This window comes from Budorcas taxicolor, chromosome 11 (assembly GCF_023091745.1).
Source record: "Budorcas taxicolor isolate Tak-1 chromosome 11, Takin1.1, whole genome shotgun sequence".
NCBI classification, from domain to species: Eukaryota; Metazoa; Chordata; class Mammalia; order Artiodactyla; family Bovidae; genus Budorcas; species Budorcas taxicolor.
In genome coordinates, this window is record NC_068920.1 from 11,770,472 (window position 1) to 12,058,829 (window position 288,358).

Below are 288,358 nucleotides of genomic sequence, written 5' to 3' on the forward strand. Positions count from 1 at the left end.
TTTGTTACCAGGGCTAAACTGTGACTTTTTAGAGCCGTGGCATTATTGCACAGTCCAGAGTCTCAGCTGTCAAGGGGGCGGGCTGACGCTAACATAGGTAGAGTCATAGGCTGAGTCCTAAGTTGAGTCACAGGGCTGACGCTAACGCAGGTAGAATAGGTTCTGTTCTGAATGCCAGCTCCATAGCACTTTGTAACAGCTGGTTGGAGCTCTGCGTGGAGAAGGAGCGTGAGGCCCTGGGACGCGGTTGTTCAGTAATGTCAGCCATGCATCTAGGACCTCCCGTGCATATTTTTCATATAGTCTCCATCTCTGTTCTAAGACCACAAAAGGTGCTCGTCATGATAGGTGTCCATGCTGGCTTGTCCACTGAGTCATCATAATGATTCATGAGATTACTCATGGAAAAAGTGTCTGCAGAGATTTTGAAGTTTCGGGAAGCTGATTTTTGAACCAAACTTCCTCCTTAGTTGAGTGAGGTTAATAAAATGTAGAGAGAGCCGTGAGGAAAGCTAACTGTAGCGTCATTACCCATGTGAGTTATTTTCCCTCAAGGAGAGATGCTTGTTTCACTCTCCAGGGTGAACCACCTGCTGCCAAGGAAGGGTGGTTTCTCAAGCAGCTGTGGTTAGTAGTATGTTGTTTTGTATTGAAAAGCAAAAGCCTTCACTTCCATACAGATGCAAATACAATCAGATTAGCTTTATTTTAAGCTTTGATTACATTCTAGTTAATAAGAATATACTACAGTAAGCCAGTTTAACAGTCCAGCAAAATGCATTTCATTTTAGAACTGAGTATTGGAAGCCTTGGCAAATGCTGGGAGATTACTTAGTAGAGTTAGGTATGAGGTGTCTGTGAAGGGGACTGGCTAACCCTCATGGATTCCAGTGCTGAAGGCTCAGGAACCATCTCAAAAGCCTAGAAATGTGGTTGCAGAGACCATATATAATTCCCTTCTGGCGTTTCCCCTGGTTCCTTCTCACTATTCATCTTTTCTTTCTTCTGCTAAGAATCACAATTTACTGACCTAAATCACACTCTAGGCATATCAATTTGGTAATCTGGACAAAAACAATCAGCCTTGCAGATACATATTTGGTTGCCTTGCCTGTTGGAACCTTAGAGCCGAATTCCAGTGACACCCGTGTCCTCTGTCATCGGCTGTACAGTAGCGCTGGCTGTTTGCGGGGTGGAGTCTGTATCAGCTTCTAGTACTTGCGTGCTGAGCTGAGGTCTCAACGTGGGTGATGTGAAGGATGAGAGAAATAGTGGCTGCCCTTCTACACATCTGGTCACTAAATCTGCCAGCTTCTCCAACTTGTTGGCTTTATTCTGTCTCTAAAACTGTACCTAGACCTGGGTCATTGTGCCAAGGAGATGCTTCCAGGGAGACAGGTGAAGTATAATCACTAATAAAGGAAGTTCATTCCTTATCCCCACTGTCCTAAGTCAGTCTGGTTAATTTCTAATACTACAGCCCCCAAAGGGTTAAAGTTAGGGCCATTGGTTCCTCCTGTCCTGGCCATGGTGTGACGCCTCCTATAAAAAGCCCTGTAAAACTACATTATTTCATAGATCTGAGTATTGCACCTGCTTTCTTATCTCGTCTTCAGGGATTAAGTTCCCCGCAAATGCAATTTGTTAATATGGAGCCACCTCTTCTCACAACGTAAATCTGTGAAATTTGGCAGGCGGTCGCTTTGCCGCAGGTGCAAGATGGAAGACCTTTCCCTGGCTTTGCCAAGAAGAAAAATGAAGCTGCACTCAATTCCTGGGGAAAATATTCTGATATGGAGGCTAAAACCTGATTCCAAGAAAGGGGAATAGAATTCTAGGGCCCAAATCATGTCCTTCCCTCCCGTTTGGGGAGTACGTGATCCCCAAAAGGCTGAGTAGGGGGATGAGAAGCCCTGTTTTACATGAGGCCACGTATTGAGCAAATCCCCAGGCAAAGGAAGTCCTCTGATGTTGGAGCTGCAGCCATTTGAGATGATAAATGATGACTTTTACTCTTATGAGCTCCGAGAGCCTAATTAGGCCTTAATTAAAGCTAATGCTCAGAATCCTTTGGAAGGTGGGGTGATTAAAAACTAACTTGCACATTGAACAGCCACACTGAAAAGCGCGCCTTTGAAATACACGCCGTCACCTCTCTGGGACCCTCTCCAGTCCTGTCCAGGGCTTCACAGCTAAGTTAAAGCAAGAGCTGACTACTTTTGCATTAGAACTTCCTCAGCCGAGACTACAAGAGGCCAGGTGCCTGGGTCCAGCTCGGCCCCCCGTGCGTCTACATCGAAGGTCGCCTCTGAATCTGCAAGTCCAGCTCGCCGTACACGTGCCTCAGGGAGTCGCTAGTCAGGCTGGCGATCAGCTTCCGGGGGCCGGAGACCCAGGGCCGACACAGCTCTTCCCACTGCACAGTGGCGTTGGGCCGGATTTCCCTGAAAGGATGGAAGAGGCAGGAAAGGTTTTACGCCCCAGAGAGGCAGATCGCGTTTCCCACTGTGATGGTCTGGGTCACCAGTGGTCTTTCTCTCAGTTGATGGTGACTGGAAGACAGAAGGCCTGGTCGGCTGGTTTCCCAGTCACCACCTGATCAAGGCTCCTATCTGAGGCTCGGTCAGCCACAGCCCCACAGGTCATGGTTCCTTCCACTTGGATGCATCATTCTGCCTCCTGGCAGGCCTCTGCAGTAGCCTCATGAACATGACTGATCTCTCTCAGCTCATGTGGGGGCTAAAGCTCCCTCCTGGGATGGGACTTCTATCTGAATCTGCAGCTTCTAACTTATACTGAGGTCGTGATGCTCTTCACTCGTTCTGGCCAATCCCCTTGGGACAGACCTGTTCTTAGGCCCCGGATCTGGAGCACTGCCTGCCCGCTCTGTTATTCACGACCCTGCCTCACCCAGCGTGGGTCACTTGCCCACGCTCCTTGCCGTGGTGTGTTTGTCATCTGTGGCCGGTGACCTGGGAAATGCCTCTGAGGCTTGGGGGCGTCTCTCTCTGGGGCTCCTCTAGGCATTGGTTTTGAGAATCTCGGTGTCTCCATTAATTTGGCATTTGTTCTTTAGAAATGTGGCTATATACATGATCTCAGTGAGTTACAGAAAAGCCAAATTATGTGATCAGTGCACAAACATAGCCTACATATGGGAGAATTTTTCCAACTCAGTATATTGATTTTATGATTGAAGCTTTGAAACACACTGACCTCACCATGGGCTTCCTCACCTGTAAACGGTGGGCACTGTGAAATATTGAAGAGGATGTGGAGGGGGTGAGCGAGCTGGGACTCATGTTGCACTTGGATCGATGGCAAGATATGTCCAAATGCCACATATTAGATATATGCTGCTGCTGCCGTGTTATTACTGACTTATTATTTGCCATCAGCTTTGGCCATTGTTTGCTCTGCCTGCACTCTCTGTGACATAACTGAGGAAGGTTCTTCCTGTCTGGATGCAGAGAAACAGTTCTCTACCCTTAATTTAAATAGTCGTTTCAATACGAATATAGGTTTTTAGATATTTGTTTCTCAAGAGCAAACCCTGATTCATTCATTCCCTTTTCCTTTGTTTCCCCTAAGTGATCCATCAGGAACATTTTGTGAAATAGCTGTCTGGTTTAAGGATCTGGCCTATGGCCATAGAAGGGAGGTAACTCCCTCAAACAGAAACTGTACCCCCGAGCTTTACTTCATTGAGTGAATTGTTGAACGTTAGTCGCCCAGTCGTGTGCGACGCTTTGTGACCCCATGGACTGTAGCCCGCCAGGCTCCTCTGTCCGTGGGATTTCCCAGGCTAGAAGGCTGGGGTGGCTTCATTATTTGCTCTAATTCATCAGCTCGTCCCCGTAATGGTATTCATCCACGTATCCACGCCTGCTCATGAGTATCATCCAAGATATGCACAAAGAGACACCTCCATGTCAAAGTATGCATTTTCCTACAGATAAAGGCATGCATGCAGAAAGAAGAGAATCATCTCCCCATCTGGGTGAGTGGAGTAATACTGGAAGAGCCCTGTATTCCCAGGGATAGGTGTGGTGATAAATGACTCTCAGTAATGTGCTGAGCTATCAGGACGTGCCGGCCATTTATCATCCCGGACGCAGGCAGGCTTAGGGGATTATGATTACAGTAAACTGCAACTGTCTGTGCTTGTCCTCCATGTGTCCAGCGCTCTGTCCTACTTGAAAGATTCAAAATCTCAAACAAAGTGCAAAGTCGGGGAACTTTTCTCTCAAGATAACTTATGGAACCTGATGATTTTTTAGAGAAAAAAAAAATGCATCTGGAAGATGAATTCTTTGATGTTCTGGAATTATCAAGAGCAGAAACTTGACAGCTGTGGGTCTCTGGGGGCAGCACCTCTGAGCATCCAAGGATGGCAGGAGGAGGCACAGAGAGAGTGGTGAGGTGAATCGTCTTGGAGTAGAGTCGGCCGCGCCGAGTGGGCCACGGACACGGCACCACCTACTCCCCACCCAGTTCTCTGCTCACCAGCACCCGCCTACCAGAGCCTCTGCTTGGAGCTCCAGACTCCCTGCCGCCTAGGGCCCTGGCAGGGGTGTGGATGCCCAAGTGGAGTGGGCACTCCCTTGACTATTCAAGGTGTGTATCTGAGAAAAGAATACAGCCCTGTGAAGGGTTCTGGTTGGTCCCAAAGAATCGCACTTGAAGAGCCCAAGTTGTTACACGGACCTGCCACTCTTTGATCGGGTTTTCACAGGACAGGGTGCACAGCTATGTATCAGTCGTCTGACAAGATGGATGTGGGTGCTGGCTGGCTCCTGTCTTGCTTGTGAAAGTGTGAGGAGGGGAAACAGGGAAAGCAGTGGTCTCCCTAAAGTCCCAAGTGCAGCCTGGATCATAAAACATTTCCTCTGTTAACTTATTTCCAATTTCTGACATTCTCTGAGAAATAGAGCTTCCCTTGCTTTGCAGAGATCCACCCACCCTCTGGACCTGTACTCCCATGAGAGACTGAGGACCGGGCTCTGCTATTGATGTGCTGTGGATCTCTGTGTTGAAGTGATTATTGATGGAGCCTAAGGCAGAGTGTGGTAGGACATTGCCTTGGATCCACCATGTAGGGAATGTCCTCCTCCGTCCCTTCCCCAGCTCAGCCCCCTTTACCCTTCTCCAGTGTCAGGTATTAGCCATAAGCAATGCACCTGGACTTCCCAGGCAGCTCAGTGAGGAGAACGAATCTGCCCGCCAACACAGGAGACCCAGGAGATATGGATTAGAGCCCTGGGGTGGGAAGATCCCCTGGAGGAGGGCATGGCTACCCCCTCCAGTATTCTTGCCTGGAAAGTCCCATGGAAGAGGAGCCTGGTGGGCCACAGTCCACGGGGTCGCAAAGAGTCAGACACAGCTGAGCACACAGACACACCTAAAGCCCTGGACACTCCACCCTCCGAGTCGTGTGTCTCCCCAGTGCTGGGTCTTTCTCCTCTAATGCACAGGTTGCCTCTTTTCTTGCACTGGCTTGAGACCAAGGTGGGATTCTTGCACAGCCACGGTGTCAAGGTGGCAGGAGGCTCTGGTACCCTCAGATGAAGCTTGTGGGGTTACTGTTGGAGGAGGAAAAATTGGCTCCAGCAGGGGGCTGCTTTGAAGAAGAAACGTGTTTCACTTTGCCTGAGCGATTCTTGCATCTGAGTCGAGTGGGAAGGTGTGAGAACGGGTGAGCGAGACTGTCGTTTCTGACGAAAGTGGGGCACGCTCCTCTGACCTCTTCCGCTAGCTGGTGTTGATTTCTAATTTAATTCCTTTTTTTTTTTGGCAGCTTCCCTATTAGCATAGAAAGGTTGTTATATTTTGTGCTGGTTTTTTTTTTTTTTAATTAAAGCACTCAAACTATTTTCTCTGTTGTTTCTTGCATCTGCTGGCATCAGGCCCGTCTTAAATGCTCAGATGCAGAAGCTGTGAGTGCTGTGATTCAACAGAAATGCAGTCTTCAGGGGGCACATCATCTTAAAGACGTCTCAGAGAGGGTGAAGGAGGGCCTTGCTCTTGTCTTACAGACTCAGAGTCCTCCACAAAGGGTGCTGGGGAAATTCCTCCCATATCTGGGTCATAAGGCAGTTTCCACATACCTCCACCTCTCTCTCTGCCTTAGAAGGTCACCCCACAGGAAATATGCCAGACTGATTGATGCTGACGGGGCCTTATTTGCGGTAGAAATGAAAGTAATAAACCTCCAAGATTGGGGTCCATTCTGGGTGTCACACTTTAAGAGGAGCACTGACAAGCTGGAGGATGTGGGCGAGGGAGGGAGTTGAAACCACCTTAGGGGTGAGGAGAATGAGGCTGGGGAGAAAAAGGGAAGACGTGGGAAGATCAGACAGCGGTTTGCAGACATTTCCAAGCCATTAGGTGGGAGACAAGTGTACCTTCTTCTCTGTTCGGGTCCAGGTGACAGACAGGTCCACTGGTAGGACTGAAAGGTGGAATTGTTTTCTAGCCACTAGAGCTATCTGACCACGGAATGGGCTGTCTTGTCTGTGACACTCTTTGTCACCGTAAGTCACAGAAGCTGAGAGCTGTAGGCACAGTCCGATGGTGTGAGGTGTGCCAAAAGCAGGCCTTCAAGCAACGGGCCTGGGGTGGTTGTTGGTCCCCTAAATAGGAAACCAAGTCTAGAACTCTCTGCTGTTGTTCAGTTGGTAAGCCGTGTCCGACTCTTTGTGACCTCATGGACTGCAGCTGGCCAGGCTCCTCTGTCCTCCACTCTCTCCTGGAGTTTGCTCAAATTCGTGTCCACTGAGTTGGTGATGCTATCTAATCATCTCATCCTCTGCCGGCCCCTTCTCCTTTTGCCTTCAATCTTTCCCAGCATGAGGGTCTTTCCTGGCATCAGAACTCTCTAGGCTCACCTTTTTTTTTCTACTGAAAGCAAGAGTTCTAGAGAGTGCTCGGATTGGTAAGACCTTGGAGTAGGGTTGGAAAGAAAGGACTCCTGCCAAGGTCCCAACTCATGACACCTGACTCATAGTGGGAACTCTGTAAATACTAGGAGAACAAGGCAGTTTGCAAAACTCTTGACTTTGGGGATCTGGAATCAGCCAGCCTACTTCTGGATGCAAGTACTTCTACACACTGTACAACTTGGGACAAACCAGTCAGTCTCTCAAAGCTTCAGATTTCTCCACTGCCAAAGGGAGCTAATAACAGTACCCACCCCATTAAAGTGGTTTTAAGAATTGAATGATGGTGCTGGTCAAACCAACACCCCAAGCCCCACAGACTTGTAAATAAGGAGGTAGCGGCTTCTCAGACATGTTCATGGGGGTTGGATGTGAGTTGGGAAAAGATGCAGAAAGAGGAACTTCCCACAATCCTACCCCATGTCCCCTCCTCCCCCAGTGCTCACCGGAACATTCTCCTCAAGGGTTTCGTGACTCCGGGGCCATCCAGGCGGATCCAGACATTGCGCAGTGTTTCTTTTAAAGGATTGGTGAACTCAACCATCACCACCATGTCGGAACCCACGACCTGAGCACCACGGACCTGAGGAGCAAGTTGGGGGAGAAAGAAGCGTGTTAGCCGCACACAAAGCCTCTTTCTGCACCCTTATATCTTTACCCGTCTTTGCTTCTCCTTCTGTTTTACAGTGTGGCCATTTTTTGGCAAAGGAGCCAATGTGATGAGGATATTGCTTTGACTGGGGGATACTTGTTGAGAGAAAGACGGAAAATTGCTAATTAGAATCACAGTCTTTCCCTCATTATGAAAACCACCCTAATTAGAGTTCGGGTTAACAACCTCGGCCGCTGGCTGTTCCCGGCAGCAGGAGGTGGAAGTGCACTCAGGGTAGCAACAACTTTCGGCGGCCAGGGAGGACAGGTGGACTCTGCTCCTGGAAGGGGTTCCGGTTTCCCGCCAGGACGGGAGGGATCCCTGAGTTCAGGAGGAAGAACACGCTCCTGGAGGTACTTGACAAAGAAATACATCCAAGGAGGGAGTCCTCATCATTGAAGAGGAGGAATCTGAATGCTACAGTAGGCAAAAAGAGACTTTTCCTCCCCAGTCTGGATAGCTGAAGCTAGAAGGCTGTCTGGGGTGAGTTTACGTATCACAAGCCTCAGATGTACTGGGTGTGTTCCCGACATGTACACACTGCTATATTCAAAATGGATAACCAGCAAGGACCTACGGGACAGCACCGGGAGCTCAGCTCAACGCTATGTGGCTGCCTGGATGGGAGGGGAGTTGGGGGAGAGTGGATGCGTGTACGTGTATGGCTGAGAGCCCCTTTGCTGCTCCCCTGAAAGCATCACAACAGTGTTGACTGGCTACACGTCAATAGAAACAAAAAGTTGTAAAGAAAGAAGCACTGGGTATGTGGCAAAGCGGCCGGAGTTCCATGACAGCTTCAAGCCTTACTAGCTGTGAGGTCTTGTAAGGTCTCAACCTTTCTGAGACTCAGTTTTCTGAAACAAGGTGGCCGTTCCTATGGGGTAATCATCATAGAACGCTATTATTAGGGTTGTTGTTAGTACTATTTTATCTTATGCCGTGTTCATGATGTATAGTACTACACACTTGGGACTATCTGCTTTCCCAAAACTGACGCCAGGTGCTAGAAAATGGCGAGGGAGCATTTGTGTGTTGGTTTAGGGGCTTGGTATGCCAAATGGATGGATCTGTGCAAACTCTAAATTACTGGGGAACAAGATAATAAGACTAGTTCTTCCCTCCTAGGAAAGGATCAGCTAACATGACGCACGGCTCAAGACATTACAGGTTCAATTACATCATTCGGATCGGCAGTACTTGGGTATTTTACCTTATTCACTTCGTTTTAGCCCACTTTCAACTCCAGCATCTAGCTGGTGTCCAGTAAATATGTGGTACATTAAATCGACTGCTTAAAAAGGAAATGTATTGGTTGTTTGAGTTTTCCATGTAGCAACCCAGCCATTATACTATGTTATTTCTTTAAGCAGTGTATAACATAGGAAAAGTCAAATGGAAATGAGCCTTGCTAGAACAGAGAGAAAAAGGAGGGACTTTGCCCCAAGAAGAAGATTCTCCCTTATGGACTCTGCTGCTACTGCTAAGTCACTTCAGTCGTGCCCAACTCTGTGCGACCCCATGGACAGCAGCCTACCAGGCTCCTCCATCCTTCGGATTTTCCAGGCAAGAGTACCGGAGTGGGTTCTAGTGAGTAGTAATAGTGAAAGTGTTAGTCGTTCAGTCATGTACGACTTTTCTGTGACCCCATGGACTGTAGCCTGCCAGGCTCCTCTGTCCATGGAATTCTCGGGCAAGAATCCTGGAGTGGGTTGCCATTCCTTTCTCCAGGGGATCTTCCCAACCCAGGGATTGAACCTGGGAGACTAGAGTCAAGGGTAAAACCTTATGACTTTACTCTTTGGGACACATTGATAACTAAAATTATAACTAAAAATCTATAAGAAAAATGAAAATTGTAGCCAATTCTCCATGGGTATTACTTTCAAATCTCGACCCCCTGTGGTGGGATGGGTGGAGAGCTGGAAAGAGGAGTCAGGGGTGAAGCGGGCTTGGATGATGGTGGAGAGGACAGCAGGTGGTGTCACACGAAGCATGGACTGTGTGCCAAGCAGTGTCCTCAGCGGTCCTCAACCTGGCATGCACAGTAGAACGCAAAGCTGGTCGCATCTGGGGAAGCTGAACCTGTGGATTTGGATTTTGGTCTCTGTAGGAGTTCTGGAGCCAAGCCCCATGGGTACATAAGGGATGGATGTATAAAAGTGCATTATTGGAATACTTTACATAGAATCTTTGGTTTAATTCTCAAGTTCATCCAACATATTTTTCCTAAGGAAAAAAAAAATCTCAGAACACTTTTTGGTTTCTAAAAATAGAGGATAAAGATAACATTTACAAAAGCTGTCTAAATTGAAGAAAGTAGAACTGCTTCAGAGACACTACTGGCGAAAGCATTTGCTATGATCACTTTGATTTTGGAGGAAAAATATTTTGGAGCCATCTGCTTTCTTTGTGGCATGATACTGCAATTACAGGGACAACCCCTTAGAAAACCCTGATCGCAGCTACTGCCCTTTCCTTCTACAAACACAGTGACAATGCAGGACGCATACACCTTGCATGTGGCTTTAGGGGGTCCATCACAGGCCAGGGCGGCTGTGGCCCTCAGGGGCCTGGTGGTCTCCAGGTTAAGGACCCTTTACACACGGGTAGGCTACCTCTACAGGAAAAGCCTTCTGCTGTGGAAAGTGGGTCACAGGTGACCGATGGCAGAGATAGGGGGATTTAGTATTTGAAAGATTGGCCCAGTGTCTGGCTGCAGGTCTGACTATGATTAGAATATGAAGCCTTAGATAATTTCATGTATTGTGCCTAATCAGTTTGCTCCTAGACGTGGTCTCTGTTATTAGCTGCTGGAGGGGTACATAAATAAGTACTTCTCAGCCTCCCCTGACACTGGAGCAAGGAGCAGGCTGCGATGAAAGGAGGGGCCCTTCTCAGATTGTGGAGAGTTTCTTCTGCAATTGACAAAGATCCCAGCGTCCCTTTCCTGACATTTGTCTCCTGCCCCTGGAATTTAAACGTCCTCAGCCTGACTGCTGAGAAGACAATGAAATTTCGAAACTCAAACCAAATCGAACATTAAAAACCCAACATTCAACATCACCATCTTCTGCTTAGGCAGTATTTCCTCCTCCTTTTGAGGAAAACGGAGAATATACGTAGGATTTTCATAGCATGTGTCAGTTTACACGATGCGCCATGCACAGTGTATATTCACTGTACAGATGACCAGCCGTTACTTGGACCAGGGGGCAGGATGAAACATACGTCATCCTCAGTGACAGCAAACACTTCTGCGCTCCGATTTTTCCCAATATTCCATTGAAAGCATTTCCGTTTTTTATGTTGACATAAACTATGGTACTTTTTCAAGTTAAACACTATTCACCAATATTGACATACTGAGTCCTTGTTGTTCTTTTTTTTCATGATAAAGATCAATATTCTGATTTTTGGTAAACAAGAAAGTTACTAACACACACACACACACACACACACACACACTTTTGGGAAAGAACTACTTTTTAGGAAATCACAAGATCTCCTCCATGGAGTATATGCTCTACAATATATATATAGCTATACTCAAAATCAAAACTGAAATGAAGGAGAAGTTTGACAAAGAATGAACCTAGTTGTCAATATAATTCACGTGATTATTAGCTCACCTCATAGTGCTTACTTCAGGTGCTGCCAGGCACGTCTTCCATGACTTATCACAGGAAAATGAACTTTTCCCTCCTCCCACTGTGGGGGGCATCATCACTGCTGGTAATAAGCGGTTGCTTGTTTGTGAACCACACTCACCAGCACCACCAGGGCTGTTCCTCTCTAGCCCAGCTGAATTGGCATAGACTAAATAATGCAAATGGTTTTACAACAGTCAGCCACGGTTCCAAGACTGTCCAGTATGGTATCTGCCAGCCCCATGGGGCTATTTAAATGTTTAAATGAATTTAAATTAAATTAAGTAAAAACTCAGTTCCTCACTTGTACGAGCCACAGTTCAAGTCCTCAGCAGCTACACGTGTCCAGTGGCTCTCGTACTGAACAGTGCATATTTAGGGCATTCCGGTAATTAGGGAACATCCTACTGGGCTTCCCATGTAGCTCAGTTGGTGAAGAATCCGCCTATAGCACAGGAGACCCGGGTTCGATTCTTGGGTTGGGAAGATCTCCTGGAGAAGGCAATGGCAACCCACCCCAGTGTTCCTGCCTGGAGAATCCCATGGACTGTAGCCTGCCAGGCTCCTCTGCCCATGGGATCGCAAGAGTTGGACGCAACTCAGTGAGTAAACCACCACCACCACCATCTCCTGGACAATGCTGATGTAAGGGATTTACTTACATTAACTCATTTAATCCTCACAACCCTATGAAGTAGATGAGGCAAGTGAGGCCCAGAGAAGTGAAGGGACCTGTTCCAGGTCACACAGCAAGTGGGGGACAGGCTGGTGCCAGAGTCCCTGCCTCCCGCCTCTGCACGACTCTGCACGACTCTGCCTCGCAATGACAGGGCCAGCCCCTCACGGCACGTCCAGTGTCCACACAGTGATGCAGGCGCCCTGCTCACCGCGTCACTCCCTTTATCTTGGGTGATCCTCTGTGGACTTGGCGGTGGGCAGTAACATCATCCTCATTCTACTGACTCGAAATGAAAACACTGAAGAGAAACAAAATGCCCACATTACAGACCCTGGATGTCGGCAGGATCCAGGTAGGAATCTGGGTCTTTCTGACTCCAGGACATTCATCTTTAAACGCTGCACACCTTGTCATCTCTGACAGCAGAGAGGCAAAAATAGCAACGTCTTTTTCGCTGAAAGGAGTCTATTTCCTGAAATCCACTGAAAAGTCATTTGCAGTATTAGCTTGTGCCGTCGCTGGACGGCCAGTGGAGCTCGGTGACTGCAACTTGATCCTGAACTACATTTGAAAACACGTATACAACTCAACTCCTTCTTTCTGACTTTACAGGGGAAGAATCAGATCTCTGTGCCAGAGTCAAACGTGGCAAGGTAACCCTGGGGCTCTGACACAGCTGTCTTTCTTGACAATAACAGTCTTCTCTAAGTGGGGTAAAGATAGAGTTATCATTTCAAAGAACTAGTAACTCAGCACAGTGTGATCGTATGACGCGGTAGACGAGGTTCGTTTTCCTTGATGTTCTACTTTGCCTGTGTGGTTGTTTTTAAGAATAGAAAATAGCGGAGCAGGAATGCAGAGAGAACACGTTTGAGGCGGCCCAGTTACCCGCGGCTCTCACTTTCCTTCTCAAACCTACACTGAGAAGGAGGTGGAGAGGCGCGCCCCACAGTGGAGCCCTCGGGGTGCGTGCTCCTGGCCGTTGTTTTGCCGACGGCCTGACCCTCCAGGACCGGCAGAGGATGGAGAGAGACGTAGCTACCTGAGCAGGTGAAGCCATGGCTGGTCTGGACCCTCCCGGGTCCCAGAATATTGATCAGTCAGAATATTGATCTGGGCTTCACCTGCTCGGAGCCCGTCAGGGTGGGCCCTCACGCGGACTTTGATCTCTCTCTACGGTGGGGTTCAGGGCAGTGATGAGGAGACCCCTGCCGGGGATGAGCCAGAGACAGCGACCACCGTGGGCAAGCTGAGGGGAAGGCGGGCTGCCCTCGGCATCTGAAGACCGGCGGCTGCCGCTGTGCGTCCCCGGGCCAGTCACTTGGCTTCTCTGGGCCTCGGTTTCTTACGAGGTTCCTGGGAGGATTCCGCGTGATCCTGTGTGCGGTAGAGCATCTGAGACACGGCCTTTCTTGACTCTAAACGTTGTGGAGGTTCAAAGGGAGACCGCGCTGCCAGGGCGACTAGGAGAACTTTCTAGTCCACACTTTCCCCGTGGGGAGGGACGTGGGTTTGGGTTCTCGGGGGCCAAAGCCGAGAAGCACACGGGAGAGAAGCCAGCAGCTTCCACCGGCGCCTTCCAAAGGGACACGGGGAAGCCCACCCAGCCGCCTCGCCCTGCTGCCCGCTGCAGGGCCATGGGTGTGACAGGGCTGCGTCCTGGTGACCGGGACCAGTACCGGCAGAGTCGCAGAAAAACCGTGGGAGGCTGGGAGGGATGAAGGGTTAGGGTTTGGGGTTGGGAATAATTAGAGCTCGAGTTTTGCTCGTTTTTTTTTTTTTTCCTTTTTTGGCCTTGATGGAAATTTCCAGGTATTTGGGCTCTCACAAGAACAAAGTGAAACGGCAGTTGAGTCTCACAATTTGCCTGGTGGCTGTCCAGCATCTGGGGGACACTTGTTAGTCCTTAGGGGGCTCCCCAGTTTGGATAAAGATTATGAACTGGGATGTTGGAGTGCCAGCCTCAGCAGCCACCACGGCCCCCAGGCCCGCCTGGCTCTTTTCTGGTTACGATCAGGGCTTCCAAAAGTGCCGGCAGGAGGCAGGCGAGGAGGATGCTATGGGTGACCTCAGGTGAGTGGTGGCCCCCAGGGGGAACACAGGGGTTGTTAAGAGAAACTAAGAAAGCGTCTTGATTCAGGAGTCATCTGGGCAAGCAGCCAGCCCCGAGCTTCTGTGCTTGTTAGGAGAGGGAGCCCCTCTCCCCTGGCACGCGTTCCTCATTCACAGGAGGAGACGGGTTCTGCTGGTGTTTGAGGACGTTCTACAGCGGCTGCAGGACGCTCCTACGAGATGACCCTAAGGAGGCGGTGGGACCTGAGCTGTTTTCAATGGCACTGGGAGGGGTTCGTTTCCCAGATACTGAGAGGAGGTCTTAGCAGGAGGTCTGAGATGTGTGACCACCTCTCCTCGCCCACCCCCGCCACTAAGGTCTCCTCCACGCTCTTTGGGACAGGCCTCTCTCTCAGGACAGTCCCACAGGGAACTGCACATATGCTCAACACCCAGGGCTCAGGTCCGATGCCGCCAGGTGAGCGTTACCTTCCCTCTAGCCCTCGGCCCTGCCGCCTGGAGCACTTCTCTGTGCGGGATCCCAGCGCAGAGAGGACGGGGCGGGGCGGGAGCGGACTCTTGCCGGCAACCACCAGGTCCTGGGCCGGGCTGAGTGCTCAGAAATAGCACACACTCAGTCCCCGACAATGCTGTGTTTTATACATGATTCTGATTGATAATATTACGACTGTTGTTCAGTTGCACAGTTGTGTCAGATTCTAGGTGACCCCAGGGACTATAGCCCGCCAAGCTCCTCTCTCCATGGGATTTCCCAGGCAAGAATACTGGAGTGGGTTGCCGTTTCCACCTCCAGCGGGTCTTCCCAGGGATCAAACCTACGTCCCCTACCTTGGCAGGTGGGTTCCTCACCACTTGGCCACCCTATTGTGCCTTTACTGTGACAGAGGTACCATGTTCAGCTCTTCGTGAGAGTTATTTCTATTATCCCTCCCAGCAGCCTACAGGTCAGCGATATTACTGGACCATTACACAGCTGAGGTGTTGAGGAACTGACCCAAAGCTGCCCAGGTAGGATGAGGAACCCGGGGGTCCGGCCATCCAAGCCCCCGTACTCTGGGGCTTCTCCACAAAAGGTGTTCTTGCTCTGGTTGACCTGGGTGACGACATGAACCTTGGGACCTTTCTCTGCTCTCTGAGACCGGGGGAAGCCCCAGTACAGTGCTCCAGGTCCTGCACCAGCCTCCACCCTGCAGGCCAGCTGAATCCCCTGTGCTGCCCTCTCCTCTCCCCCAAATAGCCCTTCATTAACCCTGGTGGCTCAGCTGGTAGACAATCCGCCTGCAATGCGGGAGACCTGGGCTCAATCCCTGGGTTGGCAACATCCCCCAGAGAAGGGAAAGGCTACTCACTCCAGTATTCTGGCCTGGAGAATTCCCTGGACTGTATAGTCCATAGGGTCACAAAGAGTTGGATACGACTGAGTGACTTTCACTTCAACCATCAAAATGCTGAAGAATCTTTTCCTGACTTAAAGCCTCTTACAACAATCAACACATGGGAAGGCAGAGAAAAATTCTACATCCGATTTTAATAAAATATACTTTTCTCATCAAAATATTTTGATAGCTTGGGAAAAGAGATATGCACTCATTAAAGTTTAATGACTGTCTCTCCTGCCGTTTTCCATATGAGGCTCGCACACTGTGACTCACGCGTGGTGGGTGCAGGGAACAGTTAACTGGGAGCACGATCTAACCCAGTTCCCATCTCTGTGGTCACAGGAGACATGAGCGATATAGTCACATGCGAGATGGGGTTCTTAGGTGGCAAGGACGTGTCCACTGGCCTGAGTGCTTTGGTTGACTTGATGTGGATCCAGACAGGTGGGCCCCATCGTGGTCCAGGTTGGTCTCTATTAGCTCCAGAAAGGAGGGGGTGGGCAAGAACAGTTGCAAACTCGCCCTCAGGCAGCTCCAGCCCTGAGGCTGAGCCGGGGTGCCCAGGAGACAGACCTCTGGGCACAGGCTTGAAGAGAAAAGAGAAAGGCAAGAGGCTCTGGGACCCCAGACAGGCAGCCCATTTCTGCAATCAGGGCCTCTCACAGCTCAGGGAGCCCTGGTGGCTTTCAGGGCGTGAGGCACCTCACCCAGGAACGCCTCTTCACCTGCTCCCACTGAGATCATCCTCGGGGCTGATGTGGTCAGTGAGGTTAGTGGTTAGGGAACCACGTACGTGATCACGCTCCTGCCTCCTTTCCTGAACGCACCTGAACGGAGGCCAGGCTTTCTTTCTCTTTCCTGCTCGAGCCCAGCCAAGTGGCCCTGTTGTTGCTGGTTTAGTCCCTCAGTCGTGTTCAACACTTTGCAACCCTATGGACTGTAGCGCTCCAGGCTCCTCTGTCCATGGGATTCTCCAGGCAAGAATACTGGAGTGGGTTGCCATGCCCTCCTCCAGGGGATCTTCCCGACCCAGGGATTGAACCTGTATCTCCTGCACTGGCAGGTGGATTCTTCACCACTGAGCCCCCGGGGAAGTCCTACCTCTAAATAAATTTCCTCTAAGAACTGCATTTCTGATGTGCTTATAGAGATAAAAGACAAAACAAAAATAAGAACAAGCCCCCCTGCAGCTCTTGGTCAACTATACCATCCCGGCCCAGGTCACTGTAGCTGGAGGAGAAGGGATTTGGGTTCTGCCCCTGGGGAGTTGAGCTGCCATCTAAGTACACTCGGAAGACGAGTCACCAATAATCCTTCAATTAATAATGTCTAAAAGATGAAAGCTATCAGCTTCCTTTATACGCCCAGTTTATTATCAGCGGTGCAATTAAATTCTATTTTGTGCTGCGGTTTGAGCACTTCCCATCTGGGAAGTCTCTCTCCTGAGCCCTTCACGGGGACAAGCTGTCGGTGCCTAATTAGGTGAGCAGGCGGGCCTTGCCTCTGGTGGGCAAGGTTCGGAGGTGGAGTTCTGAACAGGAGCAGGAAGGGAGGCCTCCCCGACCCCTGGGAGGGGCCTGAAGGGGACCACGTGGCTTCTGGGAGAGCCCACCAGGAGTGGGGTGCCCCGTGCGTGGTGAGCAAGCCCTGGCCACAGCACCCCTGAGTTCCTGTTCCCAGGGGAGTGGTGGTGCCTCTGGAGGACCCCCAACACCACCCTTCCGTTTTGTGTATTCTCCGAGCCTGCAGCCCTCATTTCTGTTCTGTGTCTTCAGGCCTCTGGTGGGATGCTGACAGGCCCAGAAGAAGGGGCTGAGGTGAAAGAACCAAGGCGGTGTCAGGATTGAAGCCTTTCTAGAAAAGGAGGGTCCAGGGTTCTCTGCCTCTGGGGGCCCAAGTTTCGGCCTAGTGGCACCCGTCTCAGGGTAGCCCTCGGATAGATTACCATCCACAGGGCATGGACCCAGGGAAGGCTGCCATTCTGAGCACTACACAACAGTGACCAGCTTTACAAGTGACTCACAGCAGGAATTCGAAAGACACAGGTCTTCATTGCCCCTCCCCGCCCACCCCCTCTAGAGGCTTTAAAATACGGTGACTCTAAGCCTTTGATTATCCATCACGTTCGAGGAATGCCTCTTGATTTGTGCTCATCATTCTTAATCGCTTGGGAAGTCTCTGAGCCCTGGACAAGGCTGACATGAGATGTCACGCCCAAGGACCCCACTGGAGGCCCGGGCTTCCGCTCCCAGGGCGGGATGGGTCTCCGGGATGTGGGTGCTGAAGCTGCTGATGCTCCTGAGAGGTGGGAACAGCAGGCCGCCACATTTATTTCTCCCCCCACCTGTGCCCAGCGCCCCTCTGCCAAGTGCCTTTAAGTCATCTGGGCAGAGGTTTCTGCTGAGACAGACGTTAAATGGTGAAAATGGAGAGGAAATGTTACAGCTCCTGGCGGGACTTCCCTGGCGGCCCAGTGGCTGAGGGTCTGCACTTCCAGTGCAGGAGCTGTGGGTTTGAACTAAGATCCCACATGCCATGTGGCAAGGCCAAAACCACACGTAAATAAAAGAAATAAAAATAAAAGAAAAAGGGACCAAGAGCTAAATTAAAAATTGTTTAAAAGAATGAACTACTGGCCAAACAGGCAATATGTGGGAAAGTCAGAAGAGCAGTTGTCCCGGTGATGGGGGTTGGGGAGTAACTGACTGGAAGAGGCGTGAGGGAGCGTCCCAGGGAGCTGCGTGGTGAAAGCCTCTGTGTCTGCCTCTGGCCGGTGGCTGCCAGGTGTATCACACACGAAACGTCGCGGTCTCCAGGCGGGCGTTTCGGTTTGTGCATTCCACTGCGCAGTGAGCACTCCATGGGCAGCAGCACACGTGGGAGGCGATCCCGGAGGCTGCTGTCTGAGGCCACGCCTGACCCACTTGATTCTGGAGACACTGAGTTCTATCCACAAGTGTGTTTATACCCACAGGTTATATTTATATCTGCAGCCACATGTATATATTTAAATCTGGAGAGGGAGAAAAGTGTTACATGTGCTCATCTATTTATAGGGCAGTTCACTTCTTTCAAAGAACAGGAGGATCCTAGTTCCTTTTCTCTGCAGGGGGACCAGGACACAAGACACACACCCGCAAACGCACATTCACAAGCACTAAGGCAGGGGGCCTCATCAGCAGCCTCGCCTTCCTCCTCGGCTGAGACACAGCAACTGACCTTGATGATGACCTTGGGGACCGTCAGCACAATGGACTTCTGCTTGGCCAGAACATCCCTGGTCTCGTTGACTCGAGCCGTGACAAAGAAGTGCAGGAAGGCCTGCTCCAGCAGCTGGCCCATGTACTCGCCCGCTCCGATCAGCACCTCCTCTCTCTTGACTGGAGAGAAGAAATACAAAATGCCAGTGTCAGAATCGGGAAGAGATGCTCCCTGCTTCCCCGAGGAGGAGATGCTCCCTGCCTCCCCGAGGGCCCCATCTTCTCCCCCTTGGCACAGCCTCCACCAGGGGAGGGTGAGCGGAACACAGAGTCCATCAGGGACAAGGAGCACTCCGGCTTCTGGGGTAAAGAACGTGCTGGAAATGGAACACTCAGTCAAGTCTTCCTAGAAAAAATGCATCCCATTTTCCCAGCAGCGCTTTTGCTCTTGTATTAATAAAACGCAACATGACCAAGAGGTTTAAATCCAAGGACCAGAAGGCTTTAGCTGCGGCTGCTTGGACCTGTGCACAAACAGCTCCGCGACAGAAGATGGGGCAGGGATGCCCACGGCCCCAGTGCCTAGCGCCCTCCTGAGATAGGAAACATCTCACGGTGGCCACGGGCCCCGCTTGAGCGCAGCTGCTGACTACTTGAAGCTTTTCCTCGTTTCCTTGGCACCACACTTTTTCTCCAACTCTTACCGTTCCAACCTGATTTGAGTTTTCTATTTAAGAGAAAGAAGTGGTGGAAACCTATTTCACACACACGTTCAACTGTCTCCCACCCCCTCTGCTATCTGCAACTTAAAAGACCTCTGTGCCAAATGTGTGTGAGCTCTTAGGGACAAGCCAGGGAGGATGGCATCTCCATCTGGACAGCGGGAAGTTGGTCCCGGCTCCCCTCTGCTCACCATCTGGGCTGAGGAGGGGGCTTCTGTCCTGTGGCTCTGACCACTGTGGTGGGCTTCTGTCTGGCTGCCCTGCCCACTTCCTCTTACTCTCGTTTTCCAGAGCGCAGGATTCCAGGGGGCCAAGGGCCGCTGTCCTGCAGGCTGAGCCCACGCTGGGCAGAGCCAGTGCCCCTGCTGTGTGGTCAACCGCTGGGGTCGGGGGACTCACGCCTCCATCCCCCTACATGGACTTGAATGTCTCCACCACGGCTGCCCTGCTCACTGTCTGCTTTTGGCCAAAGAGTCCTGCCCTCAGTGGAAGTTGTCAAAGGAAACAATTCCCAAAGCGGGTAGTTAAGTGCAGGGTGTTATATGCGCATGTCTCGTGTATATATACATGTATCTTCTCATTGGCCCCCCATTGTGAGCGGGTGAACTGGACCCGGGGCCGGAAGGCTGTGTGGGGTGAGCACCGATCAGGGCACAGGGAGGCCTCCTGCCTTGTGGGTGCCCAGGCGGTGGAGCGCCAGGCTGTGCCCACCAGCTGCTTCAAGGTTTATGCATGGAGGACTGGGCGCTGAGACGGCCCAGTCTTGGCTCCACCTTGCAGTTGCTGGGGGACATTTAAGAACCTACCCTGCTGGATCCCACCCCAGACCAACTCAATGAGAGTCTTGGAGGTTTGGGGTCTAGGTCTTGTTTGACCATTCTGTAGCTGACCCTTATGTACAGGGGGCCTGAGAAGCACTGCTTGACAACTGGGGGGCCCTTCACCCCTTGGAATTAGCCCTCTAAGAACCTCAGTTCAGTGGAAGGTTGGGTGGGCCTCCTAACCCAGGTCCCTGTAGCTAGGCTATGGCCTGCAGACCAGCAGGAGCTCTGCCTCCTGGGAGCTGGTTGCAGATACTGGTTGTTGGCCCCAAGCCTGTCTAGGGAATCAGAATCTATATTTGAATACAGTGATGAGATGATGCATCTTCCAGGCTGAAAGGCCCCTGAAGTCCCAGGAGGGGTTCTAGCAGGAGATGGGGTGTTAGGGCAGACTTGAGTGGACTTGGATGGTCTCAGTTTTGAAACTGAAAGTCCTGTCCCCGGAACACACGCAGTTCCTGGTGAAATGGGAAGGATGGTCATCTGGACCAGTGGTTGTCAATGGTGTGTGTGTGGCAGGGCGTGTTTTGCCCCCAGGGAATGTTTGATAATGACTGGAGACCTTTGAGGTTGTCACTGCTGGGTGGGAGATGCTGGTATCTCCTGGGTAGAGACCAGGGGCTTAGCTGCTCATGTTCAGTGTCCAACTCATTGCGAGCCCACAGACTGTAGCCCGCCAGGCTCCTCTGTCCATGGGATTTCCCAGGTGAGAATACTGGAGTGGGTTGTCATGCCCTTCTTTAGGGGATCTTCCTGACCCAGGGATCGAACCTGTGTCTCCTGCATTGGCAGGTGGGTTCTTTACCATCTGAGCCATCAGGGAAGCCCATCTATGCCGCTAAACATCCGACCACGCACCTGGCAGCCACACGACGGTCAGGCCTGAAAGGGCACAGTGCCCGGGCTGAGAGTCAGCCATAGGCTACACAGAGTTATTAGAAGGCACTGGTCTGCCCTGGACAAGCAGTCAACAACTCAGCCTGCTTCCTGGAGCCATCCTATCTTACTGAGGGCCGCCTTTTGAATCCGTGAACTTGCCTTGACTTTGACCCTCCAATTCTGCCTTTGTGGGTGACGCACACCTATTGCCTCTTTGCGTCTGAGCATGGACGCTGCTCTCCCCATGGCTCCCGGGGCAGTGACTTATCCAGAAGACTAACACTCTCTCCCTCAGTTGGAGACAATCTCAGATGAGCACGTGGGACCTGTTTCCACTTGGCCAGATGGGCCAGATGGGGAAGCAAAGTGAGCGGCCTTCAACATGCATTTTACCTCTAGCAGCTTCCCGTAATAACAATAATAATAATGGACATCCTCTGGTATTTCTAGAGGGCCGTGTTTGACCACCGGGATGTCTAGGCTGCTAAGATGTGCCTGACAACTTTACAGAGACTTGCTCTGCCTTGATCCTGTTGGCCTCGGGTCTCTTTATTCTCTGAGGTGGAATATCCTCTAAATCTCAGCACTGAAGAAACTGGGCTGTGCTTCTGAGCCCCAGAGACCAGGCTCCTAAAATAGTACATTATGTAAGTGCTGTGTTTTGCCACTGCACAAGAAATTGTTCTAGATAAAGTTTATTAAACGCGGCAAGAGAAAGAATAGGTTTTCATTCTGAGTGGTGGAGCTGGGATCCTGCCAGCACCATTGACGGTGTCTGGGGAAAGCCAAGGGAGACACAGACAGGGGCTGCCTCGTCTCTTTTCCAAAAATGCAAAGAAAACTAAATATAGCCGAGTGGAAGGCATAGCACCCTGGAAGATACTGAAAGGTTTAAGTTATTCACATCTTCCCAGCTGATTCTAGCTCACACATCCCCTTTAATCATCAGTCTGGAAGATATGGCTCCTGTTTTACTTGGAAAACTTTCTCTGCAATAGACCCTCCGACAACAGGCTGTACCCTGACCTGCTTCCAGGTCTAAATCCTGTGGCTTGGGCAATCCGCTGCAATGCAGTTTCAGTTGCAACGGGCAGTTTCTTGCATGCAGTTAGTGCCCCTGCTTGCAGGGTAAAGCGAAAAACAGCCTCCGACTCCCTCCAGGTTACTCAGGACAAGCCTGGGGCGGGCTGAGTGGTGGGAGCTGTGCTGATACTGAGTCCAGCCCCACATCCCGGGCTGGATGGCTGAGGCGGCTGAGCTCTCATGCCGTTCTTGTCTGCTAGCTCAGGTGAGCTCACGCTTTTGCTGGGTCAGGGAGAGGAGGGGAAGAAGCCTGAGAGGTGGAACTCTAGTGGTCAGGAGAGGACGGTGTACAGTTCCTGGTCTGGGGGACTGAGGGGTCGCGGGACCCCAGGCAACAGGAACTAGCCCCCTTAGGGCCCGGGGATGCCTGGAGCTGGCTCACCATCCCTGCCTGAATGGCGTGAGCCTTCTGGTACTCTATGTGTGGCCTCGAACCCGTCCGCTCACCTTTTCTGGCCTCGGTTTCCCGAAGTGTGAACATGTTGAAAGTTAGCACGTACTGGCAGCCTACCCGTGGGAAGCCTTCCGTATATACCATCTCGTTTAGTCTCCTCCACAGCCTCCTTCTCTCACGTCACGCACCCAACCGGTCAGCCGGTCCTGAGAGCTCGGCCTTCGGAACACGCGCAGACCGGACGGCTCTCAGCGCCTCGCTCACCCTCACCACCGTCTCTCTCGGAACTGTAGCAAGAGCATCGCAACTGCTCCGAAAGCTCAGCTCCACGCCCCCGTGGTCTGTTCTCAACACAGCAGCCAGAGTGATCTTTCAAACCCAAGTTGGCCAGGGCACGCTTCTTCTCAAAACCCTCTAGAGGCCCTGCAGCTCCCTGGAATCAAAACCGAAGTGCTCACAGAGTCCTGCAGGTGTTTGCCTGGTTGGTAGCCCCCGTCCTTCTCTTGATGCCTGTGTTCCCGACCCTCATCCCCTTGCTGCTCATGAACACAGCACACAAGCCCTGGCCTCAGGGCCTTCTCTCTTTTGTTTTTTCTGGCTGGAAAGCTCTTTCCCTTCTGTTCGGTTTCTGTGAAACGTCACCCTGTCAGAGAGGCTTTCCCTGGCCACCCGCCCCTTACCGGCACTTCTTGTCTTCCTTACCCCGCTTCGTGTTTTCCTGTTCCACACAGAACCGTGTATGTTCGCTTGTTCGCTTGTTTCCTGTCCAGGCCCCATCTTTCCTCCAGGAGACCATCAACTCCAAGAGCAACTCTGCTGTGTCTCCAGCACAAAATAATATCTGGACTCACAGGCACTAAATAAAGGTTTGTGTGTGTGTCGGGGAGGGGGGGCGCGGTGGTGGGGTGAATCAACAACCCGTGGTGGGTGCGGTGTTCTTCCCACATCCTGGAGGGAGCAGACCCCCCCTGTCAACTTACAGGACAAGGGCTCCAGGGTCACACTGAAGGTCTCGTTCTTGAATTCCGCCTTGGAGACCCCAGTGTAGAAGCTGATGTTGCCGGAGAGATAGGCTGCGACAGTGTAGCGCGTGGAGCCGTTGTTCCGGAAGGTGATGATCACCTTCAAGTCCCTGCCCAGCACGGCGTTCTCTACTTCGAAGTTCATGTGGACATCAGACCTGGATCTGAGGACGCCCTCTGTGTTGCGGGCCTTTTTGGCCCCATACATCAGGGCGGTTTCCAGGGCCAGCCTCTCTTCTTCTTGACCTAGGAGAGGTGCAGAGATGAGGACAAAGGAACACCAGCCACCCACGAGAAAGTCGCCCTAATGAAGAGAGGGCTGCGGGGGCACGTGCTGGACTTGCTGGGTTGCCTCTGCAAGCCACACGCCTTCCCTTTATGGGGATCTTCATCATCCTATGTCATGAATTCTGCAAAGTCAAGTTCCCGGAGAGTCAACCTGCCCGGACTGCTGGGTTCGATCTACCTGAACAGAGGTTGCTACAGAGCTTACTCTACGGGTTGTTTTTCCACGGCCACTGTTTCAGGGCTCATCAGGCAGAACCTAACTCTCACACTGTGGAATCTATTTGTTTCCCTCCCAGATTCCTAGCCACGCAGCTGGAGGAGTTGCATCTTGCCTCTTGCCGTCTACAACAGGAGTTTTCTCCCATTCGGGGGTCTGCCCGGCGAGATCTCTCTTCCTCGTGTCTCCTTCCGCCTGGGCCTCTCCCACGTGCTTCTGCTGACCCGCCCCCTGGCTGATTATTTTAAGGCTATTTTTTAAAAATGTGGACCCCTTTAAAGTCTTTACTGAATTTCTTACAATATTGCTTCTGTTTAATGTTTTGATTTTTGGCCCCGAGGCACGTGAGATCTCAGCTCCCCGACCAAGAATCGAACCCTCACCCCTGCAATGGAAGGCAGAGTCTTAACCCACTGGACCACCAGGGACATCTTGAGAATTATTTACTTTCACACAAGGTTTCCCAAACTCATCTGACACCGAATACACCTTTTTTGAGGGACATCTTTTGGTATCTGGTGGGGGAGTTTGAGACGTGTGTGCTGTTTATAGGAAAATGTCTTAAGTAGGGTTTCCAAAGTGGTGGCGGTGGGAGAGATGGCAACAAAGTGAGAGATGGAAGAATCACAAAGTGGCTCTATGCACGTGGGGAGCTGAGAAGGTACACGGCGGGCTCAGGGCTGCTGCTGGTGACTCCCGGCTGGGCTGACCCTCCTCAATACTCTTTACTGTCTGCCTTCCTCTGGATGTATCTCAGTGCATGTGTGACACAGAGGCAAATTCTTTGGCTTGTAGAAACTCATCTTGGGGCTTCCCTGCTGGCTCAGTGGATAAGAATTCACACCCCAATGCAGAAGACGTGAATTCGATCCCTGGGTTGGGAGGATTCCACACGCCTTGGAGCAACTAAGCCTGTGTGCCACACTGCTGAATCCATGTGCTACAGCCTCCGCTTCAGAACAGGAGAGGCCACAGCTAAGAGAGGAGCCCCTGCTCTCTGCAACTGGAGAAAGCCTGTGCACAGCAATGAAGATGCCTAAATAAATAATACAAACCTAGAAAAACCAAAACCAAAAGCTAGTCCTGCCAGTGGCTAGCAAAAGAAGACTCACTGTGAAATAAAAATGCTGACGTTTATAGTTACATTAACTTTTAAGCTGTGTTCTCCCACTTGACTTAACAATGAAATGCAACAGAGATGAAGAGGTCAATCAATGATGATAACAGTTATCATTAAGAGCTAACCCTGACAGGTAGCAGAGACAGCACTTTGCAGACAAAGGTCCGTCTAGTCAAAGCTATGGTTTTTCTAGTAGCCATGCATGGATGTGAGAGCTGGGCCATGAAGAAGCTGAGCATTGAAGAATTGATGCTTTTGAACTGTGGTGTTGGAGAAGACTCTTGAGAGTCCCTTGGACTGCAACAAGATCAAACCAGTCAATCCTAAAGGAAATCAACTCTGAATATTCACTGGAAGGACTAATGCTGAAGCTGAAGCGCCAACCCCTTGGCCACCTGATATGAAGAGCCGACTCATTGGAAAAGACCCTGATGCTGGGAAAGATTGAAGGCAGGAGGAGAAGGGGACGGCACGGGTGAGATGGTTGGATGGCATCACCAACTTGATGGCCATGAGTTTGAGCAAACTCTGGGAGACGGTGAGGGACAGGGAGGCCTGCATGCTGCAGTCCGTGGGGTCACAAAGAGTCAGGCACCACTTAGTGGCTGAACAACAGCAACTGTGACGAGTGTCGTGGCAAGTGTGCATTGTGTATTATCTCATCTAATCCTCAGAACGACTCTGCAAAGCAGGCGCCATTACTACCATCAGTTTCCTTGTGTGGCAGGGTTGGTGGGTGGTTTAGAGGCAGGACGTGCAAAAGAATCGGAAGATTCCAGGATCTTTCAGAGACAGAGAAAATGCCAGCAGGTGTTGCCAACCAAGTGAATGTGTATTTCTCTCCGTGTGTGTGTGTGTGTGTGTGTGTGTTAGTAATTTCCCTGCTTGTCAAGACTGCAAGAATGAGCCAGAAACAACTGGTCCAGGACAAGCATTGGCTAGGGCACATGTTTACAATCGATAAGAGGGAGATAATTCTAAAGGGAAGAGGGGCCGTGACAAGCAAAGTGCAGTGAAGTATTTTAGCAGAAAGCATCTGGCAGAGAGCTCCCCAAGACAGAGAGCATTAATGATTATCGCTTTGGACGGGCACCAAATGCGCATTTAGGCAGAACGCAGGAGGTGAGCACCAGCAGTGGGAGCGTGGTCTTGGGCAGAGAGCTGCCTCTACGGGGAAGGGCTGAGCCGACCGAGTGGGGTGGGGGGGCGGCGGACGCTTCGGGCACCAGGAGGGACTTCACTGTGGGTCACGGATGGAGGAAGCTCTGGCTTCTTTCTGGGGACCAGCTCGTCCCCGTGAGCAGCGAGGCAGGCTGGCGTTGCCAGGAAGCGCAGGCCCAGGGAGGAGGCAGGAGTCGCAGGGCCTCCCCAGTCGGGCAGAACGCCTGCTCTCTGCAGCTCTGTTCTGTGCTCTGAAATCGCACATAATGCAGGGCCGTGAGCTGGGGGCTGAGGGAATGATCTAGAGCCAGATCCCGTTTCCTACAGCTCTCCTGTGGCCCAGAACCAAGGTCAAAACCACCTCCTCGTGACCTGGGTGTCATGAGAGTCCTCTTTATGTCTGACAAAGCCTCTTCTCATCGTTTGGATCTTAGCTCAAATGTCAGCTTCGCAGGGTGCCCCCTAATTCCATGACCCCGGCCCCCTCGTCTCTCACTAACACATGACCTGGTCTTCTTTCCTTTTCCCAGTACTTGTTGCTTTGTGACAACTAGGAGGGGGAGGGGCAGCATGGGGCAGGAGATTAAAAAGTCCAAACCATTATGCGTAAAATAAGCTACAAGGATATGCGTACAACACAAGGAATATAGTCCACTGCTAACGTCCCCCATGGTCCCCGGGCATCTGTTCATCCACCCCTGTCCTGGGCACCCTCCACCCGGCAAGGTAGGGGCTCACTTCCCGCCTGTCTCTCCCTTAGATGGCGAGACAGGGCTGTGGGAGTCTCCAGGAGGACACAGTGTTGGGAACATGGTGGGTGGTTAACAGCAAGTTGCTGGAAGGAAGAATGAATGAGTGAATGTTGCAGCCAGTTTCTTTCACTTCTTTCGTGGGCTGCTTTTCCTTTCCGAACCTTTTCGCCTGACACTCTATCACAAAAGGGCATTGCTCATCTGTTCTGTTTCACTGTGTTTATGTTTTTAAAAACACTCTTTTTAGAAAAAAAAATGTCCAAAAGAAAAAATCTTTTGTATCTGTTGTGCAGTGAATGAAAGCCAGCAGAAGAGAAGAACTAACCATTTCAGGAGCACAGCACAAATTCACTGCTTCAGGTGACACAAATCCTGAATTTCTAATACTATGCAGAAGAGTTCTCAATTCAGCAAACTTTCTCTTTATAGTGCAAATTGCTTTTGTAAACAAGAGTAGGGAGAGGATCTAAAATATTTAAAACGCATTCTGCACTCAGCATTTCAGGAATACTGATGAATATTTAGGTATACGCTAATTACTCTTCATTTTTTATCCATTCACTAAAATAAATGCCATTTCTAAGAAGCTCTGGTGGTGAATCATTGGTAACATATATTCCATGTCCCCATCAAGACCCCCAAGCTCCTTCACCTCCTGTCCACCACCGACCTTGGGGAACTTGCGCTCCAGCCTCTGGGCGCTCTGAGCCTGGTGCATTAGTAACGCCTTGTTGTTTAGTTGCTAAGTCATGTCGACTTTTTTGCAACCTCATGGACTGTGGCCGCCTCGCTTCTCTGTCCATGAGATTTTCCAGGCAAGAATACTGGAGTGGGTTGCCATTTCCTTCTCCAGAGGATCTTCCTGACCCAGGGATCGAACCCGAGTCTCCTGCATTGTGGGTGGATTCTTTAACTGCAGGACCCTAAACACACTTGCTGCTTCACACCCCATGCCTTTATCATGTTCCCATTTTCTAGAAGCCTGAGTCCTGCTTCTTTTAACTGAGGTCCGTGACTTCTCTGATCGGGCTTTGCTTTTTCTGAATCTCCTGGTTGGACTGAGCGTCCCTTTTTGTTTCCAAAGCCCCCTCAGCAGAATGAACATATGGTTTGGCCAGAAACAGAAGCTGGGTCCTTCTCACTGTGGGGGTGCCCAGTACCAAGCCCAGTTTCAGGCGCACAGTAGACACTCAGCAGTGACTGAGACGGGGCTGGACTCAGCTGTGCTGCGTGAGACTCTGCACACCAAAGGTTAACAAAACCACCCTAGCATTGCTTTATGGTTGAAGCAGGACTTCGACCTAATTGGCCTGAATTAGTGAAGTTGTCATGGCCTATTCATTTTATATTATCTGCCTCCATTTATACTCCCTATACTTCCTATCAAGGAATTTCCAAGATACTTCAATGAAACAATGCATGTGAAGAAAGCTTGCAAGGTTCTAAACAAATGTGAGGGCTTCCCAGGTGGCTCAGTGGTAAAGAATCTGCCTGACAATGCAGGAGACGTGGGTTCCATCCCTGGGTCGGGAAGATCCCCTGGAGGAGGAAATGGCTACTCACTCCAGTCTTCTTGCCTGGAGAATCTCATAGACAGAGGAGTCCGGTGGGCTACAGTCCACGGGGTCGCAAAGAGTCAAACACAACTTAGCGACTAAACAACACCAAGAGAAAACAACTGTGAATAGTTATTTAAAATTCATCATTGAACTAAAATTACATTAGTTATGTAATGATTTCTATTAAGATTAAAATTAAGATTCTTTCATATTTTTATGAATAAGAATGCATTCTATATTCTGTTAAAATAGATGTGACTTTAAACCAATCATTTCAGAAGCCACTAAAGGGGAATTCTCCTCAAAGCAAACAACAAGTAAAACAAAAACGAAATGAAGCATTGTGGGTGTGAGGCGTAGTTGCTCGGGTTCTAACTTTGGAATGCCGCGAAAGGCCACGCCTTCTCCGGGACGCATTTCACGGGGACGGTGACTCTCACAGTGACGCGGGCAGAGAGATCCTCGTGCGACTGCAGCAGCTTACCTTCCTGGAATTTGTAGGTGTCCGTGATGTCCTTTATGCCATCTCCTCCAATTTCTTTGGTCACAATTAATTTCCCAATGTGGGTGGTATCAAGGGTTTCAACCACATGAGTGCCATCTTTCTTAGCTGTAATGTAAACAAGGTCACTGTTGACCTAAAAACAGGAGAGGAGGCCATTAGCCATCATCAAATGTCCTCGTCACCAAAATCTCTAACTCTCAACAGTGTAGCGTCTAAGAGCCCTGCAGGTGACATTATCCACCGCGCTAAGTCATTTCAAGCACCAACCTTTTCTTTCACTCCTTTTTCTTGCTGGCAAATTCTACCTCCTAAGGCAGAACAGAAAGCGCCCTGTCTGTTACTCTCTTTCTCGAGCTTCTTTTAAGCTGACAGTAATGGAGTGACCTACTTCTAGAGAGGAGAGGCAGTCAGCTGGGTGGCTTCTGGGAAATTTTTTTTTTCCGGGTATATGCGTATGTTCAAACCCATCAAGATGTATACATTAAATGTCTGCATTCTGAATATCAATTTTACCCCATTAAAGCTTAAAATAATTAAATAAACAGAGAGAAGGAAGCCTGTGATAGGCAGAAAGACCAGCAGCTACAATGCATGGGATCAACTGCAGGGAATGTGGGCTCTGATCTCGGGTGTGTGCTGTTAGAAAGTACACACCTTACCCTCAGAACCTCATTCCTGCTTCCAGAAAATGAAAATGATTACACTGGCTCTTCCAGTTTCGTAGGAACACTTTGGGACTGAGCGAGGTAAAATCTATGTGGATATGATTCTCACTTAGATTAGTAAACATCAAAATCAAGTAAAATGCAACGATCATTACCAGGTATTGGGAAACTTGATGAGGTTAAAGATGAGGTTTAAGAGAGCAACTTTTCTCTACTTTCTCACAAATTTCCGAATTTACAAGAAGTCTGATTTCTGCCCAGGGGAAAGTAAGCAATCAACATTTATTGACCCATAGTGTTTCAGGACGTTTTAAATGATTTAATTTAAACCCCACCACAACAATCCTGTGAGTAGGTCCTATTATCTCTGCTTTATAGATGAGGCGCTACGAGTCAGAGGGTCAGCAGAGTGTTTGTGGTCACACAGACACGGGGAGGTGGTGGAGAAGAAGTGCACACGTGGGTGGGTGCAGGCCCATGGCACACGCCCCGACTCTTCCCCTGGGTGGGCATTGCACAGGCCCTGATCTTCACCCAGGGTGGTCTGAGCACACAGCCTGACCTTCCCGCTGGGGGGGCCCATATTTGTTTGCTGGATTATCACAGGACACCGCCTCTCCTGCCTCACCCCCCAGGACCACCGCACCACGCAGTAGAGGTCCCAGTGGGGTCTGGGTGGTCCTGCACTGCCTCAGATTTCTGAGGATGAAGGCGTGGGCCCTGCTCCTCCAGGCAGTGCCCAGGGCTTGGCGGTACTTGGCACATGGCATGAAAGACTGAAGTCCAATCAGGAATCAGGACGGGAGCAGACAGAGCAGACACCTAAGGAGTATTTCTCATTTTGGGCAAAAAAGTTTAAGGAAACTTTAAATGAGCTTCCTGAGAGCTTCAAGCTTCCCCCGGAGGAGGCCACGCAGGCATAGACTGCTCCCTCCTCAGCTGCAAGAGACAGCAGCAATGATGACAAAGCTCTTCTTAATCAACAGCCCTTACGGCTGCTTCCAGCTTTCCAGGGAGACAAGGCTGCATGTGGAAGTGGCTAGATCCTTGTCTTCCTTTGAGCAAAGCTTAGGAAATTTTTCGTTGTTTTTCAGTCGCTAAGTCATGTCCAACTCTGCAACCCCATGGACTGCAACACCAGCCTTCCCCGTCTTTCACCGTCTCTTGCTCGCCTTCAACCTTTCCCAGCATCAGGGTCTTTTCCCATGAGTAGGCTCTTCCCATCAAGCAGCCAAAGTATTGGAGCTTCAGCTTCAGCATCAGTCCTCCCAATGAATATTCAGGGTTGATTTCCTTTGGGATTGACTGGCTTAATCTCCTTGCTGTTCAAGGGACTCTCAAGAGTCTTCTCCAGCACCACAGTTCAAAAGCATCAATTCCTCGGCGCTCAGCCTTCTTTATGGCCCAACTTTCACACTTGTACATGACTATGGGAAAAATCATAGCTTTGACAATATGGACCTTTGTCAGCAATGTGATGTCTCTGCTTTTTAATACACTGTCTGTGAAAAACCTCTATCATAGTTTTCCTCCCAGGGAGCAAGCATCTTTTAATCTCGTGGCTGAAGTCAGGGTCAGCAGTGATTCTGTCAGCTGAAACCTCAGGCCGGCCCTTGTGGGAAAAGGAGAGGAGAAACTCACACATGAAGTGACTTCTGCGCATGCTGGAGGGAAAGGATTCTTTCCAGGAGACATCTGCAAGCTTTCTTCTCAGTCTTAGCCACTAATGTGGTGGCTCTCCATCCTGACTGCACATGAGAAGCACCGAGGAGCCTAGAAAGTTTATCCAAGACCAGTTGCATCTCCATGGGAGGACAGTCACAAGTGGAAGAAATATTGGACCCAGGCTGTGTGATTTCGGGCAAGTTACTGAATGTCTCTGAGCCTGGGTTTAATTATACCTTCCTTGCAAGGTTGGCAAGTAGATCAGAACCACCTGTGAACGTCCTATGTTTAATTTCTTCTGAGTGGAAAGGAGTCTTAGAGACCATCTAGTCCTGCACATAGATTTGAAGGGCGATGGTCACACAACACAGGCTCTTCCAAAGTGCAGTGGGGAGTAATGGGAGAGCTTTCCCGGTGGCTGACGGTAAAGCATCTGCCTGCAATGCAGGAGACCTGGGTTCCATCCCTGGGTCGGGAAGATCCCCTGGAGAAGGAAATGGTTACCCACTCCAGTATTCTTGCCTGGAAAATTCCATGGACAGAGGAGCCTGGCAGGCTATACGGTCTGTGGGGTCTGAAAGAGTCAGACATGACTGAGTGACTAACACTTGACTTTCCTCGTAGGAGGAGCAGTATGTGTAAAGACCAATACGAGGATGTATTTGGATGTTTCAGCACGCGGGGGCCTCAGCTAGGATGGGCCGGGTCCTCAGGCTAGAAGGGCCCCTCTGCAAACTGCCGCCTGTGCCCACGGACTGTAAAGGTGTGTGCACTTCTCACCGCTCACGGTGGAGGCCCTTGCTTTCAGGACCCAGGACAGAGTCTGCTCTGTCCGTTTGTTCCCAGGTGGAGGTAGCTGCATCGCAGGTGGGGCAAGGAAGGTGGTGGTGCTCCCAGGGCTCACAGGCTTGGGGGGCAGTCGGTGCCTGCCTGTCTGGGAGGCTTCCTGGCACAACTGCCAGACGTCCACCCTGTGCTTCCCTTCCTTCTTCCGGTAGGGGCTCCTGTGTGTGTGCCCTGGGCTGCATATGTGAGCTCCTCTCCCACCAGGACTGCCCGCACGTGAAGGCGCCATCTGGCCCCCGTCTCTCTGAGATCCTCTTCTCAGCAGTGCACCGTGCACAGGCTCTTGTTTCTTTTATTCACTCATGTATTTACTGGTGGCTTCTGTGTGCCAGACCCTGCTTTCAGCAACGAGAGTCCAGCAGATCCTATCTCCAAGGAACTTATGCTATAGAAGGGAGGGAAATGATAACACTAAGTCAGAGAAGAGCAGAAACAGCGGGATGGGTAGGGATGCTTCATGTGGGAGATGTGGGGAGTGGAGGTCTCTTTATGGAGGTGGGCTGAGCAGAGACCTGGATGCAGCGAGGCTGCAGAACATGCAAAGAGAGGCAGAGGGTGGGACAAGAGCTTTCAGGGCCAAAGGAACGGTCTGTGTAAAGACTGGTAAAAGAGTGTGTTCGGTGTTTCCAGAAGAGCATCGGGGTCTATGTGGCTGGAGAGAAACAAGCAAGGGATGGGGGTGGAGGGGAAACCTGGGGCCAGATCACATGGAATCTTGAAAAGATTTATGCTTAATGGTAAAGGTGATGGGAATCCATTCAAAGGTTTGGGGCAAGGGAATGGCATGTTTTTATTTACATTTTAAAGGGTAATTCTGGCTGCTCTGTGGAGAGTAAACTGGAGAGGGGCAAACAAGGAGGAAGAAATGACTTAGGACGTGATGTCCCAGATCTCAGAGCTGTGCAGAGCTCAGAGGGTCATGATGGAGGCGCCGGCATGCCTGGATCTGGGATAACTGGAAGGTATTTCTTGCAAAATGCTTAAGGGAGGTTAGAAAGAGAAACCAAGATGATTCCAGAGTTTTATATGTGATTTGAATGAACGGGTGAATTATTTTGAGATATCCCCAAATGGACTGCATCTAATAACCGGTAGCGAAATAAACAACCTTGAACTGAGACCAAAGAATCGGCAGAGGAGCTGTTGGACAGTCTGAGTGCAGAGAACTGCCGGCCCCAGACTAGGGGAGGCGCGGCTGCCGGAGCCATGGGGCGGCGACGGTGACCCCAAGGGACCCGTCACTTCTTCTGCAAGAACCAGCTCGGTGCCAGGAGGGAAGGTGTGAGTGTGTGAGGCAGTGTGTGTGTGTCTGTGTGACTGTGAGTGTGTCAGAGAGTATGTGTGAATGTGTCTGTGTGTGACTGTGTGTGTGTGAATGTGTCTGTGTGTGTAATTGTGCGAGCATGTGAATGTGTGAAAATACGTGTATGTCTGTGTGTGAGTGTGTGTAAGTGTGTGTGATTGTGTCTGTGTGTGTGTGTATGTATGTGTGTGTGTGAGAAACTGTATGTGTGTCTGTGTGAGTGTGTCTGTGTGAGAGTGTGTGTGCATGTGTGAATGTGTCTGTGTATGTGTGTGTGTGTTTGTGTTTCTGTGTGTGTGTGAGAGTATGTGTGAATGTGTTTGTATGTGTGTGTGTGTGTGAGAGCATGTGAATGTGTGTGAGAGTATCTGTGTGTGAGTGTGTCTGTGTGTGTGTCTGTGTGTGTGTGAGTGTGTGTAAGTATGTGTGAGTATGTGAGAAACTATGTGTGTCTGTGTGTGTGTGTGAGAGTATGTGTGAATGTGTCTCTGTGTGTGTGTGTATGTCTGTGTGAGAGTGTGTGTGTGAGTGTGTGAATGTGTCTGTGTGTGTGTGAGTGTGTGAGCATGTGAATGTGTGTGAGAGAGTACTTGTGCATGTGTGTGTGGGTGTGTCTGTGAGTGTGTGAGAGTATGTGTGAATGTGTCTCTGTGTGTGTGAGAGAATGTGTGTGTCTCTGTGTATGTGAGAGTGTGTGTGTGTGAATGTGTCTGTGTGTGTGTGTCTGTGTGAGTGTGAGTGCATGTGAGAGTATGTGTGAATGCGACTGTGTGTGTGTAAGTGTGCGACCATGTGAATGTGTGTGAGAGAGTATGTGTGAGTGTGTGCATGTGAGAGTATGTGTGAGTGTGTCTGTGTGTGAGACTGTGTGAGTGTGTGAGTGTGTGTGAGTTTGGCGGGATGACGTGAAGGGGACAACAGTTAGAAGCAGCTGAGCCAGAGGAGAAGCACCAGCCCCTGAGTGCTTAGTGACCCGGGAACCAGGAAGGGAGCCCCGGACGCTGAGACCTGCTCTGCTCTCTTTGGGAACCTCCAGAGCAGGCCGAAGAAACCTACCGCAGGGCTGAGGGCAAGAGAATGGAGGAGGGCAGAGAAAGAAGCCCCGATCCCAGGAAGAAATCCGGAGATGGGAAGAGCGCAGAGGTGGGTGCTTCCTGTGCACAGTTCTCGTTTCGGCTTCTGCTTTCACTCAGGGAGAAAACCAAAGGCTAGTCCATGAGCATGAGGCCTGATCCGGCCCGGAAATGAGTCAAGAGTGACCAAGAAAGTCAGCCTGCTGGGAGGCGAGAGCAGGCACGTTCCGGCTGACGTAGCAGCGGTGGCGAGAAGCAGGCTGACGCAGCAAGGAGGCGGGAAGAGGCGAGCACGGTGGTCTGGGACCTGAGCCATGTGGGCGCTCATTAAAGGCACAGACGACGCCCCGCATGGAGTCCTGCTTCAGGAGCCCTGAGAAAAAAGCATGCTCACTCCTCCCATACTTTTAAGCCGTTGGAGCATCTCTTACAAAGGGCTCAGCCCCAGAGCCCAGCCCGCACCAAAGCAACAAATCCTATGCGCTGTCAGACAAGTCTGCATCGAGTGACAGAGGAGTAATTACCATCTGCGGGTCCCGATGACACTCCCAACACCCTGATCTATATTTAATAACAGCGGAAAGCGTCTGCATTAGCAGCTATTGGGCGTTGTGCTCCTGGAGGGAGTCTTCCTCTCTCCTCTGCAGCAACAAAGCATAATAAAACTACAAGCGCAAGGCTTGGTGAGTTCTAGAGTGATTTCCCGTTAAGAAGTCCTTGTGGCATCGGAAACGATCAGATGGCAGCTGGGGAGGAACGCACAAATCTTGAAATCTCAAAATGAAATCCAGCGGGTGAAAATTCCGAATGCAGTCTGCCTGTTCTCCCAAGGCTTCTAGAAACTGCAACGGCAGGTGCAGTGGAAGAGGCATCATCCCTCTCGTGTAACTCACATGTTTGGTCTTGGGGTCTGCGTGATTATTCTTATTTTATTTCCGAGACATTTCCCAGGAAGGCCTTCTCCTTCCCCGCCTGTCGTCCTTCACCCGGTTCAGGCGAGGAGTGAAGTCACGGCCGCCCCGGGGCTTCCGCCCAGAGGCCTTCCCCTCCAGCCTGGGCTGAACAGGCTCCGTTCCTTCTCCTTCCCCTTGGGAAGCCTCTCGTATCCACTCTCAGGTCAGGACGCCCCACGTCTTGATCCTTCAGCTGTCACCGTCTGACACCTCCCGACACATCCCTGTTCGTGAGCCTCGGTGGTTTTCATTTTTATTTTTCATTTTGTATGTTTTCTTGGCCATGCTGCAGGGCATGTGGGATCTTAGCCGCCTGACGAAGGATCAGACTCACACCCCCTCGCACTGGAAGCTCCGAGTCTTAACCACTGGACTGCCAGGCAAGCTCCTGAACAGTTTTTAATTGTCTGCACGTACCTTTTGAAAGCTCAAGTTGTCTCCTCCGTCTGAAGTTCCTCCTGTCCTCTGGCTTTTTTTTTTTTTTTCTTACCTCTTTAGCCTGAATACTGTCTTGTCTGCTCACGCCCAGTCACTCAGTTTTGTGACCTTGTGGACTGTAGCCTGTCAGGCTCCTCTGTCCATGAGATTTCCCAGGCAAGAATACTAGAGTGGGTTGCCACTTCCTTCTCCAAGGGCTCTTCCTGACCCAGGGATTGAACCCACACCTCCCGCACTGCAGGTGGATACCACGGAGCCCCCAGGAAAGCTGAATAGCTACTAGTCATGCGTCCAGACTCGGCTCGGGCTCCACTCCCTCCAGGGAGCAACCCCGGCCCTCCCCTCCGTGGGCTCCGTGATGCTCCGCTCGACCTGCCGTGGCCGTCACACAGCTGTGTCCGTGTCTGTTCCCGGTCACCCTCTCTCCCAGGACAGGGTCTGGTGGCCTCTGCTGTTCTGCTGCAGTCCGAGCTCATATTTCCCAATTAACATGAATGCCGGTCATTTATCACCTACATCACTCGTTTGACCTTTGGTTCCCTAGCAACACTTGCATCGTAGTTTTTAAAATGTTGCTGTGTTTATGTACCACTACCTCCATCAGGAATCAAGTTTCTTAAGGACTCGGGCTTCTTAATTCCCACAGTTCTAGACGGATGTTAATAATACATATGTATTCATTCTAGAATACTAGCAGAATGTGGTGGTTACCAGCGTGAGGTTGGGTGCCTACGTGTGTGCTTCGCTCAGTCGCATCCGACTTTTTGCAACCCTGTGGACTGCAGCCTGCCAGGCTCCTCTGTCCATGGAGTTTTCCAGGCAAGAATACTGGACGGGTTGCCATTTCCTGCTCCAGGGGATCTTCCCAACCCAGAGATTGAACCTGGGCTTGCCTGGCTTTAAATCTTACCACTACTCTTTATTGGTTAGATGATCATGGAAAGGTTCTGTAATCATTCTTTGCCTCACTTTTCTTTTCTGTAAAATGGGAAGAATTATAACACCCATTTTAAAGAGTTGCTGAGAGCATCAAATGGCAGGCAAAGTGATTACCTAGTGATAGACATTATTTCACCGCGCTTACTGGTGAAATCATACCCGGGCTAAGTCTTGCCTCTCAGCCTCTTATGTTTCTCTGCTCCTCCCCTTTGCCCCCAGCAGCCTCCCACCTGGCCTGCTCCGTTACCTGGTACTTGTTACATTTACTCTGACTTTCAGAGCTTCCTTTGGGGCACCTTTGAACTGCCCTCTCTGCTTCCAGCCTCCACCCAGTTCTTCCAGAATTTCAGCCTCTTCCCAAAGTGTCCCCAGCCACCTGTCAGTGAGCTCTGTTCCAGATCTGCTTTCTCCCATCCGTATTGTAACAGCTTACTCTGTCCCCTCTGGTAGAGGATGGCTTGGAATAGCAGGAAACGGACTAGAGTTCCCAGACTAAAATTACAGTCGGGGTGTGTTTGGATTTTCTTTTGTGTGAGCCACTGGCTAGTCTCAGAGTGAAGTAGGGCACTCTCCCATGTCAGTTCGGATGGTCTCTACCAGTTTTTAGTTGAGTGATTCACTTCGTCACTTAATTTCTTGGGAGCAGTTGGTACCTACTTCCTGGGTACAGAGACCTAAGCTAAGGTGACTAAAGCAATTGCTTTCAGGTGGGGAAATCTCAGAACATCAAGGGAAGAAAAATGTTAAGTAAGAACTGCATTTAGCATGTAGCACTCGGAGGTTGGAACGGTGTCTGTCATGTTTAACTATGTAAACAGGAAGCACACACCATGTTCCTGGGAAATTGAGACATAACAGCCCAGTGCCTCATTCTCTGATGAGTTCAGAGCTTGGGGAGGAAGGAGGCGCTTCCTGCAGCTCTCCACTCACCTCTGCAAAAACGAAGGGTGCGTCAAACTGGAAGCAGACGTGGCCGTGCTTGATGGCTTGAACAGAGGCGGGGCCGCACCGATACATCCCTGAACCACACAGAGGAAGGAGCGTGTGAGTTCCCCATCTTTGGGTCTTTCCAGTTACAGAACTGGTCCGCATATAGGTCATAGCCCTGAGCGGGTTATAGGGGCAACCGCGCCTCAAGGTCATCACCAATGCAGCCCCAGTTCTTTCCATGGCCAGAATGGGTGAGTCACCCACATGCACCATCAACAGGGAGGGACATGGTGGAAATGCTTCTGCAAGCCCCAAACCAAAGTCATGAACAGAGCAAAGGGCACACCATTCCTGCATCTACTCTTCCAACTATAAACAGCCTCAAGTGTGTGGGGGCTGAGCCGTCGGCTGACATAGGGCTTATCCTGTTAGAGGCGGCATCTGGAGCACTGGAAATGGTGACATTTCCCAGGACTTGTGTTGTTTGTTTTCATTTTCAGACATTGTGGGCGTATGTCAAGTTTAACCGGAGAGTCTGGATACTCGACACGCTACACGGACCGCGTGCTTTTGGGAAGTTAGTAGGCCCAAGCCGACTTTTACAAAATGTTTTGAATTTTTGCCAACTCTCTCTCTTGTTACTAAGAGGCTAGCTGTCATTAGTCACTCAAATACCTTGTCATGACATATAATCCAGAACACCAGGAAGCGCTGAACTCTCTCTCAAAATCCAGTATTGTGCTAATGTTCCCTCATGAGTATGTAATGAATGTTTGTGTATATCTGTATATGCAGACATCAATATCTTTTTTAAAGGAAGGAAATGTAAAATTCCATTTGAGCCTCATTTGAGGACTATAACCCGGGAAGGTCATCTCAGCTCTAAGAACTGTTCCATCCACTAGAGGCCAGGACACAGTTATGTAAGTGTTTTGAGACAAAGGGCTGTACATCAAAGGATGTATTATTAACACTTCATGCATTCCAGATCTAATTGCCAATTCATCAGTTTCTTACATCAATACCTGGGGAAATAAAAATAGTGCCCCATAGCACTGATTTTTATCATCATATTAAAGGAAAATGGAGGCTTATGAAAAATCTGGAGGTGGGGGCGGGTGTCATAGCTGCCACTACTTAGCAGAGTTTGTAAGTTAGAAGATGAGTATCCACATACTCAAGCTTTGAAAGAAATCACACAACCTGGAAAGAAATCAGGTTCTGAAAAGAGAGCAATTTAAAGAATGACCCGTAATTATTTCCTGAGTTATTTTCTTCACCGCCTTCTATCTTAGCACTGTGTGTCAGGGAGGGCTGAAATATACTTTATAGCCGAGTGAAAGTGCTTACACAGATAGTTTTCCTCTTGTCTTCAAAACTGCTTATCAAAGCAAGAGTCGATGAATTATATATGTTAAGTTTTATGCTTTTTTTCCCCTCTAAAAGTTACAAAGTAATCAGAGTAAAGACAGCCATTGAAATGAAATTAAACCTGACTGGCGGGTGGTTGATGCTGTGCGTGTCCAGGAAGCACACGGCTGACATTGGTTCCCACCAGGCAGGCGTGTTTCCCACACATCAGATGCAAAGTATAAAGATCAGGAATATGAAGAGAGGTTGCAGCCTTACCATCACTGTTTTCCTGGGGGGTGCTGTCCACGACTTGCCAACCTCCAAACCCAACGGGAAGGTCCGGCCTCGTCATCCAGGCTTCGTTCCAGCAGTGGTAGTTCCTTAGAAAACACCACCCCAGTGAGATTAGACTTTCCGTCACAGTCAGTGCTCCAGGAAATCAGAAAGGGACCAAAAATCCTGCGGATATGCTATCTATAAAAAATTGGAAATCCCGGCAAGAATACTGGGATGGGTTTGCATTTCTTTCTTTCTTTTTTTTTTTTAAATTAAATTTTTTTTTTTAAACTGAAGGATAATTGCTGTACTAGTTGCCATTTCTTCCTCCAGGGGATCTTCCCAACCCAGGGATCAAACCCGTGTCTCTTTCGTCCCCTGCATTGCAGGCGGGTTCTTTACCGCTGAGCCACTGCGGAAGCCTATAAATTATTGGAATGGCTTAAGCTAAATGGAAGCCTCCCAGAGACATACTGAGGATCTGGACGCAAGTTTCCTGGGCAGGTCCATTTCCACTGGTACCCCGGGGGGTACTCACATGGTGGCACATGGCTCTCCCCCTCAGCTTAAAGGCCACACAGAGAGGTTCTAATCAATGCCTTAAACAGTTTCAATCTTACCCATTGTCTGCTGCCTAGTGAAACAGAGTTTACTATGGGCTCAAGAGACATGGTAGAGAAGACAAGTTAATTAAAATCGAAACACATATATCTTTGAATTCCATATACATATATATATATTAGACTTATAAAAAGCACAGCTTTTGTAACAATTAAGCAATAAAATGCTTTTGTTTACGGGCTTAGACCATCCGCCTAGAAACTATAACATTGTGGCGAATTTCCATTTCCTGTCCAACAAGAAGAAAAGGTTGCCGAGGGGAGTGTCTCTTTACGTTTTGTCAGAGGTGAGCAACCCCTGAGCTCAGGGCCCTGCAAAACTTTCAGACTTAGTGTGGAACCTGTGAAGCAAGAACATGGGATAAGCTATCATCAGGAATAGAGTGATTACATCCTTGGAAAGATTGAAATTATACGACACTACGGGAACAAACGAGAGCACATTAACCTGTCGGCACTACAGAAAATATTCAGATCGTAATAGCAGTTTAGCGGTGGTGTGAGGCAATTACAGCCATCTCTGTTTACAGCACTGACGAATTTCGGATCCGGCTACCAGCCTTCCTTTCCTCAGTGTCCTTCAGTGTCAGGGATTCGTGCACGTTCCCAGCCCTCTCCGAGTCCTGCTCATCTTTGACTGACTCAGCTCAGAAGCATTTATTTAACTATGCATCACCCACCATGCACTGGCTTCCCAGGTGGAGCTAGTGGTAAAAAATCCTGCTGCCAACGCGGCAATCACGAAAGGCCCTGGTTCGATCCCTGGGTCAGGAAGAACCTGCGCCAGTATTCTTGCCCGAGGAATCCCATGGACAGAGCGACCCGGCTGGCTAGAGTCCATGGGGTCACAGAGTCGGACACGACTGAGTGACTGAACACACCACACGCACACACACACACACACACACACACGTCATGCAGCAGGCACCGTGCTGGACCCCCACCCTGATCAAAGCATAGGTTCCTGTCCGTAAGGAACTCCACGATCAAGGAGGAGAGACAGACACAGAAACCAACTGTTAGAACATTTCATAGGTTCTGCGTGAAGCTTAAGGCACTTGGAACAAGACCTGGTGTAGGATGAGTGCTCCAACATGGCAACTCTCTGATGTTAACAATAATTGACTGAGGGCAAGTTCAGGTGGGGTCACTGGGGTCTCAGTGGGGAAGTCCTGGGTGCAGGAGGGACGACTTCACAGCCGAAGTGATGTTTGAGCTGAGTCCCCCAGACAGACGAGAGCTCAGCAGGTCAAAAAAGGACTAAGAACCCAAGTTGTGGAGGCACAGAGTGTTTGGCGACCTGTATGCTGTTCGTTGTGGCAGGTGGGTAGCACGTTTGCATATCTGGGGGAAGAGGGGTTGGCAGGTAGCGGTGGGCAGTGCATGACAAGACTGGCAGGTACACACGGCACCTCCTGTGCGGCCGGCACTGTCCATGAGCACACCTGATGTACCCAGCATGCCAGGAGAAAGCTGCTGGCATTACTGACCCCTGTTTACAAGGGAGGAAACGGAAGCACAGAGAGGTTAAGAATCTTGCCTGAAGTCACACAGCAAGTTAGAGCTACAGGATCCACACTTTGAAGCACCGAGCTACAGTTTGGTGAGAATGAGATTGCGAGACCCTTTTATCCCAAGTTAAATATTTGGGCTTTCTCCTTGGGTCAGTTAAATCTGCAAATCTGTACCTGAGAGAGCTGGGTGAGGACTAGGGACTGAGCTCCCCATTACTGTAGAGAAGAAGAGGAACCGTCAGGAGGGGACTGTGCGTGTGAGGAAGCTTCCCGATTTCCAGGGAGTGTGATGGTTCTGTTTACCGAGACCTCTGGAGGAGGAAGAGAAGGTTTGTGTCGGGGGCAGGGGCCGGGTGCTGGGTGGGTGACAGGTTCATTTGGGGGATGATGGACTCAGGGCCTGTGAGAAACCCTAAGGATGAAACCCAAGAGGCATCTTTATACACACAGATGACACTCAGGATTTGACAAGGAGGGAGCCTTTACTTACTTTAAAGGGGGCGTCTTTACTGTTGACGGAGGGGAGTGACCAGGAAAAGGCCAGGTGGGGAGGGTGTGGGCGGGGAGACGCGCTGAGTCGAGTTCTACCCCAAGAGTGACTCGGGTTGTAAGTGGAAGACGAGAAGACAGGCCAGTGCCTGGAAAACAGCGCAACACGGGAAGATAGTTCTGATTATTCTTCCATTAGGAGAGAGTGTCGTGTCTACGGAGGAGGAGCCAGTGGGGAGAGAGGGAGCGAGAGTAAGGCAGAATAAAGGGAGAGATGGAATCAAAAGAGGCTCAGATACCAAAGGTGCAGGGGGCGTAGGTCAAGAGCGGCGCCTGGACAAATACAGGGAGCACGTCACTGCCTGCCGGGGAGGGACACGCAGATGGAGGTCGCAGTCACAGTGTGGGGTGTGGGGCTTCAGGGCGGGGGCCCGGGGTCAGCTCTCACCTGAGAGCCCCTGTCTTTGCTCCGAAGCTGGAAGGAAGGTCACCCTGATCACGTATTAAACAACGCGAGCCTCCCTCCAGATGGTGAAGGTTACACGGGCAGGCAGAGAGGCCTGCGTCCTGCACAGCCTGCAGTGATTAGCAACCCAGCTTTCCCCAGCACCGACCCAGATTAATAGGCCCCAGACCTCCTATTTTAAATTCAAATACCGGGGCCAGGTTAGCCTTGAACAAGATGTAAGTGTTGTTCTCAAACCTCAGGTAAAGACTTTGCCTGGAGGATTTTCTTTCTTTTCAAACGACCAGGAAATGGGGGGAGAGTTTCTTTTCCCTGAGTAAAATATCTCATTAGCTACTCACAGCTCTTCCAGTTTCAGGACGGAAGGCGGAAGTTTAAGGTATGTTTAAGGTGGAAGAGTTTAATAAGAGGGCCAGGGACTTGTAGCAGTGGCCGAGGTGAAGGTGTGTTCCGGAGGTGCTGGGCCTTGGTCAGCAGGCGGAAGCGCCAGTAGCTGGGCTCCCAGAGTGGACACGGGCAGCCGCAAGGCTGCACCCTCTGCGGCTGCAGGCCTTGTCCCGTCATACCTCTTTCTCCGCTCAGGAATGGCCCACCACGCCACGGCGGGCCCCTTTCTGTCTGGGTGGTCAGCACTTCTGGGTACACGTGCCTGCCTTTCACATCTCACGTTCCTCTGCGAAAGGAACTGATATTTACAGACATGGCTGAATTCTATCTACCTCTATCCAGGTTAGAAATAGATATGCTTCCTGGAAAGTCTTTTTTTTTTTTAAATTTTAGAGCTTTTTAACCTAGATCTCTGTCTAGATAAATACACCTTTCAGTTTCATCATGCACTGTCAGAGTGCTGGGTTCATTCTGGGGGTGTGGCCTGCCTGTTCACCATCACATTCCCAGCACCAGATCTGGCCCTTGGCAGCTGCTCACCAGGTACTGTTTTCTTGAAAGGCAAGAGGATCTCTCAGCAAGGCAGGCATCATTAAATCTTTGTTTGTTTTTAAGATTCACGGTTTTGTATTTTCTCATAGCCTTCACTTGGAACCCGACTTTCCACTATACTGTCGAAATATGCAGTGTCCTTTTAAAGTTAAAAAGATTATAAACCTTCTCTGTGATCTAATATCCGTGTTGCATCTTTCTAAAGAAGCAGGTAGACATTAACATAAAGCCCCTGTTTTGTTGAGAATTATTTAATCAAATTGAAAAGGACTTCTTTGGGCAGATAACGATGGAGGGGAGAAGCGAAAAGCACATCGTTTCTTTATGTCACTTCCTGTATGTTTCCTGCAGTGGCAGCTAGTAATTTCTAGAACTCCTTTCAAGGATGCTATCAATAATGATTCAGTGGTATAGGTGCAAAGGACACAGAGGTCTCCTCCTGAAGCAAACCTCACTTGCAAAGCAGCACCGTGCCCTGCTGGAGGACCCTTGGCTTAGTTTATCCTCTGATTTGGTTAAGCCCTTTCCTTAGAACTGTGCATAGGAAATAATCAAGCAGATGCAAAGACATGTATATGAGGATGTTTATCCGTCCATAATTTTTAAGAAGGAAAATCAGAAACCATCCGATATACAATTAACTATTTTAAATCACAAAGTAGAACACTCTTCAGCCATAAAAATCTGATCAGTATTTATTAGGTAGGAAAAAAAATAACCAGGGCATATCTATTTTAAAAATCACGCTTCTGAACACAAAGTATAGTGTTCACTGGGGATGTCCATTTGCGTGGAAGGCAGAGTTTTCAATGAGCCCCACTCTTGTATGAATCCCTCCCCCTTGAATATGGGTGATGTCTATGAATCGGATGGGTTGTCACTCCTGGGGTTATGTTACTTTACCTGGCAAAGAGGATTTTGCAGATGTAATTAAGCTAATTAATCTGCTGATTTTGAGTTAATTAAAAAGGAGATTATCATGTGGACCTGACCTAATCACGTGAACCTTTAAATCTGGGTCTAGAGGTCTGAGACAGAGCAAACCAGAGATCTGAAGCAGCAAATACGTTCCCCTGCTGGCCTGGAAGAAAATGGCAGCTTCCCCGAGTTCTGCAGTGGGAAGGAGCTGGATTCTTCCAGAAGTCAGCATGAACTTGGAAGAGAGCACCAGGCATCAGAGGGGCCCACAGTCACTACCTTGATCGCCATCATTTGAAACCCTAAGCAGAGGACCAGCTACACTGTGCCCACACTCCTCACCTACAGAGACTGCTGGATAATACATGTGTGCCGTTCTAGCTGCCAAGGTTCTGGTAATTTGTTATGCAACAATAAAAAATGAATACAGTGCGCAATGGGACCTGTTAAAGAATGCTTAACAAAATGTTGCAAATATTCTGAGTAGCTAGAAAGGGGATGACTCTTATTTTTATACTTTTTTCTGCAACATTTGAAATTTTTGTAATAAATATATACAGAAAGAAAAACATTTTATTAAAGAAGAAAGAACAGAGTTCAGAATCTGTCCTGGTTCCAACTGGCTAAGGTCACATCTAGAGTGATGAGAGCTCATGGGAGGGTGCAGAAGTGGACCAAAAAGACAGCTGAGACCAAGATGGGCTTCTGAGCTCTGCGTGCTGTTTGTTCAAATGGAGTGAATAGTTTAAGCAAGGTGTCCTTTACTGCCTTTAACTTGGCTAACTGCTTACACATTCCACAGGGTCATCTTTTCTGCAATCTGTGCAAAAAGGTTTTCTTCCCTAAAAAGAAAGAGACGTGGGATAGCAATTCTGTTTCTGCAGCTTCATTAGGGCTCAAGGGAGAGCACAAATAAGATCGAGAGAAAGCCCTGGAAGAGATGTCTTGGACCAACTTCAAATGTAAACCAAGTATTTGAATTCATTTGAAAAATGGCAGGGGGGTGGAAAAAAAGCTACTGGTCTGTCTTGCAAACTATTTGTGTTTGTAGGAGACGAGGGCATACCCTCATCTCTTCCCTGGTGGCTCAAACTGTGAAGAATCTGCCTGCAATGTGGGAGACCCAGGTTCAGTCCCTGGGTCGGGAAGATCCCCTGGAGGAGGGGCATTGCAGCCCACTCCAGTATTCTTGCCTGGAGAATTCCATGGACAGAGGAGTCTAGTAGGCTACAGTCCATGGGGTTGCAAAGAGTCGGACACGCCTGAGCGAATAACACACACACCCTCTCTTTAGCCCTGCTGATACACTCCTAACACAGGCAGTGACACTGATCACAGTAATGGCCACACATCTTGGACTTGCTGACGTCTGGTCATTCCAATAATGAAGGCGTGGCGTGGGCTGGGGGTTGTGGGAGAGGAGCAGAGACAAGTTGATTGACCCTGAGGCTTGTCTACAAGACATTCCAAAGTGGAGATAAGAGTCTGGATCAAGAAAGTCCTTGTCAGCAGTTGGGAAAGGTAATGAAGCCAGCAACAGAGGGGAGTTATTCAGAGGAAGCGGCATGCTTCAGGGATCTTCTGTGGAGCTGGGGGAACCGCGCTTCTTCGAGTGCAGCTCTTCACGGTTAGGGGATGCTGGAGTGCTGAAACCAAGAGGGGCATTTTGAGTTTCTCTGGGGTCTTGTCCACCAAAGGCTCCCAAAAGTCCAGCTGGGTGGAGGTCAAGCCAATATGCCCAGGAGGAACAAATCGCCCATCAAGAACAGAGAGAAGCAATGAAGGTGTTTGTTTTTGCTTGTTATACACAGGGAAGGAACCCTACGATGCTCATTAAGAAGCTGCAGTTTAAGCACCATCTGATGTAGCATGAAGTAAAGTGAAAGTCGCTCAGTCGTGTCCGACTCTTTGCTACCCCACGGACTGTGCAGTCCATGGAATTCTCCAGGCCAGAATACTGGAGTGTGTAGCCTTTCCCTTCTCCAGGGGACCATCCCAATCCAGAGATGGAACCCGGGTCTCCCGCATCGCAGGCAGATTCTTTACCAGCTGAGCCACCAGGGAGGCCCCTGATGCAGCATGAGGCCCCAGTCAAGGGGGCTGAAGATGGCATGGCCTCGGGGATGCGCTGTAACTACCAAAACGAAATTATGAGGTGCAGTTATAGTAGGGGTGATAATTAAAACAGGTAATAATTGCTCAGACACAGACGTAAGCCAGTTGGAAGCTGCAACCGATCAGAATGTTGTTGCTCAGTCACTAAGTTATGTCCAACTCTCTGTGCCCCATGGACTGCAGGATGCTAGGTTTCCCTGTCCTCCACTATCTCCTGAGAATCTGACCACTGGAAAAGCCCCTGATGCTGGGAAAGATTGAAGGCAAAAGGAGAAGAGGGCAGCAGAAGACGAGATGGTTAGATAGCATCACCACCTCAATGGAAGTGAACTTGAACCAGTCAGAAAGTTGGTATGGTCTAAACGCTGGTTCGGTCCTCCCAGGCTCTACTGGATAAATGCCAGCCCAGATGTATTCAGTTACACATACAGTGTGCTAATACTCAGCAAGTTTGCTTCTGCTTACAACTTCTCCTGGAAATGTGTTTTGCCTAAGTCTTGAAAGTATATAGCCTTTCCCCGCTCTTCTCAATCCCAGGTACTGAGATCTTGAATATTTATGGAGAGAATTTTACAGCAGCTTTATTAGCAATGATTTTTAGGACATTAGGAGATAATCATGTAAATTTTATTTTTTCTCCTCTTTTGATAGTTTTCCCTCTTGATTATCTGTTTTATTTTTTATCTGTGGCCCCAGAAATGGAAGAGACCAAATGAAACCTCCCAAATGTTCAGGTAGACACCACCCACTCAGGAGCCACATCTGACGTCACTACTTAACAGGAGGGCCTCTGTCATTGTGCTGAATTCCCTTTGGTGGGTTTACTATGACCCTGGACACCTTTACCGCTCTCTTGCATAGCAAATTATCAATTAATATACCTGCCGAAAATGGAGAAGAGATTGGATTTTGAGAATAACATCTAAAAAGCTTTTTATGATAAATTCTGACCAAGCTTATCCATACTTATTGAGAGGAGTTTTAAAAAATACAGCCAACAGTCTTAGTCATTACCAAAATTACTTTTTTTCCATTATACAGCTGTTTATGAGTATGCTATACTGAAAACTCTTATTTATATGAAGTTTTTCAAGAGGCCTTATTAATCATCAAAAGAAATTAAATTCCATTCAGTATAGCTTAGGTGGTACATATTTTATTAGCTTTTAATTATTTGACAACTGGTAACCTTTGGTCTGTGTATAAGATGACTCTCTTAAGCAGAATTTATGACTAACCAAAACATGACATTTTTCTTGTTGTGAAAGATACCTTAGTGCTTTCTACGTGGTTTATCAGATGGCTTCCATTTCCTTCTTTCATTCTAATCTCATGAGAAGAATTTGTGATGATCTCTCATTTTTTACCTCCCAAACCCCCTCTTTGTCACTCTCACGTGGGATCTGAGTAGAACAAGTATTTGGGAGATAACGCTGGAGACATTATTGCTGCAGGGCTAGGACAGAAATATGAAAGGAAGGGGCGGGGAGAGTCCTGAGCAGCGGTTTTCAACCTTCAAAAACTGGTGTACCTTCCTAGTTTTAAAACAAATGTTTCGTAACACCCCATTTATTATACTGAAACAAAGTCCACATATTTATATAGACAAGTCCTAAAAGATAACATAATGCCTTATAATGTACAGAAGACTTGATGAAATAAAAAATACATAAAATAATTTGTAGTTCAGCAGATGCATGTCAGGAAGATGGTTTTAGATCCCAGACTATTCCTGTGCTGTGCTTAGTTGCTCAGTCATGTCCGATTCTTCGTGACTACGTGGACTACATGCAACCCGCAGGCTCCTCTGTTCAGGGGATTCTCCAGGCAAAAATACCATAGGAGTTGCCATGCCCGCCTCCAAACTATTCCAGGGGTAAAACCCTCCAGGGGTCTGGTATGCCCCAAATTTCTAACCACTTGTATAGCGGTTAAAAGTGTGCTCTGGAGAAAAACTCCCAGAATGGCAAAGGAAGGGCTTCCAAAAATCTACTCCTTCATGAAAATAAGGAGACTCGTAACAAACATGATCAAAATCAATTTCTCCGGAACTCTGGAAATGAACCAAAGATTTGCAACAATATAGGGAGGATTTACTCAACAAAAACAAAAGAATCTCAGTAAGAACTGCAAGTTGTGGGGCATTTAAATTTCCCTTATTTCTACTCCTCTCTCTCTAGCTCCATGGTAGTCTTGAAAGTGAACACCCTCACAGCCACGGTGGCTATAAAAACATGCAGCTTATCAAAGAACAAAGAAGAGAAAATGGGCTTGGCACTCCCTAAACGTCAGCAAATGAATTATCACTATCAACCTGTTTGGCAGCCCTTTGAAAGCAATGTCTAACCAAACAGAGAATATCAATGAGGAGACAAAAATTATGGATAGGAATCAAATAGAATTTCTGGAGCTGAAAAGTATAACGGCTGGAATAAAAATTTCAAAAATTCACTAGAGGGTCTCAAAAGCAGATTTGAGCAGGTAGAAAGAGTAAAGAACCAGGGAACTTGACGAGAAGTTAATTGAAATGATCTAGTCTGAATAACAGAAGAAATATATGAAGAAAAATGAACAGAGCCCCGAGGCACGTGGGACACACACATAATGGGCCTCTCGGAAGGAAATGAAACAGGGAAAAGAAGCAGAAAGAATATTTGAAGAAGTAATAGCTGATAACTTTTCCAAATTTGATGATAGATAGTGATATACACACCGTAGAAGTTAAAAGACTCAAAGAGAATGAATTCAAAGGGATCTGTACCTAAATGCCTCAGAGTCAAACTGTCAAAAGCTGAAGCCAGAGACGGTTTGGAATACAGCACGCAAAAGAGTGATTTATTATGTACGGTGGATTATCAATAGAATTAAACAGGATTTCCAACCAGAAATCATGGAGGCTAAAGGCTGATGACCATGGTTAAGTTACTGTGCCTCGATTTATTCCTCTAGAAGTGAGGACAATAATAGCCATTCTCTTATTGGGTTGTCAAAAGGATTAAATGACTTAATAGCAATACATGTCACCCACTTAGCTTAGGTCCTGGCACAAAGAAAGCGTTCCGTAAGTGGGAGCTGTTTTGATTCTTGGAGGTGGCAGATAAGTTTCTCAGTCCTCCCTTTGAGACTCTGGAGTGGATTCACAGCATATATTCTTAGTCTCAAATGACAGCTCTCACGATCTAGCTCCAGGTAATTTTCCCAAAAATAATTTGGCTGACAAGAGTGTGGTTAACTGGATAAGTTATTTGAAATAAATACTTTGGTAGCAGTTCAAGACTGGTAACTTGGATACATCACAAGATAATTTTATGAACGCTAAGCATCGTAAGCAGTTTGGCTTACATTCAGAATTTTTCTTCTGTTTTTCTTGGAATTCATTTTTGGATAATTCTTTTTGCGTATCACGATTAAAACTCAACTACAATATAACAATGTGAAAGTCCAACTAGTTAGAACACACTGAGCTTCTAAAAACAACATACAAAGTGGATCAGTCTGCAAAGATTTTCTTTTTAAAAAATTTGTTTATATTTTTTGGCCATGCAGCATGTGGGATTTAGTTCCCCAAACAGGGGTCAAAACCAGACTGACTTACAGAAAGAGACTCACAGACTTAGAGAGCAAATTTATGGTTGTCAGAGGGAAGGATGGGGGAAAGAGTTAGGGAGTTTGGGATGGACAGGTACATGGGGCATTTAGACTCGATAACAGGCTAGAACTGGACAGCACAAGGCACTCTGCTCAGTGTTACGTGGCCGCCTAAATGGGAGGGGGGCTAGGGGAAGAACGGATACATTCATATACACGGCTGAATTCCTTCACTGCTCACCTGAAACTATCTCAGCCTTGTAAATCAGCTATACCTCAATACAAAGTAAAAGTATTTTTTTCAAAAAAAGTGTATCAGTCTGAACATCAAAAATGCACCTATGCTGGGCAAACCAGCAGGCAAGTACAAGACCAACGAGATTAGGCTCTGTGGGGTTGTGTTCCATCCAGGGCTGGTTCCCCAGCAGGAAAGCTGCTGAATTTCTGCTCTAAAACTTGCTTAGAAAGAGCTTTGTTTATAGATTTGACACTATCCATTGCAGTAGAGGTGTTTTGTTATGTTTTTTTCTTTTTTGCATTTGAAGTGAAAAACAAACAATAACAACTATACTCTTTCCAAAAAGTATTGAGGGAAGTTAGGATTTTTTTTTAAAATTTTGTAAGAAGCAGATGCTCTGAGGCCAGCCAAAGAATTACAGAAATTTTCTGTGGCGTGCTTGATTTCTGTGTCTTTTTTTCCTGGGGAGCCAGTTTGCAAAGCAGCACCTACACGTGTGTGAGTGGATCCCAGCCTGGCCTGTGCAGATGAGTAGGGTTCCTGTGGCAAACTACTGACTGTGAGAAGAAAGGCCTGGCTGGAAGAACAGTGACATTCATTCAAAAAGTATTCATTTTGGAGCTGGTGGCGGTGGAGGTTTAATTGCTAAGTCCCGTCTGAATCTTGTGACCCCATGGATGGTAACCCACCAGGCTCTTCTGTTCATGGAATTTTCCAGGCAAGAATACTGGAGGTGACCCTATACCTCGTTAAATTCAAAGTCACATGAGAAAATTAAGGCCCAGAGAATTCAAGCAACTTGCCCAAAGTCACTCAGCTAATTGGTGGCAGAGCTAATCATATTGCCTTGAGCCATGGAGAGAAAGAGAGGAAAGAAAATTATAAGAGCAGGTTGACTTGATCTGGTTGGTGTTTTTCCATGAGATCCCAAGGAAAAGCAAAATAAAACTATACTTTCTTTCCATGTGAGTCACTGACTAGTTCTTAGATTGTCCCAACTTTGAGCTGAAATTGATAAATACAAATTTGCTAACTCACAATTCTTTTAAAAAATTAAATTGAGAAAGCCAGTTTCATCAAACCTACTTAATTTCAAATGAAAAGGTAATAAAGGAAAGACTCTTGCTAATGTTTTAGCATTCATCATCTTTCCAATTATCTTTAATATCATGAGATGCTTAACCTCTGAGCCATGCCATTTTCTACATCTGACAGCTAGTCCATCAGCTGGCCTCTGGGAAGCAGATGGGTGGCTCAAGGGCCTAGATGAGCACACAGGTACACAGACCCTTCTCTTCACACCCCGATGGCATGAGTAGCACATGCTTTCACCAACCCCACCTGGAACTCACTGTTTAGAGATGAAGACTTTCCCCAGGAATGTGAGTAGAATGGAAGGGGACACTTGTAGCATGAGGCTTGGATGGGCTGGAAGGAGTCCCAGGGTCTAGAAAGCTGTTGTCTCCAAGAGGGCCTCTGGACACTGGTGACTGTTGGGATCTTTGCAACTCCGAGTGAGGGGTGGGCTAGTCCTAAAGGGGCAAGCCCCTGGGCTTGGACAGTGCCTGGCAGGTGGAGAAGCGGGAGAGGTGCTGACGGTAAGAGCAACCCACCCCGGCCCCAGACAGTAGTGAGTCCATCAGCTTCTCGTGAATGTGCAGCCTTGGGCGCATTAGCCCCTTCGGGAAGGGGGCAAAGGGTCAGAGGTTCTTGAGATCGTCCATGAAGGAGTGGTGAGGGGCTGGACATACGGAGAGTGAGTTTCAGTATTCAACAACCACAGTCATAATAATATAAGATGTGTGTGCATGCGTGTTCAGTTGCTTCAGTCGTGTCTGACTTTTTACAACCCTATGGAGAGCAACGCACCAGGCTCCTCTGTCCGTGGGGTTCTCCAGTCAAGAATACTGGAGTGGGTTGCCTTTCCCTCCCCAAGGGGATCTTCCTGACCCAGGTATCAAACCTGTCTCTTGTGGCCCCTGCATTGCAGGCGATTTCTTTACCTACTGAGCCACCTTCCATTCCTTCCCACTTGACCTTGAAGCAAACTGATCTCTGGTCGTCTCACATCAGCCCCTTAGACTTTTACCTTGAGTTTCAAATGTGGGTCAAGGTCATTTCCTGGGCATTTCATCTTTGAAGAGCACGACCGGAAGACTGCAAGGGGACAATGGCTTTGTTCACTGACCATGTGGATATCTTCTCCTCCACCCCTGGGTTTAGGATGCAAGGCCCTTCCCTTCACCTCCAGGACTCCTGGCTCACACTGCCACCCACCTTACATTTTTATGGTGTGTACTGTGTGTGGTTGTCTTGCTGGTGAACATCGGACGGAGCACCTTGAGGGCAGTGACCTGATTAATTTCCCCCTGAATCCTTAGCATCTGACATTTGGACGTATTTGTGTATAATAGCATTTGTTGAATGAATTAAATGAGATTAGTCATCTAAATGAGTACTTAAAATGTTTTCCAACCAGTTCCCTGCCCTGCACTGTGTTGGCAAAGCAAAAGTAAAACACGCCAGACATGGCTCCCCTGCAGAGGGCTACATTCTGATGGAGACAGGTCTAGAGGTGGGCACAGACCCTTTACCCAGAATCATCCTGTCTGACCACTTCCTCTCCAGCAGTGGGACACTGGATCACACTTCCGTTTAGAAGGAGAGGAGCCTTGTACTGAAATGCCTTTCATGACCCTAACCAGCATCAGCATCCCTTTCTTTTAAAATTGTTTCCATTTCCGATACATGTATATGTATGGCAGAGTCCCCTTGCTGTTCCCCTGAAACTGCCACAACATTGTTTGTTAATCAGCTATACACCAAAAAAATAAAAAGTTTTTTACAAAAGTGGCGTCATGTAATTACCCCAAATCCATGAGAACTGATTGGAACCCAAACTATTATACATTCACCTTTTACTGTGTTGGAGCCCTAATTCCCATAAAAAAATTGTTTCCATTTATATTGTGACTGTGGTATGATTGAGGTGAGCAAGCTGAGCTCGTTCAGGATGTGGACAAATGGTCACTTTACTCCTGCCCAGCGTGAGCCCCTCGTCCCTGCTCACTGCCTGGATTGCAGCCGGACGTGGCACCAGCATCTTCATTAAGCTGTCCTCGGTGATTCATGGATGCCTTCCCCCAGAGCTTACACATAATTCCAGACCCATCAACACACTGGGGGCAGGCGGCTTAAACCGCTCCTTCCAGGATATGTTACCTTGCGTTGGCCCTCCCGGAATTGCATTTGCGAGCCCGAGGTCCAATTACTCTGCCCAGCTGTGCCCTTGTAAGGGCCCCTCCCTCTCCTGAATCCGCAAGAAGCCCACTCTTCCCCCCGCGGGCATCAAGAGGACGCCCACTCGGTGCCAAACCGCTGCCCCTGGCGAGCTGAGGCTCTCTGGGAGCGGGATCCACACGCAGGGATCTAGGCTGGCAGAGCAGGAAGCTGGCGGGCGAGCGGTCAGCACTGTGTGGTCTGCGCGGGTAAAAGGAGGTCAGAGCCGGGGGGAAGCCTGACTTCAGCCCTCTTGGCTCTGAACCGCACACCACCCTCCCTCTGATCCCCCGTCCGGGCGTATTTCTGCTTCGGGCATGTGGGACTCGGCAGCCACGGAGAAGAGTCAGCTGGACCAGCTGGACTCTGATTCGCCACCATCAGCACCTCGGTGTTGGAGAGATGGTGGAGGCGCTGAGAAAGGCAGGCAGTCATTCTCGTGGGTGCCGTTAGAGAGAGGGCGCGGGGCCGCGGACAAGCCGGCTGCCTGCCTGAGAGGAGCCGGAGGAGGCAAGTGAGGCCGGCGGCTCGGGGCGGCCGACGGCGCGAGACCCCCACTCGGACGTCCGTCAGGCCGCGTGCGGCCCGCGTGCAGCCCTGGCCTCTCGTGGTCGGCGGGGCCCGCGGGCGCCTCCCTGCCTGGGCCCGGCCTCTGGCAGCCTCCTGCCCCCAGCCCTGCCCGGCTTGCCGACCCTGCAGGCGGGCCCTGCTTCTCACCAGCGGCCATCGCCAGTCCCATCTGCAGGCGCCCGCCGGGCACGGTGGGGAGCACTCTACCTGCCTCCTTACGTTGTCGTTTAATCGGTGACTACGAAGTTAGACTCAGTCTACGGATGAGGAAGCTCAGCGAGGTGAAGCTGCCTGCTCATGGTCCTGCGGCCAGTGACTGCCCAAGTCAGAGCTTGGCTCAGGGGTGGCCGTGGTGACCCCGTGCTGGTGGACGCGTCCAGGGACAGTCTCCACCAGCCTCCTCGAGCAAGGAGGGTCTCAGAAATACGTCTGGCTTTCCAGAACGTTTATCACTTCTAGGGTTCACTGGTGTTTGTACTCAGGAGACAGTTTCTGGCTTTCGTTATTTTTAAACAAAACAAAACAAACCAGAGTGACAGAAACAGCAAGTCATCCTAGACCACTGGGCGCCCTCTCTTCCTGATGACTTCAGCGCCGAGGTCAATGGCAACACATTGCCTCCCCGAAATTCCAGCTGTGCGACTAGTAATGAATGCAGTAACAGCAGCTAACACTCATTAAGCACCTGTTATGCTTGGAAATGTTGCCGGCTCCACCCTAGGGGGCAAGAGAGACACAGAGAGGGTGTGCGGTGCCCAAGGTCACACAGCCTGACCCAGGGCTGACTGAACCCCTTTAATCCCTGCACTCCACAATCTGGCATGGCCCGAGCTGGGTGAGCAGCAGCCGTTCAGTTAGTCAGACTGTGAGCCAAGCAGAGAGGAGACGGGGAGACTGGGGTGGTGGTCTGCTTGTGGAGGAGGCGGGAGGGCCCCAGACCAGAGGACACGGTCCCATGGTGGTGGGATCTTCAGGGACGACACTGAAGGAGCGAAAAGCCCAGGAACACCTGGGCTTCCCAGGAGGAGCTAGTGGTAAAGAATCCGCCTGCCTGAGCAGAAGACGCAGGAGGTGTGGGTTCGACCCCTAGGTCAGGAAGATCCCCTGGAGTGGGAAACGGTAACCCACTCCAGTATTCTCGTCCGGGAAATCCCACAGACACAGAGTCTCAAAGAGTCTGACACAGCTGAGCACAGTGAGGGAACGAGAGTGGGAGAAACTGGGAAAGGAATTTGGAGCAGAGAGCTGAAAGAGGAAAGGGTTACCAAGGAAAGGTCTGTCAGCTTCGGGCTTTTGTATCAATTGAACAAGGGGCGTCTTGAGGTTATTTGATGGGTGCCTGTGGGGATTTATGGTGGGAGGCATTTGGGTTAAAGAATCGGAAGAAATAATTCTGAGCTGCACTTGGCTACAAGGGCATTGAGTGGTGTGTGTGTGTGTGTGTGTGTGTGTGTGTGTGTGTGGAGAGAGAGAGAGAAAGGAAGAGATGAGCAGTGCAGAAGGCCAAATAATTCTTTGAAACAATCGGCGTATAATTGCTTTACGAGGTTGTGTAGTTTGTGCTCTCCCGGAAGTGGATCAGCGCTCTGTGTGCCTGCGTCCCCTTCCTCGGGGGCCTCCCACCCCCTAGGTCATCACGGAGCGCCGAGCTGAGGCCCCTGCGCTGGACAGCAGCTCCCCACCAGCCGCCTGTGCTACACGTGGTCACGTACACTTGCCGGTGCCACTCGCCCAGCTCGGCCCTCACCCGTGTCCATGGTCTTTTCTCCAGCACTGTCTCTACGCTTGCTCTGCGAGTAGGCTCTACCATTTTTCTTATCTGCCATGGTCGGATGTCAGAGCAGCTTCGGGGGTAGCTATTTGGGCCTGTTTTTTTTTTTTTTTTTTTTGTCATTCCATATACACACAGGGCTGCTCTACTGGGACTCCAAGGGCTTAAATGGTGCTTTCAATTGCCGTTCAGTTTACAGAGGAGAGGTTTTGTCTTGACTATAGTCTCCAGCTTGTCATTGCTCAGCTTGCTCTTCAAGTGAGCTGCAGTGTTTTTTTATTCATACGAGCATTTTGCCACTAGTTCAGCAATTTTGCTTCTTTTCTCATTCTCGAATGGACGTCCACTGGGACTGCTGAGTGAATTCTGCCCCTGCATCTGTGCTCCATTCCTGTGACATGGGGGAGTTAAGACACTTCTAACTTTTAATTTCTTCTAAAATGAGCTTCCAACTTCCTCCCATGCCCACTTGGATGTTTTCACCGCTGACAGTGTTTTAGCTTTATTGCTTATAAAGAACAGCTCCAGGAGACGTCTTTTTGGCTTGGAAATTCCACTGAGTTCATGCCTGGCAGTTTCCCTCCGTACAGACCTTTGTGAATACCCTTTACGTCTGGATTCTTGGGATTTCCACCCCCCCCCCCCCGCCCCCATCTTTTTAGAATACTGTTTTGGAGTGAGTGGGTCCCCATGAATAAAGGAAATTTCTTTGGAATCCTAAACTCCTTGTAGCCAGCTTATGATACAGAGATTCAGGGCAGTGAAAAAACCATAGGGCTGGTATTTGGTAATAATTCTGACTTTATTTCCACTTCTATCTCTGAATAAAAGATGAGGTCACAGATCAGGAGAACCACATCTTTACATGCAAAGGGCAATCCTATTTATATTGCAAAGGCCAAAAACAATAAAGGTTGTGGCTAAGGGTCAGATTGGAGAAGACAATGGCAACCCACTCCAGTACTCTTGCCTGGAAAATCCCATGGTTGGAGGAGCCTGGTAGGCTGCAGTCCATGGGGTCGCTACTAGTCGGACGCGACTGAGCGACTTCACTTTCACGCATTGGAGAAGGAAATGGCAACCCACTCCAGTGTTCTTGCCTGGAGAATCCCAGGGACAGCGGAGCCTGGTGGGCTGCCATCTATGGGGTTGCACAGAGTCGGACACGATTGAAGCGACTTAGCAGCAGAAGGGTCAGATGCTCTTGGTTTTATTCTTAGCTTACCAGATGTGTGACCTTGAGAAAAGTATTTTAAGCTCTCTATGCCTCAGTTTGCTCAGCTGTAAATGGAATGGTAATAAACTCCTATCTGATTAAACCTAAAAGGATTAGATAAGCTCATGTACACACAGAGACTAGTACACAGTAAGTGCGTAATAAACGTTGGCTGTGTTGCTCTTACCGTAGAGAAGACACGGCTTCTGTATCTCTGCCATTCACCATAATAGTCATGTGCTAAGCTAGAACTGCGGGGCTGGAGAAGACTCTTGAGAGCCCCTTGGACTGCAAAGAGATCCAACCAGTGCATCCTAAAGGAGATCAACCCTGAATATTCACTGGAAGGACTGATGCCGAAGCTGAAGCGCCAATACTGTGGCCACCTGATAAGAAGAACTGACTCATTGGAAAAGACCCTGATGCTGGGAAAGATCAAAGGCAACTGGCGAAGGGGGCAACAGGGGATGAGAGGGTTAGGTAGCGTCACTGACTTGATGGACACAGGTTTGAGCAAACTCTGGGAGATAGTGATGGACAGGGCAGGCTGATGTGCTGGGGTTGCAAAGAGTTGGACATGACTCGGTGGCTGAAAAGCAACAATAACAAAAGCTAGAGAGGGACTGGTTTAGGCTCTGGCCACTAAAGCTGTGGCCTCTTCCAGGAGCTGCTGCTGTAATGGGGTGATCGATCTTTATTACTAGAAGCCCAAACTGCTGTTCAGTAATATTTCTCATTCATTAGCTAAAAACAATCTCTGACAATCAGACATTTGTGCCTATGGTATTGAATAGACCTTAAAATAGAACAGAAAGAAACATCAGACTGACTCTGTCTGGTGGTAAATGTGTTATGCACTTCAATTTGATATCAGCCAGTGCCCTTGCAAATCAAACTCACCACACTGAATCCTTGGTGAGTTTGGAGTTCACGTTCCCGTCTTCTTCCAAGAAAATGTCCAATTGCAAGTTGGCATCATTGTCATGGGCTGAGAAATAGTTGGTGACGACTCTCGCTGGTATCCCCAGGCATCGCAAAACTGCAGGAAAGAAAGATGGACCACAATTAAACAGATCGCCAAGATCTAATAAACATAGAGTGAGCAATCCCTTCTCAGAAGGGACTTTCTTCTTGACCAACATGGACAGGTTGTTCTCAGGTGTCCAAAGCCAGAAAGGGGCCTGTCGTCAAGGATCAGGGAAGCAGACAGAAGCCTTTCTGCTGGACCGGTGGGCGCCAAATGATACCGGTGGGAATGGGATCCCAGTAACAGGGTTCCAGTTGTTTAGTTGCTAGTCACATGATCATCAAAGTAGGATTATTTTAATCTAGCTAATGGCCTGTGTTTCTGAAAATAAAAATTAAAAAACCCAGCTAATAGGAAACCAGGAATTTACCAAGCAGACCCTCAGTGTGGTTTGATTTCCTGGGTGGGACTTGCTCTTGTGGCACTTGGTGGAGGGCGGCACCACAGCCATTCTAATTGTCAGATAATAAATTACCTGGATGCGCCTCTTGACATATGTACCTATTGATCAAACTTAATCCAAATGCCCTTCCTGGCTCCCAGGACGCCAGACATCAGTGCTCATTGAAAATAATTCAGCTGACAATTTTAAGATTAATGACTTGCCTTCCCGCCCCCCCCATCTCAGAATTGTTTAGCATTTTTAACCAAAGACTATCCACCCCCTTCAATAGAACAACCTTGGAAATCCAAACACGAGTCTGGTAGAGACTCAAGGGTCCTCATTAAATGACTTAATCTTCACACCCCAAATGACACTGATGGCAACCACCACCTGCCTCCCACTTCCATCTTCCTCTCTTGATTTACAACCCAGACACACACTACAGTTTTACCAACAAAATGATTGGCACTCCAGCTCTGTTCCTGCCTTGGCACCAATTCATGTGATCGCAGAGTGAGATTTGTCCCAGAGTCTGCTGAACTCATAATTTTAAGCCAGACGCAGCTTGACATGGGGCACCAGGACCTCCTCCCCTCCAAATTCCCTTTTCAGGTTTATCCTCATGGTGGCATCCCCTGCATCAGGCCTCTGCCTTATCACCAGAGTCTGTTTTCCGGACTAGACCTGATGATCCTTTTATACAGAAAGCATACACGGGTGGAGGGCTTCCCAGGTGGCTCAGCGGTAGAGTGTGCCTGCAATGCAGGAGGCTCACGTTTGATCCCTGAGTCAGGAAGATCCCATGGAATGGCTACCCTCTCCAGGATTCTTCCCTGGAGAATCTCATGGACAGAGGAGCCTAGCAGGTCACAGCCCATGGGGTCGCAAAAGAGTCGAACATGACTTAGCAACTGAACAACAGCAGCAACACGTGGATGGGGTTTCACTTCATCTGTTTCTGAAACTGAGGAATCACATTGGGATAGAGAAACTGCAGGCATCAAGGGGACGTGGGGAGTGCTGTGTGTTTTCCTGGGAACATTTCATCAGAGAGGCTGTCTCCGCCAAGCGCCTGGCACACAATCTTGCCTTGGGAGCCACGGAGGAGAGGAGGGCCTTCCTCCAGCTGTTAGCTTTCCTGAAGTTCAGGCTTCCATGTGGAACTCCACAGACCAGGCTTCCTAGGACACTGATACCTTGGCTCCACTGCCCTTCATTGCTCCCAGGAAATACATGTTCCTGTAGCTCTTAAGTATATGGGAATGGCTAAGAAAATAATCCTACTCAGTTTGATGCCATTGAGAAAAAAACACACAACAGAACACTTATGATTTCTTCCCACTTGGACCTCTGACTGACTCTCAGATGGTCACAACTTTGAGCTGAAATGGACAGTCTTCCTGATCATTTATAAAAACATTATTTCATCCTGGCTTCCAGCCTTCAGACCCTCCTTGATTTTTCTGATTAAAACACATGCTAACTGGTTAAAACAGTCTTTATTGGTGAGTAAACAGAAAGGACACTTTGCCTTGAGTTTCACGTCTTTCTTACAGGGCTATAGAAATGGCATGAAAATGATTATTGTTAACAATGATGAAGACGTTCTGAAATAAATGTATTTTTTAAAAACTATTCACTGAATTAACAGTAACATTGTCTGGGCCGGGACAGACAGATGCCATATTGGAAACTAATGCACGAGGTGGAAGAGAACGGTTCTGTTCCTGCGTGTTTCCTCTATGGTTTGGATGTTGGGTAGATTAAAGGCAAGAGGGGATGCCAGAGAGTAAAGATCGTTCATTAATTTCTGGTGTATAATTGCTCAGGGGCATTGAGACTCATATAAGAACTGAGATAAGCCCATCTGCCACCCACCCTCCTCAGCTAAGGTAAAAACTAAGTGGGCATATTTACAAAATTCTCATGGATACACAGTGAGCAAATAAGCATTTTTATAAACCTTCTGAATAACAAATAAGAAGTCCACATCTTATTATTTATTATTTTAAATTTTGCTAATTTAACCATTATTTAAATGTGGAGATTACTAATTAAAAATTGTATATCCTTCCCTCCCACCCTTTCCTGGCCCCAAAACTCTCCATTTTGCTGAGGGTTGAACGATGGATTATGTAGGAAATTGTCCCTCATTCTTTCTATAAAGGTTCTGCAATCAAAGAGAAATTATGAGCATGCTGGCCCAGTACGATTTAACCAGGCATTGACTACATCCCAGAGTAGCCATCCACAAATTCTATAGATCCAACGGAGATTGCTAGGTCCCTTCACCAGGTTAGAGACTAAATGTCTTGAGGTGACATTTCCTTTACATTAAAACAATACTTACTCAACTGGTTACTTACACGTATTAAAGACACCAGCAAAAACCCAGCATTGGCCATAGCGGACTGGTTCCTGAGAGCTCTTGTATTCCAGCAGGATGTCCACACTGCCGGTCCAGGCTGATGGGGGAACACCGTAAGCGTAGACGTTGTCCCAGGAGCCAGCGATGACGCCTTCATCGTCCTTGGCATTGATCTAAACGAGACCATGACAGGTGAGAAGGAGCCGAGGTCCCTTAGGAGAGCCCTCTCCGGACTCTGACTCTGGGCAAGCTAAGGCTCCCAGCGCCTTCCGTGTTCCTGCAGGATGAAGAGTTCTACTTCCGTTCACTGCTACTTATCAGGGAAAGCGGTGTGATGACTGAGTGTGTGAGGGCGAACCAGACGGCCAAGGCTGCTTCTTAAACAGCATAGGGTGCTGGTGAGGTGGTAGCAGGCAGGAAGAGTTATCATGGCTTCTCAAGCACTTGGGCCCTTGGTCTGGGTGGAATAGCGCTGGAGAATGTGTGAGGAAGAGAGGAAGAAGGCTTACAAGAGAAGATGGGTCAAGGAGGGGTCTTGTCTTGATAGAAGGAAAGCTAAGAATCGACAAATGATGTTAGATGTTAGCATGGGGGCCCAAAGTCTGATGGTCTAATGAGGTTTGACTTTGATGATGAGTAGCTGACTCTAATAAATTGAAAAAATATGTAGATGCTGTCATAGTAGCCATTAAGAATTAACAAGAAATTAGATTCCCAATGGGTACCTTGCAGAATTTATTTTTTAAAAATTGCATGAACAGAAGTATTTTCTTTATAATTGTTTAAAGTGAAAGTGAAGTCGTTCAGTCGTGTCCGACTCTTTGCGACCCTGTGGACTGTAGCCTATCAGGCTCCTCTGTCCATGGGATTTTCCAGGCAATAGTACTGGAGTGGATTGCCATTTCCTTCTCCAGGGGATCTTCCCAACCCAGGGATTGAACCCAGGTCTCCCACATTGTAGACAGACGCTTTACCGTCTGAGCCACCAGGGAAATAATTGTTTAAGGCGATTATAAAATTTTGTTAACAGATATTTCAGTTACATTAAGGACCTGGGGTATTATAGTTTACATATAAGGGAGATGTAAGCAAAGAATGGCAATCTTGAATATTTGGGAAAAACTTGCTACACTCTCAGACGACAGTCATTTGGTAGCAACAGACCGCAAGTGCAGGAAAAAAGCTGTTTTATGTTTAGATGATAAAACTGGGGCCAGAATGAACAGTTTCAAGGCCTCCTGTCCGTTTCTTGGGGGTCACCGCTGAATCTTAACTTCTCTTGCTGTAACTTGCATCATGTTTAATTACAGTCGGAAGAATGTCTAGGTGGGGAGCACTAAAAACTGATGCCCCTTTAACAATGCTTGTATGTCGATATGACAATGGTTTATAGCCTTGCTCCTCAATGTGTGGTCTATGGACCAGCAGCAACAGTGTGCTGGGAGTTTACTGGAAATGCAGACTCTCAGGCCCCTCCCTAGGCCTGTTGACTCAGAAACTGCAGTTTAACAAAATCCCCAGGTGATCTGTGTGCACGTGAGTTTGAGAAGCATAGGTTCAGATTACACTGATGAGACATTAGTAACCAAAGTGGAACAGATGATTAAAGCAGGTGCATTCAGACTATGAAAATCATAGAAGAGACGCTAAAATATGATGAGTTTTCATGTGTTCCTGGCCGTGCCAATTACCAGCTCAGCCTCAGCACTTCCCCAGACCCCTCTCTTAGCCTTACTGAGTTTAGATTTATAAGCGTCTATTCCCCAGTGGGTCGTGAGCATATTGAGAACAGAGATAAAAATCTATGCCTTTCTGACTTCTAACAAGTATTGGCAAAGAGCAGGTGTTCAATAGTTGTGGAATAACCTGTGGTATATCCAACAAGCATGTAGGCATTGTGCATCTGAAAAAGACTAAGACCTTCTCTATGGAAGGAGATGGAAGAGGAACCCATCAAGCAGAAGGAAATGTTCCAATATTAATATAGAAAGACGTCCAGGGAGAGTGGACTCCCAACAGAGGGAGTCATCAGCTTTCTTAGATTGGAGGGTGGTGGTGGCTGTGGTGAGCCGGGGAGAGAAAATGATGTGAAAGCCAGGTCTTGAGAGGCTGAGGTTCAGCAAAGGTTATCTACATGGAAGAAAGAGTTTGGATAATTGCTTGGTGACCATGAAGAACTATGACAAGGTCAGGGACCTGCAATAAGAATTATGTAAGTAGGCAATACTGGAGAAGTAGAAAGCACTAGAAGAAAATGCTCCAGCAGTGCAAGCACGCAGCTTCCACTGGTTTCCCTTTAGACTCTGTACAGCTGCGTTAAAGTGAAGGTAAATACCCGGCCACCCGGCTCCTCGGTGGCTCGGTCAGTAAAGAATCTGCCTTCAGTGCAGGAGACCGGGGTTTGATCCCTGGGTCAGGAGGATCCCCTGGAGAAGGAAATAGCAATCCACTGCAGTATTCTTGCCTGGGAAATACCATGGACAGAGGAGCCTGGTGGGCTTCAATGGGGCCACAAAAAGTCAGACACGACTGAGAGACTAAACCACCACAAATACCCAGTTAATTTGTTTAATATACAGAAAAATTTAGTCTTTAGACCCAACTAATTGCAAACTCATGCCTTTGACATTAACTTTGACTTTATCCTGTAAGTCCATGAAATGACTGCCATGCAGCAGTGTTTAGCTGACAACTTTGGTTCTGTTCATGATCAATAACTCTCCTTGCAGTTGAATTGATTATCTAAATCTGCATCTGTTATAGTGAAGCCTGAAGAGTGCTGTGATGTAGCTTGATATTTGTAAGTGGATCCAGCTTTAACTCACATTACCAGTTATTTATCCTTATCATTAAGAAATAGAATAAGGCAATGAATCTCAGAGGTAAAAGTTCCTAAACTAAGGTTCTGATGACTGACTTTCAAAAAGCTATTAATTAAAAGTATTATTTATAGCCTACAGCTGAGCCCAATCAGCCAAAGGGAAGAGTACGGAAAAAAAAAAAAAAAAGGAGCTCTCTCCTCTATAGTCCTTTTAATTGTTAATGCTGAGCTGTTACCCTATTCTAGACAAATCACACTTCTCATTTATTAGCATTTGGCCAGATTAGCCACTGTTTTCTAATTAGGAAATTGATTTCTAGGGAGCCTAGATACTGAAAGAGATAAGTCTTAAGTGATATATATAAAAGGGTAAAGTCATGTTCTCCTCCTGAGACAACAGATCAGTTTGGGGGGCAGGTGAAGGGCATGTTGGTCCCTTTTCCTGCCACAGCTGACTGTTGACACCCTACCACGAGCTCAGAGTCAGACGAATGACAGGATGAAATGTCTTGGCCCTGCATCACTGGTGGTCAAGGAGACAAGATGAGCCCAGAACTTTGGACATTATTCAGCTTCAGCAAGGGTTTACTAAATTGTCCTCTCATAATACCTATGATATCGGAAAAAATTTCAAAACCAGACCCTTCAAAAGTCATTATCAGTGGCCTCAGTGGCAGAACATAATTCAGGGACATTTCAAAAGCTGGTCCAAGAAAGCACAAAGGTTTAGAGGTGGACAGAGGGGCAGCATGGCTCAGCTTCAGCACCAGGACTTCAGAAGCCTAACTGTCAAGTCAACAAAATCCTGAGATTGTACATTTGCATTTCAAAATCTGGAAAGAAGCAAGCTGAATTAGAATGCAGATTTTTTTCCCCCTTGTTCTGGTGGGATTCATGGAAATAACAGCTGTGTAGAAAGGGGTGGGAAAGGGTCTACAGCCCTAAAAAGGTAGGAGTCTGGGACTATAGTGGGGAAATGACGGAAATCCGGAGTCGTCCCCTCGTGGGAACGAGATCTGCCTCCAGGTGGGTGGAGTGGATTCTGGAATGAGACATTTAACAGGATCCTCAAAGAAAGAGCAGAGACCAATAATGCCCTTTTCTGCTCCAATCTGTCTCAAGGTACAAAAGGGTAGAATGAAATACACTGGCTTGAAACAGCCATTCAGAGGTGAAATCAAGCTAGTCTTGGACTGGAGAGTCAAGATTTTATCTACAGTTATTAATTACAGCAAATAGAACACTTGGATAAGAGTTTTGCATGTATGATTTTTTTGAACTTTTATCTTTAAATTTTTCTTGATTGTCTGAATTCTTTTTTAGAGAGCGTTATTATCTTTTTAACCAAAAATTATAATAACTTTTCATTAAAAAAAAACTGGAAGCAGATATGCCAATATGCTGTGCTCAATTCTTGCAATGAGAATACACATAATTGCTATTTTCTTCTTTAAACATGTTTAGAATTTTCTCAAATATTTACCTGAGAGGAAAGAATAGTTAAAATTCCTTTTGTGCCCAGCAGGGTGGGCTGCCTCTCTGAATTCAGGCTTAGGCCCATTGCATAATTTTGCATAATTACTATTTTTTCTGCTTCTTTTTAAATATGTAAAGGTATTTTTCTTATCCTGTGAGCACATTTTATATGGCTTTGATAAGGTGACTTTTCTCTGTTATAAACCTATTATATTCTGTTAAATTATATTATGTTCTCATAAAGGGTAGGATTTCTGTAATTCTTACAGAATGTAGTTTTATACCTAATTTTGCCTGTAATAGTTTTTCAGAGACCATTGGATATAAATTTTGGACAACGTGAGCTAGTTTCAAAGGCAGAGGGTTAAATTTGGGAGGGAGAAGAGCTCTTCCTTGAAGAAGAACCCATCCAGCTTTTGTGAACAAGCTCCCACGTACAGTCTGGTGAAGGTCAATCTTAATTGTAGGAGGAAGTTGTACAGTGGGTGTCAAATTGCCTCCATGACACTCCAGGGTTCCAATCACTTTGGAAAAGGGACAGATTCTTATAAAGCTAAACATATACATGCCCTGTGATTTAGGCATGCCTGCTTTAACTGCTTGTCTCAGAAATACAAAACTATATGTACACAAAGGGACTTGTACAGGAGTCTTCTTAATAGCTTAATTCACAACAGTCCCAGATTGGAAGCATCCCAAGTGTCCATCCACAGGTGAATGGATGACAGATTGGGGTATGGAGCATGGTGAAACACTGCTCAGCAATACCAAGGAACAAGCTGAAGCTTGTGTAAGAATAGACTGAGTAAAGAACGCCAGCCCAAATAGTGCCTGGGGTATAAACCCGTTATGTGAGGTTTAAGGACAGGCAAATCTAACCTATTCTAAGAAATCAGGATCATAGTTGTTTCTGGGGGTGTGGGTTGACTATAAGAGAGCACAAGGGGAATTTCTGGGCTGGTGGTAATGTCTAAATTTGGGTTGGGGTGGTGATTATCCGAATCAAAACTCATTGAATTTTACATTTAATATCCATATGTTTCATTGCATGTAAGTTTTAGTTCAACAACAACGACATCAACAAACCATGGGAAGTAACCCTAACTTCTGCTGTGAAGCACACAACCACGATTCAAATGTGCTGTGCTTCGTATATTTGACACAAGCTCTCACAGGAGCTGGGCTTCCCAGGTGGCTCAGTGGGTAAAGAATCCGCCTCCAGTGCAGGAGATGCGGGTTTGATCCCCGGGTAGGGGAGATCTCCTGGAGGAGGAGATGGCAACCCACTCCAGCATTCTTGCTTGGAGAACCCCATGGACAGAGGAGCCTGGCGGGCTACAGCCCATGGGGTCACAAAGAGTGAGACACGACTAAAGTCACCGGGCACGCACGCACGCGCTGACAGGCGTGGGTAATGAGACTCATTTTTCATGAAAATCATTACAACTAGAGATTATTGATCTGTCTTCCTTAGTAACTGAGGATCCCTATTTGGTCCAAACGTATTTTCCTAATTGACAATCATGAAAGAAATAACAAAAGGTGGACCGAGAGAGAGAGAGAAGCAGAGATACTGAGATTTTCAGCTTTCCAAGCACTGTCTGCTTCTTTTTCATTGCTATTCCACTGCTGCGTGGTGCAGGGCTGGTATGTAGAGCAGGGCTGGTATGTAGAACAGGCCTCCCAAAGTGTTTGAATGAAAGCGTGGATGGATGAATGAATGGGTGCATGGATGGATGGGTGGGAAAGGGAAAGAGTAGAGCAGGAAGCAGACGGGAAAGGACGTCAAGAGACAGGAGAGGGGAAGGAGGGAGGGCAGGAAGGGATGCAGAGTGCGTGCCCTGAGAGGGCCTGTCCAAAGGGGGATGCTGGCTTTCTGCACTTCTGTTCGCCCCTCCTGGGGGTGTCTGTCCCAGGAGACCAGAGCAGCCCCGGCTGCAGAGCTCGGAAGTGCCGCTGAGAAGCGTCCCCATGTTTCAGAAACAGCCGATGTGATTACAAAATAGATGCGGCATTGAGACCTCATTCCAGGAAGCGATTCAGGGACAGCAGACATTTAGATTGACTGTGATCATCACATTCGAGAGCTGGCTTATAGTAAAGGTCTGTTTTCCTCCCCAAATATGGGGAGCCCGGGCATAAGAAACGCAGCCTTAGTAACCGGGAGACCAAGCTGTTTGCCCACAAATGGAAACTTCATTACATTGCTGGCTTTTATCATAGGAGGGGGAAAAAATGATGTCTGAACAGTTCATTGTCTCATCAACCTCCTCCACCCCAGCCTAAGAGCGAGGGACTGAAAAAGACAGGACTCGTAAAAGGATGACATCTGTATCCAAGGAGCTCATGTGGTGCAGGCAGAGGACAGGCAGAGGACAAACACAGGGGCGTGCAGCGGCGTCTGTGGGGCGGGGGGGGGGGGGCCTGGGACCCTGAGAGCCTTTCGTTTGACCCTGGACACGTCATTTGACTTCCGCTACTCCTGCTCTGCGTCTGCACATCAGTTACTTATGAAATGGATACAATTTCTCAAAACTGGCTATGAAAACAATTTCTGTTAGGTAAACTCAAATTTTCTACTGGCTTCCAATAATATATCTGTCAATTGTTTCAAGTTCTTCAATAAACAGAAACGTAAATTCCTGGTGAATGCACGCATGCTCAGCTGTGTCCCACTCTTTTCGACTCCATGGACTGTAGCCCGCCAGGCTCCTCTGTCCATGGGATTTCCCAGACAAGACTACTGAAGTAGGCAGCCATGCCCTCCTCCAGAGGATCTTCCCCACCCAGCGGCCGAACCTTTGTTTCCTACATGACAGACATATTTTTTACCTGCTGAGCAACCCGGGAAACCCTTGAATAAGGTGGCATTATGCTTAGTTTGAAATGTACTGGACATGGTCTTGACTCTACCCCGCCGTTCATCACTGGATTCCCTTGGCTATTCCTAGACCACAGGCAGGCCTCCTGCGCTTGTGGGTACCTTGAATCCAACTTTAAGAGTTAAATAAAATCTGACTAGAGTTAGTATTTCACCCTGTTGGGCTACAATCAGGTTTTTCATGAATCCTAGCTGGTAGATTCTCCAAAGCTGCCACCCTCGGGAGCTCTCGGTTGAGCTGTGTCACCATTGGAAAGGTCTCTGAGTGCACCTTTAGCTCAAGCCCCTAGCTCTTCCTGCTCTCCCTGAGTGAGGAATGCCGTTTTTGGCATCACCAGGCATGAATGGCAGAGAGAGAAAACAACACTTTAAGAAAACAGATAGGGTCAGAGCTCCAGAAACTCTGGATCGGAGCAGAAATCCATTGAGGATCCTACATCTGGCAATGGTCACCAGCCTGGGAATTTTAACTTAGGCATCTGCAGGGCTGTGCAGGTGTGTGAGACACTGCCGTTCTTCTAAACACCAAAAGGAGCTGTATCCTGACTTTCACAAAGGTAGTACCGGGTCTAATGGGAGCGGTACCACTCCCATTGGAAGTTTTGATTGGCAGTTGGATAAATCTCTGACACAAGAATGGGGAAACAAGTTGTTTTTAATAATCCTTTTTTTTGATAGATGAAATTTTTCCAAATGTAAGATTCGTATGAGGAAATGTGAAGAAGCTCCTCAGTGGGGAGATGGCTGGGGACAATGACCCTGGGGCACCCAAGTCCTCAGATTTCTCCAGGACAGTTCACCCCAAGAAAGGGATTTTAGCTGCTTATAAACCAAAGGAGCAGTTATATAGTGCTCTAACATTTTAATTTTTTTTAAATAAAACTTTTAGGGAGCTGCGCTGTGGCTGGTCTATAATATGACCTAGACTTCATGTATTTACTTGTGATTCGAAAATTCATTTGAGGTAACTGCACGGAATTCCCAATCCAAGTGAATTTGTAAATGTAGTCTGAATACTTGAAATAGTTTGCTGCACGAAGAGGTTTGCTGAATGTGTAGCTTTCCATGAGATGGCCGAGCCAACAACTGGGGAAGACTTAAGCCAGGTTTTGCAGTAGCTTTCTGTGGAGCTGCTGAGCAAAATATCGAAGTAGCAATGTCGTGACTGTCTTTTTCACACTTGGAAGGGAAAAAAAAAAAAAACTGTCGAAGTACTGGGACAAGATGAAGAGGAAGAAAGATGGACAGAGTGAAAAGTAGCTTTACTTTCAGCTCATCTGTGAGACCACGTAAGCGCGGGGATCAGCAGCCCTGAAGCCCATTTCGTCTCCGAGGCCTACAGCCATTTATCTTGTGTTGGGCTCTAGGAAACTCCAGGACCTACTCCACTTGCGATCAGCTTGATTTAGTAGCTGGGGTTCAAGATATATATATTTTTTATAACGTTAAAGAGTGTACTGAACATCGATTGGCTAAAAAAAAAGTCCAATCTTGAGTTAGTTCCCAAAAGGCACAGCTAGAATAAGGTATTAATGGGGATTAATGATGGCATTGTGGTTCGATATTAGCAAAAGTCCAGGGTCAAAAATAAATGTGTACACCTCAAGGGAAGCAGGCAAGTCCAGGCTGGCAACAGTGCAAAGACTGGAATTTAAAAATACCTAACCAGTGTATTGACACTTTTTCTTCTCTCTCCTTCCAGATTTTCCTCTTAATGTCACCTTTTAAATAAAAAATTGCAATTGAATCAAGTAAGTCCCCAGAGGAGAAAGTTTCCCTCTGACTACGTTTTCCTGCAGTCCTTTGAGTGATGGCTATTTGGGTATAATTCCCACCACGAAAAGAGGGTTTCTATGAATAATCATGTGGTTTATCGTTGCTATGGGCCTTGGTTAATCATTCTGCCTTTTCACTCTGTGTCCCAGCACTTGTCAGGATACTGCTTTGTCCTGGGAAAACTGTGAGCAAAGCTTCGGGGGTTTGCTTTCTCCTACAACCCTATGCTTATTTCATCAGAGACTTTGCTATACTCTGTTGGCAAGTTCTGCTTACAAGTCTGTCTTTTCTATTAGACTGTTAGCTCTGTGGAGGCAGAAACTATTTTGTTTACAATTGTAACTAGACTTAAGGTGATGCTGGAGGTAAAGAAGCCGCCTGCTAACGCAGATGACATAAGAGACACTGATTTGATCCTTGGGTTTGGGAAGATCCCCTGGAGGAGGAAATGGCAACTCACTCCAGTATTCTTGCCTGGAAAATCCCATGGACAGAGGCGCCTGGTGGGCTACAGTCCACAGAGTCGCAAAGATTTGGACACAACAAAACAACTTAGCATGCATGGAATCTGAATACATGGAATCTGTATGCAGGTCAAGAAGCAACAGTTAGAACTGGACATGGAACAGACTGGTTCCAAGTCTGGAAAAGAGTATGTCAAGGCTATATATTGTCATGTTGCTTATTTAACTTATATGCAGGGTATATTATGCGAAATGCTGGGCTGGATGAAGCACAAACAATCAAGATTGCCAGGAGAAATATCATAACCTCAGATATGCAGATGACATCACCCTTATGGCAGACAGCAGAGAAGAAAAGAGCCTCTTGATGAAAGTCAAAGAAGAAAGTGAAAAAGTTGGCTTAAAACTCAACATTCAGAAAACTAAGGTCATGGCATCTGGTCCCATCACTTCATGGCAAATAGATGGGGAAACAATGGAAACAGTGACAGACTTTATTTTGGAGGGCTCCAAAATCACTGCAGATGGCGACTGCAGCCATGAAATTAAAAGACACTTGCTCGTTGGAAGAAAAGCTATGACCAACCTAGACAGCATATTAAAAACCAGAGACATTACTTTGCCAACAAAGGTTCATCTAGTCAAGGCTGTGTTTTTTCCAGTAGTCATGTATGGATGTGAGAGTTGGACTATAAAGAAAGTTGAACACCGAAGAATTGATGCTTTTGAACTGTGGTGTTGGAGAAGACTCTTGAGAGTCCTTTGGACAACAAGGAGATCCAATCAGTCCATCCTAAAGGAAATTAGTCCTGAGTATTCATTGGAAGGACTGATGCTGAAACTGAAACTCCAATACTTTGGCCACCTGATGCAAAGAACCAACTCATTTGAAAAAACCATGATGCTGAGAAAGATTGAAGAGGGGAGGAGAAGGGAACAACAGAGGATGAGATGGTTGGATGGCATCACTGACTCAATGGACATGAGTTTAAACTCTGGGAGTTGGTAATGGAGAGGGAAGCCTGGTGTGCTGCAGTCCATGGGGTCACAAAGAGTTGGACAAGACTGAGTGACTGAACTGAACTGAAATGAACCTAGACTGGAGATTCTCAATAAATATTTGTTGAATGAATGAGTTAATATTGAGTGCTTTCCTACCATCAATGTCTTTACAGCAATTAGTCCTCCCATCACCAAACCACAGCACCACCATCATCCCTGTTATCAGCATCACCACCATCATGGCATCACGACCACCTGTGCCACCATCAAGCCACATTTGGTACCTAGTCTTCTTGGGGAAATCTCTCCCAGGGGCTCAGTGCCTCTGGCTATTTGGGGGTCTCTGATTTATGACTATCTTCACTTATCCCCTACTTCAAACTTCACCTGTTCTAGAACCCATTGCCTTGGGCCCTCCTTTTCTAGGAGAGGCTACATAACTTGCTGTAGGAATTGTGTTATCAGTGTGAGTGTGTTGGTGCTCCCCCCCTAAGGTCTAATATGACTTGAGAGCAAGGACAATATCTAACTCTGTTTCAGCCACTTACTGGCCATGTGACCTTGAATGACATCATTTCCAAGGGCCTTCACCCTTTTACCTACAAGACTCCCGGAGAGACTTCCAGATCTTATGTACTGGTTCCGTGTGCATTTTGACACAGATTTCCTATTAATAAGTCTCAACTCAAAGGACCAAACCTGCTAGGACTTCCAAGGGGAATAAGTGGGCAGCGTCTGCAGGCGTGGTGGCCACAGCAGGGGCAGTGCGCCTCCCTGGAGAACTTCTCTGCCCATAGCTGCTATCAGATCCAGTCACTCATGGGGCAGAAACAGGCAGGCCCCAGGGCCCGCCCAGCAGTTAAGGAGCAGGCTATTTTCCGTCCCCCCAGGGCCCTGCAGTTCTTGTCACGAGGCGCAGCATACCTGTTTTGATAATCTGACCCAAGCTCAGATTCCATGTCAGGTCGTGCGTGGGTGCTAAGTAGCTTCAGTCATTTCTGACTCTTCGCAAAGTTATGGACTGTATCCTGCCAGGCTCCTCTGTCCGTGGGATTCTCTAGGCAAGAATACTGGAGTGGGTTGCCATTCCCTTCTCCAGGGTCTTCTTCCTGACCCAGGGATCAAACCCAGGTCTCTTGCATTGCAGGCAGACTCTTTGCCTTTTGAGCTGTCTTTAGGTTGGCCATGTCAGGTTACTTCTCAGTAATTCAGGGCCAAGGATGGAATGCTTTATTAGTGGGCGTGAGCAAAACAAGTTTTCGGATGGCACAAAACATTCTTCTAAAATTTTCCTGGCACATTTCCTGGCTATTGTCTTGGTGGGGATGGTCACATCAGATACGAGGTGGAAAGCAAACAGCCATCAAGCAAAGTAATTTAAAGGAGGAAGTGTAATTTGGGGCAAGTTTCTTCTATTTTTCCCTAATCTCTTAAAAACAATTTTCTACCTTGAATCAATCTGCAGTGTAGCTTTGGTAAAATGCCCCACTCAGTAGTTGGAAAAGCCTAAATAAAAGTTCACTTATGTAAGGTTACAGATCTCAGGACCAATCCCCAGACAATGAGATCACAGGAGTTTTAAACTTTCTTTCTCCTGGGTAAACCCAGTAGCCCAAGGCTGTCCAGACTGTCATAAACTTTTCCGATTTTCACATCAAAGTGGAGTAATAGCAACTCAAAATAAGAACTAAATAAGATACAGAATGTATAAAGGGGAAAAAAAAAGAAGAAAAAAGAACACTGTTTTGAAGAAGAAAAGGATGCTCTTGCTGCCACCAGGAATAACAAATGTGATCTGAGGACAGAGACAGAATTCCATTTTAAAGTCGAGGTGAGGCCTGCAGAGGTTGAGGACTGGGCCCCGGCTCACACAGGAAGTGGGAGGAAGGGTCAGAACCGAGAGGCCTGATGTGACCTGGGCCAGGCCCCCCCGGGGATGCTGTCTCCACCTTCTCTTCAGCAGAGAAAGGAAATGCACAGGTTTTGAACAAGGTCAGAAGGTAGATCATCCACGCAGGCCAGAAGAAAGGGCCGGGACCACTGCACAGGCAGGGAGACTGAGCCTCGGAGGGGCTCGGGGCTGTGACTCAGACCTCAGGGGCGTTTGGAAATATCAAAAGACCTTCTTGGTTGTCACAACTGGTGAGGAAGGTGCTCCTGACATCTCTGGGGCAGAAGCCAGGGATGCTCCTAAACATCCTCTGGTGTGTAGGACAGCCTCCATGACAAGGAACCACCAAAGGGGATTTCCTTGGTGGTCCAGTGGCTAAGACTCCCAGCTCCCAGTGCAGGGGGCCTGGGTTCGATCCCTGGTCAGGGAACTAGATCCTATATGTCACAGCTAAAAGACCCAAAGCATCATGACAAAGGTCCAAGATCCTGCATGCCTCAGCTAAGACTCGGCACAGACAAATAAATATTTCTAAAAAGAACCATCCAAGGCAATAAATACTAGGCAATACAGATTTTTATCTGGGCACTGTAAAGCCGGACTGACACTGTCATTATCATCATCATCATTAGAAGACCAAAGTTATTTATTATCTGTGCTTAGGTCGCACTGAGAACCCATCTTCTTTCCGCAGATTCCTGGCTTGTCTTCAGTGCCAGCCTTGGCCGTGACCTCAGGGAGCAAATCTGTCTTTGGGGCCCCGGTCATCTGCTCTTGCCTCTATCTTCCTCAGGGGCCCAGCCAGCACCGGGCTGCTCCTCCACTCCTTCCTGGCAACAGCTGATCCCAGGAAATTTCTGCCTGCCATCACTTTCATCTTGGCATGAACCGTGGCCAGTGTGTTATCCCTCCCAGAGAGTTTGCATATCATGATACATCTGGTTCCAAAATGTGTTTCCTATAAAAAGAATTTCCTGCCTCTGACCAGGCTGGGGAGAGGGTTGAGAAGTTTGAAAGTGACCACACACAGCTCCCTCTGTTCTTCCAGTGGATGGGACCAACTCCCTAGAAAACATCTGCTCAGAAATGGGCCCATCTGCTCGGACCCAGGGTTCTGGCTAAACTGAAGCAACTTCACAACACTTTCTTTCTGGGCTCCCTAAATACGTCTTCTCATATTTTAAGGCAAATCTTTACTGAGAAATTTGAGGGGGTTTTGTTTTATTTATTTATTTTTCTTTTGGTCTTTGCCTAACTTCCCTCAGCGATTTCATGACAGATTTCCAGGACTTGTGAATAGGAGAGGAGCTCCCAGAGTGACCAGAAAAAAAATTGATTTCTTGGGAAAGTTTCATGTTTTTTGTTGATTTTTAGAGGCTCAGTGCTTTCATTTCTAAAATCACTATAACTGAATGGATTTTGGAGCTCTTCTAAGGATTAAAGGAGATAGGAGATGTAAAACGGTTTTGAAAACTATCAAACATCCATTTTGTGGATGTAAACAATGGTGGTGGTGAAAAAAAAGATACTGCCTAGAGTAAGGGGGGGGGGGGTGGTGTTCTCCCCTAACACCCAAGGCCTCCCCCTCCAGAAAGAAAACCAAACCAAATCCCCCCAAATAGATCCTGCCCAGTTCTATATCTTGTAAGTGGGTTATAGATCTTCAAAATCAGAACTTCATAGGCCTTTTATGACTAGTAAAATTGCAAGGCAATTTGCATTAGGATAGATGTGCTTCATTCAAGCCTCAGCTTTCACTTGGCCAAGTGGCACCATAGGAAGTATTGGGTTCGTTGCTTCCTGTTCACCTCCCGCTTGCTTTGCTTGTGATCTCTACACTCGTAAAAATACACATGATATGCGAGTAAGCTCGGGCTGGTGAGCATCATTTCAGAGTGCTGAAGGAATTCACTTATATCCAACCACTGCCAGTAACTGCTTCCTTTCTCAGTGCAAAACTGTCACGGTAACTTCAAAGGAGAAAAAGGGGCTCTTATCTGTGAATCAGGAAAAACAGTGACCGAAGGTCTCATGTATGTTGTTAATAAATAGTTATTAAAAAGAAATTCCTGAATTCTTTAGAATTCATTGTCTTCTCACTTGCATATTTTATGTCACAGACATAAACTAACAACAACAAAAATAACTGCCTTCAGATGTTCGTTTTTACCTTTCCTTCTTCTTTAAATTCCACTTTTCTTAAATTTACACACAGCCTAGTTGTTAATGTAACAATCTTTGTTCTTAAGTGTTAACCAGAAATTGCATTTCCTATTATTTTCAATCTAATATTTTTATAAAATTGATATTTGATTTTATTTGACTCAAATCAGACTCAAAGATAGCAGTCTTTCAGAGAGATATTTTAAAAAATAAAACTTGAGGAAATTGGGAGACTGCCCTGGTGGTTCAGTGGTTAAGATTTTGCCTTCCAGGGCAGGGGGTGTGTGTTTAGTCCTTGGGGAGCTGAGATCTCATGGCCACAAACAAAAACATAAACCAGAAGCAATATAGTAATAAATTCAATAAAGACTTTCAAAATGGTCCACATTAAAAAAGGTCTTTAAAGAGGAACTTAAGAAAATTGGTAGCAAAAGGAGTATTTTTTGCTTAGTCTTTGATTGAATGAAGTAGCAATAGCACCTAGCTTAGTGTTTTTTTAAGGAATATTCTGCTTATATTTGGATTTCCCAGGTGGCTCAGTGGGTGCAGGAAACACAGGAGATGCAAGTTCGATCCTGGGTTGGGAAGATCCCCTGGAGGAGGGCATGGCAACCCATTGCAATATTCCTGCCTGGAGGATCCCATGGACAGAGGAGCCTGACGGGCTACAGTCCGTAGTGTCCCAGAGTCGGAAGGACTGAAGCCACTGAGCCCACATGCACACACCGCTTGTGTTTGCCAGATGTGACTTGCTTTCATGCAACATGGGCAGCGTCTGTGTGTCCCACACGTCAGTACAGCCCAGGGCTGCCCAGGACCTAGACAACACGTTTAATCCACTGCACTCCCCATCCCCCTGGACTCCCAGCCTCCTCGCCCATGACAGTAGTGTCTCCTCCCTCAGGAAGCGGTTCCAGGGCAGGGTCTGTGCGTTCTCAAAGACCTTCAGGATCTCCTGCCGAGACCAGCAGGGAAGGTAGAAAATGCCTAGGTCTGGAGTCAGCCGACCTGGGATCCAGCTGAGGACTGAGGCTTCGTCACTGACAAACTGTCAGCACACTGCTTTCTTACTTGCAAAATGGCTTGAGTAATGCCAGCCCTTCCCCACCTTCTCTCATGTGTTTACTCTGAAGAATCAACACCCATTTCATAAACCGTCAATATACAGTCCTATGGTGAGGTATCGCTGGAACAGAATAGTGTTAGTCATTTATTTCTTCACTCTTACTGTGGATGTGAATGAGATAAATTATGCTTTACAGTGTGTTTTTTTTTTTTTTTTGCTGCTCCTTGGTGTTCAATCAATCGATTGATTGATCAATTGATTACAGTTACTGACATTTCGTCATGGTCCCTCTCACTCTCCAGGCAAAGATGCTTAAGAATAACCGATCTGTACTATCATGTCACCTATTAGCATGTGTCCGAAGCCAAAGCCACATACAGTACTGAGACAAGAATTTAGTTTCATGGCACATGACAAGCTCGGGGAATTACAGACTCTTCCAAGGAAAAGTGTATCGAGTGTAAGTCACAATTCCAACAGCTCTTCCTGAACTGACACCCATATGGAGGCAAATGACATATCTAACTGATTCCAGCCACCAGCAGTTGCTCTTACCATGGCAGACCCAACACGGCTGACTTTGATGGGATTGCCTCTGCCGGAAAGGTCCATATTCGCTCTGTCCATCACGTGCAGGCAAGTGTCAAGGATGCCCTCCTCAAACTATTTGGGAAAAAAAATGAGAAACTACTTAATGTCCAATCTGCAAATAAGACCTTCATTCTCTGCCAAAAAAATAAAATGAGACCACAGCCTAATGTTTAGAAATGTGTATTTCCTGTACGGAAATCACTCATGATCTTTAGCGTGAAATATTTAAGGTAGAAGGAAGCAGGCAGCTTCTTTTATCTTTCAGTAAAATGGATAAGAACTTAAAAGCTAGCTGGAAATATAAATAGAACTACTAGCAAGCTGCTGTGCTCAAGGATCATGAACGGGGACTTCCCTGGCAGTCCAGTGGGTAAGACTCCTTGCTTCCAGGGTAAAGGGTGCAAGTTCAACCCCTGTGAGGAACTGAGATCTCACATGCCAGGCCATGGGGCCAAAAAAAAAAGGGAAAAAGAATCAAGAACTGGCTTGATGTTCTTTAGAAAATTGTAGGGTTAATTGTAGGGTTAATTCAGAGGATCTCTCCTCAGTACTGGCTCCCGGGATATCAGGCAGTGGGATAAACCATTTACCAAAATCAGGCCAGAGTCTCGAGACCTCAAAAGTAACATGAGTGCTTGTGCGTCTCAGAAATACACGGCTCTCAGGTCCAGCTCGGGGAGGCACTTCAGGTCTGCAGCGCGTGCACCGGGAAGAGCCGGAGACCTCACACAGCGAGCCTCTACCTACCGTTCCCTCTCTCCTGAGACGAGGGGGACTCCAGGGTCAAAGAGAGGTCAGGAAGGTTTAGAGAAAGATTATGCTATCAAGTCTGGTAGTCCGTTCAATTTCCCTAGAAAGAACTCCTAACTACACAGAACACCAGAATTTTCCAAAAAAGGAGCAAGGACAAAAATAGTTTTTAAAAATGGTAAAATTGGAGGATAATACCCATACTGCACCTCATTGTACAGGAAAGTTCCCTGAATACAGAAACCTTGTATGTTATCCACCCAAGTGGTCAGGACAGACACCACTGTCTTGATGGCTGATTACCATGTAATTCTCGATTTAAATCCAATTAGAAGACCAATTCTGGGTGTATCCTAAACTGACGTGATGGCTGCAGGAATGGGTTATCGCACTAGCTCTCCAGGTACGTGAAGAACTCATTACTCTGGTTCCTGTGAGGCAGCATCTTTCAGCTGTGTCTGTGGGGCGTGACAGCGGTCAACAGGAATGGTAAAGACATCGTCAGAGAACTAGTTACACTGCCTCATTGCAAACTACTGGCTTTGGGCTGAAATACCCAAATTAATGGACTCTGAATGAGAGCAGAGATAAGTGGCAAGTGTGCTCCAGGGCATCTATCCGTGCTGGCTAAGGGCCCCCATCATGCTTGGCACCCTTTCCCAGGCCTCCTTGCTACCCACCTGTATCAGTTTTTTTTTTCCTTGTTAGCCCTCGCTCTCTGCTGTCACACTGGGGGTGTAAATAGAATCACATCTAAACGTTAGGAATTAGGGACCCAAGGCAAGGACATCAGACAATAAGCGATGGTCACAGGTTGTATGTCACTCAGGAAGCGGAGGGCTTGGAACTGGGGAGCCAGGCAAGGATCCCAAAACAGGGGAAGAACATTGATCCTTAGCCCGGCGGGATGTCAGAAATGCAGGTGGGCAAAGCTGAACAGTGGGCGTGTGATTCTCAAAGTTAGTTAGAACCAACCAGGATGGAGAGCCTGCTCAGGTGGCACTGGTGGCATAGAACCAGTCTGCCAAAGCAGGAGACATAGGCAACACGGGTTTGATCCCTGGATCAGGAGAATACCCTGCTGCAGCAAATGGCAGCTCAGTATCCTCGCCTGGAGGAGCCTGGTGGGCTACAGTCCATGGGGTCACAAAGAGAAGGACGTGACTGAGCACAGCACAACAGCAGGAAAGCAGGCTGGATACCAGAATCTGAGCTCCTGGGATTTCACTGTTCTGAAGTGCGAGAGCATTTCTCACTGGAATGCCATGCCAACCACACAGGCTCCAATCTCTGTAACACTGTAATAACCAGAAATATGTGATTTCAGCTGATAAATTATGCAGGTGCCCTTCTAAGTCTGCACCCAGGCTGTCTTGGAGCCTCAGATCCTGAAAAGCAGGAAACTGTGCTTGTCCAGTATTGACACATACCTCCCTGCAGTGATACATGGGACTGAAAATATGAGTAAAGATGTCCTTGACAATGACAAATGTCAAGTGGCTCACCTGACCATAACTCCAGCTCCTGCTTTTGATGTCATTGAATTCTCCATAAAAAATAACCCCGATGTCATTCAGGACGTATTCTTCTCTTTCTTTTTCATTATCCAGGTACACAGCATCCTCTGCATTGGAATTTAAACATAATGACTATTAACCAAGCCAGAAAGTTTTTATACACTTGAAAGTTTATTCTGATCATAAATTGCAATTACTCAACAAAATGGGAAAAGTCTTGTTTCACTAAAAGTAGCTCATTTCACAATATGTAATTTTAACAATGGTGAACAAAAGTGGCCAAGATCAGTCTGGAAACGATGACATTTGTCGTCAAAATGCTGACAAGTTTTGGCTCTCTAAGTTCCAAGTAGCACAATTAAATTGATAAGTCTCAGGAAACATTTTAGGATTCTGGTGCATCAGTGGTTTCAGAATCAGAATTCTATAAGGTAGATAAAAACCTGTAACACAGATCAAAAAACTAATTTCCAAAGTATTAACGTTAAAAGAACCAGAGATGATTTTATAACACGTCTGGGGCATATTAGCAGGCTGGAGCATCATGGGTCATGCCTGGTTTGTGGCCCATCCGGGAGAGAAGGGAGGCTGGGCATTGTCTCCTTTCAAGGAGCAGTCTTGGTGCACGCGTTGGTAAGAGTGTGTCCAATTGGCCTCTCTGACCATCTTCCTCCATCGCAAGGACTTTTCTCATCTTTTTTAAAAACAGTTAGTTTGCTGAGTTTTGGCTGTGCGGGGTCTCCGTTGCTGTGAGGGCTTCTCTCTAGTTGTAGAGAGCGGGCGCTCCTCTCTAGATGTGATCAGAGGGCTTCTCTTGTCATGCCTCCCGGGCTCGAGGGCACAGGCTCAATAGCTGTGACTCCTGGCCTTAGTGGATTCCTCCCGGATCAAGGATCGAACCCATGTCTCCTGCACTGGCAGGTGGGTTCTTTACCACTGAGCCGCCAGGAAGCCCACAAGGACTCTTCTTGCCTGTGGCCCTAATCTCAGGAAAGCCTTGCTCCCCATCTGCCTACTGAGGAATCAGCCTGGTGCTTATTCCCAGGCCAGGCATGAAAGCAGCAAAAGCATCTTTAACACACACGGGCCCGCACAGCTCTAAGTCCTACTCAGGTCAGTGTGCAGCCTAGGCGATGGTCAGCTTCCGGTCTGAGCGGGGATGTGGCTCATCACATTTCTCCGGCCCAGGTCGTCCTTGCCATCCTGCTACTTTATCGGGGATCTTTCCTTCCCATTTCCTGGTAAGGCTTTTAACCATCCCTCTGGAGTATTGTTGCTCAGTTGCTCAGTCGTGTCTGACTCTGTCTGACCCCATGGACCACAGCACGCCAGGCTTCCCTGTTCTCACTATCTCCCGGAGTTTGCTCAAACTCATGTCCATTGAGTTGGTGATGTCATCCAATCACCTCATCCCTTTGTTGACCCCTTCACCTCCTGCCCTCAATCTTTCCCAGCATCAGGGTCTTTTCCAATGAGTCAGCTCTTTGCATCGATGCCGAAGTATTGGAGCTTCAGCTTCAGTGCCAGTTCTTCCAATGAATATTCAAGGTTGCACATTAAAATCATTCGGGTAGATTTAAAAACTGTACATTCCTGAGTTGAACTCTAGATCAATTGGATCAGAATCTCTGGGAGCGGGAGTGAGATCCAGGCATCAGGTTTTTAAAAAGTGAATTAACTAATGAGTTAATTTTAAGCTCTCCAGTGAGTCTGATATGCAGCCACAGTTGAGAACAAATGTCCCAGCCCCCTGATGTTCACAGAATGGTGGAAAGACCAGCAGCGTCAGCACCACCTGGAACCTTGTGAGGAATGCAGTTTCAGGCCCCAGCTCAGATCCAGTCGGAATCTGCATATTAACGAGGTCCCCAGGGATCTGTGTATATATTAAACTTTGCCCAGCACTGCTCCATCCAACCAGCCTGGACCCATTCTGGGCAGTATTATAGCTTTGATCAAATCTTCTGGAGATTTCATGGTCTGGTCTGTACTCCAGCACTGTCTTGTAACTTCCTTTCCATTCTTTGCCTCTTGGTTACCTTTCACCTAGTTTCATGCAACTGTTAATACACGCGTGCACTGACACACGCATACACACACATTTACATATTTACTGCTGTCCAACAAACTGCACACATTTAAAGCATATAATTTCACAACCAAAATAATAAACATATGCACGCGTGCGTGCTAAGTTGCTTCAGTTGTGTCTGACTCTTTGTGATCCAATGGTCTGTAGTTGTCCAGGCTGCTCTGTCCAAGGGATTTTCCAGGCAAAAATACTGGAGTGGGTTGCCATGCCCTCCTCCAGGGGATCTTCCCGACCCGGGGATGGAACCACTGCCTCTTATGTCTCCTGCATCGGCAGGTGGGTTCTTTACCACGAACAGCACCTGGGAAGCCCAATAAACATATATATCACCCCAGAAGTTTCCTTGTTCCTCTTTGTAATTCTTCCCTCCCAATCCTGTCTCAGGCCTCCCACCCCTACCAGGGAACCATTACTCTGCTTTTTGTCACCGTCAGTTATCAGTGTGCTTACTTCTATTGATCTATTAAATGTCAGATCTTTCCTTTTTCTCTTTGGGACTCAAGAGAAAGAAGAATTTTTTAATAAATAAATTTAATAAGGTTTTTCCTGGTGATTCAGTGGTAAAGACTCTACCTGCCAATGCAGAAGACTTGGACTCAGTCCCTGAGTCGGGAAGATCCCCCGGAGGAGGAAACAGCAACCCACTCTAGTGTTCTTGCCTGGAAAATCCCATGGACAGAGGAGCCTGGAGGGCTATAGTTCATGGGGTCATAAAGCGATATGACTTAGTGACTATACGGCAGCAGCAAATTTAATTTTAAAAAAGCAAATTAAATAAGTCTTTAAACAGTGTAATTTATTCATTTATAGCTTGCCAGGATAAATGAAAAGAACTTTCATCTTAAAATGTTATGGGGAACTTATTATGTAAATATAGATATTTTGTAAAATAACCTTTAAACTGCAACTTGACACGTGTTTGTCAGGTTGTGTCAAGTTTAATTTGATTTTTTTTCTCTTTTTTCATCTGAAGACTACTTTAGCAATAATTAATTCCATGATTACCACATTCTGCCATTAAAGGATGTTTGTTAGTACCTTAACACTGCAGAAATCTTGATGAGTATGAACTCATTCTATCCATCCTTGTCAATTAAGCTATTTCTTTCTTGACAAATAAACCCTTTGATACTTTCAGCCAGAAATAAGTCTCAGACCTATTTCTGAGTAGAGTTTGTATGAAATAGAAGATGTTTAGATTTGGTAATGACTTTTCCAAGCTGACCTCTGGAGCAAGATACCTTTTCAGTGCTGTTGTTTTGTTAGACTACACTTTTCCTGAGATAGTTTTGTAACACACATTTTTTTGTATTTTTGTCATTTGAAAAAGTTGTAGTGCAGCTGGTCTGCAATTAAGTCACAAATTTAAAGCTACTGCTGCCTTTGTAAGTCAAAATGTAGGTGATTTTGTCCTGGCATATTGTGATCCCATCTGCTACTGGACCTAGAATCCTATGGATCTTCCAGCTAACATTCATGTCTTCACAGTCCACAAATGAAGAATAGGAACTTCAGTGCATGCATCTATTAATCCTGTTGGGAGGTGAAACTCATTCCACCAGAATTATTTTCTGAGTTTTCACTAAAATGATGGTACAGATTGAGGACATATCACTCTGAAATTGGAAGACATTCCCACTTAAGGCTGCAAAGTGCCTTACTCAGCTGAGCTCCAGGTTACTACTCATAATTTTATTCACCCATTGGAGAATTTGATTCATTTAAATGTCGGGAGATGGCCATTTTAAGCTACTGTTGAATATCTCTATTTGGGAAAGTTACAGAAAGAAAATAAGAAAGAATATATATGAAGGGAGAGGCTGGTTATTTTTCCCATACAGTTGTGCTTTTGACAAATTAATCTTTGCATTCGCTGCTTCCCCGGCGGCTCAGACTGTAAAGAATCTGCCTGCTATGCAAGAGACCTGGGTTTGATTCCTGAGTTGGGAAGATCCCCTGGAGAAGGGAATGGCTTCCCACTCCAGTATACTTGCCTGGAGAATCCCAAAAGACAGAGGAGCCTGGCGGGCTACAAGGGGCCAGCCATGACTGAGCGACTAACACTATGGTTTTTCACCAGCAAACATTATTATTAACAGATTTTCCTATTTCCACTGTCCTTGCAATACCTGTGAAGTGTTTCAAACAGAGCATACTATAATAATCAAAAACTTAAATCCATTATAAGAAAATAACAAATAAAAGGATTTTAGCAAAAAAAAAAAATAGAGCATAAAAACTCATGATGCATTTTCTGTTTAAAGAATCACAATTTTTTAGTTCTGTCCACTGAAAAGAACTAGAAAAAACAACCAGTGTGATAGCAGTAAGTGCCCCTGAGCCTGACTATGACCTCTGGGCACCATTTCTCCTCCTTTCCCCTCCCCATTAAAAGGTATCTGGGCTCCTTGAGAAAAATGATTGGAGGTCTGGGTCAGGAAATGTACAAGGCTAGCCTGAAATGCTTCTTCCTGCCAGAAAACAAGAAGGCTATTAAAGATTCTAGGACTCATGACAAAGAAATCAGAAATCAACGTAAAGAGACTCCCACCGGCCAAGAATGGGACAATTAAAATATCGAAAATAATATCACTGCAAAAGATTAGGACACATTAAATATTTTAATATTCATAGTTTCATGGTGATTTAAGAAATGTATTGGTCACCGTTGTAGGGTGCTACAAATCAACCCATTATTCTAAGAACTTAGAAATAAGGAAAGAGCCATGTATTCTAGACTTGCTTATATGAATACTACCTCAAGGCACCGAAATCACTGATGCTAATAAATGCAAAATGAGTGGGAGATGAGACTATCACCATTTTGCAATCCCTAATGAATTGATGGATCTAGGCTAAAATCATTTTTAAAAGGCTAATGGGGAACTTCATAATGGATGGATGAGAGTGATAACCCTGATCCCACTGGTAAATCTGAACATCACAAAAAAATCGACAAGCAGACATTAAATCTCCCGATAGGATGAATGCGCCAGGAAGCACACAGCATCTGACTTAAGAAGTAGATGCTTCTTCAGTGCTCTCTCCACACCTGCTCCAAAGAAAAGAGGAAATGATTCACATATAGATGAATCTGCTTGAGTCTCTAGTCATGTCTGACTCTTTGCGACCCATGGACTGTAGCCTGCCAGGCTCCTCTGTCCATGGAATGCTACAGGCCAGAATTCTGAAGTGGGTAGTTGTTCCCTTCTCCAGGGGATCCTCCCAACCCAGGGATCAAACCCAGGTCTCCCACGTTGCAGGCGGATTCTTTACTGTTTGAGCCACCAGGGAAGCCTCTAAGTAGAACTAACAGCTTCATAGAAAATATAGGGGTGAGAGAAACACGATACCCATGCAAATATTTGCCATCTTTGGTCTTTTTGGTGATGGCCATTCTAACAGCTGTGGGATAATATCTCATTATGGTTTTAATTTGCATTTCTGTAATGACTGTGGTGGTGGTGATCTAGTTGCTAAGTTGTGTCCTACTCTTTTGCGACACCATGGACTGCAGCCCGCCTGCCTCCTCTGTCCATGGGATTTTCTAGCAAGAAAATTGGAGTTGGTGGCCATCTGCTCCTCCAGGGGATCTTCCCCACCCAGGGGTTGAACTGGTGTCTCCTGCATCTCCTGCGTTGGCAGGCAAATTCTTTACCACTGAGCCACCAGGGAAACCCCCTTTATATGTATACATATGTATATATTTTAAAGAATAGTGTATTCAATTAATGGTCAATTAAATATAAAACTTGGCTTTCCTGGTGGCTCAGATGGTGAAGAGTCTGCCTGCATTCCGGAAGACCTGAGTTCAATCTCTGGGTCGGGAAGATCCCTAGGATAAGGAAATAGCAACCCACTCCAGTATTCTTGCCTGCAAAAATCCCATGGATGGAGGAGCCTGGCAGGCTACAGTCCATGGGGTCAAAAAGAGTCAGACACGACTGAGTGACTTCACTCACTCTCACAAAAATAAAACTATACAAAAATACAGTAAATGGATGGAAGTGCACCAAAATGGTAGCAATGATTTGTAAATCTCTGAGTTCTTTTTATGCTTTCATTATTTTTTGTGTCTATAATAAGAGTTTCATCATGAGAAAAACAAAGTTATTTTTAAAAATCTGCTTGCATTTACGGAAACTACCTGTTTAAGAAGAGCTTAACAAGTTCAGGGTGTTTTTGCATTACTTTTTCCTCCAGAACAATACGGTGTGCTCTTTTTGTTATCAATGTCCTTATCATCAATAGATGTGTTTTTATACAGTTATAACACTTCCCCCTCCTTTAAATCTCTCTGTCCTTCCAGCACAGGCTGGATGCAGCCTTGCTCTATAGTGTCCCATGGATGCTGCAGTGACACGCCCCCACGACACTGACTCCGTGCTGTGATTTCTTTATTTCTGGAACAAGTATGTGTATAGTGTTTACTCCATGCCTGGAACTTTCTAATGTGGTGCAAAAACACACTTATTAAAACTCATAGTGAAGACTTCCCTGGTGGCTCAGTGGTAAAGAATCCACCTGCCAACGCAGGAGACTCGAGTTCAGTCCCTGATCCAGGAAGATCCCATGTGCCACGGAGTGGCTAAGACTGTGCACCCCAATGACGGAGCCTGTGCTCCAGAGCCCAGGAGCTGAAACGAGAGAAGACGATCCGCGAGAAGCCCGCATACCTCCAGGAGGAGTGAGCCCCGCTCGCCACAGCTAGAGAAGAGCCTGAGCAGCAGCAAAGACCCAGCACGGCCAAATAAATAAACACGTAAAATTGTTTCTTAAAAAACACCTCATAATGTCTCCCAGGGGAAGACGCTGTATTTTCCCCACGTGACAGATGAGGAAACTGAGGAAGAGAGAAGGAAAGTATCTTTCCCAAGGTCACTGTGCAGATGAGAGGTGAAGCCAGGGTTTGAATACCAAGCTGTCCCCCGAATAGACTATGATATTGAGTCCGAGGCATCAAGTCACTGTCTGCACAGCACCCAGCGCACTGCGCCTGGGAACATAAATGCCCCCTGCTAGAATGAGAGACGGGGATGGATGTCCAGGGCTCGGAGGGTGAGAGAGAAGTCCAAGAAAATGAAGGATTTACTTTGGGGCTCTGGGTTATTGTTGATGAGAAGTCATAAATTCAGGTGGCACGTCATGAATAGGAAGGCGGTAGCCCACCTGTTTCCTTCCAGCTGCTGAATTAAAACTTGCCTCGGAAGAGACAGGCATAATCATGGCTCCACAACAAGGCAGGGGGATCAACTGCGGAGCCTCGATTTTCATTTTAAATTTATTTATGATTTTAAAGGAAGATTGAATGTGGAAAGCAGAGCTTTCTTTCCCCTCTTTTTATTCAGATATGTCACTTTAAAATATAGTTGTCCAAAGCTAGGATTAAAAAAAAAACTCATCACCATGGAAACTCGGAAAAACTCTCTGTGTTTGATAGGCTGACAAAAACAGGAAAACTCAATCATTTGCCTCTTGAGATGTTGTTGGTTTCAGGGGGTGTGGGTTTTGTTTGTTTTTTAAAAATTTTTTATTAGTTTGAAAGGCGTAGTGAGGTTTTCTAGATCCGATGATGGAGGTGGGAAGAGATTGGTTCTGCACTTTAGTAAAATGAAGGATACTATTATTTTATTAAAAGGAAAAACAAGCTGACAAGCAATTCACTGTTCTAGTCAACCAACAATCTGAACTGTGAGAAAGCAGAGTGTGTGTGTGTGCATGTGTGTGTGTGCACAAGTGTGGGGACTACACTTCTCAACTGTGTGAGAGCTGATAGGAGAAACCAGGCCCAGAGGGCTGTAGAGCTGGAATAGCGGCACCACGGACCTGCGGACAACCTCTTGATCCTAAGCAACCTCTGGCCAACAACCAGCAACCAACGGTGAAACCCCAAAGGAAACACGGCGCCATTGCTGAGTGTGGGTTCATGCCTCCACGCACTTTGCCCAGAGCAGACCTTCAGCATGCCTTGTGAACCACCACTCCTCCTGAGTGACTACCGGGAGGCAAGGGGTAAAGAAGAACGGCCTCCTTGATTTCATAATTCCTCCAGTGGGAGGAGTAGGGCCGCTAAGAAAAGCAAATTGTGAGCTGAGAACTGCTAGGACTCACTACTAGGGCTGATTTCTGGCCCCTGTGGAAATTACCACTGGCCTCCCCACCCAGAGAAAGCGAGAATTTATAACAAACGTGTAAAAATGAAAGTTAAGCCTATTGATTTCAGCATCCGTTTAACCTCAGAGGGCGAAGGAGAGCTATTCATCATCACCTGGGCTGAAAATTTCCTTTTGCTTATTTTCATGCGATTTTAAAGTTAAAGCAAGCCCCATTTCTAAGGTCGTTAAAGTCAAGCCTGGCAAAGGGATCAGAGAAAATTGTGGAGCTAGAATGCTCTCCCATATTTTATCTCCAAAGAGACTCTTGAACAGCTTAAGTCACAGTCTGGTTCTGTTTGAGATCCTTTAGAAGCAATGGTGATTTGACCTCTTCAAAAAGGCGAAATGTTTCACCTTTTTGGTAAAAGGATTTTGAGTGAGGAATTAGAAACAACTTTTGGGGTTTTCCTGGTGGTTCAGATAGTAAGGAATCTGCCTTCAATGTGGGAGACCCAGGTTCAATCCCTGGGTTGGCATGATATCCTGGAGAAGGGAATGGCAATTCCCTTCCAGTATTCTTGCCTGGGAAATCCCTTGGACAGAGGAGCCTGGCAGGCTCTAGTCCATGGGGTCGAAAAGGGTTGGACACGACTGAGTGACTAACACTTTTTACTCCCCTCCCCTTTATACAAAAGCTGAGCGCGACTAAAGAAAGAGGTAAGACCTGCTGGGTGGGTGTCATCAGCGCTCCAGGGAGTGACGCTCTCTGTGGAGCACTTGTGACTCCAGATTGGTGTCATCACGGTGTGTTTTTCCATCTCAAGTACATCAGAAGCGGTGGTGACCCCTGAGGCTGTGATCTAGGCAGATGATTCCCACCTATGGGATCTGGGAAACACTGGAGTCTATTTACTGCTCAGATTGCTGTCGTGTCCGACTCGGCTACTCCACGGACTATAGCCCGCCAGGCTCCTCTGTCCGTGGCATTCTCTAGGCAAGGATACTGGAGTGGGTTGCCATTTTCTACTCCAGGGGATCTTCCCGACCCAGGGATCGAACTCAAGTCCCTCGGGTCTCCTGCACTGCCAGGAGGATTCTTTACCACTGTCCCACCTGGGCTCAGTCACTAAGTTGTGTCTGACTCTTTGCGACCCCATGGACTATAGCCCACCAGGCTCCTCTGTCCGTGGGATTCTAGAGGCAAGGACACTGGAGTGGGTTGCCATCAAACCCACATGTCTTGTGTCTCCTGCATTGGCAGGTGGGTTCTTTACCACTCAGCCACCCGGAAAGCCCGGAGTATAGTCAGGACTGGCATTTCCAGCATCTGCGCTTTAGTTCCGGAAGGGTCCAGAGCCACTGTCTTCCTAAAATGGTTTAATTCAACCTCCCTAGGGGCCTGCCTTTGTGCCTGTGAACTCTGGAATAAAACCAGCCCAGGAGACACCGGTGAGCGATTTCTCAACTCTTGGGTCTATTCCCTGCGAAGACACTGCATCGTATCACAGCTCAGGCCAGCTTGGGAAGTTTAGTTGATTTGTGCTATATTTCCAGTTTTGCTGGTTAAGGACTTTTTAGTGTAAAGTATCTTTAGAAGACAGACTATTATTCACGAAGCAATTCTACAAAGAAAAATGTCAGATATTCTTTACTTAGCACATATTCTCAAAGGGAGCCTGTGCCCTTGTTGGGATGTTTAAAGTTTTTTCTTTTTTTGCAAAGAAAACTTGTTTGATCTTTTAGCTATCAACCTGGTTTTATTTTTATTTATTTATTTTTAACAGTAGGCTTTTCCAGCGTTGATTAGAACATCACAGAAGTTTCCCAGCTGGCATCTACTTCCTATTTCTCTTATTCCACAATACAGGATACCAGTGGTTCTGGTTCTGAAAATAAAAGAGCCTCTTGTTCAGTTGCTCAGTCGTGTCTGACTCTTTGAGACCCCATGGACCACAGCATGCCAGGCTCACTTGTCCTTCACTATCTCCCAGAGTTTGTTCAGAGTCATGTCTGCTGAGTCAGTGATGCCACCCAACCATCTCATCCTCTGTCGCCCCCTTCTTCTCCTGCCCTCAATCTCTCCCTGCATCAGCGTATCCATGTTTTAGCCCCAGCTTGTTTCAATTTTCTGGATGACCTTGAAAATTTTATGTACTACCAGAGAGTCTGATTTTTCTTTTGAAATGTGAAGCTAATAATCCCCTCCCTGCCTCTTGGAGTGGTGGTTATCAATTCAGTTCAGCAAACATTCACGAGCCTTACCTCTGTGCCATGTTAGACTGAAAGAGAGAAGGATCCTGCTTTCTGAAACAGAGAATGCAGGAAGACACCAGCTTTGAGCATCCTTTGAAGGTACGTAGGAGGAAGGGTGAAGAGGGAGGGGATGTGTGTATGCTCGTGGCTGATTCACTTTCTTGTACAACAGAAACCAACACAGCATTGTAAAGCAATTGTACTCCAATGATTTAAAAAAAAAAAATGAACCACTCAGCTAAGGATTATAAATGCTCCCTCCAGAAACAGCTTCAGACCTTGAATCTGGGGTCATCTATGTGCCACTGAAAATAAAGTCTACTGTGAGCTCCCTGGGTTCCCTTCTGATTGATGCCACACCAAATAACACTCACTTGCTGTAAGGATGAATGGGCCTCTACTGATTCAGACACTTGCAAGAGAGATAGATGCTATTTCATTAAGTACGAGGTCTGAATGCATAAGGGGTCCAAATTGTCACATAAGCTCCATTAAAACTTCCTTGAAATTCAGTTAGCCACGTATCTGAGTGCTATTGTATGCACGCACTATTCTAGGGGCTGCCCAGGGTGCAAAGGTAACCCGCTAACCCATCCCCCCCGAGCTGGGCTGGTGCCCCTAAACCCATCCCCCCTCCCCGGCTAGGCCGGCGCCCCTAAACCCATCCCCTCTGCAGCCAGGCCGGTGCCCCTATTTCATGTTCTTTTTCTGCCACGACTCCTTTCCGTGCTTTTCAGTGTTGAAATTCATGTTTATTAGCAGCTCATTTGTGAAACCGTCGCCAGATGCTCTTTGAGGACGAAGATTGTCTTTTTCACTAACATATTCCCAGTGCCTGCTTCAGCATTGATCCCTAATATGTGTGAATGAATTAATAATAGTGCTGTAGTACCCATGGGTAATTATGTGGTCATGAGCATTGTGGGAGATATACTATTACTATTTGTGGATTGATGAATGAAGGGCTCTAGCCTGAGGGTGTAAATTCTGGTCTGGGCTCAACGGTCTCCAAGAGGAAGGGGTGTTGGTCACTGTTACCCTGGGAATACCAGGCCTGGTACCTCACTTCATTCTGTACTGAAGGGTCTAAAAGACCATGCATAATTATGGAGCAAACAGTATAAGAATGAATGTCAAAATACTATACAATTTGTTCATATTAATTACTTCCTATTAAAAGCATCCAGATATTAGAAACTGATTTCCTTACATTACATTTAATTGATTTCTCTGTTTAAAGGAAAACGCCAAAGTCAGAGTGAATAAAAAGTTAGATGGACTTCTTTGGTGGTTCAGTGGTTGAGATTCCAAGCTGCCGAAGCAGGGGGCACAGCTTCAATCCCTGGTCAGGAAAGTAAGGTCCCACATGCTGTGCAGTGCGGCCAAAGGTAAAAATAAATAAGGAAACGAGGAAAGAAATCAATCACTTGGGGCAAACGTTAGAAATACCAGATGCTAATTTTGCATCAGATGCTAAAAGAGAGAGGCGTCTACACACACACATCCCCACAGCACATGTCCCCCATGCACTGTGTATGACTTTGACTCCCTTCAAATGGTAAGGTTTGGGGTGTCACTCACAGCTTATCTGTGGTGATAGGTGCAGTGAATCTAGAAAGCATTTACTTGGAATGAGGAAATCAATGCAGCAAGCGTTTATTACACATTAAGTATCTACCAGACCACGGAGCCACCCGACAATGAAGGAGACACAGGAGATGCAGGCTTTATCCCTGGGTCAGGAAGATCCCCTGGAGAAGGAATGGCAACCCACTCCAGGATTCTTGCCTGGACAATCCCAGGGACGGAGGAGCCTGGTGGGCTACAGTCCATGGGGTCACAAAGAGTTGGGCATGACTAGGTGACTGAGCAAGGGTGCGTGTACCAGATACTGTGCTAGGATGAAGTCTGCATCAGTGATGGGGAATGAGGCGGGAAATGTTCAGACAAGACGAGCCCCATGAAAGTGACTGATGCCCTATCAAAGAGAGCTGTCGAATGTTGCCCTGAGGACTAAGCATAGGCTGGGATGCTGACATCTTTCAGGGTACATGATCTGGCACTAATTCTAGACGACCAATCTGGAAAGGTCTGAACTGAAACAGGAAAATGCTTTCAACAATTCAGAGTTCCTGAGTGGTCAGAAAAGTGAGAGGACTTCACACTAAGTGCCCAACTCACTCCTGCTGCCTTTGTGGGCTCATTGTCTCTCTGCAGCACCCAGAGAAGGGCTCCTTTCTGGGATGGATCTGAAGCCTGGTTAGCACAATTAAATTAAAAAGCTAACCAATAATTCTCCCTCCATCCACCCCTGGCCTCTGTAACGTGGTATGACTATTGATCCCCACTAATGATTTAGTGATTAAGGAGGATGAATTGCCTATGAATGCAAAGCAAGCTAAAGGCCCCCAGCCACACAGCAGAACATTCTTTATCAATCAGAGCTGTACTTGCCTGCATAAGTTTCAGCCCAGTGTCCTGAGTCACCTTGGACTTCGCTTCCACGGCGCGTGTGTGGTATTTGCAGCATCTGGCCCACCTGGCTTTATTTGGACAACGTCTGATTCCCTCTTGTGTGATCTTTTCCACCTGGGCAGTGGTCTCTTTGTTTTTGTCTCCTCTATAGATGCCAGACCATATCTCCACGAGTCCCGTGTTATGACGTGTGATATGTTCCGTGTTAGCACACACGCAAGCATAACCCTGGGGACTGTGAAGCTGCGGTGTACATGGTTGTGTGTGGCGTTCATTATACAGCCCCCATGCTGGGCTGTGCTTTGGGTTCCAGGCTGGGCAAACCACAGGCTGTTACCATCAGCCATGAACCTTGTCTCCTAGATAAGGATTAGAGGGTATAAGAGGATGGAGGTGGCAGGTGGGGAGCATAGGATTAGCTCGAATACTGGAATAGATCATTCAAACAAAGGGTCAGGGGGATCCAGGTTTATGTTATACCCAGGCAGAAAACCTTGCTCACTGGTTGTCTGTGTGTAAGTTCATATCCACCCTGATCCAACTGCAACTTTCACGTTCAGAATCAGCGCTAATATAGACTCATTCTGGAAGATACTGGAGAGCGGCGTGTACGGGATGGGATGGTGTGAGAAATCTCTGGTCTTACGTCAGCGCTTTCGTTCTGTTACCGTATTTCTTAAGATCTAAAAGTGGACTCTCCCCCACGTGTCACCGCAGCGTTCGCATCTGCCTCTGAAACTTAAGATCAGCCTCACACCAAGTATGGTGGCAGAAGTAAGGAAGGGCAGAGATGGGGACAGGGAGAAATACTGTGTGTGATGGAGTTCTGAAATTGGATTGGTAGAGAAATCCTTGGGCTTGACTAAGTTTATTTGAATATAACTAGATCAAGCTTCTGCAGCAGCCAGAAGGAAAGACTCAAAATAGCAGTAGAGATTAAGCTGAATTATATTAAAGTTACATGTTTGCATATCCAGCGTTATGATTTATAAAGTTTACACCCACTGTGCATTTAAACAAATTGACAGAATTCATTAGACTTATGCTTTCTGTACTTGAATTAAGGAGCTAAAAGTTAGTTTCACTATAAACAAGGTCAACTTTATTTTATTTTTCTGAAGCCAGATTATGAATCTTAATAGTTTTAATTTAATTATAGTTGCTGTACAATATTATATAAATTAGAAGTGTACATATATGATATAGTAATTCACAATTTTTCAAGATTATGCTCCATTTATAGTTACTATAAAATATTGGCTATGTTCCTTGTGCTGTACAATGCATCCTTGTAGCTTACTTTATACCTAATTGTTTGTACCTCTTAATTCCCAACCCCTATATTGCCCCTCCCTATTCCCTTTCCCCACTAATAATTAGTTTGTTCTCTGAGAGTCTGCTTGTTTTCTGTATATTCACTAGTTTCTTATATTTTTTAGGTTCCACATATAAGTGATACACAGTATTTGCCTTTTTCTTTTTGACTTATTTCATTCGGCATAATGCCTTCCAAGTCCATCCATGTTTCTGCAAGTGGTAAACTCACGTCATTTGTTATAGCTTCATAGTATTCCATCGTATCCACCTGGAGAAGGGAATGGAACCCACTCCAGTATTCTTGCCTAGAGAGTTTCATGGACAGAGGAACTTGGTGGGCTACAATCCACAGGGTCACAAAGAATCGGACACAGTTAAGTGCCTAACATCTAGTACATTCCTATGTCTTATCTTCTGGACCCTATCCATTTTGAAAGTCAAGGCAAAGAAGCCCATTTTGTTAACAGAGCAATAACATACACAGAGGTAATTCCATCAGCATATTAACTTCACAATTAACCAATTGTGCAATTTTAGGCAAGCTTCAATTATTTCTTGAAGTAAATTTATAGCAGCATTAACTTCAAGTTATAGCCTCATACACGAAAGCAAATTTTGCATCATCTTCTGTCCTTAAAACATGGAAAGTGTATGTAGGAAAGGAACATGCCTTCTAGAATAATTTTGCTATTGACCCAGAAAGAGATGCATTAGAAATATATGAACTATTTTTGTAGTGAGATAATAAATACCAGGCCCTTACCTTCGCACCAAGGGTTGAAGAGAATGTATGTGTCCGTTTCGGGGTTTCGGGCGGTGCGGATGACCCCATAGGGGGTCCAGACAGCCACGTACATGCGGAACTTCCCCACAATGCAGTCTGGAGAAGACTGGACAGACAGACGGACAGACCTGTTCTCTTTCATGACGACTTTCGCCCCCCACTTGCCACTCTGCAGCTCAGAGACCACAGGGACTGGAATGTAGGTTCCCTTATTCTCCTGGGGGTAGCGACCTATGAGAAGAAAGAAGAAATACAGCCGTAAGATTTCACAAGCTACCTTTGTTCTCACTTTGTCCCCTTAGTAGCTGACAGTGGGAAATAATTCATTAGACTTGAAATAATAAAACTTGGGTTTGAATTTCACTTCTGCTGCCAACTTACTGTCTGATGGCAGTTAGTTTTCATAACTTTTTGAAGGTCATATTCATCTGGTCTATATTTTTTAAAAAAGAATGACAGTACTTACAAAGATTTTTGTTGGTTGGTCAATGCACTCAAATAAGATGTAGAAATACTAATCTTGGATGCGAAACCAAAACCGAGCTTATAGGGTGATGTGAAGCCATCAGTACCAAAATTCTGCTCTCTGAAGACTTAGGGTGGCTTTTTCAGGGATATAACGGCTCCCCAGGGGGCTCTAGTGGTAAAGAACCTGCCTGCTAACGCAGGAGACTGAAAGACCCAGGCTTCGTCCCAGGGTCGGGAAGATCCCCTGGAGGAGGCTGTGGCCGCCCGCTCCGGTGTTCTTGCCTGGAGAGTCCCGTGGACAGAGGAGCCTGGCGGGCTGCAGTCCATGGGGCTGGACACAGTCGGACACGACTGAAGCAAATTAACACACATAAGGGGCACAAGGCCAGCGTTTTTGTGTATTCTGAATGCAGTTTCATTATTTGTCATACTACCTATAACAGAGCTCCATTTATAAGTGGTCCATATGTAATTAATTTTCTATTTATCTGAAACATGTTTATTGCCAATGTCGTATTTAGTAAATTCAGGCTTATGTCTTGGGCAAGAATTTAGGCTCCAAAGGCAAATTGTCTAGGCTTGAATCTTGGCTATGCTACTTATTACCTTTGCAATCTCTGGCAAATTAAAAGAGGGTGTGATGGCATGGGTTGGGAGGGAGGTTTAAGAGGGAGGGGAGATATATGTGTGTGTGTATATATATATATATATATATGTATATATATATATACATACATATACATGTATATAAGTACTCCTAGAACAAAGTTGCCTGTTACTAACCCTTACTTGACTTCCTACTTTTGCATTCCAGTCATGTCTGACTGTTTGCAACCCCATGAACTGTAGCCTGGCAGACTCCTCTGTCCATGGGAACTAACACCAAAAAAAAAAGATGTCCTTTTCAACATAGGGGACTGGAATGCAAAAGCAGAAAGTCAAGAGATACCTGGAGTAACAGGCAATTTGGCCTTGGAGTACAAAATGAAGCAGGGCAAAAGCTGATAGAGTTTTGCAAAGAGAATGCACTGATCATAGCAAACACCCTCTTCCAATAACACAAGGGACGACTCTACACACGGACGTCACCAGATGGTCAATACTGAAATCAAATTGATTATGTTCTTTTCAGCTGAAGATGGAGAACTCTATACAATCACAAAAACAAGACTAGGAGTTGACTGTGGCTGAGATTATGAACTCCTTAGCAAAATTCAGACTTAAATCTAAATAAGTAGGGAAAACTACTAGACCATTCAGGTATGACCTAAATCAAATCCCTTACGGTTACACAGTGGAAGTGACAAGTAGATTCAAGGGATTAGATCTGAGAGAGTACCTGAAGAACTATGGTTGGATTCTTGCCATCGTACAGGAGGCAGTGATCAAACCTATCCCCAAAAACAACGAAATGCAAAAAGGCAAAACGATTGTCTGAGGAGGCCTTATAAATAGCTGAGAAAAGAAGAGAAGTGAAAGGCAAAGGATAAAAGGAAAGATATACCCACTTGAATGCAGAGTTCCAAAGAATAGCAAGGAGAGATAAGAAAGCCTTCCTCAGTGATCAACGCAGAAAAATAGAATAAAACAATACAATGGGAAAGAGAGATCTCTTCAAGAAAATTAGAGATAACAAGGGACCATTTCATGCAAAGATGGGCACAATAAAGGACAGAAATGGTATGGACTAACAGAAGCAGAAGATATTAAGAAGAGGTGGCAAGAAAACACAGAAGAACTGTACAAAAAAGATCATGACCCAGATAATCACGATGGTGTGATCACTCATCTAGAGCCAGACATCCTGGAATGTGAAGTCAAGTGGGCCTTAGAAAGCATCACTACGAACAAAACTAGTGGAGGTGATGGAATTCCAGTTGAGCTATTTCAAATCCTGAAAGATGATCCTGAAAATGCTGCACTCAATATGCCAGCAAATTTGGAAAACTCAGCAGTAGCCACAGGACTGGAAAAGGTCAGTCTTCATTCCAATCCCAAAGAAAGGCAATGCCAAAGAATGTTTAAATTATGACACAGTTGCACTCATCTCATGCTAGCAAAGTAATGCTCAAAATTCTCCAAGCTAGGCTTCAACAGTACGTGAACCAAGAACTTCCAGATGTTCAAGCTGGATTTAGAAAAGGCAGAGGAACCAGAGATCAAATTGCCAACATCTGCTGGATCATAGAAAAAGCAAGAGAGTTCCAGAAAGACATCTACTTCTGCTTTATTGACTATGCCAAAGCCTTTGACTGTGTGGATCACAACAAACTGGAAAATTCTTAAAGTGATGGGATAACCAGACCATCTTACGTGCCCCCTGAGAAATCTGTATGCAGGTCAGGAAGCAACAGTTAGAACTAGACATGGAACAACAGACTGGTTCCAAATTTGGAAAGGAGTATGACAAGGCTGTATGTTGTCACCCTGCTTATTTAACTCATATGCAGAGTAGGTCATGTGAAATGCCAGGCTGGATGAAGCACAAGCTGGAATCAAGACTGCCAGGAGAAATATCAATAACCTCAGATATGCAGATGACACCACCCTTATGGCAGAAAGTGAAGAGGAACTAAAAAGCCTCTTAATGAAAATGAAAGAGAAGAGTGAAAAAGCTGGCTTAAAATGCAACATGCACAAAACTAAGATCATGGCATCTGGTCCCATCACTTTGTGGCCAATAGATGGGGAAACAGTGGAAACAGTGGCTGACTTTATTTTCTTGGGCTCCAAAATCACTGCAGATGGTGATTGCAGTCATGAAATAAAAGACCCTTACTCCTTGGAAGAAAAGCTATGACCAACCTAGACAGCATATTCAAAAGCAGAGACATTACTTTGCCAACCAAGGTCCATCTAGTCAAGGCTATGGTTTTTCCAGTGGTCATGTATGGATGTGAGAGCTGGACTTTAAAGAAAGCTGAGTGCCGAAGAATTGATGCTTTTGAGCTATAATACTGTAGAAGACTGTTGAGAGTCCCTTGGATTGCAAGGAGATCAAACCAGTCAATCCTAAAGGAATCAGTCCTGAATATTCATTGGAAGGATTGATGCTGAAGCTGAAGCAGCAATACTTTTGCCTCCTTATGCAAAGAACTGACTCCTTAGAAAAGACCCTGATGCTTGAAAAGATTGAAGGCAGGAAGAGAAGGAATCAACAAAGAATGAGGTGGTTGGATGGCATCACGACTCGATGGGCATGAGATTGAGCAATCTCTGGCAGTTGGTGATGGACAGGGAAGCCTGGCACGCTGGCAGTCCATGGAGTTGCAAAGGGCCAGACAGGACTGTACACTGAACTGAACTGATATGTATATACTCATGGCTGATTTGTGTTGTATGGCAGAAACTAACACAGCCCTGTAAAGCAATTATCCTCCAATTAAAAAATAAAATAATCACAATAAATTACATGACCTTTACAAATCTCTATTTTCCTTTTTCTCTGTCATTAAATGAGAATAATAATACTACTCAATGGTGAAATAAAATAATACATGTAAGATGCTTTGCACATCATTTTTCATATATAACAAATTTTAGCAATCATTTCAATAGAAAATTAAACATCAGAGCATTTTACCATATGTCCAGGCTTATCAAACTTTATGTATAAGCTACCTCAGAGCAAATCTTTTTTCTCTTTATTGTTGCCATTTTGGGCCAAATTTCTACTTCATGATCAACATCAAAATTAAATTTTACCGATGGGTTCCTGGAAAAACAGTCTCTGCCGTGTATTCAACCTCACAGCATTCTTTAACTCTTTAGCTTCCAGTTCAATGTATAGTCTGGTTTACCTAATAGACAAATACCTAGGTATTTTAAACTGGAGCAAATGTTTCATTTACAAACTTTACCAAAATGCATCAGACATTCAATTCTAGACATGGAGAAAATGACAAATCAGACTAATACGTCTGAAAATTATTTTGATTGTAAGCAGAAGAAACTTACTGAAAACTTACTTCAATTGTTTTACATAAACCATGTAGAGAATTCTACATTAAAACAAATAAAAACAATGCTTCTTTTTGGCTTCTCCAATTACCGGGATCTTTAAAGGATTCTTTGGTAGGTCTATTGCTGCAGACAGAGCATTCTAAGGAGGTAGCTGCGTAAGTTGCCACTGTGTAATTCAGTGAGACGCTTAATCTTAATGTAAGTCAATGCATACGGCGCAAGCCGGGGAGAAAGAGTAGGACCTTGGTGCTTTGCTGCTGTAGGAGAATCTATTTATCAACACCCTGAATAAACATGATCACAAATCCAATAAAGCTTTGAAAATGGTTTTCTGCCAAGGTATGACAGTTGTCTAGATGGTATTATTGGGAATACACGGGGCTCAGCCTCTGGGAAGCCTGGACATGACCCACCTGTCAAAGCTGTTTGTCCCAAAGGTCCCCATACTTCCTGTATATGCTCCTCTCTGTACAAGCTCAGCCTCGGGGAATAGGTTGCCCTTTCTCTGTTGCTCTTGGAGACCCCTTTGGTGCTGGAGTGTGGAAATCGAATGCAATCTTGCCAGCTAAACAGGACCATAATTCATTTATTCCAGTGACTCCTGGCAGCTGTTGCCACTAAATACTGACTTGGATTTAGAATACAAGTATTAAATATGACACAAGTTTGGTAAAAATAAACTTTCAGAGAGAAAATCTATGTCATAATGAGAGACTTAGATTAAAAAAAAAGATGAAAGGCATTTTCAAATGAATTATATAAGCAGCCTCCTTTAAGAACAGAAAAAAAAAAAAAACAACTGTGAGAGTGTACCTAAAGCTATGGGCTTCCCAGGTGGCTCAGTGGTAAAGAATCTGCCTGTCAACGCAGGAGAAGGTTCCCTGGAGAAGGAAATGGCAACGCACTCCAGTATTATTGCCTGGAAAACCCCGTGAATAGAGAAGAGCCTGCTGGGCTACAGTCCCTGGAGTCACAAGAGTCAGACATGACTTAGCGACTAAAGAATACACCAGTGTGAAGCTATGTGCCGGGAGCTTCAGCCGCATCTTTGTACTAACCTCCACTATTGTTTAGGGGTATTGAAATGCCAGTGATCACTCATTCCCATTATTATACTTCAAGTTATAATTGCAAAGACTCCTATTAAATTTTACCTAGCAAATTCAGGTTATTAAAAACATGTGAAGGAGAAGGAGAGCCATGTTTGTTCACGGTGGCTTTGAACCCGGTCGTGATTTAATCTGAAGCCTAGTTTGTTTGAAGCTCTTTCCTTCCTGCAACAGTACTGCCTACTCTGTGCTAAGCATGAACAGCATCATTCAGTGCTAGAGACACAACAGCTTACAACGCAGATTCCTGTCCTCACTGAGCTTACAGTCCACGGACAAGCCACGAATGCGCTGCTTAGGATACTCCTCTTGCCGCTTCGCTCCTCAGAACAGCAGTGAGAGGAAAAGCATTGTCATCGTCCTACTCGGACCAATCAGGAAAGAACACACAATGAGATGAAGCAATTCGACCAGGGTGCTGCAACGAGAGCAGGGTGCTGCAACGAGAACAGGGTGCTGCAACGAGAACAGGGTGCTGCAACGAGAACAGGGTGCTGCAACGAGAGCAGGGGCTGGGATTTGAACCCAGTCAGGTTGGCTTGAATCCTTACAGTAAAAATTTGCCAATCTCTGCCTTACAGAATTTTGTATTCTGTTGAATCAAGGGGTTTCTGTGGTGGGTCAGTGGCAAAGCATCTGCCTGCTGATGCAAGAGACACAGCTTTGATCCTGGTTCTGGAAGAATCCCTTGGAGAAGGAAATGGCAGCTCACTCCAGTATTCTTGCCTGGGAAATCCCATGGACAGAAGAGCCTAGCAGGCTACGGTCCGGGAGGTCATAAGCGTCGGACATGACTTAGCAACTAAAGCACCACCAGTGTCTAAGACTTGGGACTAAGAAGAAAATACCATCACCTCGTTTTTCCTTCAAAGAGAAATATGTTATCAAACCAGGAACAAACATCTATACTGCGATTGGGTCAGCATTTCATTTCGTTAGAACCTCCTAGTTAAATTCCTCAGTCTCAGAGTGTTGAAGACATGGGAAGTTGGTTATAACTTTTTATTGGTTTCACTGGACTCAGCTAAAATGTTCAATTTCAGTTTTGTAAAAGGTGTTTAGTGTTGCCAAGGCACTTCACATAGAGATAGAAATAATGTGATAGAAATGGAGCTTTATTTCCTGGAGTCCCTATGAGGAAATTTTTACAGATGGGCAACTGAGATCCCGTGAGGTTATCACGCACAAGACCTTTGTATCACCAGGCAGAGGTGGACATGGGGCACGGACTGAGATCTGTGGGCTGAGAAGTCCGTTCTCTTTTCTCTGCAGGCCGCTGCTTCTGTGGAGGTGGTGGGGAGGGTGCTGGAGGGATTAAGATGAAGGAAGCCAAGAGAAGAGTAAAACTGGAAGATCTGAAGGGACTGGAGGCGGAAGGACAGCTGGGGGTGCGCAGGGGTGGACTGCAAGGACGGGAGGCGGAAGGACAGCGAGGGTGCGCCGTGGTGGACTGCAGAGACGGGAGGCGGAAGTGTGAATTCAAAGGCTTGGTAACTGGTGGCGAGAGAGAAGACCTGGTAGAGGGGGCCTTCCGAAAAGGGTCTCTGGGCTGCAGCGGACGTGGCTTTAGGAGGTTTCTAAGGGGACGTCAGTGGCAGAAGGAAGAAAGGAGACGTGTGAGGAGCTCTGCAACTCAGGTCAAGCCGGGTGGCGCCAGACCAGCACGTGGAGACACATGGGGAACAGCGAGCGATTTCATTCATTCCAAAGGGAGAAGAAAGAACCCTGATTTGCAGGCCTTTTCACATGCACTGCATGCGAAAGCTGATTATTCATGTAAGACCTGGCTTGTCGATAGTACCGCAGGGTCTTGTCGGCTGCTCCTTTATACCATGTTTAATTCTGAGCGTAATGATTTCAGTGACAGCGCTGGGGAAGAATTTTCCATGATTGAACCGGGAGCGAGGAAGTTGTGACAGAGCAGTATTTCATTTCGCTAAATAGCCCTCTCACCTCCAGGAGGTAGCACGTTTCAGAGACCACAATCAGCCTACGCTCCTGAACACCCATCCGTCAACACCCCTGACTGCCCACCAGCCTCCCTTGGCCAAATCTGGGTGCAAAATTCAGCCTCCAAAGGTGACCACCATGCACACGTTTGCTAAAAGTGAATAATGCCTGGATAGATGTTTTGTTTTTACAAATCTGTGTAACTTTTATGTTAAAAAAGAATCTAAGCAAGAAAAATAGAAGCAGGAAATATAATATCCCAGAAAGGATTCTCATTTTGTTTTTAATAACACAGTCTTTGCAATTGAACCACTTACTAACCATGAAAAAATATAATTACCAATTGCATTCTTTCACACTTAACTAAAATTGGTGTCAAATTCTCAAGTGATCTAGAAATTAACATATGGTCTTAGTGTAAACGTTTATTTTCACCTGTAAATCATTTTTGAGGCCACATGAATACTACTGATAAGGCAAAATTGGCCAGAACTATATGCCTGTACTCACATATAACCTGACTCTCTCTTTACGTGTAGCATATATGTGTGAATACAGAGAAACACACCTGTCTTAACACCTCACTGCTTGGAACCAGGAGGAAGAGGATGAAAATATTTCATTCCTTTACAATTTTATTCTTTACCAACTTTGGCTCAAAGGGCCTGAGCTTGTTGCATGGCCTCTTCCTTTCCGTGTCATCCACATGGTGGGCGAGAGAAATCCACCCTCAGCTCAAACTCAGCCCTCTTTGACTTTGGGGGAGATTTTGTCTCAATTATTCATTTTATAGATCTGGGAACACAGTACATGCAGAGCCCTGCATAGGTAGTACCCCACAGAGGAATGTGCTACATTAAAAAAGCAATGGTTTAGAAAGTGGATGGCTTGGAATATGTTTACATTTAAATAAAACATCCTATGTGGTGATGAGTCCCAGGTAGTTGAGGAAGCCCACTAATTCACCTACAGCACGGTTGGTGTAGTTGAATGAGGTTGCTAATATAATTATTCTGGCTCCACCTCACTCTGACCTAGGGCCTGGGAGGACGCAGCAGTGGGGAGGAGGCAGTACCTGTCACTGAAGCAGGCACATGTCAGTCACTTTCCCTGGTGCTCTGAGATGAAGAATCATGAGCCTCAGGGCACCCCTGTTTCTCATCTCTTGGGCACATCATCTGTAGGTCAAGTGGCCGCAGCTGACGGTTCTTCCTGTGTTGTATTTAATAATAATACTTCTGATCATGAGAGTTTTAATTAATCACCAGGAAATCCCAAATAAAATTTTTCCTCCTTATGAACTTAAATACCTATTTTTCTTATTAAACTGAGCTAAAGATGTTATTTTATTGTCTTTATAACTCCATAGACTATCCCGGTGCCTTGTACTGAGTAGGTGCTCAGTAAATGTCACTGGACAGAACTGAGTATTTTGCAGATACCAAGTCCCATTAAGAACACCACACAGGCTTTAGAAACCCTGGAACAAGATGCCTGTGGCAACCACTTGTCAAGTCCATGCGGCCCTCAGAAGAAACAAACGTTCATAGTTCTTAACTTTTTCCTTCAAGGGATGTTTTCCGTTTGTGTATAAATACATTGCAGGCTGAGCTCCGACTCCACATCACTGCAGACATTTTTAATAGTGAATTCTTATGAGAGGATTGTCTCTAAGGAACTCATGCATATATCATATTGCCAGCTGGGAAGGTAAATTTCATGATGTTAATTCATTTTTCCATTTGATTCATTTGTTTTTCCCAGGAAACACCTTTCGTGTTCAAAATCATCCATCTCTTTCCAAACGGGCCCTGAAGTATTCCCGTGACAGTGTGATGCGTGTGGCAAGGCTGGAGGCGTGAGCACAGCAGCCTGGGAGAGGGAAGCGAGCCTTGTGTCAACAGTGTTAGAGTGGAATGAGAAGGCATGGGGGCAAGGCCGAAGAAGTCCCTGAGTAACTTTTAGAAACACCAGGTTGCTAACTACAAAAACAAAGCAACAGCACCAGAAAAGAAACAATCAAAAATGGCAAAAAAAAAAAAAAAAAAAAAAATGATAACCTTGGATGATGACAATTAAGATGAGAGAAACACAAACGTTCAACAGAGAATCATTCATTAAGGACCTTGGAACCTATGCTTTCTATTTAATACCTTGCCAGTGGGGTGAGTGTGTGTATACACGTATATATGTTGTTATTTACTTGCTTAGTCGTGCCTGGCTCTTTGTGACCCCATGGACTGCAGCACACCAGGCCTCCCTGTCCATCACCAGCTCCCAGAGTTTGCTCAAACTCATGTCCATTGCCAGTGATGCCATCCAACCATGTCTGTCACCCCTTTCTGCTCCTGCCTTCAATCTTTCCCAGCATCAGGGTCTTTTCTAATGAGTCAGCTCTTTGCATCAGGTGATCAAAGTATTGGAGTTTTAGCTTTAGCATCAGTCCTTCTAATGAATATTCAGGAGTGATTTCCTTAGGATTGACTGGTTTGATTTCCTTGCAGTCCGAGGGACTCTCCACAGTTGGAAAGCATCAGTTCTTCGTGCTCAGCCTTCTTTACGGTCCAATTCTCACATATATATAATTTACCTATCTGTACTTATTTATTTGGATGTTTCCTGAAGGAAGAAAGCAGCCTGGTGGTGCTAATTCTGGGGCTCTCAGTTCAGTTCAGTCGCTCAGTCCTCTGTGACTCTTTGCCACCCCATGGACTGCAGCAAACCAGAGAGGCAAGGGGAATCTTCTTGAGGACACGAACTGACTTCTGTTCTAACTTTGTACATCCAGTGCCTTGCATCATCTTGGAAAATAGCAACCTTAATAAGTCTGGCAACTTCTTGATAGTTATATTCTTTAAGGTGTCTTATCTACCTCATTCCACTTTCAATCCTTACTAAGACTCTTAAACTATTTTTGGAGTAAGGTGTAATTCTGTGAAATATACATGAAACCAACACTGGGCAAGGCTCTTGGAGTGATTCAGAAAAATAACAAGGCCACGCCCAATGAGGACCAGCATTACGAAGCGCACACCACAGATGACCCACCAACGTAATGATCTGGACATAAGAAGGCAGAGCCTGGCCCAGGGTGCTGCCAACAGCACAGAGAGGAACAAAGGACATGGGGAAAAATTCGGAGGGAACATCAACAACATGGAGAGAGGATCATCTCTTTGTTGGTGAAATATGACTGACTCCTTCAACAAAATTGCTTACATTTTAAGTGCGCCCCCAGCATGCTAAGCTGTAGTTGGGATCAGCCACCACAAGGAAGCGGGTGTGGCGAGGACTTCTATAAGACAGATCTTCACAGCTGTCAGCTGTGACAGAGACCCAGAGGTGGTGGTGGTGGGTTAGTCCCTAAGTCGTGTCTGACATTTGCAACCCCATGGACTGTAGCCCACATGGCTCCTCTGCTCATGGGATTTCCCAGGCAAGAATACTAGAGCGGGTTGGCATTTCCTACTCCAGAAGATCTTTCCAACCCAGGGATTGAACCTGGGTCTCCTGCACTGCAGGCAGGTTCTTTACCAACTGGGCCCCCGGGAAGCCCTGAACTCTGAGAAGGAAGCAGCGAGAGGTGCTACAGAGTGGCCCCTCACTCCAACTGTTATGGAACAATTTCAGCTCATCTCTCTGGTTCTGCCATCCTCAAGCTGGGCTCTGGAAGCCCAAGGAAGGTTTGGAGGGGGGTTGGGCTGGGAAACACACTTTGGAGTGAAGGTAAGAATCACTGACGAGATGCACGGCCAGGCATAAGCTCGGGTCTTATCAGCTTCTCAGTCAGCTTCAGGAAGCAAGCCATAAGGAAGTCTCTCTGATGGGAACCGAATATCCTCAGCAAACCCCAGTTCTGTGAAGCTAAAGTTCTGTTTGTTTGCACTATATCCATCACGCAGGCAGCCTGAGGCTTAAGGGTCTTAGCAGATTTAAGAAGCAATGTCATTAGCCAACAAAGACAAGATCAAAAGTTTAGCTGAAACACCAAACAGAACTCTGATAAAATTTTCACTAAAACAGTTGGCTCTTGTTAATAATTTAATGGCAACAATAATAGGAATAAGAACAAATCATTGATAATTCTAAAAAAAAAAAATACGTGCCTGTCTTTGGAATGCAAATATGAATGTGATACGTAACAAGAAGTGTTAAATGATGTCACATCTCCAGAGAGTAAACCAACGCTTGGTAGAGCTTAGAGGCAAAAAGCTTCTAAGAAATAAGAGGCAGTCTTATTATTGGTATTAGTCCGCAGGAGGATATAGACAACACAAGCTCAATAAACACTTATTTAAACAGATATTTACTAATTCTTAGTATAAGCAAAGTCATGTCACTTAACTTGATGGTGACGAGGGTGAGTATATAAGGTGTATATGATATACTCTCTGTCCTCAGTGAGTTCATAACCAAATATCCAAGTTGAGGCTGTAATTCAAGTCAGAAGACTAATGTGAGACTAATAAACCAAGAGCAGTGGACTGCTACTGAAGCCAAGGATGATTTTATTAAAGACATAACAGCAAAGAAAGAACCTAAAGGCTGAAAGAGTGCCGTGCCTGTGGTGTCTTATTAGTTCATGCATGTATTTATGTGTAGATGTTCATTTGCTTACAAGAGATGTTTGTAGTTGCTTTCTGAACTGATCCCTGATTACATGGAAAGGCATCATGAAATGTCCTGTACTCAAGCCAAGTTTCCACGATGCTTGCTTGTGTGTGTTCACACCCAGTCTCTCAGTCGTGTCTGACTCTTTGTGACCACATAGACTGCAGTCCACCAGGCACCTCTGTCCCTGGGATTTTCCAGGCAAGAATACTGGAGTGGGTTTCCATTTTCTCCCCCAAGGGATCTTCCCAACCCAGGGATCTAACCCGAGTCTCCTGTGTTTCCTGCTTTGGCAGGCAGATTTTTCACCACTGAGCTGCCTAGGAAACCCCAGTGGATATACAACTACTTAAGTGACCACGTAAAAGACCTGGTTTCAACACACAGACATGAGGAATCACACCCACTTGCCCCAGCCAGGGGCTCCTTGTGGGCAAAGGAGATTGTTCTTGATATTTCCCCAAGCCTTTAAGGAATATTTCGAGTTTCCTTGATTTTCTCCAGTAAACTGTTTTAAATCAGTAAAACTCCACTGATTTGCCTAACATCTTTTTAAACACAGGTAATTGTAGAGCACCTCTTTATTTGTGGACTGAAGTTGTACAATTTGGTCTTCCATGAATGACACCAAGCCCAGTCCTCTGGAAAATGGCACAGTGAGGGAATTTTGTCTTAAACATCTCTCACTGCTCTAAGACTCCAAATTCAGAGCATGTACTCTGCAGTTTCACACTGCTTTGCTGTGTGACCAAAGGATCCTCACTTTGGGCTTCCCTTCCCTGGCTGCACATCAGCCATGTGGCACCCCCTAAAAAAGCCATTTGGCTGCTCATTCTAAGGGAACTGATATCAGCTAACAGATAATAGCAAGAGTCTAATAATCCATTCTTCTTAAAATTTTAATAAATGATATGGCATTGTACTTCCTCTCATGTCCATACTTACTCCTTATAGGAAATAATTTCCTAGCATCTTACATGAATAAGTAGCCATAGTTGAATTCTATTCGTTGCATCAGTTTGGAGAGGGGATGGATTCCTTTCTTCACTTCTCATTCAATGGGGTCAGCTGAGGCCTTTACTGGTACTACTTGAAGCTCAGCTTCTTCCTCTGCCCAATTCTGCTCCCTTCACAAAAGTTAATCCCAAGATTACTCCCTAGTCAACTTCTTGTCTGCTAATTTCAAAATCTTCTGTCTAGGGGAACCCAGCTATTATAGACAGAATATTTGTATTAACCCCACAAAATTTATATGTTGTAGATACAAAGACTTCACTTATACACACTCCTAGAACACTGTGCTAAATACAGCTTCATGGTAGCTTATAGAAACTCAATACTAGTATTACAGCATTTAAACAGCTTGCTGCGAGTCCCACATATTTGGAGGTGGGGCCTTTGAGGGGTGACTAGGTTATGAGGGTGGAGTTCTCATGAGTGGGACTGGTGTGCCTATAAAGGAGACCCTGGAGAGACCTCCCCTGTCCTTTCTCACGTCAGTACACAGTGAGAAGACAGCTGGCAGTGAACCCGTAAGCAGGTCCTCAACCACACACGAAATCTGTCAGGGCCTCGATTTTGACTTCCCAGACTCCAGAACTGTAGGAGGTTTGTTTATAAGGACCTCGTCTGTGGCATTTTGCTCCAGCAGCCAGAACAGACTAGGACACTGACCTAGAACTCTGCCATAAACAAGTAATCAACATTAATGCCATCAGGAAGGAGATCTACAAAATACGACGTGCAACTGGGTAGGATTCACCAAGAAGATCGTGGCACGACTTCTGTGACATCGCTGTCCAAGACACATAACCTGACTGCAGTCACAAGGAAGCATCGGGTGAATAGACCCCAACTGGGAGTAGCTGTACAAAATTAACACATTGCGATCTTCAAAGGTGTCAAGGAACTGAAGTCAAAGAAACACTATGGAAGTGTTCCAAATTGAAGAAAACTAGTGACTTCACTTTCACTTTTCACTTTCACGCATTGGAGAAGGAAATGGCAACCCACTCCAGTGTTCTTGCCTGGAGAATCCCAGGGACGGGGGAGCCTGGTGGGCTGCCGTCTATGGGGTCGCACAGAGTCAGACATGACTGAACACAGTCGGACGTGACTTAGCAGCAGCAGCCGCAGCAGCAGAGATAAGACATGACAACGAAATGCAACATATGGTTTTGGACTGGATGCCCTTGCTATAAAGGGTGCTACTGGGACAACTGGTGACACCCAAACGGGGTCTGAAGACTAGATGATCCTAACACATCAATTATAATGTCTTGATTTTGGTGGTTATACAGGAGAATGTCTTTGCCCCAAAGAAATATACATTGAAGTATTCAAAGAATTCAATGATGATGGAACATTGGGTTGAAAACACTTAAGTGGCTCTGGAAGAAAAACAGGAATTCTCTGTATCACTTTTGTAAATTTTCTGTAAAATGGAGTTTCTTCTGAAATTTTTTTAAGAAATGTTTTAAACAGCAAACAACAGGACAACATGGGTAGCCATCATTTGTACAATTATCTTGTATATATACATTCTCCTTTTAAAATTTTATATTAGAGCTTAGTTTCCCTTTTAAAAAAAGAGAAAAGAAAACGTCACTGATGTAGGTCTTTAAGTTTCTTAAGATGAGCAGTGCTTTTTGAGCTTCCTGTTTTGGGAACACCAGTATCAACTCTTCAAAAGTATGTGCTAAAGGGAGGCCTTCTAGGTGCCTTGCACTAGGGAACCTCCTGTCTCTCCAAGGGCAAGATATGACCTGACCTTTCAAGAAGCCACATGGGCAAGAGAATATACGACCGATATGGGGCAAAATGTCGAGGAACTCAACTCCTTGCATAGTAATGCAAACGGAACCCAAGTTTGAAGAAATCAATACGGCGGTGACTACTCAGTAAATCCTTGAAGCGGGGATGACTGTGCTCCCCCAAGGCCAGGTTCCCTGTGCCGTAAAAATCTAGGGACATGAGGCAGAGCAGAAAGAGACTGCCTTCTAACCTCTGAAGATGACTACCTTATGTTGTGCCCTAAATTATCAGGACTGTGATTTCTCTCTTGAAATTTTACCATGATGGGGATAAACACAAATGCTGTCTTTGTGAATCATCTTTATTTTTAAAATTTGGCTAACACTCCACTCAAGTGTCTTTGACATGTTTAAAGCAATTTGTTTCACAAATATGAAAGTTAGAAAAGATTGAGATGATGGGAAGGAAGTAATGGAGACAGTGTGTCATTTTCTATCGCTTGGAAAGATGCTGCACAAAAAAAAAAAAGTTGTTTGATGGAAAATGCCACCCTCACTGTCTCTCCACTGCTTCACTGCCATCATTTTAGTGAGAGGAGGGCTGTTTTTGTCTTGTTAATTGCTTCAGAATATCAGGGGCTCTTGTCTATTCTGTGCACTAATTTTTCCGGTGAGCTTACAGCGTATACAGCAACCTAACTTTGAGATGCTGGACCTCAAACGTGGCTTGTCCCTTTGGGAGCAGGTTACGGGGTTGAGAGGGAAAGTTAGTTTGTCTCTGTATTTTCCTGGTCAAGGAAATATAACAGTAGTTCTTGCAAGTCCAGATGGAAAGCATGGCACCTTCACTGGAAGAGCTGAGAGCCTTGAGCTAACGGCTGCTTTCCCAAAGAATCCTGCACAAGTGTTTCTCCCCAGGTCAAGCCACAGCATGAAGTGCTGCACACACTCCCTTTAGCTGCTTGACTGCAAGAAGCGTCAGGCCCCGAAGATCCTCCTTCTCCGAGGTCTGCCTTAGTCTGTGGGGGATGCTGTGACAAAATGCCACTGACTGGGTGGCTTAAGTAACAGACATTTGTCTCTCACAGCTCGGAGGCTGGGAAGTACAAGATCAGCGTGTGGGCAGGCTGGGTTCCTGGGGAGAGCTCTCTTTCCGGCTGGCCTCCTACTTGCTGGTCCCCACACGGTGGGCAGAGCAAGCTCCAGTCTCGCTCCCTCCTCTTAGTGTGTGCGGGCTCCATCCTGTCTGACTCTTTGCAAGCGCATAGACTGTAGCCCGCCAGGCTCCTCTGCACGTGGGATCTCTCAGGCACAAATACTGGGGTGGGCTTCCATTTCCTCCTCTAGGGGATCTTCCCAACCCAGGGATTGAACCTCCACCTCCTGCATTGGCAGGTGGGTTCTTTACCACTGAGCCACCTGGGAAGCCCCCTTCCTCCTCTTAAAAGCATACAAATCCCATCATGGAGCCATACCCTCATGACCTCATCTAAACCCAGTTATTCTCCAAAGGTGCCACCTCCAAATACCAACACATGTGAATTTGGTGGGGGGCAGGGAAGACAAAAACATTCAATCCATATCAATGTCTCCCTCTTCTTCTCCATCCCCTCTCCCTTATTAAAGGCCTTTCAGTTGTCCTGCCCAGGTCACACCTTAACCCAGCCCCTCCTACTGAGTCTGTTTCCCCAGGGAGGAACCAGTGGAATTCAGATCCTAATCACTGGCCGGTCCTAATATCCTCGACTAGATGCAGGACCTGAGCTCTTAAAAGGTCTCAGAAGCATACAGGGCCCACTGAATGGGAAACGAACCCATCCCCTCTCCAAACTGTAGGTAATGAATGGAATTTAACTATGGCAATTTATTAATTTGAGGTGTTAGGGAATTATTTCCATAAGGAGTAATTGTGGAGGTAAAAGGAAATGCAATTAGTCATATCAGATATTAAAATTTAAGCAAGAATGAATTAATTAGAATCTTGTCATTTGCTGTTAGCCCTGGAGAAGGGAATGGCAACCCTCTTCAGTATTCCTGCCTGGAGAATACTCGGAGGAGGCTGGTGGGCAACAGTCCACGGGGTCGCAAGGAGTCGGACACAACTGAAATGACAGTGTGCACGCATTAGCTGTTAGCTAAGACCAGTTCCCTGAATAAGTTGTCAAAGGCTTTTACAGGGTGCAGTGTGGAGATGCTCACTGTCACCAGGGAAGGCAGGTCCGGAGGATGTCCCAGGATCAGTGTTTCTGAGCCCCTCAGTGGGCAATGCAAAATTCTTGATACATTTGAAGACCACTGTGTCAGTTTCCTCATCTGATGACGTCGATTATGACTGTAACTATTGCCTACATCTGAGAACGACCTCGGACCTGGTTTCCAGGTTGGTTCAGCCACTCTGATGGGGATTCTGGCCCATTTATTCCCCCATTTGCTCCAAGTTTCTTTTAGTGCCCACCCTGTCACCCAGGGGATCTGATTGAACACTCAGCTAATTCCATCCATCTTATTAACAGTCTACACATTACTTCCCTGAACTGTGAAGCTGGTTTCACGGTTCAAAGTGTGAGAGTCTCTAGATTAGCAGGAAAGCAGGGTAATACATCTCTTCTCTCCACTCTCCCCAGAGGCATTTTTGGTGGATAGATAAAGGGGGTGGGTATCATTTCTTGATCTCTAGAGTGCCGAGACCTGTACCATTTGTCGAGCCCCCTTTAAACTGTTCTCAAAAACTAATGGTGACTTAGTTGCATTTGATCATGTTAATGAGGTTCTGATCTTTGACAAAAGCTAGGTTTTCAGGGCTCAATGTGATGAAATGGGCTGTTGAGGAAGGAGGGTGACTCTGCTGTGGAGAGATTCAGAGGCTGCCTCCACAGCCGCAGAGGACCTGAGGGCTGAATCCCAGCTAGTGAAGACTGGTTCCATAAGGCAGGCGCATCCCTCGCAGGCCTGCCAGCATGGGTCTCCCACACCGCTGCTGTCTCCATATCACTTCAGGAACCTCAGGAGTGAGCAGGGCTCAAACCCCAACATCACTGGGAGGTCTGACTCAGTTAAGGATTCCTTTTCATTAGAAACACGTGGGGACTTCCCCGGCAATGCAGTGGTTAAGACTCCCCCTTCCAGGGCAGGGGGTGCAGGTTCTATCCCAGTCAGGGAGCTAAGATCTGACATGCCTCGTGGCCAAAAGTCCAAGACATAAAATAGAAGCAAAATTGTAACAAATTCAATAAAGGCTTTAAAAAATGGTCCACATTAAACATTTTTTTAAAATAAAAAAAAGAATATGTGCACATCAGCAGAACAATAAGCTCTGTGCACACTCCCAGTCCCTCTTGCGAAACTGCCAATGCCCTCCTCCTCAGGGACTCTTGCCTGGTCCTGGGACCTTACTTCTCTACTCCATCCTGGGTCCCTCCTGACTGTCCAGCCGACCAGCATCTATGACATACTTCTGGTAGAGAACGGTACAGCCCAGCTCTAGAACATGCACTGGACAGTTACATTCCTTAACTCTTTGTAGAATTCTCATCCCAACTCCAGCCAGCTCTTTACAGATGGGAATAGCATCCTAAATCCTGCTTCTCATGGTGCCAGATACAGCAGAGGTTTCTGCATCAGAAACTCACTGGACCAGATAGGAGATGAGGCCTCATAAAGGCACTTTAACAGACTCGGAGAGGAGGTTGACACAAAACCGAAGAAGCTCCCACAGGACAGCAAAGACCCAGGGCTACGGCAAGCTTCAGCCAGAGGCGGGACCATGCGTCTAGAGCATCAGCCCAGCTCCCCGAAGCGTGAAGAAACATCCAGACAGACAGAGATTGCTGCTCCCACCTCCTGGGGGCCATAGCTCCCGTTCCTCTCCTAACTAAAGGAGAAATACCGAAACGTTCATCCCCAGGACACTGTACGTGTGTACAGAGAGACAGCAAGAGAGAAACGGAAATGGAAGTGAGAGAAATAAGAAGGGGTAGAAAAGATCAGAGAGGCTGAGACGACGAGAAGAAAGCTTTTCTTATCTAAAGAATAACAAACAGGTGCAGCTGTTTATGGGTTGTCTTATGGTCCCCTGATACCTGTTTGGCTCTGGCTGCTGCTAAGCAAGACTTTATAAAGGTTATACTTCCTTAAGAGCTGCTGTAAAGATTGAGCTTTTCTGTGCAGACTGGGCTTCCCTGGTGGCTCAGATGGTAAAGACTCTGCCTGCAATGCAGGTGACTCAGGTCTGATCCTTGGGTTGGAAAGATCCCCTGGAGAAGGAAATGGCAACCCACTCCAGTATTCTTGCCTGGAGAATTCCCTGGACAGAGGAGCCTGGCGGGCTCCAGTCCATGGAGGCGCAAAAAGTCAGACACGACTGAGCAACTAACACTTTCACTTTTCCTATATAGCTGCAATATTCAAAATAAGGCTGATAACTGGGTCACCTTATTAGCAACCAACTATCACTACAGAGCTCCGAGAGCTTTCCAGTTATTCCCTCATCAGCTCTTACAACACGCTCGAGGAGTAACGAGAGGGTGCGGGTTATAAATAATTAGTCCACTTTCATCCTTTTTTCAGTGGGTTTTAATTCCTCTTGGTTGCTCTCTCTTTTCACAGACTGGAAACTGAAGAGCAAGGTATGACAGTGGGCACATTCGTTTTCCTTACTTTCTTTTTTTGTTACTTTTTTTTTCCCCCATGCACTTTTGTCAGCCCTAACTTGACAAACTACAAGAGTGTCTTAGAATTTCTGTAGAAAACCAGGGATGGCCACGCTGTTCAATCCCTGAGTTCAGATCACCAGTGCTGGAAGAGGACAGTTTCAATGATGTGGGTGCTAATTAGCCAAGATTGTGAATTCTCATAAGTGAGAGAGATTAATGTTAAGACACAAGTACGGAGAGAGAAACAGAGGAGCAAAGGGGAAGGCAAAGTAGGGGAATGAAAAGGAGACGGGGGAAGGAGGGAGGGAAGGAGGGAGGGAGTCAGGCGTCTGTGAGGTTTCCCATCTCAGCATCCATGGTCCTTTGTATGTGTGCCCCTGGGGACCCTGGATGGCACAAGACACACAGACCGTGCTGGTTCCCTCCGGACACGAAGGTTTGCTGAGAACCTCAAGCTCTGTAGGATGGGACTGGGTCACAACGCTGGGAAAGGGGGCTCCCTGTAGGTCTCTGACACCAGAATGCAGATGGCAATCCATCCTACTTTGAGACTGAACAGCCTCTGTCACTACAGCGAGAACTGTGAGCAAATGATTCTAGGTGGAACTTGGTCTGTGGTTTGTCAGGGTTCCCATTTGACTAATTAAGCTGTCAGCATGGATGCGGCAGACACTGGAGAGTTTTGTTTAGAGGTTCAGTGACCCTTCCCTTTCCTCTGCTATCAGGAGAGAGAAGACAGAGCCCAGTAGCCTCCTCTTGGCCTTTCTGACAGCCTTTCCCCATTTTGTTACAGTGTTTCATCAGAGAACCAAGCCCAGGGTGGCTGGTTCTGGCTAAGGTCACGAAGGGCTCACCCTAAAGGGGAGAGGTGGGAGCCTTCTCTTCCATTGTCCTCCCTTCAGACCCCAAATCGGGTGGGGCATTATAGAGGGCATATTTAGAGTTAAAACAGAGAACTGGATGTCACAGAAAACAGCTAAAAGAGTCAGGCCAGCCTGATATCTCAGCAAACGTCTCCACTTAAGGCAGACAGTCAAGGAGATTAGAGCAAAATAAATGGATTAATCCACCAAACAGCACAACTAGGATTAATTTTACCCCTTTCTTGCAAGCTTGGCACAGTGTATCTGGCCTCTTTTAGAGGGCCAAGTTGGACAGCCCACCGGGCTAAGGTTCTGATGGTCTTGCAGGGAGTGGGGGCGCAGGGGGCCTCCCCACCACCGTGCCGCCCCACATAAATCCTTCACTCCTTGTGAACTCCGGTTTCCAGACGTCCAGCCAGGTTTGCTCCTGTCCACCCTGCTTCGCAGTTGTGTTGTGAGAATGAAAATGTGCTTTCATGGACATTATCTCCCACAATCCATGAGGAACTGTTTCAAGTATTATAATCCCTGTTTGCCTTGAGGAAACGGTCACCTGGGGGGTCAAGTGAGACCATCACGGCTCCACGTGGCGTAACTAGGATTCTGACTCTAAGACTCTCCCCATCCTCTGCGCTACTTCCCAGCCCTTCCATCGCAGGAACTGTCGCCGCTGAACTGACTCGGAAGGGCCAGGCTCTGCAGCGCACTCTGCCTCCTCTGACCAGAGGGCATCACTGTGCTACTGTTGTTTCTAAGTCGCTCGGTCGTGGCCCACTCTGTGACCCCGTGGACTAGCCCGCCAGGCTCCTCTGTCCATGGAATTTCCCAGGCAAGAATACTGGAGTAGGTTGCCATTCCCTTCTTGAGGAGATCTTCCCAAACCAGGGATCAAACCCTCATCTCCTGCATTGGCAGGGGGATTCTTGATCGCTCAGCCACCTGGACTTTCCTATCAAAGATTTGAGTGTGCAAAGAAAAAAAAAACACACACCAATTCACTGGAGGAAAAGTCACACAGATTGGCGCATCACACATTCACCTCAGCATCTGTCAGTAAGACTGTCCCCTTGAGTCTCTTACTTACGTCCCTGACAATGACCTCACATCTCCAATTATCTTCCTTACCCTGCCACAGTAATCTAGAAATTAGAAACTTAGATTTTTTAATACTCAGCTTCATACTCTTCCATAGAGATTTATCTGGGTATACAAGGTTGTCAATATGCTTCCAAGGTTTTCTTCTCCACTGACCTTTCCCATTCCACTGGGTCAGCCACTACTTATCCTCTGATTGCTGTTGTTCAGTCACTGAGTCTTTGTGTCTGACTCTTTGTGACCCTATGGACTGTAGCACACCAAGCTTCCCTGTCCTTCGCTACCTCCCAGAGTTTGCTCAAACTCATGTCCTTCGAGTTGGTGATACCATCCAACCATCTCATCCTCTGTTGTCCCTTTCTCCTCCTACCTTCAATCTTTCCCAGCATCAGGATCTTTTCCAATGAGTCAGCTCTTCATGTCAGGTGGCCAGAGTTTTGGAGCTTCAGCTTCAGCATCAGTCCTTCCATGAATATTCAGGGTTGATTTCCTTTAAGATTGACTGGTTGAATCTCCTTGCAGTCCAAAGGACTCTCAAGGGTCTTATCCAATACCACACTTCAAAAGCATCTCAGCCTTCTCTATGGTCCAATTCTCATATCCATATATGACTACTAGAAAAACCATATCATTGACAATACAAACCCTTGTCAGCAATGTGATGTCTCTGTTTTTAATACACTGTCTGGGTTTGTCATAGCTCTTCTTTCAACGAGTAAGCATCTTTTAATTTCGTTTCATTTCCTTTGATATCCAGCTCAAATAGCACTTCCAAAGCGTCTCCTCCAACTAGCCACACAATCTCTCTCCCAAGGTGCTTTCCAGGCATCTTGCCCAAGAGGCTGGCATTGAACTCAACCTCTAGTGTTCAGGCTGTCCTCTCCAGACTCTTCAAGGGCAAAGTATAAACATATCTTACTACTCTAATCCCAGCGTAGTGCTTTGCACATGCAAAGTTATCAATAAGGGTTCAATAAACACATTCAAAAGGAAAGCAAATTGGTTTCATGATAAAAGAAGCCAAATAAAAGCACGGAAAGTAAATATATAAATATGAAAAAGGAAAGTAATCATTTTTGAAAAGTTACTGAATATTAATGCCAAATTGACAGAGTTATTTTAATGTTGGCACAAAATCTAAAGTGTCAAAAAGAGAAAGAAACAGATATTCTGCTAAGTTGCCAGAGCACACTGACTACAAACCCATGTATCCATCTTCCTCAGTACTCTACGGAATAAAGGTTATTTTCACTGTAGTTCACCATTTCCTGGAGTGAGTTCTGCATTTTACTAAATAAAAATTAAAATATTATGGAGTAGTGCTTGGAGTCAAACAATGTTGGGAAAGTTAGGCTAAAGAAGATGCTTGCTTTCTTTGACTATGTGTCTCCTCAGAGCCTGCAATACACTAACGTGTGTTGGAGCTCTCCAAGAAGAGGCATGCGATACAGCACGACCCAAATGCGTTTGACCACAGAACCTTTTTTTTTTTTTCAAGGAACATCTCACACGAGAGGTATTCACAGAGAGCACGCTCTGGGAAATAGTGTCCTAGATTCTCAGCTGCCATTATTAGTCACTTCACAGAGGTGCTTGAGAAAGAACATGCTGACCGTCCAAGCAGTAACATACGGCAGCAAAAATCTGAAATGACATCCCATATCAGTGTTGCTTTAACATGATGGAACAGGTAACCCATTCTCATCAAAAATGCCTCATAAAATATTGGGAAGAGCATAGGCTAGGGAACTTTTCTCCACATCCTACCAGCTGTCTGATTGGGGGCAAAACATTTCTCAGCAGAGAAACTGAGTATGTTCATCCCCACCAAAGCTGGTGATATCTCCTAAACTGTCTGAATCCCAAATCCACGGGGACATCTAGTCTTAAAGGACTTGGGTGATGCTCCCTGATATGAGAAATGGTCCTTTGCCTCCCTAGGTTCCTGCAGCACCTGCTCACCTCCTAGGTCTTTGAGAAAGATGAGGTCATCAGGCATGATAATCAGCTTCCTGTCTCTCTACCAAACACAGTAACACCCACCCCCAATCTCCTTCCCAACATCCTCAGAAGATAAGGAATTCTGCCAATCAACCCTTCAACCAGGCCACTTTAAGATGTTTCTACTTTTTCCGGCATTCTCCAGAATCTTCCAGACTCTTTCTCTACTGGCTCTGCCTCTTCTGCCCACATGCAAGTTCAAGTACCTTCAGTCCTAAAACCGATACCCAAGACGAAATACCCCGCCTCTTACCCACAGTCTTCTCTAGATATTATCTAAATTATCTTCTCTTCTAAAAACTTCAAACATTTCCTCTTTAAGCACCCGATTTTTTTTTTCAGGTTTAGTAACACTGCACTTCCTTGGCGTCCCTTCAACTTATCTAATCACATGGTCTCTGTCTCCTCCAGGGGTGCCAGCTCCTGGACTGACTCCTTAAAAATTATTTTCCCCCAGAATTTGCGCCTCCGTCCATTTCTCCCTTGATTTACTTTTTCTGAATGATCTATGTATGAATGACATCCACATTTCCATATGTCAACCCAAGCTTTTCCCCTAAGCTTCCGATTCATATATGGGATCATCCATTGGACATATTTTACCTGGAAGTCCCTTTAGTATTACCACTTCAAACTCAGCAGGAACAAACAGAATCCCTTACACGTCTACTGTCTCGGTGGCACAGGTTCTATGCATTGTGATTAGGGGAGAATGCCTGGGTTCGCATTACAGCCCAGCGCTTTCCAGGTGTGATGCTGAGTAAGTCCCTTAATCACTGAGAAGATGGAGATGAGCACCACCCAGGGCAGCGCCCTTGCCCAGTCCCTGAGCCTGTAAGCGAGTTGTCAGTGGGAGTCACTAGCATCAGTATTATTTCCCACTCAGGTTTTCTCTCCTGAATTTCCTCCATCCCTTATCTCATTTGGGCTTCCCACGTGGCAGTAATGATAAACAGCCTGCCTGCCAGTGCAGGAGATGTAAGAGGCTTTGGTCCACAGGATCACAAAGAGTCAGACACGACTGAAGCGCCTTAGCATGCAAGCACTTGTCTCCTTTGGGGATGCCAGCATCTATCGTCAGCAGCACGCAGGCCAGCAACCCAGGTTATCTGACTACTTCCCTCTCACTCCACCCAGACTGCCAATTACAAGCCCAGTAGGCTTCCGTCTCCGACACATCTCCTAAGTCCCACCCTCCTCTCCAACTCTTCAACCGGTGCCCGAATTCAGGCCCTCACCCTCTCTCCTTTGAACACGTCCTCTCCAGTCTCAAATCCCCTAAGAATCGTTCAAGTCACTCCCATCCTGAATACACAACAGTCTGACACCCTTGATGACTTAAGATAAAACTCACGGGCTTCCCAGGTGGCTCAGTGGTAAAGAATCTGCCTGCCAAGCAGGAGGAGACACAGGTTCAGTTCCCAGGTTGGGAATATCCCCTGGCGAAGGAAACGGCACCCCACTCCAGTACTCTTGCCTGGAAAATCCCATGGACAGAGGAGCCTGGTGGGCTACAGTCCATGTGGTTGCAAAGAATCGGATATGACTGAGCAGGCACAAATTCCTGGTGGCCCAGTGGCTAAGACTCTGCACTGCCAATGCAGGGGGCCCAGGTTTAACCCCTGGCCGTGGACAGAGGAGCCTGGAGGGCTACAGTCCACGGGGTCACAAAGAGCTGGACAGGACTGAAATGACTGAGCATGCATGCACAGGGAACTGGATTCCACATGCAGTCAAATAAAGAAATTTATTTTTTAATAAAAAAGAAATAGATGAGATAGAAATATTGAAGTGTAGAGATTATTTCAGGGTTTTAATGGGATTAATAACACAGAATATATGCAGTGCCTGGGGTCCCGTTCTTGCTCGGGCACATGATGACCATGATCATGAATGACCTCTGTCATTGTTCTCGGGAAAGGCTGCACTTTTGGACTCTTGGGCTGAAGGGACTTCCAGCAAACACCCCTGGGCATCTACAGCAGCCAAGCTTAGTTGTCTTTGAGACTAGTTTCACAGCTCTTCTTAACAGGGGAGGGTAGTACATGAGCCATAAAAAGCTTGCTGAGGCTTCGGGGGAAACTGCTGTTCTGATAAGAGGAATAGGCTTTTTGGACACCATCCTTCCCCTCTTCTTTCTGCGGGGCCCAGAAATATGAAGCCTGGAGCTGTGAGAGCCGTGGAGGGGCTAAAAAGGTCAAGGGCAAGAGAGCATCCAAGGTGCTGGCCTCAATGCCCCTGTGTGCCTGTGACTGGACTCCAGGGAGAAAGAAATGTGCCTGAGGACCTCGCAGTCAATCTTTTGGTTTTGAGGAGGGAGAGCTGGAGAGGAAGAGAGCTGCAAATTCTCTCCTCAAAAAACACTGATAACAGTATACTAACACATATACATGGAATTCAGAAAGATGGTAACGACGACCCTCTATGCGAGACAGCAAAAGAGACACAGATGTATAGAACAGTCTCTTGGACTCTGTGGGAGTGGGCGAGGGTGGGATGATCTGAGAGAATAGCATTGAAACATGTATATTCTCATATTATCATATGTGAAACAGATCACTAGTCCAGGTGCTCAGGGATGGTGCACTGGGATGACCCTGAGGGATGGGATGGGGAGGGAGGTGGGAGGGGGTTCAGGATGGGGAACACATGTACACCCGTGGCTGATTCATGTCCATGTATGGCAAAAGCTACCACAGTATTGTAAAGTAATTAGCCTCCAATTAAAATAAATAAATTAAAAAAAATTCTCTCCTCGGAATGACTCTGTCTCAAAGAAGTCTCAAACAAGTAGGGAGCCCGAGCTAAAGTCACAGCATATTAACACCACAGGCTCTTCCCAGGTTTTCACAGCTCCAGCTCCAGACTAACAAAGCCTATAATTAGTGCTCTGCCCCATCAGTCCCGGGTGTTCATTGGAAGGACTGATGTTGAGGCTGAAACTTTGGCCACCTGATGCAAAGAGCTGACTCATTGGAAAAGATCCTGATGCTGGGAAAGAGTGAGGGCAGGAGGAGAAGGGGACGACAGAGGATGAGATGGTTGGATGGCATCACTGACTCGATGGACATGAATTTGGGTGAACTCCGGGAGTTGGTGATGGACAGGGGGGCCTGGCATGCTGCGGTTCATGGGGTCACAGAGTCAGAACTGACTGAGCGAATGAACTGAACTGAACTGAACTGAACTGAACTGAACCCCTGCCTTCCATGATATGTGGTGGCTGCAGGCTAGAGGTGGAGAGAGGGAAAAGGCCCCATAGACGACTGGGCACATGTTCCACATATACCTGCCTCCTCCAAGTCATTAACACCTCCCACGTGACTCTCAGAGACGACTGTGCACCACCAGCCACTAATAAATGAGCTATCAAAGCTCTGAGCACAAGAGAGGGGAGCGCTGGCCCAGGAAAAGCAGCAGCTCTGTGCTCACCTTCTTTCTCTGCCTGGGGAAGCCAGCATGCAATGGGTTAAATCTGGGACCATCTGAGAGGCTATTTACTTAAATATTTAAAAAGAAAGAAACTCAATTTGAAGGCAGAATCACTTATAAATAAATCCCATGACCCTAGGTTCTGAGGATAGCCACAAAAGAAATCTCCAGGGTATTAAGGCAACCCAGCTCAGCTTATATAAAGTCACAGGGAAAGAAAAAGGAGCAATAACAAAGGAGTGCAAACTGGAAGCACATATGTGTGGTTATTTTCTCTGTGTTTTTAATAAGACAATAGGTCTCTCTATGCAACAGTTACACTCAATAGTATATAAATTGATCTTTGTTGATAAATCTGCTTTAAACACCCTAAGATAAATATCTGAAGACTCTTATGAGTCCCATATTTTTTACAAAGTATTCTCTTTTCTGTTTTTTAAATCACTTCGTCACATTCTAGGTTTCTTGAAGCTGAAGTACACTTGCATATACACGTCTGAGCACTGAATTGCATTTCTGATTCATATTCAATACTTGTCTCTTCTTATTATGGCAATAATTTTTTTAATTGAAGTAGAGTTGATTTACAACACGGTGTGAGTTACAGGAATACTGTGTAGGGACTCACTGTTTTTGCAGAATATACTCTATCAAATATTATTACAAGATCGTGGGTATAATCCCCTCGGCTACGCAGCAAGACCTCGCTGCTTGCCTAGTTTAAATGTAGCAGTTTGTTAATCCCCTGCCCTTCATTTGTCTCTCTTCCCTCTTCTCTCTCCTCTTTGGTGACCACAAGGCTTGCTTTTTTTGCATGACGCTGTTTCTGCTTTGCATATACATTCATTTGTCTTATTTTCTAGATTCTACATATAAGTAATATTACACAGGATTTGTCTTTGTCTGACATTTAACTAAGCATAATATTCTCTAGGTCCATCTACGGTGCTTCCCTGGTGGCTCAGAGGGTAAAGCGTCTGCTTGCATTGCAGGAGACCTGGGTTCGATCCCTGGGTCGGGAAGATCCCCTGGAGAAGGAAATGGCACCCCACTCCAGCACTCTTGCCTGGAAAATCCCATGGACGGAGAAGCCTGGTGGGCTACAGTCCATGGAGTCGCAAAGAGTCGGACGTGACTGAGCGACTTCACTTTCCCTTTTCACTTTCATACATTGGAGAAGGAAATGGCAACCCACTCCAGTGTTCTTGCCTGGAAAATCCCATGGACGGAGAAGCCTGGTGGGCTACAGTCCATGGGGTCGCAAAGAGTTGGACACTACTGAGTGACTTCACTTTCACTTTCAAATGGTAGTATTTCACTCTCTTTTATGGCTGAGTAATATTCCACCATCACACACACACACACACACACACACACACACACACACCCCATCATCTTAATTCAGTCATTTGTCGATGGGGATTTGGGTTGCTTCCACATCTTGCCTATTGTATACAAATAGTGCTGCTGTGAGCACTGGGGAGTGTGTATCTTTTCAGGTTAGTGTTCTCCAGTGTTTGGGGGTTGCATATTCAGGAGTTGAATTGCTGGATCGTTTGGCAGTATTCATTTTAAAAATCTTTCTAAGGAAGCTCCATACTGTTTTCCACGGTGGGTGCACCAACATACGTTCTCACCGACAGTGTCGGAGGGCTCCCTTCTCTCCACATCCTCTTCAACACTTATTTGCAGACTTCCAATGACGGCCACTGCGTTCGGTGTAGGACAGTACTTCTCTGCGGTTCTGATTTGCATTTCTCTAATAAGCAGGGGTGCTGAGCTTCCTTTCATGTGCCTGTTGACCATCTCTATGTTTTCTCTGGAAAATGTCTGTTCAAGTCTTTTTGCCCATTTTGGATTGAATTCAATGCTTTTTCTGGCCATTGAGTTATGTGAGATGTACTGTTCTTTAAAACACGCAGATTTTTATCTCAAAGGTAAATCTGCTATGCTTCCCCCCGCCCCTTTTGCTGAAGGAACACATGCAGTACTCTTTTTTTTTTTAAATAAAAAGGCAAGACTAAGTGCTTACTGGAGTGGATGCTGTGATCTTCTGTCCAGACTGTTTGCGTTTAGGACGGAGGCATCCTTTTCCCCGATGCTGGGAGCGCTGGCGGCTCAAGGCCCTCAGGGGTTTACCCTCTGCCATAGAGCCCCAGCTAACTAAGTACCCCCTCCCTGGGAGTAGCTTATGGTCAATGACAGTCCATGCTAGAATATAAAGGGCCTATGCCCTTGCCTCAAGACTGGCCAACCCTGAAGACACAGTCCAGCTCCAGCAGGCACGGTGGGACCCCCTGATGCCTTCGCCCAGCAGAGCTCAGCTCCTCTCTCTGTCCGGCACTGACCCCTGCACTCCTGCTCAGATGGTGACCCCGAGATCGCACCCCAGAAATCTCATTTCACACAGCTCTCCTTCTCAGAGTCTGTGTCCTAGAAACCTGATCTAAGATGGTCATCTTATTCTTCCTGAGACTTTCATTATTATAATTCTTTTATGAGTGATTGTGGGAGATCTGAGACTTCAGACACGTCCAGTTTAGGGACAAAGCTTCCCTATTCTCCCCTCACTGCCTGAAATATTTGGTTACAAAGATGAAGGCAAAAAAAATCCCCATTAAGTTGAAACAAAACAGGGTATTTATTGACATGTGTGGAGTGATCCTTTTATTATAAATGTGTCAAGGAGGTTTTAATCATATCTAGTCCACACAAGCTTGCACACATACACACAGAAGAAAACTGAATGACCTTAGGGAAGGAAACAAAAATAAATTTTCTTAGTATTTCAAAATACTGTTTAAAAATTAGCTGTGGATTCTTCTCTCACCTGAAGTAGCCGTTATTAAAAAATATTAACAATAAGAGTCTACTCCCTAAGTGCAATTAAACTGTTATTTCACTTTGCCTAACACGCCAGAATGGTTAATTTAGTTTTCCCTTTTCTCATTGCACAATTGGGATAACAAACAAGTCTGTGTAGAACTCAATCACCGCACTGATATTTTTTACTCTGATTCAGGGATCTCTTTTCTCCTCTCCCCCTTCTCTTCTCTCTTCAAACAATTTCCCCACATTTATGTGCGAATTCGCGTTGTAAGCTCAAGTAAGCACAAACCATATTCCTCAAGTGATCAGCAGTCTTAGATTTTTTTCCCTAGGGCAGTATGCATTTTTAGTTGTGATTTAATACTTTTAGTTATAGTCATTCCTCAGATTAGTGATTTTACATCGACGTCTCCATACAGTTACCTTGTGTTCACTTTTTCCCCCTCCTTTTCCTACTTGGCTCCCTTCCCTTTCCCTTCACTCGCCTTCATTTTGGCCGTATTTCCACCATGGAGCCCACATCAACACCAATGTGTGTGCTTCATAATTTTTCCCTGAACTCACAATGCTTTACTGATCTGTGCACTCGCACATTTACACACACACGCACAGGCTTTGCATACACGCCTCTGTATTTCGTTTCCTCACCACCTCTCTTGACGGCTTCTGGTTTAGGTCGAATTCACACTGCATTATGTGACTATGCCACGGTATTCCCAGCCCTTCCGCTGCGGAAAGTTGCTCACTCTGAGGATGTTTTTGTCACCATGCACAGTGCTGCAGTAAATAATGCCCACTTTTTAAAAGTGGATTTGAAGATTTTAAATATCACTGGCATAGATTTCTAAGGGTGAAATTGTGGGGTCAAAGGACATACATCTTTTCAACATGAACAGATATGCCAAATTGTTTCCCAGGTTATTAAATTGCATATATATCAGCAATGCGTGCTTTTCTCTACATACATTAACATTTTATGCCAACTGGGCTCACTTTTACTATACCAGCTCTTTGCCTGACTAGGCAAATGATTTATTGATGTTTGGCCTTGTGTCAGACCCACCTTAGAGTGTAGAGTGGTACAGGGACTGTATGTGATTAACCCCAGTTCCAGCTGCTAAAGTGTGATTCCAGGAAATACACCTGTACCACTTTGCAATTATGAGCCATGGTATCATGACTGTTTTGAGCAGAGCTTGCACAAGGCACTCACCAATGACATACTCCACCCTGAAGAAATCCTTTCTGGGGTCATAGGGACGATTGAAGTCGATCTGAACGTAGAAAGACTGTCCTCTACGTACGATCAGCTGGTTGTTGCTGTATTTGTCGGTGTGGTGGTCCACTTTGTTGCTATCCCACCTCTCCTTGAACAGGTGAACATTCATAACATTAAGGTAGTCTATAGACAAAGAAAACAATCAAGGAAAACATTGAGTAATTTTGGTTTAAACACACACTCAGAAAAACAAGATTATTTTTCCCAAAGATGAGAGGTAATAGGTTTATTACATAAAACTCTATACAGGAGGTGGGTAGATTTCAGAATCGGTCTCTTGTGACATCCTTGCATTCAAAGAAGATTTTTAAAAAGCCTTTTCCCCCTCTGACCCCACTTCAGATCCCACTTCGGGTGTAAGAGGGCAGTGATGGTGATGCCTAGCGTACAGGTCTAGATACAGAGAAACCAGGACTCGAGTCAAAGCTTCACATCCATGTCTCACGTTGGTGTTCAAACAGTCAGCTGCTTCCCACAGTGACTATAGCATCTCTACAGTGGAAAAAGCAGGGAATAACAGGTTTCAATTTTTTATCTTTAAAAGGGGAGGGATCAAATCTGACAAAGTTTCCAAGGGATGTTCTAAGGACAGAATAGACCATTAATCCAAAATTCTCCTCTTATTCAGGAACGGTAAACCTCCCCTTCCATAATTCTAAAAGGAGCTCTTGTCCTGCGAAAGCAGGGATCAGAGGGAACAGGTGTGGGGGAAGCATGTCGGTGTTTCTGTGAGGGAGGTAGGATTGTTTCCACATTGAACAGGCAGAAACAAGCTTCGGTGTGATGCCAAAATCTTCAGGTTTTTCCTCTGATGTGTGGAATTGGGAGTGTAAATGTCAGTTATATATTTATCTGAGACATGATAACACTGGATGAAAGTTAGATCTCCTTTAGGTTTTTCCCCATTTGTCTGCAACGATTACTGATGTGACGGTAATTCTAGTTACCCATCTTCAGTGCAGTTTAGAAGATCTAGTCTAAAGACTAGGCGTCCCTCGTGGCTCAGTGGTAAAGAATCTGCCTGCAAAGCAGAAGAGCTGGGTCCAATCCCTGGGTTGGGAAGATTCCCCTGGAGAAGGGAATGGATACCCACTCCAGTGTTCTTGCCTGGAGAATTCCATGGACAGAGGAGCCTGGCAGGCTATAGCCCATGGGATCTAAAAATAGAGCTCTGTGTATGCATTTGGGGTTCTAAAGGGCCATGGGGAAGAGAAAATTGGGCGAGGGGTGGGGGAGGGAGTCCTGCCATCCTGACTTCCCTCTCTTTTCCTGACCATGGGGGAGGGAGTCCTGCCATCCTGACTTGCCTCTCTTTTCCTGACCGTGCCAGCTGTGGTTTGTGCTCACGCAGTGTAGATGGAGTGCTGGGGCTTCACCCTGTAAGACTCAGTGGCTTCTTTTGCTTTTACACAGGAGTCTTGAGCAGGATGTCTGGTCCCCTCTGAGCTCATTTTGTCTCATAGGCAAAATAGAGAAATTGGGTTCATTAAGATTCTCTATAGTTCTGAAGTCTAGGAGTCCCAGAAACACCTGGAATTAATTCAAAGTCCAGGTAATCCTGAGTTTGATCTCAGCTCTCACCATTACTTAGGTCGGGGAGGTTGCCTCCCAGAAGCTGAGTTTTCTCACCTTTAAAACAAAGACACTAATTTCTTCAGAAGGTCTACAAAGAGTCAACGTCCTCACAGGAGAATGGGTCTGACGTTCTGCCTGGGACCAGAGGCTTCTTTGTGGCTCACTGACTACGAGCTGTGATGGGGTTACTTTGTGTTTTGCGTGGTGTGGTCCTCAGCGAGCTGCTCTGGCTGTGACACTGAGGCACACGGAGAGCCCAAGATGCAGTTTTGCGTTTGCGGCATCTCAGAGCCCTGCTGAGTGCCTGGTCCCCGGAAGTGCAGTTTCGTTCCTTTAGGAGGCTGTGGGCCGAAGACGTTTATTTCTACACCTCTCTCTTCCAAGCTGCCTGCCCCCTAAGTTCTCTGGTCTTATTAAGGTCACAATCCCCAGGGTAAAACTAGCTTCAGAAAGAGCTGAAGAATCATGAATGTCCCGCTTGAGAAGGACCTCAGGAATCAACTCATTTGGCCCTCTTTCTTAACATCTTGACTTTTAATAATGTTTTATTTTTTTTTAATGTCTAAAACCTAATTCCTCAAAGAAGAGTTTAACCGCTCTCCATCCATCAGCACCAGTGGAAGGAATATACTGATATTACAGCATCACAGACTCTCAGAGGGCAGAGGAATTGGTAGGCCATCTGGTAGACCTGCCGTACGAAACACCTCCATGAAAATCCTCATACTTAAGCCTTTAGTCTCCATCTGAACAGGGAACCCATTGTCAAATAAAGCAAACTGTTCATTTTTATGTAATCCAATTATTTGAAAAATCCTTATAAGATGAACAGACATCTGCTTCCCTATAATTTTTCTAACCATAGATTCTGGTTCTAACTTCTGCATAAATATAGAATATGTTCTATTCATTTCATCTGGCACTGTTTCTGTATATAAAGACGACTGTGAGTGTTCCTCTGAGTAAAGCATTCTCTAAGCCGTCAGTGTTCTTGAAGAAATTATTTCTAGACCTTTTACCTGCTCTGAAATATATATGCTCCATTTTATGAAATTCTCTTTTGTAGTGTTTTTCCTAGAATTAAATACATCTTTGGTTATGATTTTTCCAGTGAAAACCAATGAGACCACTGCATCTTCCAAAATAAATTTCTGTGATTTCAGTCCAAAATACCATTAGTGTTTTGGATACTCTTATTGTTGATTTACATTAAGCATGTGGTGAAGCAAAACTTTTAAAACTACATTCTGATGTCACTTCTGTCAGCAGTGGATTAAAACTCAGATCCCTGTAAGTCAGATCCCTGTAAGTCACTTACTCATGTTGTTATCTAACCATTTCTATCAATGCAATTCTTTTTTCTTTTTAGCCTAATTTTAGGGCCTTACTTGTTTCAGTTTAATTTTATCTTATCGTATTAGGTTAACTGTTCCAAATTCTTAAGATAATTTTAGACCCTAAGTGTATGTTCAATTCTTTACCATCTTGGCCACCCAGAAGGCAGCCAGTGCAGGCGACATAAGAGACGCAGGTTCTTCCCTTGGTCGGGAAGATCCCCTGGAGGAGGGGACGCAACCCACTCTAGTACTTTTGCCTGGAGAGTCCCACGGACAGAGCAGAGGAGCCTGGCTGGCTGCAGTCCGTGGGTAGCAAAGAGTCAGGCACAACTGAAGTGACTTAGCATGCAGGCACATATATTCAATACATTTAATGTCCTTCCTAACTTCCTGTCCTCCAGGAAGCATGCAATTTTATGCTGTCATTCAAGACATGGATATAGATACATTAGGTCACTGCTAAATAAATACAAATGCACAGTGGTAGATACGGAAAAGTGAGCGGGTAATTATGATACAGTGTCATGAAAAAGTAAAACACTCTGATAAATGAAATGAATGATGAGTGGGGGAGGGTTTCTGGCAAGGGTCCCCTAACCCAGACTAGGGCGGACTAAGCAAGCTTTCCAGAGGAACTGAGGTGTGAACAGGGGTCTGAAAGCCAAGCAAGTTTTCCAGGTAGAAAGAGAGGTGGGAGAGAGAGGAGGATGAGCGGAGACTGAGGGGAGAGAGCGCATGGGTCACTTTGAAAGTGGAAAGGTGGGGATGTCCCGGATGGTCCAGCGGCTGACTCCACGCTCCCAATGCAGGGCCCCAGGTGAAATCCCTGGTCCAGGGAACTAGATCCCGCATGCGGCAAGAGAGATCTTGCACCGTCAAAACCAATCAATGTTTTTTTGAAACAAAGCTGAAGCAATTGGTTGACTGGAGGCTTGCAATGTGACCACCATGGGAGAGAAGGCAGCAAGCCTTGAAGTCCCTGTCAGGGAGTTTGGACTCTTAACTGCACTGAGAACCCAGTGAAGAACCTGAACTAGCAAATGAATATGGTTAGATGGGTGCAGAGACAAACTGAAACTGCCTCTCCTGGTGACAGAGAGGAAAACAGATTGGAGGGTGGTGGTGCTGGAGGCAGAAAGGTCAGCTGGCAGGCTGTCGGGCTGGCCTTCCAGGTGAGGTGGGGAGAGTCCAGTCTGCCTGTAGAGCTATACCTGATCCCAGGGCACCGCCAGGATCTGCCTCAGCTCTTGCCACCCCTCCCTGCATGATGACCTGCCTCTAAAAATGAGTGATTTCCCGAGCAGGTCTGCCTGTGTGGAAGAACAAAGCTAGAGAGAGAGAAGCAAGTCCTTCTTTGCTATCAGGCTCTCAGTGGCTCTCGTTCTCATTGCAAATGAAAACCCTGGCTTTCCAGTTCCACACCCCAGTCTGGTGAACCTGGTTAGCGTCTAGTGAGTCTGACTGAAGTCAGTTCATCCTTATGTGGTGCCATGAAGTTCTAGTTCTATGGGATGTACATGGGGGATTGAAGGAATAGCCGGGGTTAAATCCGTTTGGGAAGTGCTGGTTTAACCAGAGTTGATCAGGATTCCTGAGCTTCCCTGGTGGCTTAGTAGTAACCAATTTGCCTGCCAATGCAGGAGACATGTGTTCAGTCCTTAGGTTGGGAAGATCCCCTGGAGGAGGACATGGGAACCCACTCCAGTATTCTTGCGTGGAGAATCCCAGGGACAGAGGAGCCTGGCGGGCTACCGTCCGTAGGGTCATAAAGAGTCAGACAAGACTGAAACGACTGAGCATGCACACACACAATCAGGGTTCTTGCAAAATTTATGAGGGACTGTCATATGCTGCTGTGCACTGCAAATCTCCTACAGGTAGACTGCTTTCCAAAGTCGAATGGCCATGAGAAATATTTTCGTGTGTGTGGAGGATTTTTCAGAATATGTTTTGGGAGATACATCACTAACTGTAGAACTCTGAGAAGTTATTTAATCTGAGTCCAGTTTTCTTATTTTTAGAAAGGCAATGAAATGCCTCAAGGGCTGGTGTAAGCGTTAAATGAAAAAGAAAAAGTGTATATAAAACACTTTAGCACAGTATGTGGAGCATGTAAAATCTCAAAATTATTATTATATTGTTATTCGTATGCTAGGAGAAGTAGAATAGCACAATGGATAAGAGTATGGATTCTGGAACCAGACTGCCTGGACCCAGATCTCAGTTCTGACACTGACTATCTTTGTGACTTTGGACAAGTTACAGAAACTTGTGCCTCAGTTTTCTCATCTGCAGAATGATGGCAGTGTGCAGATTCAATAAGACAATTCTTCTCAGCAGATAGGCCTGTCTTTCTTTTCTTGAATTTCTACAGGTGGAGGGAGTCATTTTCTCATCCAGATTTTCAGAATATGTTTTTCTTCTTAAAAATGTCTATTATCATCAGCCACTTAGTATCATCCTAATACAGGTGATTTTATCTAGGGGTCTGTAAACCCCTTAAGGACCGGACTTTGTCTTAATCATCTTGTTACTGAGCCTGAAGACCTGAAGTCACTCAGTCCTGTCCAACTCTTTGCAACCCCATGGACTATAGAGTCCGTGGAATTCTCCAGGCCAGAATACTGGAGTGGGTAGCCTTTCCCTTCTCCAGGGGATCTTCCCAACCCAGGGATCGAACCCAGGTCTCCCGCATTGCAGGTGGCTTCTCTTCCAGCTGAGCCACAGGGGAAGCCCTACTGAGCCTGGGGTAATACTTTAAAATTTCCTAGCAAATATGCCACTTTTCACTTTAAACTAATGTAATAAAACCTGAAAATCTGAAACGAGGAGCTGGCTGCTCATTTTAAAATAGAGCATTCCATTAATCATAGTATTAACCATACGAGTGTTTTAAATGTTATTTATCAGACAATTGCATTCTCAAAATATTCAGGATAGTATATAAATACTGCCAAAGATAATGCACGGGTTTTAAAACAGGAAGCCTCCAGACCAGCAGTTTTGTTTCAGACTGGAATAAAAATGCCCTGTCTTCACAGCTCACTTAGACCACTCATTACAAAGGGTAAAAAGAAGTGCTAACGAACTCCTTTGCATCTACAAAACTTCAGCTCCCATCCCCACCAATCATAGTTTTATACCTTTTTCATAGTGAAAACAAGCATATGTACTAAATATATGCTAAGAGACACATGAAGAGTTTGTTTTAAAATAATGTAGCTTACATTGTTGTGTATTTGACAATGTTTAATTCGAAACATGTCGTTTTTAAAAACTATTGTTCTTTCTAAGTGATCTTTATCTTGCCTATTGCAATATCATTCTAAGTCAATGCCTTCAGAAAGAAAAAAAAAATTATAGGGAATCACAGTGGTACCCTAAGTGGGAAACAATTAAGTTGATGGTAAGTAAAATTTTCCTATACAAGCTCTTAAAAGTTCATGCTCAAATCATTGAAACTAAGAGAAATCTTCCATTTAAAAAATAAAATGACTAAGATATGGAAGATTAGATGCTCCACTGAAAAGTTGAGAGTTTAAAGAAATAATTCTCTAGACTGCAGGTAGATGGGTGTGACCTGCAGGAGGGCGATGAGCAGGAGAGTTTTGTTTAGAAGAAGAAGGAAGTGGTAGACACGCTGCTCTCTCGCCAATGTAATCTCCTAATCAGCGGCAGATTTCAGTTTCTTGGGCTCAAAAATCACCATGGATGGTGACATTAAAAGCTGCTTGCTCCTTGGAAGAAAAGCTATGACCAACCAAGAGAGCATATTAAAAGACAGAGACATCACTTTGCCAACAAAGGTCCCTATAGTCAAAGCTATGGTTTTTCCAATAGTCACGTGTGGATGTGAGAGCTGGACCATAAAGAAGGTTGAGCATCAAAGAACTGATGCTTTTGAATTGTGGTGCTGGAAAAGACTCATGAGAGTCCCTTGGACAGCAAGGAGATCCAACCAGTCAATCCTAAAGGAAAGCAGTCCTGAATATTCATTGGAAGGACTGATTCTGAAACTCCAATCCTTTGGCCACCTGATGCGAAGAGCTGACTCATTGGAAAAGATCCTGATGCTGGGAAAGATTGAGGGCAGGAAGAGAAGGAGATGACAGAGAATAAGATGGTTGGATGGCATCACCGACTCAGGACATGAGTTTGAACAAACTCCAGGAGATAGTGAAGGACAGGGAAGCCTGGCGTGCTGCAGTCCATGGGTTGCAAAGAGTTGGACATGACTTAGCAACTGAACTACAACAACAATTTATAGATTTACTAAGAGTTACCCCAAGTCTTGGAGAAGGAGATGAGGTCTCCAGCACCACTGAATGAACCCCTTTTCCTTTACTGCTCACAGCTCATCACTCCCAGATCAATCAAGTATTTTTTTCTTTTAATACCTCATAATTGCAAGGACTCTGCAGATGGTTGTCTGCAGATATGAGCACAGGTTGTCATAAGATATCAAGAAAGTGGTACATTTTTCTTGAACCTTTTGCTTGGTATTGCTCCTTCGCACATAGCAGGGCCTCCGTAAACACTTATTAAGCTGGCATATTGATTCTCCTTTTGTTTACTGGCTTAACAAGACACGGTTTAGATTGAAGGAAACTTCTCATCACCTAGGCTCCATTTGCCACAAACAGGAAATGAATTTGCTTCTCCCTGGCCAAGCCCACTTACTGGCAGAATGGAGCAACTCATTGCTAAGCCACGTTCTTTTTTTTTTTTTTTTTGTCTTTTAGAGAGATATTGTAGCTGGAAACTTGGCAGCTTTCTCTTTCAAAGTGACAGCTTTCAAAAAGTCTACCTAACACAATTTAGCCTAATTCCAAAACATCAGAAAATGGACCGCTAAAAAAAAATCTCTCCTCATGAGCCAGCTGCCTCCCTGTCCTCCTACCCTTCTCCTAATAGGAAAAAAATTGGATTAAAAGTAGATTATTTTCTCCTTAGTTTGTAAAAATATTCTTCAGAGAATGATTATACCTGTCACAGATGGAACCCTTAAATAAGTTAAGTGTCTAGGTTCATATTCTAGGAATTCCCTAGTGAACTGAGTTCTCCATGCAATCTCTGATAATATTATTATCAAACAATAGGTATAAATACTGTCTATGGGGAGCTAGGTCTCTTTATTGTGAAAACAACAGGATAAAGTTTCCTTTCTCATATTCCTTTTGAATACCCAGAATTTTAAACCATCATTCATTAGAATCATTAATAACATTTTCTTAAACAGCTTATTGTTTTTTAACTGTGGCTATTAATATTAAAATGTCCTGTACTCTGAGGGACTTTCCCAGTGGTTAAGACTGCGTGCTTCCAATGTAGGGGACATGGGTTCAATCCCTGGTTGGGGAACTAAGATCTCACATGCCGTGTGGCATGGCCAAGAAAAAAAGAAAAAAGAAGAAAAATGCCCTGTATCCTGAATGTGTAAGAAATGCTCAGCAAAGGCTAGAATGAGAAAACTGAGTCTAATGCTCTCTCCAGGAACTAAAACCCCTCTGGTCTGTTTCTCTTCTGGCCTGAAGTATCTCAACAGTCCCCAAATGTGCCTCCTTCTCCCCATTTTCTTAACATTAGCATTTTTTAAATAAACATAATTCTGATCATGTCACTTGCTAATTAGAATCCTCGATAAGTGTCCTGTGTCTGGAGGAGGAAAGGTAAGGTCTTCAAAGCCTGTTAGAAGGCGATTTCGGCTTACCTTTCCCAGGCGCCTCTTCCCTCTCTTGTCCTCACTACTTAACATACACCGTTCCCTCTGCTAGAAATGCCCTTCCACACACTCGTCTGCCTGGAACACTCTTACTCATCGTCTATGCCCTAACTCAGGCGTCCTTCCATCAGGAGGCGCTCCTCAACCTCTTCCCCAGTCCACTGACACCACTGGTCACTCCTCTCACTTATTTGTTCCAACCACTAGATGGACAGTTGCTTGAGGCCAGGGGTTGACTTGTTCATTTGTGTGTCCCCATAGAGATCTTGGTATAGTTCCTGACACAATCATTGAACATTTTCCCACAAGTCAAGAGGTTAAGTGTGAACTGGTTCTACACAGCATCATCTCTTAATTGTGCACTGAGGGTCTTTTTTATTCTTTCAGTAATCTTGAACCCAGAGAGGTTTCCTCTGCACAGAGGAGAGACGACCTACTAGTCAAGTAGTTGATTTAGTTCTGATGTGGAGGGAGGGGCAGGGAGCGGGGAGATGATCAGAAAGGCACAGACCCCGTTAGCCTGAAAATACTAGATCCTGCCTGCATTTGATTTTCTTTTTCTTATAGATTGAGCTTGCTTTCCAGTTTGAATTCAAATTGCGTTAGACCTGTCAAATGAGAATTATAATTACGGCTGCAAATGATCCCTATTGTTGCCAACAGAGAGTCGAACCAGAGCAAGAATACAAGCTTATCTTCCGGAACATTACATCTCCTGCTGAAATAACCTTTGAGACCGGGAAGGCTGTGGAGCGATTTTCAAAAACACCAAATGAGCAAGCAGCACAGCCTATTAGAAAGAGATGCAAATCCAAACAAGCTGAGGGGATTTCCAGATATTTCTCTCAGCTACAGTTGAGTTCAAAGGGGAGCCATGAAGGGTCCCTAAAAATACAGGAGAACATCAAACACCACCACGGCCTGGGCTCCACCGTCAGCTCAAACATCTCAATGTTTCTTACAGCGCGTGCTGCCATATGGGAGGATCCTTATGTTTGTTTGTACATTTTGAAATACAGGCAAAAATCATTCTTAACCAAATGTGCACTGAAGCCCTGCATTAAAAGCGTTGTTGTTTAGTCGCTTGGCCATGCCCGACTGTTTTTGCAGCCCCATGGACTGTAGCCCACCGGGCTCCTCTTTTCAGGGGACTTCCCAGGCAAGAATACTGGAGTGGGTTGTCATTTCCTTCTCCAGGGATCTTCCCGACCCAGGGACTGAACTCGCATCTTCTGCACTGGCAGATGGATTCTTTACTGCTGAGCTACCTGGGAATCCCTAGTAAAGGCATTACATACACTCAATATACATTGTCTACATCCGCCGCCACAAGACTACGCAAAGGGGAAAATCCGGCATTTCCCCCCTCTTCCTCCTCTTGCCTCTCCACCCTTCTCAGTCCATCTCACAAGAGCAGCTTGCTAAAGGGACGCCCTGGAAAACTACCATGAGGCCAATGAAGAGAGTGTGGCTTAGGACTTTGTTATCCTGGAAGCAGACCCTGATGCTGGGAAAGATTGAGGGCAGGAGGAGAAGGGGTCAGCAGAGGATGAGACGGTTGGATGGCATCACTCATTCAATGCACATGAGTTTGAGCAAACTCCGGGAGATAGCGAAGGACAGAGAAGCCGGGCGTGCTGCAGTCCATGGGGTCACAAAGAGTCAGACACGACGGAGTGCCTGAACAGCAACAGTCCTGGAAGCAGCCATCTTCAGATGGGATCGAGATGATGCAAGTCCTCCACTGGCGGCCGAGAAACCTACAAGAAGCTGGCACTTAAACCCACGTGACCAGGTCTTAACAGGGACTTGGGGTAAAGAAGACATATTTAGTCCCAGAAAACCCACTTTTAGTACAATTAAACAGACTTTTGAAATATAAAGGATATTGGGAACTGGCCCTCCTTGATCAGATTATATATATATATATATATATATATATATATATATATATATTTTTTTTTTTTTTTTCTGTTCTACTCATCTGGGACTTACTTCTATGCCTTCTGGGCTCACAGGTCCTTCCTCGGTGCATGCAGCACTTAGCTCATCTGTAGAACTACTAAATGGATACATGTTTATGAAATCAGAAACCTGTTATTAATAAGGTTACAATGACTCTAGGACTAATGAGTCATTCAGTTCTCAAGGGACTGACTGTTCACTGGACACACCCCCACTCCATACCAGGGCCTGTCATAAGTATCCCAGAATGTCACTCGGGCTGTGGACACATCTGACTGCCAAGCAAATAATGACTGATATTTCCAAATAAGTCAGTTCAAAATAACTCCCTACCCCTGCCTCCAAAAATAAGCAACCAAAAAATTAGTATTTCTAGATTTTTAAAAAATTGAACTAACCACTCAAGTTCTCTGGCAATTTTCTTATTGGCAACATTTTGTTGCATTTTTGATATCTGAGGGTTGCAGGCTACACACATTAGCCTTAGATCAAGGTTCCCATGTGTGGGTTCCAGACTTTGCAGAGGTGTGATAATCTATATCGTCTGAATCAGTGAGCACATATTAATCAAGATTCTCACAGCCACTGGTCATTGAGCCTCATGATGACTGTGAAGTGGATATTGCTCCATTTTGCTGATGGGAAAACTGAGGTTCTGGTCATTTTCACGATGTGCCCCCATGGCCCAAAAGTGAGCAAGTGGAAGATGTTGGGCAGGACCCTGGGTCTTCTGAGTCATGGACCAGGGGACACTTTGTGACACCTCACTGCCTCTGTGGCATCTCCCGCTTCTTCTGTACCCCTTTCACTTTCTGCTCCCCCAGCCCACTTCTTAGCACCTTGCCCCCCTCTCCTGGGTCCCAGAGTCTTCTCTGCAGGAGGGGAATTTTGCTAGAAAACTGAAACAAGATAACTTGTTTGGTTATACCAAGGTACCTTGGTTGGTAATTTAATATCTGCATGCTTTCCAATTGTATCTGCTTCTAAAAAGAAGAAAGAAGGAAGGAAGGCTCCTAGACTAAGCAGTGAAGATGTGAACATCAAGTGCTTGCTTTGGTCTCGATATCCCAACCTATAACGCGGCGATTCAGACGAGCTGATTAGCAAGTCCTTTTAAACTCAGTTCTGTGGCTCTAATGGTACAGTGTGCAGCACCTGGAAGGGAGACAGGGCTCAGAACTCCACGTTAACACCGTGTCTCAGCCCCTGGACTCAGCCGAAGACGCCCTTCAGTTCCGTGAGCCCAAGCTCCCAGTCTGGATGGAGCCCTATGGGTGGTCCTGGGGTTTCTCTCTGTCTTCACAATTAGATATCACGTCATCTGGACATGATACTAACACAATCGAACATGCCATCATGCCCAGCTGTTCTCCAACTTGCTGGGTTTGCTCATAACCAGCATTGTCCTTGCCATTCTCTTTCAAGCTCTGGTCTCTTTCGGGCTGAGCAGGTTAACCACACCCCACAGGGTGATCGTGAACACCTCCCCTAGAAGGGGGTGTTCACTCCCCGGGGAAACCAACACAGAGCCCCTCAGGAGCAGAATCGGGTTTGGGTCCCTGGGTGTTCCCTGCAGGTTTCTGCTCAGGGACATGAGTCTGAGTGTCCCTGCCATTCCCAAGGGAATGGTGTCTGTGTCACCAAGCCACCGCTGGCACTCGGGCCCCCTGACAGCAGCCAGGGCTGGGAGGGGATCAGCACGGCTGACTGTTCCCAGAGCAAGTCCCTCTGGACGGGTAGAGGTGCGAGCAGGGGGCACAGTCACAGTGCCTGTGCCCGGGGCCCCTGTCCCTGTTACAGCAGACCCCAGCCTCTCTCTCCAGCACAGCAGTGGACACACGGCCCAGGGTAGGAAGGAGGTGGGAGCCAAACAATCGAAACGGCCACGGGGTTTCGGAAGTGGAAACTTCCAGCGAGAGAACATTCTTTGAAACAGACCAGTAGGGCAGCAAGAGGCCTCCGCTAATGGCCTTGCTTCGAAGAGGTGACCTCCTTGGCATCACTGTTCTGGTGGTTTAGTCACTTCGTCATGACTGACTCTTTTGCGACCCCATGGACTGTAGCCTGCCAGGCTCCTTTGTCCATGGGATTCTCCAGGCAAGAATACTGCAGTGGGTTGCCATTTCCTTCCCCAGGGGATCTTCCCGACCCAGGGATCGAACCCTCCTCCCTTGCATTAGCAGGTGGATTCATTACCACTGAGCCACCAGGGAAGCTCTTGACATCACAAAGTGATGAAGTAACAGAACTGGGATACAAATCCTGATCTTTGGTGCTTTTACCACTCAAGAGAGGGTTTTGGAGGCCCTTCTTTAAACAAGAGACTGGCAGGGGGCCAGCTTTGGTGGGAGCTCAGTGGAGATGGAGGGGGCTGACCCAGCACTCTGGGGGCCAAGGGAGGGGCCCGTACCTTGCGGGTTGAAGCCCCGGGGCACCAGGCCCTGCAGCTCCACAGTGGGGGGGTCGTTCTCTGCTGCATTGGAGGTGTTGCGGGGGATGGCTCTCCTGCCTCCGAAAGCGGTCTCGGAGGACTCCGACATCCTCAGCCTCACAGGTTCCTTGGGGGGAGCAATGGAGACACAGACAGGAACGTGAAGCCAGTTACTTTTGCGACAAGGATTCAAAAGGGGAGAAACAGATGTATCTGTCCGTGACTTGAGCAACTCATTTTGAGTTTCGCATAAATAAACCCTGAGATGTGGCAGGAAGGATCAGTCTAATGACAGAGAACAGCTCCCCAGGGATCTCGGGGGGGGGATTTCGTGTTTGTGAAAACACGGAAAGCAGAGAAAGAGGGCTTATTTGGAGCAATGAAAGCTGTAAAAGATTTTGGAGAGCGGGGTCTTTTTCTCATTGCCCCAAAGGGCATCTCTTGGAAGAAATGTTTATGCAGGTACCTCTGCCCATTTTCTGTAGACTGGTGAGGTGTCCTCACTGGAAGAATAAACTCATACACTCACGCCAGATAAGTGGCATTCTTTCAAACATTCATGCCTGCAAGTTAATGCAGCCAGTATTTATCAAGAGTCCCCTCTGTGCCAGGCTGCGGTTTGGCCAGTTGGGATGTGCAGAGAACCATAGAGAAGGATGCTTGCCCTCAAAGCTTCCAGTCTAGGGATGCTTACACTCGAGCCTGACATGGTGCAGCAGTGAAGCCGGGAGGGTGTGCGAACGTGGTGGTCACTGCTTTGGAGCCAGGACCCCAGGGAGCAGGACTAGGGAGAGGAAAGTTTGGGCAGGTAACCCGGAGGCGCCTGCGATATTAGAGAGCGCTATAAATAGCCCGTTTTCAAAGGACTCCCTCCCCGGGGCTACACTGCCCTTGCCCCAAGCCTGCTTCCCCTTCCTTCCGAGTCTGGGCAGACAAACGACCAGTTTAAACGCCACACCTCCCCGTTGGGGTCCAGTCGGCACTTGTTGACCGAGGGGCCAAATGAAGGGAGACTTTGTCTCCAGCTTTTGGGTTACCCAGTCAGGACTCCGGGTTCTCTGGCTGTTTCCAAAAGCCAGGCACACCCTCTGAAGATGAAGCGCAGCCTTATGGAGGCTCCAGGGAAGGGTGTGAGAAGGTGGGAGGGGAGGGGAAGACCGTTGTTAGGGGTAAGCTGCCCAGGGGCTAGCTGAGCAAAGACTGCGGCGCTGGAGGCCCCGAGCCCCTTCCCCGGGCGCTGGGGTTTGGAAGGAGACAGCAGTGTTTGGAAGTGCCAAGTCTGAGCGGAGGGGCCGTAAATACCTGCAGTCCTATTTACAGTATCTTGTGGGTTATGCGGTGGGGGAGAGAAGAAGAATTAACAGACCAGGCAGGACAGAGGCGTCCTCTGGTGCGGAGCAGCCGAGGGGGCTGCAAGGTGGCTATGGGCCGGTGCAGGCAGGGGTGGGGTGGGGGCTCCAGGAGCGGGGTGCTGAGCAGTAGTTCCTGGGGAGGGAGGACTGGAGGCTGGGGACCCCCAAGTGCCTGCCAGGTGAGAGAGAGAGGCCAGTGCAGGCCGGGCTGGGTGGGTGCAGGTGGGCACAGGCCCTGCCTCCTTGCCAGGTCCGGGGGGCGGGGGAGGTGCTCAAGGTCGGCTCTGCCTGCTTCCGGAGACGGAGAGCTAAGCCGCGGACCCCAGCTGCAGCAGGAAGCTGTTCTTACCTGGGTCTCCTCCACCCTCCCCGCCCCCTCCGCCTCCCCGCCCTTTGCATCCTCTTTCCTTAGTCTGCTCCCCTGTCTGTTGAGGGGGAGACCCCAGCTGCCGTTTAGGGGCCGCTTAGGGGTCAGCCAGCAGCGCCTTTAGGAAAGCTTCCCAGGACGGGTACCTGAGGGAAGCCCCAGCTCAGAAGCCGGCGGGGCTGAGTGGATGCAGAGTTAGGGGTGAAGAACGAAGTGGAGTAGCCGGGCTGCCTCCGTCCCGGCCCCTGCTCTCCAAGCACCACCCGAGCATTGGCCCGGAGACCCAGGGGCGGGAGCGGACCGAGGAGGCGGCGGCCCGGGACCCCCGCGTGCAGGGCTGCGGGCGGGATGCCGGCAGGAGGGGCGGCGGCGGGCGGCCTACCTGCGCTCCCTCCGAGGTGCCCCAGCGCGGGCCGGCTCTGGGCGTCTCTGGGGTACTTCCTCAAAAGGACACAGGACCGACCAGAAAGTTGGTTCTTAAATAACTTCCTAAGAACGCCCCCCCTCCCGTCCCACAGCGATTTCTCCTCCCACTGCCTGACAGCTGGAGCCAGCAGCGCTCTCTGAGACTTTCTCTTTACCCCGCCGTCCTGCCGTCTCTCTCCTGCATTGCCTGCCTGCGCCCCTTCTCTGCGGTCCTGCTTCTCACCTCGCCCACCTCCAATCTGCCGCCCCCTCCCCGGCCACTGGGAGCAGAGGGCTGGGCAGACCGCACCCTGGCCCTTAGGTCAGAGGGTTGGGGGGGAAAGGTCTCCGCACTCAAGGGGGCAGTTTTGCCCTCCAGAGTTCCAAGCTTGGCTGGCCAGGAGGAGGGGTCTGGTCACAGACAGCAGTGACCACGCAGCATGTGTAAAACTGAAGGGACAAACATTGGTGCCCCTGGCCCACCACCTGCCACCCAGCACCCACCACCCACCACCCAGCACACACCACCCACCACCCAGCACCCAGCACCCACCACCCAGCACACACCACACACCACCCAGCACCCAGCACCCAGCACACACCACCCAGCACCCACCACCCAGCACCCACCACCCACCACAAGCTTTGCTGCGTCGCATGGGGCTGGGGGAGGGGGGCTGCCTGCCAGAAGGAAGGTGAGAATACCCTGAACGCTGCCACAAAGATGAGAAAATAGCGCTTGTTGATTTGTTTTTTTAATTTTTTCCCCCCTGAAAACTATTTTGGTTTCTTTTGAAATGATGGGAGGAAAAAGAAAAGAGACATTTCCCTCTAAAAGTTTCCATGTATTCTCCCTCCCGAGTCTTCCTGTCTTGAGCCACGCTTTCTTTCAGCCATGGCTCTTTCTGACCGCCCTTACTGTCTTCCAGTTTCTGACCCTGCTGCTTGATCTGATTTAATAGAAAACTGAAAAGGTGCCATCGTGAGAATGCTTCAAGTTTCGAGTCCGTGAGCTCGCCTGCAGACTCCCGTCCTTTCTGTCTCTCCCTGTTACTGCCCCGCCCACCCCTTGCCCATGGCCAAGCGCGCTGTGTCCCCCGACGCCCGCCCTGGGTTCCCGTCACCGTCTTTAGGCCCTTGTAGGGCTTCTCCACTCTTTCTCCTGGTCCTTGTGCTCCATGCCTCGAACAACTGCTTCCCATGGGCATTGTCCTCAACGCCACTTCTCTCCAGGGTTTTTAAAATCCTTTCCTCAACCCGTACACCCCTGCTACTGCCCTTTCTCTTCCCTTCTTCACTGCAAGCTTCTGTTCACCTGATTCCACTGAAACTGTAGTTCAAGGTCACCAGCAAAGTGAAAGAAAGTGAAAGACAGAAAGTGAAGTTGCTCAGTCGTGCCCGACTCTTTGCGACCCCATGGACAGTAGCCTGCACCAAGCTCCTCCATCCGTGGGATTTTCCAGGCAAGAGTACTGGAGTGGGTTGCCATTTCCTTCTCCAGGGAATCTTCCCAACCCAGGGATCGAACCCAGGTCTCCCGCATTATAGACAGACGCTTTACCTTCTGAGCCACCACTTGGGCCTGTGCTAAACCCAAAGGGCAGGGTTCAGTTCCCATTTATCTAACCTTTGGAGGCATTGAGCTCTGTTGCCCGCTCCTGCCTGGGAGGCCTTTGCCCCTCGCCTCTGCGAGGTGCACTGCCAGGACTCTGCTCTGAGCTACCCAGGCTCCTTTGATCATTTTAGCAACCCTCATGCTTCCAGTTTCCATCCTGACTCCTCCCACTTCTAGGTCTTTAGCCATGGACTTCAGCCTGCCCTCTCTAACCGCCCACCAGCCGTCTTCACTTGGCATGTCCCAGTGATAACTCACACTCGTGTCTAAGATGAGATAAAAACCCTGGACCAGAAATGTCCTGGTTCCTAGATACCCTTGCCCATGTGGGGTCTATAGAAGAGCGGTCAGCCTTGTACCCTCCAGACTAGGTTCCACAGTCACCAGACCCCCCTGGGATTCCTGGCTGTGCTGTGCATCTGAGACCAGCCCACCACCCTCACAACTACCATCCCAGTGATGCTTTTGGCCCGAGACTCAGTGAGTATTGTGTGAACATGCATGCATGCTGCTTAACGTTCTGACTCTACCAGACCACCAACCCAGAAGCATTGAACATGCGATGGCCTTCCCTGTGCCCAACAGATAGTGTCAATAGGAGAGTGTCCGAGGGCACCAAGCCCTGGCATGTGGTTGAAGCCCATCCATGTTATAGACCTTTCCCCACAGTCCTGTGGCTTAGAAATCAGCCCAAGATTTTCTGCCTGCAGGGCAAACCCTTGCTGGACTTCTACAGGAGCAACTGGATGCAGAGGTTCAGGTCTAGAGTGTCTGGGCTTCCCAGTGGCCCTAGTGGTAAAGAACCCACCTGCCAGTGCAGGAGACGAGAGACATGGGTTCGATCCCCCAGGTCAGGATGGCTGCCTGAAGAAGGAAATGGAACCCCACTCCCATCTTCTTGCCTAGAAAATCCCATGGACAGAGGAGCCTGGCGGGCTACAGTCCACGGGGTCCCAAAGAGTCGGCCACAACTGAACACACCCTCCTTCTCTAGCGTCTTGTCTCTGAATGTCCCTTGCTTGGCTTGAAAGTGGCACAGTGTATGTATTTAAGGAACTTAGCAGGCGGGATTCAGCCAGGAAAACAAAAACGCCTTGAGGTGTTTCTAAAGAGGGAACTTAACACAGAAGATTGGTTACACAGGTGAAGGAAGATACAAGGTGCTGAACAAGGCAAGGTGAGCCAGCAGGAGCAAGGGGGGAGCTGGGGTCCTCACAGTACACGAGCCGGGTTACGTGGCGGAAACTGGAGCCACCTGAGCTGCACCCATCCCCAGAAACACTGAGGTCCAGTGGGAGGGAAGGGCCGCTCTAGCTTGTCTCTTTTTTCCTCACCCTCACTCCCTCCGTCGTCTGCCATTGGCTAAAGTCAACTAAAATCAGTTAACAGAGGAGTCAGGGAAACACAGCCTGCAAAGACGGCCTTACCATGCCAGTGTTGCAGGAAGGGTCCCAAGATCACCCAAGATTCAGTGAATCGCAAGGTGGACCCACCAGACTGCCAGCCTCATAGTCATGACTCATCACGGTGAAAAGATACAAATCAGAATCAGCGAAGGGAAAAAGCAAAGGTCAAAGGAAGCCAGGTGCAAAGGTGCAATGGCGGCGTCACAGTCCAGCTGGACTCCCAGCCATGGGCTGTGGCCACATATGTGAGATGCTGCCACCATAGAGGTCGTCAGAGACCCAGAGCCCGGGAATGGTATTGGAGCTGGTCGCACGGCCCCCTCTGCCTGGCAGGACCAGTGCCCAGGTTCTCAGGAGGAAGAGCGGCTGGACATAAGCTTGTCTGACTGTACCCTACAGGCCCCGACAGCCGAGCCTGTAGGTCAAGGAATGGGGAGAGGATGACTCCTGAAATCCAAGGTCCAGGATGCAGCCAGCTCAGCCTCACAGGGGTGTCTTCCTAAAGAGAGCGGTCGGCGCTGCTGGGCTGGCCCATTTCTGCTCAGCCTCCTCCATCCAGATCCAGGCAGTTTCAAGCAGAGACAAGGTGGCCTCAGGGCAGACAGTCAAGACTGGCACACCCAGCAGCGGCCCTTTCGTCACAGCATGGCCAGGCCCTCTCTCCCCCTTCCCAGCGTTGCTGCAGGGCCATGACGATGGCCTGGAGACAGAGGAAGCTCCAGCAGGAAGGTCTCTGGGGAATGGTGGTCCTCCAAGGGCCCTGGCCTCAAAGGCTCAGGCTGGGACCTGGGGAGATGGACATCCTCTCTGGGGCAGAAGCCCGGGCACAGCTCACTGTCTGTGGCTGAAGGGGCCATGGCCCCAGTGTCCTGTGAACTGAACCTTGAGGAAAGCGGCAATCTACACCTTGTTGGGGCTTCCCTGGTGGCTCAGATGGTAAGGAACCTTCCTGCAATGAAGGAGACCCGGATTCAATTCTTGGGTTGGGAATATCCCCTGAGGAGAGCATGGCAACCCACTCCAGTATTCTTGCTTGGAGAATCCCATGGACAGAGGAGCCTGGCTGGCCACAGTCCATGGGGTCACAGAGTCAGACACGACTGAAGTGACTTGGCACATATGCACATGCCTCTCTCTTCAAGGAGCAGGGCAAGAAAGCCTGAACACATCACCCAGGGGTCCTGGCTTCTAGAAGTCAGAAAATGCGCTGCAGCCTTTGGGAGTTTAAGTAAACAGAAGGGGCGTGAGTGAAGGGTTTCCACGCTCCCTTCATTTGATTCTTTGATTCTGAATTTTCATTTATATGATACCAACCCTCTTCTCTCCAAATAAATAGCCGTCTTCTCCTACTTGGTGATACACAGAAAGCAGACTGTTCGCGCAGGGGGTGACTTTTCCAGCAAACTCTATTTGATTTACATGCAAAGCTTCACAACCCAAACAAACAAAAATCTCAGTCACATCTGGACCCTGCTGGTTTTTTCCAGCTGAAACAGGATCTGGATTTTTTGGCTTTTATGGATGTAGTGGCAGGGGGAGGTGAGTGGATGTAAATAACAGTCAACTTTCAAAGAGGCCAAACCAAAGTCCAGTGCCCTTGAGCCGCAGGGGTTGGGGGGAGAAACTTTCCACTCTGGAAGGAGATGGGGTTGGGGACAGCGTGAGATGAGGCTGGGCATAAAGTTTACAATCACGCTGCAGCACGGTCGTGAGCAGCTGGCACAGGAGTGGCCCTCTGCCTCTGTTCTTGTCTTCCTAGGAGCCTCAGGGGAGTTTTCATGATGCTGACAACGACATCTGAAGCCCCGAGAAGGAATCTATAAAGCACAGTCCCAGCCGCTGCCACGATAGAGCTCAGGTTCTGAGAAAGGACCATTTTTCTGACAGCTCTTTTCCTTCTTCTTGGGGAGATGTCATCCATGCCGGTGACAGCTCCAGACGACAGAATTTCCCCTGCGTCTGCATTCCTGGGTGTGGTCCTCTCTGCCCAAGGCTCCGCGTCGCCCTCAGCTTACCTTCTTGAGGTGCAGCGCGTGGCAGGAGGGCAAACGCAGGAAAGCCGTTTTCTCCTTAAGAGTGAAAGATGGGACCGATGCACCTGCAGTCACATCACTGGCGCAAATATCTCTGTCTTGGTTGGTATTGGTATTTTTAATTGTGGCAAGGAACTCATAACATAAAATTTGCCATCTGAATTATTTTCCACTGTGGAATTCTGTAGTGGCAAGTACACCACATTGTTGTCAACCAACCTACAGAATTTCTTCATCTTGCAAAGTTGAAACTCCACTCATTGAACAACTCACATGAGCATGTGCGTGTGTGTGTATAAGGTATTTGTGAATGTGTGCCAGTCGGTGTGAGTGTGTGATATGTGTGTGCCCAGGGGTGACAGGAGGGCTGCAGGACCACCCAGAAGATGTTTCAGCCCTGTGTTGGCTTCCAAGCATCTCCAGAGTTCTAACCAGACTTGTTTAAAGAGACTTCAAGATGTTTTTAAACTTTGAAAGACTTTACAAGGAAAGTCAAGTAGGACTGGATAGCTTACAAATAAAGGCTTTCAAGTTTGCAGGGGGGAGATCGTCTTGTGAAATATTGATGACTTAAAGATCAAGATTGGAGAGGAATGCCCACACAAAGCTTTACCAGCACAAACACACAGCAAAGCCTCCTTGGTTTGTTCAGTACCATCTCTTTCTCTGGTGGTACCCAGATTCCACGACCACAGAAGAAAATAAGGGACCTCATGTCCACCCTTCCCACTCAGCTTGCTTCTTGGAATAAAAAGCATTCACTGGTAACAGTGCATTGTGGAAAAATAGCAAATAAAATGGTAACACAGCAATGCATAGGCACATAATGACCAACAGAAGGGAAACCCAAGAGTAATGCCACACACGTACCACAAAGGTTTCAATTGAAAGAACAGTAGCAATGGAAAAACGCAACCCAGATGCACTGCAAACAAGGCTTGCTTCATTACAACTACCAGAATGCCAGCTACCTGTGTGTGTGCATGCGTACACGTTCACGTGCTCACACATCCGGGTGGAGGGCTCCAGTTCAACAGGAACTCTTCAGGTTCCCACAGAGAATCTGACAGCTGGAGTTAGAGTTCTGGCTTCTGCATACGCTCCTGTGTGGCCTGTTTTCTGTGGGGAGGCAAGTTATTTGATGCGTCTGCCCCTCAGTTCCCTCACCTGTAGAGCAGTGATCATCAGAGTGTTTACCTCACATGTTATGAAGAACAAAAAAGAGGACACATGCAAAACACTTTGTGTAGCCCCTGGCTTGAAGCTATTGCTAACTATTGCCAATAATGGCAGGTGTGAACTGAACAACCTCAACTCATGAATATTTCAGCTTTTCCTAAAAATTGGTGTCATCTTTACCTCATTAGCAGGGAAGTGAATATTTAACTTGCCAATAATTAAGATATCAGTCCTGAATATTCACTGGAAGGACTGATGTTGAAGCTGAAACTCCAATATTTTGGCCATCTGATGCGAAGAACAAACTCATTGGAAAAGACCCTGATGCTGGGAAAGATTGAAGGTGGGAGGAGAAGGGGATGACAGAGGATGAGATGGTTGGATGACATCACTGACTCAGTGGACATGAGTCCGAGTAAACTCCAGGAGTTGGTGATGGACAGGGAGGCCTGGCATGCTGCAGTCCATGGGGTCGCAAAGAGCTGGACACGACTGAGCTACTAAACTGAATTGTGTATGTGAACATATATATATATAGGTGTCTTTCTTTTTTTAAAAAAAATTATTTTGTATTCGGGTATTTTAATTGTTTTTTATTTTGTATTGGAGCTATCGTTATGTCTGATAAACAATGTTGGGATAGTTTCAAGTGGACAGCAAAGAGACTCAGCTACACACACACATGTATTCTTTCTTCACCCCCACCCCCAATCGAGGCTGCCACACGACACTGAGCAGAGTTCCCTGTGCTGTGCATGAGGCTGCTCATCCATTTTAAATATAGCAGTGTGTACCTGTCCATCCCGAACTCCCCAACTATCATATGGGTGTCTTTCTAAACAAAGCAAATGAAAACCCTGCCGACACAAGGGAGCTGTCAGGGGAGTGGGTCGGAGAAGGGTCTGAGATGAAGTGAGACAGTGGATGGACAGTGAAAGCCCGCTCTCTTTGGAAGCCTGCATCCAGCAGGTAGGTTAAAGGGCCCACCTCCCTGGGCACCTCACTGGCCTCCTCTGATGAGGCCTGAGGATGCCAGCCTGTGTGAGCCGGTTCACAGCAGTCACTTGGCCAAGGGCCCCACCGCTTCCTGATGTGGATGTCGACGAGGGCACACGCCAACATCTGCCTGGGAATGAAGCGAAGCACCAGAACCAAGCCTGAGGGCGATTCTGAAGGGAGCAACAAAGAGACAAACTAACCGTAGAGGCTGGAAGAAGAGCTTTCGACGAGGTTGGGCCGGAAGTGGAGACGGACGTGACGTCCTGCAGGTCCGCACTGTAGCAGAGTTTCTGGATCAGCTCGATGAATCTCTAAAGTGGGCCAGAGGCCAGCACATCACCGCACGTGTGGGCGCTAAGACAAAACCCGCGAATGGAGCACGTTCTCCTTTCTCCAACGCGCACTCTGCAATTTCTGCAGTGAGGCTTGCAGGTAACTGCGCCAGAGTCCTCCCTGTGAACGCGTGTCTTTTCGGTGTGGCTTTCCTATCACGATGGCAACTAGAAGTTGTGAAAGTAGCGTCTGAAACAGTTAGCTGTACCATATGGACCCATATCATGATCCGCCAGAAATAGTTCCCAAAACTCATTTTAACCTAAATAAAAACACTTTATATGTATGTATTTATGTATGTATGTGTTTATATATATGTATATATATACACACACACAAATATATATGATTCACTTGCCATAAATTCAAATATCGTGACCTAGAACATTAGAGGTCTTGAGTGGTCCTCCCTACCTCCTGTACTCTGTGTACAATGTTCGTAAAAATCTAGAATCACTCTGAAAAGAAGCCCTCTAGCCGTTGGAATCTAACAGCCGTGATGTATTTTACAGTCCTGGAGTCGCGGCTCCCAGGCTCTAGAGCTCAGGCTCAGTAGGCGTGGGGCCCGGGCTTAGCTGCTCTGCAGTATGTGGGGTCTTCCTGGACCAGGGATCAAGCCTGCGTCTCCTGCATTGGCAAGTGGATTCTTTACCCCTGAGCCAGCAGCGAAGCCCCAGCCTCAACTTTTCTAAGGTCCCTCGAGCATGGGTCCCATCCCGCTCCTGGAAGGCACGGCCGCCAGCGCCCACATCCTCTGAGCGGTGACAGTCGCCTGCCCAGGCTTCGGGGCAGCAAGTAAGGGACACATGGTGAGCTGGCCAGCCTGTACCTGGGGGAGGCTGTCCTGGGGTGGGGGACCTCAACCCACCCTTGTCAGCTGATAAACTAGTTTTTATTGGGTGCCCGTATAGGCCAGGGGTTTGCTCAATGCCACAGGGGATTCTGAGGGGAGCCGGAGTGGGACTGCCATTTCCCTCAAGGGCTCCTGAAGTGAAAAAGGGAAAGTCACTCAGTTGTGTCTGACTGTTTGTGACCCCGTGGACTATACAGTCCATGGAATTCTCCAGGCCAGAATACTGGAGTGGGTTGCCTTTCCCTTCTCCAGGGGATCTTCCCAACCCAGAGAATGAACCCCAGTCTCCTGCATTGTAGGTGGATTCTTTACCAGCTGAGATACAAGGGAAGCCCAAGAATACTGGAGTATGTAACCAATTCCTTCTCAAGTGGATTTTCCCAACCCAGGAATCGAACCAGGGTCTCCTGCATTGCAGGCAGATTCTTTACCAACTGAGCTATGAGAGAAGTCAAAGCTCATACTCAGCCCTTAAACTCACCAGTGAAGGGAAAGAGCAGCATTTACCCCGAGTCCTGGACCCTTCAACCCGGATACTCCCTCCCCCAAGAGCTCTTTCCCATGGCTCAGCCTCATGGAATCTGGCTCATTTCTGCTCATCTTCTGGACCCTTAGGCACACAGAGTAGGTTAGAACAGCCTCTTATGCTGAGCACCCTGGGCCAACTACCATCTTGCCTCCAATCTTTCTTCCCATCTTTTCTTTTCTAACTGAAAAATGCCTTTCAGCACGGGCCAGAAGCATGACAGAAGAACATTCCAGCCTAACAAATGCTAACGGAAAATGTTCTTTGCCGCCGGGTCTCGGCGATCAAAGTGCACGGCACGTGTTGACCAGCTGCAGTTTAGATGCTCTCTATTTTACCCTGCATTAAATTTTTATGAACCCTCTCTGGGGCCCAGTGGACCCGTAATTGGCTTTTAGTTCTTTATTCTGCACTGTCCTGTCTAATTGCTGAGATGGTTTCTTGATAAGACTCACATTTTAAGGCGGTTCTGATGTATTTACTAGCTGTCTCATCTGGAGGCCGCCTCACATCTGTGTGCGGAATTTTAATGTTTTCCCTTTGGAGGGGAGAAGAAGGAATTATTGGGCAATTAATATATTTGCTTTTTAAAAAAATCAGTTTTCCACACCAATATCATAACATAGAAAGTGCTGCCAATAACAGACCTCAGACTCTAGTCTCTGATTTCAATGTGATTCTTAAGATGAGCAGGAAATCTGTGCAACAGAGGCCAGGCCTGTTAAAATGCAATCTGCTTGGGACTTCCCTGGTTAACACTCTGGGCTCCCAATACAGGGGGCGCAGGTGTAATCCCCTGCTCCAGGGAACCAAGGTCCCTGCAAGCTGAATGGCGTGTGGCCGAAAACAAACAAACAAATTAAATAATAAATAAACTGAGGCCTGGGAATGAACCGTACTTCTGTGGGCAGGTGTGACCTGAAGTCTGTTGACCCGACGGACACCTTCGGTTCCCTCAGCGGCAGCTTTGATTGTCTCTGGATCCTTTCAAGCAACCAGCCAGCAGCTCTCACAGTCTGGCCCTGAATCCTGTCTGTTGTTCCCCTCTCCCCCCACCAAAGCTCCCCATGGGCAATACAGAATACACCATCATGAAAAAGGGTCTTCCTAGATGGCACCATGGTAAAGAATCCACCTGCCAGTGCAGGAGACTCAGGTTCGATTTCTGGGCTGGGAAGGTCCCCAGGAGTAGGAAATGTCACCCCACTCCAGTATTCCTGCCTGGAAAATCCCGTGGACAGAGGAGCCTGGTGGGCTACAGTCCACAGGGCCCAAAGAGTCGGACACAACTGGGCAACTGATCCCTCACATGCACGCACTTGATGTAAAAAGGAGAGACTTTGGAGTCACTGGTTACCAAGGGTCTACACACTGGCTAGCGCTACCATCTCTTCCTCTACTTTCAGATGTCCTTTCTCTTACCCGCTTCGTACACTTTCTGACCGGTACGGCGGAGAAGCCCTGGCCGTCTGGCCTGCCTTCCTTTCGGTGAAGCTCCGAGGCACGCGAGGACCTGCCTCTGCAGCTGGTTCTCTCCTGATGGTGATTGTAGCTGCAGACTCTGCGCAGCCTGCAGGCAAGGTCCTCGTGGAAGAGAACTTCACATCCTTGACGTCTCCAGTTGGTTTCAACTATGTACAGAGTCCAGATTTGGCATAAGTGGGTATTGCGGGGAGAAAGACCTCATTTGGGGCAGTTTTGCCTTGCTGACGCAACTCCCTCATTTCCTGACTGCTCCCTGGGGTGAGTGGACCTTAGGTGTCTGCAGATTCCCCTTCTCAGGCAGTGACAGCTCAAAGGCACCGGGACTTCATCCCCTTGAGTCTTTTGATCCAGCCTCCGGTGCGGACCAGTCCTCTCCATGGTCATTAGCCTGCTTTCTCTGCAAGCACCTCCCGTCCAGTGGGCAGCCTCAGCACCACTAAGTCCGAATTTGCTGGTATTTAACTCGTTTATCACAGATCAGGAAAGCCTCTGCTGCGTGAAGACTCACAAGTGTGTGAAGGTGGGATGCGTACGGAGGGACTGCCCCCAAACGCATGTTCTCAGGGCAAGGAGCTGTGGTTCAGCTGCATTTGTTCCGTCCTTGACGATGAAAGGCAGAGCTTCTATTTGAACCTTTGGTTCATTCAGAAGGAAGCGGTCAATTTGGTTCTGCAAGTATTCACTGAACACTCCCTGTGACCTGTGAGCAGCGCCAAAAGCTGGAGAGCAGTGCCTCCCGGACTGCCGTGTGCATGAGAGAGGCCCAGAGGGGCTCTGAATGGACAGGTAGGGGCAGGTCTGACCTGTTTGCATTTCTCCAAGCTGCCGGTATGGTCTGCAGACCCTGTTAGAGAGGCACTGCTGTAAAAGACCATTCGATGAACGTGCAGGGTTCTGGGGGAAGACATTCAAACACATTCGAATCAGAAAACAAGAGCAACCAATTATACAGACTCGAACAACCCAAGACCCCAAAGGCACTCTAGAGACGGGATGCCAAGCGCCTCCCGGAGGTGAGGGAGTACTGCGGCCTAAAGGTGTCAGAGGGAAAAGGCGATGGCACCCCACTCCAGTGCTCTCGCCTGGGAAATCCCATGGACAGAGGGGCCTGGTGGGCTGCAGTCCGTGGGGTTGAACAGAGTCGGACACAACTGAGCGACTTCACTTTCACTTTTCACTTTCATGCATTGGAGAAGGAAATGGCAACCCACTCCAGTGTTCTTGCCTGGAGAATCCCAGGGACGGGGGAGCCTGGTGGGCTTCCGCCTATGGGGTCGCACAGAGTTGGACACGACTGAAGCGACTTAGCAGCAGCAGCAGCAGCAGCAGCAGCAGCAAAGGTGTCAGACAAAGGGCCTCTAGTCTTAGAGGTGGCAGGGTTTTGAGAAAGGGCATGATATGGATGGATGGAGAAGAGAGGGAAAGGCTTTCCAGAAGAGGAGGATGAAGGTGATAATTAATGATAATAAAGGTGATGATTTAATGGGGAGTTTGCACAGAGAGCTGATGAGGTTAGTTTTGCAGGGTTCACAGTCTCTGTGGAAATAAATGAAGACCAACCAAATGAGAGCAGACGCGGGTCATTTGTTCTGAGCTTGCACTGGCAAGGGAGTCAGCCCCCATCACTTGGGCTTTTCCAGAGCCTCAGAGGCAGGCGGAGGAGTGAGACAGCTGTGGAGTGGAGGCTTCAGGTGAGCCCTGATGGGGGGCTATGGGCATGAGGGAGCTGCAGATGGCCAGTTAGAAGCATGGCATCCTAGGTGACTTGCTAGGGATGCATATCCATTTTTCTCTGTTTATTCCTAAGCTGGTGAGTGTTGGAGGGTGCTCAGTCATGTTTGGCTCTTCACAGCCCCATGGACTGTAGCCCGGCAGTCTCCTCTGTCCATTGGATTTTTCAGGCAAGAATACTGGACTGGGTTGCCATTCCCTCCTCAAGAGGAATCTTCCCAACCCAGGAATCAAACCCAAGTCTCCTGCACTGGCAGGTGGATTCTTTACCACTGAGCCACCACGGCAAGCCCCCTAAGCTGGAAGTGGAGACAAAAACTAGTGATGCTAAGACTTCCCTGGTGGTCCATTGGTTAAGAATCTTCCTTCTAACACAGGGGACGCAGGTTCGATCCCTGGTCAAGGAACTAAGATCCCACATGGTGCAGAGCAACTAAGCCTGAGTTCTAGACCCCACAGACCACGACGAAAGAGTCCGTGTGCCCAACTACTGAAGCCATGTGCCTGCATGCTGCAGCTAAGGCCCGACGCAGTCGAATAAAGTACTTGAGTATTTTTGACAAAGAAACATTATTAAAAATTAGAGAAGCTGCCTCTAATTAAGTCCTGACCATTTGGGGCTGATAGTCACAGAGGCCCTTGTTTGACTTCCTGGATTGCTCCTCAAGATGGCCATCAGACTTCCTGCAGGTCTACTTCCAGCCACTGCCTTCCTGGGAAGGTCCCTGCAGATAAGGGGCTGGTTTCCTGGGCAGTTTGCTGCTGGTCGTGGCTCAGAGCTCTATTTTTATGTGTGGTCTGGCCGTTGCCTGTTCACATATTCAGTCTCTCATTTCTGTTTTAGACTCTAGGGCTTTGTGGATGGTCCTGATGTCATCCACCCCTTCATTTTTTTTTTTTCCCTGTTCCTATTTTATGAATATGGGCTTCTATCTTCAATCCACTTTGGTGGTGACTTTTGGGAGCCCCTTTCCTTTTTGTTCTGAGTACTGAGGAGCCCTCTCTATGTTCTGTTCATGCTATAATTCCCAAGGCTGATTGCCCCCAAGTAAAGCCCAATTCTTGGGCTGCATTGCTGCTCATAGAGTGAAAGCTATGGGCTTCCCAGGTGATGCTAGTGGTAAAGAACCCACCTGCTAATGCAGGAGCATAATAGATGTGGGTTCGATCCCTAGGACAGGAAGATCCACTGGAGAAGGAAATGGCAAGGAAATTCCCAGTATTCTTGCCTGGGAAATCCCATGGACAAGGGAGCCTGGTGGGCGACAGTCCGTGGGGTTGCAAAGAGAGATGGACACAACTGTAGCAACTTAGAGCACGCACACATGCGGCTTCTCTCTGCAGAGATGACTGGGCTGCTGGGGTGGCATCAGGGACTAAAGGTCACAGTTCTCTCCTTGATCTTGTGGGAAAAGACATACAAGTTCTCTCTGCCGAAGCTCTTGGGCCTCCAGACAGAGGGGAGCCCCATGGATTCCTGTAGGATGGTTGTGGCCACAGGCCCCATGCCTCTGCTGATGGCAGGAAATGGCAATCCCACAGGTCTCATCTTCTGCTGCCCAAGCCAACATCCTACAGTTCTGCAGGCCCCAGACGACGACGAGGCCACCTGCTTTCCTGGTGACCATGGCAGTGCCCCTCAGACAACACAGTGGGGCTTTCGGGGAGTTCCCTCTGCTCTCGCCGTCTGCCGGCAGATGCTTTGGCCTCAGGGTTAGGCTGTCACTTTATATCTTGCATCAGAGACGCCCTTCCTTCAGGTTTCTTGACCAGCTCTTTGATGATGGTACACAACAGCTTAGCTCTGGGAGACAATGGAGGACAGAGGAGCCTGGCAGGCTACAGTCAATGGGGTCTCAGAGTCAGACACGACTTAGGAACTCAACAACAACAACAGCAGCATAACACGTTAGTCACCCGCCCACTTCTGCAGGCAGTTCCATCACCTTTCTTTACCCCATTGCCTTTTGCTCTCTGAAAGCCCCACTGTGGCTCCAGGCTCTCCAGTGGACTGTAAGCCCCTAATCCAATTCGCTAAGTGAGAGTCATGTGTTGGTGCCTCGTTTCTTTTTTCTCTCTCGGTTGCTTATTTGCAGCGCTTACACTCAGTTTCATGGAAAAATTCAACAGGTAAATCCATCAGATATTAGATTAATCCAGTAAAGAAAAATGGCCCTAGGCACTCACGATAAAGTACTTTAGCATTTAGAAAATCCATAGCAAAGATTTATTCTTTACTATGAACATAGATATTTTCAAAATAAATAATACAGCTGGAAACTAGGGCTTTTCAGCTTTGACTTCAGATGTGTTGAGTATGTTTGGACGTAGGTTTTTGTTTTTTTTTTCAGGGAAAAACTATTTTTGGGTTTGTTCCATAAGAGATGAAAAGGTAAGGTATAGAAGTAGTGATTCGGTGGTATATATTGAAATAGAGATTCCTAGCTATTCCTGAACACCCATGTTCCCTTTCTTCTGCAGTAATTAAATCTCCAATTTTTATCTAAAGCATCCTATTTCCCAACTTTTCTTGCAGCTGGTTATGTCCAGGTGATTGAACCTTGGCCCATGAGAAATAAATGCAGATGTGTGTGAAGTATTTTTGTGTGAGTCCTTAAAGGTGCAATGCACCCTTTCTTGCTCTAGCTTCCGTTTTGCTGGATGGAATGTGAAGGTGATGGCTGAAGCCAGAGCAGCCTCATGAATCACAAAGTGGAAGCCTTCAAGGTGGCGAATGAAGCTGCCAAATTAGAAAGAGTCTGAGCGCCCGTGGCTCCTGCTCCAACCCTGGAGCACCCAGTCAGACACTTAAAGTGAGACTAAAATGAACACGTGTCCAGTTAAAATGCTGTTATTATTATTATTTTTTTAAATCCCTTGCAGCCAAACCTAATCCTAGCTAATACGTACACTGAAATAATAAAAAGGCAAGAAACAAATCGGCATTTTCCTTAGAAGGATGGCAGGAGCATTTATGCTATGTAAGACTGTTCTTGCCTTTGTCAGACTAAATCAACCCAGAAACGTATTCACTGGAGTTGCAGATAGTGAGTCCTCATGCTGCTGCTGCTGCTGCGTCCAGCTGTGTCAGACTCTTTGGGACCCCATGGACTCTAGCCTAACAGGCTTCTCTCTCCACGGGATTTCCCAGGCAAGAATACTGGAGTGGGTTGCCATTTCCTTCTCTGGAGGAAGCCATCACACTCATAGGCTTTAGGGGAAGACACCCACAGGACGATACAGGTATTTTCCAAGAATGAAGTCAAGTCAGATTAAATATGTCAGCCATGATGTGGTCACAGCACCAAGAAAACCTCAGGTTAGGAATGATAGAAGGATGAGTTCTCTTTAAAACCAACAACAGCAAAAACAGAACAGGGTTAACATAAAATACTTGGATGGTAAATGCCAGGCTTCACCATTTCAGTCTCAGATACCTTCAGGGACTAGCAGGTAATATAAATGCGGTGTCATTTGAGACTACTGGAGTGGAGGAATTCATGCTCAAAGCACGAGAACCCACACTCTGCCTAAAGGCACTCAGGTTTCTCTAAAACATGTTTTTGTTTAGTTGCTAAGTTGAGTCCGAGTCTTTTGCGACCCCATGGACTGTGGCCCACCAGGCTCCTCTGCTCATGACATTTATCAGGCAAAAATGTTGGAGTGGGTTGCCATTTCCTCCTCCATGGGATCTTCCCGAGCCAGCAACAGAACTCTCATCTCCTACATTGTAGGTGGATTCTTTACCACTGAGCCACCAGGGAGGCCCTCTCTAAAACATGCTGCTGCTGCTGCTGCTAAGTCGCTTCAGTCGTGTCCGACTCTGTGCGACCCCATAGACGGCAGCCTAGCAGGCTCCCCCGTCCCTGGGATTCTCCAGGCGAGAACGCTGGAGTGGGTTGCCATTTCCTTCTCCATGTTTCCTTCTCTAAAACATGCTTCTGGTCAAATAAACATGTCTGTAGGTTGACCTTACAGCTGAGCCAACAGGTGCATGCTTGCATGCCAGGTCACTTCAGTCGTGTCCGACTCTTCATGACCCTGTGAGCCATAGCCCACCAGGTTCCTCTGCCTGTGGGATCCTCCAGGCAAGAATACTGGAGTGAGTGGCCGTGCCCTCCTCCAGGGGATCTTCCCGGTCCAGAGATTGAACCCGTGTCCCTTCTGTCTCCTGCGTTGACAGGCGAGTTCTTTACCACTAGTGCCCCCAGGGAAGCCCCAGATGTGTGCTGGTGAATTGTGATCATCATTTGCATCTGGACATGGTAGATCCTGGACGTCCCTGGTGGCTCAGGTAGCATAGGATCTGCCTGCAATGAAGGAAACCCAGGTTCGATCCCTGGGTCTGGAAGATCCCTTGGAGAAGGGAATGGCAACCGCCTCCAGTATTCTTGCCTGAGAATTCCATGGACAGAGGGTCCATGAGGTTGCAAAGAGTCAGAAGCGACTGAGTGGCTGACACGTTCCTCTCACGGTAGATTTCATTCTTGGGGCAAGACACGATCTTAGGCTTCAAGAAGTTTGTAGTTGAGGGGAAGAAAGCAAGATTTCCACCTGTACGATGACTTTGAAAACCTGAAATGTCTCCCTAGAATGAGGAGCTATCATTTGGGAAGGTTATCTTTGAGATTAACCTGAGACATGGAGGCTGAAGGAGTGACCACATCAGAAACCAAACCCCGAGTTCCAGACAAACAAGACAGGCACAGTCAGGGATGAAACCAGGGATAGATACCTAATTTCAAGAACTAACGTTTCAAATCCAAACAGCAAGCCATCAGGTTTTCCCGTCCCTTCCCAGCTTTACTGAAATATAATTGACGTACAATATTATGTAAATTCTGATGCTGGGAGGGATTGGGGGCAGGAGGAGAAGGGGACGACCGAGGATGAGATGGCTGGATGGCATCACGGACTCGATGGACGTGAGTCTGAGTGAACTCCGGGAGATGGTGATGGACAGGGAGCCCTGGCGTGCTGCGATTCATGGGGTCGCAAAGAGTCGGACACGACTGAGCGACTGAACTGAAGTGAAGGTATACAGTGATAAGTCATCAGTCTTTGAAGCATAGGACAAGGAGTGACCTGAATAAGAAACAGAATTAATTTTTTTTAAGTGAGGTGAAGTGAAATTAATGTCTGGTGTGTTATATACCAAAATCCGGAAGGATAATAGCTAGAAATGATATGGTGATTGTCATTCCTCCCATCCATCTACTCAAAAATAGAAGGCTCAAAATAATGACATAAAATCAGGACTTATAACAAAGCCTCATGCTGATGATCTTCTTGGTTCAAGTCCCCTTTAATTTAAATCAGTGATGTGTGTGGGTTTGATCCCTTCGTCAGGGAGTTAAGGTCCCACATGTCTCAAAGCCAAGAAACTGAAACTTAAAACAGAAGCAATATTGTAACAAATTCAATAAAGACTTTAAATATGATCCGCAGCAAAAAATCTGTAAAAAAGTAAAAAGAAATCAGAGATGTGATCTTGGAAATTATTAGCAATGCATCCGGTCCCTTCAATTCTTAACTATTGGCCAGTAAGCAGCATTATGGCCTACACTGTTGTTGAGACAGTCTAGCGCCAACTCCTCACATGACAATCGGACAACAGTTTAGAAAATTAAAACACTTTTTCCTTTAACGTTATTCCTTTTTCTAGTCATAGTACGCAAATTAACATTACCTAGCTAGAAAAAAATATAGTTTCATTTAGGCTAGTTAAGAGCTAGAGGATAGGAAGATACTATGAGAGAGGCCATGTACTGAAAAAGAGGAATGGGTCACACATCTTAGGCTCCATCCTTACGGGCCCTCTTCACTAGCGGTCCATCTTTGCTCAGGTCAAGGGAAAGAGCATGCATGAAAAATTGCCAAAGAAGCTCATACACAGGACTCAGCATGCTGACACCTCAAAGGCGGAAACACGGCTCCGTGGCATCAGTCTGATCTCCCACATCGACATCGTGAGCCAGATGGAGTAACAAACTGACTTCTGAAAGGTCACTGATTTTGAAATTCCTAGGACAGAAATGCTTCCAACTGGGAGTAAATCCACCAGTCACTGATGTGTGGCAGGCTAATCCACTTTATGGCCTTCATCAAATATTTAGAGATGGTACGGTATTCAATGGAAAAACATAGAGGATAAGAAAGGAATATTTAGTGCCTTCAGTTTAAATATGAACAAGCTAGACACTTTATTAAAACATCAGAGCTATTTTTCTTTGAAAACAAGAACCTCTTAGTGGGATGTGAGAAACAGAATTGATGAGACTATATATCCAGTCCATCCTAAAGGAAATCAGTCCTGAATATTCACTGGAAGGACTGATGCTGAAGCTGAAGCTCCAATACTTTGGGCACCTGATGCAAATAACTGACTCAGAAAAGACCCTGATGCTGGGAAAGATTGAAGGTGGGAGGAGAAGTGGATGACAGAGGATGAGATGGTTGGATGGCATCACCGACTCGATGGACATGAGTTTGAGCAAGCTCCGGGAGTTGGTGATGGACAGGGAGGCCTGGCGAGCTGCAGTCCATGGGGTCACAAAGAGTCAGACATGACTGAGCAACTGAACAACAACTCTTTTCGAGATTCTTTTCCAATAACGGTCATTACAGTGTATTGAGGAGAGTTCCTGGGGCTCTACGGGCAGTTATCTCTTTTATAGATAGTAGCGTGGGGGATAAACTGGGAGACTGACATACACACGCTTTCCTGATTCTCCAGGGTTTCTTACTCTGAGGTCACCTGCGATCTGGTGGATTCATAAATGGAATAAAACTGTTAAATATTTGTACAATTTTCTGGAGAGAGAGTCTGACTCTAGAGGGGCTGTTGACACCCCTCTGACCTGTTTGCCCATGCAGAGACAGCAACCCACTATGCAGTGTGCATATTGAACCTCTTCCACACATGGGTTTATGAAGGCATGTATATTTAATGACACTTTTATGAAAATAAGACAAATGAATAAACCAGGATTCCATAACCACAAAATTCTATGCCATGGCTTCAGAGTGTGCCTATGCCTTTTCCATTCACCTTACAAATACAGGAGGGACTGGGCACAAGATTTGGGAACTTTATAGCAAAACTTTCACCTTCACGGGAGGAAAACGTAAACTCGTGCCGCTCAAGGAAGATGGCAGTTTTGAATTTCACGTGGAGGCAGCTAAGCGAAGAGGGTTTATGACTTACAACAAAGCTTGGAAGATACAACATGTCAACTGGGAATTTAGCTCCTTCTATCATGAAACACTTCGGGGTTCTGTGCGAGGTACATTTTTGTTTGTTTGTTTGTTTGTTTGTTTTTACAAGCTGAAAGAAAACTCTCTTAATTTTTCAGTGATGATGGACATGATGTCATCTCTGTTCCTCCTTAAACCTTTCCTTTGCTTTTTCTTTGGAAACTAGGTCACTCGTAAAAATATAGTAGGATAGACCCGTATCTGTACTTTGCGAGCAAATAAGGAAATTAGCTTGTTTTATATCAACTGTACTTTTGAAGAGAGAAGCTGTACATTAAATAACAAATCTTAACAGAATAAAAAAAAACATATAATTTTTGTAGAGGTAAGTTTAGATAATTATCCATTAAGGATTCATTTGGAAAGTCTTATATCTTGATAGAGACGTTTGCAAATAAGCACAGTGGGTTAGCATCAATAAATTAAGCACTAAACAGTTAGAACCATCTTCCTTCTTCACCGTAAGTCATTAGCTACCAAGAGCTTTGCGAGGTCACTCTGAGTGCCTCTCCGTGGTTACCCCTGACGTTTTCTGACTTGCTTCCCAGACCTCAGGACCAAGGAACATCTGGTGCCACATTCATGATTTATCATCACACAAACCAAAGCCGCTGAGAGTGCCCACGTGAAAGAAGCGCGTTGTGAACACGTTTAGTTTCAGTAATGATCAGTGTTTGATCTCTGCTGTTAACCTTTCAAAGAATTTCCACCAGTGAATAGTATGAAATCACATTTAAGTAGCACTTTTTCGTCTACAGAATCCCTTTTCAACTCTTTATTTCATATTGGAGAATAGCCGATTAACAATGTTGTGATGGTTTCAGGTGGACAGCAAAGGGCCTCAGCCATATATATACATGTATCCATTATCCCCTAAACTCCCCTCCCATCCAGGTTGCCCCATAACATTGATCAGAGTTCCCTCGGCTGTACAGTAGGTCCTTGTTGGTTATATATATTTAAATATAGCAGTGTGTACACGTCCATCCCTTACTCCCTGCTATCCCTTCCCCCCATCCTTCCTCCTGGAAACCGTAAATTTGTTCTCTAAGTCTGTGAGTACTGAACACCTTTTCCTATGTATTATTTGTCATTGTAAAGAATTCTGTAAGATAGAAAGGACAAAGACTCACACCCACATTTTTTCAGATGAGAAAATCTAAGCTCAGAAAGTTAAAGGGATCTGACCAGGCAGCACAGCTAATAATGGGTAACACTAGCAGGTTTTCAGTTCTCTTTTCACCGTACCTCAATGTAACTTCTATTTAATGCCTGTTATTGATCTTACAACCATCTTGTCATGTAATTAGGTAAGATGTTACAATGAATTTCATAATTAGACCAATTCTGTAATTAGAATGTCGTCTCTGGTTAGGTAGTAATTTCTTCAAGAAGCACTTCTGAATCCTAAAAATAATAGAAATGGTGTCTGATTTAAGTTCTCTGTAGAGAGTATGTTTGCAGACTGCAAGGCCAAAGAAATAAAGAAAGCCAACAATGTAGGAGAATACCCAGATAGTCCTTAGGCTGCATGTCGTGCTCAGTAACTATAAGAAATTAAAATTTTAAATGGTCCTAATGACAAGACTCTAAAGAAATGAAGTATACACTGCTCCTTAGCATATATTTTCAAAGATTTTGATTGAGTCTATATGGATTTTGTTAGATTATTCCAGGGAAATACATTTTGGATAGAGATAGGTAAATATGTTCTCAAAATGGCTCAAATGCTACCTCTTTAGTGGCTCAGTGGTAAAGAATCCACCTGCCATGCAGGGGACGCGAGCTTGATCCCTGGGTCGGGATGATACCTTGGAGAAGGGAAGGACAGTTCACTCCAGTATTCTTGCCTGGGAAATCCACAGGCAGAGGAGCCTCACGGGCTACTGTGTAGGGAGCCGTGAAAGACTGGATGCAGCTTAGCAACTAAACAACACAATGAACACCGCAAAGTGTGTTTAAACAGTCACTCTTCTGGTCTGGTGGTCGCTGTACCTGGAATACAGAACTCTCTGACAATGTATTCTTTGCATTTGTGTCCATTAAGTTTATGAAATTTGCGAATTTCATATTTGCTGAACTTTTAACTTCTCATCTTCAAACCACTGGCTTGGCGAAAAATTGCTGCAGATAACTAAGTGTCCTGTGCAGCCCAGTGCTGGAGGAGGTCTGCTAAACACACTTGCCAGACGCATTTCGCCATTTCACCTCCTGCTCTGCCACGGAGTTATAAATGGACAAATAATATTTCTCCCTTGCTTCTGTCTCTACTCTGACTTAGATGAAGACTGAAAACAAAAACGCCTTCAGGGCACTGCTTTCTGCATGGGCTCTGCCAATCTTAATGACAAATTTTAGCAATTTTTTAGAAATTGAGAGTCATATTGATACGGGTTCTTTCACCCTCATAAGGTTTGTGTCTTAAAGGAATCAGAGGTGACGGGGGCAGAATTTAAGAAGCAATAGTTTGCTACTGATTGTTGCCGTTTATTTGCCTAGTGGGGTTCAGTTCTTTGCAACCCCATGGACTGTAGCCCATCAGGCTCCTCTGTCCATAGGATTTCCCAAGCAAGAATACTGGAGTGGACTGCCATTCCCTTCTCCAGAGGATCTTCCTGACCCAAGGATCGAACCCGTGTTTCCTCATTGGCAGTTGAATTCTTTACCACTGAGCCCAGACAGTAAAGAATCTGTCTGCAGTGCAGGAGACCTGGGTTCTATCCCTGGTCCAGGAAGATCCTCTGTAGAAGGGAATGTCAGTCCACTCCAGTATTCTTGCCTGGAGAATACCATGGACAGAGGAACCGGGTGGGCTACATTCTGGGCTGCGGGGGGCGGGGGGGGGGGGTCACAAAGAGTCAGACAAGGCCGGGTGACTAACAGTACGCTACTCAAGGGAAGCCCTTTATTACCGAACATAGTAATAATCTTTACGTGTCTGTACATCCACTTGTGGTCCAGACAAACGTCCATTTAGTACCTTCTTGATGGTTAAAGGACCCTGGAAGCTAAGTGCAGTCCTCACCAGCATTTCTGACCCTTTGAGTCATTGGAGAATCCTCTCCTCATTGTTTCTCTTCTATTTCTGCATACGTATGTGATAACAAGCAGGACCCTGTGGGGTGTCCTGGGAACAAAAGCCTTTGTGTGCACCCCATTTCTTGATTACAGCAAACGGGATTCACTCAGACTCCACTGACTTTCCCTGAGTCCAAGGAGCAAGTTCAAACGGATGCTAAGTAGGGAAGGGAGAGGATGTGGAGACTAGAGGGGAACAGTGAAAAGAAATACTAGTGCAGCTTTGGGAAGGGTCTCGTTCCCCTTCAAGGGATACGCGTAACAATATCTTTGAGCTGTTTTCAGACACTGACCCCCCCCCATCAGGTGGGAGAAGTTAGCTGTGTGCTGTTCACAAGCCTGTAGACCCCGGGCCAGTGGAACCAGAGGTTGGGGATGCTGACTTCTACTTACCTCTCCACCAATCCATCAGAAGAATGTCCATGAGCTGATCACGCCCTCTCTGAACTATTCCTATAGACCTCCTCACTGCCTCCTCCAGGCTGGGACACACAGCTCTGATGGCATTACTTGCTGTGGCCCCCTTTATTGCAAAGCAATAAAGCTATTCTTTTCTACTTCACCCCCAAACTCTGTTTCTGAGAATTCAGTGTTGGGGTACTAAGGCTGGATTTGGCTGCAAATGCTGCATTCACCAAATATACAGTTGGCCCAGAGTAGTTTTTGTGAAAATAAAGAGTTGTTTAGTGAGGGTCTCTTGGCCTCTTGCTTATTTCATTGCTGCCAGCATAGCGCTAAAACAAACTGTTTAACAAAGCAGTCACGGACTTTAAGTGATTTAGGGATTTAAACGATTGCTCAACCAGCTCATTGAAATGATCTAACAGAGCCTCACAGAGCAAACTACCCTTGCACAATCCTTTATTACTAGCTGGCCATTAAAAAAGGAACAGCGGCGCAGACAAGCCCCCAGTAGCAATAGCTCTCGAATGATGAAAGTGGAAAATCAGTAACTTCACAGTGGAGAAATCTGGTGGACACCCCCTTCACCAAGGGATCAAAGTAAAGTCCAGAAATAGAACAAATCAACACGATACACCTCCTAATATGATACTCTGAGAACGCGTCAGCTTTGGGATATTGCTGCCAAAATAGACCTCATTGTGAGGCAACTGGAAACAAGCTCAAACTGAAGGACACGGCCCGTCTTTCAGAACTGTCAAGGTCCTGTTTCCCATACATCCCTGGCCCGCAGATGAGTGCACACAGCGTTCCTGATTACCAAGCCTCTGTAGCAGAGCCAGCATGCCATGGGCTCCTTCAATCTGTGCTCACGTCTGACTGGTCCCACTCATACTTTTGGGAAAGGACTTAAGTTGACTGCAGTTATGTACAGAAGTGCTTGAGGACACTTGTCCCCTCCTGGTCAAATCACATGTGGCCTAAGCGAGAAGAGGCAATCACCTGGTCTCTGGACTCTTAAAAGAGGGCTGCAGTCTGAGATTCTCCTGGAATAATAAGTAGGGTGAGAAGTGACTGCAATTTCTAGTATAGTACTCCAGATAGGCCGAAAACAGGAAGATACTTCAGATACGTTTCCCTTGAAAGAAAATCCCAAAATGGAGATGAATTGGCCCATTCATTTCCAGAAGTAAAAAAAAGTGCTAGGATTCACCTTGGGAACAGCAAATCAAATAGAATGAAATGCCACGACGGCCCTTTTGCAAAGCCCTTTCCCCAAGACCGTTTGGATAGGAATGGGTGGGACCACAGGCCCTTAGTCCAGGCATCTGCAGTGAAGTTAAAAGAGAACTGAAACCTGTGAGGTTTCCCCTCCCTAGTCAGCTTTCTGCCTTTCCTTGAATCTTTTTTATAGACTCAGAAGGTCTTGTAAATCTGGCAGCTGTCACAAAATACCATCTGTCCTAAGAAAATGGTGCAGGGGTGGCTGTAACTCAGGGGATTTTTCCAAACGCTGTCAGCACGCATTTCCACTGGTACAGGAGCACGCTGATGTTGCTGACAGCAAAGCAAAAATCCTACGCAGTAAATCCCGAAGGCTGCGCTTACAAGGGAACAGGTGCAGTTTCACGTATGGCTGGGGTGATGGCTACCGGCCTGCGAGGAGGGAAGGGTGCACACAGTCCATCAGGCAGGAGAGAAGAGGAGCAAGAGGCATGTGTGTTGCATAAGGTGGGCAAAGAGTTGGCCCTGTGAGAATCCACCTATGTCTGTTTTGTGAAAGGACTAGTTGTATTGGGCAACTGGTCTACCAGCTGAGAACTGCTCCCGCCCCCAGCTGGGCTGACATTTAAATACAAATTCAGTGGCAGATTCCAAACTGTCCTCATAAGCCCTCTTTAAAGTCAGCCAAGCATAAGAGGGAACCCTTTTAGCCTCATTCTGCCATCATCCATCCATAAGAGGCTTTCTCCAAGTTGCAAAGGAAGCCATCTACTCACACTTAAGGAAAACCTCAAGGGGCTGATTCTTTCAGGTGGGCAGGCAGGACTTGGGCCTGCAGCCTCGATTCTGCAAGAGTCAGAGCGCTGTGACTGCTCATATTCTCCCTGCAGAGCTGTGTCCGCGAGGACTGCCTCTTTGAGATCAGCCCCGGTGCTTCTGTAGCCAAGCCCCTGGACGCTGCTCAGAGCTGGTATCAGGACCACCGCAGACTGGCTGGTGAATAATTCAAACCTGCTGTGCGTGCAGTGGACGTGCCCCAAACGTGCAGCACGAGCCCCCGATTCCACCAGGGGTTTCAGAGAAGCTGGGGCGATGCCTCTGGAAACTAAACCTGAGCCTGGCAAGGCCAGCTGCTCACAGATGAGAAAAGCACAGATGTACGTGCCGAGGAAACACCCACACACAGTGTACCTCCACCACACACGCCACACATGACCTGCACATATATCACACACACATCATACACACATCACACACATCCCAGACCACATCCACACACCTCCTACACACATTTCACACACCTCCACACACACACACCATACACACACCCCCCCACACCTCCACCTCACATACCTCACACACCCTATAAACACATCACATACAAATACACTCACACCACACACCTCCTACACACATTTCACACACATCCACACACACACACACCATACATCCACCACACACCACACGCATCCTACACACACACCCATACACACACACACACCCCACACCTCCACCTCACACGACCTACAAACACACACATCGCACACATATACACTCACACCACACACATCCCAGACCACATCCACACACCTTCTACACACATTTCACATGCCTCCACATGCACACACACCATACACACACACACACAGCCCCCCCCACACCTCCACCTCACATACCTCACACACTCTACAAACACATCACATACATATACACTCACACCACACACCTCCTACACACATTTCACACACATCCACACACACACACACCATACATCCACCACACACCACACGCATCCTACACACACACCCATATACACATACACCCCCTACACCTCCACCTCACACGACCTACACACACACACACATCACATACATATACACTCACACCACACACATCCCAGACCACATCCACACACCTCCTACACACATTTCACACACATCCACACACACATCCACACATACACACACCATACGTCCACCACACACACCACACACCTCCACCTCACTCACCTCACACACCCTACACACACATCACACACACACACACTCACACACAACATACCTCCACCACACACAACACACACACCCTACACACACTTCACACACACACACTCATACACACACACATACCCTACACCTCCACCTCACACACCTCACACACCTTACACACACTACACACACACACACACACACCCCACACCTCCACCTCACACACCACACACACTCTTTTCAGTTCCACAGAGTGCCCCAGGCAGCAGCAGCGGTGCTTGAGCCCTTCTCTCTCACACACGAGGCAGCTTGGATCGCACTTCTGGAAAGCTGTCCGAGCTGCGGCTGACGAGCGCTCTCACCGGCCCGCAGGCGTCAGCGTCCGAGGGCCTTTCTGCTCCGAAGGGGCCGCAGCGACCTCCGGGTTGGAAGCAGAGCCGCCTGCAGAAGCTGCCCGCGAACACGTCAGTCTGGGGCTCACTTCGCGCTGTGCGCTGAGCCCTCCCGGGTGTGAGCCCGACTGAAAGGAGGGCAGCGCCCTGCTTGTGGCCAAGCCATATGTTCTGCAGGAGCTGGGGGCATTCGGGCCGTGCGCCTAGGCAAGTGCTTTGTCCCCTAGCTCGGGTTGTGTCCACGTGGCTAGAGGTGCTCCTCTGTAAGATAGTAACCAGTTCAGGCGTCATGTGCGACAATGCTAAGTCGCTTCAGCCGCGTCCAACTCTGTGCCACCGTATGAACCATAGCCCGCCAGGCTCCTCTGTCCATGGGATTCTCCAGGCAAGAACACTGGAGAGGGTTGCCATTTCATTCTCCAGGGCATCTTCCCAACCCAGGGATCGAACCAGTGTGTCTTACGTCTAACCTGCACTGGCAGATGGGTTCTTTACCACTAGTGCCACCTGGGGTGGGAATGCAGAAATCTCTGTTACACTGGATCCTGTGCTTCATTTAAAAATAAAGTTTATGTATCTATATAGGGGTCTATGTATGAGTGTGTAAAGTTCATATATATATGAATAATCAGGGTTGATTTCCTTTAAGATTGACTGGTTTGACCTCCTTGAAGTCCAAGGGACTCTCAAGAGTCTTCTCCAACACTGAAGTTCAAAAACATCAGTTCTTCCTGCTCAGCATTCTGTTAATTGTGATGTAATTTATATGAAAGTGTATGGAAAGTCATACGAAATCTACTTCCTCAAGATTTCATTTCAGTTCAGTTCCGTCACTCAGTCATGTCCGGCTCTTTGCAAGCCCATGGGCTGCAGCACACCAGGCTTCCCTGTCCATCATCAGCTCCCAGAGCTTGCTCAAATTCATGTCCATTGAATCGATGATACCATCCAACCATCTCATCCTCTGTCATCTTCTTCTTCTCCTGCCTTTAATCTTTTCCAGGATCAGGGTTTTTCCCAATGAGTCAGCTCTTCGCATCAGGTGGCCAAAGTATTGGAGCTTCAGCTTCAGCATCAGTCCTTCCAATGAATATTCAGGACTGATTTCCTTTAGGACTGACTGGTTTGATCTCCCTGCAGTCCAAGGGACTCTCAAGAATCTTCTCCAACACCACAGTTCAAAAGCAAGTTCAAGTCTTTGGTGCTCAGCTTTCTTTATGGTCCAACTTTCACATCCATACATGACTACTGGAAAAACCATAGCTTTGACTATGCATACATTGTCAGCAAAGTAATGCCTCTGCTTGTTAATATGCTGTCTAGGTTGGTCATAGCTTTTCTTCCAAGGAGTAAGCGTCTTTTAATCTCACGGCTGCAGCACCATGTGCAATGATTTTGGAGCCTAAGAAAATAAAGTCTCTCACTGTTTCCATTGTTTCCCCATCTATTTATCATAAAGTGATGGGACCAGATGCCATGATCTTAGATTTCTGAATGTTGAGTTTTATGCCAGTTTTTTCACTCTCCTCTTACACTTTCATCAAGAGGCTCTTCAGTTCCTCTTTGCTTTCTGTCATAAGGGTGGTATCATCTGCATATCTGAGGTTACTGATATTTCTCCCTGCAGTCTTTATTCCAGCTTGTGCTTCATCCAGCCTGGCATTTTGCATGATGAATACTGCATATGAATTAAATGAGCAGGATGACAATATACAGCCGTGTCATACTCCTTTCCCAGTTTGGAACCAGTCTGTTGTTCCATGTCCAGTTCTAATTGCTGCTTCTTGACCTGCATACAGATTTCTCAGGAGGCAGGTCAGGTGGTCTGGTATTCCCATCTCTTTAACAATTTCCCACAGTTTGTTGTGCTCCACACAGCCAAAGGCTTTAGTGTAATGAAGCAGAAGTCAATGTTTTTCTGGAATTCTCTTGCTTTTTGCTGTGATCCAACGGATGTTAACAATTTGATTTCTGGTTCCTCTGCCTTTGAATGCAGCTTGAACATCTGGATTTTCTCAGTTCACATACTGTTGAAGCCTAGCTTGGAGAATTTTGAGCATTATTTTGCTAGTGTGTGAAGTAAGTGCAATTTTGTGGTAGTTTGAACATTCTTTGGCATTGCCTTTCTTTGGGATTGGAATGAAAACTGACCTTTCCCAGTCTTGTGGCCACTGCTGAGTTTAGAAGATATTAAGAGGTGGCAAGAATACACAGAAGAACTATACAAAAAAATTTCTTTATGACCCATATAACCACAGTAGTGTGATTACTCACCTAGAGTCAGACATTCTGGAGTGCAAAGTAAAGTGGGCCTTAGGAAGCATCACTATGAACAAAGCTAGTGGAGGTGATGGAATTCCAGCTGAGCTATTTCAAATCCTAAAAGATGATGCTGTTAAAGTGCTGCACTTGATGTGCAAGATTTAATTTAAGCTATACATTTATTTACCACAGGTAAAAACAGAAATGGTCTAATTCAATTTTAAAATGTTGCCAAATAGTGCAAAGACATCACTTTGCTGACTACGGTCCAAGTAGTCAAAGCTATGGTTTTTCCAGTAGTCATGTACGGTTGTGAGAGTTGGACCATAAAGAAGGCTGAGCGCCAAAGAATTGATGCTTTCATACTATGATGCTAAGAAGACTCTTGAGAGTCCCTTGGACGGCAAGGAGATCCAACCAGTCCATCCTAAAGGAAATCAACACTGAATACCCGTTGGAAGGACTGATGCTGAAGCTGAAGCTCCAATACTTTGGCCACCTGTGTGAATAGCTGGCTCATTGGAAAAGGCCCTGATGCTGGGAAAGACTGAAGGCAGGAGGAGAAGGGGATGACAGAGGATGAGATGGTTGGATGGCATCACCGACTCAACGGACATGAGCTTGAGCAAACTCCAGGAGATGGTGAAGGACAGGGAAGCCTGGTGTGCTGCAGTCCATGGGGTCACAAAGAGTTGGACACAACTTAGTGACTGAACAGCGACAGCAGCAACAATAGCACTTTGGGGAATGTAATATGCAATGTAAATAAAGTTGCATTTGTGACATCATAACTGAAAGAAAAATACCCCAAGTGTCAAAATCATGGCATTATTTTTGTCATCTATTTCCTACAGAGCGTTTTCTGACTGTATACCTCTCTGAAATAAAATTTCCCCTGCTTTCTTTCAACTAAAATTCAAAGTGTCGGAGAATCTTATATGCAGTGTAGTTTAGCAGTTTGGAAGGACGTTAGATATTTAAAACGTGTCTTTTCTTATGAAGCTGTGAGCTCCTCGAGATGACGTTGGTGTGTGCAGATCTACCCTCTGATAACTCAGAACCGGCTTTGTGAAGCTCTTCATCTTTCACATGCAGACCAGCTTGTTAACAGTGCCGACAAGTGACAATTTCAGTGCAATTCAGACCAAGAGGTGTCATAAGTCAGAGGAAAAGTGCTTTGGCGAGAATCACTTAGTGGAAGCAATCAAGACCGCTCTGAGCCACAAATGTCACTCCCCACCTCGAATCGGTCTCCGCTGAGCAGGTAGGGGTCCTCCTTACCTTGAACCTCTGAGCAATTGGAAGCCTGACTAATATTTATTATTCATGAGACGTGGAGTCAGTGCATCTCAGACACTTGCGAGCTTTGCAGTGGTTAATGAGGTGGGGGAAGTGATCTGTTCCTTGGTGCTCCCCCCGTCCCCCACCGTGTTTATTTGAATGTGTGATCATTAGACGACACCAGTCTCTCTGGCGCTCGGTGCCCACAGTGCATTATACCCTGGAGAATGTGAAAACACTTTAATTAACCACAGGAGTGGGCAGGCCTGCTGGGCGCCTTCTGTTACCATCTTCAGGCCTGGAAAGTCAGCACTCAGTCGTCACCCCCACCATTGTTATTACCAATGTAAAAGACAGCAGTAGGCAACAATTTCATTTAAAATTGATTTGGCGAGACCACTAAATATATTTCTCTTTATTGCTTCCTCTGGGAAGATTTATTAGTAATCAACATCACGTCAATGCATACATGGGTTCACTAGCACACTTACACACACATACACACACGTGCTTGATATTCTTCTGTATTTCACATCCTCTGCAAACAGTACAATGCTCTGGGCAGATGGATAATACGGCAAACTGGCTTAGACTATGCATTCATCCGAAGGCGCCAATTTCTATTAGTCAGTTAGATATATGATTTGATTCACTAATTTAAATAAAATGCTGGCAAATTCCTAGCACACCATGTAGCTGAGAGAAGATAGACTTCTGCTATTGACTTGCTGGTTTTAAATGTTGGGTTTGTGATTTCTGCCTGAACTGGTTATATTTAAGGTGGTGTCATACCCGACCAAGATTCCCCACCATGTCCACGGTTCAAAGCCAACCTTGGTGGATTGTTGACTCTTCCAGGACTGGTTGGCTGCCGTGTGTGGACGTGGATGTGGGCAGAGCTGGCTGTGGGCAGGTGTGCAGGCTGACCCCGGGTGTTGACCCCACGGCTCAGTCTCTAGGCTGGCTTCTTAGAAAATTGTTATTCTATGGCAGGAGCTCTGGTTTGACCCGGATTCAGAATTCACTTAAAGAAGACTTAAGTATTGTATCACTCTATCAATTCAGTATTTATTGAGCATCCACTGATGTCCCTCATCCACACCGGCTCACAAAGCAGTGAGCAACCCAGACGGAGCAGAGAGCCTGAGACGCATTCAGAGAGGATCAAACACTCGTATGTGGGGCTGGGACGCTAGCCTTCTCAAAAGCATACTGTTCTTTCAGGCATATTGGAGAAGTTTCATTTTTGCTTTTTAGGGTAGCTAGTAGGAGAAGGCAATGGCACCCCACTCCAGTACTCTTGCCTGGAAAATCCCATGGTTGGAGGAGCCTGGTGGGCTGCCATCCATGGGGTTGCAAAGAGTCGGACACGGCTGAGCGACTTCACTTTCACTTTTCACTTTCATGCTTTGGAGAAGGAAATGGCAGCCCACTCCAATGTTCTTGCCTGGAGAATCCCAGGGGCGGCGGAGCCTGGTGGGCTGCCGTCTATGGGGTCGCAGAGTCGGACACAGCTGAAGTGACTTAGCAGCAGGAGTAGAATGGATGGCGATCTAAGAAGCCTTCCTTATTAAAAAAAAAAAAAAAAAAAGAATAAACAATATTTTAAAACAACCTCAGATTTACAGAAAAAGTGTGAAAGTACAGAGAATTCCCATATGCCTTGTATCTAACTTCCTCTATTATTAACATCTTACACCGGGGTAGTACATGTGCTACAATTGATGAATCAAGCTTGATACATCATTATTCATCAGAATCAACATTTTATTTGCATTTCCTTAGTTTTTGCCTCTGGTCCTTTTCGTGTGCCAGGATTCTACTCGAGATACCGCATTGCATTTAGGCTTCCTGTCTCCTTAGTTTCCTCTGACAGTTTCTCAGACTTGGCTTATTTTTGCTGACCTCAACAATCTGAGGAATACCGATCAGGTATTTGATAAAATTAAATTGGAATTTGTCTGATGATTTTCTCATGATCAGACAGGGATTACGAGTTTTGGGGCAGAAGATCACAGAGGTCAAGTGTCATCTTCACTATATATCAGCACAACTTCTCATATAAGCAATTTGTTTTCCTCCACCAGTAGGCTATGGCCTAAAAATATATGAGCCCCTTCTGGCAAAAGTAGTTCTACAAGGGGTCTGTCACTGCCACAAGCTCCCCGATCCACTTCTTGGACTAAAGCTGGAGTCTTATTTCACTTCATTTGTTCATGAATCCTAATATTTATCCTGCAGTCTGCTCTTTTCCTAGAAAACATCTTTCATTATAAACCTTAAATATTTAGGATGCACAGAGGTTGTTTACTCTCGTACAAAGAATATAGTTTCAAACTCATTCTAGAAAATCAAGTACATGTTCACATACTTGTGTCAACTAAAAAAAAGAGGCACAACATGAGTGTTGCGAGTTATGCTATATTGGGGGCAAAATGAAGGCTGCAGCCCGGGAGACAGAGCCTCAGATATTTCTGAGAAACTGCTCCAAAGAGGTACTGGGGGAGGGTCAACACACAGGTTTTGGTGAAGGGGGAATTCAGCGCAAACAAGCACTTGGTGTACAAGAGGTTTTCTGCCAAACATGAGGAGATATCATGGTTGCTTTTCTGGATATGAGGAGATGCAAGGATTGGGATCATGAAGTCAGCTCCTGAAAATTTCCATCTAAAGCCCTGTCCCACCAGTTTCCCTGGAGCACAGGGTGCCTCACTCTCCACCCTGAACTGCCTTCAGCCCGTGTCGAAGGTCAGCAGCCTCAGCAGCACGGGACCCAGTCTCCACAGAGGCAGAAGGCAGATGCCCTCGGCAAGCGCCTATTGGCATTGACCCTTGATACCAAGCAGGACCCTGTGGGGCTCCTGGACACAAAAGCAGGTCTGCATCCCCCATTTCTTGTTTATAGGAAACAGCCTCCTTAACCTTCCCTGAGTTCCATCAGACAGGTTCAAACAGTTGCTAATTAGACAAGAAAGGGGGCTCTAGACAACCGAGGAAGAGTCAGGAGAAGCAATAGTGAAACCCTGGGGTAGAGTCCTGGTTCCCCCTGAGGGACACATGCAACAATCTCTTTGAGCTGTTTTGCAGACTCTGACACCCCCATCAGGTGGGAGAAGTTAGCTGTATGCTGCCCACGAGCCTGTAGACCCCAGACCGGTGGAACCAGAAGGGTGGTGATGCTGACTCCCACTTAGGTCATCACCAACCAATCAGAAGAGTGTCCACGAGCTGATCACGCCCTCTTTGAACCGTTACTGTAGAACACCTCGCTGCCTCCTCCACGCTGGGACACAGTTTTGAGGGCATTCGCTGCTGCGGCCCCCTTGGCCTTGCAAAGCAATAAAGCTGTTCTTTTCTACTTCACCCAAAACTCTGCCTTTGAGAATTAATTTGGTGTTGGGGCACAGAGGCCAGATTTGGCTTCATACTTATGTGTGAAGATTCTTGACATTTCCATGTTTTAAGAAAAAGCTGCTGAACATTGACATTTGACTTGTTAGTGATCTTACATTTTCAGATGTCTCTGTCACAGCTGAGTAGTTATAAGTACAATTTTTCTTGAACAAAACTCCTGGGGCTGGGTGGGAACACAAGTATTTAATGAGCATCTCCTCTGCATATTGTACCCAATTTAATAACCACAGTAGCCCCACAAGTCAGGTATAATCATATGCATTTCACACATGAGGAAGCATTCTAGGACACCAGGTCACAAGACTGATAGATGATGAGCCAGAAAGCTTGAATGGCCCATGTTATTTCTGTGATACGACCCAGACCTGCTGGAGTTGAGAAGTCTATGTACTCAGGGGAGGTGTTCCCCTTAGAGGTGCAAGACTTCTGCCTTGGAGAATTTCCAGGCTTCAAGAATCTTCTAGAAAAATGTATGTTTTTTATTCTTTCTGGCAATGTCATAGCCTTTGCACGCTTGATTTTAAAAAAAACAAACTAAAAAACAAACAAACAAACAAACTTACACTTCCTCACTTGATTTATGTTTATACAATCATTCTTGCTCCTTTTTTGATAATAATGTTAAAATAAATGTCTTTATTATATTTTCTCACAAAAATATACAGGACATTCCCAGAAAGCCAGGTGAGGGTGACTTTGATAAGAAAGTGGACTAGAAAAATACTTCATTTAATCAATAACTGACCAATATGAAAATAGTTACAACAGTGTGACAAAGCAGTTTCTTTCTATAATACATAAGTAGTTCAAATGACTTTATGAGAAAAAGAGCAATCCAATGGAATCCTCAGCAAAGCTCATGAGTAGACAGTTTTCAAATGAAGCAAAAATGGCTAGTAAATATATGGAAAGACATTCAGCCTCTTTACTAATCAAATAAATGCAAATTTAAACAACAGTATGGTTTTGACATATCAAATTGGCAAAGATTTAATATGCTAATACCCAGAGTTGGCAAGAATGTGAAAAGGAACAACTTTTTAGTGATACCTATTATAGCTTTAATGTATGTTTTCTTCAAGCCAAAAATTCCACTTACAGGAATTTTTCCTGTAGAAATATTTGTCTGAGTGTGCAAAGATATGTTTCCCAGGATGTTAAATGTCATTGTTTACAAATTACATAAAAGAGGAAGCAACTGAAACGTTAATTAACCGAGAGGTTTGTTGAAATACATTACAGCACACACAACAGTGGAAAGCGATGCAGTCATTAAAAAGGATGAAATGGGGTCCTGTGCGTCCACATTAGACGCTTTACCACATATTTTCACACCTCTTTTGAATGTAGCCTTGGAGGAGCTTTGCAAGAAAGAGAATCTTAAACTCAGCATGCTGTTGACAAAGAAAAAAAAAAAAAAGCACAACCTTAAAGTTGAGAGTTGTGTTTTATCTGGCAGAAGTTTTTTTAGACTTCAAGCCCGGAGGCAGCATCTCAACGAACCCTCAGAAAACTGCTCCAGGGAGGTGAAGGGGGTGGGGCGAGACACAGAGGAGTTTTGTAAGAAAGGGCAGGTGGTCTCACAGTCAAAAGGTTATTGGTAATTACAGAAAACTAGAAATCACAAGTTAGGGAATTTAGCACTTTGCTATATATGGGAAGATGCAAACGTCTGGCTACCTGACATCATTTCTTTGATATGCATTTCAGCTTGGGGCCAGGAACCTGTATTTTTACATCCTGAGTTCCCTCAGGACTCACCAGCTCATCTTTGGAGGTGGCTGCAGTCATTGATGACCCTGACATCCTTTGTCTACTGATAAGGCAGGAAATATTCCATTTCTCTCTGCGCTTAGTTCTTCTTTGGGTAAAGTTGTGCAGTCATCTGTGCGCAGATTATTTGTCAGTAGAGTGAGGGTGTTACGACCAGAAAGCTCAGAAATTCGTTGAAAACACATTGGATTGAAGTCATTTTGTTTTAACTGTCTGTGGTGACTCCAGGAAACATCAGAAGCAGAGAGGTTATACGAAATAGGTCTTTAAACATGGAGATTGCATTAATTGAATGGTTACTAACCTGATTTCTTTATCACATACTGAATACTATAGAATAAAAATATGCAAATATTATATAAAATGTTTCTGTATGATTCGACTTTAAATAATTGCTCTTCATCTCTAACCCATTTGAAAAAAATGTTGGTCTGTAGTGTTTCCTGAGGCTTTGTCCTTAGATAGTCAAAGCATTTCACAGAAGTTCCTGTGCCTGATACAGAGAGAGGCTGGACAAAATGAGAAGTTGGAGTTTGGAGCAGAGAAAGGGTTATTACTGGGCCATGGAATTAGACAGGTGGCTCAGGCCCTATAAAACCTCAAGCTCCCCAGTGGGTTTTGGTAACGCACCTTTAAAAGCCAGAGGAGGGAGAGCTGGTCGCAGGGTCTGTGATCAGCTCGTGCGCCATTCTCTGATTGGCTGATGGTAAGGCAGTGGGTGGTGTCACAGGGTGGACTGTATCAGCTGGGGCTCTGCACTCAAGGTCATCAAGCAGTTAACATCTTCCCTTTGGTGGGACTTTTTTTACGACTGCAAAACAGCTCAGGAAATGCGCATCAAACATTATTATCTAGGTACTTCAGAGAGGAGCTAAAGCAGCGGATATGGAGGAAGGTCTGTTCCAGGAGAGCCCCTTAGGGTCCTGAAAGTGTTAGTCGCTTAGTTGTGTAAGACTGTTTGCAACCCACGGATGGTAGCCCGCCAGGCTCCTCCGTCCATGGAATTCTCCAGGCAAGAACATTGGAGTGGGTTGCCATTTCCTTCTCCAGGGGATCTTCCCGACCCAGGGCTCAAACCTAGATCTCCTTCATTGCAGGCAGATTCTTTACCATCTGAGCCACCAGTTAGGTGACCATAGGGTCCTGCTCTGTTACAAAAGCTTGTTTAAAGACAGGCTTGTGTATCACAGCTTCACTCAAGTAATTTGCTCCTCTAGAAATATTTTGGTCATGTCACACTGATGAAAGTAAAGAGCTGAAAGCAGTGACTGCAGTCAGTCTAAGAGGTAAACGTGTCATCTGGAAAAGCACTGGATGACAGAACACGAGAATTCAGGCGTGTGGGGAGTGTGGGGCTGACCCAGACTCTCAGCAGAAAAAGAAACTTCTGGCGTCCAGAGTGGAGGTTGTCCTCTTGATGTCTGTGACGTTTCTGTTACGCCCAGAGTCCGAGTCTCCAAAACTAAGAGAATAAGATGTCCACAGCAATGCAAAAGCATGAAGGGGTTTATTGCTAGCTAGGGCTCAAGTCTCATCCAGCACAGTGGAGTCTCCACGAGAGCCCCGAGCTCTGAATCACATCTACTTTTATACAGACGGTTCTTTCTTCTTGTAACAGCATAGCTGATTGGTTAAACCGCACGGGACTTTTAACCTCACATCCCTATCCGGATTGGCTCAGGTCTGGTGCGGGGGGGGGGGGGGGGGGGGGGCGGCTACGTGGAATTTTTCTGATTGGTCGAGCTACACTGCCTGCGGGAGTTACCAGTGCCTCAGCTTTCCTAGAGACTAAACCTCAGGCCTAGCCTGCCCCTTAGAGCCTGTCCTGGCTTCAGTTTGGTCCTAACAGTTTCAACATCCTTGCTTTTACCTCAAATCTTCTGAACTAAACCTAGAGCAGTAATACCCCTGGATTTTCTCACATGGGTCTAGGGCTTTGAGTATACCACGCATCTTACTGATGCTCAGCCTAATTTGGGTTCAGAAAAGAGTGACTCCAGTCACTTCTAATGTGAAAGACTAAGAGCTCAGTTCAGTTCAGTCGTTCAGTCATGTCCGACTTTTTGCTATCCTGTGACTGCAGCGCACCAGTCTTCCCTGTCCATCACCAACTCCTGGAGCTTACTCAAATTCATGTCCATCGCGTCGGTGATGCCATCCAACCGTCTCATCCTGTCATCTCATTCTCCTCCCACCTTCAAACTTTCCCAGCATCAGGGTCTTTTCTAGTGAGCTGGTTCTTCGCATCAGGTGGCCAGAGTATTGGAGCTTCAGCTTCAGCATCCATCCTTCCAATGAATATTCAAGACTGATTTCCTTTAGCATGGACTGGTTGGATCTCCTTGCAGTCCAAGGGACTCTCAAGAGTCTTCTCCAACACCACACTTCAAAAGCATCAATTCTTCAGCATTCAGCTTTCTTTATGGTCCAACTCTCACATCTGTAAGTGACTACCGGAAAAACCAAAGCTTTCACTAGATGGGCTTTTGTTGACAAAGTAATGTCTCTGCTTTTTAATATACTGTCTAGGTTGGTCATAGCTTTTCTTCCAAGGAACAAGCATCTTTCAATTTCATGGCTGCAGTCACCATCTGCAGTGATTCTGGAGCCCTCCAAAATTAAGTCTCTCACTGTTTCCACTGTTTCCCCATCTATTTGCCATGAAGAGATGGGACTGGATGCCATGATCTTAGTTTTCTGAATGTTGAGTTTTAAGCCAACTTTTTCACTCTCCTCTTTCACTTTCATCAAGAGGCTCTTTAGTTCTTCTTCACTTTCTGCCATAAGGGTGGGGTCATCTGCATATCCGAGGTTATTGATATTTCTCCCGGCAATCTTGATTCCAGCTTGTGCTTCATCCAGCCCAGCATCTTGCATGATACACTCTGCATATAAGTTAAATAAGCAGAGTGACAATATATAGTCTTGACATACTCCTTTCCTGATTTGGAACCAATCTGTTGTTCCATGTCCAATTCTAACTGTTGGTTCTTGACCTACATACATATTTCTCAGGAGGCAGGTCAGGTGGTCTGGTATTCCCATCTCTTGAAGAATTTTCCACAGTTTGTTGTGATCCACACAGTCAAAGGCTTTGGCATAGTCAATAAAGCAGAAGTAGATGTTTTTCTAGAACTCTTGCTTTTTCAATGATCCAGCGAATGTTGGCAATTTGATCTCTGGTTCCTCTACCTTTTCTAAATCCAGCTTAAACAGCTGAAATTTCATGGTTCACATACTATTGAAGGCTGGCTTGGAGAATTTTGAGCATTACTTTACTAGCTTGTGAGATGAGTGCAATTGTGCAGTAGTTTGAACATTATTTGGCATTGCCTTTCTTTGGGATTAGAAAGAAGTCTGACTTTTTCTAGTCCTGTGGCCACTGCTGAGTTTTCTGGATTTGCTGGCATAGTGAGTACAGCACTTTCACAGCATCATCTTTTAGGATTTGAAATAGCTCAACTGGAATTCAATCACCTCAACTAGCTTTGTTCAAAGTGATGCTTCCTCAGGTCCACTTGACTTCGCATTCCAGGATGTCTGGCTCTAGGTGAGTGATCACACCATTGTGATTATTTGGGTCATGAAGATCTTTTTTGTATAGTTCTTCTGTGTATTCTTGCCACCTCTTCTTAATATCTTCTGCTTCTGTTAGGTCCATACCATTTCTGTCCTTTATTGAGCCCTTCTTTGCATGAAACGTTCCCTTGGTATCTCTAATTTTCTTGAAGAGATCTCTAGTCTTTCCCATTCTATTGTGTTCCTCTATTTCTTTGCACTGATCACTAAGGAAGGCTTTCTTATCTCTCCTTGCTAATATTCAGAACTCTGCATTCAAATGGGTATATATTTCTTTTTCTCCTTTGCCTTGAGCTTCTCTTCTTTTCTCAGATATTTGTAAGGCCTCCCCAGACAGCCATTTTGCCTTTTTGCATTTCTTTTTCTTGGGGCTAAGAACTGGCTCATGATTACACAGGTCTGGGAAGACATCAGTAGGATACCTGATCGTCATCATAAGGACTGGTATTTTGAGTAGAAAATGTGGGCACAGAAATGCTTTAATGGGGGCACACGGAAATGCTACCTCAGACAGAAGTCAGTAAAGAGAAACGAACAAGGAATGAAGCACCGGTAAGTAATAAATCAGGGAAATACGGCAGTCTGGTCGCACCCAGGGAGTGCTCTAACTAGCAGCCAACTCTGGGAATAGTGGCAGGATTTAGCCCTGTTATACTCGCAGTCTGGCCTGTGGGCTGCTGTTTATTCAGCCTGGTCTTTTGGGTAACCTCTACTTACAAAGGTGGAGCTCAGTGGGACAAGCCATTTTGAGTACATCTCTCAATCTGGTATTCATTTTCAAATCGTTGCATAATATTTACACAGAACGAGCCACACACGTTATAAATGGTAACAAGCAAACCCTCAAAGTCACCAAGACTTGGCTCGGCCGTCAGAAGTTCCCAGTTGAATGAATCACAGTCTCTTTGATCTAACATCTGGATGGCAATCTCGTTAAGGATCTTATCCCATGTACATTCATTTCTCTTTCTCACTTCACAAAATCTAGCTTTTGACACACAGGCCAAATCCAGGGGAGAATTTCAGAGTCTAAACTGACAATTTGTGTTTTCTTTCCAAGCATCATGCGTGATTCAGCCTTTTGTTTTTACTCAGCAAGAGAAAATTTGTTAACAAATTAGATATCTTTTATCACTGTAGTCCTAGTGTATCATGTATTGCTTGGGACATGTTGACAATAAACAGTTAAGGAAGAAATAAGGGAAAGCAGGGAAGTTGTTATTTGACAGATTTCCGACTTAGTTATCTGTTCATATCTTTAATTCTCAGATTTCCAGTAGCATGAGTCAACTAGTTGCCCAGCAAACACCAAAAGTTTCACAGTATTTAAAGAAAGGAAATGGAGTAGTCTTATTTCAACTCGGTAAAATCAACAGTGTCAGACTTTATTTTGGGGGGGGCTCCAAAATCACTGCAGGTGGTGATTGCAGCCATGAAATTAAAAGACGCTTACTCCTTGGAAGAAAAGTTATGACCAACTTAGACAGCATATTGAAAAGCAGAGACATTACTTTGCCAACAACTGTCCATCTAGTCAGGCTATGGTTTTTCCAGTGGTCATGTATGGATGTGAGAGTCAGACTGTGAAGAAGGCTGAGCGCCGAAGAATTGATGCTTTTGAACTGTGGTGTTGGAGAAGACTCTTGAGAGTCTCTTGGACTGTGGGGAGATCCAACCAGTCCATTCTAAAGGAGATCAGTCCTGGGTGTTCTTTGGAAGGACTGATGCTAAAGCTGAAACTCCAGTACTTTGGCCACCTCATGCGAAGAGTTGACTCATTGGAAAAGACTGATGCTGGGAGGGATTGGGGGCAGGAGGAGAAGGGGATGACAAAGGATGAGATGGCTGGATGGTATCACTGACTCGATGGATGTGAGTCTGAGTGAACTCCAAGAGTTGGTGATGGACAGGGAGGCCTGGGGTGCTGTGATCCATGGGGTCGCAAAGAGTCGGACACGACTGAGCGACTGAACTGAACTGAACTGAACTGAAAACCAAGGGACAGCCACAGTATAAAGAGGAGTAGAACACAACTTCAAGGCTAAGGGTGCAGCTTCCCCAGTGGCTCGGTGGGTAAAGCATCTGCCTGCAATGCAGGAGACCTGGGTTCAATCCCTGGGTCAGAAAGATCCCCTGGAGAAGGCAATGGCACCCCACTCCAGTACTCTTGCCTGGAAAATCCCATGGATGGAGGAGCCTGGTAGACTATAGTCCATGGGATCGCAAAGAGTCGGACACGACTGAGCGACTTCACTTTCACTTTCACTTTCAAGGCTAAAAGTAATGAACTACAACTCCTTGTTTATGAATCCACAAGGGGAGAGATTTTAAATAGAAAGGACTTTTCATAATTATCTTTCCAGCATACCTGTATGTTTCTGAGCAAATCTATCTGGGCATGAGAGTGGGATGTAAGCAACCATTTGTGATATTGTAAAGAATATTTCTGGGTCCCCACCTCTCCACTCTCTAGTGGACTTCTGGCTGCCCTCAAGCTCTTCATGGAGAGCTATTGATCATTTTCAATAAGTATCTATTGAGACTCAGGACTAAGTATCTATTGAGTCCTGCCCCAGGGCCATAGACACAGAATCCAGAACCAAGATCAGCTCAGAATTAAGCCCGTTTGGAGTCGTTGTCCCAAATCCCCTGATCATCACCAGCCCACCTTCCTGATGCCAAATTAAGCAAAAATGCCCAACCAGTAGTCGCCCTACAGTGCCCTAACCAGTCACCTAATGCCAACCTTCCAGCAGAAATTTTCTTTGTCTTGAGGCTATAAAAATTGGCTACTAACCCATGGAAAGCACTGACTCTCCCTGCTGCGTCAGGGTTCCCCGCTGTTCTTGCAGTGCCCACATCGTCTCTGCTGCTTGTTCCTAATAAGCTCACTCCCTTCTGAAATGCTCTGTGCGTGGAACTTGTTTTCCGACCTGTTCTTAGACTGTCTCCACAACTAGAAAGCACCTATCATGGTGTGAACATTCAGTTCATGGTGTGAACATTCAGTTCATGGTGTGAACTCACGGTGTGAGCAGGATCGTCAGCAGTCTGCCCCAAGGAGCTAACACCCTAGTGCAGGGTTCTGGGTTCTCCTAGGGCTTGGCTTGGCTTGCCCACCTGAGGGCCGGTTCTGCTGGCTGCCAGGACAGCGACTGTTCTCCCCTTCCTGTCCTGTTTGCCTTGGAGATGAGGGCTACCAACACCTACACAACCAGCTCTGCTGACAGTGCCCGGAAGGTGTACTGCTGCTCTGCAGGCGCTGAGCAAACTGCCCCCAGGTTGGAGGCACAGCTGTCAAAATGGCAAAGGGCCTTGCCCAAGCTGCCATCATCTGAGGATGCTGACACTACTGCTGTCGTATGGCCCCCTCCTCACTTTATTCTGTCTCAGTTCAAAGGTCACCTTGTCATAGCAGCCCTTGCTGACAACCCTATTTAGAGGACTGTTTCTACCATTACTCTCTGGCTGTTTACAGAAGAGGGTGTAATTAGTATTTATGCCCAGACAACTAATATAAACAAGGACCATCTCAGGCAAACAGAGATCTACGTTCATCCTCATCTGGTGACTGAGTGGAACAGTTTCAAGAGAGTGGAGTGATAGAGATGAGAACTATACCTGTGAAGTTCAATCCCCAAACTCTTGCTCAAATGCTGAAAGAAAAATGACCTCTTTTTCCACCTCTTTCTGCTAGGCTTGTAGCTGCTAGAATTGTGAATATGACTGATAAATACTTTGCCATTAACTTGAGGTCAAGCAATGAAGGCAACAGAGAACACTCTATCAAGAGATGGAAATTCCTGATGGTAACATTGAGCACTTGGATCCAGACAAGCCTAAAGCTCATGTTCACTGGAACATCATGATATTTTCCCCATACCCACTTTTAAAAACTTCAGTTCAGTTCAGTTACTCAGTCGTGTCCGACTCTCTGCAACCCCATGAATCACACCATGCCAGGCCTCCCTGTCCATCACCAACTCCTGGAGTTCACTCAAACTCATGTCCATCAAGTCAGTGATGCCATCCAGCCATCTCATCCTCGGTCGTCCCCTTCTCCTCCTGCCCCCAATCCCTCCCAGCATCAGAGTCTTTTCCAATGAGTCAACTCTTCGCGTGAGGTGGCCAAAGTACTGGAGTTTCAGCTTTAGCATCAGTCCTTCCAAAGAACACCCAGGACTGATCTCCTTTCGGATGGACTGGTTGGATCTTCCCACAGTCCAAGGGACTCTCAAGAGTCTTCTCCAACACCACAGTTCAAAAGCATCAATTCTTCAGCGCTCAGCTTTCTTCACAGTCTGACTCTCACATCCATACATGACCACTGGAAAAACCATAGCCTTGACTAGATAGACCTTCATTGGCAAAGTTATGTCTCTGCTTTTTAATATGCTATCTAGGTTGGTCATAACTTTCCCTCCAAGAAGTAAGCGTCTTTTAATTTCATGGCTGCAGTCACCATCTGCAGTGATTTTGGAGCCTCAAAATATAAAGTCTGACACTGTTTCCACCTTAAAAACTTAAGTTAGTTTTCTCAAATTTACAATCCCCAAATAATTCAGATCAATCTTTCCCTTATGTAAGTAGATCCTTGTGGACTATAATCCACCAGTGTCCTGGATACACCCAGACATGTCTGGGTGAGGGGTAACCTAGACAGCATATTAAAAAGCAGAGCCTTTACTTTGCCGACAAAGGGCTGTCTAGTCAAAGCTATGGTTTTTCCAGTGGTTATGTATGGATGTGAGAGTTGGACCATAAAGAAAACTGCACACTGAAGAATTGATGCTTTTGAACTGCGGTGTTGGAGAAGACTCTTGAGAGTCCCCTGGACTGCAAGGAGATCCAACCAGTCCATCCTAAAGGAAATCAGTCCTGAATACTCATTGGAAGGACTGATGCTGAAGCTGAAGCTCCAATACTTTGGCCCCTTGATGGACTGACTTAATGGATAAGACCCTGATGCTGGGAAAGATTGAAGGCAGGAGGAGAAGGGGATGACAAAGGATGAGATGGTTGGATGGCACCACCGACTCTATGGACATGAGTTTGAGCAAGCTCTGGGAGCTGGTGATGGACAGGGAGGCCTGGCATGCTGCAGGATCACAAAGAGTTGAACATGCTGAGCGACTGAACTAAACTGAACAGAAAGATAGATTAAACTCAGTCTGCTCTCCCTGCCACACAGGAAGGCTGTTCAAGTCAATGCCTTGCAGAGCATTTACTTATACTAGCATTTCAACAGGTGACTAGGATCACATGGTGGATTTTTTATGTATTGACAATGAGTTGGTATTGATATCTGAGCAACCCGTAAAAATCAATCGGCAAGAAAAGCAATGCCATAGCTATTTCTTTAGAAATTAGCTTTGCTTCTATGAAACACTGGGGGGGGGGGGGGGGGTGTCTTCTTGAAATCAATCCAACAACAAAATATTTGCTTGGGGACTTCCCTGGTGGTCCAGTGGTCCACTGGTTAAGAATTCACCTGCCAGTGTAGGGGGCATGGGTTCGATCCCTGGTCTGGGGATGAAGAAACCGCACGCTGCAGGGCAGCTAAGCGCATGCACTGTAACTGCCGACACCTGTGCACCTTGGGCCCACAGCTTGAGAGGACACCACGCAAGAGGCCTGTGTGCTGCACCTAGGGAGCAGCTCCCGCTCGCCACGACCAGAGAAAGCCTGCACGCCACAGTGAGGACCCAGGGCAGCCAGAAACAAACAGGTGAAAAACAAACCAAAGCAAAATGAAAAGCAAAGGTCTTGCCTGTACAAGTGCTGTCAGCAGAATGGCGGGACCATCCACCCAGAACCAAGCTGAGGGCCATCTCTGTAAAGGAAATGAGATGTTTTCAAATTCCACGCTAGTTGCTTTCTCTTCTCTCTTTTTTTCCCTAACCTTCCTTCAAGTTCTTATTTCCTTCCATCAGCAGGCAAGAAGAGAACTGGATTTTCACATAGCCTCTCAGGAGTTATCCTACTTAGAGTAAACTTATTTTAAATTTGGGGGGAATAAAAACTGTAGCTAGAAGGATACAAACGAGAAGTTAGAAGTGAATAAGAAAAAAAAGTGGCAAGGGCTGAAACCAGCCTGTGGGCTCTCTGTGGCAGAAGGAATATCCCACACAGGTGCCCTGAGTGCCTCTTCAGAACGCACATCCAGAGGCAGGACCAGAACTGAGCTGTGCCCGCAGAAGATTGAATGTGTCCATCCACCCAGCAAGTCTGGGTAAAGTCTCATTCTTGTTAGCAAAGCAATTAGTCCTCACGGTCACTGGAGCGTTGAAACAAGGCAGTTTGGGTGTCACTTGTCTTACTCTCCCATAGTAACCAAACATGAAACCCATCCCAACTGAGACAGAACAAACCTCCTTAACTTTCAGTCACCGCCTGCTTCCATTCTGGAGACAGCTGAGGAGACAGAGCAACGTGGAGGTGGCATTTAATTTCAAGATCTCCCTGCCGCTGCCACTCAGCATCGGCAGCCTCCTTTCAAAGAGCACAAATGTTTCCTGAGCACCTACCAGACACGAGCTGATCTCTGACACCTGCCCTCATTGAAACCTCCCACGTAGGATTTGCACCAGCCTATCTTAAGGAGACACAGCATATAAGGAACACGCGCATATGCTAGAAACACTGGCGATGGGTAAGAGGTGCAAATGGGTCCACCTGGAGCCAAGAACCAACAGAGCCAATTCCCAATCCCAGGTCCACCACCGCCTTTGTGATGTGACCTCAGCAATACCATCTGTCCTTCAGTTCCCCTTAAAACACAACGTGGAGCACTAAGATGATCAGAGCAGTGGTGTTCCTGCCATAAAAGTAGCACTCTAATCTTCTTCATAGAAACGTGTTTCAAAAGACTCGGCCTGATAACCTTAGAGGAGGCATTTCACACTCAGACTTACCCAGTGGGGGTGTGGAGGAGGATGTAAATTGGTCCCACTGCTCTCGCCACGGAGTTCAATGGTTCCAGATGGTACATTCAGTCAGAGTTCTTCTCAGCATCTTAAATGAAACCTATTGAGAAATGATAGTTCGTTTTGATAGTGTACAGTTTCCACGGGGGGACGAGCATATCACCGTGCTACCCCTGACATGCTGGTACTCCTCCGCATATCATGGAGCGGGACCCGCCGTAGCTTCCCCCAGTCAGACTTATGCAAGGAAAAGACAGTCACTCCTGTGGAGTACTGGATCCCCCCCCTTGAACAGGGTTTCTCTTTCTTGGCCAGGCTGACCCTGGAGCTGGATAGTTCTTTATCGTGGGGGCTGTCTTGCTCACGGAAGGCTGTTTATTAGCATTCATGGCCTCTACCTGCTAGATTCCGTGGCAACCCCTCCCCCAGGTTGAACAACCAAAACCATCTCCAGACATTGCCAGCTGTTTCCTGGGAGTAAAATCACCCCCGAATTGAGAATCATTGCCTTAGCAGATGGATGAAAGTGACCTACAGAATGTCTGATGTGTAAGGTCTAGAGGGCTGAGTGATCGTGTATGTAATTATCCACTTCACAGATGAAGAAACGCCAGAGAAACCTGGCGACTTGCTTCAGGTAACACAGGTAACCAGCACAGCCAGCATTAGGAACCTGGTCTTATAACAACTCCCTGGTTACCTTATCTAGTTCTTGGGAGCGGTAAAAAAATTCTATTCCCCTTGACTAGGTCCTATTAAGAAATAGAAACTGGGCCTTTGTTGGTGGCCCAGCCAGTGAAAAATCCACCTGCCAATGCTGGAGACAGAGACGTGGGTTTGATCCCTGAGTCGAGAAGATCCCCTGGAGAAGAAATGGCAACCCACTCCAGTATTCTTACCTGGAGAATCCCATGGACAGAGGAGCCTGGAGGGCTACAGTCCATGGGGTTGCAAAGAATAGGACATGACTGAACGACTAAAGAACAGTAATATTTTACCGCAATTTAAAATGAAAATAAAGGGAAACAAAAAAGCAGGCTCCTGCTCTCAGAAACTGACTTTATTGGCATGTCTCCTATAGTCTCATCAGGAGACAGAATCCGACTCAGATGGCTCCGAAGAAGGAACTAAAATGAGGGACTGCGTCCCTAGCTGTGGACAGGGCTGCTGAGGCATGCAGAGACCAGCGACAGCAGAGGGATGTGACTGCTCCAAGGGCTGGTGAGACAGAGGATGGGGATTGCGCTATTCAAGCTGGTGTGAGCTGGAGCCGTGATGAAGCCCAGCTCAAGACGATCAATGTCCACACCTGCTACTGCAAGAATGCGAGGACCGATGGCTTTGGGGCCGCCCTAAACCTGAGATTACGGCTTTCCTCAAGGCAGAAGCAAAGCGAAAGTGAAAGTACCTCCACCATGGCTGACTCTTTGCGACCCCATGGACTATACAGTCCATGGAATTCTCCAAGCCAGAACACTGCAGTGGGTAGCCTTTCCCTCCTCCAGGGGATCCTCCCAATTCAGAGATGGAACCCAGGTCTCGGCAGAGTCTTTACCATCTGAGCCACCTGGAAAGCCCAAGAATACTGGAGTGGGTAACCTATGCCTTCTCCAGCGGATCTATCCGACCCAGGGATCGAACTGGGTGTCCTGCATTGCAGGCTGATTCTTTACCAAGTGAGCTCTCAGAGAAGCAAGGAGACATGTGTAAATGTTGTTGGCTTCAACTTCTCCCCTTGACAAATGTCCAAAAAGAGCCAAGTTAGATAGATAACGTCCCCTTCACATGAGCCAAAGATCCCAGACAAGTTCTCTCGTGTTTCATCACCAGAGGCGGCCACTGTCTCATGACCTATGCTGAGCAAGCCATCACAGGTGCCGTGACCTCCACGGTCTCAGGCACTTCCCAGCCCAGCACATCGGGAGAGGGCTGGCTGCTGCTTCGTCTCTCCCTCTCCAGAGCTTTAGGAGCCATTATCCTTCGTGACTTCAAGGTGAGATCTCAGCGTGCCGTAAAAACTGCTCATTTTCCACTGTTTCTCACATAACAGGAAAATTTATTTCCCTTATAAAACAGGAATTGCAGGTGTAAATGCCACCTACACAGCTATTTCACTGCAGGGGCCACCCCTTGAAAAAGGAGTATCTTATCTGTGGGACAAGTCTTCTGTGGTTTAAACCAAGTTCAGAGAGAAACAGCCATAAATTTAGTTCCCTCTTTCTTTCTTCATTCTTTTTTATTCCATTCGTTAAATATGTTTTATATTTAAGTCAGCTGTTATGGAGCACGATGTTATTTTTTTCAGCTTCATTGAGTTATGCACAAATAAAATTGTTCATACCCTTAAATGTACAGTTTGATGATTTGCTATATGTACACATTATGCAAGGATTCTCAACATTTCAACATTTCATTAACACATCCATCACCTCACATATTTAACTTTGTGTGTATGAGGGAACACATAAGTTCCACTCTTTTAGCAAATTTTCATTTTACATTACAGTCTATAGTTAGAGTATCCGTGCTAATACTTTGGATTCTCAGAACTTATTCTTTTTTTTTAGTTTGTGTTTTTTCATTTTTACGATGCGTTGGTTTCTGCCGTACAGCAACGCAAAGCATCCATAGTCAGCCATACATCCCCTGCCTCTAGAGCCACCCTCCTCTCCCCCCATATGACTTAGCAACCTTGCTACTGGGCATGTGCCCCGAGAAAGCCACAATCCTAAAAAACACATGTACCCGGATGTTCATTGCAGCGCTAATTACAATGGCCAGGACATGGAAGCAACCTAGATGTCCATCAACAGAGGAGCGCATCGAGAACTTGCTGCCTTAAGGGAAAGGCTGGTCCCTTTCACCAACCCCTCCACTGCTCCCACTCCCAGCCCCAGCACCACCATCCCATTCTTTGTTACTTTATGTCAGACTTCATATTAGGGTCCACGTGTAACAGTATTTGTCTTTGTCTGGCTTATTTCACTTAGCACAATACTTTCCAGGTTCACCCACGTCGCTGCCCAAAACAAAATCTACTAACACATACACTACCTTGTGTAACACAGGGAACTAGCTGGAATCTGCCTGTGCACCACGGGGAGCTCTGCCCGGCGAGCTGCCGTGACCTGGGGAGGTGGGTGGGGTGGGCGGGAGGCCCCAAGGGAGGGGACACATGTACACACATGACTGCTTCACGCTGTCCTACAGCAGAAACCAGCACAGCGTTGTAAAGCGACTATATTCCAGTTTAAAAAGCTGAATACTATTCCCTTGTGCACTCACACCACGTTTTATCCATTGATTTGTTAGCAGAGCCTTAGGAGGCTCCTAAACCTTTGTGAATAGTGCTGAAATGAACGTGGGGCTGCCGCTGTCTCTTTGAAACAGTGACTTTTATTCTCTCGGGATACACGCCAGGAATGGGATTGATAGATCACATATTTGTTCTATTTTTAATTTATTGAGGGATTTCCATCCGGTTTTCCAAAATGGTTGTACCAGTTTACCTTCTTACTATCAGGGTACGAGGATTCCGTCTTTCTTCACATCTTCCCCAGAATGTGTTATTGCCTGTCTTTTTGATGATAGCATTCTAGCAGGTGAAAAGTGACATCTCACTGTGGTTTTGGTTTGCAGTTCTCTGATGATTAGTGATGCCTTGCACCTTTTCTTATACTTGTCGTTTGTCCGTACGACTTCTCTAGAAATATGTCCAGTCAGTTCTTTGCCCATTTTTAAATTGGATTGTTGATGTTTGTGGGTGTTGTGTTTGGGGGTTTTTTTCTCTTCTTTTGCTGTTGAGTTCCTTCTGTATTCTGGGCACTGGCTTCTTACCAGATACGTGCTTTGCAAACATTATGTTCCATTCCGTAGGTTCCCTTTTCATTTTGCGGATGGCTTTCTTCGCTGTGCAGAGCTTTTTAGTTTGAGGTAGTCCCATCTCTTCATTTTTGCTTTTCTTGCCTTTGCTTTTGGTGTCATTTGCAAAAAATCACCGAGAAAGGACACAGCAAGAGGGAACCTTTGGCAGGCCGCACAGAGAGGCCTCGGGAGACCCCGACCCTGCCCACACCTTGGTCTCAGGCTCGTGACCCCCAGCAGGTACGCTCCATTTTGGCTGTTGTTGCTACAGCCCATTTTAGGGCTTTCTTCTTGAATGCCACCCAACAACTTCCACTAGCATCTCACCGGCCAGTGCCACATGACCACTTGTTGAGAGAGAGGCTGAGAAGTGAATATTTTACCGAGGTGCTGGGCTGCTCACCCCTCCAACAGAGTTGAGAAGGAGAGGTGGAAAGGAGACTGGATTTGGAGCAGGAGGATCAAATGCAGGGCAGAGAGCAAGCGTTCATCCAGGATGCCTTATGAGTTGGTTACAGGGGTGGGACACGAGCTGCATCCTGGGACAAGGGTGGAGGGAAGGAAAATTTATGTAGAGGGGTCCTCAGAGCCAGGATAGAAAGTCAGAGACCATGAATCCTGCAGGAGCCAGTGAGGTCAGGGCTGAGGACATGTGGGCAGGTGAGGCGAGGTGCTAGAAGGTCAGCAAGAACACACAGGTTGGGGGCGAGCTGGGAGTGTATTGGTTGGCTAGGGTGGTCATAATAAACACGGAGGGCCTTAAACAACAGAAATGCATCTTTTCACAGTTCTGGACGCTAGGAGCTTGAGATCAAGCTGTCAGCAGGGATGGTTTCCTCTGAGGCTTCTCTCCTGGGCTTATAGACGGTCATCTCCCTGTCTTCTCATGTGATCTTTCCTCTGTGTGAGGCTGTGTCCTAATCACCGCTTCTTATAGGAGTGTGTGTGCTTGTCACTCAGTCATGTCTGATCTTTGTGACCGCTGGACTGTAGCCTGCCCAGCTCCTCTGTCCATGAGGTTTCTCAGTCTAGAATACTGGAATGGGTTGCCATTTCCTCCTGCAGGGGATCTTTCCAACCCAGCCATCAAACCCACATCTCTGATGTCTCCTGCATTGGAGTTTTGACCACTGAACCACTTGGGAAGCCCACAATGATACCAAATACCGGCTTAATTCTGGGTCGTGATTCCCACTTGGTTTCCAGGACTGTCTGCCTAATAAGCCAATTTAGGGTCTTAATTCTGCCCTTTTCCAGACTTCAGATGATGTTTGAATAGCTTGCAATCGTTGCTTTCCCCCTTTCCACTCAGGTTTCAGTTGGGCATTTGTGTACAGGCAGCCTCTTTTAGTGGGAGTGAGAGAATTCTGGGATTGTCAAGCTCAGATTTGGTGCTAAATTAATTCATCAAGTTTTTCGCCGTTGTTAAATGGACAACATGGCTCTACAAAAGGATAATTGCATTCTCAATCTCTGCACAGTGTAGTATAATAGCAGTTATCCTCATGTGACAATTTAAACTTAAATTAATTAAAATTCATAAAATTAAAATTCAGTTCTTCAGTCACAGTAGCCACGTTGTCAGCCACACGTGGTTAGTAGTTACCATGTTGAACAAGCAAACATGGAATATTTCCAGTTTTGTAAAAAATTCTACCAGATTAGCTCTTAAGGAATCACCGATTCAGTTACTGCATCTCTGCCCTTTGACTGTACAGCGTGTTTTTCCCCTGTGGTCCTCCCGCCACACGCACAAAGTTGGTCTGATAATGAAAGGTCTCTGGCTACAAGGCTTGCTTCATTTGCATTAGTGTTTTGGAGGCTCTTATCAAGTTGATTCATAAAATAATACCCCTGCCGGGTTTTTGACTGGTGTCTTTATTATTTCACCAATATAATTTTCTTGCGTGGTTAACAGAACTTATGTCTAAGCTTTGTTCTATATCCAGCTGCTTGCCTCTTCTTGACATTCATCCATTTCAGTTCATTTCAGTCGCTCAGTCGTGTCTGACTCTTTGCGACCCCATGAACTACAGCACGCCAGGCCTCCCTGTCCATCACCAGCTCCCGGAACTTGTTCAAGCTCATGTCCATCGAGTTGGTGATGCCATCCAACCATCTTATCCTCTGTCATCCCCTTCTCCCGACTCTGATCTTTCCCAGCATCAGGGTCTTTTCAAATGAGTCGGTCCTTTGCATCTGGTGGCCAAAATATTGAAGCTTCAATTTCAGCAACAGTCCTTCCAATGAATATTCAGGACTGATTTCCTTTAGCATTTACTGGCTGGATCTCCTTGCAGCCCAAGGGACTCTCAAGAGTCTTCTCCAACACCACAGTTCAAAAGCATCAATTCTTCGCAGCTTTCTTTACGGTCCAACTCTCACGTCCATACCATGACTACTGGAAAAACCATAGCTTTGACTAGTTGGACCACTCTTCCTATATTCAGCAGGCACTCATGGAGGGTGTGTACTCCGTGCCTACGGAGTGTGATGTACAGACAACCTAACGTGATGTTGAGGATCTGGACTCCAGGGTCCTCTGTCTGGTTCCGTCACTTTCTCATCTGTACGGCAAGAATAAGAACATAGACCTCATGGGGTTGTGAAACTTAAAAAAGCACCTGCTGTAGAGCACAGGGAACTCTACTAAATGCTCCGTGGTGGCCTAAATGGGAAGGAAATCCAAACAGAGGGGCTACATGCACACCTAGAGCTGATTCACTTCCCTGTACAGCACCAACTAATACAGCAATGTAAAGCAACTGTGCCCCAATAAGAAATAATGTGAAAAGATAGAAAGTGAAATGAGCTAACATGTGCAGTTCCTAACACAAAGGTTATCATGCATTAAACAGTCAAAAACGTTATTTTAATAATCAGCCTATTTATGTTCAGTATCATTACTAAGGGTGGTATTTAGGGTCCAAAAACATGAAAGAATTCCTTTCTGCCTTTATTCTCAGCGTCGTCTTTTCTTTTCTGGCCTATCATTCTGCAGAGGAAGTGAAACGGCAGGACCAGGGCTGTGGTTGTGTGAAGATGCAGCTTCTTGCTTGGATAACCAGTGTGACAGTTTCTGCCACGTGGTGAAACTTCCTGTTCTTTGCTTCACTGCTTTTCCTCCATAGCTAAAGACTAGGAGTAAGCTGAAGAGCCGCACACAAGCAAGTAAGTAATTAGATTCAGACAACTCTTGCTCTTCTTTTATGAAAGAACAGAGCCTGTTTTAGGACACCAATCTGAGATAGAAGTAATTGAATTTACGTTGCTCCCTCTGTCTCACCCCTTCCTTTTTAAAACGGCTTTCCTTTGGCAAGAAAAGTTTCCTTTTCCTTTAGCAATTGGTGATGAAAAGTAACACCCCCTTTATTATCTGGAAGCACCATGGATCTCATCCAAACTCTTTCAAGAATTCCAAGCACATGAAGGACCAGCTTCTTGCTAAAGTCTGCACTCATATGTGGCTGGAAATCAGAGTTGATGGAGTGCGTTCACAATGAAGGAATCCCAGTGCACTCAGGGGCTTCCCAGGTGGCTCAGTGGGAAAGAATCTGCCTGCCAACGCAGGAGATCCAAGAGATTTGGGTTCCATCCCTGAGTCAGGAAGATCCCCTGGAGGAGGAAATGGCAACCCACTCCGGTATTCTTGCCTGGAAAATTCCATGGACAGAGGAGCCTGGCAGACAGTAGTCCATGGAGTCATGGATGGTTGACCACAATGGCTGTGCTCGAATGCACGCAGTGGGCTCAGGGGGCCGTCTCTCTCCACCTGTTCGTGCCTTCACCCCCGGTAGTGCGGCTTCTGCTCCACCCATCCTGCTGAAATTACTCTTTGGACCTTCCCAGGAATACTACAGTTTGACTTCTCTGTTATGGTCGCCATTAACCAACTTGAAAATTCATCTTCTGAATTCACAGCTTTGTTTCTGCTCCTGGCCTTTAGAACTTGCTAGATTGGGTTACAAAGGGATGTTGTCCTGTTAAAATTTAATAGTATTTCAGATACAAGATGTTGATAGTAGGCTAGTCACGTTTTTGGTTGCTGTAAAGCTAAGGAGGTTCCCTAAAGCGATGGATTACACAATAAGGACAATGAGGCGTCAGAAGATTGGAACAATAAACCAATTGCAAAATCTTCATCTTCCCTGCCTCCAAAACAAGGTCCACATTAAGGGTGGGGAAAAGAGAAGTGGGTAAAAGCAATGTAAGACGGTAGTGAGTTTAATGAGGAAAATTATGTGAGTGAAGCTGGGGGTTTGCTAAGAGACGTTTGGGATATAGAACAAGGGCGTCTAACTCTTCTCATCAGTTGAGATAATGATTGATTCAGTGGCTGCGAAGCAGCCAGTAAATCAGTGGAGTGCGTGCCTGGCACATGCATCCGATGCCAGGCAGTTCTCCCCTCACTGGCCAGGCCAGAGCCACAGCTCCATGGACCCTTCCTGGGCAGCACTTTGAGATGGACAGTGGCGGAACTTCCCTCGCCATCAGCGAGGAAGAGTAAAGACTGCCCCTTCCAATGCAGGGTGTGCAGGTTCGTTCCCTGGTTGGGGAAGTAAGATCCTACATACTTGGTGGCCAAAAACCCAAAACATAACAACAACAACAACAACAAAACCAGCAGCAATATTCAATAAAGACTTTAAAAATGGCCCACGTTAAAAATAAATAAATAAAAAAGATGGATGGGCAAGCAGAGGTCTCAGAGGGAAGCAGCAGGATGGAGAGGATCAGGAAGCCCGTGGCGTGGAACGTGTGGGGCGTGCCGTCTGTCTGTCCTCACGCCTCCCAGGGCTGTCAGAGGGCCGGATTGAGTTCCTCCCCAGAGCGGGAAGGCCTGCTGCCCACCTGGAGGGCTCAGGCTGGAACAGAGGTACCACTAAGCCGTCAGACAAAGGTTGAAATGAACAGCCTGTGGACTGGCTTCCACCTCTGGCATGTCTGGATCTTTGATATTTTCAATGAGCTTAGACCATAAGTTCCACGAAAGCAGAGCCTGTAACTGTCTCTGAGCTGGCTGTGTCTGTGCCCGCATCTAACGTGGCGCCTGGCACATAGTAAGCACTTGTGTACTGGTGTGTTCAGTTGAACTGAAGCCTATTTCTCCCCATAAATATGTGTGTTCCTATGCTGAAGCCCTGGAGCCCCTGAGCTTCTCTCTGAGTGCTCCCTCTTTCCGATATTTTGTTCACTGACGATTTCAACCTTCACTTCTGCACAGGGAAACTGCCTCCAGGATGGACTCTTCCTGCCAAGCCCATATTTCCAATTCCAGGCTGGAACTTCTAACTGGAAAGTTCAGTGTCTTTCAACTGCAAAATCGCTAAGCCCAAGCCCCCTACCGCACCCCGCCCCATCTTACCTTCCAGACCAGCCTTCCCTCCAATTTCTCTGTTTCAGTGGTTTGACAACCACTTCTGCAGTCTCCCGGCTTCTCGATGATCACGCATAAGCTGGCACTTGGGATTCTGAACGTGAGATGAACAGGATAGGTTGTGATCAGCCAAAAAAATAAAGCGTTAACCCAAGCTGGTCAGGGAGGCTTATAAAGACTGAATGTACAGCCCGGTGTATGTACCCCACAGGTGAGGGAGAAGTCAGTTTGGGTCAAATGCAAATTTCTATGTCCATTTAATGAATACATACATGATCATCACCTTCTCCTCATCAATAACAAAGAAGTGAGATGAAGGCATGTCAGCTCGCTCCATCCAGTGTGGGTTTTTATCCCCCAGTCACTGAGAGGAGGAGGCATTCTTAAATGCCAGCTCAGTCACTGCTGTTGAAGTGACTAGTCCATCCGGGCACCTAAATGGACTAGATGGTTAATAACTACATGTTGCATAGATGGAAATAAATTTATTTTCAGGGAGAGTGAAGTAATGTTGCTGCTGCTGTTGTTGACTCTTTATGACCCATGAACTATAGCCCACCAGGCTCTCTGTCCATGGGAATTTTCAGGCAAGAAGACTGGAGTGGGCTGTCATTTCCTTCTCCAGAGGATCTTCCTGACCTGGGGATTGAACCTGTGTCTCTTATGTCTCCTGCATTGACAGGTGGGTTCTTTACCACTAGCACCACCTGGGAAGCCCATTTAAAAGGATATTAAGCCTCAATTAGCTTATCTATCATTTTCAACCTACAGTGTCAGACAAGCCCTCCAGCCCAGTACCTTCATCAGTCCAGAGAGGCCATTGGATGAGATGCTCCTGAGGTCCTCTCCCTACCTCTCCTACCTAACTATCTAGGAATCCTCGATTCCTGCCCTGCTCCTGCTTCTGCACAACAACCCTCCAAACTCCTGCAGGCAGCCCCCGGATCTCCCCTTAGCTTCTTTACCAGCTTTTTCCAGCTCCTTGGCACCTCTGAGAGTTTCGCAAAGCACTCTCTTCACAACATAGTCACAAAATATCTGGTCGGAGTCAGTTTGAGGGGGAGGCGGCTCACCAGGCTCCAGGGGAAGCAGATGCTGCCTCCCGCTTTGGGACACGTCCGTACCACCTCGTGCACGAGGGAGTCCCCAGGAGGAGCTCCAGGGAGCCTTAGCAAAGAGGATGCTCTGGCTCAAAGAAAGGAGGTGCACCCATGGCTTCAAAGAGGGGAGATGAGCATCTTGCTACGACATCCCTGGGAGCCTTACCTGAGCAGCCCCTTTGGCAGAATGGCTTTAGGGAGTATTCCCCACCTAAAACGTCACACATTGTTTGATGGTGCTGTTAGCTGCTCAGTCATGTAGCCCACCAGGGTCCTCTGTCCCTGGGGTTCTCTAGGCAAGAATACTGGAGTTGGTTGCCATTTCCTCCTCCAGGGGATCTTCCCGAGCCAGGGATCGAACCTGCGTCTCCTGTATTGGCAGGGGGATTCTTTACCACTGAGACTTCAGAGAAGCCCCCAGAATGTCAATTACACAGCCTATAATTACACGGCCATGGCTTCATTCCTTGGCTCCTAAAGACTGTTTTCTTCAATTTTTTGAGGGAGCTTTAAAAATAAAAAGATATCCCTTAAAGGGATCTGGCTGTATGCCAGCATCAGTGAACTCCTTCATCACCAGGGTGTCTCTCTTTTAGGAGTTAGCCAGTGCTCAGCTTGGCAGTACTGCATCTGTGTTCAGCTGTACATTGAGGACAGTTATCTGCTGTAGATGTGTCCTGTTGCCGTGAAAGATCACATTTCCTTATTTTCCAGTCGCTTAAGGAAAAGGGCAACACCCAGCGACCAGTGGTTTGTAAACCTGTTCAACTGGTGTAGACTCTCTGGTCCAGACGATCTCATCAGATGCTCTGTGCAGTCAGGGACCGTGTGTCCACTCCTCTGAGTTCTAAACACCACCAATCTGCTGATACGTGTTTATTAAGTAGGATCAATATATGAACCTGGACCCCACTGTTTCTGTATCTTAGCCAGGGGTAAAATTCAGCATGGTCTGTGCGCCTTTTAGTAATTAGCTTAACATTTGTGGTGTGCTCAGTCATGTCCAACTGACCCTATGGACTGCAGCCAGCCAGGTTCTTCTATCCATGGGATTTTTCCAGCACGAATACTGGAGTGGGTCACCATTTCCTCCTCCAGGGCATCTTCCCAATCCAGGGATTGAACATGAGTCTCCTGCATTGGCAGGCAGATTCTTTACCACTGAGCCACTTGGGAAGCCCAATTTAATATTCATTTGCCCACAATATACCAACTGCTAGAACTGGAGAGCTCGAGCAGTGAAGACAAGCAGCAGGCAATCACAGCCCTGCGTGGCGCCTGCTGCGTTGGGACGGCACGTGCAGGGCACCCAGCACCTCAGCACCATCACTGCCACTCTGATCCTTTATAGCTGAGGTTCATTCTGACTGACCTAGCTGGTGGGGACCGGGCAGCTGGCCTGTGAGCCAACAGGAGCAATGAGCGCACATTTTGAGCACTGGACTTAAAGCTACACAACCCTGCCTGGATGACTCAGACTGTAAAGAATTTGCCTACAATGCAGGAGACCCAGGTTCAATCCCTGGGCTGGGAAGATCCCTTGGAGACGTGAACAGCTACCCACTCAAGTATTCTTCCCTGGAAAATCCCATGGACAGAGGAGCCTGGCGGGCTACAGTCCACCAGGTGGCCAAGAATCGGACACGACTGAGCGACTTTCAGTCACTCACTCAGTCCTGCCCTCCTGCCTTCTGATTGCCCCTCTGCCCTCTGAGTCTTGGGGTCCGTCTCTGTCTTCTTTCCCCTGACACTGCTGGCCTCCTCACCAGGCCCTTCTGGCTTGTCCTCCACCGTCACCCCAGCTCCTCCCGCCCAGCAGCCATGCATGCCCATTCAGCATCTCTTTTCCTCTGGGCTTGTTTCAGGAGCCTGGAACTTCTTGGCAGGCTCACGTTCCAGCTGGAGGGAGATCATGTGGTTCAGAGAAGGAGCCCTGGGCGGGGGTGGGGGGCGGGTGAGATCTGAATCACAGCCCCACCTATCAGAGCTGTGGGAACTCGGGCAATTCATTCATTGTCTTCAGCCAGAAAATGAGGATAATAGTGTCTGTCTCAAAAGGGACAGAATGAGATGATGGTGCGAAAACATGGTGTAAACAGGAAAAATGTTACCCAGATATAAGGGCCCCCAGGTGGCCCTTACGAGGACCTGAATGAACAGAAGCTCCACACTGGTGCAGCAGTCCTATTTCAATTCTGCTCATCAAATGACTGAAAGATTTTGAAACTGGAAAGCTCCCATCACCTATTAAACATCTCCAGGGGAATGTTCCACAGACACCCCTTGAATCTTTCTAGCTCACTTTTGTTTGTTCCTCAAGACACAGCTGAAGCACTAGCCAACCTCTTGGAAGCATGTCCAATATTCCCCCTCACTTCTCTGAGGTTCAAGGTTGAATTCCTTGTTCCTCTTGGTGTGTTGATGACACCAGAAAACAGCCCACACGCGAGGCTGACTTTCAGGTCTGTTCCCCTCTAAAAATCCCTTGATGGTGGAGGCCACACCTTTTATTTCTAGACCTCCAGTACACAGTAAGTCCTTGGTAAACACTTCTTGAACAAATGAATGAATGGAATTCCGGCCTCACCTCTAACATGAACATTTTCTGCTTTCTCTGAGTCGCCTGTCAACACAATACAACCATAATAATTCCGTTCGCCAGTGGGATTGTGCATTCTGTTGCTAGATGCTGACATGATGATGGCACAATACACTAAGATGCAGAGAAGGATCCCAGGCACCTGTGGTTTCCCTCACATACTCCTTTATTGCAATATTCCTTTATTACTCCCTTGGAGTCTGTGTTCAGAGATGCTGTCAGATGGACTGCATAAAAAAACTCATCAATGAATAGGCGACACGATGCCTTAAAGAACCCATTTTGGGAACTTTCCTGGTGGTCCTGGTTAAGACTCCACGCTCCCAATGCAGGGGGCCCTGGGTTCAATCCCTAGTCAGGGAACTATATCCCACATGCTACAGCTAAAGATCCCTAGTTTCACAACGAAGACCTGGAGCAGCCCAATAAATAAATAAATATTTTTAAAAATTTTGGAATGGCTGGAGGGTCATGAACTTACAAGATATAACGTAATGATTAAATCCTTTGACTTCAGGTTCAATAGACCCAGGCTCAAATCTCTGTTCTGCTTCTCATTAACTATGTGATACTGTTCATACTGTTCATGGGGTTCTCAAGGCAAGAATACTGAAGTGGTTTGCCAGTCCCTTCTCCAGTGGACCACGTTTTGTCAATTCTCTGCCACGATGGCTCACAGTTTCATTGAGTTAGACGAGGCGTCGGTAGTTGCCGAATATCCTTCTGGAGAAGAGTGGGGAAATAACTCCAGAAAAATTAAAAGATGGAGCCAGAGCAAAACCAGCTGTGGGTGGGACTGGCGATAGAAGCGAGGGCCGATGCTGTGAAGAGCAATACTGCATAGGAACCTGGAATGTCAGGTCCATGAATCAAGGCAAATTGGAAGTGGTCAAACGGGAGAGGGCGAGAGTGAACATCAACATTTTAGAAATCAGTGAACTAAGATGGACTGGAATGGGTGAATTTAATTCAGATGACCATTATCTCTACTACTGTGGACAAGAATCCCTCAGAAGAAATGGAGTAGCCATCATAGTCAAAAAAAGAGTCCGAATTGCAGTACTTGGATGCAATCTCAAAAATGACAGAATGATCTCTGTTGGTTTCCAAGGCAAACCATTCAATATCACAGTAATCCAAGTCTATGCCCCAACCAGTAATGCTGAAGAAGCTGAAGTTAAATGGTTCTATGAAGACCTACAAGACCTTCTAGAACGAACACCAAAAAAAGATGTCCTTTTCATTATAGGGGACTGGAATGCAAAAGTAGGAAGTCAAGAAACACCTGGAGTAACAGGTAAATTTGGCCTTGGAGTACAAATGAAGCAGGTCAAAGGCTAACGGAGCTTTGCCAAGAGAATGCACTGGTCATAGCAAACACCCTGTTCCAACAACACAAGAGAAGACCCTACACATGGACATCACCAGATGGTCAATACTGAAATCAGATTGATTATATTCTTTGCAGCCAAAGATGGAGAAACTCTATACAGTCAGCAAAATCAAGACCGGGAGTTGATTGTGGCTCAGGTCATGAACTCCATATTGCCAAATTCAGACTTAAACTGAAGAAACTAGGAAAAACCACCAGACCACTCAGGTATGTTCAGTTCAATTCAGTTCAGTCACTCAGTTGTGTCCGACTCTTTGTGACCCCATGGACCACTGCGTGCCAGGCCTCCCTGTCCATCACGAACTCCCGGAGTTTACCCAAACTCATGTCCATTGAGTCAGTGATGCCATCCAACCATCTCATCCTCTGTCATCCCCTTTTCCTCCTGCTTTCAATCTTTCCCAGCATCAGGGTCTTTTTAAATGAGTCAGCTCTTCGCATGAGGTGGCCAAAGTATTGGAGTTTCAGCTTCAACATCAGTCCAGACTTAAATCCATCATGATTACACAGTGGAAGTGATAAATAGATTCAAGGGATTTGATTTGATAGACAGAGTGCCGGAAGAACTATGGACAGAGGTTTGTGACATTGTACAGGAGGCAGTGATCAAGACCATCCCCAAGAAAAAGAAACACAAAAAGGCAAAATGGTTGTCTGAAGAGGCCTTACAAATAGCTGAGAAAAGAAGAGAAACTCAACGCAAAGGAGAAAAGGAAAGATATACCCATTTGAATGCAGAGTTCCAAAAAATAGCAAGGAGAGATAAGAAAGCCTTCCTCAGCGATCAATGCAAAGAAATAGAGGAAAACAATAGAATGGGAAAGACTAGAGATTTCTTCAAGAAAATCAGACATACCAAGGGAACATTTCATGCAAAAATGGGCTCGATAAAGGACAGAAATGGTATAGACCTAACAGAAGCAGAAGATATTAAGAAGAGGTGGCAAGAATACACAGAACTGTACAAAAAAGATTTTTATAACCAAGATAATCACGATGGTGTGATACTCACCTAGAGCCAGACATCCTGGAATCCGAAGTCAAGTGGACCTTAGGAAGCATCACTATGAACAAAGCTAGTGGAGGTGATGGAATTCCAGTTGAGCTTTTTCAAATCCTGAAAGATGATGCTGTGAAAGTGCTGCACTCAATATGCCAGCAAATTTGGAAAACTCAGCAGTGGCCACAGGACTGGAAAAGGTCAGTTTTCATTCCAATCCCAAAGAAAGGCAATGCCAAAGAATGTTAAAACTACCACACAATTGCACTCATCTCACACACTAGCAAAGTAATGTTCAAAATTCTCCAAGCCAGGCTTCAACAGTACTTGAACTGTGAACTTCCAGATGTTCAAGCTGGATTTAGAAAAGGCAGAGGAATCAGAGATCAAATTGATAACATCTGCTGGATCATCGAAAAAGCAAGAGTGTTCCAGAAAAACATCCTCTTTTACTTTATTGACTATGCCAAAGCCTTTGACTGTGTGGATCACAACAAACTGTGGCAATCTTAAACAGATGGGAATACCAGACCACTTGACCCGCCTCCTGAGAAATCTGTATGCAGGTCAGGAAGCAACAGTTAGAACTGGACATGGAACAACAGACTGGTTTAGGAAAAGGAGTACATCAAGGCTGTGTATTGTCACCCTGTTTATTTTACTTACATGCAGAGTACATCTTGAGGAATGCTGGACTGGATGAAGCACGAGCTGAAATCAAGATCCCCAGGAGAAATATCAATAACCTCAGATATGCAAATGACACCGCCCTTATGGCAGAAAGTGAAGAACTAAAGAGCGTTTCATGAAAGTGAAAGAGGAGAGGGAAAAAGTTGGCTTAAAACTCAACATTCAGTAAACTAAGATCCTGGCATCTGGTCCCATCACTTCATGGGAAATAGATGGAGAAACAATGGGAACAGTGACAGACTTTACTTTCTTGGGCTCCAAAATTACTGCAGATGGTGACTGCAACCATGAAATTAAAAGATGCTTGCTTCTTGGAAGAAAAGCTATGACCAACATAGATGACATATTAAAAAGCAGAGACAGTACTTTGTCAACAAATATCCGTCTAGTCAAAGCTATGGTTTTTCCAGTAGTCATGTATGGATCTAAGAGTTGGACTGTGAAGTGAAAGGTCAGGGCAAGGTCAGGCGTGTTGAGGCATGCCTGGGCATGCCCGGGCATGTCAGGACATGTCCCGGGATAGTGCTGCAGACACGCCCTGGAGGCGGACCAACAGCCAAGCCGACCAATCAGGAGCCGACACGGAGCCCTCGCCGTCCAATCAGGAGCTGACACGGAGCCCTTGGACACCAATCACCGCTGAGCCCGCGTTTTCTTCCTTATATGGGAGCCCGGCCCGGGCTATAAAACCCTTCCCCACCCCTCATACCTCGCAGACTCCGCAGACTCCCTTTACCCCGCAGACTCCCTTTGCTTCACAGACCCCCCCTCGATTCCTTGCTTACCCACCCCCGGGAGTTCTGCCCGAGAGCGACCGCCCAATAAAAGGCCCTGATCAACGGTCCATAGGGGTGGCTCCTTCTTCCCGTGGCGTTTCTTACATGAAGAAAGCTGAGTGCCGAAGAATTGATGCTTTTGAACTGTGGTGTTGGAGAAGACTCTTGAGAGTCTCTTGGACTGCAAGGAGATCCAACCAGTACACCCTAAAAGAAATCAGTCCTGAATATTCATTGGAAGGACTGATGCTGGAGCTGAAACTCCAGCAGTCTGGCTACCTGATGCAAAGAACTGACCCATTGGAAAAGACCCTGGTGCTGGGAAAGATTGAAGGAGGAGAAGGGGTCGACAGAGGATCAGATGGCTTCACCGACTCAATGGACATGAGTTTGGGTGGGCTCTGGGAGTTGGTGATGGACAGGGAGGCCTGGTGTGCTGCAGTCCATGGGGTTTCAAAGAGTTGGACCTGACTGAGCAACTGAATTGAACTGAACCGAACTGAACTATGTGCTATCAGGTGATTTTCTTAAACTTGCTGGGCTTTATTTTCCTCATCTTTGTAAGCCTTGCGCTCCTCACAAATTTGTTCTGAAGGTTAGACGAGGCACATACAGCAATTAGCACAGTCCTGAGCAACTAGGAAATCCCAATCCCTACCAGTTCTGCTTTGTGGTATTCATAAAATTCATCACTGGGCTTCCCTGGTGGCTCAGCTGGTAAAGAATCTGCCTGCAAGGCAGGAGACCTGGGTTCCATCCCTGGGTTCAGAAGATCCCCTGGAAAAGGGAACCCACTCCAGTATTCTGGCCTGGAGAATTCCATGGACTGTGTAGTCCATGGGGTCACAAAGAGTTGGACACGATTGAGTGACTTTGTTTATCACTTATCACACATTCATCACTAGGAGGTTATCCCCTCCCCCTTTTGGGCATTTTCGTCAATCTCTCCCATTCTGAAGACCCTACAGGCAGTGCACTCTGCAAAGTACCCTTTAGTATCTCCTTTAGCACTCCTTTAGCGTCTCCAATAATATTGTGGATTGTGTCAGTTTATGGATGGAGAGAGCTGCAAAAAATACCAAAATGCTTTACCCCTCATCAAACCAAGTGTTTCTTCAAGTATTCAATCACATCAGTCTCTTATGAACAAAATGATTTCAAACATTTACTCTTATCCTCTCCTTTGTGTCTAGCCACCTGGCTGGTGCTCCTTGCCCTCCCTGCAGCGGAACCATATTCCACCTTCCAGGTAGTTGCTTTGCATATTTCTTGCCTTTCTGATCAGGTTTGTTTCCATGGAAACGGGAGAATTTGCTCCCTTCTCCTGACTTCCTCCCACTGCAGGATGTGTGGGTCAGCAGAACGAATGCCTGTTTCACTTTGTCTTGATGAGATTAGGCAGCGGGACTGCGCTGCATTTCCAAAGCTAAGTCGTTCTCCTCTCTCTGTCTCCAAAACAAGACTGTTTGTAGCTGAGGCCCCGTTATGGTCTCTCGACACAGCCATAAAGCCACTGTATACCCTGGAGTGCTCAGAAACGTACGGTGAGTTAATGAATGAGCAGATGAATAAACAATTAAGAAAGCCAACTGAGGGACCTGTATTAACCATGAGCTGCATTGACACTACATATCTGGGAAGAAATTCCTTAGACTTTCCTGGGAAAGCCCTCTTTTATTCTTTCTATAAAAGATACAGAGATGTTCTTCATGCTGTAACGTGAAGATGAGGTGAAGGAGGAGGAGGAGGAGAAAGAGGGATTTAGACAATTACAAATTTTATGCAGTTCCATTGTGTATACTGTTTTACAAATTGCCAAGTATCTTCTTGTTCATTTAATCCTCAGTATATTTTTATTAAACAACTACCTTCTGTGGCTATACATTGAATAGACACAGTTATTGCTCTTTCTTCGTAATAATCCTAAAAGTACAAAGGGCATAGAATTAAACTTTGCCCACGTAATGATCAGCAACTGAAACTTGCTCAGAATTGGGCACTGGGGGATTGGGGACTTCAGTCCAAGGTGGTGCTCTCTGTCTGTACCAACCTATCTCCTTTATACTCTGATGAGATCAAGCAGATCAGCATCACAACATTCAAGCTACTTGTGAGCCATAACAAATGGCCCCCTTCATAAAATATATATATACTGGGCAAAAGGCTTTATGCATATTCAGGAACTCAACGTATATGAACATTACTTTCCTAATATAGTTTATGCCCAGAATCTGAGAAAGGAAGATTAGATGACCTTCATAATCCACATCTAGACAGTCAAGAATTAACAGCACTAACCTCCAGGATGTAGTAAATGCTATACCAAGCTCTTTTTAGCTATCACATAATTAAGCAAACTAATTTCAATGCTAATATTTGGATTTGAACTGTGAACCCTGATCAAATTAAAAACCAATGCTTTGCTAAATCTTTAATGGCAAATACTGTTTACTACACCAAAACCAGAAGCTAAATCCCAAGGAACCACAAGTGAACCATTTCAAATGTGGGCTACACTGGAAAATACTGGGCTTGAAAATCAAGTAACGTCTAGCAGTAAATGTCAATCATTCCCACATCTTTTTCATTTTAGCCTCTGCAGTTAATTGCCCAGGCATTCAAGGGAAGGGGGAAGGTCCTGCTATCACGCTAATAAAGACTGGCCAACATGGCAGCCAAGTTCACTGAAGCCAGCACAATTGAGCTTGTCATTTGGAAACCAATAGTATGGATTGGGGAGGAAAAACAGAAGTGTAGAAAGCACAAACTCTCCCTATTAAGCGGGAGCCGGTTTGCAAAGGACAGCTGCAAAAGCAAAGCTCACGTTTCTCTCTGTTGCAATCCCGAGGAACTGAGAGCGTGGCTCTTCCCCATCTATTTTTGTAACATCACACGCCCACAGAGAGTTCAGAGGCAAGCTAGCTGGAAGAAAGGCTGGTTCTCCCCTGTTGTACCCTTGAGAGCCAGGCGCTCTGAATGCTGCTAAGGAAAGCTAATAAACATGGTAACCAGGGAAAAGAACCAGAGGCAATCAACGGATCGATGGACCAGATTACTGAATTCATTTCCAATTATGTCAGAATCTGAACTGTTGGCTGAGGTCATGGTGGGGAGAGCAAGGAATTAGAACAAGAAACAGGTGGAATTAAAGACGGAAGGTAACACTGGATGGGGTTAATGGAATGACCTGCTGTAGTAGTTGGCAAAATCCCCATGGTGACTTCCTTTCTCCCATTTCAAACAGGCGGCAGTCGCCACCACCCCACTGAAATTGCTTTTGCCAGGATCCCAACTTGAAAAGGTAAATTTCCCACTTACCAGAAGTGGTTGACCCTATAGGGTACATATAAATTTGATTCATCATCACTTAGGCATCCAGGGAGGCCCTCCTAACTTGAGCAGATACCAAGGCTCACGGAATTGAACCTTGCCTATCACATGGAAAAAATACTCGAAAGTCCTTTTCATTTGTTTACTCATTCAACAAATACTTATTTTCTCCTCTGTGTCTGACCTAGTTTTAAGCACTGGGGATGTGGCTAAGCATTTGAATAATAATGATACTTTCTTGTTATTTTTTCATCATAATAGCACTTAAACTTTCTTTTTGAAGCAGACCCTAAGTTGAAAGCACTATGAAGTCTCCAGCAAAAGCCACAGATAATATGCTCAAGCGCTCCTTTTCTGTTGACTTAAGGTTTTGCTCTGTTTCAGACTTCTCAAATCATGAAAAAAAAATGTTTTCTTAACAAAATAACTCAATTTTAAAACCATAAATACATGAGCTAAACAGAAGGAACCTCCAAGTGATAACTGAAACATACGCTTCCGCATGAAAGGAGGAGTTTTTCATTCTATTTATGAAGGTGACTCCGGAGAAGGCTATGGCACCCCACTCCAGTACTCTCACCTGGAAAATCCCATGTATGCAGGAGCCTGGTGGGCTGCAGTCCATGGGGTCGCTAAGAGTCGAGCACAACTGAGCGACTTCACTTTCACTTTTCACTTTCATGCATTGGAAAAGGAAATGGCAAGCCACTCCAGTATTCTTGCCTGGAGAATCCCAGGGATGGGGGAGCCTGGTGGGTTGCCATCTATGGGGTCACACAGAGTCAGACATGACTGAAGTGACTTAGCAGCAGCAGCAGCATGAGGGTGACTCAGACTTCATTTAATTTTAAATTTACCTTTCTTAAAAATAAAAACAAGTCCAGCGGAATTTCAGAGTTGCAACGATATCTGACAATCTTGAAATTACTCCAAAAGCCAGTACACGTGTGCTCAGCTGCTTCAGTTGTTCCAACTCTGTGTGACCCTATGGACAGTGGCCCACCAGGCTCCTCTGTCCATGGGATTCTCCAGGCAAGAATACTGGAGTGGGTTGCCACGCCCTTCTCCAGATCTTTCCAACCCAAGGATCAAACCTGTGTCTCCTGCATTGCAGGAAGATTCTTTATCCACTAAGCCACCTAGGAAACCCCACAAAAGCTAGTAAGTCCATGAAAATAATCTCAGCCTGAAAACTCTGAAAATAGTTCTGCTTATTCCCAAAGTCTGTCTAGGAAGGATCTGTTTAATTACAAGTTAAAAAATAACCGATTTTACTGAGTTTATTACACCACCACAGCTACAGAATGAAGGGGCCGAAATAAACAAAACTATGAACTGTGCCTTGTATGTCAAGGTGGATGCCTGCTCAGCCACTCAGTCATGTCCGACTCTTCGGGACCCCATGGCCTGTAGCCCTCTAGGCTCCTCTCCATGGGATTCTCCAGGCAAGAATACTGGAGTGGGGTACCATTGCCTTCTCCAGGGGATCTTCCCGACCCAGGGATCGAACCTGGGTCTCCTGCATTGGCAGGCGGATTCCTTACCACTGGCTAAGCAGGGAAACAAAAAGCAGTTTTACATTATAGTTGAATCCCCCAGCGTCCCCCCTGCATTGCGTCTCCCTCCATCACTCCTGGCGCACCAAGCATAACCACAGTCTCCAATTTTATGTTTATCATCCCCATTATTTTGTGACTCTCACATCTCTCCTTTCACCTGATCCGTGAACACGTTATGCTCCCCTTCCACCCCCAGGGACTTGGAACATGCTCTTCCCTTTCACAGACTCTCTCCTCTTCCTAGCTGCCCCGCCCCTAGTCACCCCCTGCCTCCTATCAGATCAGAACGACATCATCGCTTTCTCTAGGAAGCGCCCTTCGCCCTCTCTCACCTGGTCAGGTCCTGCGTTGCCAGTTCTCAGAGCTCCTGACACGTCTCTGGGCACCTCAGGTGTTACATTTATTTGTGTGATTCTCCTATTAGCAGGAGTCTCCACTGCCGTCTGTCTCACTCAGCATCCCATCACTGGCACGAAGCTCAGTGCCTCGGGTGTGGAAGACCCTCGAGCATGATTAAAGGAACGTGGACCAGGCTTTCCTGAACGTCAGCCACTTTGGAACTCTCTTAGGAGTATCTAAAAGATCAGAGCCCTCCGGCCCAAATTGCAGAAGCAAATAAATAAATAAGAATCTCTGTAAAACCAACTCCCAGCAATGACCGATGAAAAAATACGCTCACGTACCCCCAGTGGCGACGCGATTTGTTTCACAGGCCTCACGCTGCTGTATTCAGGATGGATGACAGCAAGGACCTGCTGTACAGCACAGGGGACTCCGCTCAAAGCCTGAATGGGCGCGGGCTTCGGAGGAGAATGGGCATATGTGCATGTGCTTGGCTGAATCCCTTTGCTGCCCACCTGCAACTATCACAGCGCTGTTAACCAGCAATACTCCAACATAAAATAAAAAGTTCAAGAAATAAAAGAAAACTGGGAGCTGAGGCGGCTTCTAAAACTAATGTTCTTGCTTCTGAGGCCAGATGTATGGATGGAGAAAAGTTTGTTTCTATAAAAATGGCACAGGCAGCCCGGCATGACCCAGGGGTGATGATGTTTTCAGCAGAACTTAAAAGACGTGGAGGAGGCACTCAGCAGAGAAGAGCAAAGTGGCCTCGTGGGCTCACAGAGGCCCTTTGGATTAGGAATGTTTAGGAGGGAGCACAGAATGAGGCCAGGGAATGGCTGTTTGCTGGAGAACATGCATTTTTAATGAGACAGCTTTATACTTCCTAGCCCTTCTCACCCAAGGACCTCATCTCCCAGCCCCTCGCTTCCTCTCCCTGCTTTTTCCTGCTCCTGTCACTTCTACACGCAGCAGCTCATTAATCAGCAGTAACCCCTGTGCAAGAAGCAGCTCCAAAATACTGTTCCCTCTGTTCATGCGAATTATTCGGGCCCTTCCGCGGAGTTCCCGGGGGCCAGAGTCCCCCATGCATCCAAGTGCCTCTGCAGAGACGAATGTTAAGATTTTTTTAGAAAGAAGAAACACCTTTTGAGATCTGATATGCTTGGTCTGATCAAATCTTTTTTTTTTAAATTGGAGTATGATTGCTTTAAAATATGTTGGCTTCTGTGGTACGATGAAGTGAGTCAGCTATATGTACGCAGAAGTTCCCTCCTCTTGAGTCTCCCTCCCACTCTCCCCATCCCCCGCTTCCCCTACTGCTAGGTCATCACAGAGCCCCAGACTGAGCTTCCTCTGCTGTCCTGCAACCTTACTGCTATATATACACTATAACCATACTACACTACATAGGATAGTACTCTATAACTATACGGGCTTCCCTTGTCAACATTCAGAAAACTGAGATCATGGCATCCAGTCCCATCACTTCATGGCAAATAGATGGGGAAACAGTGGAAACCGTGGCTGACTTTATTTTGGGGGGCTCCCAAATCACTGCAGATGGCGATTGCAGCCATGAAATTAAAAGATGCTTGCTCCTTGGAAGAAAAGCTATGACCAACCTAGACAGCATATTAAAAAGCAGAGACATTACTTTGCCAACAAAGGTCTATCTATCAAGGCTATGGTTTTTCCAGTAGTCATGTATGGATGTGAGAGTTGGACTATAAAGAAAGCTGAGCCCTGAAGAATTGATGCTTTTGAACAATGGTGTTGGAGAAGACTCTTGAGAGTCCCTTGGACTGCAAGGAGATCCAACAAGCCCGCCCTAAAGGAAATCAGTCTTGGGTGTTCATTGGAAAGACTGCTGTTGAAGCTGAAGCTCCAATACTTTGGCCACCTGATTCGAAGAACTGACTTATTTGAAAAGACCCTGATGCTGGGAAAGATTGAGGGCAGCAGGAGAAGTGGACAACAGAGGATGAGATGGTTAGATGGCATCATCGACTCAATGGACATCAGTTTGGGTGGGCTCCGGGAGTTGGTGATGGACAGGGAGGCCTGGCATGCTGCGATTCATGGGGTCGCAAAGAGTCGGACACAACTGAGCAACTGAGCTGAACTAAACTGTGGCTCAGCCGGTAAAGAATCCGCCTACAATGCAGGAGACCTGGGTTTGATCCCTGGGTTGGGAAGATCCCTTGGAGAAAGGAAAGGCTACCCCTCCAGTCTTCTGGCCTGGCAAATTCCATGGACTGGATAGTCCATGGGGTCGCAAATAGTCGTGAGGGACTTTCACTTTCACTGCAAAGCGATGCTGCTAGACTGCGACTTCCCGCTAGCCATCTGTTATACACCTGGTAGTGCGTACCCGTCAGGCCCACTGTCCCAGTTCATCCCCCGCCCCTTCCCACTCCTGTGGCCACACATCCGTTCTCTGCACCTGCATCTCTACTCCTGCCCCAGAAATAGCTTCATCTGCACCATAGTCTGGTTGAATCTTGTAAAGAACATACAGGATAACTGCACTTCCTACACAACCTTCTCTTGGGCTCTACTGCTTTAGTCTAGTGCCCTTTTAGGTTAGAAAAAAGACTTACTATAGAGTCACTGTAAAGCAGGTGTTTTTAGGGTTTATGAATGAACTATGATGGGAGAGGAGGGGAGGCATGATCTCCAGGAAATTGTGGGCATCCTTGTAAGTGCTGGATGCATACATTTTCTGCAGCAAGGATGACAGCCTCTGTTAGATATTTAAAGCTGGTCATGGCTCTGAAAACGACCTTACGATTGGGCTGATGACTTAACCACTGGACTAATCACTAGACTGGATTGGCAAAATGCTTTAGATATTGCTGAAAAGCTAGAGTGTTAGTCGCGCAGTCATCTCTGACTCTTTGCAGCCCTGTGGACTATACCCCACCAGGCTGCTCTGTCTGTGGGATTCTCCAGGCAAGAATACTGGAGAGGGTTGCCATTCCCTTCTCCAGGATATCTTCTTGACCCAGGGACTGAAGCCGGGTCTCCTGCATTGCAGGTGGACTCTTTACCTTCTGAGGCACCTGGGAAGGCCTTAGACACTGGTACCCGCCAACAGTGAGCTGACTTCCTCGTGGCAGAGGAGCAAGATTAGAATTCTGAGGATACCAGTGCTACGGCTGCCTCTCGAGTCCCTAGTGGTACTGAACACTTTATTGTGATGTCCCTAGATGTTTTACACTAGGAAGTAGAATATATATATATATATTTTTTAAAATTATTTATTTGGCTGTGCCAAGTCTTAGATGTGGCACTCGGGAGCTTCGATCTTCTTTGTGGCATGAGAGATCTTTTTTTTTTTTTTTTCTTTTTAGCTGTGGCATGTGAACTCTTATTTGCAGCATGTGGGATCTAGTTCCCTGAGCAGGGATCAAGTCCGGGCCCCCTGCCTTGGAAGGGTGAAGTCTTAGCCACTAAACCACCAGGGAAGCCCCAGGAAGTAGAATATATTATTTACAGAAATTCCAGAGAAACCTGGGCCTTACCCTTTTCTCCAGAGATCCAGTTATTCACAACACTGACCAGCACAACCACTGCTCGGGACCCATTCATGAGAGGAGACGGGAACTGGCTGTCCAAGGGCCATGCCTGTGGACTAGATGGAGACCTTTAGGGATGCTGCGTGTGCAAAATAGTATAAAGTTTCTTTTCATAAATAATTACAAAATTAAAATCATGCTAAATTATAAAATGAAAGTAAATACATATACACCAAATTCAAAGCCTTTTATTTTGTTAATCATTTTGAATGTAAAAGGCTGAGTAGATTTATGGAAATAGAACTCTTCGTGGTTATCTGCCACCTGTGTGCACATGGGCTCTGAAGCCCGTGCTTCGTCTGTGCCCTGAGTATCCAGAGCAGCTGGGGACACAGATGGAATTTTATTTTGCTTTCTCAAACAAGCAGCATATTCTTTCCTGGGCCAATAGCCACATTTTTAGGTTTCCCAAACCAGGTGGGTTTTGTTGTTGCTGCTGTTTGTGTGTTTGCTACTGCCAGAAGCTCCTGACCACTTAGGTTAGCAAGCAGCAACCAAATGGCTTAGCTCCCGAAACCTGGACAGGCACCTTGGCTGAACTCTTACAGCATCGGACTCCCAGTCTGGAACAGTTATGCGCTCATGTCTCCTTTGGTGGTTACAGCTGCCCTAGAAAATAGAGGGGGAAACCCAGTGAGAAGAAACAAGATTTCACCCAGTTCTGCTTCACTAGCTCACCCAGAGCTCCCAGCTTCCAGGGGAGCCCAGCGCCTAGCAGGTGTTTGGAGGAGTGAAACACATGAACCTCCAAATTAACACAGGTTACGTCAGCAAACACAGCTCAGATCTGAAACCAAACATCTCCTTGGTTACTGCTTGTGTCAATGTGTGTCCACTGAGAAGCAAAGGCCAGGACAGGATGCCGTGTCCCAGATGTTTATCGAGAGAGGCCTCCCCAGAAGTCAGGTGGCATCTTCAGACCACACGGCGGGTCTGCGAATGTGGGAGGGGTGAGGGGGGAGAAGACTTGGGCAGGCGGAGTCCTGGAGGTGGCAGTGGTCCAGGTCAGGGCCCGCCAGGCTGAGGGCAGGGCCTCTGGTCCACTCCTGCGGAGCAGGCTGTGTCTTACGGTAGCGGGCGTGCACCGGCCCCTCGCCCTGCTCAGGCTGGCTCAGAGCAGCCCGCACACAGGGAGAGGGGCCCCCGGGGAAGACAAGGGTCCAGAGGGCAGTGGCCGGGCTACGGGCCACGGAGGCCTCTGCAGCAGGCCTGAGCGGCCAGCACGCTGGCCACGGTCAACTTGCATGGGTGGGTTAATCGCTGAATATGCCTGCTCGTTTTCGTAGAAAGGCTCGTGAGGGAGATACAGAGGCTCACACAGAAGTGTGAGAACTACGTGATTGTTCAGTCATCGTGAATATCCTCAGGAACCTGCCAGTCACCTGGGGAAAGGCCCACGCCTCCAACCAGAAACGAGAACCAGGAAAGGGGGCGCCACAGGCTGTCTCTTTGTTGACCCTGGCTTGGACTCAGTATGTCCTAAGTGTCTGAGACACGACCTACAGGGACAGGAAACCCAGAGAAGGTGAGGAGCTGGGAAGTCGGCCGGGAGCTTGAGCAAAATGCTGACTCATGCTTGAGATAAAGACTATATTCCTCTCTGCTCACATCGGAGGAGCTGATGACTGCTTTGCCCATCACACGCCTGGGCTCTGCATTTTACGTTTTCCTTGCCTACTCCCTCCTTATTCTTTAGGGCATTAAATAGAGTCCTTTAGGAGATTCTAGTCCTCAAAATGCACGAACTTAGAAGAATGATTTTGTTTACGTTTGGGACAGAGTTTTAGAAACGAAGTCGATGCGGTGGTGGCCACAGTAATTAAAGACAGCGAGCCCGTGGGGTAGATAAAATTTAAGACCAATAGAGGCGGATGCACTTGGCCCAAATACCTTGTCTTACCTGGGCAGTCCCCTGCAAGGCCTACAGCTTTGGAGAGTCTGCACTTTGTTTTAATAAGGGAGTTCAATTCCCTTAGATAGATTATAAAAACATGGGCATGTTAGTGAACCGAAGGCTTGTTATGCAACGCTTTCGACACAGCGCTCCGCAGCCGCTCCCATAGATGCAGGAGGTCAGCCAACCATTAACCTTTCCAAGCGCTCTTATGAACAGTATCTGTGACACCTACGGGAGCCCAGCCCTGCAGTCCTCGGAGGCAGCAATGAGGGTCTGAGATCTGAGGTCTGGGGTCACTTGTGTGACCCAGACGTCTCTGGGGCACGTGCACCACCCCACCTTGCTCTGCTCTTAGAGATGCTCTTGGTGTGAGACTCAGAAGAATCAGAAGCTCAGCAGAATAGTCTCTCTCTCTTTCTCCCTCCCACCTCCACCCCTCTCATCTACCAAGAAATAAAGTTTGAATGAATGAACAAGCAGAAGTGAGAATTTAGTCCAATCTCAACCTTAGCTTCTAACATCCCATATACCCCATCACACCAAGAACTAAAGGTTCGCCTCTGGCAGTGGACAGTCCAGCAGAGATGCTCAAAAGGCCTCTCCCAAGCCTCTTGCAGCTAATAGGAGGCACGACAGGAGCAGGTGACTCTTCCACTCACTGGGGGCCGAGCTCTCATTCCTCTAACAGCCAAGCGAGGCTCCCCTACGTTTGCTTAGGGTGTCAGAGCTTTCAAAGTGACGCTACAAATATTTTCTTGGCTAAGACTCATAACCAACTTGTAAAGTGGGTGCTACACCTATTTATTATCTCCATTCTCCTAAAGAGGAAAGTGAATGAAGCACAAGGAAACATTAACTTGTTCAAAGTCAAACAGGCAGAGTGCCTCTGAGCTGGAATAATGACTGTGCAACGCCAAAGAAACCACCTGTGGAGTGTTTATTTTGTGCTAAATTCTAAGCACTTTACATAAGCTATTATAATCTAAGTATTAAAAGACTCCTGTAAGGAAGGTATTCATGAGTTAGTTTGGTATCCTCCACAGGAAGTGGCGAGGTGCTTTTTGTATGTAGACCATCAAAGAACATTGATTAATAATAGCTTATGGAAAGTGCTTAGAATTTAGCACAAAATAAACACTCCACAGGTGGTTTCTTTGGCGTTGCACTGTCATTATTCCAGCTCAGAGGCACTCTGCCTGTTTGACTTTGAACAAGTTAATGTTTCCTTGTGCTTCATTCACTTTCCTCTTTAGGAGAATGCAGACTGAATTTTTGGAAGAGATAATAGATAATCTGCTGGCTAAGTCCAAATCCATTAAACTTCAAGTAAGTGATTCAGAATTTTAAAGAATTGTATTTGAGTGGTAAACAGGAAATGGAGGGAATATTAACCTAATTCAAGAACATTAATTTTCTAGTTTCCTGAGCTATTGCATTCAAGAATAAATATTTGCCTTAATTTTCCCTTTTTTCACTTTTGATTAAATCCCTCTCTGTCAAGCTTGACCTAATCTTTAGGTAGAGTCGGGTATGCCATAGTTAGTATTCCGCAGGATCCGCAGAGGCTTAACAATCCTTCCTAAACAATCATTCTATAATTGATACTCCACGATTTAGCACCAAGTTCCAGAATGCAGGAGACCTGGGTTAGATCCCTGGGTTGGGAAGATCCCCTAGAGAAGGGAAAGGCAACCCACTCCAGTATTCTGGCCTGGAGAATCCCATGGACTCTATAGTCCACGGGGTTGCAAAGAGTTGGACACGACTCAGTGACTTTCATTTTCACTTATAGTCTAAATATTATCTAATTAAAAGAGGAAATAATTTAAAAATGATTCTCATTTGACGGGCTGTCTATTATCCTAAAAGAAATCAACCCTGAATATTCATTGGAAAGACTGATGCTGAAGCTGAAGCTCCAATATTTTGGCGACGTGATGTGAAGAGCTGACTCACTGGAAAAGACTGTGATGCTGGGAAAGACTGAGGGCGGGAGGAGAAGGGGGCAGCAGAGGATGGGATGGTTGGATGGCATCACTGACTCAATGGATGTGAGTTTGAGCAAACTCTGGGAGATAGTGGAGGACAGAGAAGACTGGTTTGCTGCAGTTCACAAAGAGTCGGACATGATTTAGCAACTGAACAACAATAACACCTATTATTTGCACCTTAGTGTGAATATTTATTTTGAGCATAGGCTTTGACTGGGGAGGCAAGCAGAAAAATAATCTGAGATGGGATGAGAGAGAGGGGGAAACAGGCAGAAAGGAAGTAGGGTTCATAGCAAATTGAATCCACACCTTTGACTGAGCCTGCCTTGTTCACCAGGAGCAAATCAACGTGCAGTCCCCCTTGTAGTCATTTCACCCATCATTCTTCAATTGCCTCCCGGTTTCTCGTCCTTCCACCAACATCTGCAGCCCCACAGACTCACACTCATGCATGCACATAAAGAAACGCTTGCCCAACTTATTCTCAGGATGTGACTCAGTCACTCAGGGAACTATGTCTCTAGCACGGTTCCTTCTACAATTTAATAAAAGGAAAAAAACAGCAGGCATGATGATAGCGATGAAGCAAAGCCCACTAATAATGCAGGGACAATAAAAGAAAAAATAAACTGAGTGAGTAGATGTTTCATCACTAAAACAGTTTACTGGAGTCCCTGCTGGTGTTGGGTACTTAAATGCTTTCAGTGTATTTTATTGTAGAATAGTTGTAGACACTTCCTGCAGGGGGTTCGGAAGGATCCTGCAACATCAGTGTATGACCATGGGACACTTTCTGCAGACAATTTCACATCAGGAAATGGATGAGAAAGTAACGGGAAGTGAGCCAGGTCCGCAGATCAGAGGTACCTAAACACCCGTCATTAGTGACTCAGCATAGAAGCATGTTCCCCACACCCCAGGCTGCTAAACAACTGACAGTGCCTCTGGCTTCAGCAGGGAAATGCCTACAACGTAGGGCTCAGTAGCGTTTGGACGGTCCCTGCAATGGACTAAACGTGCGCCCCTCCAAAATTCAGATGCTGAAATCCTAACGTCCATAATGAGAGGGACCTTCAAGGGCGGCTATGTCATAAGGGCGAGGGCCTCGCAAATGAGACCCCAGACAGCCTGTTCGTCACTTCTGCCACAATGGAGCAGGTCCTTTCCACCGCCGCCCCCCACCCTGCCATGTACTCTGACTGCCTTTTGTCTGTGGAAAATTTTAGCCAAAGAATAAGTTTAATCAGAGAAATGCAGACATGCAGAAACAAAGGAACAGGCAAAAGACACTAAATAATAATAACACAGTCACTAAGCATCATCAAGAACATTCAGCTCCCCTCTCAAGAGCTATAGATAATATTCTGAGCCATATCCTGTGAATGTGAAAGTCTCTCAGTCATATCCAATTTTTTGCGACCCTTTGGACTGTACAGTCCATGGAATTCTCCAGGCCAGAATGCTGGTGTGGGTAACCTTCCCCTTCTCCAGGGGATCTTCCCAACCCTGGGATCAAACCAGGTCTCCTGTTTTGCAGGCGGATTCTTTACCAGCTGAGCCACCAGGGAAGCCCAAGAATACTGGAGTGGATAGCCTATGCCTTCTCCAGGGGATCTTCCCAACCAGGAATTGAACCGAGGTCTCCTGCCTTGCAGGTGGATTCTTTACCAACTGAGCTATCATATCCCCTGGACTGTCTTATAAATCCCAAAAGCCACACCAGGTGGAGAAGTTAACATGATGCCCAGACTATAACCGTGATATAAGCTGTCACAGTTCTGAGAACTGTCCTCAAAGAAATGGAAACAAATCAACCCTAAAACTAAAAATTTACTGTGCCTAAAAAGGAGATTCAACCAGTCCATTCTGAAGGAAATCAGCCCTGGGATTTCTCTGGAAGGAATGATGCTAAAGCTGAAACTCCAGTACTTTGGCCATCTCATGCGAAGAGTTGCCTCATTGGAAAAGACTCTGATGCTGGGAGGGATTGAGGGCAGGAGGAGAAGGGGACGACAGAGGATGAGATGGCTGGATGGCACCACTGACTCGATGGACGTGAGTCTGAGTGAACTCCGGGAGTTGGTGATGGACGGGGAGGCCTGGCGTGCTTTGATTCATGGGGTTGCAAAGAGTCAGACATGACTGAGCGACTGAGCTGAACTGAAAGCAATCAAGATGATGCAAGTCAGACCACTGATGGCCACTGTGAAGATGACTGTCAGAGCCAAGTGTGCTGTTTCTGTGTGTAGCCCCCTCCTCAACCTATGGAGCTCTCATCCCCTGCCTGTTCGTGGAGGAGATGACTTTGGAGAGATGCCTGCCCTCCCCTCTCAGCCGCCGGCATCAGAAATAAAGCCAGCTTTCCTTTCCACCAACCTAGTCTGCTTATTGGCTTTGGGGCTGCGAGCAGTCAGACCCCACGAATTTTGGTAACACTGTCATGGGAGGAGGTGGGAGAAGACAGCCATTCGTGAGCCAAGGAGCAGACCATGACGGCTCCTTGACCTTGGACGAGCCAGCAGGACCATGAGGAATAAGCGTCTGCTGTTTCTGAGCCACCTGGTCTAAGGTACTTTTGGTATAGCAGCCTGAACCAACTAAGTCAGTCCCTGATGAACATCTTTCCCCCGGGGGAACGCCGCTGGTCACATGACCGAACGCTGTAGCTGGATTTCTTTCTAGGTAAGACTCTGTTTTAGGCCATAGGATCATCATTTCTGCCAGTGGGGACAGCGGAATATCCTAGGGAGAGATGCTCCAGGGCTTTATCCCCTTCCAAGTGCGACAACTTCGGTTGGCATCTAAAGGCCCCTGGGCGGTAAGCAGCCACACACATGCTTTTCACTCCCCGGATAGCAGCCTCAAAGGCCCGGGGCGATGAAATCAGCTTGCAAAGTCTCCCAGGCCTAATATTAAGCAATTCATCAAAATAAAAATGAAAAAAAATCCTGGTCCCAGAGTAATCAGACTATAGATTTCTTACATTTGGGAGCCTTTCCAGAGGTGAGAGGGCCCAGACTTAAAACATCCTTGCATTGATGGCTCAGATGTGGTCTTAAAAGCCCCCAAACTGACGGTGAGAGGCACAGTTCTAAAATCAGTTCTAAGTCTTCCCCACACTGGGAATCTTGCCAAACCCAGGGGCAGGGCCCAACAGCCTCTGGATACAGGAGCCAACTGCACAAGGTCATTGTCAGAAGCTCGGTCTGGCGGATAGATCCTGCAAGCAATGTGCTTTCTGAAAATTCTGGACGTTCACACGCATACTCTAAACACACGTACTCTTTCTGGATTTTCACTGCAAGTCAGTGACATCTTCAATGGTGCTGGGTAATTGGAAAATGGATTTAAATAGGTCTGGAAGTTTTCCAGCACCGTAGAATTTGCAAACATTGTACAGAGTCCATAAGCAAACAGTAGTCACAAAGAAACCCTCCCCTCCAGAATTACTCGGGGATCCAACTGGAAGAGATTTTATTTTGTTTTGAGGTAATGCCAGGAGGGCGTGCAAATAAGGACAAAGCAGAGAGGAGTAAGGTGGGAGGGAACGTCACTTTCTGGTAGAGAAGAAAGACGAGTGTGATCACCCGTGTGTGATGGTGAGTGTGTGCGGCGTGCAGAGCCCTCCGGCGAGGCAGCTTAAAAGAAAAGCTCTAGAGACACGGGGTTGCATCCTGGCGCTGTTGGGCACCTCACCCCGGGAGCTCCGGACTCACCTTCAAAAACGTCTGCCTCCAGGGAACCAGGACATCTGCTCTAAGTCATATCTGATAGTGTGTGTGTGCGTGTGTGTGTGTGCGTGTGCGTGTGTGTGTGCATGTGTCTGTGAGAGAGCATCTGCGGGTCTTCCCAGGTGGCTCAGGAGTAACCAGGAAACACAGGAGACCTGGGTTCGATCCCTGGGTTGGGAAGATCCCCTGGAGGAGGAAACGGCAACCCACTCCAGTATTCTTGCCTGGAGAATCCCATGGACCGAGGAGCCTGGCGGGCTACAGTCCACAGGGTTGCAGAGTCGAACATGACTGAAGCGACTTAGCATGCACGCGTGCACAAGCATGTGTGTGTTTGCTGTGCAAGTGTGTACCCTGCACAGATTCTCATCTACTTTGTGAAGCAAGCAAATACTCCAACTTTAATTCAACTGCCCATTCTCCTGCGTAGCAGGTGTTATCAGCACACAGAGCCCTGCACACCTGTGCACACACAGGAGAGGCGTGTGCCTCCTTCTGGGGGTTTACATTCTTAAAAGTGTTGAGCAAAGGTAACCTTCCTTCTCAGTCCCTTTCTGCTTTTTTTTAGGTTTTTAAAAATCTTTTATATTGGATTAACAATGTTGTGTTAGTTTCGAGTGCACAGTAATGTGATTCAGTTACACATATACACGTATCTATCATTTGTCAAATTCTTTTCACATTTAAGTCATTACAGAATATTGAGCAGAGTCTCCTGGACTGTACAGTAAGTCCTTGTTGGTTATCTATCTCGAGTATCACGCTGTGCCCATTTCACTCCCAAATTCCTAAACTGTCCCTTTCGTTCACTGCCGCTCCACTGCCTCGCGATGCCCCAGGAAACTCCCTGTCTGCCTCTACCCACCCAGGATGCCACAGCTCACTCAGAACTCTCTGTGAAGACTCTAGAGGGGATTTTTAGATCGAGTATTGTATTTCAAAACAGTTTTAGATTTTAAAAAAAAGACAGTACAGAGAATTCCCCTACCCATCAAGCACACACCCAGTCTTCCTCTGTGACATCTTCCATTAAGATGATACAATTGTCAGAATTAACAAACCAATGCAGATAGCGTACTATGAATTGCGGTCCCTCCAGTGTTCACCTAACGTCCTTTTTCTGGTCCAGGATCCCACCTGCGCTCACGTGGCATTCAGTTTCTGTGTCTGTTTAGGCTTCTCTTGACTGTGACCATTTCTCTAACGCTCTCTCTCTCTCTCTTTTTTTTTTATGACAGTGACAGTTTTGAGGCACACTGGTCCGGTGTTTTGTATCATGTCCCACAACTGAGGCTCCTTGGCTGCTCATCTCATGAATAGTTGGGCTGCAAGCAGGGCAGGAGGCCACAGAGGCCAAGCGCCTTGGGCATCACCTCCTGTAAAGTGTTGTAGCTGCTGTTTACCTTCTCAGCTGTGCCCTGCTCTTTGCCGCCCTGTGGACTATAGCCTTCCAGTCGCCTCTGTCCATGGGATTTTCCAGGTAATAAATAATTTCCCCTTTTCCTTCTCCAGGGGAATCTTCCCTACCCAGGGATGGAACCTGTGTCTCCTGCACTGGCAGGTGGATTCTTTACCATTGAGCCTCCTGGGAAGCCCTTCCTACAAAGGGTACTCACTATCAATATAGCGTCACTGTTAACGTCGACCCTGACCGCCTGCCTGAGGTTGTGTCCGTTGGGTTTCTCCATTGTAAAGTGACTCTGTTTCCCGGTCCACACAGTGCTCTTTGGGAGGAAATTTCTATCTGCAGCCCACACTAGAAGAGTGGACAGTTCTACTCCACTTCCCAGAGGACAGAGCATCTGCTCAAATTACTAGGAATTACTCTGTGTCAGAGATGGGTCTATTCACCTCCATCTATTGATTTATTCAATCATTTATACCAGGAAGGACTTTATCGATATTTGCTATATTTGGGGTGTTAAAGGCTAGAGAAAGAATGATTTGGGTTATTTTCTATATGAACCCAGAGAGTTGCAGCTTTGACTAGTACAGGGACCAGGAAGATATATAGTGCAAAAACCAATTACATTTCTCCCTATTAATGGCTAAGATAACAACTGCCTATGATTTTTAAAGCCCAAAGACAAGAGATCTGATCCAAGCAGCTGGTGTAGTGTTCTGAAGTCATTTTGAGGGGTGAAATATATAAAGAGAATTCCAAATGTTAAAGGCTTCAAGCATGGAGAAACTAAAATTTCCCTGTAAGACTAAGAACAAATATGCATTCCCAATTGCCACCAGTATTTCAGTATAGTATCGGTTAATGATATTGGGAAAGGAAAGGAAATAGCTTTAAAGATTGTAAAGAAAGAGATTAAAAGTGCCTTTGTTTACAGATAATATTATCATATATCTAGAAAGATAAATCGAATCAACAAACTTCTAATAGAAAAAGATTAAAAGTAAAAAGAGAGTTCAGCAGTTATCTGGATAGACGATCAATCTAGAAAAATCAATAGTATTTCTCCATCCCGGTAGAGATGGACTCAAAATAAAATTTAAAATGATATTTTTCAAAATAACAAATATTATAAGGACCTAGGAATTAACTAAATCAAGAATGCATGAGATTTCTACAGAGAAAAAATTAAAACTTTGATGAAGAACATAAAAAATTTATTTGAATAACTGAAGATATGCCATGCTATTAAATGAGCTGGCTTGATATAAAAGTATTGATTTTCCCTACATTGATCTAAAATTCAATGACATTCAATCAAAATAGTTGTCAGATATTTACAAGAAATTCATTAAACTTAATCTGGAATTTATAAAGCAGAACCATGTGTATAAAGAGACAAATCAAGTTTACATAAAAAAAAAGAAGAGAGAACTTGGAGAACTTTCCACATTCAAGTTAAAACATACTATCAGGTGCAGCTATAAGAAATTACCATTTTTGTAAGTCAAAATGATTAAATATTAGAAATTTTATATCATAGTATATAAAAATCATTATGATTAAAAACTACAGGGTCTTTGTTGAACAAACAGATTAATAGAGCATCGAAAGAGCATGGAGGGTCAGGAACAGACCTGTCTGTATCCAGGAACAGGATATTTGATGAGGAGGACAACGAAATTGATGGAGAAAGGACAACGTGATCCAACATAAGGCACATGAGGTATATTCCACATAACGTACATAAGGTATATTCCACATAAGGTGCAGAAAATTATGTGAAGAAAATACATGGAAAATTCATCTCATTTCATGGAGAAAAAACAATCTCTTCCCAATAACACTATATAGCAAGGTAGATGAAAGCTTAAATAGGGAAGGTGAAACACTGAAGTTCATAGAGTAAGAGGCAGAAGAAATAGATTAGTGAACTAAGGGCAGGGAAGGACTGGTTTGAATAAAATAATGTATAGGTTTAAAAATGTCAAATTAGAGTAAATCAAAATTAAGAGCTTCTGTTTGATGAACACACATTGGACAAATTAATAAACACATGATAGAGTTGAAGAACAACCCATGTCTTTCAAAAACGGTGCCTAATTTCCAGAATATGAAAGGTAATCTGCCAGTCAAAAAACAAACAAAACCCCCCAAAAAACCAACAAGAAAAGCTACACCAACAAAAAACTCAAAATGAGTATAAGATATCAGCAAGGAAGTTTTAACACAGAAAGCTCAAAAAGTTATTAATCATAGGAAGAAATGCTCAAAATACTTTGAAGTTAGACCAATACTAATTAAGTCAGGCATATAAGACTGCATATAATGGGAAGTATATACAATGCTTTCTTTTTCTAACTTTTTTGACCTCGCGGCATATGGGATCCTAGTTCTCCAACCAGGGCTCAAACCTGTGCCCCTGTCTTGGAAGGTGAATTCTTACCCACTAGACTGCCAGGGAAGTCCTCATAATGCTAATTTCGATCAAAGATTTTGAACTACAGAATCCTCAAACATTGTTGGTAGGAATGTAGTGTAAACCTGTGTAGCCATTCCAGAGAGCAATCTGGGTTTACTTAAGACTGTTTAGTCAAATAAAAAGTAAACAAATTCTAATACATTGAGATCCAGCAAGTCCATCCCTGGGTATATATGTCCAGACTGATTTTACACAGAGTCACAAACGGACATGAGCAAATATGCTTTATTTAGACTGGGAGGCGCTGTCCACCCTGGGAGAGAATAAGAACCAACATGTAGCCTCATTAGTGGAACAGAATGTGGCAGCAGGAGGAAGCACGTATGGCTCTGGAAAACATCAGACCTATTGCCATGGCTGCTATTTAATACACAAAACCTGGAAACATCAAGGACTAGTGAGGGCGTGAAGAAACTGCAATTTCCGGCAGCTGGCAGTAACGTAAAATGACACAGCGGCTCTGGGAAACAGGACGATGGTTACTCCAAGATTAAATCCAGAATAACCGTATGATCTGGTAACTCTACTTCCGGATGCACATTCAAAAGAATTGAAAACGGGGACTTTAAGCAGATATTTATACACCCCTGTTCGCAGCAGCGTGAATCACAATAGCCAAAAGCAACCAAAATGTCCATCAGTGGATGGATGGATGGATAAGCAATGTATGGTATATTTGTTCAATGAAACATTATTCAGCCTTCAAAAAGAGGGAAATTCTGATGCATGGGTGTACCTGGAGGCTATTGTGCTAAGTGAAATGAGTCAGTCACAAAAGGATGAACGGTAGGTCCACTTAATGAAGAATTCAGATTGGTCAGATTCACAGAGACAAATAGTAGGATGGCTGTCACCAGGGTCTGTGGGGAGGGTGGAAAGGGGAGTCTTTACTCAGTGGGTACAGAGTTTCAGTATTTTGCAAGATGAACAGAATTCTGCGAGTGGATGGAGGTGATGTTAGTTGGACAGTGTGAATATACTTAACGCCTTTGAACTATATGCTTAAAAGTGGTTAAGATGGTAAATACTGTGTTATGTGTATTTCAATACAATTTTTAAAAAACGGTTGATGAAAAAGTAAGAAATGGAGATTTAGATAGATAACATTTACATGAATTTCACAATACATTCATACAAGGGACTTTGTGCAAAATGTGGAGTAGGAAGATCTTGGAGTTGCTCCCTCCAACAAAGCAGCCATCCAACTGGTGAAACTGTTTGGAGTCCACAGTTTCAGAACTCTGGAACCCAACTGGAGCCTATAACCACGAGGGGAGCTCTGGACGAAGGCTGCTGTTCTTGGGTAAGGGAGTTCCATGCGTGATCTAGCCACCAGTCCCCAGCTGACAGCCCCGCCAAGGCTGTGGGGCTAGTGCCTGAGAAAGTCTTTGATATTAATATTATATTTGTAATATTTGGGAATAAATATAAATATCTCCAAGCAGAGAGCACTTTCTTAAATTCCCCATTAAAAAATCATTCACTCCTTGTCAAGGGAGCTGAGAGCAGAGACACTGGAACTGAGTATGTCAGTACCACTGCCAGCTGACGATCACTCAGGGAGGAGAACAAATCTTGACAATATTATGTCAGTAAAGGACTATGTTTCAATTTACTAAAGGGCTATTCAGCTATGCAAGTGTGCATTTCTGCAGAAAAGGTACACCACCCCTCACCACACCATCTCTCACTTTCAGGGGCTGGAGAAAGGAGGTGATGAGCTAGTCAGTCCTCAAGCCACGAAGTGATGATGCGAGGGGAGGAGCCAAGTGCCTGCCGAAACTCACCCGGGAGCGGCCTGCAGCCCCAGGTCTGGCCACGTGCGCGTCTCACTGCTGCCTCCAGGTCTCTGAAGCCTCAGCGTTCACCGCTGCCCTCCCTTGGAGCACCTTGCCTCCTGGCACCGTCCGCAGGAACACAACCTCAGTTCTTCCCTCTGCCAGGATGACTTGGCCCATCTGCACCATATTGATTGAAATGCAAGTGGAAACTTTTAAGTCATTTTTTTTAAAAGAAAGAAAAACATCAGACACAACTGAAAAAAAAACTCAAATGCTGTTCAGTTCTCTGGGTTTGTGCCACGCTGGAGGGAACAACGTGTAGATTCCTCTTCAAAAGCTGTCAGAATATTTGCCTTCGGTTTGCTCTGACTCAGCTCTCTGCAAGAAAGACATGTTGCTCCAGCTGATGCATCAATAACCGCCTCTGGTTCAAGAGCAGTCACCAGTCACCTTTGAGGCCACTTGACCCACTTCAAGAAGGGGGTGCTTGTGGTCAGAACGGAACACACTTATCTCCCAGAGTGAGTATACCTTGAACCGCCCAGAGCAGGACAGCTGGATTTATCTTCTTCACTCTTGGGTTCATCCCAAAGGCTTTGAGCAGAAATAAGTGTTTGGGGGAAAAGACACTATTTAGAAAATGTCAAATCACCAGGTGTTTATATTATCGTGATGAGTCAACAAAAGTCCTTTTAAAAAGAATGTCAGCCGTACCAGTCCCAAATATCCAGGGATTAAGAAGGCCACACACATATCCGGGACCGTGTGTATTTCTAAAAACGTCTGAGAGGACCCCAGTCTCTCATCCTAGGCTGAACTTTAGGTCCTGTACAAGAGTAGGTGAAGGTTAAGACAGAGTTGTAAGCTACCCAAGCACTGAAAGCCTTCCCAACACACAGAGCCCTTTAAGCAAAGGGTGGAAATATTATTGGCTGAAAGCATAGAAGGAACTCTCTGATCAATCATCAGCTGATTGCTAGGAATGGTGCCTTCACAGTACAGGGAACGCACACCTTTCAGACTTGGTTAAGGAATGCCACTAAGCGAAGAGACAGCAGCAACAGCGAAAGACGAACAGGAACCGATTTGCGCCTGTGAGGACTCAGCGTCTGGAGATGAGGAGCCTAGCCTAGATTATCTGTGCGTCCAGTGCAACCACAAGGGTCCTTGCAAGACTGCGGCAGGATGGTCCGAGGCAAAGAAAGCCATGTGACAGTGAAAGCCGAGAAAGTCAGAGATGTCACAGCAAGACAGGACGAGAAGGAGGCAGGGTGATGAAAGGGAAGTGGGAGGGATGCCAGGGCGGGCGGGAGGCAGGGGACGCAGGTGACCTCTGGAAGCTGGAAAGGTCCTCCTGGAGTCTTCAGAGGGAAGACAGCCCCACCAGCACCTTAGCTTTAGCTGGTGAAATGGATTTAGAATGAAGACTGCAGAGATAGAAGATAATGAATCCATGTTGCTTTAAGCCCCTAAACGCGCGGTAATTTGCTACAGCCCCTCTAGGAAATTAATCCAATATACACGAGAAATAAAAGCATATGTCCACACAAGAACTGTACACCAATGTTCTTACAGCAACACTTAACAATAAGCAAACCACGAAACCAAATGTCCATCAACTGATGAATGGATAAACAAAACGTGGTATTTCCAAATAATGGAATGTTACTTGCCATAAAATACTGATACCAGCTACCATGTGAATAAACTTTGAAAACATGCTCAGCGGAAGAAGTCAGATATTTGCATGAAGTATTCAGAACGAGCAAAGCTATAGCAGCTCGTGTGAATTACTAGGAGGATGGGAAGTGACCATTAAACTGAGATTTCATTTGGGGATTAAACTGCTCTAAATTACTAGGTGGTGATGGTCACACAACTCTGTATATGCTAAAATCCACTGAATTATATACTTTAATAATTATATGTTGTGAGTTACATGTTAATAAAGGTGTTAATAATCTGAAACAAACTACAGCTGCTCAGCTCACTCTGTTGTTATATTAGTAGCTCAGTTGTGTTGACTGTTTATGACCCCAAGGATTGTGGCCCACCAGGCTCCTCAGTCCATGCAATTCTCCAGGCAAGAATGCTGAAGTGGGTAGCCATTCTCTTCTCCTGGGGACTCTTCCTAACCCAAGGATCAAACCCTTGTCTCCTGCACTGCAGGCAGATTCTTTACTGTCTGAGCCACCAGGGAAGCCCTCACTTCACTCTACTTAACAGCAAATTATTTGAAACATACAGCAAGCAATAAGGTATTGATTTTTATTTCTCATCTGAGTTTTTAGTTTTGTTCTAAGTATTAGCTACCTGACAGTGAATGCTAAGTGAATTTGCTTAAAATGAATTCCTGCTCTATACCATACCCTGGTTGGGCTCTGAACCATGAGGACCAATGGAATAGGCTAATGGCTTCACCGATTTTTAAGATTCTACTTGGGAACTTCCCTGGCAGCCCAGTGGTTAGGACTCCATGCGTCCACTGCAGGGGCGCTTGGGTTTGATCCCTGGGCAGGGAGCTATGATTCTGCATGCCACAAAGAGCAGCCAAACAAATGAATAAAATCCTGCTCATAGAAGGGTAATGGTTCTGCTACCTTCCTCCCCACCAGTCATGTATCTTAAATATGTAAGTTTCATCACTTCTATCACTCCTTGGGTAGTAAGGCAACTCTATGCTGTTGAAATAGGTTCATTTAAACTTGCTTACTTTAGAGGGCTTCCCAGGTGGCACTGGTGGTAATGAAACCAACTGCCAATGCAGGAGACGTAAAATGACGCAGGGTCGATCCCTGGGTTGGGAAGATCTGCTGGAGGAGGGCAGGGCAATCCACTCCAGCATTCTTGCTTTGAGAATCCCTTGGATAGGGGAACCTGGCAGGCTACAGCCCATAAGGTCGCAAAGAGTCGGAAATGACTGAAGTGCCTTAGCAAGCATGCTTCCAAGATTACTGTCCATCTCTAAGTGGTAGATTCGGATTAGCTTTAACCTGTTTTACACACGCACATGCCTCACTACACAGGCTGGAGTATTTAAAATTAATCAAATGCTTGATGCTTTTGAACTGTGGTGCTGGAGAAGACTCTTAAGAGTCCCTTGGACAGCAAGGAAATCCAACCAGTCCATCCCAAAGGAAATCAGTCCTGGGTGTTCATTGGAAGGACTGATGCTGAAACTGAAACTTCAATACTTTGGCCACCTGATTCAAAGAACTGACTCATTTGAAAAGACCCTGATGCTGGGAAAGATTGAAGGTGGGAGAAGAAGGGGACGACAGAGGATGAGATGGTTGGATGGCATCACTGACTCAATGCACATGAGTTTGAGTAAACTCTGGGAGATGGTGATGGACAGGGAGGCCTGGAGTGCTGCAGTCCATGGGGTCGCAAAGAGTCAGACACGACTAAGCAACTGAACTGAACTGAACTGAAGTGCTTGCATAAAGAAACATGTAGCTGAAGTAAGGCTATATATGGAATTTTCAGGGGGTTAAGACTAATTATTGCCTTGTTTCTTAGGTCAAAGAAGTTCTTTCCAAGGAAGCAGGCAGGAAAGTATTTCAGGAAGGCATCCAGATAAGAGGATGCTTGCTCACTGAAGGAAGAAGCCCAATGCAGTGGAGCTTTTGAGCAAAGAGACAATGGCAGGGCCAAAGCTAGTAGGACCTTAAAGACCATATTGGCGGAGACTGCTCATGTACCTCAAGATTTATTTTCAAAACCTTTATTGTGAGCACTCAGTTATTAATACCCACTTGTTACCTGCATGTTGTCCACATGGAGAAAAGGCTCTACCCTACTTCCTTCACAGCCATGTGGTTGTGTGATAAACGTGTGGATAACAAGGTAAGCTGAATGGGCTTTTATGAGAGAGAGTGAGTTTTTGTACATCATGGCCTCCTTCCAGTTACATGGAAGGTAGATATGATGACTGAAGGTTAGGTGGCTAGCTTGACCAGGAGTGAAAGCCACGTGCCTGAATAAGATAGAAGGAGTGTCTTGGATGCCCTGTTATATACGAAGTCAACCCCGATCTACCTACACTCATTTCTCTCACATGATCGACAAGACATTTCTATCCTGTTAACCCACTGTTGTCTCAGGTTTTCTGTCCTTCATGGTCAAATGCAATCTGAATTAGTGTATTGTTAAAGATGGCACAGTGGTTAAAAAAAAGAAAAAAAGAAAAATCCTTCTTCCAGTGCAGGAGATGCGAGTTCAGTCCCTAGATCAGGAAGAGCCGCTGGAGGAGGAAATGGCAACCCACTCCAGGGTTCTTGCCTGGAAAACTCCATGGACACAGGCGCCTGGTGGCTACAGTCCACGGTGTTGCTACAAGTTGAACATGACTGAGCAACTGAGCACACACACACACAAAGATGTGTCAGTCTCTCCTACAAGCACTGGGACGATCATAAAGGTTATGACGTGGTTACCTTTCGCTTTAAAAGTCTGCTTTGGTTGTTGCATGGAAGATTTAAGTGGGAGATTTGGGAATGCCAGAAGACCAAGTGGGAAAACATCACAATAATTCACGTTGAAGATGTTGGTGGATTTAGACTTAAACAGTGTCAGACAAAAAGAAAAATGAATTTGAGATATATTTAGTGTAGAGAATCAAGGGAGCTTGGTGGCTGATCCCTGTAGGGAGTGAAAGGAAGGGAGGTGTCAAGAATGACTCCAGTCTTTCTAAGCTGAGCAACGGGTGGGTTGAGGTGCTGTTTCCTGAAATGGGAAACACTGGCGGAAGAATGCTCTTAAGAGAAAGATCAAGAGTTTAATTTGGGACTGAGAAAATCTGAAATGGCTGTGGCTATGACAAGTTTTCAATTGGAAATGAAGACATGGAGATCTTGGATTCGAAAAATTTTTGTTATGGTATGTTGTTGATAAAAATTTCAGTGGGGGGCCTTTGGGCTACTGCTTTCTTTCCCCCTAATTTAGGATTTTGCTTCGTTAACTGAAGATTACTGTCAGTCACTTAGTGGTTCACAAAATCAATTTATTCTTTCCTTCACTGGCTTCATTTTAAAAATAAGATAGAATTTTAAGTCGTGATGCACCATTGAGAGGTTAAGTGTGATTCAAATAGAACTTGTGTTCCCACTTTTATGGACGTGCACGCAAACACACAGGCATATACACGTTTGTACGCATACATACAGTAGCACAGGGGGGTAGATGTATATGTACGTGAATAGATGAACAGGCTCTGTGAGAAGACATTTTTTTCTGCTTCGGTCACTGCTGTGCGTCTGTTGCCTAGAATGGCATATGGCGGGCGTTTGTAAGCATTAGCTGAGTGAATAACATGTGGACATGTACGTAAGTGTACATTCACTGGGTTATGATGTAAATTTTATTTTTACTGTATTTATCTTAACATAATTTCAGATTTAAAGAAAATTTGCAGGGGATCTTCCATGGAGGTCCAGCGGTTAAGAATCCACCTTGCAATGTTGGGGACACAGGCTCAGTCCCTGCTAAGGGAGGATCCCACATGCCGTGGGGCAAATAAGCCAGAATGCCACAACCACTGAGCCTGTGGGTCAGAACTAGAGCATCCAAGCACTGCAAGGAAAGATCCCACGCGCCGCAACCAAGGCCCAACGCAGCCAAATAAGCAAATATTATAAAAATCTTCTCCCGAGATCTCCTTAGTTACCTCCCCAAACACCTAACGTGTTGTATAATGTGAGTGAGAGGTGTATGAGCTGTGTAACTCTTACCCAGCCATCTTCTTTGGACAGGCTCTCCCTTGCCGTTCCAATCTCCCATCTCTGCCTCAAATAACATTTCCATCTCAATCTTCAGGTAAAGATACAGGTTGTTGTGGAGTCCAACCTAGGAAGTCGCCTTTGAGGAGCGGGGGTTAATTTTTCTTTTTGCAGTTAGGTTTACTCACAAGCTTAATGGTTGCTGCCATAGTAATCATTTAATAAACATTAGCCCTAGGAAAAAATGTAATTGTCCCATGTTCCAGTTTATAATCCCTGTCAGCAATGTTTCCTTTCATTAATTTATTGCCAAAATAATTAAATGTGGATATTTTTAAGGCTGACGTTCCTACAAGAAACTGTCAAGAACTAAGAGGTATTGAAAAGACACAATGAGCAATAACTTCCATGAAATAATGATTCACTGCAAATTTTCTGCAATAGGGATGAGAAGGAAGCAGCTGACCACTGACTTGAGGGTCTCCAACATAATCAGACATCCTACTTCACGTGTGTGTGTGCTCATGAACATTAAGCCACTTCGGCTGCCTCTGTCTCTTTGCAACCCTATGGACTGTAGCCCACCAGGCTCCTCTGTCCATGGGATTCTCCAGGTAAAAATTCCGGAGGGTGTTGCCAGGCCCTCCTCCAGGGGATCTTCCCGACCCAGGGATTGAACCCACATCTCTTGCATCTCCTGCATTGGCAAGTGGGTTCTTTACCACCAGCGCCACCTGGCAAGTCCCTCTTGTATGCAGCAATTTAAATAAAACCAAGTTTTCATCTGAGAGAGATTTCTCACATCACTATTATTTGCAATAAAATCTCTCAATCAAAAATATAAAAATTAATGTATTTTTATAGTAACACAATATTTTTGCAATATATATAATTCCCTAGTGGCAAAAAGGCATGCTAACTTACCCCCACCCCCACCAGCACCTCTCTTTACATGACTGGGCATACAGTAGGTGCTCAACAAATATTCACTACAGGGTTTTTCAAAGAGGACTTTGCCACAGGCTCTGAGATTGTCCTCCTGGTGGCATCCATCAGAGAAACATTGGGATTTCTGCTCTGTCTGCTCCATGGTCTGGTCAGCAGAGAACTTTTCCAGCCTGGATTCACAGGGAGCAATCCTACTAAGGATAAGTAGTCATCACCACTTTCCATTTTCTGGCTTTGAAAAGGGGAGTTACTTCCTGTCCTCTTTCTATATATATGGGAGAAGAAATGTGGAGACTCAGACACACTTTTTTCATAGTATTTGAGAACAGGGGGAAAAAAAAGCCTCCCCCTCAATTAGAGTCCTAAGAACTGATTCACTGAGTATGGTGAGCCTCAGTGACTTCACAGAGCAATTATAGGATCACCAGGAACCAGAAAATATAGCCTTAACCACCTCCCACAGAATTCCAACGACCCAGGTGGTATTTTAGCACACACCCGGGACTCCAGCTGTAACACCCGTCTTGGGCGGGGTGACAAATGTCTGCTAAAACCACAAGGCTGTGAGTGAAGCTGTCTGCCTCCTGCTCCGGTGACTCTCGACCCACCCCGGTAATGATGACCCCGTCAGACGGGGGCTGAAGGGGCGCTTGTTGAGATGGAACCAACTCCCGAACACACCCAGCAATGACTCCCAGCTCTGGGGACAAACTCCTGACAGGCTTCTGGATGGAGCCTCAGACCACGACAGAGCCTGGAGGGGGGACGGGGGCCGTGAGAGCGGAGCCTCCAAGGACGGGGTTCATCTGCATCAGGACAGATGCTCACGTGTTCCAGAAGGAGCCAAGTGCTTGGAGAGACGAGCATGGGCAGGGGGAGATGGTGCATGAGGGGACTGTTCTCTTTAACACCAAGCGTAGGAACACACGGAGAGCTGATACTCTGTACTGCTCAGCCATCCCTGAGGGTCAAACAGAGAGAGTGCTCCTCAACGGTCTTGGAATAATCTGGACCTTTAGGTGGGCTGCTCTGGTGGCTCAGCAGTAAAGAATCTGCCTGCAAGGCAGGAGACACAGGAGACTTGGGTTTGATCTGTGGGTCAGGAAAGTCCCCTGGAGGAGGGCATGGCAACCCACTCCAGGATTCTTGCCTGGAGAATCCCATGGACAGAGGAGCCTGGCGGGCTACAGTCCATGGGGCCACACACAGCTGGACATGGTTTAGCAACTGAGCATGCACGCACGCAGACTCCTCGGTGTTGGGTGCTATCTTAGGTCAAGATCCCAGAAGCAGACCCCCAAGATGAAGTTTCATAATGTTTATCAGGAAGCGTATTTAGGACACCCAGTAGAGGCACACAGCAAAGGAAAGGCGAGGAAGTCATCCCACAGAGGGTGAATTTGGCTCATTTTTGCAGGGGGAGCAGTAGAGACCCCACAAGCGCACCTCCAAGTTCAGGGACGACAGAGCTGGAGTGTTGAGGCAGCTGCACCCATCAGTCACCAGCAAGGCTGCCCTGGGGGCTGGGGCAGGGGGGTAGGCTCCCAGGCTCGTCCCGCTCTCAGAGTGTGCAGAGGAAGCCAAGTCCAGGATCCTCACATCCACGCTGGATGTCAGGAGTGAAAGCATACGGGGGCCACTGTGCGAGAAAATGGCAACAGAACCAAAGGGGTTTGCATGGGGCAGCAGCAGCCTCAGCTGCAGAGGGGCTGTGCCCAGTGGCTGCTGGGGAGGGAGGTCTACCTCTGGTCACAAAAACAGAGGCCACCTGTGCTCTAGTTTCTAACAAAGAGCCCCTGGGCTACTCATCAGAGTGGGTTTTGATGAAACTACCCTGCTCCTGCAGGCTCAGAGAGATGTCCCCCCTCAGTCTTCTTCTCCTGTCCTTCCTCAGTGTTATTTACTTATTTTTTAAAAGCACTGACTTTTTTAAATGATTAATTTATTGTGTGGCTGTGTCTGGTCCTAGTTGCAGCACGCAGGACCCTCACTGTGTCACGCGGGATCTTGCGTGGCAGTGATCGGACTCCAGCGGTGGCCCCGGGGCTCTGCAGCTGTGGTGTGGGCTTAGCCACCCCACCCCCAGGCATCTACCCGGCATCCTTTTCTTTGCTAGGTGGATTCCCATCCCCTGGGTGCCCAGCGAAGCCCCTTCCTTGGAGTTTTTTCATCCCCTCATCTCCCGCCCGCTGTTACCAAGCCCCGCCCTTCACCCTCTTCCCTCCTTCCTTCCCTTTCCATTCTCCCCCTCTCTCTTCTTCCCCTCCTGCTCCCTTCATTCCAACACCATTTTCTCGCCTCAGGCCATCGAGGAATCTCTGTAAAGACAATGGTTCCGAAACCAAAAACTAATCGACACACAAGGAAGGCCACCAAAATAAGTCTGGACAGTTTTTCCAGCTGTCGGTGTTCAGGCGCTAAGTCATGTCCAGCTCTTTGCAACCCCCTGGATTACAACATGCCAGGCTTTCCGGTCTTTCACTCTCCCCTTCCCTGTCTTTCCGCTTGCTCAAATTCATGTCCACTGAATCGGTGACGCTATCTAACCATCCCATCCTCTACTACCCTCTTCTCCTTCTGCCTTCAATCTTTCCCAGCATCAGGGTTTTTATTTCCAATGAGTCTTTTTTTCACTATCTTTTTTCAGCCAAACCAAACTTATTCAAGGTGGGCACATCCCTGTGTAACTGATAGAGTAATGTTTGATTCCAAAGTGTCAATTAAACTCTTTAAGGTTTAATAAGGTGGTTGTTTCACTATGGCTATAACATGCATTTGAAAAACAAAAATGCTGGTAAAGTGCTTTGTGGTCTCCTTCTAGAGCTTTCTGTTTATTTAGTAGTAGCTTTCTCTTTCAGTTAGAGATACCACCACGTGAAAACATCTGACGAGCCTGTCTTCCCAGCCAAAGTAAAACCTGACAGTGTCCAACATATTTGAAAGCCTAATGGACTCTAGCTGAAGATCAGAGACACTTTCTCCTATCTGTACTCACGGGAAGAGGTCATCATAACTATCTCTTGTTCTCATTGTCCCTCGGCAAAACCTTGTCCCTTAGCAAAAGCTACTTCTTCCGGAACGACAGCGGCATGCACGCACCCAATCAAGGGTACAATGCTTGTGGGAGACAAAATGTTCTGAGGTTCACTTCACCTACAGCCTTTGTGAGCTCTGCTCCCCAACACCTTTCTCTGTATTTTTCAGATGAATCCAAAAAGGCGGCCATCAGCCCCGACAATATGTTTTGGTCAACCTACAATAATATTGCATCTCTCATCCATTAATAAATATAACATCACCTGTGAACTTGTCAAATAAACCAGTCATCACGTGGTTCAGCCACCTCTGCAGGTGCTTCACGTATGAACAGGTACCTGGAGTCAGGAGAGACCATAGAGCTCTGGGAAATTTGGCCCATTCAGCAGAAATTACTTTGAACTCGTCTCCTCCCCCATCCCCTCCCATACACACACTCTCAAAAAGATGATGTCCGAGGAACAGCAGTTTTCTTTGACTGATTCAAGTGCTGTGAATAATCTCGAAGCACCGGAAAACACGTTGGGACGGTAGGAGGAAAAATGAGCTTCCTTTATCTTTGACTCCTCCTCTCATCAATCAGACAAGCAAGCTCCTTCGGAAGCAAGCTCCCTGTGCGCCCAAGAGAGCTCTGGGTGATGCATATTTAACACACAAGTCAGAGGTGAACAGCTGTAACTTCCGGGTGCAGACACCCAAGCAACACCAGTGTGGAGGGCCTGCCCCCGCGTCTCAGGGCTCATCCTCCCCACCTTCCAGCGCCACCCTGCTGGTCCACAGCCTCCTTAGTGTTGCGACTCTTTGCCCACGCACCTTGGAGGGTAATAGACGGCATTCGATCGCGTTTGCCTCTGTGGATCTGATTCATCCCCATTCACGCTCCCTCGTTTGGATTTATCTCAGGCTTGACTTTTCACTGCTGAGAACATTTTCTGGTTTTCCTGCTGGTCTGAGGGCCCCCCCGCCCAGCTCTATCAAGCATGGACCTCAGTGTGTCTTCTGAACAAGGAAATGGAACCATGTTTCCTGCTCGCGTCAGATTTTGCTTCCAGCACTTGTAGCTCGGGGCACCTGGGGCAGACCTGCCTCAAGTTTATGGCCCCACATGACACAGCTCCCCCCCGGGGCTGGCTTGTGACATTTTGGCAAAGTGATAGGTAAGCAGCAAACCCACATCGCGCATGAGCTGCGTCAGGACCAAGGCTACGTCTCATGGACAGCTGCAGAGAAACACACACGCATTTTGTCAGGGCCAGGGGCTTCCCAGGTGGCATTAGTGGTAAGGAACCCACCTGCCAATGCGGGAGACAAGAGAGATGCAGGTTTAATCCCTGGGTCTGGAAGATCCCTGGAGGAGGGCATGGCAACCCACTCCAGTGTTCTTGCCTGGAGAATCCCATGGACAGAGGAGCTGTAGGGCTACAGTCCATGGCGTCACAGAGAGTCGGACACAACTGAGTGCACACACACACACACACACGGTTAGATGCCCATGTGTGTGCCCTCTGCCCTTACAAAACAACAACAAAAAAATCCACAAAGGCCAAATGAATACCATGATTGAAATAACTTGTTGACTGGCTTTTGAAAACTGGGGAATCCTTCAAGATTAAAACTAAGAATGATTACCTAAGTCATGAAACACAGTAGTCTAAAAACCTTGGAGACCCATAAAAACATGTTAGGATTCAATTCACAGTACAGGAATGAAACTCGAGAAGCCCGCTAATCCTGTCTGGACTCTACTCCAGAGGCGTTATCTCGTTTTAAAGACCATTCCCCTCACCGTCCCTAGCAGAAGCAATTTCATAGTTCCTTACACAGTAGCTGCACAATTAACGTTTGTACTAAACAACTTATTGTTGACATGCTAGACTGATTCTCATAGTCAATCTATTTTCCTCTGAGAACTAATCCTGTCATACTTCAGAAAAGTCACCTAGCAAGTTCTTCCATTAAATATAACCTTGAGACGTCCCTGGTGGTCCAGTTGTTAAGACTCTGGGCTCCCAATGCAGGGGCCTCAGGTTCAATCCCTGGTCTGGGAACTAAGATCCAGCATGGCAGGATCACCCATCACTTTGCCAAATGGCGTGGCCAGAAAAAGTAAAGAAAATTGATTACATAAGTAAACAAACAAATATAACCTTAATATCATGTGTTGCAGCATCACTCTGCCTTCCTCTTATTTTCTCAAAAATGGTGGGGCCCATTTAATCATGACTAATGCCATTTCTTATACCAGAAAGCGTAACCTTGGTCCCTCTCCAATCCTTTATTCTGTTAGTTTAGCGGCTCAGACCCTTGGCTCTTCTCTTGCAAGCCTTTGTTTCAAACCTCATTGCCACCTCCACTTCCCAGGTTCTGCACAGTCGCTGTGATGCTCTTGAGCAATGACTAGAGGACAACAGAACATTCTGGTAAGTTCTGGCCTCTTTGGAAATAACGCGTCTCCCCTGGGTTGCTAAACTCTCCACTCCTATTCGTCCTTCCTCAGACACTCCCTGGTTTTTCTCAAAGTTGCACAACGTGGCTGATTCACAGTCGGCTCAGTGTGCAAACACCACACAGCCTATGACATTTCTACTGGCTCCACATAAGAAATGTGAGCTTCTTGGCAAAACTCAGATGGGCGGGGTTTTACTTCTAGTCTCTGCCGCCGAATGCCAACTGTCCTCTCATTCTCTCCTGAAAAGATTTGAGACTCATTCACAAATTCACAGCTCACTCTTGGAGAAAGTCTCATTTCAACAGGGTCCTAAGCTTTTGACCAAATCCATGTGGCCCCTCCATGGAAGTGCTTCCTCCAAGATCATGCCAACTCTGCCTTCATGTCATGCTACTTCCAACCACTCGTTCACTCGGTTCCAGTCCCTTCACGTGAACTAGGTCCAGACCTCCCAGACTGCACTGGATCTTGCATGAGGCCGCTGTGAGTGGCAACTTTCTCCCTGTTCTACACCCAGTCTTCTCAGCTTTCCCAGTTTTAGGATTTCATATGCTGAGTGTGTGCTAAATCGCTTCAGTCATATCTGACATTGTGCAACCTTAGGGACTGTAGCCTGACAGGCTCCTCTGTTCATGGGACTCTCCAAGAATACTGGAGTGGGTTGCCATGCTCTCTTCCGGGAGATCTTCTGACCCAGGGATCAAACCCCCATCTCCTGTGTCTCCTACAATGGCAGGTGGGTTCTTGACCACTAGCTCTACCTGGGAAGATTCTTTGGGTCTTTCTAAAGACCCAAATTTAGAAATGGGTCTTTCGAAATCTCTCACTGTTAGGAGCATCATCTCTAACTTCATAGAAATCATGAAAGCCAAAACCTGGGCGTAACACAGGCCCCTTCCCGCATCCCCTTGGTTTCGTCCCCTCATCACCTCTTACTACCGGCCATGCCCTCCTCCTCTCCCCAGTCCCAGGAGGGCTCCAGCCTCCAGCACTCAGTACCCACACAGCAAGTTCTCAATAAATATTTAAATCATCAAAAAATAATCTCGTGGTGTGTAATTGTTTTGTACCCCCTCTTGCATTCTCTCAAATCAACAACTTTGGTGGAATCATCTTTTATTGGCATTGGATGCTTTCCAAGTAGTGGGTCACATGAAGAAAAGTACACAGGCTTCATTAATTTTTATGACAAATAATGAGTCGGGCAAACTTGAGTTTGTTGTGAAGGTCATACAGACACAACCAGTAGGCAAAAGCATAAAGAGAGAGTTCCGATCTTTCTATCCGTAATCCTAGTTTCATAAACTTTTTGTTTACCTTAAACAGGGTGTAGTCATGTCATTAAAGGCATTTGGCTTCACACACATTACCTGCCCCACCCCTGCCCTGGTCACAACTCCACACACGCGTGAGGAAGGTGGCTGAACGTGCTCACGGGGAAGAAGACACTGTAGGTAAGTGGACAGCACCCTGGGTGTAAAACGCGGCCACCCCTGACCCTCCCACCACCCCATGCGCATATGTAACAAGCAGGGTGCCAGGAGCAGGTCGTCTGGGTGCTGGAGATTCAGGCCTACCCGCTCCCTCCCCTGCCCACAGCTCACTGACTGCTGCCATCAGGCCCTGGATCAGACTGCTACCGTCAGGCCTTTGTCTTGGACACAGACAACAAGAGTGAAGCCCTAGTTGGGACGCAAACACTGATGGCCCCTTGCTGGCTCCATGGGACGTGCTGAAACCCTGACAGGCGTGATTTTGTTGCGGTAAACATCCGAATCATCCTGGCATTCAGGAAGAAATGACCCGAGCCGGCGGGTAACCAGGATGAAGACAAATGGCCATGAGGCTCCGGGAGAGCCCCAGGCTCACTGCCTCAGGCCTTCAAGACCCGTTGTCATCCCTCATCTGCCCACACTCAGCGGTGAGCACTACACCTCTCACTCCTGACTATTTGATGATGCTGCACAAATTACTCAGTGCTCCCACATATATTTGTCAATAATCTTTATGGTAATATTGCAACTTGAATATGATCATTATTTTTTCCATTTTCTAGCTGAAGATAGGACTATGATAGGATAATGGATTGTCTAATATTACATGATAGTAGTAAGGATGGTTGCTAATCTATTGGCTACTTTTTATCTCATATTCATTTTCTTCTGGCCTGATAAACACCTGGCTAAGTAGGCTGGAGAAGATTCTTGAGAGTACCCTGGACAGCAAGGAGATCAAACCAGTCAGTCCTAAAGGAAATCAACCCTGGCCACCTGATGTGAAGAACCGACTCATTGGAAAAGACCCTGATGCTGGGAAAGATGGACGGCAGAAGGATAAGGGGGCAACAGAGGATGAGATGGTTGGATGGTGTCACCGACTCAATGGACATGAGTTTGAGCAAGCTCTGGGAGACAGTGGAGGACAGAGAAGCCAGGCAATGGGGTCTCAAAGAGTCAGACATGACTTAGTGACTGAACAAGTCAGCTGCCATGATATCATTTTATAGAGCAGGAAAGAGACACGAGGAGGTCAAAGTCAAGTGACTGGTTCAAGGTCAAATAGCTAAGGAGTGTCAGAGCCAGGATTTGTGCTCAGAGCCCATGTTGGTTTGATTTTAGCTCACTTCCTCCAAGTTTATTTAGCCCAATCTCCTTTGTAGCCTTTGGGAACCTGAGAATTTAGAGATTGATTATGTTCTTTGCAGCCAAAGATGGAGAAGCTCTATACAGTCCCCAAAAACAAGACCGGGAGCTGACTGTGGCTCAGATTATGAACTCCTTATTGCCAAATTCAGACTTAAATTGAAGAAAGTAGGGAAAACCACTAAGCCATTCAGGTATGACCTAAATCAAATCCCTTATGATTATACAGTGGAAGTGAGAAATAGATTTAAGGGACTAGATCTGATAGATAGAGTGCCTGATGAACTATGGACAGAGGTTCGTGACATTGTACAGGAGACAGGGATCAAGACCATCCCCATGGAAAACAAATGCAGAAAAGCAAAATGGCTGTCTGAGGAGGCCTTACAAATAGCTGTGAAAAGAAGAGAAGCGAAAAGCAAAGGAGAAAAGGAAAGATATACCCATTGGAAGCCAGAGTTCCAAAAATAGCAAGGAGAGATAAGAAAGCCTTCCTCACTGATCAATGCAAAGAAATAGAGGAAAACAGAATGGGAAAGACTAGAGATCTCTTCAAGAAAATTAGGGATACCAAGGGAACATTTCATGCAAAGATGGGCTCAATAAAGGACAGAAATGGTATGGATCTAACAGAAACAGAAGATATTAAGAAGAGGTGGCAAGAATACACAGAAGAACTGTACAAAAAAGATCTTCATGACCCAGATAACCACAATGGTGTGATCACTCACCTAGAGCCAGACATCCTGGAATGTGAAGTCAAGTGGGCCTTAGAAAGCATCACTACGAACAAAGCTAGTGGAGGTGATGGAAGTCCAGTGGAGCTATTTCAAATCCTGAAAGATGATGCTGTGAAAGTGCTGCACTCAATATGCCAGCAAATTTGGAAAACTCGGCAGTGACCACAGGACTGGAAAAGGTCAGTTTTCATTCCAATCCCAAAGAAAGGCAATGCCAAAGAATGCTCAAACTACTGCACAATTGCACTCATCTCACATGCTAGTAAAGTAACGCTCAAAATTCTCCAAGCCAGGCTTCAGCAACATGTGAACTGTGAACTCCCTGATGTTCAAGCTGGTTTTAGAAAAGGCAGAGGAACCAGAGATCAAATTGCCAACATCCGCTGGATCATGGGAAAAGCAAGAGAGTTCCAGAAAAACATCTATTTCTGCTTTATTGACTATGCCAAAGCCTTTGACTGTGTGGATCACAATAAACTGTGGAAAATTCTCAAAGAGATGGGAATACCAGGCCACCTGACTTGCCTCTTGAGAAACCTGTATGCAGGTCAGGAAGAAACAGTTAGAACTGGACATGGAACAACAGACTGGTTCCAAATAGGAAAAGGAGTACGTCAAGGCTGTATATTGTCACCCTGCTTATTGAACTTTTATGCAGAGTACATCATGAGAAACGCTGGGCTGGAAGAAGCACAAGCTGGAATCAAGATTGCCGGGAGAAATATCAATAACCTCAGATATGCAGATGACACCACCCTTATGGCAGAAAGTGAAGAAGAACTAAAAAGCCTCTTGATGAAAGTGAAAAAGGAGAGTGAAAAAGTTGGCTTAAAGCTCAACATTCAGAAAATGAAGATCATGGCATCTGGTCCCACCACTTCATGGGAAATAGATGGGGAAACAGTGGAAACAGTGTCAGACTTTATTTTGGGCTCCAAAATCACTGCAGATGGTGACTGCAGCCGTGAAATTAAAAGACGCTTACTCCTTGGAGGGATTATGACCAACCTAGATAGCATATTGAAAAGCAGAGACATTACTTTGCCAACAAAGGTCCATCTAGTCAAGGCTATGGTTTTTCCAGTGGTCATGTATGGATGTGAGAGTTGGATTGTGAAGAAAGCTGAGTGCTGAAGAATCGATGCTTTTGAACTGTGGTGTTGGAGAAGACTCTTCAGACTCCCTTGGACTGCAAGGAGATCCAACCAATCCATTCTAAAGGAGATCGATCCTGGGTGTTCTTTGGAAGGACTGATGCTGAAGCTGAAACTCCAATACTTTGGCCACCTGATGCAAAGAGGTTGACTCATTGGAAAAGACTCTGATGCTGGGAGGGATTAGGGGCAGGAGGAGAAGGGGACAACAGAGGATGAGATGGCTGGATGGCATCACCGACTTGATGGACATCAGTTTGAGTGAACTCCGGGAGTTGGTGATGGACAGGGAGGCCTGGCGTGCTGCGATTCATGGGGTCACAAAGAGTCAGATACGACTGAGCAACTGAACTGAACTGTAGCCAAACCTTTATTCTCTTGAATACCCTATACAACCAGTCTGGCAGCTGGCCTTGTCTGCGGTTGGCCGTGGCATTAGGTAAGCTCTAATTTTCTAACAGCACTGTGACATACCAAAATATTTCCCATAGGAAGGGACTGACATCATCAAAATGGCACATTTGGACTTCTCAGCATCATGGTTCTGGCAAGGAGAGCAACTCTGTCCTGGGTGTTCCATTGAACTTCTCTACATACTTGCAGTCTGAAGGGTTATTATGTCCATCCCACACCCAGACACTTGTTTGGAAAATAAATATTCTTTGTCTTTCCCTAGGAGATTCTCGGTCTTGGCTTATCAACAATTCAAAGCAACAATAAACTGTTGAGTACCTGCTCATTGTTAGGCATGGTGCTAAGTATTTTAATATTAATTTTATTACATTCTCTTAATAACCTGATAAGGTAGTGATTGTCCTTATTTCACATATGAAGTGATGAATCTATTTGCAGGGCAGGAACAGAGACTCATATATAGAGAGTAGACTTTGGACACGGAGAGGGAAGGAGAGGGTGGGATGGATTGAGAGAGCAGCATTAAAATGCAGACATTACCATGTGTAAAATAGATAAGTGGTGGGAAGCATAACACAGGGCACCAACCTGCTGCTCTGTGACAATCTAGAAGGGTGGGATAGGGTGGGGGTGGGGGAAGGCTCAAGAGGAAGGGGACATATGCATGCTCGTGGTTGATTGATGCTCTTGTAGAACAGAAGCCAACTCTAGTGTTTTAAAGCAATTATTGTCCAATTAAAATTACCTTTAAAAAGGAAACAAAAGAATTTGCATGTTCTCATAAAGCTATTAATAATAAGTAGCAATTTAAGATTCAAGCATGGATTTTCTGATTTTAAGCATATACACCCTTCCATTTTTACTCTGACAAGTCATGTAATTTAACAATATGTACTGTTTAAGATTCTTAAAACTACCATAGTCTTTGATCCCAAATTCTACTTCCAATTATTCATCATAAAGGAATAATCAGAGATAATCTTAAATCTGTATGCCCAAGTTATACACAACAGAAGTATTTATAATTGCAAAAATGGAAAACAGTGTGTCTAATAGCAAAAATATTTAAATATCTCCTTAATCTGCATTGTTTAATATTATGGAGTCATGTTTCTGAAGGTATGACAAGGCATTTAATGACATGAGAAACTACCCAAATACAGCAGGCAGAAAAGCACAGAACACAAAGCTCTGTGTGGGCGTCTGTTACGAGGAAGCGAGGTCTACGGATGCTCCCTTCCCCATGAACATCGATATCCAGCAAAACTGGTCTTTCATTGAAATATGAAATTTCATGGATGAAAAATCCATCCACTGGGTTCAGATGAGGCCAGATGTTGCCTGTCCAGTATCTCAAGCCTAGAAAGATGAGTTAATCCTTAAAGGCAACAACTCCGAACTTGCATCAAATTCAGCTGCTTTGATTCTGTAAATCACAACAGTTAAAACAAGGAGATGAGAAGAGTCTTGGCCTGGCCCCCATGTCTCTGAAAAAGAAACAGTATGGCAGGCTGACGGATAAGACCTAAGCGTTGCCCAGCTACAGAAAGCACAGAGCGCTGGGTGATTCTGAAGACCTGCTTGCGACTTTTCTCAAAGATGCAACAAAAACTCCCTATCGATTTGGGGAGAAACTGTGTATATGCTCGTCAGTTCAGTTCAGTTCCGTCGCTCAGTCGTGTCCGACTCCATGCTCCGTTGCTTGCTTGCTCCCAGCTCTGTGAGACCCCATGGACTGCAAGCCTCCAGGCTCCTCCTCCGTGGGATTCTCCAGGCAAGAATACTGCAGTGGGTTGCCATTTCCTCCTCCAAGGGATCTCCCCCACCCAGGGATCGAACCCCAGTCTCCTTCATGGGCAGGCAGATTCTTTACCACTGAGCCCCCTGGGAAGCCCCAGAGATCTACACTGGAACACTGTAAATGAATAAAACATGCTAGCCTGGTATCTTTTTGTGAAAGAATTATGACTAATTGTTCTTAATTTTTTCTAATTTTTCCTATGTTTTCTAATTTCCATGGAAGACTTTGTAACATTATTATAAAATAGAAACAGTAAATATACTATTTTAAAAGAAAACAACTCCTACTAGTATTTCAGGCAAGCAGACGTCAAGTTGCTTCCACTCCAAAAGGCTTCTGGGAACACCCTTCTCTTTGCTGCTCCCCTACTCAGGGAGCAGGGAGGCAGTGTTAGAATAAAGAGCTTGCTGTGTGACCTTGGAGAAGTCACATTCCCTCTCTGGGCCTCAGCAGGTTTTTCTGCAAAATGAACAGCTTAGATCAGTGAGCTCCGTCCCAAGCCTGAGTCCAGAGCCTCCCTCAGTGGCCTCCAGCGAGAACTGTCTTTCAACATGAAATGAGATCCGGCCCTCCCCCATGACTGGAGAGGAAAATATTTATGAATTAGTCTGTAGTTTAGAAATGGATCCCTGTCTGGGAACACAGAACCATAAACCCCACTGGCAAATTAGAGTCCATTATCAGACACTGTAGCAGCAAGCTCAGCCTAGTGGTAATTGTGTCTGCAATAAGAAGGCGGTGAGGGCCACTTTAGGCCATTTGCTACATGAATCAATCATCATTAAAATCTAGCAGCAGAGTAGATGTGGAAAGGAGGCCGCGTTATCAATGGCCGATGCGAGCAAAAATCCATCAAGAGGCTCACAGGGCCGTGACACACGATCGGGGGCTCTGGTCCGCTCACTGATGTCACCTGTCACTCAGGAAGATCCAGCGAGACTGCCTGCAGTTCTGTTTTGGAGTCCCTAGTGGCCTTAAATAACGTCATCCTGCTTGGCCACAGAGTGCCAATTTCATGTAAATACTGAGCCTCCTCCCTGGTTCTTGATGAGGCATTTCAGGGTGCCCTGTGCCTTGGTGTTCTCCAACGAATTTTAGGTGCCTTAAATTAACGTGAATTTATTCTTTAACAGTTCTAGAGGACAGATGTCTGAAAGCAAGGCATCGACGGGCCACATCCCCTCTGAAGTCTCTAGAAAAAACCCTTGCCTTTTTCTGCGTCCGTCACCCCAGGTGTCCCTGGCTGGTGGTGGTTGTTGCTGAGTCGCTCAGTTGTGTCTGACTCTTTTTCAGCTCCATGGATGGCAGCCGCCAGCCTCCTCCATTGCAGAGGCCTGACCCCAACCTCTACCTCTGTCTGCATACAGCCTTATCCTCTGTGTCTCCTTTCTTACAAGGACACTTGTCTTTGGATTAGGGTCCACCTTAGTCCAGTATGCCTGTACCCTAACTTGCTTACACCTACAAAGACTCTGTTTTCAGAAAGGTTATATGCTGAGGTTCCCCGTGGAGATGAAGTGGAATACACTGTTAAACTCACCACTCTGAGATAAGCCAGGGTTCGGTTTTCATTTTGGTCATCCTTCACCCTGCCTAACCTGTGATAGTAGACAGGTTAACACCTAGAACTAAAACAGCCCTTACTGTGTGCCAGAGATACATCTCTCTATGTGCATTAACTCATTTATTTATTACCACGAGTAAGTACTCTTTTTATCTTCCTTCTCCAAATGTGGACTAAAGGAACACAGAGGTTAAGTAACATGCCTAAGGTCACATAGGAAGAGGCAGGGTCAGCACCTGAACCAAGACAGGGTGGTTCTGAAGCCTGTGCTCGTCATCACGCATCTTGCTGCTGAAGAAGTTACAGAATTCACAGAATCCTTTTGTGTAAATACCCAGGAATAGGATTACTGGGTCATATGGCAGGAAGATTTAGACCAAGAGGAGACTGGGTACACAATGCCAAATGTGTGTAAGGAAGTAATATGTCTCCATTAAAATAATATTAAGAGTTTGTAATAACAAGAGAAAATGCATATGCTGTGGGGTTTTTTTTTATTATTTCCCCATTTTCACGATTCTTTCTCTTTGTTTTCTATGGAAGTATATTTGATCCAAAATATTATATTAGTTTCAGGCATACAACACTGACTTGATATTTTTGCAGAATATGCTCCATATGAAGCTGCTATGGAATATATCTGCTGCACAGTACATTCTTGTAACTCACCTATTTTACAACGATTAGTTTGCACCTCTGTTAAGAGGATGACCCTTCACTTACTTTGTCCCTCCCTCTACATTTATGCTCTCTGAGAGCTGAAAGTTAGGATATAAAGTGGCTTAAATAACACGTTAGACTAGATTTGTAAATGACAGAAAAGAGAACATTTTACATCAAAATGCTCACAGCAGCTCTTTTAGAGGAACTGAGTGTGTTTTTGCTTTCTCTTTTTTCCTACCTTTTTGGATACTGCAACTTCTATAACAAGCATAAGTTACTTTTTAATTGGAATAAAGATAATATGAGCATCTATAATGCAGACTAGTATTAATAATAATGCAAGCAGTATTCTCACGGAAGGACTGATGGGAGAAGATAAAGATGTGTCGGGGCTCCCCAGGTGCCTTAGCGGTAAAGAACCTGCCTGCCAGTGGAGGAGACCGGGTTCTGTCCCTGCACCAGAGAGATCCCCTGGAGGAGGAAATAGTAACCCGTTCCAGTGTTCTTGCCTGGAGAATCCCAAGGACAGAGGAGCCTGGTGGGCTACAATCCATGGGCCACAAAGAGTCAGACGACTGAGTGACTGAGCGCGCACACACACACACACACACACGCTATTAGCCTATCACCACAGAGAAGACTGAGCTGAAAGATGACCAATGAAAATCAGTCCTGATCTTCATATCAAAGATACCCTAAGATCCAAAATAGAACGCACCATGGACTTGCCTTGCATTTAATCACTAAGTTCAGGTTTGACTTTGGTACTCACTAGACAAGCATCTGCTAAATGAGTGGACATCTGAGCTAAATAAACACAGGGCGTGAACGCATGGGGAAGTCGGTGTGCAGGGAAATGGAGTGAATGGCTGAACAGAAAACGTCTTTCTCGGGAAATAGTTTGAAGTCCCTTCTCTGTTTCCTAGAAATCCCATGGGAAGCTGGTGACTTAATATCATTGACTCCACTTTGCAAGGCTGTGGACTAGACTTTACCTTTCAGCTATAGATGATGGAGTCTCAAATGAAAAACAAAAATCATTAGGCTGAGGCTCAAACCAACAGAAATTAGATTGACCTAAATCGATGCCCAGAAAAATGGCTTTCCCTCTGGACAAATGCTGAAATAAGAACCTTGTTGATTTAAAGGACAAACTGTCCTTCAGTTCAGAGAACTGGGAGAGTTTTCATCTAGAAGAAATGCTTTACAAATTAAACCCCCTTTCCCCCCCCCTTCCTTAAACAGAAAGGCTGATTTGTGTTTATGACTACATAGCATCAGTGACCAGCCAGGATGGCTTTGTGGTTCTGAGTTAGCGTCACAGAGCTCAAATTTTGGGACCCGCTGAGCTAGTCAGGTTGCTTTGGCCATGGATACCTTGAAATTTATTACTGGATATAAAGCATACATTCCCATCTTTTGACTTGCAGGACTGGCTATTGAAAGGCGCCCATCCTTGTGAGTGAAGTAAAAGTTTCTCAGTCATGTCCAACTTTGCTGCTGCATGGAGTGTGCAGTCCATGGGATTCTCCAGGCCAGAATACTGGAGTAGGTAGCCATTCCCTTCTCCAGGGGATCTTCCCAACCCAGGGACTGAACCCAGGTCTCCCCCAGGTCTCCCACAGGCAGATTCTTTACCATCTATACCACCAGGGAAACCCAAGAATACAGGAGTGGGTAGCCTATCCCTTCTCCAGCGGATCTTCCTGAGTACACCCCTTAGTCATACGATTATTCATTCTCCCAACGACCCAGAGAGGGCTTCCCAAGTGGTACTAGTGGTAAGGAACCCACCTACCAATGCAGGAGACATATGAAGAGACATGGGTTCAATCCCTGGGTCAGGAAGAGCCTCTGGAGGAGGGCATGACACCCCCCTCCAGTATTCTTGCCTGGAGAATCCCCATGGACAAAGGAACCTTGCAGGCTACCATCTAGAAGTGACTTAACACATGCACATGCGTGCATGCACACACACACATACACAATGACCCAGAGACCAGAGGCCTGCTTCGTCCCCACAGCCAGCACATATGAAGATGCAACTCTGACTGTGGCCTGATGGTGCCAAGTTGGCCACTGGTGACCAGGAGCAGACTGATCAGCCTTTAGGATCCCCAGGCATGCCTGTTTCCCAAGTGGACCCCCAGGTGATTCTGCTCAAGGTATTACATCAGTGCTCCAGGGTACCATGGAGCACAGACCTGGGCCAGCCTTTATGAACAAACATCACAGGTGTCCCACTGCAGGGAAGCGTCTAATCCCATCGGATGAAATCTTGATCAGAGCCAGGCTTCCCTGGCATAGACATCTGATATGCTTATATTCACTCATTCAACAAAATTTTGGCAGGACTGTATGTACAAAGCGCTGAGTCAGATGTTAAAGACATCAAGATCACAGTGCATAAAAAGAGGCAGAGATCTTTCTCAAGCCTTTCTCAAGCGTAGCATGTGTACAGTTGCTAAGCTGTGTCTGACTCTTTCCTACCGCATGGACTGCAGCACAACAGACCTCCCTGTCCCTCACTATCCTCACTATCCCCTGGACTTTGCCTAGGTTCATGTCCATTGAAGATCTTGACATCCGGTCCCATCGCTTTATGCAAATAGATGGGGAAACAATGGAAATGGTGACAGACTTTATTTTCTTGGGCTCCAAAATCACTGCAGATGGTGACCATAGCCATGAAATTAAAGATGCTTGCTCCTTGGAAGAAAAGCTATCGCCAAACTAGACAGCATATTAAAAAGCAGAGACATTGCTTTGCAGACAAAGGTCTGTCTAGTCAAAGCTATGGTTTATCCAGTGGTCATGTATGGATGTGAGAATTGGACTATAAAGAAAGCTGAGCACCAAAGACCTGATGCTTTTGAACTGTGGTGTTGGACAAGACTCTTGCAAATCCCTTGGACTGCAAGGAGATCCAACCAGTCCATCCTAAAGGAAATCAGTTCAATTCAGTTCAGTTCAGTCGCTCAGTCATGTCCGAGTCTTTGCGACCCCATGAATTGCAGCATGCCAGGCCTCCCTATCCATCACCAACTCCCGGAGTTCACCCAGACTCGCGTCCATCGAGTCCGTGATGCCATCCAGCCATCTCATCCTCGGTCGTCCCCTTTTCCTCCTGCCCCCAATCCCTCCCTGAGTCAAAGTCTTTTCCAATGAGTCAACACTTTGCATGAGATGGCCAAAGTACTGGAGTTTCAGCTTTAGTATCATTCCTTCCAAAGAAATCCCAGGCCTGATCTCCTTCAGAATGGACTGGTTGGATCTCCTTGCAGTCCAAGGGACTCTCAAGAGTCTTCTCCAACACCACAGTTCAAACGCATCAATTCTTCAGCGCTCAGCCTTCTTCACAGTCCGACTCTCACATCCATACATGACCACTGGAAAAACCATAGCCTTGACTAGATGGGCCTTAGTCAGCAAAGTAATGCCTCTGCTTTTGAATAAGCTCTCTAGGTTGGTCATAACTTTTCTTCCAAGGAGTAAGCGTCTTTTAATTTCATGGCTGCAGTCACCATCTGCAGTGATTTTGGAACAGTCCTGAATATTCATTGGAAGGACTGATGCTGAAGCTGAAGTTCCAATACTTTGGCCACCTAATGAGAAGAAAGACCCTGATCCTGGGAAAGTTTGAAGGCAGGAGAAGAAGGGACGACAGAGGATGAGGTGGTTGGATGGCATCACCAACTCAATGGAAATGAGTTTGAGTAAGCTCAGGCAGTCAGTGATGGACAGGGAAGCCTGGCATCCTTCAGTCCATGGGGTCGCAAAGAGTCAGACATGACTGAGCCTATAACATAATATATACATTTTAGAAAACTTTATGAATTTTTGCTTAGCTAAAAAGCTTATGGCATTTTGGTTCCACTTGTTTGACTAGTTTGACTAAATACAAATAGAATATTAGATTTCTAATTTATATTCACTCAAAACTTTGATATAGTTCCCTTTCTTCTGGCATCTAGTATTACTGCTAAAAGTAAAGAAAGCTTATCATTTTAGTGATTTAAAAAAAATTGAATGAGGTTTGAAACTTCTAATCCAATTCTGAGAATATAAAGAAAAAAAAAACAAGAGGAAGAGACATAAACTGACATTTACAATGTGCATGTTCTAGACTGGGGGAGGCGCCTAACCCAGATAGGAGAGAGGCTGGGAAAAAAGTGTCGGAGGAGAAGATGGCTAAACTGTGTTCTGAAGCTCAGTGCTCTCCTGGAGGCGAGCTCCAGAGACAGAGGGAAGCTGCCAGGGTAAGTACAGAGAAGAGACTACACATCTTCCCAGCACCTCGAGTCTAGAACCATAAGACACAGGGGCTCCAGATAGTAGGATTTATGGCACAGAATCAGAGGATTGCTTTCATGTCCACTAGAAGGCAGTGAAAGTGAAAGCCACTCAGTCGTGTCCAACTCTTGGCGACCCCATGGACTATAAAGGCCATGGAATTCTCCAGGCCAGAATTCTGGAGTGGGTAGCCTTTCCCTTCTCTAGGGGATCTTCCCAACCCAGGGATCGCACCCAGGTCTCCCGCATTGCAGGCAGATTCTCTTCCAGCTGAGCCACCAGGGAAGCCCAAGAATCCTGGAGCGGGTAGCCTCTCCCTTCTCCAGCGGATCTTCCTGAGCCAGAAATCAAACCGGGACCTCCTGCACTGCAGGTGGATTCTTTACCACCTGAGCTATGAGAGAAGCCCCGCCATGCCCCTAGGCAGCATTTGCAGGAACTGCAGCTCATTCCTGGGCCAATAATATAACAGAGGCTTGTAAGCTGGGAAGCCACGGTTCAGCCGGCGACTTCAGGTACGGGTTTTATCACTCATCCGGTTAGCAACGCCTCCAGTCCTATGCCCCAGTCTGCACTTTCCACTTCATGAATTAAAAGAATGTGGATTCTTCACTGGCTTAAGAGGATCGTTTGGCTTGGCTGACTGCTTGGGTTTTGAACGGAGGAGAGAGGATCATCAGATTTTAGAACTTGCATCAGAGTGCATGTTCAAGTCTAAGAAAAGCACTTTGCTTGTCTGGTTAAACAAGTTATGCCGGTTGCACATGTTATATAATTGCACTAAAACAGGCCAAAATTGGCTAGATGTTGGCACTCTTTGAAGAAAAAACTAAGCATCATAAAGGTGGGTAAAAGCAAAGATCTGCATTGGGTTAGAGAGGTTCATAAATTGGGGATTCTAAGAGAAGTGGTGAAGAAATTAATTCTTCAAACAAAGGTCTTCCAAACATGCTGTCTTATAAAGCCAAGGGTGATGGTATATCTTGAAGGATTACAAAGAGAGTGCATTCTAGAAGGAAATATTCCTTTGGGGATCAAGGGGGACCATCTGTCTTTGAAAACTGATAGGTTAATGACTTAGGTGTAGAAAGGGACCAGAGTCCTTTGTTCAGCCAGACAGAATCAAGAGGCTATCTTGACCTTTATTTCTTTTTTTATTTTTCTTTCCCCTCAAACTAGCCCAGCTATACCCCATAGTTAATCTTAGAGTCCACTCCAAATTCACAGACTCAGAACCCCAAATCAGACTGTACCTCCATCTGCCACTAGTTAAAATATTTTTCTTAACATTTTCTTTTTTTAAAAGTGTTCTTGAACAATGATTCTCTTCCAGACATGATACTTAGAAAGCAGCATCTTTATGACTTCAGTTCTGATGAAGCAGAAGCCCAAGCATTACGTTTCCCTTCAAAATGAAGAGGCAAAAATTAACTGGGAGAAAACGAAGGCTGTGTTTTCTTAAACAGTATTCAAAATGCAACTCTAAGAATCCAACATGTCTGGGTTATCTTGCCCGTCCCCAGCATGGATCTTGCAAAGAAGACAGATGGAAAAGTCTCCTGGGTTTCAGGGACATCCATTTTAAGGGGATTTTACAAAACCATAAAGTCCAAATCTGCTGACACGCCAAGCGTCATCTCGGAAGGGAGATTCAGAGCCAACAGCGGCCCACGAAACAGCCCCACTCTGCATTCCTGTCGTGTGGTTGGGATGTTTCCTAGGACCTGTTCATGATGCTCAGCATCAGTGATGAAGTTTTCTGTGGGGGAATCCCAGCTTCACACAGTGGAAACAAAATAAAGGATTCTATCTTTAAAACGCTGGTTTCTGTGGGTTTTTTTTTTTTTTTTTAACATCAAAGGAAGAAAACATCAATTATCCAAGGAAGTGAACTGGAAGCTACAGCTTCACAGCTTCCAGGAGCCCAAGCTGTCTCCAAAAGACAAGTCCACCTTGTTTCTCTCCAGCAAAGCAGTGACTGTCCTTCCGTTGCCGTCACACCCAACACACCAGCTTTATTACCCAGAGAATGAGCAGAACCATGAGCCCTGAGCACAGGGCCTTCCCAAGGCAGCCGGCCCCAGGGGCCCTGGGTAAGCTCTCCACGGGGACACTAGGAAAAGAATCCTCCATGCAAAACTGCTTCATCACAGTCTCACTCATACAAATGAGAAAGAAAAAAGTGGAAAGACCCGAGACCTATTTCCTCCCGAGTGCGCTAAAGAAAGGTATTCCACTAAAAAGGGTATTTCTGGGTTCCCGTCTACAGGTGACTCTCAGGGCGAGCAGCCAGGGAATTCGAACACACGGGTGTCGGGAGCGGGTTTTGTTTGGTGACTTTGCGCCACATCTCTTCTGCCTGGGCTGAGTGTAACCTGCAGCCACCTTGGTGATGGGCTAACACGTGAATCCAGGAAGCCCTCTGTCAGGACAACGGGGACCAGTAAACAATGTTCAGAGGGACCTCATTTTAGGGAAGCAGTCAAAGGCCTCCATATCCATCTTTCTGGTCTAAAATATTTTCCTTAGAATGGCTCAGCGTAGTGGACCATTCTGGTTGTGGGGAGCCTCTTTCTCGGTCAGTTGGCAGGGAAGACCCCAGGACCCCGAAGAATAAGGTGGGGCCTCTGATAGGAACCCTCCCCAAAGAGTGCTGGTCGCTGAACGTCTGACCACCCCCAGCTTGCTGGGGTCAGGAGAAGGGACTGTACCTTCCAAATTCAGGGGCAGTGGAACAGAGTTGGGGGTGGTCTGGGGGGTGTCTCTGTCACAAGGAGCAGCAATGGTCGCCGCAGGACTGAAATACAGCAAGGGAGGGGCCCCTGTTCCTGGGCGGGTCTGACTGCGGACAGCTCAGCAGTATTGATGAGAGGCAGGCTTGGGTCCACCTTTTACTTTGTCAACTCAGCCTTGATGATAGTTCAGAGGAAACGGGAACTGAAACTGAAATACTCTCTGTTGTTCACCTTCATGGAAAGGAAGGGAGTTACCATTCCTTCCTTCCTCTTAAAACAATCTGAAACAGAGGAAAAAAGCAGCCCCTGGACCAGAGATGGGGCTGAAAAGGATTCAGTGAGGTTGGACTGTGTGAGGAGAGGATTCAAAGTGCTTTCGAATACATGCAACTCTGTTAAAGAACTTCATTAAGACCTCACGATGGAAGAGTGAAAAGGCAAGCCCCAGGCCAGAAGAAGACAGGTGCAATAGATAAGTCCAACAAAAGCCTTAAAAACGAGAGTATATCCCAAAACTCCTTCCAATTGGTAAGGAAAGATCATCAGGTTTTAAAAGATGAACATAAGACTTGAAGCAGCGCTTTATAAGGTATACACATGACCAGCAAGCATATGAAAAGTTATTCAGCATCACAACCTAGGGTGAAGGTGAAGTCGCTCAGTTGTGTCTGACTCTTTGCACCCCATAGACTGTAGCCTACCAGGCTCCTCCGTCTAGGGGATTCTCCAAGTAAGAATACTGGAGTGGATTGCCATTTCCTTCTCCAGGGGATCTTCCCGACCCAGGGATCGAACCCAGGTCTCCCGCATTGGAGGCAGACGCTTTAACCTCAGAGCCACCAGGGAATACTCACAACCTAGACAGCATATTAAAAAGCAGAGATATTACTTTGCCAACAAAGGTCCATCTAGTCAAGGCTATGGTTTTTCCAGTAGTCATGTATGGATATGAGATTTGGACTACAGGAAAAGCTGAGCACCGAAGAATTGATGCTTTCTAAATGTGGTGTTAGAGAAGACTCTTGAGAGTCCCTTGAACTGCAAGGAGATCCAACCAGTCCACCCTAAAGGAAATCAGTCCTGAATATTCATTGGAAGGACTGATGCTGAAACTGAAGCTCCAATACTTTGGCCACATGATGCAAACAATTGACTCATTGGAAAAGACCCTGATGCTGGGAAAGACTGAAAGCAGGAGGAGAAGGGGACGACAGAGGATGAGATGGTTGGATGGCATCACCGACTCAATGGATCACTGACACGATGGACATGAGTTTGAGCAAGCTCTGGCAGTTGGTGATGGACAGGGAGGCCTGGCGTGCTGCAGTCCATGGGGTTGCAAAGAGTCAGACATGACTGAGCGACTGAACTGAACTGAACTCTTGACAGAAATCCAAGTGAAACCATAACTGAGACATTATCAAATACTCCTTCACACATGCATGCACACACACACACACACACACACACACACACGTCTATGATAACAGTGTTAAATGGGCTGCAACCACTCAAATCCAGTGTCACTGAGACTGTCCGTCATGCATACCCTTCCCCTCCAACCTCGTACTTGGGATGTGGAGGGGAAGCATGGAGACAAACCTGGGCCATCTCCCCTCCCCCTCTTCTCAGGTTTCAGCTGATGAGATCTGCGAATTCTCTCCCTTAGGCGGCCGGTCCGCACCAGAGCGTCTCAGGTCGAGGAGCGCAGAGCGTGAGCGCTCAGTTCCTTCAGCCCTCTCCGACTCTTTGTGACCCCGTGGACTGCAGCCCACCAGGCTCCTCTGTCCATGGGATTTCCCAGTCAAGAATACTGGAGTGGGTTGCCATTTCCTCCTCCAGGGGATCTTCCCTACTCAGAGATCAAACCCATGCCTCCTATGGAAACTGCAATGGCAGGTGGATTCTTTACCGCTGAGCCACCTGGGAACCCATACTCAAGTATAAAGCTTCTTAGACATGCAGACCCCTGGCCCTGGCCCCAAAGACTCTGGTTTATTCAGTGAGGAAGGAACTCAGGTCTGTAGTTTTACCAAGAACTCCAGAAAGTTCTGATGGCCCACACAGCAAAAAAACACAAGCTTAGACACTGACACTTCTGGCCTTGGACAGGACTCTGAATGCTAACTGGGTATTTCCAGGCAGGCTGACATGGTTTGCCCTCTCATTAAGGGGAGAAACCAGTTCCAGATGGCACCCCCCCAAAGTATGAGATCTCTGGTGAGTTCTTCAAGAGAGGACTATTCTGAAAACTCCTGGATTAAGTGGTGTTTAATTCACTGGTGTTTAAACAGATCCCCTAGGATCTTTCTTTTTTTGGGTCTTGCCATGTGGCATGTGGGATCTTAGTTCCCTGACCAGGTTTGAACCTGTGCCCCCTGCAGGAGAAACTTGTTCTTAACTGCTGGACCACCGGGGAAGGTGGCTCAGACAGTAAAGAATCTGCCTGCGAGGCAGGAGACGTGGGTTTGATCCCTGGGTCGGGAAGATCCCCTGGAGAAGGGAATGGCAACCCCACTCCACTACTCTTACCTGGGAAATCTCATGGACAGAGGAGCCTGGTGGGCTACAGTCCATGGGGTCACAAAGAGTCAGGCACGACTGAGTGACTAACACTTTTACTTTAGGATCCATTAGATTCCACCTTTCTCTGGAATCCAAGAAGCATGTGGGATCCTTAATTCATCTGAGAAAACAGCCACTGTGGCATAGATTTCACTTCTGAGGTCATGTGCTACTTACCACTGGGAAAATGAGGAAGCTCTGGGAAGTGCAGTGAGAGATTTTCTTTTCTTTTGTTTGTTTAAAGTTTTTGCTTTTTAAAAAATTATTTCTCATTGGTGTATAATTGATTTACAACATTGTATTAATTTCTGCTGCACAGCAAAGTGACTCATTTATACATTCTTTTCATTACGGTTTATCTTAGGATATTGAATATGCAAACTATTACATATAGAATGGATAAACAATAAGGTCCTCCCATATAGCACAGGGAACTAGATTCAATATTCTGAGAGATTTTCTTCTAAAGAAATGATATTCAGGGAAATGTTTGCCAGTTTCTCTCTAGATAGAGGTCTTAAGGCCATGACACAGACTGATAAGAAACTGGAAACTCCAAATCAAAACTGGCACCTTGCCCCCGATTTGCATCAGTAAGCTGAGAAGGAGTTGTCAGATTCAGCTTTCTCCTTGTGTTCAATTATTTTATCAGATAAACAGTGTTCTCTGGGGAAAATAAATAAAAATGAGGGCCATCCATCAGTTCACATGTTAAGTTTCTTTTAAATGTTGATACACACACACATATATCATGTATTTTATACATGATATATATATAATGTATATGTATATATATAATGTATATATATAACATGTATAATGTATATGTATATATATAATGTATATATATATATAACATGTATTTATGCATGTATTTATACTTGGTGGCTCAGATGGTAAAGCGTCTGCTTGCAATGCAGGAGATCTGGGTTCGATTCCTGGGTCGGGAAGATCCCCTGGTGAAGGAAATGGCAATCCACTCCAGCACTCTTACCTGGAAAATCCCACGGACAGAGGAGCCTGATAGGCTACACCCCATGGGGTCGCAAAGAGTCGGACACGACTGAGCGACTTCACTTATTTATATTTTAGGGACTTCCCAGGTGGCTCAGTGGTAAAGGATCCATCTGCCATTGCAGGAAACATAGGAGACACGCGTTTGATCCCTGAGTCGGGAAGATCCCCTGGAAAAGGAAATGGCAACCCACTCCAGTATTCTTGATGGGGAAGCCTCATGGACAGAGGAGCCTGGAGGGCTACAGTCCATGGGGTCACAAAGAGGTGGGCACAACTGAGCACAGCACACCTTTATATACATAGAGAGAGAGAGACGCAAGAAACAGAGAGAGCTGGAGAGGCAGGGACGGAGAGGTGAAGCCCTGCCAAGTCCCGGCAGCAGGGGGGTAGGCATGTGCCATAAAGCACGACTCCTGAAGGGACCGTTCAGACTAGGCACTCCCGTAATGTACCTGGGTTGCAGAGTAAAACCAAGAAACCAAAGACAGATACATAAATAAATACATAAATAAACAAACCCCTTGCAAACACACGGATGTATGTCACGTCCAAGCATGTGGCCATCCAGGAACTTTAGTTTAGCCCCTCTGACTGGAATGTAACAAATGGCTTTTTTGTTTTGCTTTGTCATGTCTTTCTTCCTAATGCAGACAAGAAACATATTCTTGAAAAGCAGCTATTAATGGATAGTGACAAGTGGTTTCCTGTGGTCTAAGAAAAAGCCATCAATTACTGCCTTCTACACTCTTAAATTCCAGAGGCAGAGGAAGCTCAATAATGCGGCACTGGCTTCATGGTTATTGACTGAAGAAAAGGAATCGTAAGATAAAACTTTTTTTCCACTTTAAATGAAGCTATAAATAATTTTTAAACTTGAATAGTACAAAATTGCAGGGAATCTCCAAGCTTCCACTTGGCTCCCTATATTCCTGTGGACAAAACTGAATGACAGAAATGATAGAACGAGGGTGAAGTGTGGACTTTCCCAGGAGAAGGTCAGTAACCCAGCTCCTTGGAAACCCTTGCTTCCCTGGTGGCTCAGCTGGTAAAGAATCCGCCTGCAATGAGGGAGACCTGGGTTCGATCCCTGGATTGGGAAAATACCCTGGAGAAGGGAAAGGCTTCCCACTCCAGTATTCTGGCCTGGAGAATTCCATGGGCTGTACAGGCCCTGGGGTCACAAAGAGTCGGACACGACTGAGTGACTTGTTTTAGTTTTCAGGGTGGAGACCCTGGATCGGGCACTTGCGCTCCATACCCAACCTCCAGCTCTGTTCCTGCTCTGGAGGCCTCCTGAAGATGCTTTCTGCGGTCCAGACTCTGATTTCATGCAGACAGGGCAGAACCCAGGGGCTACAGTGAGCATCTTGGGGAGAAAGAGCTGGAATTTTAGAAAGTAACATTCAGAGACGGGCACTTAATTCTTCCCCTTCTTTCTTCCCGTCACCACTGCTTCCATCGTCAGCTCCCAGGACTTTAGGCCCAACCTCCCACCTCTGTCTACACCTGCCTCTGGGTCTTCTCACAGCCCAAAGCTATCAATAACTGTAACAGCATCAAACATGGTCCCTCGCTGGGAATTTTAACCATCGCAGGGGAAAGCAAAGGCACTTCTATCTTTGGAATTTAAAGAGAAGGGAGAAGGGCAGAGGGGAGAAAAGAGAAGGCTTGCAGGGGAGAGTGAAAAGCTGCAAGGAAGCCGACAAAGGGGAGGAGAGCGAGCGGGTGTCCACGTGGCTGCAGCCGCTCCCGTTTCCTGTTCGGAAGGAGCCGGGCCTCCCCCTCCAGGGATGTGCTCCCAGGCGCCTCCTGGAGGAGCGCTTGCCCAAGCGGCCACAGCCTTCACTCTCCACCCTGGAGACTCCAGTTTCATCTTTGTCTTGGCACTATCATCGCCTGAAATTGCGTCTCGTCTTTATTTCCGTTTCTTATCTGTCTCCCTCACTGTCTATGAGGTAGCGTATTTTGCTGGTGTACTGCCGACTCCCCAATGGCTGGACAAGTACCTGGGTGTGGCGCTCAGTAAATACTCACTGAGTTCATGAGTAAATGATGGAGCAGGTGGATGGGTGGAGTCTGGTTTCTGCAAGCCACCTGCCTCAATACCAGCTCCCAGGGAAGCACCTGCTGGGCCCAGAGCCCTGGAGCTGGGATAAGCCATGGATCTGGTGTGCCCGGGGCTGTGGGGCTTCTTGGGAGGCACGACCTTCAGTGCCACAGCTGAGAAAGCCCTAAGCAAACTGGGATACGTTGGTCAGTCTAACTAGAGACTCCTGAAAGCCAGAGCTCACATGAAAGGAGCGTGGAGTCAGCATTTACCCTTTCAAGGGCACCTCCGACTGGCTTGTTCCCTGATGGAAGGTCATTGCTCCTTTCGAGGTCTGTGATGCTCACCTCTTTCCTGGTGGTTTTCAGTCATCACTTCCGTTTTCACTGGCGCTGTGATGCTGCTAATCCTGAATAACCTCTAGCCAATATTCTTCCCCCACACCCACCACCCGCACCTCCACTGTACTTTCAGAAATTAACCCTCCCCAAAGTTGTTGCTGTTCAGTCGCTAAGTCTCGTCTGACTCTTGGCCACACCGTGGACTGCAGCACCCCAGGCTTCCCTGTCCTTCACTATCTCCCAGAGTTTGCTCAAATTCATGTCCCTTTAGTCAGTGATGCTATCTAACCATCTCAGCCTCTGCCGCCCCCTTCTCCTCCTGCCTTCCATCTCTCCCAGCATCAGGATCTTTTCCAGTGAGTCGGCTCTTTGCATCAGGGGGCCAAAGTATTGGAGCTTCAGCTTCAGAATCAGTCCTTCCAATGAGTGTTCAGGGTTGATTTCCTTTAGGACTGACTGGTTTGATCTCCTTACAGAGAAGAGAAAGACACTAATTTCCACTGGGACTCTGACAGGAGGGGGGAAAAGGAAAGTATAAAAAATAAGCATTATGAGGAATCACTAATATGCAGAGAAAATGAATACCTATAAGCCTCAGTTTTCCATCTAAGAAACTGAGGCCACCTCTCAGGGCCGTTATAAGAAGCAACTAAGAATGTTTGCTTAAGGCTGTCTGTTAGTACATCAAGAGCACTCAGCAAGTTTTTGCCTTGTCATTTTAGGCACTGCTCTTCATAACAGGACCAACCAGGAGGAGGGGGATTTAAACTTCAACCATACACCAATCACTGTTGCCTTATTATTGTACGTTAGGGCTTTGAGTAATACCCTTAACAATCTCTGTTTTCAGATTTAGTGGTTAAGCCTGATGTCTGTTTGGGGGCAGGTGAAGTGAAGGGTCTTCCCAGGGGACACTAGTGGGAAAGAATCTGCTTGTCAAGGCAAGAGATGCTAGAAATTGAGGTTCAGTCCCTGGGTCAGGAAGATCCCCTGGAGGAGGGCATGGCAACTCACTCCAGTGTTCTTGCCTGGAAAATCCCATGGGCAGGGGAGCCTGGCGGGCTCCAGTCCACGGGGTCGCGAATGAGTTGGACAAGCCTGAGTGAGTAAACAACAAGGAAATGGGAACTGGTGGTTATTTCTGCATATCTTTGTAGATATGCAGAAACCACTCCACACACACACATACCTACACCAGAGGGATAAGGCCCACCTCCTTTTGGTACTAGGCTCCTGAAATATACAAGAAATCAATCGGCAACAAAATGGAAACAATTTTGAACTCAAGATAAATGTTCTCCTTTTACGGATTTAATGGAGTGTGACCTATCTGCAGACCTTGCATGAAAAGGCACCATGAAGAGCATCCCCAGGGGTTGCAGAAGCAAGCAGTCTGCACACTAAGAGCGAGATTTCTTTTCTCATTAAAAGAAAAAAGGTATATTTAGATTTACAGTACCAAGCGAAGTGCCAGCAAGGAAATGAGAATTCCACGATGAAATAAGACAATTTAGGAAAGACAGAGGGTGGGCAGAGCACTCAGCTTATTCCAAAACATGAAAACACACACACACAAACACACACACATGCGCACACAATGCACATTCACACAAATACATGTGCACACACATACACACACGCACACACACACACACATGCACACACACACAAACCCACACACATATACACAGAAACACGTGCACGCGTGCACACACATGCACACACATGTGCACACACAAACACATGCACACATATGCACATACAAACATATACACACATACACACACACACATACATATACAAACATGGAAATGCTGTGCATATAACTTTCTAAGAAAATTGGGAACAAAGAAGGAATATTCAGGAAAACAATGAGCACTTAGTTTCTAAGAGCAGGACCAAAATTAAATCACTTCGAAGTGTATTAAATAGAGTGTGTGCATGCATCAGTTCAGTGCAGTCGCTCAGTTGTGTCCAACTCTGCAACCCCACGGATCACAGCACGCCAGGCCTCCCTGTCTGTCACCAACTCCCAGAGTTCACTCAGACTCACGTCCATCGAGTCCGTGATGCCATCCAGCCATCTCATCCTCTGTCATCCCCTTCTCCTCCTGCCCCCAATCCCTCCCAGAGTCAAAGTCTTTTCCAAAGAATCAACTCTTCGCATGAGGTGGCCAAAGTACTGGAGCTTCAGCTTTAGCATCATTCCTTCCAAAGAAATCCCAGGGCTGATCTCCTTCACAATGGACTGGTTGGATCTCCTTGCAGTCCAAGGGACTCTCAAGAGTCTTCTCCAACACCACAGTTCAAACGCATCAATTCTTCAGTGCTCAGCTTTCTTCACAGTCCAACTCTCACATCCATACATGACCACTGGAAAAACCATAGCCTTGACTAGACAGACCTTTATTGGCAAAGTAATGTCTCTGCTTTTCAATATGCTATCTAGGTTGGTCATAACTTTTCTTTCAAGGAGCAAGCATCTTTTAATTTCATGGCTGCAGTCACCATCTGCAGTGATTCTGGAGCCCCTAAAGATAAAGTCTGCCACTGTTTCCCCATCTATTTCCCGTGAAGTGATGGGAACAGATGCCATGATCTCCGTTTTCTGAATGTTGAGCTTTAAGCCAACTTTTTCACTCTCCTCTTTCACTTTCATCAAAAAGCTTTTTAGTTCCTCTTCACTTTCTGCCATAAGGGTGGTGTCATCTGCATATCTGAGGTTATTGATATTTCTCCCGGCAATCTTAATTTCAGCTTGTGCTTCTTCCAGCCCAGCGTTTCTCATGATGTACTCTGCATATAAGTTCAGTAAGCAGGGTGACAATATACAGCCTTGACGTACTCCTTTTCCTATTTGGAACCAGACTGTTGTTCCATGTCCAGTTCTAACTGTTGCTTCCTGACCTGCATATTCTTTCAGAATTTTCCACAGTTTATTGTGATCCACACAGTCAAAGGCTTTGGCATAGTCAATAAAGCAGAAATAGATGTTTTTCTGGAATTCTCTCGCTTTTTCCATGATCCAGCAGATGTTGGCAATTTGATCTCTGGTTCCTCTGCCTTTTCTAAAACCAGCTTGAACATCTGGAATTTCATGGTTCACGTATTGCTGAAGCCTGGCTTGGAGAATTTTGAGCATTACTTTACTAGTGTGTGAGAGAACAGTGTGTGTGCATAGTCGGGTCCAATTCTTTGCAACCCCATGGACTGTAGCCCACCAGGCTCCTCTGTCCATGGGATTCTCCAGGCAAAAATACTGCAGTGGGTTGCCATTTCCTCCTCCAGGGAATCTTCCCAACCCAGGGATTGAACCCGCGTCTCTTGCATTGGCAAGCAGATTCTTTACCACTGTGCCACCTGGAAAGCCTTGTATTAAATAGGATTTCCCCAAAATTCATGTCTACTCAGAACCCCAGAACGTGTCCTTATTTGGAAAGGGGGTCTTTGCAGATGTAGTCAGTTCAGCATCTCAAGATGAAATCTTCCTGGATTTAGGTGCCCATACAGGAGAAAGGAGAGGGTGATTCAGACAAGGGGACACATAGAGACACGTGCTGACACACAGCCGTGGAAAGGTGAAAGCAAGATCGGAGCAGCTTCCAGGGAACAGGGAACTGCAAACCTCTGGAAGAAAAGTAGTGAAAGTGTCAGTCGCTCCTCCACGTCTGAGTCTTCGCCACCCCATGGACTGCACCCGCCCGCGTGGCCCTGTCAACAACACCTTGTTCTCAGATTCCTAGCCTCCGGACTTGTGAGGAAACATTCCCTTTGTTGTAAGCCACCCAGTTTGTAGCAGTTTGTTACAGCAGTTCTCGGAATCTGACACACATGCTCACGTTCTTTACCTAGTTTATAGAGCAGGAGCTCAATAAGTACTGTTTGCCGAACAAATCATCTCGATAAATCTGCTCAGCACCACGATACACACACTGTGGTCTTGTCTCAAAGTGAAGACCCAGCACTTCACACTTCCTGTTTTAAATTTTGCAGCCAGGGCATTTCACGTAGAATGAGCACGGAACTGAGAATCTGAACAGTCAGGCTGAGATTGACGCGCCTGCTAATCAGGCCTGGCACTCTGTTTCTAAATGGCTCATTCCCGCAGAAGTCACTGAATAATTACCCCCAACAGGAGACGGGTACCCAACACCACCGGGACGCGTGTGTTACCCTCATCTGTGTCAAGCAGGGCCCTGTTAGGGCACGCCATGACTGATCTTGGCCATGGTGTGGGCGCAACCGCAAGCCTGGGTCATCCATCCATCCACCCAGGGTAGAACCTAACAGCTTGGGACCCGTTCACTGTTCTGTGTCAGAGTTGGGGAGGGCTGCCTGCACAAGGGAGACAGGGGGTCTGCAGGGGCTCTCTATTTCCTAAGGGGCTGGAGAGGGGCAAGGAGGAAGAGGAAGCGTGTGTCACAACACCCAGGGCAAACTGTCCCCTGGAAGGAGTCGGTTAGCCTGGCTCTGCTTCGGGCCCCTGCCCGGGGAAGGGTCGGGATATTTTTCATCCCGTGTGTTGAGTGAAATCGCGGAGGTTCCTCGCTTCTGTGTTTACTGCCGGTGATTCTGTGGACTCTGCATCCGGCCTGCTCTTCCTGCCTCCTTTCCGACATCACGCTATTTGCTTCATCGCTCTGCAAGTCTGATTTGGGCACAGTTGTAGCTGATTCTTCTTCTTCTCCACTTACCCCTCTGCTCTTGGCCCTCCTCCTGGCCTCCGGGGCATCTCCTCCCGTGGGTTGCATCAGCCAAGTTGCTGGAGCTTGTGTTTACGGCGGGGGGAGGATGCAGGGTGGGAGCAGGGAGAAGGCAGCTCAGGGTACTCACCCCCTCCCCGAGGGCCCGCCAGGCCTCTGCTGGGCCACAGCTCAGTGTCTCTACAGTCACAGCGCCTGCTCGATCACCTCTCCCGAGGCTAGGGCCCTGCGGGTCCTTCAGGCCTGGGGCTGGAAACTGCTTTCCGCTCGCATATGAGCCCCTGAGCACTAGCCAATACCTTTGGCTTCCTCAGCTCTGCACCCACATCTGTAAACAGTGCTTCCCTCACACCCCTTTCCATTTAAACCTGGAAACAGGTGCAAATATTAATCTTGCTTTCCGTGTTTAATACTTTGCCACGCTATATGCATTAAACACACACACACACACACACACAGAGCATCTCGTGTTACATGCGGAGCACAGGTTCAGAGTAAGACATCCTCAGGGCAGCAGGCACGGCAGTGATCGCTGTCTGTTTGGACCGTTTAGTCTCTGTGCTCAGTCCCTCGGTCGTGTCCGACTCCCTGAGACCCCCTGGACTCTCGCCCACCAGGCTCCTCTGTCCATGGAATTTCCCAGGCAAGAGTACTGGAGTGGGTTGCCATGTCCTTCTCCAGGGGGGTTTCCCAACCCAGGGACTGAACCTAGTTCTGCATCGCAGGCAGATTCTTTACCACTGTGCCACCTTGAAAGCCTTTAGTCTCTGTGAGTCTCAGCTAGTTCATCTGTGAAATAAGACCGCAATAGCTACCTCATATGGTTATGATGGAGCTGAAATGAGCTAACACTGCCCGTTTCTGTGTGTCTTTCCCCATCTCTTCATTCGGCTTCACACAAACCCTCCAGACTCCACCTGGCCATCCTCTCTGCTCTGTCTGACCCTGCCTGGTTGTCTGACTTGTGCCCACAAGCTGTCCTGGGTGTGTGGCCTTCACTGACCAGTCTGTTTTGGAGGCCAGTATTTGGGACATGACGGGGAGAGGTGGTTCCTGTCAAAGTGTTTTCCCAAGAGTTCACTCAAGCCTTACCACCTCCACATGGATGGACATGCCATCTCCAGGGGGAGTGTCTCAGGCAGAGGGATGGGTGGAATGACCTGTCCACTTTCCCCCGAAATTCCAGGGGCAGGATCTCATCTCCTAGGCAGGGTCTCCGACCCCCTCACCCACCACGTCGTCTCTGTTTGCCCCGCCGGTGTGAGATCTGCCTGAGAAGGTGATGACAATGATGGTTTTTTGGTCTCCAGCCACCAGCCAGGGTGGGGGAGTTTGGAAGTGAGACTCTGGAGGAAGTCAGCGTGGGCACAGAACCAGCGCCCTCCACCCCCTGCCTTGCCTGTGGTGACTTGAGCGGAAACAGATCCACTTCTCAAGTTGATGAACTGGCAGCTGGACACCCAGCTGCTGGGTGTTCCCAGCCCAACTGAACACCCTGCGTGACATGTCCGTGCGTGGCACACCGAGGGGAGCACTGCTATGGAAGAGCTTGTCAGTCCCCCGGCCCCCAAGGATCACGCCTCGGTGGGCACAGCAATGCACGTGAGGGTCAGATTAGACTCAGCAGAGAGGTCCTAGAGTCAGTACAAAGCTGTCACGGTAAGAGCGAGGGAAAAGTTGCAGACATCCGCAACATTTCCGAGTAAAAGAGAAATTAATTCAGGAAATGTGAGCAAAGAAAACAGAAGGGGAAGAATTCTTACTGAGACTTCACTTTTAAGGTTCATTTCAGCAGAACAAAAAGGAAGGGAAACGTTAATATCTCTTTCACAAACTGTATAAACAGATGCCTGAAAGGAGGTGAGACAACGAATCCAAACCACTTTCTCACTAAAGGGTCTGTAAGGAAACGTGTGGCCTTTAACAATCCTAAAGTATTCAACAAAAGGTTTAGAAAGAGTTGCCACCCTTGTTTTGCTTAGAATTTAATTTTCAAATCAGATCCGTTAAATTTTTTTAAGAAACCCGGAGTTTACAGAAAGCAGATAAAATGGTGAGTAATAAAAACTGCAATTCGTGGAACATTCGGCAAACGGCCCTCCTCCGGTCACTCTGCTCACTTTACAGCTGGTCTCGACAGCTGGTCATTGGTGTTTGTATCATCACCCAGGCTGACAATTAAGAGTCAGAATGACCAGATCCCCTATGCCCTCTCAGCAGACAAATGTGAGGCTCTAGCTCATCAATAAAATCCACCCTGACTTTTTTTTTCAGTTGTAAAAGCCAACAGACCCACTCCCCAAAATGGAGAAAAAAAAAATCACAAAGCAAATAAAATTAAAATAGTCAATAATTTCACATTTCAGAGATATTCTTTGTTAAAATCAGGGAAGTGCCTTTCCATATTTTTCTAGTTCATATATCAATCAAATAAAGAAGTTTTAAATATAAATTATATGTGAATATAAATAAGAAAAAATATAAATAAGTATAACGCTCTACAATATGAACGCATTTTATTTCATGATATGGCAACCATAGTTTATTGGTCTTCTGCGGAGTCTTTTCAAAATTTTCAGTTATAAATTGAAGTGTTCTGTCTAATGTTTAAAATAAAAATTTAGTCTCCTAAATTTAACTAAAAAGGAAAGCCAAAACATTAACCAACCAAATCCCATACCTCACTGCTATTAACTTCCCATGTTATTTTAGCCCCAGGACCTTTGTACATGCCATGCTCCCCATGTGAGATGCTCCCTCCCTTCCATCCATCTTCCTACAAACCTCTGGCTTCTGGTGGAAGATGCTTAATGCCGCAGTCCCATCAGGGAGCCAGGACTTACGCTTCACTCCCAGGAGGGAGTAGCGTGGGAAGCATAATTCCAAGACTCTCTCCCTTTGTGGTCAGTGCTCCGAAGATGTGTCAGGAAAGGCAGGGATGCTGTGAGAATATTAGGAAGTTCATCTTCCCAGTGGAAGGACTTAACACTAAAGCCTCATGCTTTCCTGTGACTTCCCTCTTGTGGAACACCCTAATCTGAATACGGAAAATCTCACAGTATCACTCTCTCACTCACCAGATATTAATTAGGTTATCTACTAAGTGAAAACCGGGCTTCCCCAGAGGCTCAGCGGTAAAGAATCTGCCTGCAGTGTAGGAGATGGGGTTCGATCTCTGAGTCAGGAAGATTCCCTGGAGAAGGGAATGGCAACCCTCTCCAGTACTCTTGCCTGGGAAATCCCATGGACAGAGGAACCTGGTGGGCTACAGCGCATGGGGCCACAGAGTCGGACACGATTTCGCAACAAAATAACAGCAAGTGAAAACTACGATGGAGGCCCCAACAGAGAAAAAGAAGCAAAATATTTAGTTGTCATCCAGAGGGATCTTATCAGCTGGTTGGGAACATAAGTAGATATATTTTTAAAAGATAGCTAAAATTTCCAAATAACAAATGAGAATTGTCCAAGGATGTATAGTAGACAGGGGAAGCTGAGGTAACTTGGAGGGTGAGTGGGATGGCTAGCCAAAGCTAGAAGTAAAGAGATATCTGTTTAAGGGCAGCATCTGAAGACAGAATTTAGGGGCCAGACTCTGGCCAGAGGTAAGTTCCAACGAGATCTTGAGACCCAAGCCAATCGTAAAAGGAAAGTCCCACTCATGAAGGTGGAGCGACTTGACTTCTGCAGAGACAGTAAGGGTGCCTTTGTCAGTTAGCTATTGGCTCTCCTCTGTGGATGACATTGCTCTGGAATAGTACAAACGTGACTCCTCGCGGCCATCTGGCATTTTCTGGCTCAGAACAGCTCCTGTGCTGAAATGCAAAAACGGCAGCAGTTAAAATAGCACAGAGAAAATGGTGGCCCGTGTTTACTGACGTGTCTCTGCATTTAGACTGGAGGAGGAAATGGCAACCACTCTAGTGTTCTTGCCGGGATAATCTCGTGCACAGAGGAGCCTGGCAGGCTACAGTCCCTAAAGCCTCTGCCAATTAAGGAGATTATTCCAAAGTATCTCAACAGAGTGTTTTAGGGAGAGATGAAAGATCTGTAGCTCTCTCAAGGAAAAGAAAGCCTGTAGAAGTGCAAGGCAAGGCGTCAAAGAGCTAAGTACATTTTGAAGGGAAACAGTACCTGAAGCTCTGAATTTCCTTTCTCAAAATACCCACAGTCAAGGGTGTAGGTTCAATCCTGGTGGGAGAGCTAAGATCCCACATGCCTCAGGGCCAAAAAAACAAAACAGGAAACAGAAGCAAAATTGTAAGAAATTTAGTAAAGACTTAAAACAAGTGGTCCACTTAAAACAAATGCTTAAATTGATTTTTAAAAGAAGGAAAATGTCAACATTTGTGTAATGGATACTGGCTTCTCCTTATATTCTGGGCTCTCCAATTCTGCCACAACCCAAAGAAGAAGGCAACAGTAACAGTGAGGTTCAGTTTCAGTTCAGTTCAGTTCAGTTGCTCAGTCGTGTCCGACTCTACGACCCCATGAATCGAAGCACGTCAGGCCTCCCTGTCCATCACCAACCCCCGGAGTTCACTCAGATTCACGTCCATCGAGTCAGTGATGCCATCCAGCCATCTCATCCTCTGTCATCCCCTTCTCCTCCTGCCCCTAATCCGCCCCAGCATCAGAGTCTTTTCCAATGAGTCAACTCTTCGCATGAGGTGGCCAAAGTACTGGAGTTTTAGCTTCAGCATCATTCCCTCCAAAGAAATCCCAGGGCTGATCTCCTTTAGGATGGACCGGTTGGATCTCCTTGCAGTCCAAGGGACTCTCAAGAGTCTTCTACAACACCAAGGTTCAAAAGCATCAATTCTTTGGCGCTCAGCCTTCTTCACAGTTTACTGGATCCTAATTAAAATAAAGTTTTAGGGTCAAAATTTCATTCATGGAAATTAATAAATACAGTAGAAAGTACACTTTCAAAAACTGAACATAGTAAGGTAGTCAGTGAGACTGAGGTCTTTCAGTGAGATTAATAATGAGGGTTATTTTAACTGCTTGTGAGAAATGTTTAAGAGATGGTTGGTACCCCTGGGTTTTGTGCACATCTCTTTCATTTGCTTATTTCCTTTTAATTCTGCCTTTCTCCTCCCTTCCCTCTTTCCCTTCCTCCTTCCTCCCTTCCTCATTCTGCTTTCTTTCTAAACAAGGTTCTATTCTTGTCTCTAGAATGCTCATGTTAAGCAGAGGAATGTAGATAAAAGATGAGGAGACTTTTAACAAGGAAATTCATTTTCAAAAACACTGTCCCGCAGTTGAGGACGTGACCGGTGTGAGACGACCGATCGGAAGTGTGTGTGTTGGCCTCGTTGCCAGAGATTCCACTAAAATGACAGTGTTGGGGCGAGGAAAGGAATAAATCTGCAGCAGTGAAGAAACTGGGAAGGAAGGTCTTTGTAGATGAAAGACTTCCACACATTTCTTGCATATGAAAGCAGATGGAAATGCATGAGTGGATGATGGAGAGCAGAGGAAGCCAAACCCCAAAAGTGAGTTTGGGACCCTCAGCGGAGCGTCTGCTAGTTACCCTCCCAGGATGCGCTGAGCGTCTAGAGGAGGGTGACAGGTCCCCCTTCCATGCAGGCTGTCACTTCCGGAAGACAGAGGAAAATAACCGGAGACTCTTCCGTAAAGGAAATGAACCAGATGAACGGGGATCTTGTTTGGACTCTTCTGAGTGTTGGTCTCCTCGTTCTGCATTTTTCAGAGATGAAGTGGAACGTCCAACCCTAGGCTGGTCGTAAACAAAAGCTACCAGTTGGTCCTGAGCACTTACATGGAGTTCCTTCTCTGCTTTCTCATTCAGAAGACCTGACCTGCAAAAAAGGACCTGAAGTGAAGTCGCTCAGTTGTGTCCAACTCTTTGCGACCCCACGGACAGTAGCCTGCACCAGGCTCCTCCGTCCATGGGATTTCCCAGGCAAGAATACTGGAGTGGGTTGCCATTTCCTTCTCCAGGGAATCTTCCCGGCCCACGGATCAAACCCAGGTCTCCCACATTGATAGACAGACGCTTTACCATCTGAGCCACCAGGGGACCTGTCCAAAAGGATGTCAGTTCAAATCCAGAAGAAACCAATGCTGGACAATTATCATTATGAAACTAATTCCCACTTACCAATGTGAACATACAAATATGATCACCAGATATTTGAGGGCAACACCCAGAAGGAAATTAAAAGGTCAAAACATATAAAGTCTCATGAGAACAGAACATAGTTTGAAATATTTAATGAATATATTCAAAGATATTTGAGAAGATGTCTTATTCATAAAACACAATTAGTGCGATTAGAAAGGGAACAGCTAGAGAACAGGGGAAATTCTTATGAAATAGAAATATAATACTTAAAATATGAAGTTTAATAGAAGAGATAAAATATAAAGCCCCCAAACTCCCTTAATGTTTAAAGCAAATGACAAAGAAATAGCTAATTTGAGGGATAAGAGTCATAGATGATTAGTGGCAGAAGTTGTGGAGGTCTACCAGTTAGCCAAGAGAAACTGCAGGAAAAGGGACTAGAGACTATGGATGGAGTTGTTGTTGGTTTTGTTTTTTTTTTAAGAAACAATAGAACATTTCCTTGAACTGAAGAAAGGCAAATCGTCACGTTTGATAAGTCTGTCGAGTTCTGAGCAGGATGGACTTGAAAATAGCTGCGTGACTAGCAGCAGATCCTCTTGAAATCTCAAAGAGCCAATGATACAGAAAAAATCACAGAGGCTTCCAAAGGAAAATGAAAGGGAAGCACCCAAACTCTTCATTAGTCACATTAGATTCAGAAGATAATAAATCAATGCTCTAAAAGAAGCAAAAAAAATTCTGAGCCCATAATTCTATACCCAGGCAAACTAGCAATGCATTTTGAAAGCAAGATAAAAATATTTTCAGACATACAAAGACCCGCTTTAGATACCATTTTGTCTGTCTAAAATCTTCTGAGTATATTTTCCTATAAAATCAACAAGACCAAAAAGATGACACAGAGTCAGACTGGCCTTTCATCCAGGAGGTCAGTGAAGAGAAGCCTGAGGCTGATGAAGGCACACAGGTCTGGAAAGCAACAGACCCAGATTAGGGCACCCTGAAAGAAAGAAAAATAAAGAAAGAGAAGTCGCTCAGTCATGTCTGGCTCTTTGCAACCCCATGGACTGTAGCTGACCAGGCTCCTCCGTCCATGGGATTTTCCAGACAAGAATACGGGAGTGGGTTGCCATTTCCTTCTCCAGGGGATCTTCCCAATCCAGGGATCAAACCCGCGTCTCCCGCACTGCAGGCAGACTCTTTAACCTCTGAGCCACCAGGGAAGTGACTACTGGAAACCTGGATACCTATGAAGTTGTGGTGGAGACCCAAGATTCTTTTTAAGTAAGAAAAAAAGAACTCCAATTAGAAGCACCTGGTAGACATAAAGAAAAAAAGTCAGAAGTCCCAAACTGAGGGCAAGAAAAATGTGACTTCATTTTGAACGAAAAGTGTAAGAACAGCAAAATCCGTATGACCTTGAAGCTGGGAACATTCTGTTTCAAGTGCACAGAGAGCAGGACACTGGACCTACAGGGCAGAAAATGCAATCATGAGCTTTCTCCTCATCTCTGAAGTCAACATTTATAGAGTCTTAATAATGTCAATGTTGCTTATTAGCTTCCCAGTTTTAGAATCCACCGAGAGATAAAGCACACAGATTTAATTCTGATTATAGACTAGAATTGAAATATCAGCTTGGACAAAGTAAAAACACAGCTGCAGCTGAGGGAAGAAGAGAGGAAAAAGGGTGATAAGAGATAGAGGGAAGGGTCATTTCAGTTCAGTCACTCAGTCGTGTCTGACTCCTTGTGACCCCATGGTCTGCAGCAGGCCAGACTTCTCTGTCCCTCACCAGACTGACCCAGACTTGCCCGTGAGTGTCCAGGAGCCTCTGGCAGAGATGTGGGTCGCGGTGGCCTGGTGCCGGGTTGGGGGCGTGGAGTGCAGCGTGTGCACGGGACCTTTTGAAGGGGGTCTCCGTTATCTTCATTACCTCCACCATAGTTTGGCCTCAGGTCAAACAACAGGAAAGGAACACACTCCCACCCATCAATAGAAAATTGGATTAAAGATTTACTGAGCATGGCCCCGCCCATCAGAATAAGACCCAGTTTCCCCCTCAATCAGTCTCTCCCATCAGGAAGCTTCCATAAGCTTCTTATCCTTATCCATCAGACAGAATGAAAACCACAGTCACAGAAAACTAATCAAACTGATCACATGGACCACAGCCTTGTCTAACTCAGTGAAACTGTGAGGCATGCTGTGTAGCGCCACCCAAGACAGACGGGTGATGGTGGAGAGTCCTGAAAACGCGTGGTCCACTGGAGCAGGGGACGGCAAACAGCTTCAGTGTTCCTGCCTTGAGAGCCCCAGGGACAGTATGAAGAGGGAGTGGTGGGAGAGCTGAATCAACAGGTAACACTGATGAGAGAGCTGGTGGTGTGACCAGTGGCTGGGGTGGGGGCCGCACTGATCAAAGAGTACAGACTTTCACTTCCAAGATGAGTAGCTTCTGGGGAGCCAGTGCACGGCTCAGGAGCTGTGACTAGTGCTTGCTGTTTCATCATTCAGCCGTGCCTGACTCTTTGCGACCTCATGGACTGTAGCCTGCCAGGCTCCTCTGTCCATGGATTTCCCAGGCAAGGATCCTGGAGTAGGTTGCCATATCCTTCTCCAGGGCATTTTCACAACCCAGGGATCAAACCCGGGTCTCCTGCATTGCAGGTGGATTCTTTCACCATCTGAGCTACTAAGAAAAGTCCTTAAAACATCCACCTTTTTAAAAGTCTGTATTGAATGTGTTGCAATATTGCTTCTGGTCTGTGTTTTGGTGTCCTGGCTGTGGGGCTTATGGGATCTTATCTCTCTGACCAGGGGTCAGACTGACACCCCTGCATGGGAAGGCGAAGTCTTAGCCCCTGGACCACCAGGGCAGTTCCTTGATTTTATTTCACACATGCCTGTGTCATTTGGATGAAGATCTTAACTTTTGATATTAAACCTCACCCTTGATATAAATTCACTTCAACAATGATATAAATTCAAAAGTACCCAAAACCCTACCAGTGTTAACTGCCACACACAAATTTCTACTTAAAAAACAAAAAAGTTTTCTTATATTTATACATTACCCAAATGCAGTTTGGTACTGAACTTATCAGAAACCTTTTCTTCTCCCATAAATGCCGATTTTCTTTTATTTCAGAAGAATTTTGCGTATCCTGTTGTCCTGAAGGAACTACAGGTGAATGGATGGCATCCTGGCAAATGGTGCTGAAGCCGGGAAGGCTCTTTCGTGAGTCAGCAGCTTATTAAAGTGGCATGAGAGCCTGACCTGCAAGAACAGGGCGGGGAGCCCAGCAAGCTCTGCTCCGTGGAAAGCTGTCTCCCAGGTTCAAGAGCGGTGCAGACCACTTCCTGCTTCCTGCATCTTCCCTGATACGTTTCCAAAGAGTCTATCGAGAAACCAAACTGATGCTATCTGACTTTCCTTCCCATTTTTCTGCTTTGCTGTGCATTAGAGCTGTGAAAAAGTCATAGCTAGATTTCTCGTGAGCCATCATTACCCAGGCAACTTTTCATCCTTTCTTTCCTTTATTCATTTATTCAGCCAAGTTACTGAGCCCCTGCTGTGTGCCAGGCAGTGTGCTAAGCCCTGGGAGTGCAGCAACGAGCAATACACACTGACCTCCTGTGAGCAATGCAGCGGTGCAGGACACCCCCGTGGTTAAGCCTAAGACTGCAAGAGGGAGACCCACGTGTTCAAGACCCACGCTGTCGCTAATGAGTTGACTGACTTTTAAACTGCTTACCTCACTTCTCGTTCTTCAGTGTCCTTGTTCTGAAATGGGAATATTATTTCTCTCAAGGGATTGTTGTGAGGATTAGATGACACAGATGTAAACAGTTGGTGCGCGTTATTTCAGCGAGGGGCAGGGACTGTCTGTTAGGACAGAGTTATACAGCAATGAGCTCGAGAACAGGTCATAAACAGGATCCACAGAGGCCACCTATTTTGGTCTGGGTGAGTCAAAGAAGGAGCCCCAGAGGAAGCAGGATGTAAGAGAAGGATGGACACACGAGGATGACTATTAGGCAAGAAACGGAGGAGACTGTTCCAGCTGGAGAGAATAGGGCCAAGAGGGTTTCTTAAAATAAGAGGTTTTCAATTACATTCATCATGGTTGCACATGGGCCACGAGTCAAAGACTAGCCAGAAAAAGATGCAGGAACCAAATCAGAGACCTGTAGACATTTTAAAGGTTTATCTTTCTTCTAAGAGCCCTGGGGAACCATGAAAGGGCATTCAACAGGGAAGTATTTTGATCAGATCTGCTTGTAGAAATATGACTCGGGTTGCAATGCAAACCTCAGACAGGAAAGAGGGTGAGGCTTGACACGAGGAGACTCCTGAGAAGGCTTATACTGACCTAGAAAAAAAAATGAATAATTGTGGCAGGTACAAAATGTATTAGTGGAGACACAGGGAGGGAGAAACCACAGGTCTGGCGAAAGATTTAGTGTGAGGGCGAAGGAACACAAAGGGGTCGGGATGATTCAATTAGGTGGACAAGGACATATTCACTGAGTCAGACAGCACAGTAAGAGGGGCGTGTTTGCAGGGGAAAGCAGCGATTTTAAATTTGCACCTCTGGTGCCTGGGGTGCCAGTGAGACAGCCAAGTGAAGCAGGCAATCAAAGATGTGTTCAAAGCCCAAGAGAGACCTGAGCTGGAGACAGAGGCACCCTAACAGCATCAATCACCAGAGGCTTTTCTTTTCCCTGATGAGATGAGTTGCCAGCAACTTCATGGTCCTGGGACAAAGAGAAAGTCATCTTAATGCAGATCTTTCCTGTTCAGTGGAGAATATTTTGGTTGGTTCTCTCTTTAGTTAGGTTAGTGTGGACCTCACCATCTTATTAGAGGGGTATAATACATTCTTTGTGTTTAAATGTCTCTTAAAAGTTGCCTACACTATTCAAAAGAGTATGTGCCCGAGTGGGAAGGGTCTGTATTAGTCAGGATAAGCTAGGTTCTGCTGTGGTAACAAGCAGGGAATAAAGCCAGCAAAGATTCTGTTTCACTCTGGCTGTGTGTCCATTATAGGTCAGCAGAGGGCTCTGCTCTCAAGCATCCATAGCAACAGAGCAAGCGCATCACTAGCCTTGTCACTGCCCACGACAGGGAAGGGAGAGCTCTGGAGGACCCAGGACCCACGGACCCACCCCTAGAAGTAACCCCTAGTGTGACTTCTGCTCACACGCCATTGGTCAAAACTAGTCACATAACCCCGCTGGACAGAAAAGGACCAGGGTGTATAACAATGGCCTTTGTCTCATAGTGGAGAAGAACTGAGTTGAGTAGCATCAACTTTCAAACAGAGGGGAAGAAGGAGACAAGACCCCAGAGATTGAGAAGAGGCATCCGCAGAGGGAGAAGAAACTATCAGTGTTCTTCAAAGCCAAAGGAAGAAATGCTGCACGGTAGTGAAAGCGGTCAGTACTCCTGAGAAGCCTCCTAAGACAAGGAGTGATCTAGAAGCAGACGGTGCTGTGATCTGGGCACAGCGCTTCAGCGGAAGGATGGAGGTGGGACCCACGTAAGAGGATGTGGAAGGTAACAGGGAGATGAGGCAGGAGAGATGGAAAGGCGACCGGCATATTCTGCGTAACCTCAGCTGGGGGCTCCCCCGGCAGTCCAGTGGTTAAGACTGCCTGCTCCTGCTATGTGGGGTGAGGGTTCAGTCCCTAGTAGGGGAACTGAGATCCTGCATGCTACACCATGCAGTCAAAAAAAAAAGTGATTATTAAAAAAAAAAAAAAATGACCTCAGCCATCGTATCAATCCTGTAAGCTAAGTGCTCTTTTCTACATTTTGAAGCATAAGAAGTAGCGTAAACCAAGGGAATCCAGCGAGGAGACAGCAGAGCTGAAATTGAAACACACACCACTGTCTTCCCAAGCATCCTTCTCACCCATGCGTCTGTAACCACATCAGCACATCCAGTGGCAAATACCGGAAAGGATTCTTCCTACTTCTGATGGAGACAAACACCAAGCAATGAGGTGGAGGTACCGGGCACGCGCTCGTCTGTTAGTCAGAAGCGGAGTTAGACGAAAACTGGAAAAAGCAGAGGCTCCCAGCCCCCCCGCAGCAAAGTGTGTGTTTGTTGTCGCAGGCCCCGCTCACGAGCCCCTCCAGCACATCTCAGAATTCCTTGGACTCAGATACCCTTTGCTGTGATGCAAAGAGGCTCCACTGCCAAAAGCATGTAACAGGCTGTGTCTCTTTGAAGAACCAGCTTGAACTGATTGTTCTTCAGCTTTCCACATAAATTACAGAACATGAGGCCTGCAGCTTTGCCCAAAGTTGTCAACAGGTTTTAATTGTCTCTGCTTTTCCGCACACACAGATGGCTGTGCTAAGCTGCTCTGCAGACCCCTGCTGTCTTCACGAAGGAAAATCAGACCCCACAAATGGAAATTCGTTTAAAAAGAAAAGTTTCGCTAAAACAGAGTCCAGGGTAAACCACCATTGTTTTTTCCAGAAGATAAATGCTACGTAAAGGAAAATAGGAGAAGTGAAGAAACAGGCATAGGCAAGGCAAGAAAAACTGTAATGAAAACATGAGCATTCACAACACAGGTGCAGAAACTATTAAGAAAAGTAAGAAGCATTTGAAAAGAGCAGGAAGTCCTTTTTATTGGCAGCATCTATAATGGGACACTGAGTTCAAGTTTCTTTTTCTGAGTTCATTCAGAGAAGCTAGAGATTCAGCAATTTCACTCATAGGAATCAGTCCTTCAGAAATAACAGGACTAGAGTGTATCAGTTCAGTTCAGTTCAGTTCAGTCGCTCAGTCGTGTCCGACTCTTTGTGACCCCATGAATCACAGCACACCAGGCCTCCCTGTCCATCACCATCTCCCGGAGTTCATTCAGACTCACGTCCATCGAGTCAGTGATGCCATCCAGCCATCTCATCCTCTGTCATCCCCTTCTCCTCCTGCCCTCAATCCCTCCCAGCATCAGAGTCTTTTCCAATGAGTCAACTCTTCGCATGAGGTGGCCAAAGTACTGGAGCTTCAGCTTTAGCATCATTCCTTCCAAAGAAATCCCAGGGCTGATCTCCTTCACAATGGACTGGTTGGATCTCCTTGCAGTCCAAGGGACTCTCAAGAGTCTTCTCCAACACCACACTTCAAAAGCATCAATTCTTCGGTGCTCAGCCTTCTTCACAGTCCAACTCTCACATCCATACATGACCACAGGAAAAACAATAGCCTTGACTATATGGACCTTAGTCTGCAAAGTAATGTCTCTGCTTTTGAATATACTATCTAGGTTGGTCATAACTTTCCTTCCAAGGAGTAAGCGTCTTTTAATTTCATGGCTGCAGTGACCATCTGCAGTGATTTTGGAGCCCAGAAAAATAAAGTCTCACACTGTTTCTACTGTTTCCCATCTATTTGCCATGAAGTGATGGGACCAGATGCCGTGATCTTCATTTTCTGAATGTTGAGCTTTAAGTCAACTTTTTCACTCTCCTTTTTCACTTTCATCAAGAGGCTCTTCACTTTCTGCCATAAGGGTGGTGTCATCTGCATATCTGAAGTTATTGATATTTCTCCTGTCAATCTTGATTCCAGCTTGTGTTTCTTCCGGCCCAGAGTTTCTCATGATGTACTCTGCATAGAAGTTAAATAAGCAGGGTGACAATATACAGCCTTGACGTACTCCTTTTCCTATTTGGAACCAGTCTGTTGTTCCATGTCTAGTTCTAACTGTTGCTTCCTGACCTGCATACAGATTTCTCAAGAGGCAGTCAGGTGGTCTGGTATTCCCATCTCTTTCAGAATTTTCCACAGTTTATTGTGATCCACACAGTCAAAGGCTTTGGCATAGTCAATAAAGCAGATATAGATGTTTTTCTGGAACTCTCTTGCTTTTTCCATGATCCACTGTATATTTATGCTAAAATGTTACCTTACAGCCTTGTTCATAGTAGCAAAACTCAGGGAGCAAGTTAGTTAACTGTAGTTTACCCACGTGACCAAAGCACCATACATTTATGAAAGTTAATGACTTAGTAACATAGTGGCTGTGATTTATTATGTGAGAAAAATAGAATAGCCAAAAATGATTCAGTCTGTGTACACGAGTCCTACCTATCCGTTCTCTGTGCTTAGCAGGCAGTCTGATAGTTCACTTGTCAAAATGTGAACCGCACTCAGGTCTTAGTGATGGGCTTTCAGGTCATTTTCATTTTCTCCACTTTATCACTCTCTGCTGTCTGCCTCTTCCTCTTTAAGAAAACATATTATCTTTAGAATTGAAAAGATGAAGCCATTTTCATTTCGAAAAAGCAAAAGCACATCATGAGGTGGATGAGAAGAAAGGGACGCCTCCTGCTTGACAGAAACACACGTGCAGCGGCAGCCCTGGTCCACCCGGCCGCGCAGGGCAGAGAAGGGGGGAGAAGGGCACCCCCCAGTGTGGGGGATGGCGCCCATGAGCATTTGTCCTCTGGCGATAAGAACAGCTGCTGTAGCCCAGCTCTGTGCACAGAACCTCGCTCAAGAAGAGGCGTAGACTGGCGGATATTGATCACAGCGTTTCACCTGCGGGATAGGGACGCGGACGCGGGATTGGGACATGGACGCGCCACCAGGCACTCATTTGAAGAATCATGTGTGACACCTGCAGAAAAGGGAAGAGACCCAACGCTAAGCGAGCCGGGGCTCAAACCCTGCTCTAGATTCTTAGCACCCGAACTTGTACAACTTATTTAACTCTCTCAGGCTCAGCTTTCTCCTTAGAGAAATGAAAGATGACAAATATACAAAAGAGGTAAAGAAGGTAAAGCATAACACGGTGATAAAACAAGTGGACTGCGTGGCATAGTATATTCAGGTGTCTGGTATATAGTAGGTGAAGGCTTCCCCGGTAGCTCAGCTGATGAATCCACCTGCAATGCGGGAGACCCCAATTCAATTCCTGGGTCAGGAAGATCCCCTGGAGAAGGGATAGGCTACCCACTCCAGTATTCTTGGGCTTCCCTGGTGGCTCAGATGGTAAAGAATCAGCCTGCAGTGTGGGAGACCTGGGATCCCTAGGCTGGAAGATCCCCCGGAGGAGGGCATGACAACCCACTCCAGTATTCTTGCCTGGAGAATCCCCATGGACAGAGGAGCCTGGCGGGCTACAGTCCTTGGAGTCACAAAGAGTCAAACATGACTGAGCAACTAAGCACAGCACATACAGTAGGTGCTCAAATGTCTATTATTAGCATATTATCCATCATATGGGATAAAATAGTAAGGGAAGGGAAACACAGATTTGTGTCCTGATGCTGGTTTCAGCGATGACTCACTGTGGGGCTCTGGGCTCACCACACCTGGAGCTGTGCCTGGATCATTTCTCATATCTTTCTCAACACTGCCCTGAGACCAAAATGGGATGTTCATGAGGATGTACTCTGCATGAATGGAAGGATTGTTTCTGAAATATTTATCATTGTCCTTTAGGAACCAAGATAAAAAATCTATATAGTCAATCAAAGCTATAGTTTTTCCAGGAGTCATGTACAGCTGTGAGAGTTGAACAGCTGTGAGCACTGAAGAATTTGATGCTTTTGAATTGTGGTGCTGGAGAAGACTCTTGAGAGTCCCTGGGACAGCAAGGAGATCAAACCGGTCGATCTTAAAGGTGATCCACCCTGACTATTCACTGAAAGGACTGATGCTGAAGCTGAAGCTCCAATACTATGGCCACCTGATGTGAAGAGCTGACTCAGAAAATATGTTGATGCTGGGAAAGATTGAAGGCGGGAGGAGAAGAGGGTAGCAGAGGCTGAGATGGTTGGATGGCATCATCAACTCAATGGACATGAGTCTGAGCAAACTCCAAGAGATGGTGAAGGACAGGGAAGCCTGGCATGCTGCCGTCCATGGGGTCACAAAGAGTCAGACATGACTGAACAACAAAAATGAAAAGAACAAAGGTATACTCATTTCTAGTATAGTCTTTCCTACTTCTGGGCAAAGGAGAGTATGAGTTCTGGGAAAGCCATGTTGAGACCAGGCCATCTTAGAATTTCTACAAAACAATCATTAATCAGAGCCATTTAAAAACTAAGTAATCCATTCTCATGGCAAAACACCCGAAAGAGATAAAAAAGAGAGCCGTCAAAGCCATATTGCTCCCTCTGTCTCCTGCAGACTCCTAGTTTACCTTCCATGAGGCAACCAGTTTCTTCTTCCAGAGACATTTCATATGTTGACATGCATCTGCACATACATATACACACTGTACATGCAGGCACACACACACACAGGCATACATTTCAATAGTAACATGCTGTGCTCACTGATCGGTGTCTTTTTCTCAACAGTGTATTTCTTGTATCAATATGTAAAGAGCTGCCCCATTCTTTTCAACAACTGTGTAGCATTCCCTAATATGGATATAATACTGCTTTCTTTACAATTTTGACCGGATTGTAAATTGTTTCCAACACAGGATGCTCTGCTAGATACATACATGTGGGCAGAGTGGTGGTAAAGTCAAAAGTCATGTCCAACTCTTGCAACCCCCTGGACTTACCCTGCCAGGCTCCTCTGTCCATGGGATTCTCCAGGCAAGAATACTGGATTGGGTTGGCATTTCCTTCTCCAGGGGATCTTCCCAACCCAGGAACTGAACCCGGGTCTCCTGCGTTGCAAGCAGATTCTTTACCGACTGAGCTATGAGGGAAGCCCACATGTGAGTATATTTGAGATAAATACAGAGAAGCTCAAAAGGTAAAAACATTTTACATTTTAAAAGGTATTGCCAAACTGCACTCCGTAGAGACTGCACTCAAATTACATTCCCAGCAGCAATGGAGGACAAAGCGTACGTCTGTACTTTGTCGCCAGGGCAGCATGTATTATTAATGCGATAGGGACCCAGAACGATGAGTCATCATGGGCTTGACCGCTATCTCCCTCAGTATAAATAAAATCGAATGCCGTTTTGTCTGTTTGAGAACTGTCTCCTTTACTATGATTCCTCCTTCCACATCTTTTGTCCGTTTTCCTGTTGGGAAATTAGTTTTCCTATGAACTTGAGTTTATCAGTCTTTCCTTTATGGCTTTCTTCAGTCTTAGGGAGGATTTCCCTATTTAATTTTTAAAATTTTATATACTTTTCTAAAACGCTTAATTCCCATTTGTAACATCTAAATTTTAATCAATCTGTAGATTTCTGTGTATATAATATGAAGAATGGGAATCCAGTTTTTTCCCAGATGATTATCAAGGTGACCCTAAGCCATTTACTCTGTACCCCTATTTGCTCCTCCTATGTCCTGGATGTGTTTGAGCTGCACGTGTGTATAAAAGGGCTTCCTATTCTGTTTTAGTCATCTGTTTTTCTAGCCATGCACCAACATCACATTGTTCTAACTTTTGTAGCTTTAGAATATGTTTTGATATCTGACAGAGATAGTTCCCCCACTTTTTTTTTTAATTTAAATTTTTATTTTTACTTTATTTCACTTTTTTTTTAAAAAATCAATGTTCCTGGACACTCTTTTTTTTTTTTTTTTTCACATGATGCTTACAATCAATTTATCTGGTTAAGAGATTGTTAGAAATTGCATTACATTTATGGATTAACATTTATGAAATTGAGTTACTCTGCTCATGAAAAGACCATGCTTTTTTCAAGTAGAGTTCTTTATGAAATGAAGGTAAATAAAAATCAGTCTTTATGTGTCCAGGATGTCATAATCCTAATAGAGAGTTTTATTCAGGCCCATTTATTTCAAAATGATTCTTTGTCTTAGATGCTGTTTCCATTATTATAGAAAAAGATACTCCATCACTTACACAAACTGTCTCCAAATGTCACATTTGCACACCAAGGGCAGAACCAAGACAAAATGAGTCACCCACATGTGGAATGCTTCTCTTTAATAATGCATCAATCTCCAAATGCTCTAAAATTAGGTATGCCTGCCCAACCCAAAACACAGCTTAGTTCCATGCTCTCATCTCTAATACCGGCTGATACATCACTCAACAAGAAAACATCTAAAGTTATTTCATTTGCAACTGCTTCAGAAAATAAGCATTAGTGACTAATACCCGACAGTTAACTTTGGAAGATAAATTTCTTTGAGAACTGGTGGTCTCAGAAATTTTCATTATTGAATATTCACACTATCTGACAATTTAATAGTATAATTTTAACCAATTGCCATCAAATTCCTAGATAAAGAAGGAGATCACCCACTGACTATTAGCTGCTTTTTCTAATGTCACACTGAGGGTCTATCAGTGAGTTGACAGTAAAAGAGGAAACATACGGCATTATCACACTAGTGAGCTAACTCACCCAGCACGCTTCCCAGAAAATGTTGTTCCTGAAACAGTTTGTTAGTTCTGGGTTCACTGCTTGCTTATCAGCTGTTACCTCCCTGATACAGTTGGCCTTCTGTGTCCATGGGTTCTGCATCTGCAGATTCAAACAGCCCTAGATTGAACACTGTTTGATCCGCAGAACTTGGATTATCAGACACAGAACCCACGGATACCAAGGGCCAGCTGTAAGACACTTGAGCATCTGTGGCCACTGGCATCCCCAGAGGGTCCTTAAATCAATCCCTGATGGATCCCAAGGGACAGCGGTACACAGTTCCAAGGTGGGCCTGAAGCTAACTAACTAAAGTCCCCAAATTAGGCTCCCATTCTCGCTACTAATCTGTAGTTTGATGTGGCAGAGGGAAAAGGGAGGGACATTGTTAGAGACAATAGTCTCCTCAATCTGAAACCTGTCCCTAAACCCTTTAGCCTTGAACAAGTTATTGAAATATGCGTTTCTGACAATGTGGTCCATGAACCACGTGCAACAGAATCTCCTGGGTGTTTGTTTAAAATGTGTATTCCTGGGCCTCATTCCTAATACCACCATGGGGTGGTCAAGTCATCTTCATCAGCAGCAAACTTCTCAGGAGATTCTTATGCATGCATATTGTTACAATTTTTTTGCTCATCTATAAAATGTCACACAGGCCAAACTTTATCACAGGGCAGTTTTGAGGGTTTCAGATAATTATATGTGCAAAGCACCGGCACAGAGAAGTAACTGAATGACACTCATTGCCTTCCTCTCCTTTCCTTCTGTTCTATCAAATAATAAGGAAAACTGGAGACAAATATAGTATTCTACCGTAAAGTTTTGCTTTGTTCTTTACTAGGAAAGCATGGAGCTGCTATTCTCTTCTTAGAACTGAATAAATCTTGGGCTTCCCTAGTGGCTCAGACGGTAAAGAAACCACCTGCAATATGGGAGACCAGAGTTCCGTCCTTGGGTTGAGAAAGTCCTCTGGAGTAGGGAATGGCTGCCTACTCCAATATTATTGCATGGAGATTTCCATGGAAATAAATCTTAGTTACCTAAAACTGCTGCTGCTGCTGCTAAGTTGCTTCAGTCGTGTCCGACTCTGTGCAACCCCATAGCCGGCAGCCCACTAGGCTCCTCCATCCCTGGGATTCTCCAGGCAAGAATACTGGAGTGGGTTGCCATTTCCTTCTCCAATGCATGAAAGTGCAAAGTGAAAGTGAAGTTGCTCAAGTCGTGCCCGACTCTTAGCGACCCCATGGACTGCAGTCTACCAGGCTCCTCCATCCATGGGGTTTTCCAGGCAAGAGTACTGGAGTGGGGTGCCATTGCCTTCTCCATACCTAAAACTAGAGCTCAGAATTTTTCATGGAAAGCATTTAATTGATGTTATAGATCTAAACTTCTCAGATGGCCACATAATTTTGAAATACTGATAGACAGCAACCTTCAATTTATCGCCTCTTAGCTCTAAATTCATACTTCATTATCTGCTCTAGGAAAATGGATATGGGCCCCTTAAAATATTTCTCTACGAGACAGCATGATATTAAACTTTGTCAGTAGAGGGCACTGGAGAGAACTTACAGGAGGAAAGGCATTTCTTCCCAGTCTGGAGCGCTTGGTGGCCAAGCTCTGCAGTGGGCACTTTCTCTGGAACCCAACTCAGGTAGTGTGCCTGGCTTCCCAAGTGCATGGACACCTTCAGCGTGGGATGCGAGCTTCCACTTCCACACAGTGGATTAGCAGGAACCTGATTTACCTTTCTACCTTAAACAACTAGACAAAATATATGAGACAGTGGTTTTCAGTCACTGACTGGTAGACATCCCAGAAGAGTAATCTCTGAGAGAAGGAAGACAAATCAATGGCCAGCTTAGTGTTTGCGGTACGCTTGCGGCCAGAGGTACAGAGAAGGGGACCCTCAGAGCCCAGGGGACTTCCTGAGTGGGGGAATAAAGTTCAACATTTGGTGAGTCTAAAGCTGCTAAATTTCTCAGGGCAGGGTACTGGGGGACAGAGAGAGACTCAGGAAATCTTCAGAGTCTTCGTAGGCGCCTAACTATTGATGTAGGCATGCATGTGAAAGAGCTACTGGTGTCAGAGGGGGAAACACTGAAAAGAAGCAGGTGCAACACTCCCCCGGGACAGAAGTTATTAGCACCGCATCGGCTCTGTGCATACGTGTTGCACGGAGTGGAGTCACCTCTGCAGCGGGGCAAAGTGCAAAGGCCATTTTGCTCCCACTCTCTCAGCTCAGGCTGCAAAATCCCACCGACTGGGGGACTTAGCACACATCCATCCCTGAGGCTTCTGTAGGCTGGCAAGTCCGAGACCACGGTGCCAACAGCCTCGGTACCCGGTGCGGACTCTCTTCCGGGTCTGCAGACCTTGCCTTCTCACTGGGTCCTCAGGTGGTAGAGAGTGAGTTCTGGTCTCCCCCTTCTTTTTTTGTTTGTTTTTATATTTTTTAATTCACTTTTTTAAAATTATGCTCTTTAATTGAAGAATAATTTCTTTATAAAATTTTGTTGTTTTCTGTCAAATCTCAACATGAACCAGCCATAGGTGTATATATGTCCCCTCCCTCTTGAACTTTCCTCCCTCCTCCCTCCCCATCCCACCCCTCTAGGTTGATACAGAGCCCCTGTTTCAGTTCCCTGAGTCATACAGCAAATTCCCGTCGGCTGTCTATTTTCCATATGGTAATGTGAGTTTCCACGTTACTCTCTCCGTACCTCTCACCCCCCCTCCCCTCTCCCGTGTCCATAGTCTGTTCTCCATGTCTGTGTCTCCATTGCTGCCCTGTAAGTAACTCTTCAGTGCCGGTTTCTAGATTCCGTATGTATGCGTTAGTATACGATATTTAACTTTCTCTTTCTGACTCACTTCACTCTGTATAAAAGGCTCTAGGTTCATCCACCTCATTAGAACTGACTCAAATGTGTTCCCTTTTATGGCCGAGTAATAGTCCATTGTGTGTATCTACCACAGCTCCTTTATCCATTCATCTGTCGATGGACATCCAGGTTGCTCCCATGTTCTAGCTTGGAGGACAGTTGCTTTACAATATTGTGCTGGCTTCTGCCATACAACAATGTTCCTTCCCTCTTGAATCCCCCCCCCCCCCAACCCCAAACATATGGGTTTGAAGGAGACACAGACACAGTCCCGCAGAGCTGCGGCCGGCTCTCTAGGGCACCTCCTTCTGGGTCCCCTTCTGGGTCCCCTTCTTTCTTGCTCCTGCTGCTGGTCCCTTACTTGTGTGCTGAGTTGGTCATTGTTAAGTCACTTAGTCACGTCCAACTCTTTTGTGAACCCATAAACTGTAACCCGCCAGGCTCCTCTGTGCATGGGATTTCCTAGGCAAGAGTACTGACGTGGGTTACTAGTTTCTTCTCCAGGCGGTCTTCCAGACCTGGGGGTTAAACCCACATCCCTTGCATTGGCAGGTGAATTCTTCATCATCTGAGCCACCAGGGAAGCCCCTGCTGAGTTTACTCCTTGGTAAAGTAGTAGCACAAAGGGGAAACCCAGACAATGAGAAAGAATCCCAGGCAGGAATTTTATATTCCTTATTACATTACTCTAGAAAAAAATCACCATTTTATAGCATGGTAACTAGTAGTATTAGAGAAAGTTATCATGTTACAGTTTTTGTGATAAGCTAATTTGGGGCTAAATGGCAATGTAGAAGCAAAATCTAATGGAAAACACTCTGGCTTTCTTTTTGTTAACATTTGTATCACTGAGCCCTAAGGCTCTATTGCCCACTTGTCCATACCTCTTAATTACAGGAGAGGTAGGCAGTAGCCATTGAACTACACCCTGAGTGCTGGCCTTGCAAATCGAAACCTATAAAGCAATGATAAATGTTACATTTTGTAACAGGGCAGGACAATAACTGAATTTAAAACAAAAGAAAACGGACTAAAAAGCTTTTTTTTTCACATTGCACCAAACCTATAATTCATTAGCACACCATTTCTCACTTCCCATAAGAAGCCAAAAATACTGATGATGTATATTACATGTCAGCATTCAACAAAATCGTCTAAGAACCATACATTTGAATGTGTGCAGAAATTTTGTATCTTTTCTTGCATGAGAAGGTGCTTTCCCCTTTTGGAGGAGTTATGCTTTAGATGGATTTTGCCAACACTGACTCTGAACTCAGCACCTTCTGGGGTGTTTCAGAATTTATGCCCCACTTCACATTTTTCAGCCCCATTATTTCTTTATAAGCTTTGCCACTGGGAAGTAACCAAAAAAAGAAGGGAAAAAAAAAAAAAAACATTTCTTTTTTTCCTTCCCCAAGAATCTTAAAAGTCGAGTAAGAAAAATGAAATGACCAACAATGACTCCCACGGGGACTCTGAGAAACAGGGAAGATTCATGGGGGTTTCTTAATGCAAGAGCTTTTCGTCTCTGTATTCACAGCCCACGAGGACGTCAGCACCCACGGTCTGGAGGATGCGGGGGTCTGAGCTGTGCTTACACTCCTGTGGAGACAGCTGATGGGATCGGGCATCTGCCCAGAGCCCAGGGGAACACACCATGCCGTCCCCCCTAGTGCAAGCGCCGCCAAAGGTTCTCCACACCCCCGCCAACTGGCTTAACTGCCCCGAAACGGGATCCAAGTCAACACTGGTTGAGTGTCAAGGACACGGCAGAATATATTCCATCACTGTTTCCCTGAGAGACGATCCACAAATAAAGATGCGCCCTGCAGGGGAAGAGGTCGGGGCAAGCGCACTGCGGCGCTGAGCGCACTCTGCGCTCACCCTGCACGATGACCGTGCACTCTGCCTTGACTGAGCCAGCTGCTGTCTGTGCGTGCCCCTGCCCAGATTCTCCTGCTGAAAGCCTGACCTCCCACGTGACGGAATGAGGAGGCGGGGCCTTTGGGGGGCGATCAGGTCATGAAGGTGGAGCCCTCCTGAACGGAGTCAGTGCTGTCAGGGAACAGGCCCTTCTTCCTTGGGAGGACCGACGAGAAACCTGAGGCCCAGGAGAGCCCTCGTCCAGCTGCGCCGGCACCTTGATCTCAGACTTCCGGCCTCCAGAACGGGGAGCAGCAAGTCTCGGCTGTTTACAAGCTCCCTGGTCTGCGGCGTTTTGTCGTAGCAGCCGGAGCAGATGAAGACGGAGCATGTAACGGCGAGGGCAGAAGGAAGACGGACGCTTGGATCATGGAGCATTTATAATCCAGGGCGGCAAACTGCAAAACAAATCACCCTCGCACTCTTGTAACAATATGAATCCCTTACTGAAGACCATGGGAGCTGAGGAAAAGAGGGAGGGAAGCCAAGAAGGAATGTGTTACAGCTGGGAAGAGAGGTGTCCAGGCAAGCAGGGTACTGCGAATTTATCACATTGGCCCAGGGACCAGCAGGTGGATGGGAAACGCAGGACTAAAAATTTACTTTTAAGAAAAAAATAATTTCCATACAGTTAACCTTTTGTTTAAGCATGATATATAAGTGAAAAAAAACATATCCAAGACTCCGCTTCATCATGAAAAGCTGCTGGTGGAATAGCCTGAAGAAGTGTGAGCAGTACAAATCTATCTCCCTGTTCAGGGTTTGGAATTAGATTATACACACAGACATGCGATCTTTCCCTTTAGCACAAGTGACCTCTTCTCTTTCGCCTTATTCGACCTTAATCCGAAAGTTCTACTGACCTTTCATGAAAAGAAAAACCAGCCACAGAAGTCATTTCACAGAAGGTTGGCTATTTTCAGTGCTATTGTTATGACAACTCTGACTTCCAAAAGGATTATTAAGAAGGGGGCGGCGGGGGAGGGGGGGTGGGGGAGGAGGAAGGCCATCTCTGAAATCTACATCAAGTTGTTAAG

General features: G+C 46.5%; 1 protein-coding gene across 1 annotated transcript; it reads right to left on the reverse strand.

Moving 5' to 3' along the window:
- Nucleotides 1-720: 720 nt before the first annotated feature.
- On the reverse strand, nt 721-140,635 carry F13A1 (coagulation factor XIII A chain). Its single transcript, XM_052648391.1, has 15 exons — nt 140,586-140,635; nt 138,464-138,611; nt 125,389-125,577; nt 94,429-94,680; nt 79,422-79,540; nt 77,131-77,238; nt 61,034-61,208; nt 58,156-58,294; nt 39,533-39,636; nt 37,904-37,992; nt 29,071-29,224; nt 23,448-23,735; nt 18,588-18,748; nt 7,385-7,521; nt 721-2,444 (listed from the first exon to the last, which is right to left on the reverse strand). Exons 2-15 carry the CDS (start codon nt 138,591-138,593, stop codon nt 2,291-2,293), a joined length of 2,199 nt encoding a protein of 732 aa, XP_052504351.1. The 5' UTR covers nt 138,594-138,611; nt 140,586-140,635; the 3' UTR covers nt 721-2,290.
- Nucleotides 140,636-288,358: the final 147,723 nt, after the last annotated feature.

What these genes read in the sequence shown, in the direction of transcription:
- F13A1 (XM_052648391.1), bottom strand. Translation starts at nt 138,593, where the DNA reads ATGTCGGAGTCCTCCGAGACCGCTTTCGGAGGCAGGAGAGCCATCCCC. An exon ending in GGAGCTGGAGTTATGGTCAG is followed by an intron (nt 77,239 to 79,421) that starts GTGAGCCACTTG and finishes TTTCCCAAATAG; the next exon opens with TTTGAGGAGGGCATCCTTGA. An exon ending in CTCACCAAGGATTCAGTGTG is followed by an intron (nt 39,637 to 58,155) that starts GTGAGTTTGATT and finishes GTGTTTTCTAAG; the next exon opens with GAACTACCACTGCTGGAACG.